The sequence below is a fragment of the Ochotona princeps genome, chromosome 8 (genome assembly GCF_030435755.1).
Source record: "Ochotona princeps isolate mOchPri1 chromosome 8, mOchPri1.hap1, whole genome shotgun sequence".
NCBI classification, from domain to species: Eukaryota; Metazoa; Chordata; class Mammalia; order Lagomorpha; family Ochotonidae; genus Ochotona; species Ochotona princeps.
This window is the reverse complement of record NC_080839.1, coordinates 63395935-63668025: the sequence shown is the minus strand read 5'-3', so window position 1 is coordinate 63668025 and position 272091 is coordinate 63395935. Positions and strand designations below refer to the sequence as shown.

Here is a 272091-nt window from a genome sequence, read left to right as displayed (position 1 = left end):
GCATCCCATACGGGTGCTGGTTCAAGTCCACACTGCGCCACTTCCACTGCAGCTTCCTGCTAATGCACGTGGAAAAGCAGCAGAGGGAGGTCCAAGTGCATGGGTCCCCACACTCACGTGAGAGACCTAGAAGAAGCTCCTGGCTTCAGACTGGCCCAGCTTTGGCTGTTGTGGCCATTTGGAGATTGAATCAGCGGATAAAGACCTCTCTCCATCTCTCCTTCTTTCTATAACTCTGCCTTTCAAATAAAAGTAAACAAAATAAATCTTAAAAAACAAACAAACAAACAAACAAAAGAATTCTTGGAGACTACTGAAAGCTATGCGCTTTCCTTTAAGAAAACACAGCAGCACACATACTGGCAAACCAGGGTAGGGGGCGGGCCTGGCGGGGGTTATTGTGGGTCGACCCAACTAGGCTGCAGCTCCCACTGGTTTGTGTGAGGGCCGAGTACGTGCTGGGCAGAACCAGACTGGACTGCAATACCCATTGGTTCCAGTGCAACTCGGGACTGAAAACAGAACCAACCCAGCAATTGCAACCACCAGCTGATCGGGGTGATGGACTGTGCCGAGCCCTGTGCTTGCTAGAACATACAAGAAACTAGTCTGGGAATACCTCAAAGTTTCTTTGGAGATCTCCCCAATCGAACTGCTGGACTCAGAACTCTAATCAAGAAAAGACAGAAGACAGAGCAGATCAATCATTCATCTCAGCTATATGTTAGCAGCGAAAAATGGGGCAAACGGAGACTTTATGATGGACCATATCAATCAGTGGACGACCTCATCGAGCGAAACTGGCAGCGATTCATAACTGGAGAACTATTAACACCACTCAAGCACATATCTCAGAGCATGCCCCACACCCGGGACTCGGGGTGGGCGGGAAACCGGGTGGGGCTTCTCCCTCAATATCCTCCTTTACCTCAGATACAAGATGGAAACAATATGGACATAATAGTATTGCCCACTTCCCTATCCCCCTGAACCTTTTTTTTTTCTTTTTCTTTCTTTAACTGTAATTAACTATGAAAAGATTGTCAACAACAACACAATAAAATAGATTATAAAAAAAAAAAAAAAAAGAAAACACAGCAGCAGCCAGAGCAGGGGCAGCAGCGTCCCAGGAACTTTTTTTTTTTTTTTTTAATTAAATGACATAGTATTGAGTAACCAATATGTTAAAAAAAAAATGCAAGTTCTTAACCACATCCTGTGACTTCTTCATTGACATTTCAATTTTAGTTTATATACAGCCGGGTTCTATACACCTTAAAATGGCTATAGATTACTATTCAGCTGCCTTGTGTCTATTTTCATTATAGTATTTAGCATGTTATAGCGTTGAAGCATAATTTTGTTGAACCTGGCTTTTTTTCGGGTAGTCTAGACTGGCTTATAACTCTAACAAGACATTTGTCAACAGTTTAAGTGCAGAACAGTTTTAGGAGGGGTGTGCAGAGAAATCTTCAATGCCCTAGTGAGGAGTAACTAATCTTTGTGTCCCACCTGGTAAGGTATAGGTGAATCCATGCTGACCGTTTCCTGTCTGATTCTAAGCTTTCCTTGTTGTTCTCTATCTATTCTAGATTGTTTGTTTGTTTGTTTGTTTGTTTGTTTGTTTTGAGGGGTTTCTGGAGCGATCCTGATGGTCATTGCCAGGGAGGGTGGGGACCCAAAGTTGCAACCAGGCTAGGACCAGAAAAAGCCCCCCTCCCTAGTCCCGAAGGAAGTTTATTGTTCTTCTGTTTCTGCAGACTGCTCAGGGCTCCTGGCTGTTGTTCTGATGCCCTTGGATCCTGCGAGGAAGGATTTGGACTTCTTCCATCCCATGTGGTAGATCCAAGTGGGAGTGGATGACCTCAGAGTTCTTGGCCTCCGAAGGTACTCCAATTCCCTGTGGTCTCCTTGGCAGTTGGGATGTAGTCCTTGGTGCTCGTACTGATAGTCCTTGGTGAGGATCTGGGAGTCTTCAGGGTTGTCCCAGGAACTTTCTCTAGGTCTTCCATGCAGGTGCAGGATCCCAAGGCTTTGGACAATCGTTCACTGCCTTGCAGGTGGAGGATTAGCAGTTGAGTCATCATACCAGCCCCATCCACTTTCCTCTCAAAAAGAACTAGGTGTGGGCAATTGGCCAGAGGTTCAGAGGCCCGTGGGACCCTGCAGCCACCTATGAGTGCCTGAGTTCAAGTCCCAGCTCGGGCTCCTAACTTGCACTTCCTGCCAAGGAGGGTTGTGGGAAGCAGCCATGAGGGTCACCCACCGAGGAGACCAGGAATGTGTTCTGGCTCCTGGCTTTGCCTCAGCTCAGTGTGAGCACTGGGGGAGTAAGCAGGAAGCTCCCTATCTGCCTCTCACATCAATAAAATCAACTGTTTCCATGTTATATCACATTACCAACATAGTTACTTAGGAAATAAATATCAAAATAATGTGACAACATAATAAGTTTGGAAATTTAAAAAGCATATGCATGTTTATATATGGATCCAAGAAGAAAATCATAATGGAGATTGTTAAATATTCAAAATGGGATAATGGGGCAAAATATACATCAAAACAAGATACTATAGCTTCATTTATTTTTTTTATTTTTTTTTATATATAGCTACATTTAGAGGGAAAAATAAACAGCCCTAAAAGCTGCTTTAAGAAAAATTGTTTGGGCCCGGTGCAATAGCGTAGTGGTTAAGGTCCTCACCTTGAATGCACCGCTATCCCATATGGGCACCGGTTCTAATCCCGGCAGCTCCACTTCCCATCTAGCTCCCTGCTTGTGGCCTGGGAAAGCAGTGGAGGTCGGCCCAATGCTTTGGGACTCTGCTTCTGCGCTGGAGACCTGGAAGAAGTTCCTGGCTCCTGACTTTGGATTGGCTCAGCTCCAGCCGTTGCAGCCACTTGGGGAGTGAACCAGCGAATGGAAGATCTTTCTCTCTGTCTCTCCTCCTTTCTGTATATCTGACTTTGTAATGAAAATAAATAAATCTTTATTTAAAAAAGGAAAGGTTGTTTTCTTTTTATCTGAGAGACAAATTTATAGAGAGAGGGAGAGAGAGAGAGAATCTTCCAGCTGCTGGCTCACTCCCCAAATGGCTACAATGGCCAGAGCTGAGCTAATCCAAAGGCAGGAGCCAGGAACCTCCTCCAGCTCTTTCACATGGGTGCATGGGCCCAAGGTCTTGTGGAATCCTCCGGTGCTTTTTCAGATCATTAGCATGGAGCTGAATCAGAAATGAAGCAGCTGGAACACAGATTGTGCCAGAGCTGCAGGCTGAGGCTTGGCTTGCTAAGCCACCACACCAGTCCTACTTAAAAAGCTTCCATCAGGAGGGACCAGCATGGTGGCACAGCAAATTAAGTCATGGCTTGTGATACCAGCTGGTTCAAGCCTCAGCTATCCCAGGCTCCTGCCCTGGTCCTTTCAGCCATTTGGCGAGAGAACCAGAAGATAGAAGGCCTGTGAATCCCTCTTTCTCTCTGCTGTGTTACCTTTTAAATGAATGAATCTTACTTTTCTTTTCTTTCTAAGATTTATTTATTTTTATTGGAAAGGCAGATTTACAGAGAGGAGGACAGAGAGAAAAGAACTTCTGTCCACTGGTTCACTCCCCAAGTGGCCACATCGAGCCAAGCTGAACCGAAGCCAGGAGCAGGAACTTCTTCCAGGTCTCCCACCCACATGGGTGCAGGGTCCCAAGGCTTTGGGCCGTCCTCGACTGCTTTCCCAGGCCACAAGCAGGGAGCTGGATGAGAAGCAGGGCTGCCAGGATATGAACCAGTGCCCAAATGGGATCCTGGTACACAAAGAGTAAGAATTTAAACATTAGGCTATCAGGCCAGGCCCTGGATAAACCTTTCTTTTTTTTCTTTTTTTTTTTTTTTTAAGATTTATTTTTATTACAAAGTCAGATATACAGAGAGGAGGAGAGACAGAGAGGAAGATCTTCTGTCTGATGATTCACTCCCCAAGTGAGCCGCAACGGGACGCTGCACGCCGATCCGATGCCGGGAACCAGGAACCTCTTCCAGGTCTCCCACGTGGCTGCAGGGTCCCAAAGCCTTGGGCCATCCTCAACTGCTTTCCCAGGCCACAAGCAGGGAGCTGGATGGGAAGTGGAGCTGCCGGGATTAGAACCGGTGCCCATATGGGATCCCGGGGCTTTCAAGGCAAGCACTTTAGCCGCTAGGCCACGCCGCCGGGCCCGGATAAACCTTTCTTAAGATTATGTTAGGCACTCGCTTTGGCAGCGCATATACTAAGAAATTTACATTAGAAAAACGTCTAGGAGTTAAGGAGGTACACTTCCAACTCAACAAACTAGTAAAACAAAGATTTAGAGAAATGGATTAAAAATAGAAGAAATTATACAATCACCATTGAGTTTATTATTTTATAAAGACCAGTGACACAGACAAATCTGACCATTTTGCTTCTAGTTTTCTACTAATGCACTCCCTGGAAGCAGCTGGTGGTTCAGTTATTTAGGCCCCTGCACCCACATGGGAGACCCGAATGGAGTTCCGGTCTCCTGACTTCAGTCTGTCTGTTGCAGGCATCTGGGAATGAAAGATATCTCTCTCTTCCTCACTTGCTTTTGCTCTCCAGCTACCTATTTCCCCTGTCTCTCTGCTTTTCAAAAAAAGAAATAGCAGAGATCTGAAAACTTAGAGGAGATGGCTAATTTTTAGAAAAACAGAAAGGCAAAACAAATGCAAGAAGAAATCGCAAACTCCGGCAGTGCTGTAACCCCTGCAGACATCGAGTCAGTGTTAACCTCCGTTGCCTGCGGAACAATGAGCCTGCAGTGACCTGCAGATGTGCATTCATTGCTGTAAAACTGACCCAACAATGTCAGCTTGGGAATTGCTTCAAGCACGCAAACGGAAATGAAATTATATAGATATGTACAGCTGTGCTATGAATATTAGTCAAAGAAATACATACAGCTCCAGATCTAACCTTTGCTATCTGCAGAGTTCTTAAAAATAATAAATATTCCAAACTCCTACATTTTAAAGAAGAAAGCGGGGAGGTTTGAGTAGGTCCAAAATTCAGATGCCTGTATCAGGAGACATCCTAAATCAAGTTCAAGGAGACAAATGAGAGGACAGAGAGGAATGCAACAGCTGTGTGGCTCCGCAGCCAGGGGTGGGGGGGAGCTCATCCCCACCTGGGCCTCAGTGAGGCCGTGAAGGAAGAAATCCCATTAGAAGCCCCACGGGCACCAGATGGAAAGTTGAGAACTGCAAAGACTCCCATGGCTCCTTTCCAGGATGGTTACAGAGCCGCCCAGTCAGCACGAGGCTGGCCAGGAAGTTAGGGATCGCCCCAGGGCAGGCTCAACCTATTTGTCTCTCAGAGTTTGCTGGTACAAAAAAGAAAAAATATATATAGTTGAATGAAGTTGGGGGAGTGGCCAGCTGAGATTTCAGTCTCTAAGGTGAAAGAGGGGGTGCCGAATGGCTGAGGCCCAGCTGGCTACGAGACTCAACTGAGAATTCCAGAAGATTGTGGACCCTGGGCTGGACACCCTGATACCAAAGGGCACACATGCATGTGAAAAGCAAGTATAAATACAAGTCCATATCCTACTCATTGTTGAAATATTCACTGAGTACCTACTCTGTACAAGGCACGGCCTTATCTGTAAGTGGTGAGTTTAAGATGGAATTACATGTTGCCTTTCCCCCATAAGGTCTGCAGACATTTTAAAAAGATGCTAACGTTAAAATGATAAAGAGCAGAACAGAGTTGGTAAGGAATAGCTGAGGGAGCCTTACATTTCAGGGTGGGGCCCTAACCTCAAACCCACCCTTGAACCCTCTTGGTGACTTTTCTGTTTCTGGGTCATCCCCTGAACCAGGGAAGTGAGGGGGGGGGGGGGAGGCATGAGAGCTCTCTCAAGGCCGGAGTGAGACCAGAATGGGGGATGGCACCCCCTGAGACACAAGCAGGCATTTTCCCTTCTGGAACTTCATTGGGCTGCTCTGCAGCAGCTTTCCGCTCATCCACCTGCTGGCCTGCCCACCTGGCTCTGCTCAACCTGCTTTCTCCCCCATCTGTTTCCTACCAAGATCTAGGCCTGCAGGAGCCACTGGAGTAGCTGCAACCCCTCAGAGCTGTCATAGCATATTACCCAGGCTTAGGAGCTTATCATCCACCCGCAGGTGGATGATAAAACAGGTGTCTTTTAAAACAGGATGCCTGTGAACTCCTGAGAAGGCATCTTGGGTGGTGGCAGCTCAGGCGTGAAGGGGGGGCACACTCAGGCTCCTACTCACTCACTGGCCAACTGTAGCTCTATGCGGCCATTGACATTTCCTCCCACAAAGCCTGGAGTCTAATCAGCCTTTCCTAGTGCATGACGTGGACTTCACAATGTGTCTCTTGTGACACTGCTAGAATGATGCAATGTGACTCCCAGGTGCAGGTCAAAAATGACAGAGCTGCACCTGCTCTGTCGCTTCCTCTGTGTCCCTCTCCCCAGCTTCCTCTCTGGGCATGCACACGTGTGTGTTGGGAACCCTGAACCGCCAAGGAAGAAGACTGAGGCAGAAATACGCTTGCGTATATAACCCTTGCCAGAAGACACTCACGAGCTAAGTCAAGGTTATTCTCAGTAAGCCACTATGTGGTTGAGGTGGTTTGGTAGGTTGCCCAAGCAACTGAACAGAGACCCCTGGAAGGGCTGGGCTCTCTGTGTGAGCAGTGCAGGCACACAGGGACCCTTCTCTCTTTGTCCAGTGCTCTGCAGGCACTCACTTGAAGCTCGAAGTCACTGAAGTCAAGGCTGTCTTGGGCTCTGTGTACTCTGCCCAGCCTGCCCTGTCCTCTGTTCACGTGCCTTACCCCACACTCTCCTCCTGGTGTGCCCAGGATCCCTCCCCCGGGTGACTTGGCATAGAGGACTTGGAACAGAGCTTTGGAACCAGCCAGACCGACTTTCAAACCCCAGCTCCACCATGGACTGCCCCTGTGACCTTGGCGAAGTTAATTATCCCTGCCTTATCTGCACAGTAAGATAATAATAATAGCCATCTCACAGAATAACTGTGAAAACTGCTTGGCTAATGAAATAGTTTTTGTGCAAACTAACATCGTAACCTTATTCTTTTTTCTTTTTTTTTTTAATTTTCAAAGATTTATTTATTTATTTTGCCTTTTTCTTTTTTAAAAAAATTGATTTATGTATTTGAGTGACGATGGGAGAGAAATAAAAAGATCCTCCATCTACTGGCTCATTCCCCGATTGGCTGCAATCGCCAGGGCTGGGCCAGGTTCAAGCCAGAAGACAGGAACTCCATTTAGGTCATGTGGGTGGCAGGAACCCAAGGACTTGGTCATTCTTAGTTGTTTTCCTCAGTGCACCAGTAGGAAGCTGGTTTGGAAGCAGAGGAGCAAGAATTCAAAGCAGGACTCTGAGATGGGACGCTAGCACCACAAGCTGAGGCTTAACTTGCTGTGCCAAAATGGTGCCCCCCGTAGCAGCATCTTCTCTACACCCACATCAGAGAAACCCTTCTTCACCAGAACGCCACTACTTCAAAACCATCCATGGCTCCCTTACTCTGTCACAGTCCAGTGTCCTCACGTGGGCCCCTCCTCCCTTGCTTCACTGCACTAACACACCGCTTCAGACATACGTGCTGCTGGAGTCCCCTACAATGCTTGTCACCTGGTCCATCACCAACCTGGAGTATCATGGGCCTCCTGGCTACCTCGGCATTCAGTTGTAGTTGATTTCACAACTTTACATCGGGGCAGGTATTTAGTATAGCGGTTGGGACACTGTGTGAGACGCCCGCATCCCATTTCAACTCCCAACACACATACGTGTGCACGTGCACACACATATACTTGTGATGCCCCTTCAGCCTCTGATTTCTCCCAGCTGTGCAGCAGCACACGGGGAGCGGGGCACTCTGACACTGCCGCGTGACCTAGGAAGGTGACTTAGCCTCCCTGAGCACGGATATGAGCCCTGGGCCCTTTTCCAGTCCCAGCTTGCTACTCACGCCCAGGTGGTTGGGTTCCTGACACCCACAAGGAGGCCCAGGTTGAGTTCCTGGCTCTCAGCTTTGGTGTGGACTAGCCTTGGCTAGTAGTGCCATTTGGAGCGTGAACCAGAGAGTGGGTGATTGTTTTCTCAAAAAAAAAAATTTTTGAATTTAAATAATGGCATGCATCATGTTTACTTAGAGAATGTTTCTGGGCCTGGCGGCGTGGCCTAGCGGCTAAAGTCCTCACCTTAAACGCGCCGGGATCCCATATGGGCGCCAGTTCTAATCCCGGCAGCTCCGCTTCCCATCCAGCCCTCTGCTTGTGGCCTGGGAAAGCAGTTGAGGACGGCCCAAGGCTTTGGGACCCTGCACCCGCGTGGGAGACCTGGAAGTTCCAGGTTCCCGGCTTCGATCAGCGCAGCACTGGCCGTTGCGGCTCACTTGGGGAGTGAATCATTGGATGGAAGATCTTCCCCTCTGTCTCTCCTCCTCTCTGTATATCTGACTTTGTAATAAAAAATGGATAAATCTTTAAAAAAAAAAACACAACAAAAATGTTTCCACAACACCAACTGCAACACTTACCCACCTCCCCTGCCTAAAGCACCTCATACAAGATGGTTGGTTCAGGGTGGCTTGTTCACACATCTTTCTAGGCCTTTACAAAAGCTGTTGCCGCATCAAAAACATAAAGCAACCATCGAACCCCTGCTTGGCTGTCCAATAAACATGTCCGAATGATTTCCTGTAATTAAATGTGTGCAGACATAATGATCCTAATACACACATGAAAACCACTGTAACGGTAACTGTTGTGACTCATTCAACTGAGTTATTCATTATGCACACACATGCCTTTGCTACTTCCCTTCAGCCTGCCTGATTCCTCTAAGACCTACAGTAGCACCTGGGAGGACAACCAGCCTCAGGATGAGCCCTCTGAGGAAATCTTGCCTCCAACAGTGCTGGGTGACCTGGGTAAAGTGTTTCAACCTCTCTGAGCTCTGGGACCTTCCTTTTCAAAATAAGAATCTCAGAAGCTATCTGAAAGGGGCCGGGGGGCAAGTGCAGTGAAGTGACAGGCAGCTGATGGCCTACAGACTCCTGGAGTGATTCAGACTCCAGGGATGTGGCAGGTACCCATGGAAGGGAAGGGGTGCAGTTAACTTCCTTAGTGGCACATGCCTAATCGAGGGCCAAAACACCTCCTTTGAATTTTTCCTGCACAGGAACCCCACATGGTACCCAGCATCTAGTCCCCTTCTGGCAGAGTCTGGCTGGTGGCAAGTCCCCAGGGACTGAATCCTCTGCTCTGATTTCCCCCTCTTGTGCCGTCCCCCATCCCCGCAGCCCTCACATCCCCCCAGAGGAGACCCACGGCTCTTCAGGCCAGCGCTTCCAGACCCTCCTCACCATCCTTCCACTTCTCCACTCCCACCTCCGACCGCTCCCCAGGGTCACTCGGAAAAGGGCATCTGCGTGGGGGGGGGGGTGTCCTATAATCCAATCCGGGAGCCCCAGAGCCCGCCTCCCAGCCCAACCTCCTAACTGCCTGCGGGGATAAGGTCGTGCCCAGGGTTCCCAGAGGGCCTTCTTCAGCTGCAGGGATGCAGAGGGACTGCCTCTGGATCCCCGCCAGAAGCAACCGGGTCGGCGGTGATTGCTAGGGGACCACCCCATCCGCTCCCTATCTTGAGCTGGGTCCCGGGGCGGGGTCCGACTCACCTGCTGAGGTGGCGCCTGTGCCTGTCTGGGGCTACAGCTTCGTGGCCGCTCTGGGGCTGCAGCGCCGCGGGCGCTGTGGCCGCCCGCCCTCCCCTCGGCGGCTCCACGTGGCCGCTCCACGTCGCCCGCCGCAGGAGCCGCCGCCCTGGCCCGGGCAGGGTCGGAGCCAGCACCAGTCAGTTCGGGCAGGGCACTGCCCTGCCATCCCAGGTCGCCTGGAGGGAGGGGCGTGTGTATCTGCGTGTATCTGGGTAGCTCCATGGATGTGTGTGTGTGTGTGTGTGTGTGCGCGCGCGCGTGTGCTCCCTGTGTGACTGTTGATCAGGGTGTCCGTGTGTGTGTGTCCCTGATGGTCACTGCATGTCTGTAACCTTGTATGTCTCTGTGTTTCTCTGGGTATTTGTGTCTCGTTTGCGTGTGTGTGCATGTCCGGTTATCTCTATACATATATATTCCTGATTCTTACTATGTGTGGATTATATGAGTCTCGAGTCTCTGGATTTCCATGCATATGTGTGTCCCTGTATGTCCCTGTGTTTTGTCTGGGTATCTGTGTGCATGTCTATTTTTATTTGCGTGTGTGTTTGTGTGTGTCCCTGATTTTGTGTGTATGTCTGGGTATCTCCATGTAAGTGTGTGTTCCCCTCTCTGTGTCCTTGTATGTCTCTGTGTCTCTGGGTACATATCTGTGTCTGTGTGGTCAACTCCATGTATGTGTGTCTGTGTGTGTGCCTGTATGTCTCTGTGTTTTTCTGGATATCTGTGTGTATGTTTATTTCTGTGTGTGTGCACATGTGTGTGTATGTCCGTGTATATCCATGTATGTGTGTGTGCCTTTGTAGCCTCTTGGCGTTTTTCTGGGTATCTGTATGTGTGTCTGGGTATTGCCGCTCTGTATATATGTGTGTATATCTCCATGTGTGTGTCTGTCTGGGTATCTTTGTATGTATAGTATGTGTATCGGGGCATCTCCATATATGTGTATATATGTGTGTCTGGGTATCTTCATGTGTGTGTATATATGTGTCTGAGTATCTCTGTGTATGTATGTACGTGTTGGGTATCTCCATGTGTGTATATATGTGTGTGTGTGTCTCCACATGTGTGTATGTGTGAGTGTCTGGGTATCTCCGTGTATGTATATGTGTGTCTAGGTAGCTCTTTCTATGTCTGCATTTTTCTCCATGTACATATGAATGTGTGTACCTCCATATATGTATACATGTGTGTGGATATCTCTATGTATGTGTATGTGTGTCTGTCTGAGTATCTCTGTGTGTATATGTGTGTCTAGGTGTGTGTGTGTGTCTGGGTATCTCCCGACATGTATATATGGGAGATTTCTCCATGTATATGTATATGTATATGTATGCATATGTATATGTATATGTGTATGGGTGTGTGCTCCTGTACATCTTTGTGTCTTTCTCTGGGTATCTGTGTGTATTAGGGGCAACGAGCAGATGGAGGGACTGGCGTGCAGGGATGAGGACACGTTGAACTCTGCTGCAGGGGTCCAGGTGTGGCTGCCAGACAGAATGGAGCTCACTGTTGGTCTGGGCCAGTGCAGTTGTGTGTGTGTGGAATTGTGGCACAGGTGGCACGGGGTGTTTTGTGTGGCAGAGTCCTGTGGGAGAGTGTGGGCTTGTGAGGGCATGGCCTGTGTGTGTGTAACTGCCCCCACCTCCACCCCGTTCCTGCCAAGTCATCAGGGATGCCCAGTAACTGAGCTGTCACTGCTGGTTGCCAGGGAGAGACATGGAGGGGCATGCCTGAGCCCAGCACTACACACTGGCTCTGTGGGAGGGGATGGTGAGGCAGGTTGGCTCAGGAGGCGCCATTGCCTCGAGGGTCTTGGTGCCAGCTCTCCACTGGCATTCTGTGTAGCACCTGTGTGGCTACAGCTTGGTGGCCCAAGCAGGGTGACACTTGCCTTTTATCTCCATGGCCAGGCCCTCCACCCAGGGGATACTCACTGCTCTTTGAATGCCCTCCCCACTCCAGCTCTGCCCTCTGCCTCTCTGCTTATACAGGAACCCAGCCCCGTGGCCACAAGCCCATCTCCACCCTGTCCTCCCTGAGGACAACATCGATGGCCTGGCATCCTGGGGACCCTACCTCACTCCCCACCCAGGGTCCCACAGCTCCCACCACTATCAGTTGTGGGGTGACTTTTTTTTCTTTTTTAAGATTTATTTATTTTATTGGAAAGGCAGATATACAGAGAGGAGGAGAGACAGTGAGGAAGATCTTCCATCCTATGATTCACTCCCCAAGTGGCCACAATGGCCGGTGCTGCGCCGATTCAAAGCCAGGAGCCAGGAACCTCTTTCTGGGTCTCCCATGTGGGTACAGGGTCCCAAGGCTTTGGGCTGTCCTCGACTTCTTTCCCAGACCACAAGCAGAGAGCTGGATGGAAAGTGAAGCTGCCAGGATTAGAACCAGCGCCCATATGGGATCCTGGCGCGTTCAAAGCGAGGACCTTAACCATTATGCTATTGCGCCAGACCCATGTGGTCACTTTTGTCCTCCACAGATTCACATCTACAAGTCCTTTTTTTTTTCTTTTTTAAGCTCCTGCAGCCCAGCCCTCAGGCCACACCAGGCTGATTCTTGTCGCTTCTGTCTACATCCCGCGCAATGGCATTGTGTCAGCTCCTCCACTGTTGATGCAGGGGTGAGGGACTGGCCTGGGGCCAAGACCTTCCACACCTACATCTGCAAGTCCTAACCCCCAGGACTGCACAGCAGAGTTTATTTGGCAAGAACAGGGGTTCTAAAGACACAATTAAGATGAAGTTGGGCTTAGTGCCATGATGTGACATGGTAGGTTGGGCCTCCACCTGTGGCACCAGCATCCCGCATGGGCACTGGTTCAAGTCCTAGCTGCTCCACTTCCAATCTGACTCCCTGTTAATGTGCCTTGGAAAGCAATGAAAAATGGTTCCTGAACCCAAGTGGGAGACCCAGAAGAAGCTTCTGGCTTCAGATTGACTCAGTTCTGGCAACTGTGGCTATCTGGGGAATGAACCAGGGGGTGGAAGATCGCTATTTCTCTGTCCTTCTCTCTCTGTAACTCTGCCTTCTAAATAAAAGTAAGCATTTAAAAATTTTTATTTATTTTTATTGGAAAGGCAAAGTTACAGAGAGAAGGAGAGACAAACAGGGAGATCTTCCATTCGCTGGTTCAATCCCCAAGTGGCTGCAAAGCCAGAGCTGAGCTGATATGAAGCCAAGAGCCAGGAGCCTTCTTTAGGTCTCTCATGTGGGTGCAGGGTCCCAAGACTCTAGACCGTCCTCTACTGCTTTCTCAGGCCACAAGCAGGGAGCCAGATGGGAAGTGGAGCAGCCAGGACATGAGCCGGTGCCTGTATGGGATCCTGACATGTGCAAGATGAAGATTTAGCCACTAGGCTACCATGCCGTGCCCAAAAATCAATACACAATATATACTCTCTCTCTCTTTCTCTCTCTCTCTCTCTCTCTCTCTCTCTCTCTATATATATATATATATATATATATAAAAGAGAGAGAGATGAAGTGAAAATGGAGTCTAGTCTCTTCAACTCAGAGCGTGTCTGTCTGCCCCCTGGTCCTCTTTCTTCTCCATCTCTCCCTCCATGTGAGTGCACCTGTATCCCAGACCTCCTGGTATCTGGGCCTGGGAATTCCCAGGCTCCACAACTGTGACTACAAAATCACACAGGATGGGACATTTTGTGGCACTGGTTGAACACACCACGCTGGTACCAGGCTGTTGGGCCAGACTGGACTCAGCAAGAGTTTGAGGAACATGTCAGCTGGGTTGCAGGTCCTGTTAGGCTGATCCTGACTCCTTTCTTCTTGTCTCCTTGACTGTCTTTCTACAATTCTAAAAGACTCTCAGGCTGTACAGTTTAATCTCCGGACCTTATAAAGGAAATGAGTAACTTATAAGACCAAGGAGCCTAATCATCTCTTCATGGCCATTACCTTATCTTACAGTAAAAACACCTATCAGAATGTATCTGTGACTACAAATTGCTAACTCAGTCCATTAAGGATTTAAGGATAAAACAAAATGTCCCTTTGACTAACATCCCAAAGGCTGCCTCTGTTGTCGGCTTTACCAGCTGCCCAGAGGAAGAGGGGTGAACTAGGCAGCAGGAGGCCCATTCGTGTGACTTTATGCAGTAACTTGCTCTCAAGGAGACCCAGCAAGGCCAGTTTGCCCTCAAGTAGCACCTGGTTGTAATGTGGGACGCCACAAGATGGGGCAAACAGCTGTCCATGATAGAAGCAGCTTTCAAAGAACCCTGTCAGCTCTGCCAAGAGCCAGGTCACCAGAAGTGGAACTGCTCTGGGGGTCAGAGAACTCCTAGGTCAGAACCATGGTAGGCCACAAGCTAGAGAGCCGTTCACTCTGCCCACCTTCCAAAGCAACCATTACTGTAAGGGGGATGGCCTAGGGTCAACAAGTTCACAGGTGAAGCTGTATGTTTTCATCTAGAAACACCATCTGCTCTGTACTAACCTCCTATTTAGGCCATCTCTTTTACTATGTCTCTTCTAGTACCTCCACATAAAGAGATAAATGGTCCTGGGCCACACATATACCTGGCAAGGCCTTAACACCCATCTAATTATCACACCCCTCCTGTCAACTTCTGCTCATTTCGCCATAGAAACTTCTGGATTTCAGCAGCAGCAGAGCTTTCCTGGGTACACTACTGCCTCTGTCCTCTGGGACCTTGTGTATTTAACCTGTGTTAGATAGGTCTCCTCCAGACTTAAAACTCGAGTACCCATACATGTAAAACCTTGAAAGCAGTTTCTACTAGCTGGCACTGTAGCCCTCAAGGTCACCTTCTACTGGAGCCCTGACTTTACCGCAGGCCCCTGCTTCGCCATAAGTGGAGGGTGGGATTGAGGCGCACAGGACTAGAAGGAGGCCAAACTATCTCCATCCCAGAGCTCCTTACTAGAATGTACACACAATATGACCAAAAGCATTTTTCTTGGCCATAACCACACGTACTATTTTGTTTCTTCTGCTTAGTGAGGCCCTGTTTCTCAAGGTCTTACTAGAAAATCTTTTAACCAACTCTTCCTGGGCCACTACAAACCTCCACTCATTAACATCCTAGCCTAACCCTTCTCATGACAGTTCCCCTCTGACCAATACCATAAAACAAAAGGCAGGAATGTTAGGCTGAAAGAGACGATTCCTGAAGGAGCTGACTGCACCAAAGCACAAGGAAATTTATCACGAGCCAGGAACACCTGGTAACCTCGGACCGCCAAGCAGCAGCCTGAGTCCTGGTGCTATCTCTCCTTCCTGCCTCCCTCTGGCCACAAACAACAGAAGAGAGATTCACTAGCCTCCATGCTATCTTCGCCGAGGTCAAGCAGGCACTCTCACGCAGAATTGTTTCCAATGCTGAGTCTGTGCAGAAGATCAACACCCACCATGGTGACACGTCATGGCCACAAGCATGCGCAAAGTGAGGAGCTGCTGCCTCCCCTCAGCCCCCACACCGAAATTGCATAAAAGCCCACTGCTCTGTACCCTGGGCAGCCATTTCCCTCGTATGGGTCACTCTGCCATGTGGAGGTGGTTCCAGGCTGTCTCCCATTAGGGAACAGTCTCTCAGACTCTCTCTTCCTGTGCTTTCTGTCTCCTCTGCTCATCCTCTGCTCCTCTCTCTTTCTCTCCTCTTCTCTCTGCTCTCTTTCCTCTGCTCTTCTCTCTGTGTCTTTCTGTGCTCTGGCTTTCTCCCTGCCTCACAGCTACCTCCCCTGCCTAAATAAAGACCTCTTGTGTGGCTCACTTATTGTGACTGGTGTTTTGAGTTTGTGACAAAAAAAAGCTATCAGGCTCCTTGGCTTTTAACCACGGAGAGGAAGCAGTGGGCGAGGGTGTTGTGGGAAGCGGATGGTGACATAGTGGGTCACTGAAAATGCTCCCAGGCAGAGCAGCACGAACAGCTCTGCCAAGACATCCCGTCCCAACAGGCCACTGCTTCTACAGCCCCCAGGGCTTCAGAGGCAGCGGAGGTGGGCAGGTCCCCAGGCCAGAAACTGCTGAAGCCGTCAGGCCTGTGGGCCCAAGGGTCAAGGTTCCCAGGTGACTGCAGCCTGCCCAGAGCCTGGCAGCTGGGACCTCCTTTCTGGACCTCCAGAGTAGCACTTGGATGGAGCCCAATCTGCCCTTGGCTCTGGTTGCTCCTTAGGCTAATACTGGTGCGATGTGCTGCAGGTAGGTGCAGGTGAAGGCTCTGCTAGGTTTGGCTGCAGGAAGCACCTTCCAAGCCCTGCTCCAGGCACTTGGTTATTAGCACCTAATCGCCCACTCCCTTCACTGCCTCTCTACAGCCTCTGCATCCTGCCTGCTTCCCCCAGGGCAGTTGGGCCTTGGGAGCTCTGGGCTCTAAGTGACCTCCCTGACAGCAACACTGTCCACTTGGCCTCCCTAGATGAGCATGTTGCTCAGGGCCCATGTAAGAATAGGAGCTGCAGAAGAGACAGGAGTCAGGCATCACCACCTACGGAAAGGCAAGTTCTAGTGCTCAGCTGGAGGTCTCCAATCTCATATGGTATCCTCTTCTTTCATCCTTTACCTGCTGTCAGCCCAGAAGAAGCTGGCAGAAGAAGTGAAAAGTTGGGTCTCAGTGCCCATTAACCTGGGGGAGAATGCACTTGAGAGCTACTCATGAAAACCATTATCCAGTCCTGGGGCCAAAGGGCCTGGACTCCATCCCCTGGAGATAACGTCTTGCTGAGTGGACAGCGGTTCACGTCAAGCCATGAAGGATGCACAGGAACTTGACTCTCATCTCCACCATGGTCACCTGGGGGTAGCTGTGAGGACTTGTCCACCAATGATTCCTCTGGCCTCTGGGCGAGCACCACTGCTGTGCTGGCCTGAGGCTCAGCTTCATGGGCACACCACACTCCTGCACCACTACTTCAGCCTTGCCCTGGCTTCTGCATGGCTGGAGCACATGCCAGCTGGTGTGCACTGTATAGGAAGACATGTGTGTGTGAGTGTCAAAGGACAGAGGCAGTCTGGTGGGGCTGGGGTAAGGTGTGTGTGTGTGTGTGTGAGAGAGAGAGAGAGAGAGAGAGAGAGAGAGAGAGAGAGAGAAGAGAGAGGCTGGAAGGTGCAGTGGGCAGAATCAGAGATCTCTCAGGTAAAGTAAGGCAGGGCAGGGAAAGTTTAGATCTGGCTACTTGAAATATTCCTGCTAGGCTTAGACTTAGGTGTGCTGTCCCTGGTTGCCTGTACCTGGCCCTAGGTGGATTGTGGGGGGCAGGTATGTGTGTGTAGGGAGGGAAAGGAAGATGGGCTTGGCAAGTGAGAGTTCAGGGAATAGGCTCAGAGTGTCGGCTCTGGGTGGTGGGCAGAGGTTAACAGTTTTGGCCATTCATGTGGCCCTGTGTTAAGGAGGTGCCAAACATAACTGCAGGTGCTGGGAAAACCCGAATCTCTCTGAAGGCACCATCCTCGAATCTCCTCTCCCCTGGGACATCTATGTAGTCAGAAACCTGGGGACCTCCATGCTCTTCCACATCCCCCCTAACCTCCAACCCATAGTACCAAGTCCCCTGAGTTCTGCCTCCTGCCTTGGAGACCGTCACACCTTGTGACGCTGTCCTCCACTTTAGGTGGTCATCTGCCCTGCCCAGGGTCTGCCAGCAGCTTCCTAGCCAACCACCCTGCTTCCTCTGCCACCCTCCCAAGCCCATTCTGTCCACAGCTGGAAGGGTTCTCCTATACTACCTCCCAGCCCCATTCCTGCAGCAGCCAACCCTTGGAGGCCTTCCTGTGCCCTTGGGACCAACTCAATACCACCGGGCCCTGACCGCTCGGTACCCAGCTGCACCACATGTCCTCCGCCCCTCTTTTGGACCTGTGGGGGCTTCTGCTTATTGTACCTTCCTGCCTGCTGCTGGCCTGGGAAATGCCCACCCGCGCTTCTGCCCTCCCCCCACTCTGGTTTGTGCAAGGTTTCTCCAGCAGCTGCTTCTTTCCTCATCTACCGCCACATCCAGGGAAGGGTTCTGGCCACAGGTACCCTTGGATCCCTGACAGCCTTCTGCATTACGTTGATATCACGGCTCCCAGCTAGACTCCCTAGAGGGAGGTGGGCCTGGGCACTGCTGGCCTGTGCCAGCTCCCACACCACTGTTTTCATTTCCCAGGGAAGACAGAGACAGGGTTCCTAGGGGTTGTCTCTATCAAGCACTAGGGCAAGTGGGTGCTTACTGAGGAAACTGCCTTAGATAACTGTGTGTGTGGCGGGGAGGGGGGTGGTGGTGGTGGCAGTGGGAGGTGGTGTTGCTGCCTACAAGGCAGCTGAATGCAGGGTGTGTGTGACAGCTTGAGGTACGCCATTGGACAGTAAGGGTCCCAATGAGTGGCCATTGCATAGGCCAGAGCAGAAACTCAGCACAATTGTTTGGGACCTGTGACAGACTGAGTGGCTAGAGGATTCTGATCAGGCTGCTTGCCCAGGGCATGGCAGGTGGAGAGTTTGTGGAAGGAGGCGATGGGCAAACCCGGCTCCGCGGTTTGGCAGCAGGGCCACCAGTTCAGGGCTGCAGCGCTGGTAACTGCCAAAGGGAAAGGAGGGTGGCGCGGGGAAGCGGTGGGAGCCATTGCCGGTCACGGGGCTCACTTACGGGCCCAGATCTGGCCACATCTTCGGGGATCCTAGATCTCCCCGCGCCGCTTCCAGTCGCCCCAGCGGCAGGGCAAGGGCGGTGGGCGGGGCTCGCAACCGCCGCCGGCGGAGGCGGGACCTGCCGGGAGGCCCAATGGCGGTAACGGGAGGGGCCTCTGGGCACCTGCCGGCCCAGTAGTCAAAGTCATCTGGCTGGCGCTGCCGCACACCGGGCAGCCGGAACCCCCAACCCAAGATGCTGAGCACCCTCCTGAGCTTAAACAGCGGCACCTGGATAGATACCTTCGCCCTACTCTTGGCTCTTGGCGTTGCCCTCTACTTGGGCTACTACTGGGCATGTGTGCAGCAGGTGGGTGCCAGTCCAGATTTCTGGCCAGCGGGGTTAGCATACTCAGATGCAAGGGGGCATCTTCCAGACCCCGGCTCGAGCCATTTGGGGCAGTTGGCATGAGTGGGTGTCCCACCCCAGGGGTACTTGACTATTTATTCCCTGATACCCATTCGCCTCATTGCCTCCCTGCAACTTCTGCATTCTGCTTGCTCCCCAGGGCAGTGGGGTCTTGGTGGGGAGGGGGCACAAGGGTGCAGCCCCCCCCCATGATGTGGAAAGGCAGAGGGGGAGAGGCAGTTTGGGGGTGTCCCAAAGGTTGTGCACTTCACTCTCCTTTCCTGTGAAAAGCTAAGTTTCCCTTTCACTTCAGGGAATTGACCCTGTAGGGTCATGGCAAACTGCCACCACCACCCGCATCGCATCAATTAGTAGGCATTGGCTTCCCTGCGGGCCCCCATGTTGTCAGGACTGCTGGCTAACCACCCCTCACTCACTGAACCAGGGTTCTAGGTGCCCCAGGCTTACTGTGACCAGAGGACCTGCAGAAGTTGTGATGAACACGATTTTCCTTACCAGAACTTGGATAAAATATCTCATTGAGATATTGAGGAAACTGCAGGTTTTCTTGTGTTCATTTAACTCAGATCTGGGCAGCTCTGTCCAACAATAATCCTGATGGTGTTGGTCCTTGCATAGGGACTCTAGGAGGGCTTAGTGTTGTTTCCTCGCCCGGATTCCAGAGCTTTCTGCATGAGCCTGCATCATATGTCAAGAAAGTCTTGCTTAATGAAGTGGAGACTTCACTGAACTCTGCCTCACCTTCCACATGAGGTTGGGAAAGTGGTCCCTGCAGCTTTGTCCGTCACTGGAGTTTGTGATTGTGAATAGTCACAGTAGCAGTCAGGGCCCCAAGCCCTCCACAGCAAGCAAACACTGGTGAGGCCCTGAGTGTGGACCATCCAGAATGGGAATGAACTCTTTTATCAACTCCTCCAGGACAACTGGGACATGTACTTGTTAGCTCTCAGGTGTCAGTCTAGAAACATGGTTTCTTTACATCGAAGCACCTGGTTAGCAGCCTTGTTCTCTGCTGAGCTGTTTGAGGGAGGCTGTGACAAGGTGACTAAAAGGCAACTAAAATGTGAGAAGGAAGAAAGGTAGCACAGTGAGTAAACTCATTGGTGCTAGAGGCAGACAGACCAAGTTCACACCTGCAGCTCTACACTAACTACCCGAGGCAAGTTCATGACCTCCGGCAAGCTACTCAGCACACAAACCTGTTTGCCTGGGGGGATGGGAAGTGGCGGTCACAGTGTGTATCTCATAGAATATTGGGAACATCAGAAGGTAGTCAAGGACAATGCCTGGCAGGAAGCCCGGGATGGAGGGAGCCCTTCACAAAGGCCAGCAAGTACTCCTGATGATGGCATTATGAACGTTTAATTTGAAGTCTGAGTTATAAAGGGAGAGAAAAAAATCTCCCATCTGCTGGTTCACTTCCCAAATGGCTGCAATGGCTAGAGCTGTACCAGCCTGAAGCCAAAAGCCAGGAACTTCTCCCAAGTCTCTCACATGAGTGCAGAGGCCCAAGCACTTAGGCCATCTTCTGTTGCTTTCCCAGGTGCATGAGCTGGGAGCTGGATCAGAAGTAGAACAATCAGGATTCAAACCAGTGTCCAAATGGGATATGACACTACAGTGGGTGGATTAACTGCTGTGCCACAGTGCCAGCTATGTATTGTGAATTTTACTTTGCCTCTTGCTTGCTGTGTGACTTGCAGCATTCCACTCCACTTCCTCATGTCCTTATTTATATCCTACAAGGTAGCCTAAGCTCAGTTCCCACATGCAGCACATTGACAACAAGAGTTATCATTTGCAGGCTTACAGTTCAGGCTCTTAGTGACAGCCCTCTGTAGTCATTTTCCAGGGCCCATTCGAGTACCAGGCCTGCCAAAGAGAAGTCTTGGAGTTAGCTATAGAAAAGCAAGTTCTAGGGCTCAGCATGAAGTCCCTGACCCCATATGGCACCATCGTCCTTCACTGCCTTCTCTCGGACTAGGCCCCCTCTTTCATCTGCTGTCTGTCCAGAGGAAGCAAGCAAAGTATAAAGTCAGGGCTTGGTGTCCACTGATCTCATCTGTTCCTGTAATCCAGTCCATTACCTTTCCCTCAGTTGGCATTAACAGCAGAAAAAAAAAAATTCCTCCATGTGTTCATGGACAGCAGCAGGTGCCTACAATAAAAAGCCCTTGAGCTGCTAGCACATTAGGGAACAAGAGGGACACACAGACCCAGGGAGCTCAGTCAGGAGCAGCTGGAGTGGTCACAGCCAGTGTTGCGAGGACCGTGTGCCACCCAGCTGCAAGGCCGAGGCTGCGGTTTGAATGGTGCTGCATTCATTCAGCTCCATCTGCAACAGCTCCCACCCCTCGGACACTGCTTATGGTTCACTACCCACTTTCTCCCAAATGGCTGTGTGGTACAGACAGCAGGGGCCCAGGAGGCAGCTTCTAGCTCAGGGTGGGTTCTTGAGGGGTGACACTGCAGGGCTGGGGTTCATGGCTATGGCTGGCCTGCATTACCAGAGGCGAGTTGGCCTTTCCAGGTGGGGCCATACTAGGTCTCTTCCCCAACACACAACCACAAAGCAGAATCCTCCAGGATCCCAGCAGAGTCACTGCACCCTCTGGGACCAGGGGCCTTGCTGGTTTGGTGAGCAGGTTATCTTGTGTGGTTACAGCGGCCTCAGCTGGTGGCTGGGCCCCAGTTCCTGGCCTTCCTGGAGCAACACTGTCCAGTGATCCTGGAAACCTTCTTCCCCACCCTCTGGTGCTTTGAGGGACGGCTGCAATCCATCCTGCGGATCTTCCTGCAGACTTGGCCCCCAGTCCCTTACTGGAGGTAAGAACAGAGCAGGGTGCAGCTAGGGCTTGGGGCCCACACACAGCTGGGAAAGCCTGTTTATGCGAGAGACAAGAGTACCAGAGCTGCCACCTGCTGCTCAACTCAGTCCAGGTCTTCCATGCAAGTGGCAGGGACTGGACTACCTTGGTCTTCATGGCTGTCTCCCAAGGTCTGGCTTACCTGGCATCTGGAACCAGGAACTGGAGCAGGAATCAAATCCACAGATTCTGACACAGGATGGGGTGGGGGGCCCACCTAATCGGTGCTGTCAGCCCCAGACTAGATGCCCACTCCTCTTCCATCTCACCCCTCCCCACCCAGCATGCTGATGGCACCACGGGAGTGGGCATGTGAAGGGGCATGTCCTCACCCACCCTGGGAAATATTCCATCCTCTCTGTCCCCAGTCCACCCTGGCCAGCCTTACTGTGAGGTCATGACAGTCCTAAGTGGGTAGAGTAGGGAGGAACCTTTGTAGTAGCTCATGGAAGCCCTGATGGTGTTTTTGTGTCCCGCCCCACGCCATCCCAAACTCCAGTGAAGTCCTTCCAACTCCAGACGGGGGCCAGCTACTGCTGGACTGGGCTGAAGAGCCTGGCAGAGACCAGCACCCCAAGCCCAGCACACGGCCCATCGTGCTGTTGCTTCCAGGCATCACTGGCAGCAGCCAGGAGAACTACATCCTGCACCTGGTGAGCCAGGCTTTAGCAGATGGCTACAGGTACGGGGTCGGCACAACCCAGAAGCAACGGGTGGTATCTGTTCCCAGGGCATTCATCCTGACTCTAGTGGGGAGAGTGCTCTAGCCTTTGGCAGGGCTGTTGGGCCCTGGGTCTCAGGCCGGGCCTGACCAAGCCACATCCTTGTGTGCTACAGGGCCGTTGTCTTCAATAACAGGGGCTGCCGTGGAGAAGAACTGCTGGTGAGTGCCTACCCCCAACTCCCTTTAGAAATCTCAGCCTGGGTGCCCCTGCCTCCCTGCCCCCTAATCTACTTGCTCTCAGACCCCCAGGTCTTACTGCGCCAGCAACACTGAGGACCTGGAGACGGTTGTGAAGCACATCAAGCACTACCACCCCCAGGCCCCACTGCTGGCTGTGGGCATCTCTTTTGGAGGGTAAAGGCTGCCTGGGTCCTCCCAGAGGCCTAGTCTTCCTTTGTTTCTCTCTTCCTCTGTCCCAGCTTCCTCTTGCATTCCCGCCCTTGGTGGCCTCGGGTCTAATCCTGCAGGGTACTGGTGTTGAACTACCTGGCACGGACTGGACAGGATGCTGGGTTGGTGGCAGGACTGACTCTGTCTGCATGCTGGGATTCCTTTGAGACCACCCGCTCCCTGGAGATGCCACTCAATTTACTGCTCTTCAATCAGCCACTCACTGCTGGGCTCTGTCAATCTGTGGAAAGGTAGGGGTGTGGCAAGGGGCCAGAGCAGCTATGGGGATTAGGATGGCAATCATGGCAGTTTCCCAGCCCTTGGGTCACATGTGATCTCATGATCACACATGAGATGAGACAGAAGCTGGAGAGCCTTGGGTCAGTCATAGTGCTTGAGCCAACGATCATGTACTCTTCTCCAGAAATAGAAGCGTGATGGAGAAGGAAGTGGATGTAGACTTTGTGCTAAAGGTATAAGCTTTCGAACACATACCTTGTCCCCCGCCTGCAAAGCTAGTCTCCCAGTCTTCCTAGTCTCCTGCCAGCCTAGCCTGTTCCCCCTCCGCTACTGCAGGCCCGCACAATCCGCCAGTTTGATGAACGCTACACATCTGTGGCCTTCGGCTACGAAGACTGTGTTGCCTACTACCAAGCAGCAAGTCCAAGAAACAAGGTAGATGCCATCCAGACCCCTGTGCTCTGCCTCAATGCAGCTGACGACCCCTTCTCCCCGGTTCAGGGTAAGACCCTAGAATCAGATCTACCTGGGGACAATGGGTCAAGAGATTCACATCAGGAGTGCGTGGGCTCCTGGGAAAGGCCAGCCAACCTCCTTCTGTGGCCCCCAGCCCTCCCCGTGCAGGCAGCCCGGCTCTCACCCCACCTTGCACTGCTCGTCACAGCCCGGGGCGGCCACATCGGCTTCCTGGAAGGGCTGCTGCCCTGGAGGCATTGCTACATGAGGCGCCTGCTGCACCAGTACGCCAGGGCTGTCTTCCAGCACCCGTCTGAGCTGCTGGACCTCGGGGCCCTCACACATTCTGAGGGCAGAGGGAGTTGACACAGGGTTCCATTTGGGGCTGGTTCAGCCTTCCCTTTTTATTAAACATCAACTTTCCGGCTCAGCGATCCAGGTTCATTTTCCCTTCCTTCAAGCCTAGGGTAGACCATGCAGGAACTTGTTGGCACATCTAGCCTGGCTGGCTGGCGTTGCCCACCTGAGCCACAGAGCACAACCTAGACTTTGCTTTTATTCCTTCTTGCTCCAACAATAAATACCAGGCTAGTCCCTGCCCCAGCAAAAGCCAGGGGAGCTCTATGAGAAGAACATCTGGCCACAAGACCAACAGCAGAGGTGGAGAAACAATTGTGGTGGGAAGGACGGCAGCGACTCCGGGCCTGGGGCATCTTCACATGTTCCTGGAGCAAGGACAAGCTCAACTCTGGAGCCTGTGGCACGCGGAGGGCCAGGAGGCCCGCAGTGTAGCCTAAGCCTTGAACATCACCATCCTGGGAGGAGCCATAGGTAGCCAAGGCACTGCTTCCAGGACTCAGAGTGGCACAGCGTCACAGCCAAGCCTAACTGGGACGGGTAGGCAGTGCTCCAGTCTCACGAGTGGTGCCTCAGCTGTCGACCCAATGGGGCAAGCAGTGGGGGCCCAGACCACCCATTCGGCTTGGGAAGGTGCCAGTGTCCAGACCCCTGATCCCTCGGGGGCAGGGAGGCTAAAGAAAACCCGGAAAGGCACTCTGGAGCAGCAGGATGGTCACAATGATGAGTCCGACACACAGCAGGAGCAGCAGCCATACAGGAACACTCCCTGTGGGCAGCAAGGGGAGAAGTCAGGGGCAAAGGGGCCTGGGGGGCCTGAAGAAGCCTCCCCACCCTACCTAAGCAGAGCATACAGAGCTACAGCCACAGCGTCTGTGGCCCCTGCCCCAGTGACTCACGCCGTGAGGGTAGCAGGTGCAACTGGCAACGACTGTCCACAGCCACAGAGAACAGCGCAGTTTCATGAGACCCTAGGAGCTCTGGACCACGACCCTTCTCAGGCAGAAAGGCCACATCTGTCACCACAATGCCATGAGCCTCCCTCACGTAGTAGAGGCGCTGTGGGTGGGAAGACAAGTTGGTAAGGGAAGGCCCCTTTAAAGGCTTCCTGCTGGAAAACAAGTTCCCTACCCACCCTGTTCCCCACCCCTGGAGTTCCCTCCACAGACTGGGCCTGCCTCTCCTTGCATACTCAGGGCACAGGGAGGCCTCAGTCCTCCCATAGGCCTAGGCCCTCTTCTACCCATTACCTGGAGGGAGAAAGCTATGTAGATGGCCACAGAGCCAGTGACCGTGCCCAGCCCCAGGAAGGTGCCCGATTCACTGCAACACAGAAGAAAGTGCTCACTATCCTGGAGTCTGGGGAAGGCCATGCCACCCTCATCACCCACACCAGCCCTCACCCAGGCAGGACTTGTCTCCCCAGCTCCCCCGCACACCCCCAACCTGGCCCGGTCCTGCTGTCTCACACCTGACACTGAGGCAGGAGACGACTTCCTGGCCACAGGACCTGGTGCGAAGGGGCAGGAAGGTGGAGCCATCCCAGGCCGTGAGGTAGCAGGGCGGAGGCTGGCGCAGGCGCTTGTGGGGAATCTGCACGGTGAAGAGCCGCAGCCCAGCAGGCTGGTCTGGGACCCGCCCAAACCTGGGGGCCGAGTGAGGGGCTATTCAGCTCCTTAGGCCCTGCCCAACCATCCCCCTTGGCAGGCCAGGCCAGTTCCTCCCCACCTGCATCCTCCCTTCCCCTGCCAGTGCAGGTGGGCTGTGCCCCCTCGCAGCCTTCCCCTGGGAGTGCACATACCTGCAGGCCTGATAGCGGTAAGGTGTGGTAGCCAAGGTGGGTCCATTCTCTTGCCAGTGCAGCTGGGCCACCAGCTTATTTTTCTGCCACACACAGCCCTTGAAGTCCCAGCCCACAGTCACTAGCTGGTCAGGAACAAAGGGGCCAGCACAGGTGGTTAGAGTATCCACTTCAGTAGCTTCAGCCTTACCGCCACCTTTCTCCCTTCTACCCTACAGGCCCCACATACACTCTTTCTCACCTTGCCATCCGGCCCCAGAGTCAGGTCTTCGATCTCTCCCTCATGGGCTTTGAACTCCTCTGCTTTCTCCAGGCTGGGGACCTGCGGCCACCAGCAGGGTTAGCTCAGGTTCCCAGCCTAAGTACCCCGCCCCCCTCTGCATGTTTCCTCACAGCTGCTCGGCACACTTCCCTTCTAAGTTCCCAGGACCCCACAAGTAGCCCTTGATGGTGCTTTTCATTTGGCTACGAGTGACTTGCATCCTCCCTTACCACTACCCCCCACACCTTCCAGATCCGAACATAGCCATCCGTTCCTCCAGTGGCAAGCAGCGTATTATCATGGTTGAAGCACACGACTTTTTGCAGTGGATCAGGGCTGAAGTCTGTCTGGACCGCCTGCAAATTCTCTACCCTGAGTTCCACCCCCTCACGCTGGGTTTCACTTTTTGTTTTCTTCTCTGTCGGGGCAGCTCCCTTCCTTTGTCGAGCGCCCTGCTCCTTGGAACCTGCAAAACAGTTTACCAGGTTCCAACCTCCTACTGCAAGTCGCATTGGCCCTTGTTTCCAGGTCAGGGGTACCCACAGCTCTGGCAGGCAATCCAAGCCCCACTTATCCCCAGCCCCTTGAGGACAGGGATCTGACTAATTTTTAGGACTTTTTTCCACAGGGAAGGGGGATGCCTCACCTGCCTTCTCCGCCTTGTTGCTGCTCTTCTGCTGATGGACCAGGAAGCGCAGGAGCTGGCAGCGGGCATCCTGCCCTGCTGCCAGGATGTTACCTGCCAGGGCCAAGTTCATGGTGGCTCTTGTCTCTGTGTCATGGGAGTGCAGCAGAGAGGCACTCAACTGCCCATTAATCCGTTCCAGCTGCAGAAAGTGCTGAGGGAGGGGGAAGCAACCCCACGGGGGCCGGGGGGGGGGAAAACAAGGTTCAGGGGTGTGCACGAGGGCACCCAGGTTGGTGAACAGCGTACAGCTCACAGCGTAAGGACTTATCCTCTTGCCTACCGCACTTCCTGGTTGGAAGCGCTGGGTCTCCAGTCCCCTTTCCCCCCTTCATTGAATGCTCGCAAAGACCCTCAGGACGAACCAACGCACTCTCACAGGAGTGCAGGAACCTAGCCCAAAAGGCCCAAAGCCGCGCTTGCACTGCTGCTAAAGAACGACACGTGGGCTATCTGGACTGCTGGACAAGGCCAGGGTCAGCCCGTCGAGTAGCTCCCATCTGGATCCAGTCAAAACTCCTCCTGCGTCGCGCAGTGGTGGGGGCAGTTTTCACTCTGCCAGAGCAGTCTTCCTAACCGCCCTCCAAGACCGTTTAGCGGATGGATGTAGCGTCTGGGCGCTCATTACGCGGCGGCTCCCGCCCCCGTGACCCCCGGACGTCCCGTAGTTTCCCTAGCCCCAGGGGTCCTGCCCTCTCACCACGCCATTCTTAATGCCTGTCTTGGCAGCACCTCCTCCGCCCGCAGCGATGAGCAGCCCCGTGCTGGCGTCCACCTGAAGTGCGTAAAGCGGGAACGGGGCCCGGTACAGCTCTGGGGCCCGGCGCCGGCCCATCCCGCCGGCCGCGCGGCACTCAGGGCATGCCGCGCCGGGCCTTGGACCACTCTTCTGGCTGCTGTTGAAGTCACCACCGCCCGGACAGTCTAGACTTCGCTCTCACGGTCTCGGGGTTGCCAACTCCCACCCCGCCCTTAAGGACCGGTATCTCCGTTCGGCTCCGGCAAACTCGGTTCCGCAGACGCGCACTGCGCACGCGCACCTGTCCTGTAGCGCTCTCCGCGCAAGCGCAGCCCGGCGCTACGTGTCAGCACTAACGCGGCGCGCGGCTCTGCTTCGCCGCCGCTGTACGGCCAGCGCCTCCGCCATTTTTGTGCCTGGCAAGAGCGGGTGGAGGAGATGGGGCTTAGGGAGGTCATCGCGAGTCCGCAGTTCCCCGAAGTGAGGGCCACCCTCACTTCAAGAGCGGCAGGCCAACTCCCGCAAGCCCACACTTTCCATTTACCTGAGGGAGGAGGTGACGTGTCGAAGTGCGCATGCCAGAGACCACTGAATCCTTCAGCACAGTCCTGGATTCACTCCCCAAGCCCACTGCTTGCTGGAATGAGGAAGCCACTGTTCGCCTTGACTGGGCGGAGGTGACAGTCACTGCCACTCCCAGAAGAGCAGGCCCTGGGCAGTTCCTTTGTCATGGCTCTTCTGTGGGGTGTTTTCCACCGCTGACCCCTACTGCTCCCGTAGGGGCCAGCAGCTGTCTGGGCTTATGTGAGGACCTCCCTGCTTCCCTGGAAATGAGTCTGTGGCATGCCAGAGGAAGTCCCAAGTGCTGGGGAGGACAATTCAGTGGCTTCATGGAAGGGCCACCACAGTGTTGAATGCATTGTGTAAGTGGACTTTGTGGGTTCCTCGTCTTCCTCTGATATGTGGTACCTGCTGTCCTTGGCCCATTTTTTTGTTTGTTTGTTTTTTAATCTTGGGATCCCAGAAGGCTTTGTTGAAACTGGCACCCCTCTCCCCCAACAATAACAGCCGTCCACACACACACACACACACACATGCACACACACACTCATGCTCCCCTCACACCCACTCCTATGAAGAAACAAGTGTTCCACGGGGGCAGGTTTTTATTGAATGCACTGAAGGCTGAGTGGGGTCACTTCAGCCAGGAGACAGCAGACTCCACAGGGGGCTTCCAGGATTCAGGACAGGACCACACACCTGACTTCCGGCCAGCCAGCCCTTCAGGGTATCTCTGGGACGGTGGGAGATCTGGGGCCTGGCGGGGAGGGTGGGATTTGGAGGAGCTGCTCCCAGGAGCTTCCGTGGCTCCAGAACTAGACTGGTGACTTGGGGAACCTGGACTCTGAAGAAACAGGCCTCCTTGGAGTAGGAGGGTGCCTGGGCTTTGGGGAGGCAGCGGCCTGTTTTGGCACCTGCAGGGGAGGCCCTGAACATTGAGTGGAGTTTGGTGAGTGAAGGCTTGCAGACTTGTGGCTCCTGGCTTGGGAGGACGGTGTGCCCGGGGCCGGGTCTGCCCGGGCTGGAAATGCCCGTGCTTGTTGCTGATGGGCCTGACCGGCCTCGCCCTGGCCCCTTGTTTGCCCCGACCTTCTTTCTGGCAACAGATGTAAGGCCCTGGCCTGGCCCCGAGGCAGGCGGAGGCCGAAGCCAATGCCTATGCGGAGTGTCCCGGATTCCTGGCCTGGCCCACAGGGCAGGAGTTGGGGGAAGGCCAGCAGCCGGGGGCCAGACTTGTATCTGGGGACGGGGCATGAGGGGCTGCGGGGCCGGAGGCACACCAGGCATATGGGGTACTCCACAACTGGGGCCCGGCCAGTTCTGCCTAGCCACAGGCGCTGCAGAAGCAGTAGCCGCAGGTCGTGTGCGATGCGGCGGTGCCCCAGGTGGACCACCAGGGCCTGGGCAAGTGCCCCTGGGTCCCTGAACTCTGCAGGATCCCTCTCGCTTGCCACGCATCCCCCTGCCTCCCCAGGAGACCCGCTGTCCCTGTGCTGATGACTCCAGTTCCATGTCTTCCTGTTACAGTTGGCAGCAGGAGAAGGAAGGCTGGGACTTGGGGAAGGGAGTGTGGAGCTCAGCAGGTCTTCAGGCCTTGAGGGAGTCTGGCCCCGTGAGCGTGAGCGGGGAGAGGAGTTCTGGGGCTGAGAGAATGCAGAGGAGGGAGTAAGGGGAGGAGAGGGGTAGAGCAAGAAGCTGGAGGGAGAGGAGGAGCGTTGGAGGGAGAGCAAGAGGGAATTCTGGTGAAAGAAAGTGGGGGAGCTGGGGAGGGAGGGGGAGGAGGGATGTGGAGCTAGATCTGAATTGGAGTCAGAAGAACAGAGTTGGGGGGCAGGAGGATGGGCTCGTGCAGGAGGGGAGAAAGTGGCAGGTGGTTTGGGGTGGGCCTGTGACTGGATGGGGGAGACAGGCTGGGGGCTGCAGGGAGGGGAGTCCACAAGCTGTGAGAGGTCCTGGGGGTGGTGCCTGGGAGGCACGATGGCGTTCTGTGGCAGCACCTGCTCCTTCCTTGGAGGCAGCATCGCCTTGACTACACCAGGGACCAGGGACGTAAGGGTGAGGCTCTCCCAAGGGCAGCTGTGACAGATAACTCCAGGCACCCCCTGTGCACCTAGTGTGGCCCCAGCTTGGGATCACTGGTGGGCCAGACAGGCGGCAGCCCTCTGGGGGCTCAGGCGGCAGCTCTGGGCTGAGAACGGCCTCTCCCTTTTCTGTAGTCAGCCATTGATGAGGTATGTGTGGGGATGGAGAAGCAAATCTATCTCTTGGGAGCCAAGGGGCAGTCGGAGGAGGATACAGCCATTGGGATCTGAAGAGAAAGACACAGACAGTGACTTGGGATGCTGGTGGAGTTGATCCAGTCTCGTGTAGCTCTGCTTCGTGTGCCCAGTGCTAGGCAGAACTCACTGAGACCATAAATCCATGCCCGCTTTCCCATTAGAGCAGCTGGCAAAATGCTCCAGGGAAGGTGAGGGGTGGGGAGGGGAGAAGCAGGGATGGAAGGCTGAAGGCATGGAGTTGGGGGCTCAGCTGGGCAGCCAGGGTGTTCTGGGACTGTGAACGCTTACCTCTGAGGACTCCCTGCACTGTGTGTCGTATACCACTTCAGTGCTGAGGGCACCTGGGTGAAACAACAGCGCGGTCAGCCTACTTGGGCAATGCCACTCCTTGCCCCAGCATCGTTGGTCACCCTAGACTCACCTCCACTTGGGTTTGTCTCAGCTTGTCCTCGATCCTCCTTAAGCCAGGCGGAGCTCTTCTGTGGTACACAGGCTTTTGTGTCCTCCCTAACGCTGATGTCCCCTGGCTTGGTCTGACACTGGCTCAGCAGCAGCAGCAGCAGCAGCAACAGGGCCAGCTGGAAAAAGCCTCTGGGAGACTTGGTCTAAGGGGCGGCGTTGCCGCCCCCCAGTGGAAGCTGGGGTCCAGGTCCCTAGAAGCAGTTCTCAGCACCTGGAGCCTGTATCATAAAGGTCAGGTGCTGACATCATAGATCCTCCGCCACTCCCAAGGTTCTAGGACTTAATTCCGGAGCCCATCCAAAGGCTGGCTCTCGATAGTCTGTGAGGCAGGCAAGCTTATCCCAGCTCCATGTCCCCTGCAGGCTCGAGCCCCACTTGTGCCCTCTGCCCATGCACTTGACAGCTCCCACCACTTGCACCATCTTCATCCTCCAGCGCCTGTTGGTCTGGTCTTCTGAGCACTGCTCATGTTCTGTGTATTTTCTCCTTTGAGGTGAAGTTGTTATGTGTATTCACAACTATTTTCTCAGCATCTTAAGATAGAATTCACAAATCATGCAATCCACCTATGTAATATTTTTGTTTTAAATTTTCTTTATTTTAAGCACAGGAACAAAGCGCCCATCTGCTTGCTCACTCCCCAAATGCCTATAACAGTTGAATGGAGCCTGGTCAAAGCCTGGAGAAGTCAGAAACTCAATTCAGCTCTCCTATGTGGGTGGCAGGAACCAGGAACTTGATCCATCACCCCTGCTTCCCAGGGCCTGTACTAGCCAATGGCCTGGGAAAACAGTGGAGGATGGCTCAAGTCCTTAGGCCCCTGCGCCTGCATGGGAGACCCAGAAGAAGCTCCTGGCTTCTGGCTTTGGATCGACTCAGCTCTGGCCTTTGTGGTTATTTGGAGAGTGAACCAGTGGGTGAAGGATGCTTCTATTCTTCCTTTGTAAATATGCCTTTCATATAAAAAGAAATAAATCTCTTTTAAAAATCCACAAGCATTTTATCTGACAGTCCTGTAGATCCAAAGCCCAATGTGGGCCCAAGATGTTAGCTGGGGCCGGCATTCTGATACAGTAGTACAGGATGTTGGTGTTGCAAACAGTAGCTTAACCTCTGTGCTACAATGTTGGTTCCCTTTCCACTGATTTTTTCTTTTTTTACATCTGTCCTTATGTCAGTTCCTCAATGTCTCAATGGATTCTGAAATAACAGGCCTGATATGAGGGTCTCTGTGTTGAGCTGGGCTCCATCTTATGTGCGGTGCCTCTCAGCCCATGAGACTGTAACCTGGCTGAGAAAACTACATCCTACTTGGCAAGAACGCTTGAATCCCTGGCTAGGCTGTTCAGGCATGACTGGGAAGAAAATGAGTTTCGCCTGGTACAGCAACCAAGACTTCAAAAGTTACTCATTGTTTGATCCTTAAGGTGGCTCCACATTAGCTCCGTCCCCCAAACCCTTCCAGGTTTGTGGTTTTTGCTTTTATAAACCCCACTACTCTGTAGTTCAGGGTCAAGATGTCTTTGGGGAATGAGCCACCTCTCCACTGCTGGCAATAAAGGACTTCCAAATCTTGGTGGGTTGTGCTCGTCTGTAATGACTCACTTAGGTACAACACATTGTTGTTTTATATTAACTCTTCTGAAGCCTTACATTTCCAGGTGAATTTTAAGATCAGCAAGTTAATTTCTACAGGAAAATTAGTTAGGATTTTGACAGGGCTTATGCTTAATCTGTACCTGTATTGGGAGAGTATTCTTATCAGACCAATATTAAGTTTTCTAATTTGTGAATATGAGATTGTTTTCCATTTATTTAAATATTTAATTTTTTAAACAATGTTTTATTGTTTTAAGTGTATAAATCTTGGACTTCCTTTGTTGAATTTCCTTATATATATTTTCTTTTTCATGCTGTTATGAGTTGAATTATTTTCTTAATTTCATTTTTCGATTGTTTTATTGCCAGTGTTCTTAATTTTTATATATTGATATTGTACTTTGCAACTTTGCTGAACTCATTTATTCTTTTTTTTAAAGATTTATTTTTTATTACAAAGGCACATATACAGAGAGGAGGAGAGACAGAGAGGAAGATCTTCCATCCGATGATTTACTCCCCAAGTGACTGCAACGGCCGGTGCTGTGCCGATCCAAAACTAGGAACCAGGAACCTCTTCCAAGTCTCCCACGTGGGTGCAGGGTTCCAAGGCTTTGGGCCGTCCTCGACTGCTTTCCCAGGCCACAAGCAGGGAGCTGGATGAGAAGTGGGCTGCCGGGATTAGAACCGGCACCCATTTGGGATCCTGGTGTGTGCAAGGCAAGGACTTCAGCCGCTAGGCCACAGTGCTGGGCCCTATTCTTTTTTTTTTTTTTTTTGAAGATTTATTTTATTTTTATTGGAAAGGTAAATATACAGGGGGAGGAGAGGCAGAGAGGAAGATCTTCCGTCCAATGGTTCACTCTCCAAGTGACCGCAATGGCCAGAGCTGAGCCAGTCCAAAGCCAGGAGCCAGGAACTTCCTCCAGGTCTCCCATGCGGGTGCAAGGTCCCAAGGCTTTGGACCATCCTCGACTGCTTTCCCAGGCCACAGGCAGGGAGCTGGATGAGAAGTGGAGGTGCTGAGATTAGAACCAGCACCCATATGGGATCCCAGCGCACTCAAGGCGAGGACTTTAGCTGCTAGGCCACTGTGCTGGGCCCAAACTTGTTTATTCTTTTGTTCTTTAGTTGATAAGGGTTTTCTGTATATAAGGTTATGTCATCTGTGAACAGAGATAATTTTGCTCCTTCCCTTCCAGCTGAATGCCAGCTTATTTCTCTTGGTTATCTGCCTTGGGAGAATGCTCGGTGCAATACTGAGAGGCATGCTTGCCTAGCTCCTGATTTGTGGAGCCAGGAACTCCCTCCAGGTCTCTCACTCGGATGCAGGGTCCCAAGGCTTTGGGCCATCTGTGACTGCTTTCCCAGGCCACAAGCAGGGAGCTGGATGGGAAGTGGAGCAGTCTGGACACAAACTGACGTCAGTATGGGAACCCAGTGGTTGCAATGTGAGGATTTAGCCACTAAGCCATCACACCGACCCAAAATAAATAAATCTTTTAAACTATAGTCTCATAAGCTGGGACAATTGATAACCCTAGAACTTGAGTTGCTTGAAAAACATTCACATTTTCTGAGCCATTTAGAGATCCCAAGGTATGAGAAGTTGGAGTCAGAGACCCAACCATGGGACTAGAGGTTTGAAACTCAGTTATTGGCCTGATTGCAGGGAGGAGAGACATGCTGGAGATTGAGTCAAGGAGCAACTGATTTAAAATTGAAATCTCCACAAAATCCCCACACAGTGGGGATGAGTGTGCTGGCGAAGACAGTTAGATGCTGGGAGAAGGGTTGGCCAGAGATGCATAGCAGCTGTGCGCCCCCTCTTTCCTTCCCTATGACTGTTCCTGAGCAGCTTCTGCTATGATGAGCTGGCAGATAGCAAAGTGTTTTCTTGGGTCCTATGATTTGTTCTAGCAAGTCATCAAACCTGAAGAGGGTAACAAGGGAACCACTGGTGTACAGCCAGTTTTTAAGAAATGCAGGTGGGCCCGGCACTGTGGCCTAGCAGCTAAAGTCTTTGCCTTGAATATACCGAGGTCCCAAATGGGCACTGGTTTTAATCCCGGCAGCCCCACTTCCCATCCAGCTCCCTGCCTGTGGCCTAGGAATGCAATCGAGGACGGTCCAAAGCCTTGGGACCCTGCACCCACATGGGAGACCTGGAAGAAGTTCCTGGCTCCTGGCTTCGGATTGGCAGCACTGGCTGTTGCGGACAGTTGGGGAGTGAATCATCAGACAGAAGATCTTCCTCTCTGTCTCTGCTTTTCTCTGTATATCTGCCTTTCCAATAAAAATAAATAAATCTTTAAAAAAAGAAGAAGAAGAAGTGCAGGTGAAGGCTGTCTCATGGGACTGAGACCCAAGATGTTTGTGGGATGTAAGGCTCACTTCCGTAAATGGTGTTAGAGCTGAACTGATGGGCACCTATTTAGTGCCTGGAATATTGGAGGAGAACTTTCAGAAATATCCTATGTTTTGTCTCATGAGGGAAAATGCCCGGCAGTTTTAAAGTCCAGTTTACATGGATCACTTCAAACCTGAATTGTATTAACTACCATATGTTAAGTGAAACGTTGTTGATCAGTGAACAGCAGTTCTCTAAGCCTTTGGCAAACGGGATGCAAATGTGTTATCAGAGTGAAAGTGTTTGGGTTTGCTGTTGTAGATGTTGTAGATGCCCACCACACACAACTTCCCACTGCCCAGTCCCCCAGCTGTGGGCCTCCAAATGCTGTGCTGGGATTTGCCCAGTCCCCCAGCTGTGGGCCTCGGAACGCTGTGCTGGGATTCTGCCAAGAGCTGCCTAGTGTATGATCTACCTAGAAATCTGCACATGCTTGTGAGTGGATGGGGAAACTAATTGTTATCCAAGAGAATTTGACCTTTGCCATTTTCCTTTTTCTGTTCTGTTTGGGTTGCACATTATAATATGAAAGGGATGGGTAGGGCTGCTTACAGAACGACTCTGAGTGTTCTTAAAGGAATCCTGACTCTAAGAGGGTGCCAGACAACTGCAGTTTGATTAATATTCAAAAACAGAGAAGAGATAGATTCTAGAATCCCAAATCAGTAAATTCCTAGCTGTCTGCCAACATTTTGGGGAGGATAATTGAATAGTGTGTATAAGCGCTTGAAAGGAAATGAGTGATCACAATGGTTGGAGTGGATTCAAGTCAAATGACTTGTGGAAAACACACAGCCATCTGAGCAGCATGGCCACCGTGTCATCAGGGAAGGCAGCTATGTTGGTCTGCTTTAAGTTGGTGTAACAAAATGCCTGAGGTTGGGTAACTTACAGAGAACAGATCTGCTTCTCACTGGCCTGGAAGCTGGGAGAGCTGTGCTCAAGGGGTTCTCATCTGATGAGGATCTTCTCGCTGTACCAGCAAATGGCAGGAGAGAGAGAAAGGTAGGAGACAGAGAGAACTGAATTTGTTTTGTAACAAACCCACTCGACATTTGTCCACTGAGCCCTCATGACCTCATGAGCACCTCTTACAGGCCCCATCTCTCAATACTGTTGCATTAGGAATTGAGTTTTCAGCACGTGAACTTGTGGACCTGAACTTTCACTTTCCAATGTGGTCTTGACTGTGCCAATGTAAACAACACAGCCTAAGGTTGGCACCAGAATGCCGATTGATACATTCACTCTTGTGAAAGTGGCTTGTCCAGACAGGAGCTGATTAACATATTTTTCTCTGTAGTCTAGCTATTTGGAAAGTTAACATATGATCAGTATTCACATGTTTTATGTCCCATGTGAAGTCAGGGTTACTGTGACTGACTCAGCTGCTTTCAACAACATTAATATTCTCAAATTCTGTGGACAGCCCCGTCTGGGAATCAAAGGTCCTCGATGTGTGGTCAGCACAGGGAAATTGTATGAAATCATAGACTGACCACCTAATCTATTACACAACTTTAACATCAAGCTGAAAGAGCATCTCAATAGAACCACTCAAAACCCATTGAATAAAACACTCAGAACAATGTCAATGTGTAATGGGTACACAGTTTCACTTTTGCAGGATGAAAAACTGGATGGATGGCAGGGGTGGTTGCATAATGCTGCTTATATTGTTGAACTGTACACTTTAAAATGGCAACAGTGGCAGACTTCATGTTATGTGTAATTTATTAGAATGTTATAAATGGTATTTCAAACAGCAGAATTTAGAATAACTATGGGGCCCAGCGCTGTGGCCTAGTGACTAAAGTCCTCGCCTTGAATGTGCCGGGATCCCATATGGGCACCAGTTTTAGTCCCGGCAGCCCCGCTTCCCACCCAGCTCCCTGTTTGTGGCCTGGGAAAGCAGTCGAGGACAGCCCAAAGCCTTGGGATCCTGCACCCACATGGGAGACCTGGAGGAAGTTCCTGGTTCCTGGCTTTGGACTGGCTCAGCTCTGGCCATTGCGGTCACTTGGGGAGTGAACCATCGGACGGAAGATCTTCCTTTCTGTCTTTCCTCCTCTCTATATATCTGACTTTGTAATAAAAATAAATAAATCTTTTTTTTTAAAGAATAACTGTAAAACCAAGGATTGATAAACTTGGTATACTTCAAATAGGCTGAGAGCAGTGGAGATTTTACAATAAAGAGAGGACCTCCACTTGGATATGATGAAACTCCCTGAGCACTTAGCACTTGAGGAGCTAAGGGAAGTGTGACTGCATGTTCTAGCTGCAGGGAGAAAGCACCCCATCTCATCCCTTATCACCATACAGTGTGGAGAGCGGGACTTTGCCCCAAGATGGCGCTTGTTATTGTCTTCTCATGGCACAAAGGCAGTAAACAAGTTTTAGGAAGTTGCAGAAGATTGGTTCAAGGTCTCATGCAGTCTGCATGGTGTGCGCGTGATCAGAGTTGTGATTGGTGTGTGTGTGCGTGATCAAGGCTGTGATTGGTGTGTTTGATGCGTGGCCAAGCAGCCCTGTTGCAATTGGCTGTTGATAGGGTTTTAACCTAAGTTTGAGAGAGAACAAAGGAGAGAAGAAGAACAAAGAGGAGTAGTGGTAGAGTAGTAGTTGTAGTAGTAGAAGAGGAAGCCTGTAAATATGCTGTAGTTACTGTCCTTCTGTATTATACTTGGATTTCTTGTTTTGTTATGTTATGTAATTAGTTTGTCCTTCAATAAATCCTCATAAGAGCAAGCACCTGTGTCGGAGCTTCACTCGCTGGACGAGGGACCCCATTAATACAGATGAATCCTGAGCTTGCCAAGTCCTTCTTCATGGTACTCCAGCTTAAACAGGGTCCAAAGGTTCACGGTTCCAAGGGCAGATGACAGCTACTGGGAGGTTGGGCCCAAGTCCTGGCATGAACTTGATCCTATTTGGCATTCCTTTGCCTCCAGTCCTCTGTGAACAGCCAGTCCTGCCCATAGGGGCCTCTGCCTAAGCCTGCCATGGTGGAGGTTGATGGTTTGGTGCTGAAGCAGCATGAGGAAGAGAACATGCCAACATCAGTACCAGAGGGCACAGTGGAAGGCAGGAGGCCCAACTTCCATGAGTTGGACCCATGGGTATGTCATATCTGCGTAAACTGTATGCGTGAGAGGCAGCAGAAAGCAATGCATGGTAGGGAAGCTGTACCTGCATCCATGTGCTGCCTGTGTTTCCTGTGAAGTCCGCCTGGGACTAATGTGTTATAGGACCTGCCCTGCCATATCCATGGCCTCACATGGGCTGAAGATGAAGACCAAGGCTGAGACAAAGTTCTCACTGAGAACTTCTGCCAAGAGCATGCCACACAGTTAGTCACACACATTCCTCCACATGGCACCAGACATAGCCAGGCACAGCCTGAACCTGAACTGTTTGTGCGAGAAAGATTCCCAGCACACAGAGACCTTCAGTATGCTCACTGAGTCCCAGTCTGCCCTTCCAGGGCACTAGGGCAAGATCATGGAACCCCAGAAATGACCCCTGCTGTCCTTGCCATGGGACATACCACCCTGTGTACCTGTCATGACCTACCTCAGGCTAGGTGGACACTGCTTTTCTCTGTGTGAGATTTTCTTTCTGCTCTGGCGCACCTGCCACAGACACAACCCTGATGTGTCAAGCCCAGAAGTCCCAGGTTCCCCTAGGCATGAATGTGAATTCCTTCCAGGGACCGAGCCTTCAAGGGGAAGAAGCTTCCTGAAGGTACCCCCAGGCCACCTTACTCTGAAGATGTGCACATATAGCCATTTAGGGGGTGATCCAGTAGATGGAAGATTTCTCAATATTCCTTCAGCCCCACTAACTCTTCTTCCAAATAAATCTTTATGGGGTTAGCACCATGGCATAGTAGATTTAGCCTTCACTCACAGTGCCGGCATCCTATGTGAGCACAGGTACAAACCCCAGTGGCTCTACTTCTATCCAGTTCCCTGCCAATGTACCTGGGAGAGCAGCAGAAGATAGCCCAAGTGCTTGGGACCCTGTACCCACATAGGACTAATGCCTGGGTCTAACGTGTCCTGGAAGAAGCTCCAGGTTCCTGGTTTCAATCTGGCACCACCCTGCCTGTTATAGCCATTTGAGGAATAAACCAGTAGATGGAAGATCTCTCTCTCTCTCTCTCTCTCTTCTCTCTCTCACTTTTGCTCTCTCTCAACCTGTGACTCTGCATTTCAAATAAACTAAATAAATCTATTTTAAATTTTATCAATGAAGGTTATACGTTGATCTGGGTAGCTCTGACTCATTCTCCATTTTCTGGGACAACATTTTTTTCAGGATGTATGAAGGAGTCTGTGTTAGCCAAGCTTGGTGATGCCAGCGCCCACTATATTCTAGGAGCTACTGCCACTTTTGGAGTCACACCTTCCAATACTAGCTAATTTTTAAGTCCCTCAGTAAACATTCTGGGAAAGTCTATGTGGGAAAAAAAAGGGGCATGGAAATATGTAAATCAACCTTAAAAAAATAAAGGATAAAAAAAAATGAATCTTGCCCTGTTAAACGTAAAAACATGCTACAAACCCATCATGATCAAAGCAGCATGATATTAGTTCAAGCAGTCAAGGGGAGCAAAAGACCAGACTGCAGAGTACAAAAACTGACCTATGTATCAATAAGGAAACTTAACTACAACTAGTAGATAAGGATAGGGTAATTATCTTCATATAAAGTAAAATTGGCTCATGGATGAGGGGGAGAAAAAGCGAACACTCTGAACCCAACACCACACCCGAAGGATCTTCAGATTCATCAGGAATCAAGGAAGGTCAAACAAAGCCACATAAGCTGGTGCTTGGCAGAGATTTGTCTACAGAGCCAGGGAGCTGACCAACACCGGGTGCTGCAGGGGCCTTTGGCTAAGGGGGACAATGCATTGAATATACAAGCTCCACAGCCATTCTGGATGGGTATCCCAGCAGACACAATGCTATTTATGGTGGCATTGTCTGGTGTAAGGAGGAGCTGCAGGCCACACAGATGCCCACCCTTGGGCCTCTGAGTGGCCAGCATGTGTGGGCATGCACTGTGGAGTACTCTGCCACAATTGGAAAAAGCAAGGAATGGAAATAATAAACATAAACATACTAACACCTGTTCACTGGGGCACAGGCTTCAATGACACATTATTACTCTCAGTGTTGCTGCTCACCCAATCATGTCTAGACTTACACAACAATAGACATTTCCTGTTTCATGTGGCTTCTGAGGTCAGGCACTATATGGGTGCCAGCAGCTCAGCTCTGCGACCGGCTTAGGGTTTCCTGTGAGTTCCGCTCAGGCCATTAACCAGGGCTGCAGTCATCTGAAGGCGCAGATGGGGCAGGAGGACACATTTCTGGGCTGGCCCACTCACATGGCCAGTAAGTTCATGTTGGCTGCCACACACATTGATCCATCACCATATGGGCCTCTGTGGGGCTCACATAGCAGCAGGCTTCCTCCAGGCAGTGACCCCTAGAGAGAGAGCGCATCCTGATTTCCCATGTGGCTCAGCAACACTTCGTAATCTTCTGTCTGTAAGTTCACCAACTGTAGCCACATTCCAGGGGAGCCCGCTTTTGAAGGCAGAAGTTGTCAAAGGATGTGTGTATGCATTTTAAAACCACCACACCTACTGACCAAAGGATACACACTGAACATTTTGGAATGGTTGCCTCTGACCACGGAGAATAAGGGGAGTGGGATGAAAGGGAACAGATGGACAGGAGGGAGGAAAGGGCAAAGGCAGGCTGCCCAGAGGCCTAGGTTGACAAAATACGCCAACGTGCCTTGAATTGAGGTACAGGTTTCGTTCTGTTAGCCTGTAACTGAAGAATGCTGACTGTGCATCAGTCTCCTGTTTATACACTTACATAAGCACATACACTTTCATGCCTGCATCTTTGATCGGTGGAGAATGTACATTTTTCATTTGTTATTTATTTTCATTTTATTTGAAAGGCAACGACAGAGTACAATACCCATATGATCTGAAGCTAGACCAGCCCAAAGTTAGAAGCCAGGAACTCTGTCAAGGTCTCCCACGCATGAGTCAAGTGCTTGAGCCATCCTCTGCTGCCTCCCAAGTTGTGCCTTAGCAGGAAGCTGGGTTGAGAACAGAGGCAGGACTCGAACCAGGCACTCTGCTATGGGATGCAGGGGTCCCACATGGTGTGTTAACACCGCTGCAACAAACGTCCATCCCAGTTCTTTGGGTTTTGCTTTGTTTTGTTTTTACCAGGCAGGGATCTTATTATTATTATACATGTTGGTCTATGGGTAGGCTTTGTTCACTTAGCTGTGCTTCTCAGGGAGATTTTCATGTTTCTGTACAGAGGTCTGTGTCATTCTTTTCATTACTACTCTTCATCCCATAGTGTGGATATCCATGGTATGAATATAATAACATGCATTTAATTCCTGCTCTGCTATTACAGTCAGGTTGGTTGGTTGCTTGTTTGCTCAGGGTTTTGGGGCTTTATTACAAAGGAGCTGGTGATCCAGGAGCTGGAGCTACAGAGACTGTGGTGGAAATCTAACATAAGAACCTAGACCTGGAACTCGCTGGAGGGAGTGGCACAAGTGGCTGCAAACAAAGAGCTGTGTACCAACTGCAATAAGTAAAATTGAACTGTAGACTGTGGGTGACACAGCTTAGAAACCTACCCCAAGGAGAAGAATCTGATAACCAGAAGTGCAATGACCAAGAACAAAAGAAGAGACAAAGGCAAAATAAATGTTACTGAAGACTCCCCTGAAAAGGAGCAAAAGCTTTTGCCGATCTCAGAATTCACTGAGGAAGACATCAAGAAAATGGGGGATACAGAATTCAAAACACTCGTTTAAAGCTTCTTATTAACAATGAGAAGCATGTAAAGCAGGCATTCAAGGAATTTAAGGAATATGTCACACAGGAAATGAATCAAATAAAAGCTGATAGAAATAAGGGAAACTTTCCCTAATCTAGAGAAAGAATTGGGAAACAACATCCAGGAGGGGCACAGAACTTCCAACTGGGTTGATCAAAGCGATCTTCACCACAACACATGATAATCAGGCTCTCTTCAATTGAACATAAGGAAAAGATCCTTAGATATGCATGTGAAAAAAGTTAATTGACATATAAAGGAATGCCAATTAAACTCACAGGAGACGTCTTACAGGAAACTCTACAGATCAGAAGAGAATGGAGTGACATATTCCAGATCCTAAAAGAAAAAATTGTCAGCCCAGGATAACGTACCCCAAAAAAGCTTTCTTTTGTCTTTGAAAATAAAATAAAATTCTTCCACAGTAAAGAAAAGCTAAAAGAATTTGCCTCTTCCAAAGCTGCCCTACAAATGACACTAAAGATGTTCTCTTGACAGAGGAACAGCACCCACAAAACCAAAGGTAAATGTGAAGAACAGCCCAATAAAATAACAACAGCACACTAAATCAATAAACAATCCATTGCCAAAATTACAGAACCAAATTACCACCCATACATATTAACCCTAAATGTAAATGGCTTAAACTCATCAATCAAACATCATAGATTAGTAAACTGGATAAAACAACAAAACCCATCTATTTGTTGCCTATAAGAAACACATTTTTTCACCAACAAAGATCAGCGGAAACTGTATCTCATGGATTTTGAATTGTTTATTGTTAGTCTCATCTCTTCAAAGACTTTCTTCTGATTAAATTCTTCAGTGACTCATAGATCATATAGTAGCATCATTTTCTTCAAGAAGGTTCTTGATTTTCTTTTTAATTTCTTCAGCGACACATTAGTTATTCAGTAGCATATCATTTAACTTCATGGTGTTGTTAATTTCTTTCTTCTTCCTGTTGGTGATTTTGTTTTGTGGCTTTTCATTTAAGGGGATGTATAGAAACTGTGTAATGGAGACTATTATATCCAGATGTGAGGATACAATGCAGTATGCATTTCTACTTCCAGATCAAAGATAGACTCCCAAGGAAACTGTTTACTATATCTTGACAATAAGATGCTGGACTCTCTGCCATTACCCAAGTCTGCAATGATGGATATATAACTGTTTATGAAGAATTATACTATGGTAATAAAACAGGGAAACTCAGTGAGGGGGGAAGGGAATTGGGAGGGAATAAGGGAAATCCCAGGATTTATGGAACTGTATCATAAAATAATAATAATTTAAAAAACAACAACAAAAAAGGAGCTGGCTGCTAGAGAGACACTTCTCCGATGTTCCTTCTGTCCGGTTGTGTCCTCCCAAAACGCTGGCCAGGAGAAGTCTGTAGGCCACGAAGGAAGAGGAGTCTGGGAGAGCAGCACCTTCTCCCCTTCTCTGGAGGTCTTGGAAACAGAACCTGTGGCTCTATGTAAAGCTGTGACTGCAGTGGCCCTGCAGTCACGTCTACATCACAGGGGGCTCATCTTCTCCCACCTGCACTGCGGCTCCCTAGTCCTGGCTGGCTCCTGGAGGGCTTCCACTTCCCTGGCTGCCTTCTGTTTCTGAGCCAGCAGCATCTGCTGGCGCTTCCTCAACACAGAGATGCTGACAGGTGCACTACATGCCTGCTTCCTGGGATGGTCAGATTTTCATAACAGCCCTGCCAACTGAGGTTAATTGACCCTTCCCAACCAGGGACTTTAGGGGCTGGCCCAGGTCATAGTTCTTCATCTCTCTGTTCCCCTTTCACTCTGGTTGGCTGTGGGAGAGGGGGTCTCTCCCGCTGTGTGAACACCTGTGTTGGTATTCTCTCTCTCATTCTTTGGTCTGTCCTAGAGCTCAAGACTGGGATCACAAGGGTCATGTCGGATTCTGCTGTAAGCAAAGTTTATAATTGGAGGATAGGAAGAAGGCTATTGTGGCCAAATGGTTATTTCTTTTGCCTACCTCCTGGCTAGCTGTTGCAATTCAGCAATGTCACACTCCTTGCCTTTAAAGACCTCGTGGCCAGTTGAGGACAGACACGTGTCTGGCCCACAGAAGGCAGACTCCTAGGGTGCAGGGCAGCCTTCCTGTTTGACTGCCTGCCTGACTTCTCATCACACTCCATTATTTACTAGGGGTTTGGCACTAGGCAAGTTGTCTCATCTCCTGATACATGTTCCTATTTCTAACATGAGTCTTTCAGAAGGTTGCCTTGAGAAATACAGACAAGGCAATACATAGGAAGTGTTAATACAGTGCCTGGCACACAACAATCCAGGAACTTGGGGCTAGTCAGAAACAAGCAAGCGTGGTGCCACCAATCCAACAGTGACATGGGGCGGAGGAAGGGGTGTGCTTTGGGCTCTGTGAGGCTTGCCAAAGGCCTCACAAAATCAGGGCAAAACCTCCCAGCTGAACCCTGGCTAGGGGATAGGGGCAGGTGCACCCGGGACAAGGCAAGGTGATGTACTATGCCAGCACTGGGTTGGAAATGGGAGGTGTGTTTGGAAAGCAGAAAGCAGCGGCCTGTGTCATGTAAGGTCATACGCATTGGCAAAGGGAGGAAAGGGCGTTTTGGGAGTGTATGCATTGACTATTGGCACAGAGGAGAGATCCAACGTCCTTCCACAGACCTGAACCCCAAAACTGAAGTCCCGGATCCTCTAGGGGCCACTATTGGAAGCACAGCCCGGAAGAACACCTCCTCCCACCCACCCCATCGCCTTCCTCAGTATGGGCCTCGTCCCAGGGCTGGCCACTCCCAGCATGCAGCGCCCCCACCACTCCTCTGGGTTGGGAGGTGGGCGGAGGCTTTTTTTGCGGGGGCTGTGCCGGGGGTGGGCAGTCTTCCCAGAGCAAGGACCAAGCAGGACTGAGTTGGCGCCGGTTTCCTCAGATGTAGACATAGCTAGCAGGATGGCCGGCTGCTGCCCCAGCTAGTGGGAGCCCCCAAGGGCTCCCTACAAGAGCACTGTATTCCTGTTGTGTGGGTTGCAGCCTGTGTGGCCTCAGAGAGGAAGTGACATGTCCCAGAGGGAGGCCCAAGGGGCACCAGCCACACCAGAGGTGGGCCATGGCCGGACCAAGGCCAGAGCGCGGGTACTGCCAGGCACTGGCAAGAAGAGGAGCAGCGTCAGCAAGACAAGGCAAGACCCGTGGGAAGGCGCAAGGTGGAGCGACCAGAGCTGGGGCCGGGCTGTCCCAAGCCCCCGTGGGGCCAGGGCAGGGAGCCGGGCTCCAGGCCGGGTAAGCAAATCGGTGCTCCGAGAGGGAGCTGGGGGAGAGGCTGAGGCTGGGGGGTGGGCAGAGGGACAGTGCAGGCTGCCTGGAGGGACGAATAGAGCCACACTCAGTCGCACAGTAGTGGGGGAGATTGGGCCAAGCCACAGCTGCCCTCAAGCCCATGGCTCCCTGGTTCAGCTCACTGCTCTTGGAGGACCCCCAAAGCCAGGAAGAAGGATGTGATCATCCGCCCACCCAGTCCCCAGCAGCAGTTGGGGGTGGGGTGGGACTTGAGCCTCACCCTGGGCCTCTCCTCTGCACCTTGCTGCAGCCTCTTTATCTTGTAATCCAGTTGGGTCAAAAGTCAGCCCCATGATTGTGAACACGGGCTCCCCACGAAGAGATCTTGCTCTCTTAGAGGTCTGGTAGGGGGTGTGTGTGGTGGTGGTAGTGGGAGGTGGTCTGTGTCTGAGCCACTCACGGGGTAGGGATTGGGGTCCCCTGTGCAGAGCGAAGCCAGTCCTGAGAACGCAGCGCGGGAGCGGAGCCGGGTCAGGACCCTGCGCCAGGCCTTCCTGGCCCTGCAGGCCGCACTGCCCGCCGTGCCTCCTGACACCAAGCTCTCCAAGCTGGACGTACTCGTGCTGGCCACCAGCTACATCGCCCACCTCACACGCACGCTCGGGCATGAGTTGCCGGGCCCCGCCTGGCCACCCTTCCTGCGTGGACTTCGCTACTTGCACCCTCTCAAGGCAGGTCATGGGGACAGCGGTGCAGGTGGGGTGCTGGTTGGGGTGGGAGAAACACAGAACAATAGACTTGGTCCCCAGCCCTGGGCAGAGCTGACTGGGGGCCAGCTTCTTGCCACTGTCTCTCGGAGAGGGTTTAAGGATGGCTCACTAGGTGGGGCTGACCCTATAGAGTGGTGCCTTGAAATTGCTTCCCAAGAATCGGTTCCCCCAGGAGGAAGAAAGCATTCTAGAGAGTTTTAGTGGCAAGGCAAAAAAAATAAAAAATAAAAAAAAGCAGATTGCAGGGCTGGGGCCTGGGAAAGGAAATGGGAGGAAGTGGCAACCAGTGCAGCCCCAGGTCCATGTGCGTTCTGGGAACTGGTGGCTCGAAAAAGTCAAACTTCTAGAAGCCACCAAGCTGTTTGGAAGTAGTGGTGAGGGGATGGGGCAGGGCAGAGGTTTCTCACACCCACCATTTGTCAGAAAGAGGCCCAGGTTTATAGAGCCTCAGCTGTGTTAGAAGCAGAATGGGAGCTCATATGGGCCTCCTCCCCCTTACAGAGCTACCCCTGGTGATGGAGAAGTGTCACCGACAATAATCACCACCACACCCCCCACCAGAGTAACAACCTCCCTCCTCCAGGAGCTGGGCTGAGTGCTATAGTGTACTTTGACCTCAGCGAGCGAGCCAGACGATGACAGCTTTATGGGGAAGGATGTGGGACTTGATGGCAGTCACTATGCAGACTGCTTGAATGGCATGGGAAGGAGCTGGTACACTTTTGTTGTCTTTTTCCTATGAGTGTGACAGAGTAATGGAGTCAAATTTACCTTCTCAAAGGATGCTTCTGTCCTAAATGCCACAGTTCTCAAATGCCTTCAAACCTGCTCTGGCTTTTATATGCATATTTTCCCCTTCTTTCATGCAAGCAGGGTTAAAACTTTGAGATCCATATGAGGTGAGAGGGAAACCCCAATAGCAGCACATGCATGCCACATTGTAGGGTGACAGCCGTGTCCTTAGCTGTAATGCCCTTGCATGTAGTCGGTGATGGATAAGAACATGGAAGCAAGTGAGGGCCTGCGTGGATCTGGCAAGTCAGTGAGCTGGGACGTAGCGCCTGTGGCCCCTGGGTGGAGGGGCTGCTGGGGACCAGGAAAGACCTCAGGACAGGGTTGCCCTGGGGGCTCTTGGGACTGCCCACACTCCTGCCAGTGAATCTGCAGTCTTTGAGGTCTCCGGGGTAGAGGGAAATTGGCACAGCTCCACTGCTTTGCCAGGAGCCCAGCCCCTGGCTGTTGCTAGCTCTGCCCAGGGCACTTGCCCTCCTGCCCATGTTTCTCCTGGTTTAGGGGCATTCCTGTCCAGCACCTGGTTGTATAGGGCCAGGACACAAAGGGAGGCCACAGATGCTGGGCTGGGAAGGGAGGGCTGCCCGGCCATGTGCCTTGCTTCTACCTGTGTCTTGCAGAAGTGGCCCATGCGATCACGTCTCTACGCTGGAGGCGTGGCATATTCTAGCCTTGACTCCATCTCTACCACCACTTCCGGCCACAGAACAAAGGACACAGAGGTGGCATCCCAAGACTCTGAAGAGGCAGACACCAGCCTTTCCACCAAGCCACTGTCACCAGCTCTTGGTGACAAATGAGCAGGCTCACTTGCCTTGTTCTCCCCGAATGCAACTCTCATGGAGGGTCTCAGACTTTGTCCCAGGTGTCTTTGGTCTTCACCGGGACCTGGGCTGTGGGCGGTGACTCGGGCTGAGTCCTGGCCAGCAGAGGGACAGGAGAGGAGCAGCAGGTGCTGCCCCAGCGGAAGGTTCCCCAAGAGGGGAAGATGCCCACTCTTGGCAGCTGGGAGGGGCTCCCTAATGGCTGCTCTGGGGCAGCTTGAGGACAGCGAGGGTCAGGGGCCTGACTGGGTCCACAGCTGAGTACGGGGGGGGAGGGGGGGGGCGGCACTCCTCACCTCCTGGCCTGAGGCATCTACAAACCACTTGCCTAGAGAAAGAAGACAAATGTTGCTGCTCAGGTACAAAGTGAGGATCCAGTGAGGTGCTGATGGGAAAGCCAGCAGGTCTGAGAGACCCTTGGCAGCTCTGGGCTGGGCTCCCACAGCTGGGGAGAATATGCCTTTTGGCACCACCTTCAAGGTGCTTGCCCAGCACACAAGAGGCTGCGGGAGTCGGGGGTCCTATGTCCGGCTGTGTCGCTCGCAGTTGCCCCTCACTGCCTCATTTCGCTACTCTCTGGATCCTGCACCCTTCCACTCCTCTCGACTTGAACTCACCCACAGGTCAGGCCATAAAGCTTGTGTTAGTACCTCCCAGTCTCCAGGTAATCCCAGCTGCCAGCCCAGAGGCAGCTCTGCCTTGGCTGCAGCAGGCAACTGAAGGCCTGGCCTGCGTGAGCTCTCGAGAGCTGTGGTCACCTCCTGGAAGGACCCTCAAAGAGAAATGCTTGACTTTTTCCAAGGGGTCCCCATGGTGTTGAGGACCCAAGCACCAGGGAAGATAAGCCCAGGCTCAGAAGGCTGCTTGGGCCCTTGCTGGCTATGGCCTCACTGGCTGTGGGGTCACTTCGACCACCCAGGAACGGAGAGGATCCCATGGGCCAGTTCCTCCTGTGGTCAAGACCTCCCTGCTGCCCTGCCAGGCTCACTTTAGCTCCAGTCATGGGTGCCAGAATGGGATAGAGCTTTAATGGTGCTCATTTCTGGCCCTGAAGTAATCATACAAGAAGAAACCAGTCTACACACACAGTGGGGTTAAGCTTTCCAGATGCCGTGTGGCTTTAAACCTGGGGCGCAAGTCCAGGAGTGGAAGCAACCACTGCTCTGTGCCATCTCAGTGCCTCAGCACTGACGGACCAGGCAGGTTGGGGTCCTCTATGGGTTATCCTTAGACTCAGACTTCGTCTGCGGGTAGCAGGAGAAAAGGGGGCTGAAGGAGTGACTCAGCAACAGGCTGCGGTGGGGGGAAGGTAAAAGAGAAGACGCAGATGTCCCAGCCCCACGCTGCACGGGGCTGTGGGAGAGCAGCTGGACTGCGGCTGGGAGCCATGCGGAGCGGGCCTCCCTCAGCCAAGGCCGAACTCGTAAATCTGCCCAGGAGCTGGAGCCGGTGGGATGAGGGCCGCTGGCCAGCTCCAACAGAGCTGCTGGGGCGGCTACGTGGGGCCAGGCGGGGGCAGGAGACCAGGTGCGGGAGGGCGCAGGCAAGCACTCTTCACAAGACCATAAAAGTCCAGCGTGAGGGTTCTATTTTTAAAGTCCGGGAGTGCAGCATCCTCCGGCTGGGCTCTGGGGTGGCAGGACAAGGCAGCAGAGCAGGTTTCTCCCGAGGTGGGGAGCAAAGCGTTGGCTCTGGCCTGGTGTGCTGGGAGTCCTTCAGAAGCCCGGGGCTGCTGGAGGCAACTGAATGCCCTCACCGGGACTCAAGCCTTAGCTTGAGGGAGAGGCAGGGGTGGCCACGTGACCTTGGTGAGGGATTAAAGGAAGCAGATCCCAACATGCCACAGCCTAAGGCTGCTCTGGGCTCTTTGCAGGCAGAATATTTTTTCTTAGTACGCAAGGCCAGTCCTGAGGCTGTCTGCTGCAGCTAGACAGCGCCCAGCAGTGTCAGGCCAGGGTGAACCAGAGGGGCCGGCAGGGGGCAGGGGCCCCTGGGACCAGTGGGAACAACCAGAAAAAAGAGAGACTAGGCTTTTCCCTTTCATAAGCACATCCTGACCTTGGAATTGGAATCTTGGATCTGCGAACCATCCCAAACTAGGAGTAGCCAGCCTCCTTTAAGTATGCAACAGAAGGAGAAAACATTTGCTCACCAGGGACCCTTATTCCGCCTGGGGCTGAGAGGCATGGGGTGGGCCAGAGCCTTCAGAAGCAGCAGAGGGCCTGGTGCAATGGCTCAGTGGCTAAATACTCATTCTGCAAGTGCTGGGATCCCATATGGACACTGGTTCGTGTCCTGGCTGCTCCACTTCGCTTCCAGCTCCCTGCCTGTGGCTGGAGAAAGCAATAAAGAATGGCCCAAAGCCTTGGGACCATGCACCCACATGGGTGGGAGGCCCAGAAGAAGCTCCTGACTCCTGTCTTAGGATTGGCTCAGCTCTAGCCTGTGTGGGCATTTGGGGAGGTAGCCAGCAGATGGAAGACCTCTCTCTGTGTGTCTCTTTCTCTCTGTAAATCTGATCTGCCTTTCCAATAAAAATAAATAAATATTTGCATACAAGGAGAAGAAGCAGAGCAAGCAGAAGTTCAAGTTCAGCTCTACTTTTATTCGCTAGGCACAGGGGCGTGGGGGCAAGAAGCTCCACAAGGGAATAGGTGCAGGGAATCACATGGCAGGAAGGTAACCTGGCTTAGCAAGTATAGCAGAGCTGTCCCACACTAGCCCAGGCTGCTTGGTTATCTTCCCACTCACCCCATGTCCCATCTCCACGTGCCAGGACACAGGGTGGGGCCATGGTGCAGGTTCTGAGAAAGACTGCCCTGTGGCCTCCTCCAGCATTGGAAGAACCTGTGCTTGCTTCCTTCGTCTTCTTTAAAATGTATTTATTTACTTGCACGCCAGAGTACCAGAGGGAGAGAGGGAGACAAACACACAGAGAAAAATCTTCCATCTGCTAGTTCACTCCCCAGATGACCACAATAGCCAGCTGGGCCAGGTCCAAGCCAGGTATCCCACAGGGATGGGCCATCTGCTGCTTTCCTAGACTTTTAGCAGGGAGCTAGATGGGAACTGGAGCAGCCAGGACTCCAGCTGGCACTCCCACATGGAATGCCAGCTCCAAGGTGGCAGCTTTACCCGCTGCCCCACAACACTGACTGTCCACTCTCCGCCCTTTGCAAATGTATTCTAATTCTAGATCTGCATAGACAAACCATGGCCTGTGGGCCAAGGCCAGCCCCGACTACCTAATTTTGTAAGCAAAGTTTTCTTGCAGTGCAACCACACCCCTCATGGAGTATCACCTGTGGGTGCCTCCCAGGGTTGAATGATTTCCAGGAGGGAAGCTGGGAAGGGCTGAACGCATCCTAGGGGCCCTTGCAGACAAAGTTGCTGACCTCAGCTCCAGGTCAGCAGCCTTCAGAGTGGGCCTTGAACCCAGGGGGTCCCCAAGACACTTCCAGTGGCAAAGGGACCAGCATGAGTTCCACGAAGAGATGCACTCTTGTCCGCTCCTGACTGCACGGGGGGTCTTGGAAGCCACACGATGTGGCTTGTGACAGCAGGTGATTAGAGGCAATGGGCCAATGGTATCCCCCACCTCACTGACGCTTTTCCATATGGAAAACAGTTCTTTCTCATACAAATGTCACATGTGTCCATTATTGGTTCATACTGTTCATACAGTGGGTTGATTATTGGTACTGTTAAATAAACCTTTTAATAACTCTCTACTGATTTCTAACATGCAACTCTCAATAGCTGTCAACTGCATAAGCCACTGGTTTCCCAAGTCCTGCTTTAAGAATGTAAAGGGGGTCTAGGAGCAAATCCTGCTAGAAGCTGAGCTCTAGCCTTTTCCTCCCTCCCCGCTCCTCACAATGGCCTTTGCCGAGGCAGCCCCTCGCCCTGGTCCTGGGCCCTGTCCTTACAGACAGAGAAATCGGGTGTAGGGGACACCCAACAGTGACAGCTATGGCTAGGTTCTGATCCTGCCTGGGCCTATCCTGAGGACCTGGGCTGGTCCCCTGATGGGCCGGGCTGGCCTCAGCCAGGGCCTCTGGGTCTCCGCTGGCCCTCAGCGACCCATTCCTCATCTTCTCAGGAAACAGGGCAGTGTCCACCTGGAGGTCCTGGGGAGCACAGAGCAGAGGAGGCAGAGACAGTGAACAAGATGGCTGGGAACGATTCTCTGACACCTGTTAGAGAGCCCAGCAAAGTGGGAGTGGGGGTGGGGGTGAAGGATCATGGGGGTCGGGGAGCAGCACAGTGATCAAGCTGAAGAGGGGAGCAGAGCAGCTTGGGGTCCTTCTATCTCCTAAACCATCAGGGTTCTGTGGGTAGAGGCAGGGACAAGTCCCAGACCTCAGTGACAAGAGGGAGAAGGGAATGCTTGGGAAGGGATTGGCCAGCAGGTGGCAGTGCGGGCAAGAGAAGGCAGGCGCTCTGGGGGTGGGCAGCTCCTACCTGGCTGTGGCTTTGGCAGTGGAGCCGTTTCTGACAGGACATGGGCAGGAGGGCCAGCACTGGGTATATGGTCCTAGATTTCGGGGCCCGGCATGACATTCCCCCTGAAGGAAAAGGCACTTCTGAGTGTCCCTTGAAACCATCCAGAGCGGTGGCCTTCTGCTCGCCCCGCCCCTGGCCCTGGGGTCGCTGCCGCCCGCACCCTCCCCTCCCCAGCCAGGATCTCAATGGGCAACCCCTTAGCCACCCCCTCACCCCGAGTGGCAGGGTCCTCCCACCCAGGCTGCAGAGTCCCCAGCGCCCTCCCTCGGGTCCTCCTCGCCCCTCTGCCACGCCTGGCGGGCGTCCATGCAAGAGAGCCGATGGGGTGAGGCAGCTTTGCCCGTGGTGCGCTGGCTCTGTGAGCCCTCCCAGCCTCCTGGGGACCGGGAGACCCCCATCCCCGCGCCGCTGGACAGGCAGCCCAGGGCTGGGAGTCGACCTCAGATGCTGCTCTGAGCTGTCTGACCGGGAGACACTGGTGGGCACAGGCCCTGCCACCCACTGATCCAGCTCCGGTCATTGCGGCCATTTGGGGAATGAACCATCGAATATAAGATCTCTTTCGTTCTCTCCATCTCTCTCCCTCCCTCTCTGTATCTCTGTCTTTCAAGTAAACAAATAAATATATATTTTTTAAAAGAATCTGATCCAGGGGCCTGGCGGCGTGGCCTAGCAGCTAAAGTCCTCGCCTTGAATGCGCTGAGATCCCATATGGGCGCCGGTTCTGGTCCTGGCAGCTCTGCTTCCCATCCAGCTCCCTGCTTGTGGCCTGGGAAAGCAGTCGAGGACGGCCCAAGGCTTTGGGACCCTGCACCCGCGTGGGAGACCCGGAAGAGGTTCCTGGTTCCCGGCTTTGGATCGGCGCGCACCGGCCGTTGCGGCTCACCTGGGGAGTGAAACATCGTCGGAAGATCTTCCTCTCTGTCTCTCCTCCTCTCTGTATATCTGACTTTGTAATAAAATAAATAAACCTTAAAAAAAAAAATACAAAGTCAACAGGAAAATGAAATTTTTTAAAAAATTAAAAAAAAAAAGAATCTGATCCAGTAATCAAAATAGAAACAGTTCTTCCAGTTGAGGAGGGTAGAGGAAAGAAGCAGGCTGAATCATGTCCACCCCATATACGATGCCAGTATTGCAGGCTGAAGCTTAACCTGCTGCACCACAACACCAGTCCCCAATAAACCTGTCTTAAGCTGAAAATATCACAAATCAAAAGTCCATCTAGTTGGGGCATACTTAAATAACAGACTGATGAGATTACTACTGCTTGCGAAGGACTATGTTATTATGATGATAAGGGGAAAATCAGTTGGGGGTGAGAATTGGGGGAGGGGGGATCCCAAACTCTACAGAATTATACTATAAAATTCAGAATTTAAAATAAAAGTAAAAATAAAAAAGTCCATCCATGGGTCTTGGTAGTGGCTCAGTGCGTTAAGCAGCTACTTACAATGCAACTGTACCATGTCCTAGTGCTGGTTCAAGACCCGGCTGCTCCACTTCCTATCTAGCTCCTTGCTAACACACCTGGGAAACCAAAGGAAGATGGCCCAAGTGGTTGGGACCCTACCACCCACACGGAAGACCTGGATGGAGCTCCAGGCTTCAGTCTTTCCCACTAGCCCTGGCTGTTGTGGCCATTAAAAATAAATAAATAAAAATAAAATGGGCCCGGTTCAGTGGCCTAGCAGCTAAAGTCCTCACCTTGAATATACCAGGATCCCATATGGGCACTGGTTCTAATCCCAGCAGCCTCACTTCCCATCCAGCTCTCTGCTTGTGGCCTGAGAAAGAGTCGAGGACAGCCCAAGGCTTTGGGATCCTGCACCTGTGTTGGAGACCTGGAAGAGTTCCTGTCTCCTGGCTTCGGATCGGCACAGCTCTGGTCATTGCGGTCACTTGGGGAGTGAATCATCGGACGGAAGATCTTCCCCTCTGTCTCTCCTCCTCTCTCTATATATATCTGACTTTGCAATAAAAATAAATAAATCTTTTTTAAAATGTATTTATTTATTTATTTACTTACTTATTATTGGAAAGGCAGATTTAGAGAGAGAAGGAGAGACAAAGATCTTCCACCCACTGGTTCACTCTTCAAATGGCTGCAACAGCTGATCTGAGGCCAGGAGCCAGGAGCCAGAAGCTTCTTCTGTGTCTCCCACACAGGAACAGGGTCCCAAGGCTTTGGGCCGTCCTCAACTGCTTTCCCAGGCCACAAGCAGGGAGCTGGGTGGGAAGTGGAGCAGCTGGGACACGAACTGGTGCCCAAATGGGATCCTGGAGCATGCAAGGTGAGGATTTAGCCCTTGAGCCATCACGCCAGGCAGCCATTTTGGAGTGTAGCAAGTGATGAATGATCTTCCTCTTTCTCTTTCCCCTTCTCTTTCTTTCTTCTCTCCGTGACTCTGCTTTTCAAATAAACATACCAATCTTTTAAAAAAATGCACCAAATGCCCCTATCCATTGAGGGTCTTACTCAGCAGTGCAGTGCCATGTAGAGTTGACTGTGGGGTGTTCCTCCTGTGTTTGCTTGGCAGACCAGCAGCTGTGGTCCCTGCTGCTGCCCAGCATCCTGAGAAAGACTCATGTTTCAAATTACTAGCTTGGGCAAAATGAAAACTCAAATTTCCAAATAGAGGGGCAGAGTAGTGGTGTAGTAGTCTAATCCTCCGCCTACATGCCAGGTAGTAGCAGTATTACAGGTGCCAGTTTGTGTCCCAGCTGCTCCACTTCCAATCCAGCTCTCTGCTTGTGGCTTGGGAAAGCAGCAGAAGATGGCCCAAGTTCTTGGGCCACTGTACCCACATGAAAGATCCAGAAGAAACTCCTGGTTCCTGGTTGGAGACTGACCCAGCGCCGACTATTGTGGCCATTTAGGGGGTGCTGTTTCCTTCCGTTGCTACCCGTTTCCCTGGCACTTCCATTTTCCCTTTGCAGTCCTTAGGACAAATTCCCTCAGTGACAGCAGCTGGCGTGGGCTTTATCTGTTAACTGGCGGAGGAGCCGCATGTCCAACCAGGAATGCACTGAATTAACTTCCCTTGAGCGCTGCAGTAGCATTTGCAGTAGATCTGCACAGCAGCTGTCCCAGGTGTCTTGGCGTGGTTGCAGAAACTAACAGAGGTCAAGTGGGGGCTGTGACAGCTGCAGTCATCCATTCCCTCCAGTCTGGGCCCACACATCCTGTACACAACAAGCCCATCGCTGACACCACAGTGGTAGACGTAGGAGTTTATTCCTGCTGAACTCCCAGACTTACTGAAGGACTTCAGATGGTGAATCTTAGCTGGTTCAAGTTAGGATTGGACAGCACACGGTTGCCTTACGTGCAGGTCTGCTGTCCCTCCTCTGTGCTCACAGCATTTTTAGATGGGTCAGCCATAGGAGATTCTTCTAGAGTTGCTGTGATAGCAAAGGGGCCTGCCAGAGCTCAAGGGTAGGCTGTTAGCTGCTTTTTTTTTTTTTTTTTTTTTTGATTGAAAAGGCACTTTTATAGAGAAGGAGAAACATAGGTTTACTCTTCAAAATGGCCACAATGGCCAGAGCTGAGCCAATCTGAAACTAGGAACCAGGAGCTTCTTCTGGGATCTTCCATATGGACTCATAGGCTTAAGGACTTGAGCCATTCTCCACTGCTTTCCTAGGCCACAAGCAGAGAGCTGGATGGGAAGTGGAGCAGCTGGGACACGAACTGGTGCCCGTAGGAGATGCTGACACTTACAGGCAGCAGGTTAACCAGCCCCCCATGACTGCTTGGGTCAGGACTCAAAGCTCCTGACAGACCCCTCAGACTAGAGCCTGGCATGAAGATGTCAACAACAGAGGCGACTGTTGAGCTTTGCCATCCACTGCCCTGCTGGCCAGCCTGAACGTGAGAGCCCTCCTCAGCTGAGTGAGCTCATCCTTAAGAAGTTGACTTGGGGGCCCAGCACAGTGGCCTAGCAGCTAAAGTCCTCGCCTTGAACGCCCCGGGATCCCATATGGCGCCAGTTCTAATCCCAGCAGCTCCACTTCCCATCCAACTCCCTTCTTGTGGCCTGGGAAAGCAATCGAGGATGGCCCAAAGCTTTGGGACCCTGCACCCGCATGGGAGACACCGAAGAGGTTCCAGGTTCCTGGCTGCGGATTGGCGCAGTACCGGCCGTTGCGGTCATTTGGGGAGTGAATCATCAGACGGAAGATCTTCCTCTCTGTCTCTCCTCCTCTCTGTATATCTGACTTTGTAATAAAAATAAATAAATCTCAAAAAAAAAAGAAGAAGAAGTTGACTTGGGACCCAGAATGATGGCCCAATGCCTAACTCCTTATCTTGCAAGAGTAGGCATTCCATATGGGCACCAGTTTGTGTCCCAGCTGTTCCACTTCCCATCCAGCTCCCTGCTTGTGACGTGGGAAAGCAGTGGAGGACAACCCAAAGCCTCAGGACCCTGTGCCCATGTGGGAGACTCAGAGAAAGCTCCTGGCTCCTGGTTTCAGTTCTACTCAGCTCCAGCCATTGTGGCTATTTGGGGAGTAAACCAATGGATGGAAGATCTTTCTCTATGCCTCTCCTTCTGTCTGTGAATCTGGTTTGCCTTTCCAATTAAAATAAAATAAATCTTAAAAAAAGAGTTGACTCATAAGCATGACAGTTAAAGCGGAGAAACTCAAAAGCAGGGCAGAGAGGTGGGCCCAACGAAGACTCCACCAGAGGTGTTGGGATGGGAGCTGAAGTTCATCACCAGGAGGACAATTAGGGCCATCCCCGGCTTATGAGCACTCTCTGGCTGGACCATGTTTTCTTGCCTGGGAGTATATGGGAAACATGTGGGAAACATGATGTCTCCCTAGAGTCTTGCACGTCCTAAGTTGCTGTGATAACTGATGTGACAACATCCCTCCGCGAGGCACCTTACTGTTGCTATGGTCACTGTCGTGTATGCATGTGTTGAATGACCTCACTGCAAAGGCTGATTCTTTAACCAGCTGGTCGACACAAGTGCAGAACATGCCATTGGAAACTCATCAGGAAGTTGTGCAATCTGCAAGCAAAACCATGTGAATCAACGCCTAGCTGGCCTGTGATCCTTCAGTGCCCTTTCTTGCCAGCAGGCTGGTTCCAGGCATTAAGAACAGTCATAAACCCATACTCCTCCTCAAAACAAACAAACAAACAAACAAACAAAGAACATTCCTCTGTGCTGGCGTTGGGAGCTGCTTGAGACACTTGCACTCCATTTCTAGCTTCCTACTAATACACTCCTTAGCTGGCTGGCAGCTGGTGATGGCACAAATAGTGGGTCCCTGCCACCCACTTGGAAGACTTCAAATTAATTCCCAGCTCCAGCTTTTGTGGCCATTTGGGGAATGAATCAGCAGAAGGGAGATCTCTTTCTCTCTCTTAAAAAAAAAAATCCCCCATGTCATGTAATTTTCCCTGTCCTCGTTAAGCACACACCTCCACAGTTACCGCCACTTACATCTGTTTCTAAATACAGCACAAGATCTGTCTCTATACTTACAGGCAGAATAGTTGCTTCAGATTGTGGATTGCGCCAATCTTGTTTTGTCCAGAGGCACTAGATAAGGTGGAACTAGAGAGAAATATTCTGTGTCTCCTTTTGGGTGGTGTATTTCATCACCCAGTTATTTCTGTGAACCAATTTTCTGATTTATTTTAAAAAAGAAGAAGAAGAAGAAAAGAAAGACAAGTAGGGTCCATATAGCTTGGTGGAGGCCTCAGAAATACCACTCAGGCTGAAGCCTGTGCTGGGGCCAAGAGGGTCCTGGAAGCCAGAGGCGCTCCCTGTTGTGGGCCTGGTCTTAGGCTTTCATCAGGCACTCGTGTCATCTGCAGCATCGGTACACCTGTTACTTCCATCTTTGGAGCAAGTGTCTCCTTAGTGCTGAGGGTGGGACCTGCTCAGGACCTGCTGCTGCACTCAGTCCCATTCCCTGCTTTTCTGTAAGGATCTAGAAGGCTTCCAAAGCTGTTGACATTCAAAAAGAGGCTTCCATCTCCACGCATGCTGGGGTTTGATTGAGGGTTCTGACTGCTGGACACCGTGTTCAACTCACCCCTGAGATGGGCTCAGCAGTCAGCTAGCTAGGCCCGCTGAGCTAGAAGTCACAAGCTCCCATATGTAATTCTATCCTCCTGCTTGTCAGTTAAAACATCCCCTTTCCTGAGATGTGTTTGCTTCTTCCATAACCCAAGAGAAGATGCCATGAGAATATGGATCTTGAGGGACCAGCATGGTGGTATATCAGGCAAATCCTCTGCCTGTGATGCTGGCATTCCATATGGACACTTCAAGTCCCGGCTGCTCCACTTCCTGGAGCTCCACATGGAATTTTCAGGATGCCATGTAACTCCTAAGCATCCTCACACCTAGAGGCACAGTGCCTCAACAAAGGGGAGGGGCTGTCCCAGTCTCCTCCACCACAGGCCACAGCTGGAGGGGCTGCCAGCCACCCCTTCTACCTCCCTTCCCCCACCCCACTCTCACATGGATTTCTCTGTGTGCAGCAATCCCTACTCGCGCAGGTATGTGTGTTTGCTTTCTCGCCTTTTAAATACATTTTGATCAATTTACCTCCTCTACACATGTCAGCACTTAGCATGTTGTCTTTGTGCATGACCTGAGAATGGAATAAAACATTAGTACCTCCATGGCCACAACATATGGACCCCATTAAAGAACAGTCAAGACCCGGTGTGATGGTTCAACTAGTTAATCCTCTATCATCAAGTGCTGGTATCCCATATGGGCACTGGTTCATGTCCCGGCTGCTCCGCTTCTGATCCAGCTCCCTGCATATGGGTTGGATAAAGCAGTGGAGTCCAACCTCCTTGGAACCCTGCATCTATGTGAGAGACTCTGAAGAAACTCCTGGCTTTGGATCAGCTCAGCTCTGACCATTGTGGCCATTAGTGGAACAAACCAGAAGATGGAAGATTTTTCTCTCTCTGTCCCTCCTTCTCTCTATAAATGTACCTTTCCAGTAAAAATAAATCTTAAAAGACCAATCAGACATGCAAGGATGGAAAGACACAGGTCCGAGTGCCCTTGTGCTCCTCTACCCTTCCCTGTGCACTCACAGGTGCAGGGCACATCCAGCTGTGCTGGAAGCCATCCCTGTGAATTCACAGGGGACTTGGGGGGGGTACTATGAGGGCCATTTTTATGGCCTGGGGCAGGGACACAAGGAGCATGGTGGAAACAAGTGTTCCTGTTCTGTACAGGACAGATTGGAGCTTGAGGTTTTCCGTGGAAGCCTGTCTGGCAGATTCCCGAGGTTTTTTGCTGGCTATTGGGAGGGTTGTCCCGTGCTGCCAGGTTGATGAGGGAATGGGGCTTCTCTGACAGGTGCAGTTGTACCACACACATGTGGTCAGAGCAGTTGCCTTGCCTGTCCTCTTCCAACAATGGAGGGTCAAGTATGGACAGCTTTTTCACTGTCACCTGAAAAGACAAACTAGTTGTCTCCAAAGCCTGGTGCTTCACCCTGAGCCAACACACTCTGACAACCTATCTGGGACAGGAATTGCCCACCCACCAGCATGTTAAACCTACAGGGGCTGGCACTATGGCCTATATGGGGTAAGCTTGTGTTGCAGCACCAACATCCCAGAGGAGGAGCACCCATTCAAACCCTGGCTGCTCTGCTACCGATCCAGCTCCCTGGTCATGTACTTGGGAAAGCAGCAGAAGATGCCTAAGTGCTTGGATACCTGCACCCACGTGGGAAAACTGGAAGAAGCTTCTGGTTCTTCACTTTAGACAAGTCTAGTTCTGGCTGTCGTGGCTTTTTGGGATATGAACCAGCGCTTGGGAGATCTCTTGCTCTCTGTTTCTCCGTCTCTTTCTGTAAGTCTGTCTTTCAAATAAAAGTAAATAGATCTCTTTTTTAAATTAATTTTTTATTGCAAAGTCAGATCACAGAGAGGAGAGACACAGAAGAAGATCCTTTGCCTGAAGAGTCACTCCCCAAGTGACCGCAATAGTCAGTGCTGTGCCAATCCGAAGCCAGGAGCCAGGAACTTCCTCCAGGGTCACAAGGCCTTGGGCCATCCTCACTGCTTTCCCAGGCCACAAGCAGGGAGCTGGATGGGAAGTGGGGCTGCCGGGATTAGAACTGGCGCCTATATAGGATCCTGGTGCATTCAAGGCAAGGACTTTTAGCTGTTAGACCATCGCGCCAGGCCCAAGTAAATAGATCTTAAAGAAGAAAAGAAAAACTATGATCTGAGTTGGGCATTTGGCACAGTGATGAAGGAATCATTTTGGGTACCTTCATTCCCCAGCGCTGACTACTCCACTTCCAATCCAGCCTCCTGCTAATGTGCATGCTCAGAGGCACCAGAATGACTCAAGAACTTGCATCAGGCCCTGAACGTGGGTCCCAGGTTCCTGCTTTTGACCCAGCCTGTCCCTTATTGTTGCGGGCACTTGTGGAGTGAAGCAGCAGATGGGAGCTCTCTCTGTCTCTTTCAGTATAAATCAAAATAAACACTGATTTTTAACAAGGAGGAGTCCAGTGGCATGTAGTAGCATGTGAGCTCTGGCATGGAGTCATGGCAGGGCAAGCATTGAGGAAGCTTCTTCTACTCTTTGAACATTGATTGAGAGGACTGCTGTGGAAATTATAACCCAAGGAGGGGTGATGCTCCTGGGAAAATCTCCTTCAAAAGGATTGTAAGCAGCAGTTGAGGCTGTTGGATCAGGCCATACAGGAAAGGGTGAAGAAGTTTTCAAGGTACAAGTTGGAGATAACATCTCCAGAATACAGAGGCACCAAAGTAGTTCTGGGTGACAAGGGTGATGATGATTTTAATTTGGAAATGGTGATATTCTTGGAAAGTTTGTAGACTGAGATCTCTACGTCGCATGAAGCTGTCCATTCCCCTGAAGTTCCTCAATGTTTCATCACATAAATGATGTTCTGTCATCTGTATCCCACATTGACACATCTGGCTTCAAGTCCACTTCCAATTTCAGCTTCCTCCTTCAAGCACATCTTGGGAAGCAGCAGGTGATGGGTCAGGAACAGGGGATTTTTCTGTCTTTTTTTGCTTTATGTAATAATAATTCATTTTATTTTTGATGATGTTTACATAGTTGAGAGGCATGTATGCCCATATGAACCATCAGTTAAGGTGGGGAGGGTCAAGAAATGGGAGAAAGTGGATGAGACAACTGTCTCCAATCTCCTTTCATCTTATTGTATCTGGGGAAAGTAGGGATGGAAGGGGAGAGGGCCGCTCTCAACAGCCCAACCACATCAGTGCCAGGAAGGGGGGACGGCCACCCAATGTCATCCCAGGAACTCCGATGTGGAGCATGTTTTGAGGGTACTGCTTAAGTGGTTTTGATAGTTCTGAAATATTGTTTTTGTTGCTCCAAGGTTGAGGAAATCCTTTCAAGGTCTATTTGCCAACATATTTCACCTTACAGCATCAATTTGCTCAGATATCCACTGTCAAAGTTTGAGCAGGATAACGCTCCAATTTGTTCTGCCCTTCATGGTATTACATGTCTTCTGCAGGCCTCAGTGAACTTGTTGTCATGTCCTCCATGAACCTCTGGGCATGCCATTCCCTGCACAGGCGTCAGCAACCATGGAGAACAAGTTCTGACACAGGTACTCCATAATCCTGTGATTTTCACCATTGCTAGAGTTCTCAGTCAAGTGATCCAGTTGGAAAGGTTCCCAAAGGTGATCCCAACCTGACCCTTGTGTGTGCAAGCCAATACAGTCCATCACCCACATCAGCCTACACACAGTGATAGCTATAGTTACCTGGTCAGTTCTGTCCCCAGTCCCATCTCACATGCAAACCAATGGATGCTGCAGCCCAGCCCGACCCTGCCCTCCACACACTCGGCCATCATGCACAATAGCAGCAACTGTGGCCTAGCCGTGTAACCCCCAGGAATCCCTACTAGGCCCATCCCCAGCCCTGGTTCCTGTGCTTGCTCGTATGTGTATCAGACTGGTTCAGTCTGTCCCAAATTCCAATCAGCTCCTGTACACCTCAATGGGCTCTGAACCCTAGCTCAGCAAAACCGACCCCATTATCCAACTCACATTCATACTGGCAGGTGCTACCATCTGTCTAGCCAGGCCCACCCCCAGCCCTGCTTTTCATTCTCACCACCAGGAGCTGCAGGGGTGCCCACAATTTCCCTACTAGGCCCACTCCCAGTCCTAGATCTTGCACTTTCCAGGTGGTTCTACAGTCTAGCCTGACAAGGCTTGCCCCCAGTCCCAGCACACTCTACCTTGACACTCGCTGACTGGTACTGTGGTCAAGCTCTGCCAGGCAGACTCCCAGCCATGGCTTTCATGTGCACTGATACCAACTAGCCCAGCTCAGGTCTCCCACATGGGCAGGTATATGGTTTGGCCTCAAAAGATCCTCTAGTTTCCCTCCTCTAAACCACCTGATCTCAGCCCCTGCTTTACCTGCAAGTGTAGTAGCCTGGTTGGTGAAGTCTCCCAGAAGTCACGTTCTCCCTCAGAAGTCTTCCCGCCCACACATCTCCAGACCCACTTCCCTGAGCAATCCACAGACCCCCATGCCTGTGAGTGCTCAGATTCCCAAGCTTGGTCCTCTGGCGGTATGCCGTGCTAGCCTAGAGCCCTGCCTGCCTGCATATCCAGGACCCGTGCATGTTCATGTGTGGGTCCCCAGACCCTGTCTGTCTGTGTGTCCCCTACATATCTTAAAAAAAAAAGAATAGGCAACTATGCTGCCACACTGGTATAGTTAACACAAATTTGGCTATTAGCTGGTTTTCTCCCAGCAGTGTAACACTTGCCTAGGTACAATGCAACCTAGGCAATTGCCTATATCTGGGGCTGTCTTTTTTTTTCCTTAAGATGTATTTATTTTTATTGGAAAGGCAGATTTACAGAGAGAAGGAAAGACAAAGAGAAAGATCTTCCATCTGCTGACTCACTGCTCAAATGGCCCCATCAGCAAGAGCTGAGCTGATCCGAAGCCAGGAGCCAGGTCTCTCACGTGGGAAGTGGAGCAGCTGGGATACGAACTCGCACCCATATGGGATGCCTGCGCTTGGAGGTGAAGGGTTAGCCAGTTGAGTCAATGTGATGGCCTCACAAATGCCTTCTCATGTTATTTTTATTACACCTTGGAGAGCAAATCTTCACATATAGGCACATGCTGTGGTCCAGGGGCTAGGACCTCAATGCACAGATTGATGGAGGAGCCAGACATGATATGGCTCATAGCAGAACCCTCCTTCCGTGCAGATAAGTGAAAAAGAGGGCAGTCACCCTAAAAAGCTGCTTGGACGTTTCTTAGAGTTTTACACACGCATAGACTATGGGACCCAGGACTCCTTGTTTACTCAAATGCGATAAAAATATGTGCTGGCAGAGAAAGAAAAATAAAAACAGAAAAGTGCACAGCACTTTTGCCCCTGATGGCCAAAACCTGGAAACAATCTAACAGTGGAACATAAGGCAGCAACTATAGGAAAAAGCTACTGCAATAAAATGCACGCCATGCACAGGCATTGTGCTCAGTCAGTGAAGCCAGACTCCAAAGACGTAGCATCCTGGGCGAGGGCACAGCCCAGGAGTCTATCATGCCTTGGATTCCTGACCTTCCGTTTACATTTACGTAAAATGGCCCCATCCACCAAGAGCTCCCCCCAGGGCCCGGCCTGTTCCTCCTGCTGAGTCAGTACCACATCCCACCCACTGTCTGCAGAGTTGCACTGACATCTCTTGGCTCCTGTCATCATTTCTCTCGAATCCCATGGATTTATGTTTTTTTTTTTCCTTTTATTACAGTGGGGACTGGGGAGGGAGCGGATAAACACACACTCATTCTTTCCTGTTTATTTACACAAGCTTGTCTTTAATCAAGCTTGAAACATAAACAGAGTCTAGCAAAGGGATGCTGTGTTTTCCCAGCAATCTAGAGAAAAAAGTTTATCTCAGAGAACAGAGGTGTTTGCCAAACGTGACCCTGGTCTGTATCTCTGTGCAAACCATGGGATTTTCCGCTCCCAGCGGAGTCCCATTGTGGAGGGTTTTGTCATGTGGCTTCCAGCTTGCAAAGCAGGCGTGTCCGTGTCTTGTGGGTTGTGGGCCAGAGTTCACCGGGTCCAGTAAACAAGTGGTTGCACACATTGGGTGTGGAAGCAGTGGCAGTCACTGGCAGTGGCAAACTGCAGCCTTGGCAAAAGGTGTTGTGGGTGTGTGCGTGTCTGTGAGCAGCATGCCAGTAGACACACCCATCGCCAGTGCCCAGAGATGCCTTTTTTATTACGGCATAATCACCTCCTATACATAAGCATGAAAGCAGCAAAGTGGAAATGATTCCTTCCCCCCTCCACCCATCATTGATCTGGCACCTGTTCTTCAGTGACAAGTGATTGTTGAGACAGCAGCGGTGCCCAGTGCCATCACCCACACAGGGTACACACGGGTCTCAGAGCAGCTGGGCAGGTGCTTCATGCCTCCATAGATGCATCAGCAATGCCAAAATAGATACAGGATGGGGATCAAAACGTTGGTTCAGGGGTTAATGCCACAGCATATCAGGTTGAGCTGCTACCGGCGTCTGTATGAACAGCTACTCCACTTCTGATGCAGCTCCCTGCCAATGCACCTGGGAAAGCAACAGAAGCTGGCCCAAGTGCTCAGGCCACTGCCAGCCATGTGAGACACCCAGTTAAAGTTACAGGCTCCCTGTTTCAGCCTGACACGAGCCAGGCTGTTGCAGCGCTTTGGAAAGTAAACCAGGAGAAAGAAGATCTCTTTCATTCTCCCTCTCTCCAACTGTGCGTTTCAAATAAACACGTAAGTCTTCATTAAAAAGGAAAAATAAAACTTTGGATCACATAAATCTAAATTACAGACTGTAAATTTCCTATACATACCTATTTTTTAAATCTCTGCCATCATTGATTTCTGATAATTTTGACATGACAGTTTGATTTTCTTCTCTCTCCTCCTGCCTAAAACACACACACACACACACACACACACACTCGTGATCACCTTCATGCTTGAATGAAAGCTCTGGACTGAGTAATGAGGACTTTCTTTAAATAAAAAAATCTTACAAAGCAACGAAGCAATTCATATTGATGGCTACTTGGAGGCATCATGTCCTTGCAAACAGAACTTTGAACTCAGAAATTCAAGTAAGGGTTGGCAGCGGACTCAGGAAAGAAGGGGATGTCTTTCAGTGGGATTGCCAAAATTAGCAGTAAGAAGCCAAGACACCCAGTTAAAATAGAATTTCCAATAAACCACGAGTGCCCTACTCCCTGGGCACCAAGCATGAACTGCCATTAAGCCCAGCATGATCATCCTCTCCCCCACACCACTTGGCAGTGGGTTTGTGGCATAGTTCCAACCAGCTGGAGCTGAGCAGATATTTTCAGGAGGCTTTTGTGCAACATTTCCCATTCCTGATTAAAAGCGCAGAAAGAGAAAGAAATGTGGGGAAATCCAAGTGCTCCCTGCCTTCAATGATCTCCCATCAGCACGAGGAAAGCAGTCATGGGAAAGACCCAGCCAGAGCCCTGATGCGGTTGGACTCGGCAGATCCTCTCCAAATCTTTATGAGAAGTGGTGAATGACCTCACTGTCTAAGCCACTTGCAGATGCATCTTCCGTTCTGGCTGTTGGATGCATCCTCAGTGATTCAGCTGTCAAGAATCTGACCATTCACTTAACAGGGTTTCGACAGCTGTAGTTAGGAGACCCAGAAATCAGTCGGAGAAGGTTAGATGCTCCCCAGCTAGACAAAGCTGTCTTATTCTGAGATTCACCAACCTAGCGGTGTTGCCTGAGTGCTTCTCAGCTTCCCACACTCCTGGGAATTACAGTTGCAATCTTCCACAAGCTTGGTGGGATGGGCGGGGAGGTGGCATTTCTCACCTCCTAGGATGGAATAGTTATTCTCGTCAACACTCTCCGTGTTCTTCATGCCACTGACAGGCAGCATCACAGCTCAACTGGCTGCAGCGACAAAAGTGTGAGCCAAGCAGGAGGGATGTGGGCTAGATGAGGCTGCTGCACAATTTTTGTGTGAAAAGGGAAACCTTTAGCCCAGAAGCTGGGGCTGGGGACCCTGAGACATCATTAACATCTTGGGCACCTGCATTATCGCTGTTCATCACAGCGTACCTAACACCTCCTGGTTCCCAGCTGTCTTTCTAAACAGCCTGACATGAATGACATTCATCAAGTGTATAATCACACAGTTTTGATGTGTGGCAGGCATTCTTCTTGTAAACATTTTTGTACACATGATAGATGCACAAGGCACAGTTAGGCTTTAGGCCTGTGGGACTTCCTTTCCATCCTGTTTCTTTTCTCCAGTCTCTAGAAGCAACTGTGGCTATCCATTTTTTGCATTTCCATCCAGAGTTCTGTATACACAGGCAAGCATATAAATGTGGAGTGCTCGGCTTTTAATACCAATGACACAACATATTAACCATTGACCGTGTAGTGGAGTTCTCTCCCCCTCCCTCACATAACTACTGCCCCTCCCCTCAACTGGAAAGGCAGATTTATGGAGAGAGGAAGAGACAGAAAGATCTTCCATCCACTGGTTCACACCCCAAGTGGCCACAATGGCTGGAGCTGAGCCCATCTGTATCCAGGAGCCAGGAGTTTCTTCCAGGTCTCCCATGTGAGTGAAGGATCCCAAGGCCTTTGGGCCTTCCTCCACTGCCTTTCCAAGCCACCAGTTGAGAGCTGGATGGGAAGTGGAACAACCAGAACATGAACTGGCATCCATAGGGGATGCTGGTGCTTGGAAGTAAACAATTAGCCAATTGAATCATCGCTCTGGGCACCTCGCATCACTGTTCTTAAAACTGCCTTGTTTGTGGGGGTGGGTATTATAACACAATGTGTTCAGCCACCTTATCAGAGTGCCTGCTTCAAGTACTGGCTTACTCCACACTTCAAATCCAGCTTCCTGTTAGCATGCTAGGAAGCAGCAGACACTGGCCGATGCCCTGGGGCTCCTACCATGAACGTGATAGATTTGGATGCAGTTCCTGGATCCCAGCTTCATCCTAACCTGATCATAGGTGCTGTGGATATTTGGGGAGTGAATCCAAGGATTGCAGATAACTCTTTGTCTCTCTGCCTTTCAAGTAAACAAATAACCTTTTCAAACAATGACTACCTTGTCCTGTGCAGGAACTAACTGCTATTCTGAGGCATGGATATGCCATGATGTAGTAGCCTGGAGTGCTGTCCTCCCTGAGGAGCCTGGTGTGCTGTCCTCCCTGAGGAGCCTGGAGTGCTATCCTCCCTGAGGAGCCTGGTGTGCTGTCCTCCCTGAGGAGCCTGGTGTGCCTCCCTGAGGAGCCTGACGTGTCATCCTCCCTGAGGAGCCTGGTGTGCGGTCCTCCCTGAGGAGCCTGGTGTGCTGTCCTCCCTGAGGAGCCTGACGTGTCATCCTCCCTGAGGAGCCTGGTGTGCTGTCCTCCCTGAGGAGCCTGGAGTGCTGTCCTCCCTGAGGAGCCTGACGTATCATCCTCCCTGAGGAGCCTGGTGTGCTGTCCTCCCTGAGGAGCCTGGTGTGCGGTCCTCCCTGAGGAGCCTGGAGTGCTGTCCTCCCTGAGGAGCCTGGAGTGCTGTCCTCCCTGAGGAGCCTGGTGTGCTGTCCTCCCTGAGGAGCCTGGTGTGCTGTCCTCCCTGAGGAGCCTGACGTATCATCCTCCCTGAGGAGCCTGGTGTGCTGTCCTCCCTGAGGAGCCTGACGTGTCATCCTCCCTGAGGAGCCTGGTGTGCTGTCCTCCCTGAGGAGCCTGGCGTTGTGTGTAGTCCTCCCTGAGGAGCCTGGTGTATAGTCCTCCCCTGAGTCTGCACTGGGCCGGGTGACTCACTTCTACCTGATATATGAAAAGGTGAGTGCAGGTCACCTCCAAGATTTAGTTATAAAATGATCTCTCTCTTTCTCCCTGATGTTCTTATCCACGCTGTCCTCCCTCCCCACTGAAGCCAGCTGATGGCATCTCGGCACATACAAGCTGATCCCGCCCTGGGTAAGCCCCAGCTGAGGCCACAGCCCCTGCCTCCTGAGAGATGCCTTAGCAGAGCAACTGCCTGGATTCTGTTCCAAAGATACAGGGAGAGACTCAGGTGTTCTCCCTAGCTGCTCCTCCCATGCAATGTTCCAGTCTCCTCTCTGGCAAGCTCCTCCCTGTTGTTGGAAGAAAAAGTATTTGGTTGAATGTAACTGGATCTGGGAAAGCTGACTTGAAAGAAATTGCAGTCCCATAGAAAATGCCAGAATCTGTATGACTCCTGAATCTGTAGTCAGTAGAGGATGATGCAGTCAGAAACAGTCATTTAAATGCAAAATAGACAACTCTGTTAAAAACAGTTCAGTGAATTAACAATAAAATCAGGAGCCAGTATCTTGGCATAGTTGGTTAGACCACTACCTACAATGCCAGCATCCCATGTGGGCACCAGTTTAAGTCCTGGCTGCTCCAAGTCCTGGCTGTTCCGCTTATGATCCAGCGCCTTGCTACGGCATCTGAGAAAGCAGCTGCAGATGGCTTGAGTGCTTCGGTCCTTGCACCAACATGGGAGAAGTGGAAAAAGCTCCTTGTTCTTGGCCATTGAAAACTTGGAGACTGAATCAGCTCACAGAGCTCTCTTTCTCCCTCTCTCTCCATGTAGCTCTTTCAAATAAATAAATATTTTTAAGTAGACTTTTAAAAATAGGAATTATGAGTTCCATCCTAGATGTATGCTTTTCAAATATTGAATCCCACTTTTTGGGTTGTCTTTTCACTTTATTAAAAATGTTCTTTGATATTCAAATGTTTTAAGCTGTGTTATTTATTTGAAAGGCAGAATTGGGGGGCTGAGGGAGAGAGACAGAGAGAAAGAGGAAAAGCCAGAGAGAGGTCTTCCATCCTCTGGTTCTTTCCCCAGAGGGTCAGTAGGGTTGGGCCAGCCAGGAGTTTCTTCTGGGTCTCCCACATGGGTAGCCACATGAGTGCAGGAGCCCAAACACTTGGGCCATCCTCCGCTGCTTTCCCAGGCACATTAGCAGCGAGCTGGATCAAAGTGAAGCAGCTGGGGCTGGAACCAGTACACATATGGGATGCCAGCCTTGCAGGCAGTGGCTTAACCTTCTATGCCACAGTGCAAACCCCACAAAGGAGCAAGTCTACAAGTCTGCACCACTGCTAATTGGAGCCAGAGGATTGCGTAGCTGTGGAAAGTTGCTGGGCTCTGGCCACCAGTCGGCATGTTCTGCAGAGTGAATAGTAAGCATTTCTCAACCTGCTGGGGCGAAGAAGGAGGGGTGGATGGTTAGGGTTCCTATTGCAGCTGGGCAGGTGAAGTGGTTTGTCAGTAAAGCAAAACAGAACAAAACAAAAAACCACACAAGCAACATCCATACTTTAGACTTGGGGGACCCCTGGTGGCCAGTGCAGTGAGGGCCCTCAGAGCCTCTCTGCAAGGATTGACAGAAAACTTTCCATCTGCCACTCACCTGGGAAAAGCGGTTCCTGTGCTACCATCATCCAGGGCAATCACATTAACCCATACATGTAATGCAGCCCTAACCAAATCCTAGCAGGATTTTGAAACGGGAATCTGTGAAAAGTTCTCTAACAGGAAAAAAATTTAAGAAAGACTACTGAGTGGGAAGCTTCCCTGTAACACATGCCAATATAAATAAAAAATATATATATAAAGCTATGTAAGTAGATAGTGCAACATGAAGCTAAAGGGTTAGAGACAGACAAGTTGATCAGTGATTTTCTACTGAACAAAGTGCAGAAAAAATTTAGGAACATGTGTGCAGCTGGTGTCATGGCTTTGCGTGTTAAGCCACCACCTATAGCATCACAGCTCATGTGAATGCTGGTTTGAGTTACGGCTGTTCTACTTCCAGTTCAGTGCTAATGAACCTGGGAAAGCAGAGGATAGTCCAAATACTTACGTCCCTGGCTGTTGTGGCCAGTTTGGGGAGTGAAACAGTGGATGACGGATCTCTGTCTCTCTTTCTCACTGTAAATTTGCCTTTCCAATAAAAATAAATAAATCTTTAAAAAGTGGTGTGCATAAAACAGTAGCTGTGTTAACCTGAATAGCATCAATGGCTCCAAATTTGGAGTCATTTTTGCCCAGCTGGCAAGCAAGACAATGCATCCTGTTTGGTTTCTCTTGTGTCAGTCATTCAAATCCTTTTCCCATTTTTACCTAGGTGACTCATCTTTTCCACAACAATGGTTAGAAGTTCTTCAAATCATACCTCAGTGGTGTTCTGTGTTGCAAAGACTTCACTACTTTTCACTTGCTGTCTGTTTTGCTTTCTTAAAAAAAAATTATTTATCTTTATTGAAAAGGCAGGGAAGGAGACAGAAGGATTTTCCATCCGCTGGTCCACTCATCAAATGGCTGCAGTGGCCGGAGCTGAGCTGACCTGAAGCCAAGCCAGGAGCTTCTTCTGGGTCTCGCACAAGGGTGCAACTTCCCAAGGGGCTTGGCCTTACCTCTACTGCTTCACCTAGGCCTTATGCAGGGAGCTGGATCAGCAGTATAAGGAATACTTGGCCCAGTAGCCTAGTGGCTAAAGTCCTAGCCTTGCACACACCAGTTCTAATCCTGGCAGCCCCGCTTCATATCCAGCTCCCTACTTGTGGCCTGGGAAAGCAGCTAAAGACGGTGCAAAGTCTTGGGACCCTGCACCTGTGTGGGAGACCCGGAAGAAGCTCTTGGCTCCTGGCTTCAGATCAGTTCAGCTCTGGCCGTTGAGGCTACTTGGAGAGTGAACCAGTAGATGAAAGATTTTTCTGTCTCTCCTTCACTCTGTAAATCTGACTTTCCAATTAAAAAAAAATAAATCTTACAAAAAAAAAAGTGAAGGCCCAGCATGATAGTTTGGTGGCTAAGGTGGCCTTGAGAGTACCAGGATCCCATATAGGTACCAGTTGTAACCCTGGCAGCCTACATCATGTCCAGTTTCCTGTTTGTGGCCTGGGAAAGCAGTCTAGGATGGCCCAAACCCTTGGGACCCTGCACCTGCGTGGGATGACCCAGAAGGGGCTCCTGGCTCCTGGTTTCAGATCGGTACAGCTCTAGCCGTTGCGGTCACTTGGGGAGTGAATCATCGGACAGAGGATCTTCCTCTCCTCCTCTCTGTATATCTGACTTCTAATAAAAATAAATAAATCTTAAAAAAGGATTTTTATTTTAACTGGAAAGGCAGATCGTATTTATGGAGAGAAGAGACAGAGAAAGATTCTCCAACCTCCATATGAATTTTTAATAATAACATCTACCTAGCACCAAATCAAAGACAGTATAAGAAAAGAAAAGTATATATCAATCTTCCTTATGAACATAGAAACAAAATCACAAAATATTAGCAGATGGAATTTAGTCATGTATAAAAAGATGATGTACAATAAAATAATAAGTATGTGCAACATAATCAAAAGATAACAATTGATATATATTTATTATATTACTAAGTGATTAGATATTAATATTAATGATATAATATATAATATTAATAATGTTAATTAAAATGAGAGGTCAGTTTAGCAATAGACATTCAAATAATATAATTCTTCACTATAATAGATTAAAATAAAAAACAATCATCTCAACGGATATGGAAGAAGGCTTTGTAATCCTTTTAACCTTAATCAAAGTTTCTAAAAATAGGGGGAAACAGTGGAAGAAAAAACTGTCCGGTGAAGTGTTGAAAGTTCTTTGAGACCAGCTACACGATAAGCAAGCTGACTATCACAATTACTACTTAAGGCTGGCCTTCATGTTTAGGTCTGCACAGTCACAGGGAGCGTGAGGCCCAGAGGAACAGAGTGACCACACAGAGGACACATGTAACAAATTAGGCCATACTGAAACTGAAATTTCTTCAGCAAAACACAAAACAAAACAAAACAAAACTTAAAAGAGTGAAACAGAGCCTGGGAAAGCAGTCAAGGACGGCCCAAAGCCTTGGTACTCTGCATCCACATGGCAGACCTGGAAGAAGCTCCTAGCTCCTGGCTCAGCTCTGGCCGTTATGGCCATTTGGAGAGTGAGCCAGCAGATGGAATGTCTCTCTCTGTGTCTTTCCCTCTTTCTTTCTTTCTCTGTAAATAAATATAAGTAAATCTTTCCCTTAAAGACTTATTTATTGATTGATTATTAGAAAGGCAGACCAGATTTATAGAGAGAAGGAGAGACAGAAAGATCTTTTATCTGCTGGTTCACTCTCCAGATGGCCACAACGGCCAGAACTGCGTGCATCCAAAACCAGGAGCTTCTTCAAAGTCTCCTACATGGGTGCAGGAGCCCAAGGATTTGAGCCATCCTCCTCTGCTCTGCCATGCTATAGGTAGGGAGCTGAATCAAGTGGCGCAGGGCCCAGCACGATAGACTTTACTTGCCTTGCATTTGCCAGGATCCCATATGCATTCCAGTTATAATCCTGGCTGCTCCATTTTCCATCCAGCTCCCTGCTCGTGGCCTGGGAAAAGTAGTAAAGGATGGTCCAAAGCCTTGGGACCTGCATTTGCACAGACCAGGAAGAAGCTTCTGGCTCCTGGTTTTGGATCAGCTCAGCTCTGGCCATTGCAACCACTTGAGGAGTGAACCAGTGGATGGAGGATCTTTTTCTCTGTCTCTTTCTCTCTGCAAATCTGCCTTTCTAATAATAATAATAGTAATAACCTTTTTTTAAAAATGTCAGGACTTGATCCCAGTGCTGCAGGGGGATCAGCTTGATAAGCCACTCCTCTGGCTTCTGTGGGTTGACTCTTACCACAGCATCCAGCATTTTTAGTTAGCATGCTCTCTCTCTGACTCCTTTTCCAACTGTGATTAGATGAATCATGAAACTTGTGTTGCTGTTCCATTTTACTTTCCTACTCGAACAATGGTGTCTGTGGAAGAGATACCCTCTACTTCTACTATTTTTTAAAGATTTATTTTATTATTGCAAAGTCAGATTTACAGAGAGGAGGACAGAGAGGAAGATCTTCTATCAATGATTCACTCCCCAAGTGACCACAATGGCTGGAGCTGAGCTGATCCAAAACCAGGAGCCAGGAACTTTCTCCAGGTCTCCCACGTGGGTGCAGGGTCACAAGGCTTTGGGCTGTCCTCAACTGCTTTCCCAGGCCGCAAGCAGAGAGCTGGATGGGAAGTGGGGCTGCGGGGATTAGAACTGGCACACACACATGGGATCTCAGCACATTCAAGGTGAGGATTTTAGCCACTAGGCCACCACACCGGGCCCTAGTTCTATTATTTTTAAGTGTTTAACTCACACCTAAATTTTTCCCTTCATTATCCAGTGTTGATCTACATCTCATTTTCTAAAAAAGAGGTCAGAACATCTCAGCTCACTTTATTTCCCATATCCTTGCTCTCCTAGCATGCTCCAATGTTAATATTATTTTGGCTCTCACTTTCAGTTCATGTTGATTCTTTTAAATCTCTACTTGGCTGAATGTAATAATAAGCATTACTGGTTAAATTGTTTGTGATTCCCTCCAGTAATTCACTTGTCTTATTGAATTCATGTCTCTCAGGTTTCCTCTCTCTAAGTTATTTCGTTTGTGCCTCTTTCAGAGAAAATCTGTAGTTGAAAGCCTCTCTTTTATATAGCTGAAATGTCCTTATTTCAAGCTCAATTGTAGATGGAATTTTGATTGAGTAGAAGATACTTGGTCAGTCATTTTTCCTCTAATACTGATTCCATTTGGTTATTGCTGCAGAACTAGGACCTCTACCAATGGCTTAATGATGTTATGGAAGCCTCAGTCCCTCCCCCTGGTGCTGAACCAAGAGCATGAGGACAAGGTTTGAGAGTGACGTTGTAGGGTACGAGAGATCTCGCCAGACAGGTCTAGGATGTATTACGGAGTCTTTATCAACCAAGCTTGGTGATGGCAAGGCCCACCAGAAATTAGCAAATGACAAGCCCACATGGCAATCCTGTCTGAATGGAAACCCTGAGAGGCATAAACTGTCATTACCGTGAAGTCTGTTGGTTAAACTGAAGACATGTCTCGGCTTTCCCAACAATGTAAGTTGTCCTAAGAAACATACAGCCAACAACTTGGGCAGACTTACAAAGCTACAAATATTCACCTTTTCCTGGTTTCTTTGTCCTATGCTATTATTGCTAGGCCTCACCTCTCCCGGAACTCTTGAAAGTACACAAACTAGAAATACAAAGCATATTAGCATTTGCGTCTTTTTTTAATGCAACTAATTTTTTAAGATTTATTTTTATTGAAAATTCAGATATACAGAGAGGAAGATCTTCCATCCAATGATTCACTCCCCAAGTGGCTGCAATGGCCAGAGCTGAGATGATCCGAAGTCAGGAGCCCAGAGCCGCTTCTAGGTCCCCTATACGGGTACAGGGTTCCAAGGTTTTTCCATGGACAGTATTGCCATGTGGGCTTGTCATTTGCTAATTTCTGGTGGGCCATGCCATCACCAAACTTGGTTGATAAAGACTTCTTAATACATCCTAGACTGTGTTCCCAGGCCACAAGCAGGGAGATGGATGGGAAGTAGGGCTGCTGGGATTAGAACCGGCACCTATATGGGATTGCGGGATGTGTTCAAGGTGATGACTTCAGCTGCTAGACTATCGCGCCAGACCCAGCATTTGCATCTTCATTGACTTGCCCAAGCAGTGAACAGAGGATGAGGAATACAGACATACAGGGGCCAGGTTCAAGGGCTACCTGTCCTTGGAATCTGTCCACAGGAAGCCAGAGAGCAAGCAGGTGCTGGGGAGGCCACCTGTTGGAGCACAGGAACAATGGAAACACGTGACCGAGAGAGAGAGAGAGAGAGCCCTTCCCTATCATGGACTTTTATGGAGAGCTTGTGAGAGGAGTATGTATGCGACAACACATACCACCCCTCTCGGGTGCAGGTAATAAACATCAAAGGTGGGCAGAAAGGATTACGTGGGTTGGGGAGACATGGCTTCCAAACTCGTGACCCTGAACTAACTGCCAAAGACAACAGTGAGGGCTGGAGAAAGTGATCTGTGGACAGATAAAGGAGTAGCTGACTTCCGGATCTCAACAACTCCCACCTTGCTGAGTGAGGGGACTTGAGGGTCTTAGAGAGGCTACAAGGCAGGGAGAGCTGATCTAGTAAAAGCACAAAGGAGTTGCCAGGTTCTAGTGTAAGGCTCGCACCAAAGCTTGCCCATTCTCTCTTTGCTTTGTGTTCTGGCTGGCTGCAAGAGAAGCTGAGATAAGGAACAAGGCAATGTGAGCCTTAGCACAGAGTGAGCAGGAAGCCAGCAGCCCAGCCCTGAAACATCAACAAGACACTGTGCTGTGCGTGAGCTGCTGTGCAAGGTCCCCTGGTTGGTAGGTGGCCAGTGGGCTTCCATCAACCTGGGGGCTACACACAGGGGTGGTCACTTCCTGCCCTGAACCTGGAAATCCCCTAAAGGGAACCCCAGGAGACAACAGTGGCCACTAAGCTGGTACCTATTAGAGAAGCAAATGACCTCATGAGTCTGGTGATTAGAATCTTGCAGGGCAACAGTCCAACTCTCTCAATTCAGTGAGCTAAACTGAGCGAGGGAGGCTAGAGACTGGGGCCAGATGGTATCTAGCATCTGCATCCAAGGCATTGTTTGGGACTCAATGGCTTCTCCCCTAGTTCTCCTCACTCCTTAGGAGGCAGTGAAGTGGTGAATGCTTTGACTTCTTTATGTTGTTAACAGGCAAGACACAATGTTTCAGGATGTTACAGGAGATTTTCTGTATCAGAACAGAGTTTGACCCAGTTGTCTGTACACAGCTTTATCTTGCAGGTACATCAACATTCCACAGCAACAACGTCAACAACCAACACACATTTCTACCCGTGCAAGGCAAACCAGAAAGTGCCCTCCCACACATCAGAAATGTCTAGCCCCAACCAGGAATTGATCCATTTCTTCAGACAGAGCACAGGGCCCTGTGCAGTAACCTAACAACTAAAGTCCTTGCCTTACATGATCCCTGGGATCTCATATGGGCGCTGATTTGAATCCCAGCAGCCCTGCTTCCCATCCAGCTCCCTGCTTGTGGCCTGGGAAAGCAGTTGAGGATGGCCCAAAGCCTTGGTTCTCTGCACTCGCTTGGAAGACCTAGAAGAAGCTCCAGGCTCTTGGCTTCAGATTGGTGCAACTCCGGCCGATGAGGCTGCTTGGAGAATGAATCAACAGATGGAAGACCTTCCTCTCTGTGTCTCATTCACTCTGTATATCTGACTTTCCAAGAAAAAAAAAAAAGAGAGAGAGCGTGAGCGCATGAATCTTGGTGTATCTTAGAGAGATAAGATTTCTTCAGAATCATCAGGTATATTTACCCACATTTGTTTCAATGAAGACATGAGCTTTCCTTTTCAAGGCCTCATTCTGCCAAAGTACACTTTCAAGTCTTGTCTATGGGACAAGGATAACAAGTGGTCATATTGTTGCGGGAAATGGTTGACCTTGGAAGGTGACATTGGTTCTTGTCTCATGTGGAAGAATTTCCACACAAACAGAGCTGTTAAGTACAGCAAGATTTGACATCAGACACCTCCTGCTGTAGGATCAGGAAGGGGCTCCAAGAGAGGGAAACCCAAGAAGCATGACAGAGAAGTCTTCTAAACATCACTTGGGGTACAAAAAAACAGCCATCAGTCAGTCAGAGGGTGCGGACAACCCATCAGAGGGCTGGACATGTGTTCCTGTCTAGCCTGCTCATGATAAACCAACAGCAACAGAAACATCAGAAGGGTGAGAGAGGATACTTAATCTGATAAAAAAAAAAAACCCTGGAAATGGAGGAATGAGATTGGCACCTTGGTCTTGCCAAAGGTAGTAGCATCTAGAGAGAAGCATTTTGACTCCTTTTTTTCTCATTCCCACAGGGAGCTCTGAAAGAAGCTCCTGACCTCTGCCTTCTGATGGGCTCTGCTCTGCAAGAAGTTCCTGGCTCCCCGCTTCAGACAGGCTCTGGCTGTGGCAGCAAAAACTTCAGGCATGAAACAGAAGGTAGTAGTAAATCAGGCAGTGAGGTTTCATTGAGAGAATACACCTGACAGGCCAGAACCCGGTCTACTTTCAGGTATGAGCCCACCATTTCTGTCCTTCTTGTTTTCTGGAGACATTGCTGGGCAGAGACCTTTCTGGGGGTGAAATTGTGAAATTCCTTCAGGGAGTTTTTTTTGTATTTACTTATTTGAACATCAGTTATAAAGAGGGACAGGGAGAGAATGGCTTTGATTTGTCCAATCTTGAAGATACGCATTTTGATCACGTAATAAAGATGGTGTCTGCCAGAAGTCACTTTCCCCTACAATTAACTCATTCTTTGTGCAGAGCAAGTTACTTGGAACTATGTAAGTACATCATTCCATATCTAACTCCAGACATACTTGCTTTTTTCTGCATGAACTCATGACCTCCTTCTTCATTCAATGGGTTATAATCCCTGACTATCATTTTCATGCTCAGATGATCACAGATTTGGCTCGATAGCTCTCTACATTCCTTTGATACGAGCTTATCAGCCGTGGAGAAATCCCTGCTTTCTTGCACAAAGTGTTCCAGGACATGCTGTGCTTTGTTCCTAGTCCTAGAACCATCTTCTCCAAGAAGCACTAGGCTTTCTTAGTGTGTAATGTAGCCTGGAGTGCTACAGGGCAGGGCTACTTCCATGTCCGTTAATTTCTGCATCCATACAGATGTTAAAAATCATAAACATCTGCAAGAAGCTCCTATTCTAATTCCCCAGCACAGTGTGTTCTCGCTTGCTCCCTTTCCATACACGTAACACCCTCCCACATCGTCTGTAATGTATGTGTTGGTTTCATCTTGCTGTCCACCATGGTCTTTTCCCCACACATCCCTTGCACCCTTCACAGGCACCAGGCTGCACTGTCTTCATCACCCATACACAGTTCTCGGCCCCTCCAGGTGGACCACCTCCTTGCCCTACATGGGTTCCCACCACATTGCAGCTCTCCATTCTGTGTAGCTGTCCTCAGGCTCTGACAGCCCAGGTTGGGCTACCCACATGTGCTGAGGCCCTCTTCATGCTGCTTGGGGTCTCACTCCCCATGTAGAACACACATACAAAATCACACACTTGCCCAGCTCAGCCTGTCCATGCCATGCAGCCCTCCTACAACTCCTGCTGCCCCTCATCTCAAACTGCCCCATACCAGTAGCACAGGCACATGGCCAGACCCAAGCAGAGGGAGCCCGGGTGTGCTAGGCAGTCTCAAGAACTTTCCATCTCACAGCAATTCAGAAACACAAGAGTTGGCAAGTGACCCAAGACAGGCAGCCTTATTGTCCATGCTCCCCTTACTTTAATGAACCCTGCACACATTACAATGTCACTAACATTGCAGTCTTGACTGTGACCCACCTCCAAAATCCCATGACCTTATCAGGAGTGGTACCCCTATTCCAGGAGGAGCCCACCATCTTCACAGAACTCTATGTATCTCAAGAATATTCTTGCCCTCCTCACTGTAAGATAAAGACACAGACAATCCCCCTCAGGTTCTAGGGGCCAATGTTTTTCACTCATTTTGCAAAGCCAGCCTGCAGGCTCTCCTTTAGCTCAATCAGTTAGAATGCAACCCTGACACATCCTGGAACTTTCCCTTGTGGTGTTGTCAGAAACCTAGCCACACACTGTATGCTAATATGAGGACTCCCTACTGGCTCCGCTTCAGATAACACTCCCACCAAGCCTTCCTCCCTAGGGAGATGGGGTGCCCTTCTCACTTAGCTCCCATGCTCTCCACCCAATTGGACACCTGGTGCAGGATGCCCCTCCTCACCCTGCCCAGCTGGGCCACCCAATCTTCATTCAGTGAAACTCTTGTATCCACACAACACTCAGCATGGAGGTCCCCTTGGCTCTATTAACAGCTTGAGAATTGTTATCCAGGAAGACAGAGAAGAACCCAGAAAGCATTAACTGCATGCTAGAGCTGTTTGGATTTTGGATTTAGTGACACAGATGTAATATATATGTGCATTGGCTCATGATTTATACCTGTTGCAACCACTTGGGGAGTGAGCCAACACATGCAAGATCTGTCTCTCCTTCTCTTCATAAATCTAATTTGCCTTTCCAATAAAAATAAATCATTAAAAAGAATTTTTATTAGAAAGGCAGATTTACAGAGAGGACAGACAGAAACAAAGATCTTCCATCCACTGATTCACTCCCCAAGTGGCTACAATGACCAAAGCTGAGCCAATCTGAAGCCAGGAGCCACGAGCCAGGATTCTCTTCTGAGTTTTCCTTGTGGGTACAGGGTTCCAAGACTTTGGGCTGTCCTGTACTGCTTTCTCAGGCCACAAACAGGGAGCTGGATAGGGAATGGAGCAGCTAGGACAAAACCCGGTGCCCACATGGGATCCCAGTGGTTGCAAGGCAAGGATTTTAGCCACTAGGCCGCCATGCCAGGGCCAAAATAAATATTTTTAAAAATATAATAAAATGGAAACTAAAGCTTTTTAAAAGAAAGTCTGTGGGTCTGGCACAGTCCACAGGGTGGCAAGCCACAGTTCTTGTTGAACTTCCAGATTTGAACCACAATAGGAATCTGCTCCTTGAGAATTGGAGCAGAGCTGACCTGAGCCAAGACAGGGTCAGAGAGCAGACGGTAAAGGCAAGGGCACAGTGTTCAAAACAAAATGATTTTAAAAGCAGAGTTACAGAGGGAGAGATCTTCCATCCACTGGTTCTCTCCTCAATGGTCACAATGGCTAGGCCAATCCCAATGATCTAGGACTCCATCCAGCTTAATAGGGGGCCAAGCCATCTGCTGCAGCTATCCCAGGTACATCAGCAGGAAACTGGATTGAATGTGAAGGGTCAGAACTTGAACTGGTGCTCATACGGGATGCTGATACTTCAGGATGAACCACAATCTGCCTGAAGGACCTGTTTTTATGAACAAAACAGGGACACACATTTGACACAGGGGTGGCATCATGTGGATGCCTGCATTCCACATCAGAGTACCTGGCTTTAAGTGCTAACCCCACTTTTTAAAAGCATTTATTTTTATTGGAAAGGTAGATTTTTTACAAAAAGACCTTCCATCCTCAAATGGCCACAATGGCCGGAGCTGAGTCAATTTGAAGCCAGGAGCTAGGAGCTTCCTCTGTGTTTCCCATGCAGGTACAGGGTCCCAAGACTTTGGGCCATCCTCTTCTGCTTTCCCAGGGCACAAGCCAGGAGCTGGGAAGTACAGCAGCCAGGAAATAAACCGGTATCCATACAGGATCCCAGATCTTGCCAGGGGAGGATTAACCATTGAGCCATTGTGCCAGGCCCTACCCCACTTCTGCATCTAGCTTCCTGCTATTGTGCACCTTGGAAGGAAGGGGGTGATGGCTGAAGTACTTGTGTCTGTGCCACACAGAGGAGACCCTGGTTAAGCTCTGGAATCCTGTTTCTTAGTCTGGTCAGCCCCAGCTGTTGGAGGAATTGTAGGGGAGAACCAGCAGAGAGAAGCTATCTTCTGTATTCTAAATAAGTGAATATTTTAAAGCTTGCAACTCAAAAATATTTAAAAGACAAAAAGAAAAAATAGCAGCTAACCCTCAAAGTGAACCCCTCAGGGCAGCGGGGACTCCTCTGGTGAAGCACAAGGGGGAAGCCTCAGAGGAAGGACAGGGTCTCCCCAAAATGAGCACAAAGCTGCCCTCCCCACGGAGCGCCAACTCCCAGTGCCCTGCTTGCCTCAGGGCACCTGGGCACAGGAGGGAGCTCCTGACTCTCTCCAGAGGCTGGGCTGGGCAGACAACAGCAGTCACAGACAGCACAAGAGCCCAGTTTAGGTCCAAGAGTACTGTTTATTCCCCAGGAACGATGTCACATGGAAGAAACGCCCAGAGAAAACAGGCGCAGGGATGATAGAATGACACCGAATGACCTGGAACAGGAGATGAGAGGACAGCATACCTTACAGTGGCCTCGGTCACAGCCCTGGTTCCCCAAATCAACATCCACCCCATCCCCAAGTCCTCAGCTTAGAGACGAAGGACAATCTGCTTACTCCACACAAAGGAGTCGGGCCCAGCTACCAGTTCTGAGCAGCCTGGACACCACGGTCTCTCACGAGTGGCGGTCAGTTGGTGAGAAAGAGAGGGGCTCTGGTGTGTCACAGACAACCTGATGCAACCATGAGGCCCTCTCTGGCTTCCAGTTTCATGAGGAAACGGTCAGTCTTGTCCACTTGGGCCCCAAGCCAGCTCTAACAGAAGTGCGGCTTCTACTTTCTTCCAAGGCTCCTTTCCTTAGAGGATTTGCTTCTATCTCTATTTGTGGCACAATCCTGCTCCCTACAAGTCTGATCCCCCGAGAGTAGACTGATGAGGGACAGGAGAGATTCTGTCCACCCTCCCTGACCAAGACGTGATAGCTTCCACTGTAGGTGAGAGCCTGCCTGGAGTGCTAGGTCCTTTGGACTGAGCTTGATCCTCCAAGCCCGTCCAGTGGCGCATCTGTGAACTGCAGAGTGGCCTTGGGCTGCGGTCTAGCAGTGAGGGTAGAGACTGACCCTGAGTTCATGTCATAATGAGGTCTCATGGAGGATGAAAGTGGGGCTGGTCCCCTGGTGGACTGGGCTGGCCTCAGCCAGGGCCTCTGGGTCTCCACTGGCCCTCAGCGACCCATTCCTCATCTTCTCAGGAAACAGGGCAGTGTCCACCTGGAGGTCCTGGGGAGCACAGAGCAGAGGAGGCAGAGCCAGTGAACAAGATGGCTGGGAACGATTCTCTGACACCTGTTAGAGAGCCCAGCAAAGTGGGAGTGGGGGTGGGGGTGAAGGATCATGGGGGTCGGGGAGCAGCACAGGGATCAAGCTGAAGAGGGGAGCAGAGCAGCTTGGGGTCCTTCTATCTCCTAAACCATCAGGGTTCTGTGGGCAGAGGCAGGGACAAGTCCCAGACCTCAGTGACAAGAGGGAGAAGGGAAGGCTTGGGAAGGGATTGGCCAGCAGGTGGCAGTGCGGGCAAGAGAAGGCAGGCGCTCTGGGGGTGGGCAGCTCCTACCTGGCTGTGGCTTTGGCAGTGGAGCCGTTTCTGACAGGACATGGGCAGGAGGGCCAGCAGTTTGGGCAGCACTGGGTATATGGTCCGAGGGTTTGGGGTCCGGCCCCGCATTCCCCCTACAGGAAAAAGCACTTCTGAGTCTCCTCAGGAACCATCCAGAGCAGCAGTCTCCTCCCGGACACAAAGTCCCGGCCATCCCAGGCCCCCAGCCTGGATCTCAGCTGGATAGCCCATTACCACTCCCTCGGCCCCCTTCTCATTCCTCTGTACCGCAGTCCCCATCCTTACCTGTGAGCAGACTGACAATTAGGCCCACCACAATGACGGTGGTGGAGTTGTGAGCGCTGTACCATAAATAAGAAAGGGAATAGAATCGCTGCAGCCCCGAGGGCCTGGGGAGAAGGGAGAGGTGAGGACAGTTAGCACGTGACAGGGTGACAGGACATTCCTAGGACACCTGGCACCACCTGTGGGCATGCCCTCACGACCTGACACCCAACATTTCCTTGAGTTCCCTGGATCCAACCCCTCAAAGCAGAGCTACTATCCCAAGGTCAGAAACAAGTCCCATCTCACTTGGAAACCGTGGTTGTGGGCATCAGGGTGGTCATGGCGGCAATGGTCAGGTTGCTGGGTAGGGAAAAGCTGGACCCGTTAGGAGGAACAGATGCCACTCCAGAGCCCATGCCGGTCACCATGCTCCCAATGCCAATCCAGAAGGCCATGACGAGTCCAGCCAGCAGGCCCACAATGGCGCCCTGCCGACAGACAGGGTACAGTCTCCTGTTACAAGGCTGGTCCCACCAACACTTCCCATCAGACCCCCCAGCAGTCCTGGTGGGAGCCTGCCAGTCCATTCTCCAGGGTCACCCCTCTGCACACGACTGCAGAGCTAGCTGTGTCACTCACAAGAGGGTTGGCACAAGGAAAGAACATCCCAAGGCAGAACAGTCCGAGCAGCGGCCCTCCAACCATGCCAAAGATGCTGATGGCAGCCTGGGAGACGGGGGTGAAAAACAAAACACCAGCTCAGTGGCCCCTAGCCTGACAGCACAGTCACTCCCACCCAGCTGCCTCGGAGCCTTGCCCATCAGCTCCATCTCTTCCTCCTGGAAATGGCTCCTTGGGTCTGCTACCGGCTAGAGGTGGTCCACCACAAGGGTGTTTCTGCCTATCTCTTATTCCCCCCAGTAGAGTTGCTTTCCTCAATTTCCTCCTTTCCTTAAAAACTGCCTTCTGGGGCAGGCATGGGGTAGTGGGTTGGGTCTTGCCCACATTCCACACTGAAGTGTGGGTTAGAATCCGGGCTGCTCTGTTTTCTGTTCTGGGTCCCTGCTAATGTGTCCTGGGAGGCAACAGATGGTTGCTCAAGTTCCTGCCATGCATGGGGGAGACTTAGATTGAATTCTGGCCTCCTGGCTTCAGTCTAGCCCAGCCCTGGCTGTTACAACTATTTGGAAAATGAACCAGTGGATAGAAAATTCTCTCTTCTCTCCCCCTCCCATCCCTGCTGTTATTTTCTTTCAAATATTTTGAAAAGCAAACTTTTCTAGATTGCTACTTCCCCTCCTCAGCTATTACCTGCAACAAAGGTCCCATCTGGGAGGAAACATAGGCCATTCCCAGGCAAACCAGCCCATAGCCAAAGGCTGTGGGGAAAGAGAGGGAGAAAAGAGTTGTGAGTAAACACAAGAATGAGGGACAAGACGAAGGCAACCCCCCAACCAGACCACCAGGACTCTGTGGCAGCGGTCCCCCCCACCTGTCCTCACTCCTCCACGACTGAGACCTCCCCAGGGATGCCCCGAGAGGGAAACAGCCATGGCAGCATAAGGCTGTGTGCTTCATCAAGCAAACGCTGAGCCCAGGATGAAGCAGGTGCATTACGGCAGACTGGTGACCGTGCCGGAGCGTAGCTCAGAAAGACCAAGACCAAGACCGCAGAGACGCAGAAGCATAATCCCACCGAGGCTTCTGGAAAGAATGATGGCCCGGGTTTCGGAGCACTCAGGGAACCATGGTCGGATCAGATCCTCCATTGTGACAGTTGCCAACGAATTGAAAGCAGAGGAAATGGTGCTGGAAGGGAGTGGGGGATGAAGACTACAGTGAGCCAAGGAGCGGAGGGGGCATAACTCTATGGGGTGCCATGAAGAGAACATTGCCCTGAGGTGGGAGAGGTGACCCCCACGGTCACAAAGCCAGCCTCACAAGGGACCCAGGTTACTGCAGAAGTGGCTCAAGAAGCAAGGACACTAGTCCTTTCCTGATACATGGAGAAATCTGGTTCCCAGTACTAGAAGAGAATGCCTAACCAAAATGGGAGACTCTCTTGGCAGCCCAGGAGATTCCCCCACCCAGCTCACACATCACCTCATACCCAGCACGGTCAGCTGTGCCAACACTAAGGAGTACCTGAGGGAGCCGCTGAAGAGACAGGCCACGAAGAGGCCCGGCAGGCCCGGCAGGTTCTTCAGAAGGTCCATCACAAAGTAGAGCACAAACTACAAACAAAGCAGAGTATACAGCCTTCCTTACTGGCAGGCCACAGATGGGCCTCCTCTGCACCTGCTCCAGCCAGCCTGGGTAACCCAGAGGCATCTGCTGACTCCAGTGAGACAGAAAAGGAACCCAGGCAGAGAAAGAGTGGCTCGCACCCAGCTCCATCTCAGCCGGCTGAACCTGCCATCAGGAGATTCAGATGAGACCTGCTGGGTGAGAGAAGCCCAGAGTGCATGCTACAGGAGGGGTCCAGGTCCAAGGCTCAGGGGGACGAGCACTGTGACAGCTGTTGTGGTGGCTGGGAGCTTACAAGCTGGACTGCCAGAGGCTCCCAGTGAGAAAAGACTCTGCGGGCATCACCCACTCAGTGCTCTTGGCCCCACCCAGGCACAGCAGGGGGCCAGGGAAACCTGCTCACCTGGTCAGGGGCTGCTTGAGACTGCTGGGGGCTCATGGGATACTTCTGGTAATAGGCAAACATTACCAGGCCAATGAGGCAGGACATGGCGAGGGTCACCTGCTGACAAGGGAACACCGCGTAGCAAGAGCTGCGTGAGAGGCCAGAATCGGGGAGAGAGAAGCTGTTAGCAGGGTGCCCTGGTCATGTGACCCTGAGCCTCCAGCAAGGAGAGTTACATCCTGACTCCAATGGGTGAGTACGTGCCCTGGCTGCCTGTGGGAACACCCTCACCCTGGCTTGGCTCCATCTTCCCGCCTCTGCACTCACAGCACAGCCGCTTTCTCTGTGCGGGAACTGAGGTAGCGCTGCACCTGGGCCTGGTTCACCCCGTACAAGGACAGCATCATGAAGACACCCCCGAAGGCCAAGGTCCAGAAGGTGTGCCGCACAAAGGGATCTGGATCCAGCCTGAGAGATGCCAGTCAGTCACTGTGCATGGCCCCAGACTTAGCCCTCTGCCCTCCTGGCATCGGAGGTCAGAGAGGAGAGCAGACACACCACCACCACCAGGGCAAAGACAAGGACTGAGGGCAGGAGGCCAGGCACATCAAGACACGCACAGCAAGTGGGAGGGCGGGTTCTGTTGCCCCAAGCCCCAAGATGGTGATAGCCCAGCCCTTTGTGAACACCAGCTGGGCAGCTGGGATCATCGTGCAGTGTTGCGCCTCATGCTCCCCAGCTTGCTCTCTGCTCATTGCAGCCCAGGGCCCAAGCTCCAGGCCGGGCTTGGCTTCCAGGCACTGCAGACTCCAGCCAGGGAGAGGGGCAGACTTACTCGATCCCAGAGATGAGGCCATGCTGGGAAGCTACCTCCCACACATGCCCCAAGCCGCCCACTCTGGCTGACCCCACGATGATAACCACCAGCTGCCCTAGGAACATGACCAGTGTCTGAAACACATCTGTCCAGATGACAGCCTTCAGCCCACCCTGCAGGGGAGAGAGAGAGAGAGAGCACACCTGTCACACGGCTCTTTCCGAGCGGCCACTGGGGACACACAATAGCAGCCAGGACACTCTACAGTCACCACGGGGACAAAATGCCTTCACAGGCCACCCTCTCTCATCCAGCCCACTCTGAATCTTATCTCCCCTCACTTGAGAGCTTCTCCCCAGTCCCTCTCCCTTCCCCACCATCCCCCAGGGCTCACCAGGGCCGTGTAGATAGTACAGATAATGCCGAGGGTGAGCACTGACAGCCACAGATCAAAGCCGGTCACTGCAAGCAGAGAAAAGTCTCTCTCCAATCCTTGCAAGAGGCTGCCGAGGGGAGCAGCCCTACTGATGGCAGCAGGAAAGAAATCATTCACAATGGGGGCGGGGGGTGTGTGCAGCACACTCCACTGAAAGGTGTTGATTCACGCCTGGGAATGAGGTGAACCAAGTCTGTTCCTCTGCTTCTACCCCTAGGATCCCAACCCCTGGTCAAGGTTTTTCCTTGACATTGTCTTTTTTTTTTTTTTTAAAGATTTATTTTATTTTTATTACAAAGTCAGATATACTGAGAGGAGGAAAGATAGAGAGGAAGTGGAGCTGCCAGGATTAGAACCAGCAGCCATATGGGATCAAGGCGAGGACCTTAGCCACCAGGCCACACTGCCGAGCCCTTGACATTGTCTTTTATGCACCCTTTTCAATGGCGCTTTCCTGCTCACCACAGCTGAGAGCCAGGGTGCGACTCCTCACCTGCATTGAGGGCCAAGGACGGTGCATAGAGTACAACTCCCATGTAGATCACCTGCCGGGCATGGGAAGGAAGGGGGTGAGAGTGGGAAAAGAAGAGGGAAGATGGAGCTTAATTCCAGCTTCCCAAGGCTTTCTCCCTCCCTCCCAAACCCTGGCTCAATGCACTGGAAGACACAGGCAACATGATGTCTCAGGGGCTGTAGTGTTGCAGACCCCTTGCAGACCTCCAGTTCTGCCAGTACGAGAATGGGGCAAGTTCCAGCTCCCTCCCGCAGCCTGGCTGTGTCCCACACCAGTTCCACTTCTGCCCTTGCTCCCCTTACCATCTGGAAGATGAAGGTCACTGTCCCACAAATCCGCACGGTTTTATTGAACCGGAGCTCCAGGTACTGGGCAGGACGACACAGAGAAAGGGACACAGAGTGCTCCACCTGACTCCACCCCACACCATTCTTGTTCCCCCCAACTCCGACCTAACCAAGGGTATTCTCCGTCCTTATCCCAGGAAGGGGAAGCCCATGGGCCCCAGCTCCTGTCCACATGCCCACTACTCACCTCATAGGCACTAGTGAGATGCAGGCGGTAGAAGACAGGGATGAAGACATGTGCAGGGATGAGCAGCCCCAGGAAGTAGCTGCAGCCCAGGAACCAATACTGGGTCCCATTTTGGTAGATCTCAGACGGTGCACCCAGGATGGCCACAGCTGACTGGAAGGTGGCCAGTAGGGACAGTGCCACAGGGAGGCAGCCCATCTTACGGTCTGCCAGTAGCAGTTGACCAACAGTACGCCGGCCCCAGCCACGATAAGCATGGTAGAGGCCAATGGCAAGGGAGAGAACCAGCACCAGGCTGAAGATCACATAGTCCACAATGGAGAAAGTGGCTGTGACCACATCCGTGGCCGGGGTTGAGGTGTAGGGGGCTGAAGTGCTCATCCTCACAGTGTTCTGTGCCCCACAGCCTCCTGCTGCACCCAGGCTCTGGACTGTCCTTTGGCTGGGCAGTGGCGGCCAACGGCTACAAACTGGCTCCCAGCCAGTCTCACAGTCCTCCTCCTGCACCAAGTGACATGGCCCAGACAAGCTGAAAAATAATCAGCTCTCAATCAGTCCCATCCTGCCTTCACGGCCACCCACCCTTGTACATGCCGGCCTGGCGCTGACCACCCTGGAAGGTCCTGGCTGGATTCTTCAGGGAAGTAGGTGAGCAGAGGAAGCAGCAGAGACAGCCAGGAGACAGCTGATTTGGAAAAGAACGTTGGGTGTGCAGGTCTGGGAGATTTAAGAACCTTCTTAGGTCTCCACCCAAAGAAAACCCAACTCCAGCCCCAGTTTCTTCTCAGAAAATACCCTGCCCCGACTTGCAGGCACAGACCCAGTCACTACAATGCACTAAGCCACCAGACCCAGCCTGGCGCCACAGCCCAGCAGGGAAGGACTAGAGACACAACAGCCAGGCTTCCCTGCTGTATTAGCCTTGCCTCCCATGATCCCTGGCGTTACCATCCTGAAGGCATCCCTTTACTAGTACAGATATAGGACAGCCCATCTCCATGGCAGCCCCAAACTCTGTTCTAGGCAACCCCCAGGTCAACCGGTTCTTGCTTGGCATTCTCCCTAGCAACCACTAGAGCAGCCCCTTCCACTCAGCTGTCAACCCCTCTGCCTGCTACACCATGTTCAGGGGCAGATCCAGCAAGCACAGTGGGACTCAGAAGTATCGGTGACACAGGCAAGATGAGACGGCACTGCGCTGGAGCAGGGGGGCAAGCTTATGACTCTAGGAGCACTGTGTGGGAAAGCAGACTAGCCAAAGGAAAGCACAGCTGGGAAGAGTGGTCCTACCCTGCTGAGGGCAGACACCCACCTGGAGAAGCAGTCCCTCTTCCGAGCACAGCTGCCGTAGAGCTGGGCAGAAGCTGAGGGTCTGGCTAGACAAGTGGCCTAGGCAGGAGCCAGAACTGGGTGTGGAGCAAGACGCGGCTGTGATTTGGTCCAGCCCCTTCAGGGAACCAATCACTGTGGGCTAAACGACCCTATCACCCAGGGCCCCAAATCAGTCCCAAAGACTCCAGAATGGGAGCAGGGAGCTCATATTCACCAGCATTCCTATGTGGATTAGGCTCTCTGACTAAGTAATTTTTGGCACCCTGCATGCTGGAGGGAGCTGGAAAGGAGGCCCTGGAAGAAGAAGACAGGGAAGTTGCTTTTCTAACTCCCATAGGAGAAATGTGAGTGTTTTAAGAATACACATCTTCTTGGGGCTCGGCGGCGTAGCCTAGTGCCTAAGGTCCTCGCCTTGATCCCATATGGCCGCTGGTTCTAATCCCGGCAGCTCTACTTCCTCTCTGTCTCTCCTCCTCTCAGTGTATCTGACTTTGTAATAAAAATAAAATAAATCTTAAAAAAAAAAAGAATACACATCTTCTTTTAAAGACATATATTTTACTTGATAGTCAGAATCACAGAGACAAAGAGAGGGAGTAAGATCTTCTATCCACCGATTTACTCCCCAAATGGTAGTAATGGCTGGAGCAGAAGTGGTACAGACAGGACACAAACAGGTGCCCACATGGGGTGCCAGCACCACAGGTGAAAGATTAGCCTGATATTCCTCCCCAACACAGAAACCTTTGATGTCATTATTATAATCCCCTCGTTTCACAGATAAGCACATTGTAACCCCAAGTTCAGGTGACCTTTGTCGGTAACCAGATAAGAAGCCAGTGATTCCCCATGCATCCTGCTCTCAGAGGTCATCCTGTCTTCAGAAGCAATCCCTGTGAGGCACTTACTTGTGTGGGGGAGAGAATCCAGAGAATGCTGTGTATTTAGACAACCTAACATGATGACATCTAATGTTTGATAATTTTTAAAAGATTTTTTTGTTTTGCTTTTCCAAAGGCAGAAAGAATTTTTCATCCTCTGGTTTACTCCTCAAATGGCTACAACAGCTTGGTCTGGAACAGGCCAAAGCCAGGAGCCAGAAACTCTATTCTGGTCTCCTACACGGGTCAGTACTGGGCCATTCTTTTGTGCCTTCCCAGGTACGTAAGCAAAGCAGCTGGGACTCAGACCCAGCACTGCAGTATTGGGGAAGCCTGCATGGCAAGCGATGGCTCCACTGCCCCAGTTACCACTTTCCTGAACACCTGCTATGCAACCCAGTAGTGCACTGAGTGCTCTAAGAACAGTAATAAGTAACAGAGTAACAGCAGCCAATGCTTCCAAGTACCAGGCCTTAGAGGGTCAAGACTCAAGCATGCTCTAGTTCTCACAAGGAAACAAGACCTAATCTCTACATTAACAGCAATAAGTAATGAGAAGTCCAATGATGTGCCTTAAGTTGGCAGGCAGCTCACTAAGAAATGCAGGTGAAAGAAGCCGCGCTGTCTGCAGTGTGACAGATGATTCACTGGGGCCTTGCCCTCGGCACTCCCGACACCAGAGCAGCACCAGATTGCTAACTGTAATCAGTCACTCATGGAACACAGTTTAGATTTCAACTCATCTAGAGACAGATTAATATGAACTGTCTTCTTCTCTTGCCCACTGGGTAAAAGATCAAGCTGTCTTCCGGCTCGCCCACACTGTTTGGGCAGATCTTTGGAGGCTGGCAAGGTATGGGCTCACAGGAACGACACTTGAACTCTGAACTCCTCGGACCAACGGAACTTGGCTCACTGCTTTCTGGGGTCACAAACGCTGGTCCCTGGAACAAGGGTCCAGTAGGCCACTCTGGGTTAACTAACTGAAGATGCCCTGGGCCTTTGCACATTGCAACATCTGAGTTTTCTCAATCCTCCTTGGCAAGTTTTTCTTGCTATCACAGAGATGACTGGAACTACAGGAGAGTAAGAGACAACGTGTCCACAAAGACAAACTGAGGGAGGAAAGCAAGGGCAGGGTCGTTACACAGGTGTAAAAGCATTCACAGGTGGCACAAATTATCAATGACAAAACTAGCCTGCTACAGATTTACTGAACTTCAAGTCCATGCCTGTGGATGCCTTCTTGCAAGGCCAGACCAAATGATTTTCTAAGCCTCATTCTGCCCGGGGGCCGGAAGTTCCTACCCCTGCACCAAACAGACAGTGATATGGACAGGCAGGAGTCAGGTTAAGCCACTGCCTGGAATGCATCCCATAGGGAATGTGGAATCTGAACTGTGCCACTTCCCATCCAGGTTCCCGTTATTGTGCCTGCGAAAGCAGCAGAAGTTGGCTCATACATGTGGGGCTCTACACCACATAGGAGATCCAGGTGAAGCTCCAGGCTCCTGGCTTCAGTCTGGCTGTTGCAACTATCTGGAGAGTAAAGCAATGGGAGGTCATTCTCTCTCTCTCTCTCTCTCTCTCTCTCTCTCTCTCTCTTTTTAAATGTATTTGAAAGGCAGAGTTACAGAGAGAGGGTGAGAAACAGCAAGCTTTCATCTGCTGGTTCATTCCCAAATGGCTGTTAACATCCAGCCTTAAGTCAGGGACCTGGAGCTTCATTAGAATCTTCCACACAGACAGCAGAGGCCCAACTGTGTTTGGGCCATCTTTCACTGCTTTTTCCAGGCACATTAGTAGGGAGCTGCTTCGGAAGTGGAGCAGTAGGGACTCCAGCTGGAGCCCATGTGGGATATCCAGGCTTAAGTTGCTATACCACAATGCCGGCCTCAGATCCCAGTAACACTGCCTTTCAAAAATTAAAATAAATCTTTTTTTAAGAGTTCTATTGTGTGGGGGTTCACAGAGAACCCTTCTGGATGGCAAAAGAGAGCCAGGAAAGACAAGAAAAACCTGACTTCTTAACAAAGCCTTCCTCAAACACCATTCTAAGAACAGACCAGCGGCTCTCCAACAGGCTGCCAGGATCCCAACCCTCCGTCGTTGTACAAGCCAGAGCCAAAAGAAAGAACTGGGTTACTTCTTCAAGACTGTAACGGGGGGTGGAGGGAGCCTTTCTGGACGCCTCACCCCCTCTGGTTATGCTCTGCGCAGGACCAACTGCCCCCTAAAGAGTCCCTCCAAACCTGACTTTGGATCTGGGGACTCTCGCTCCAGTGCGAATAGCTACCTCTTAGAAAACTTGCCAGGAGATTCCACAGAGACATCGAAACGCAGCTCCAATGAGCTCTGATGAGTTTCAGCCCACACTAATCAAGCAGACTCCGCTGGTCCCAGCACCCGCGGCTCCACTGGCACCCAGCACGTGGGACTCCCCACCACCCAGCCTTCCCTTACCTCTGTGGCTCCGTCAGGAGGAGAAAGGTCCCCCACTGCTACGTGAGCTCAGCATCGTTCCCTTTTTCTGGAAAAGCAAGGCAGCCAACTGAGAGAAACCTCCCTCCGGTGCCTCACCACCTCGCCAGGCTCCGGGGACGCAGCGCGGTCTCAGCATGGAGGTGAAAGGGACGTGGTGCTCGGGGCGTTCCCAGGCTCGCGTCCTCCCGCCAGGGGTTGCCCTTCGCTCTCCACTTGGGCCGTTCTATCACCCTTACCCGCCCGTTCTTACTAGGCTTCTCCTCTTTCCTCCACACGTGTCGAGCGCACCACCTCCCTGTTCACATCTCAATCCTTTCCCGGGAGGTGAACTCGGCCGGTCCCACCCTGCCTCTCCGCCCTCAGCCTGACGTCGCGAGGCCAGGTCTCTCTCAGGTCTAGTCCACACCCTCCCTGCCCACCTGCCGGGTCTCCACACGTGTGGCCTGAGAGCCGAGCCGGCGAAGCCCAGGCTGGGTGACATCGAGGACCCGCCTCCAGCCCGCCCCGGCCGCCATGTTTACTGAGGGCATATGAAGGAGGCCTGGGTTGCTGGCCAAGACGCAACTCGGGTTTCCAGGCGCGGCGCCTGCAGTCTACACAGGGGCCTTGGCTAAAGGGGAAAAGAGGAATGGGGAGTCCTGTCAGTGCCCTCCAAAATGAAGATCGGGGCACACGGACGCGAGCCGCTGCCCTACGCAAGAGACAGCAACCCGCCGTCCGTCCCGGCCGAGTAGGCCACGCCCCGGGGGACGCGAGCGTGAGGCGCTGTGGGCGGGGTCGCGCTCCGGTCTCGCGAGCTCCTGAGAAGGTCGTAGGAAGCGAAACATGGCGCTTCACGAGCTGGGCCGTCGTCCGGCCCCGGTGCGCTGGGCTGCTGCCCTGTTCCTCGCCCTGGGCGTGGAACGGGCTCTGGCGCTCCCCGAGGTACAGGCGCGATTTTGAGGTCTGGCTGAAGAAGGGTTGCTGGCCTGCCGGTGTATGGCGCTCGGCCGCCCGTTCCCGTCCCTTCCCCCAGGCTGGCCCCTAGCTCTGGTTTCGTCCCTTCAGGTGCAGCCCCGCGGGTGCTACCCAGGGACGCCTGCCTCAGGTGCCCCCGCCCCGACTATGTCCAGAAGCCTTTGAAGTGAAATCTCGCTGTTTCATCTTTGGATCACTTAAAATTGTTCTTAGACAAGTTCTGTACGTTCTGTGATGTTTGACAGGTGTCTGTGTACCTGCCCTTCCTTAGCACCCGATCAAATGGGACTGTCACAATAAGACGCCCGGAGGGGGCGTGACGAATAAATCAGAATAGTGATCCTTGAAGGTGTGATAGGAGTTGGGGGGCGTCCGGGAAAGAAGTGGCATCTCCTCTAGCCTGATTCAGGGGGATCCTATACTGGCAGTTGGTTCCTAGTCCCTGTTTTGTTCATGCTTCCTTCGTTTCTGAAATCCTAACATTTTTTTTTCTCTTCTGCAGATATGCAGCCAATGTCCAGGAAGTGTGCACAACTTCTCCGCCGTGGCAGCCTATTGTGAGCAGATCCCAGGGCTAATGCTGCATGCCCGCTGCTGCCTGAACCAGGAGGGCACCATCTTGGGGTGAGGGAGGAGACGACATCCCTGGATAACTGGAACAGTTCCCAGATTGGAGGCTATGGGGGCTTTCCCGATTGGCTTTTGGGAGACATTACTGCCCAATGGGAGGCACCCAAAGTATGGTTTGCAGACTTCATAGAATTTGTTCTAGCCTTTTGGCTAAGTAAGCTACCATGCGGTTCTTGATGGATGAAGCTGTGTAAAAGTCATATTTTTCATGTGTCTTTTTCATGATTTTGTTTTAAAAAGAGTTTTATGCTTTTGTTTACTCTCAAGTCTTTACGTCTCCATGAGTTCCCCCCTCCCTTATCCTCCAAGACACTGCTGTAGTGGCTTTGCTGCCTTTTCTGATGTATGCTTGTTTGTGTTTGGGATGAGTTCCCCTGTCTCCGTATGCAGGTCAGTCTCTCAGATTCACTCCTCCCTGGCCTCGCTGTTTTCTCGGTCTCTGCAGTCTTTGCAGAGTCTTCCCATTCTTGGTGCTTCCCCTGTAACCAGAGCTCTTAGTGTGTCTGTTGACTTCTCGAGGTGCCAAGTACATGTGTACAGCTCCCTGTTGAATACTTCCTCCTGAGGGTACCCTCCCATCGAACTGCAAATGCGACACCTGGCTTCTATCCTTGTCTTTCCCTAACCTGCCTAACATGTTTTCATATATGCAAACTTTCTGAAAAGCAGAAATTCCCCATGATCACTTTCTTGCTTTGATTTAGAACTTTAACCTTCACCTTCAAGTTCAAACTGTGAACCACCACAGACTAGTCCTCACCCACTTTTCCAACATCATTCTAGTCACTCATCCATTCAAAACCCCCATAAGGAACTAGCTCCCATAAGACTGACTGACCCTCCAAAGGCATTCCACGACTCCACATATCCAAAATTACTATCCTCCACCAAATTAAGACACAATATTGAATGATCCCTACTTTTAAATTCCAGGGTAGTATCTTTTTGTTTTAGTTTTTGTTTTTAAACATCTGATCCTCAATATCCATTCACTCAAATTTATATAGGGTCCTGTGTTGTGGTTTTTTTTTTTCATCTTGTAAATTTTGATTGTCTGTTTCCCCTACAGTATCGCATGCCATTTAAGGGCTAAGACGCTAAGTTCTATGTTTTTTATATTCTCCCAATTTTGGTAGCTGAAAGACACTTACTAAATACTTGTAGGATAAAGCAATGGACAGCAAAAGGTTTTGCAGAAACAAACTTTTTATTGTGACATGTCCTTGATGTTCAGGAGTTTGTCACCAGTCAATGGTAGAAAATGGACTCGGAAACACTTTTTTTTTTTTTTTAAGGCATACCATGGATCTCAAATCAATGTAATTTGAGTCACCCTTATGCACAAGAAATATGCCATACCTGTTCACTACAGTAACTATGAAGATTTATACTTGAAAAGTAGCCAATGTGAGTGAGTTACTAGGTTAATGTAATGTGTAGCTAGTGGTGACTACTGGATAATGCAGGATTGAAATGTCTACCACAGTATCTAGTTGGTAAGTGAACACAGCTGTGTTCTAGTAATATTAGCTGAAAAGGATAGATTATATAGTCACACATCAACCTTGCCATGGAAGAAGAGAAAAAAACATACATAGTTAACACTAACCACTTTATTTCCTCAGACTGGATCTGCAGAATTGCTCTCTGAAAGACCCTGGTCCAAACATTACTCAGGCACACACTGCTGTCATCATGTAAGTAGTTAGGTACCCTTTCACCCAGAAAGAGGACGTGGCTACAACCTGATGGAGAGGTCTTCGGGGGGATGGACTCCCAAAAGGATGGATGAATATTAATGTCTACAGTGGGGAATGTCAGGAGAAGCATCCATTACCGGTCCAGTAAGATGCATGCCTGTCAGGAGGGACGCTTGGCTGAACTGTGCTAACAACGTATGCTTTGCAGAGAGCTGCAAGCAAACCCTCTGCAGGCCGACCTGACCAACACATTCCGGGGCTTCACACAGCTCCAGACTCTGTGAGTAAGGGCACAGGCTGGTGGCAGTGACAGGAGCGCAGCACCTGCAGGCTGCACGTTGTGACCACTGTGTTGTCTTCAGGGTACTTCCACAAGATGTCAACTGTCCTGGGGGAATCAGTGCCTGGAATACTGTCAGCTCTTACACAGACAACCAGACCTGCCAAGGACAGAAGAACCTGTGTAATAGCACCCAAGCACCAGGTACACATCTCTCCCATTTTTTCCTTCCTGCCTCCATCCTACACTTTCCATCAGAAAGACAAAAATGCTGTACTGTCCTTTGTTTAGAGTTTCAAGGCTCTTAAAGACCCTTGGGAAAGAAAGATCTTAAGATGCAGCCCTGCCATTGTTTGGTGTGATGATCCTCCATCTTTCTCCTCCTTGCACCTGAGATGGTTGAGGGACCCTAAGCTGAAATAGGTGTATCAGCAACATACCTAACGGGATCCAGTGACGGTCTCCATTTCTGCTTCCCAGATACGTGTCCTGAGAATGGATTTTGTGTACCTGATGGACCAGGTTTCTCACAATGTGTTTGTGCTGATGGCTTCCACGGATACAAGTGTATGCGCCAGGTGAGAAATCAGGCCTTCTCCCTGCAAGGAGAGCCAAAAAGTTCCGGGGAGGAACACGACAGAATTGCCCGAAGCTGGGAAAAAGTCGGTGTTAGGGCGCGTCGTGTATGCTGGTCTCCATCTGTCCCTCACAGGGCGAGTTCCCGCTGCTTATGTTCTTCGGGATCCTGGGATCCACCACCCTGGCCCTCTCTGTTTTGCTTTGGGGGACCCAGCGCCGAAAAGCCAAGATTTCCTGATGCGCAAAGGTCTTTCCTGCTGACTTTAGCCCAGGCATCTATGGCCAGCGTATGCTCCTGGAGACTGAAGCTGCTGCTGGAAGATGGGAAATGCACCTGTGGACGCTCTGGTCCAGAAGGGACCAGTACCCCCTTTCCATTTGGGCGGCTAACTGTAGTAATAATAAACATTCCGTTTCTCTTTTTAGGGAAAGGCGTCCTACCTTTGTGTCGCTTTTTGCTTGGGGTGGGAGGCTCCCCTTGAGGGGGCGTCCATTTGGCAGGCCGCCCGGCCGCGCGGACCCCGCCGGCCCCGCCCCTTACGTGCCGGCCCGCCCTTCACGCCGCCGGCTGCCCGCGCCGCCGCAGTTGCCTCGCCGCCGCAGAGCGCGCCCGGGCTGCTGTGCTTGCGGCGCCCGCCTTCTGCCTCCGCCGCCCGGCGCAGCCAGCCACGTGGACCGACTCGGCCGCACCGCTTCACGTGGATTCCGGGGAGCTCGCCGCGCTTCCCGCGTCTCCGTGCTCGCCGCCAGGCTCTAGCTCCCTGCCCATGGCGGCCCTGGTGTTGGAAGATGGGTCGGTCCTGCGGGGCCAGCCCTTTGGGGCCGCTGTGTCGACTGCCGGGGAAGTGGGTAAGCAAGCCCGGGCAGACTTCCACCGACATCATATCCCGTTCTGATGCCCCTTTCTGCCCTGCCAGCCCTGCCCGGACCCCGCCATCTTCCGGCGCGCGCATTCCTCTACACCCCTCCTCCCGGGCCCGTCTCGTCACCCGCACGGGGTACACCCAGAGCACAGGGCGGTGTGGAGAGGAGGATGCCCAGCGCGAGTGCAGCCCCACCTGTGTCTTGCAGTGTTTCAGACTGGCATGGTCGGCTATCCCGAGGCCCTCACCGACCCCTCCTATAAAGCTCAGATCTTGGTGCTGACATACCCCCTGATCGGCAACTATGGCATCCCTCAGGACGAGGTGGATGAGTTCGGCCTCAGCAAGGTCAGCCACACCCAGGGCTTTTCTTGCATTCCTCTGACCCCTTAGCTAAGTACCAGCGTCCACGCCCCGTGCCGCGTCCTGAAGGGATCGGGAATACTCGCTGGAGTGGGGCAAGTCGTGGGCTGGCTGGATTCCCTGGCAGGCTTGGTGGGCTCCTCAGGGCTAGGGGCTGTCTGCTTTGTGAGGGTCATCGAGGCACCAGACGCAGTGGAGGGGATTGGGGACAGGGAAAGTGGTGAGAGGGAGGAGGTGACAGAGGTTTCGGTTTGCTTAGAGTGCAGTAGCCTACAAAAAGGTTTGGGAACTGCATCAGGTGGGGCTATGAGGCCTGACCTGTGGTAGGTAGTCTTTTAGCAGTATAGTCCTGTGTTAGGAGCATAACATTAGGTTCACTTTAACAAGTAGTGGAGACCAAAGAGCCAAGGTCATGCCCTGTCAAGGACAGCAAGTGTGGCTTTCCTGAAAATCCAGGCATGCTGAATGTTATGTTCCACACCACCATAGCAGCAGCTATCCCTCTCCCACCTGGGTTACTACCTCCAAGTAAGACAACTCACTTTCTTTTTACATTGAGTATTCTCTTCCTTCCTCATTATTTGGAAACTAAGTTACCCTGTGAGAAATCTTCATCAGAATTAACAAGACACCACAGCCCCTTTTTCCCAGCACGCATATGGGATGCAGGTGTTGGGCAGCCGCTTCACCTCCTAGAGGCACCCTCGTCATAAATCTTTAAATACCCTGCTTGCTAGTGTCTAATGCAGTGTCTTGCAACTTTGAAGCTGATGCTTGGTTGTCAGCTTCATCAGCTCTAAACACAGACTAGATTGAGCTTATAAAGCAGACTGCTAAGACCAAGATCAGTGTGTCCTCCTCAAACCAGCAACCAGCACCTGCTATTCCAAGGTGCACACGCTGTCAGTGCATCTGCACGCAGGTGCATTGCTGGGTTGGGTGGACTTCTGCCCAACTGTCCTTCGGCTCAGCGTCCACTTGCCCCATAACCCTTCACTGTGGACCCAGGTGTAGAGATGCTGCTCCCTCCCACCGAAGCCTCTCGTTTCTCTGGTTATTAAATCCTGCCTATTGAATCCACTGGCTCACCAAATATCCACAGCAATAGGTATGGGATAGTCAGGAATTTGATCCGGATCTGCCACATGGGTGACAGGAACTCAACTACTTAAGGCTTCCTGCACCTGTTTTAGCAGGCAGTTGGAGCTTGGTGCCGAACCCAGGCACTCTGGAGACTGGCAGTCTACCTGAAAAGCCAAATATCTGTCCCCTTTTTTCTTGATTTCTAAAGAGTGATTTATTAGAAAGTCAGGGTGACAGAGAAACTTGGGGAGAGATCTTTAGCTTGCTGGCTGCAAAAACTAGGCCTGGTCAGGGCCAAGATTCAGTAACTCCATCCGGGTCTCCCACATGGGGTGCAAACACATGAACAGGAAACTGGATAGGAAGTGAAGTGGCTGGGACTTCAGCCCGAAGCTCTGATATGTAATACCAGTGTCACAGTGTCTTAACCTGCCATGCCACTACACCAAACCACTTCTGCCTATCTATCTATATCTATATTTAAGTTCTCTTTGTTTATTTCAAAGTAAGAGTCAGAGACAGAGAAGAGGCTGAGAGAGAGCTCATTCACACCCCAAGTGACTGCCACAGCTAGGGTTGAGTCAGACTGAAGCGAAGAATCCGGTCTCTCACCTTCCACTGCCTTTCCTAGGCCCTCAGGCACATGGACCAGTGCCCCTGTGGAATGTGAGCATTCCAGGCCTTACAGTAACACTGCTCTCCAAACCTACCTATCTTATCACTTTTTTTGGTTATGTTCTGTAATTAATATTTATTTGCAAGTTTCCTTGCTACTCTTCTAGTTCCCTACATTGAAACCTCATGAGCACAGGGACTTTTTTTCTCCCAGCTTCTTCCCCAGCATGTTTTGTTGGCTGCACCTACTGGGCACTTTGTGGATTGGGACCATGTCTTAAGCACCTTTTGGGGTTCACAGTTTTGTGACAAACACAAATATTAAAGAGCAAGAAAGGGGGAAATGAAGTCAGATGGGCTTTTAAGAGGCACCAAGTTCACAGAAGGGGAGATTTGTGGCCTCTATTTGAGACAAAGGAAAAGGAAGGGACCACAAAAATGTCATTATCAACATCCCCCTGGGGATAGCCCTGTTGGTACAGCAACTACCTGTAAAAGCATAAGTGCATCAACTAAAGGAACGGCTATTACTCAGCGTAGCAAGGTGTGGGGTCCATGGCTATACAACAGGAAGAAGGCCGGAAGCAGGTTCAGAGCCTTGGGAGCCTCACTGTCTCCTCCTCGCCTCTCCAGTGGTTTGAGTCCTCCGGGATCCACGTAGCAGGACTGGTGGTGGGAGAGTGCTGCCCCACGCCCAGCCACTGGAGTGCTGCCTGCACCCTGCATGAGTGGCTTCAGCAACACGGCATTCCAGGCTTGCAAGGTACGGTGACACCAGCACAGGCCGAATATGGCCCGCCTGGGTGGGAAGGATCCAGGTGTCCCTCTGTAATCTGTTGGGGAAGGTCATGATGGCAGGTTTGGAAGGCCTGTGTTGGGGGCTGGAACTGAACTATCACTCGGGTAGAAGAATTTCCTCGCTGGTTCACTCCCCAAATGGTACCAGTGGCCGCAGCTGAGCCAATCTGAAGCCAGGAGTTTCCAGGTCTCCCATGTGTGTTTATGGTCCCAAGGACTTGACGTGTCCACAGCTTTCCCAGACGACAAACGGAGCTGGATGGGAAGTAGAGCTTCCCATACGAGATGCTGGCACTACAAAGCAGATAGCCAATTCAGCCAGGTTTTTTTGTTTTTCTTTAATGCTGATTCTAAATAAGGCCCACCTGTGACGTATTTGACATAAACAGGTGGTTTTTTTCCCGTAGAGAATCCCATAGTTGGTGCTGTGCTGTGCTGTTCTGTTTACATCCATACAGGGTCTTTCAGTGTGGGTGTTTTTTTCATTTTGCCCCTTGATACCATCTTCTGTAAATAGATAGATCTGGTGTCGTGGGTAAGTTCCCATGGGGTGTGACTGGCAAACATGCCTCAGTCATGCAATGCCATCAGGACAGCCCAGGTTTATGTGGCTCAGAGTCCCGAGCAAAAGTGCACCTGGTGGGGGTGCGACATAGGCTGAGCTGTTTTAACAGGAGTGGACACTCGGGAGCTGACCAAGAAGTTACGAGAACAAGGGTCTCTGCTGGGGAAGCTGGTGCAGGATGGGACGGAGCCTGCAACCCTGCCGTTTTTGGACCCCAATGCCCGCCCCCTGGTCCCAGAGGTGTCCATCAAGGTACAGAGGTGGAGTGGGAGAGTGTAACCCAGGTGTTACCTCCCACCCACGGCTGGGGTGAACACGGGTGTATCAGGAGGCCTCGAAGCCCAGGGTGGAGGGAGGGTATTTTATGCCTGGGGCTCACAGCTGCCATCTGTCACCTTCCTTTCCCCAGACCCCGCAGGTATTCAATGCTGGAGGAAGCCCTCGGATTCTAGCTTTGGACTGTGGTCTCAAGTATAATCAGATCCGCTGCCTCTGCCGGCGTGGGGCTGAGGTCACCGTGGTGCCCTGGGACACGGCAGTGGACAGACAGGGTGAGTTGCTGGGGCTTGTGAGGACCTCAGGCCAGGAGCCGGGGCAGGGTGGAGGGTGAGGGTATTGAGAATGCTCTCTGACCCTGCTGTGCTGTGAGGAAGGAGAAGACTAGGGCTGCTCCTTGCTTGGTTGGGGCTGCAGGTGTAGCTGTTCTGCATTAAAATCCTGCTTTGGTTGCTTTGGCACACTTCAGAGTACGATGGTCTCTTCCTAAGTAATGGCCCAGGCGACCCTGCCTCCTACCCCAGCGTGGTGTCTACACTGGGCCGTGTGTTATCTGAACCAAACCCACGACCTGTCTTCGGGATCTGCCTGGGACACCAGCTCCTGGCCCTTGCCGTTGGGGCCAAGACTTACAAGATGAGGTAGGACTTAATGAGCAGGGTTAAGGAGGGGAGAAAGGGGCTCATGCTTGTGACATAAGGGGTGAGGGTCTGGAATTAGGAGAGATGGTGCTGCTTAGCATGGGAGCAGGAACAGGGCTGGCGAGAGTAATAAGAGCAAGGCTTGGTGCCTCAATGAAGGGAGACACAGGACTCAGCATTATTTCCACCTCCAGGTATGGAAACCGAGGGCATAACCAGCCCTGCTTGTTGGTGGACTCTGGGCGCTGCTTCCTGACCTCCCAGAACCATGGCTTTGCCGTGGAGACAGACTCGCTGCCAGCAGGCTGGGCACCCCTCTTCACCAACGCCAACGATCGGTCCAACGAAGGCATTGTGCACGAGAGCCTTCCCTTCTTCAGGTGAGCCTGCAGGGCTAGCGTCGCAGGCCCTGGTGGGACCTCAAAGGCAGCACAGCACGGCAATGGACCCACATCCTCTGTCCCCCTGTCCACCTTGGAGCATGGGTTTTACCATACATTCTCTTGACCAGCGTCCAGTTTCACCCAGAGCACAAGGCTGGCCCTTCTGACATGGAACTACTCTTCGATGTCTTCCTGGAAACTGTGAAAGAGTCCGTAGCTGGGAAGCCTGGGGGCCAGACAGGTAAGGCCCTGCATGCTGCATGTAGAATCGAAGTGGGTCATGAGCCTAAGGGCAGAGTTGGCTCCAGGGTAGATGAGGATAACTGGATGTCCCCCGGCCTCCTCCAGGAAGCTCTTGTTTGGGATGCTTGAGGGGTGGGGGTTAAGGCAGCCACCGTGCAGACTCACCTGCTCAGTGAGGAGGGCAGTGTCCTTACACCCACGGCTCTTGCCTCCACAGTCCGTGAGCGGCTGGCTGAGTGTCTCTGTCCCCCTGGGACGCCCATCCCAGGCTCTGGCCTTCCGCCTCCACGTAAGGTGCTAATCCTGGGCTCAGGGGGCCTCTCCATTGGCCAGGCAGGAGAGTTTGACTACTCGGGCTCCCAGGTAAGGTACAGCCATCCCTGCCTCTGGGTGTGTGACCCTTGGGATTGCATGGATCCCAAGGAGAGGGGCTGAGACCCGAACCATTGTTCAGGGAGGCAGCAGGTGGAGCAGGGGTCCTGGGGCTTGTGTGGAGATGTGAAGTGGTGAGGAATGAATGTTACTGGGGACGTAGAGAGGAGAGGAGGAGGAGAAGGGCTGGCCTGGGCACTCAGGGGCCGGTCTCATCCTCTTAGGCGATTAAGGCCCTGAAAGAGGAGAACATCCAGACCTTGCTGATCAACCCCAACATCGCCACGGTGCAGACCTCACAGGGGCTGGCCGACAAGGTCTACTTCCTTCCCATTACACCTCACTATGTCACGCAGGTACAGTGGGGTAGGGCTCCCCACCAAGGGGACACTAAGCTAGCCACGGGAACTCAGTGGCCATGACCGCCTCTCCCGCCCCAGGTGATCCGGAATGAGCGGCCAGATGGCGTGTTATTGACCTTTGGTGGCCAGACAGCTCTGAACTGCGGTGTGGAGCTGACCAAGGCTGGGGTGCTGGCTCGGTATGGAGTCCGGGTCCTGGGCACACCTGTGGAGACCATTGAGCTAACTGAGGACCGCCGGGCCTTTGCAGCCAGAATGGCGGAGATTGGGGAGCATGTGGCCCCCAGTGAGGCGGCAAGCTCCCTGGAACAGGTGCACGAGGTGGCTGGGGAGAGTAGGGTGATGTCTCCTTTGTGGTCTGGGTCCAGGTGGCAGGAGGTAATGTATGTGGGGCTTCTCTCTCCTACTCCCTGCAGGCCCAGGCAGCTGCTGAGCGGCTGGGGTACCCTGTACTGGTTCGGGCAGCCTTTGCCCTGGGCGGCCTGGGCTCTGGCTTTGCTTCCAATAAGGAGGAGCTCTCTGCTCTTGTGGCCCCGGCTTTTGCCCACACTAGCCAAGTGCTAGTGGACAAATCCCTGAAGGGATGGAAGGAGATCGAGTATGAAGTAGTGAGAGACGCCTATGGCAACTGTGTCACGGTGAGTGCCAGGTGTGTGTGCTGCCAGGTGTGTGCTCTGAAAGGTAGAGCCCAGGGCTCATACCCAGGTCACGGAAAGCCCCAGGGATAACCAGACAGCGCCCGGGAATGCAGCCCCCGCCTCACCTCATCAGTGACTTCTCTCCGGGACATCCCCCCCCATACACAGGTATGTAACATGGAGAACTTAGACCCACTGGGCATCCACACTGGTGAGTCCATCGTGGTGGCCCCGAGTCAGACCCTGAATGACAGGGAGTACCAGCTGCTGCGGCAGACGGCAATCAAGGTGACCCAAGCCCTGGGCATCGTTGGGGAATGCAACGTGCAGTATGCCTTGAACCCAGAGTCTGAGCAGGTGAGTCTCCTGGCCCCATGGACCCTGGAGCAGATTCTGGGATCATCTGGGTAGGGTGGGGTGGGGTCTTAGAGAGGGCTTATTTTACTTATCCTCATCTCCCGAGATCTCTCCTAGGCAGGGCCAGGTACCTGGTGATCCTTTTTCTCTGTTCTCTATAGTATTATATCATCGAAGTGAATGCCAGACTGTCTCGCAGCTCTGCCCTGGCCAGTAAGGCCACAGGCTACCCGTTGGCCTACGTCGCAGCCAAGCTGGCCTTAGGCATTGCCCTGCCTGAGCTCAGGTAATAGGGGAAGGGAAGAAACCACTGGTGCTAAGAGAGTGGGTGGAGAGCTGAAGACAAGATTGACAGGATGGGGGAGTGTTGGAAGGGTGCGGGCCTACCTCTCTGGGGCTCACCCTCTCCTCCTGTGGGCTCCCAGGAACTCCGTGACAGGGGGCACGGCAGCCTTTGAGCCCAGCCTGGATTACTGTGTGGTCAAGATTCCCCGCTGGGACCTAAGCAAGTTCCTGCGTGTGAGCACCAAGATTGGGAGCTGCATGAAGAGTGTGGGTGAGAGCTGGGCCCAGACCACCTGCCCCCCCCGCCCCCCCACCCCAGGGACTACATTCTAGGCTGTCACAGGGCCCTGGTATGGCCCTCAGCTCCAAGATCAAGCACCCAGAAAGGAGCTGACAGGAATATTTCAGGTGAAGATGGTGGCCGTCGTCATTGTTAGATGCAGGGCCCCGGGGTCATCTGCAGCTCAATGTGGGGTGCTAGGTCCTCTGACTGTTCTGTCTTGTGTCACACATTGGTACACTCAGGTGCCCTGGGAGGCAGATGACCAGACCATGGGCCAAGGAGGATGGGTGGCACAGCCAAGCACTGAGTATTAGCGTTGGTTCCCAGCATGGGCCCTGGCCAGTCACGGTGCCTGCCACCCTGGACCATTCTGAGCAACTCTTCCCACACTTTGTGGCATTTTGCCCATGACCTCATCACTGAGCTGGTAATGCCAGTGGTATTATGTGTACCCTGTTAGCTTCAGTACTGATGTCGCGGGGAAACCAGGACTCTTTTCCTGGGACCCTTTCTAAATACCAACAGGCACCATTGGCAGTCGTTCATAGCACAGGTCCTCTGACACTTTCCAGTCATCAAGTGAAGTGTTTTTGTGAAGTGTTGCTGGGATCAGGGCAGGACCTCAGGGACCTGAATGAATGAACAGCCACGTAGCAAGCCGCAATGGAGCTGCTCTGTGCTGTCACTTCAGGTGCCTTAGTCCACCCTTAAACACATTTTAATCCAAACCAGCACGTGCACACAGCAGACAGAGCGCACCCAGCCTCATGGGTGAGAACACTTCGTGGTGCCCCAGTTTCCATTGCCAGCCATGGTGGCCTTTAAATAAGCAAGTCTCAGCTCAGAAATGACTTCAGGGTTTTTACAAATCCTACACGGCTGCCAAGTTGGTCCTTCTGGAGACGGATTTGTGTCATGACAACGATAACAAACATGGGAAGGAAGCCATCATGAAGTTAGGGCCAAAGGAAGTGAACCAAACATGGTTCAGCTAGGTATTGAAGAGACATCTGAACGTGGTACATCTGTTCAGGTGTGCTCAGAACGTGAGCCCTAACTTTTTGCAAGTTTCATTATACAGGTAAGATACATAAGTCATTGAGAAATGAGGAAAGATAGTTTAGCCAAAGAAAAACTACAATCTTGCCACAAAAAGATACAAGTAATTTAGATATTTAATTCTAGAAATTTCCTAGACATACATATGTAAATGTATAAGGTTTTTTTCTCTCAAGATTTATTTATGTATTCATGTTTGTTTGAAAGTCAGACTTAGAGAAGGAAGAACACAGAGAAAAAGATCTTGCAAATGTCTGCAGTAGCTGGAGCTGAGCTGATCCAAAAGCCTGGAGCCACAAGCTCCTTCTGGGTCTCCCATGTGGGTGCTGGGGTCCAAAGACTTAGCCATCCCCTGTTGTCTTCCCAGCCTTTAAGTAGGGAACTTGATGGATAGTAGCTGCAACATGAATGGGCACCCATATGGAATGCTGTTGCTTGCAAGACTGGATTAATTTATTTGGAAGGCAGAATTACAGTGAGAGGATGAAAGACAGGGAAAGAGATCTTCCGTCTACTGGCTCACTGCCCAAATGGCTGCAGTAGCTGGGGCTAGGCCATGCTAGAGTTGAGCTGCTTCTGGGTCTCCCAGAAGTGGAGTCACGTGGGCCATTTTCCCAGGACATGAACCAACACCCTTATGGGATGCCCACATTGCAGGAGGCAGCCTTACCCACTCTCCCACAGTGTCAGCCCCAAAGCCACATACTTCTGTAAAGCAAGGTATCTTTTTATCAAGGGACATAAAGTTTCTTTTCACTTGTATTTCTGGAAGTTTGTTCCAAAAAGATGATCCAAAATTGAGAAAACATCAAAGCGTGTCTTTTGCTGGGCATCGCTTCAAAGCTGGCCACGCTCCAGCTAGTCAGCAGTTAAGTTACGGTTCCTCAGACAGGAGTTAGATGGGTGCTTTATGAGTCTCACAGCAACATGAGAAAATGTGCTGAAGAAGGCAAGATGGAACATGAGCGCACACTGTGTTCAAGTGAAAAACACCCATGGGGAAAGCTGAAGTTGTTGTAAATGCAGTTGGCTCTGGATGGATCAGAACTAAGCTCATCTTCCTAGTCTCCAAACTTTCAAAATTAAAGCAGAGGTGGGTGACTTTTTTTTCTCTTAAGATTTATTTCTTTATATTGAAAAGACAGATAAACAGGCAGATCTTCTGTGCGTTGATTCACTCCCCAAGTGGCCACAACAGCTGGAGCTGAGCTGATCCGAAGCCAGGAGCTTCTTCTGGATCTCCCACGCGGGTGCTGGGTCCCAAGGCTTTGGGCCATCCTTGACTGCTTTCCCAGACCACAAGCAGGGAGCCAGACCAAGGGCTTTTGCGGGCCTCACATCTCACATAACTATGAACCCACCCCTGTTCTAAAGGATGAGATAGGTTCCAGGTGATGTCATCTGGACATGCGTAAACCAAGCCCAAGAAACGGACAGCCACATGTGAGGGCTTCAGGCAAGAGCTGCTCAGAGAGGAAGAGACAGATCTTCATTCTCTGGTTCATTCCCCAGATGACCTCAATGACCAGGGCTGAACCAGATGTCAGACACTTCTGGGTTTCCCATGTGGGTGCAGGAGCCCAAGGCCTTGCGCCATCTTACACTGCTTTCCCAGGGCATTAGTAGGGAGCTGGATGAGACGTGAAATAGATCACAAACCGGTACCCATGTGGGATGCTGACTTACCCCAATGCCAGGCCCGCCGTTTTATGCTTATTAATGCCATATTCCCTAAAAGACACAGAACCAGAACGGATCCGTTGGGACTTGTAAGTTTAAGTAGCTTGTAAGTTTAAGAACTCAATAGAGGAACACTGAGAATCTGAGACATACTGGGCATCCTGGGCAGCACGTGCCACCTTCCTTGCCCCCTGCCCTCAGTCCGTCCTCCCTGCCCCTCCAGGTGAAGTCATGGGCATTGGACGTTCGTTTGAGGAGGCCTTCCAGAAAGCCCTGCGCATGGTGGATGAGAACTGCGTGGGCTTTGATCACACCGTAAAGCCGGTCAGCGATATGGTAAGTGGTTCCCATGTTCTGGAAGTATCTGGAAAATGAACCCTGCTTCCCTGCCCCCAGGCCATGAACTGACTGCCAGTAATGATTGGCGAGTCACCATTGGACACTCACTGAGAATTCTGGGGCTGTCTCCCAGCATGAGGGTGTACTGTTGTTTCACTCTAGAGGTTCTGGATGTTGCTGAGCACCAAAGTCGGGGCTGGTTTCATCCGGGCGTCTGCTCAGCCAGCCAGGGAGAGGCAGGGCCAAGCTCACCCAGGTGTCTCTGATTGCTCAGCCTGTGCTAGAGTGCACAGCTTCTCTTTCCTAATGTACAGGATGTCACTCAAGCTTTTCAAAGTTTAGAGGAGCTGATGTGCAACAGGCTGGGAACCTTATTGTTAGGAGACTGACAAGGAGAAAAGAACTCCTATCCCCTGGGCCACTCCCCAGATGCCTGCAGTGGCTGCAGTGGAACTGAGCCAACACCAGAAGCTGGCAACTTGGTTCAGGGCTGCCACACATGGGCGGCAGGAACTTGAGCGCTGGAGCTGTGTGCGCTGCCTCCCAGGGTCTGCTCCAGCAGGAAGTGAGGGTAAGGAGGCCCTGCTGAGAGTTGAAACCAGGCCCTCCAAGAAGGATGCAGGTGCCTTAACCACTAGGCTAGATGTCCCCCCCCCCACCCCCTTGGCACACATTCTTTTCTCCATCTGCCCGGTTGTTTCTGTGTCTTCCCATCTGTCTTCTCCCTGCAGGAGCTGGAGACGCCGACTGACAAGCGGATCTTTGTGGTGGCAGCCGCCCTATGGGCTGGCTACTCAGTAGAGCGCCTCTACCAGCTCACCCGCATCGACCGCTGGTTCCTGCACCGGATGAAGCGCATCATAACGCACGCCCAGCTGCTGGAGCAGCACCGCGGGCAACCTCTGCCTCCAGACCTGCTGCATCAGGCCAAGTGCCTCGGCTTCTCCGACAAGCAGATTGCCCTGGCAGTTCTGAGGTCAGAGCTAGCGCTGAGGGCCTCTGGCTTAGACATGGAGGGCGGAGCGTAGGATATTCCCCCTCCAGCTGTCTAGGGCCTGACCCTGCTTGCTGCTTCTTCAGCACAGAGCTGGCTGTGCGCAAGCTGCGCCAGGAGCTGGGAATCTGCCCAGCAGTGAAGCAGATCGATACAGTTGCAGCTGAGTGGCCAGCACAGACCAACTACCTGTACCTGACCTACTGGGGCAGTAGCCATGACCTCACCTTCCAGACGCCTCATGTTCTGGTCCTCGGCTCCGGCGTCTACCGCATCGGCTCCAGTGTTGAGTTTGACTGGTGTGCCGTAGGCTGTATCCAGCAGCTGCGGAAGGTGGGTGTTGACCCTTCAGACGCATTTCTGTGCTGCTCTGCCTGGCCCTGGCAGAACGCTCAGCCTTGCCACACCTACCTCTACCCTCCGAGGCCACTGCTCATGCCCCATGCCTTCAACTCCTCCTCCATTACCTGCGCTGCCTTCTTTCCCTGTCAGGCGATTTGGAGGAAGCTGAGTGGGCATGCTTAAGGGCGCTGACTTGGTTTTTCCCTGCTGCTCCCCCCAGTGCTGTCATTACCCTTGCTGTTGCAGATGGGGTACAAGACCATCATGGTGAACTACAACCCAGAGACCGTCAGCACCGACTATGACATGTGCGACCGACTCTACTTCGATGAGATCTCCTTCGAGGTGAGAGGGACAAGGGGTGCCCAGGAGCCTGGGTGGCCAGGGCCAAGAGTCATTGGAATATAAAGGCAGTGGCCTGTATGCAAGAAGCCTCCGATCCCCTGACCACTGTTGTTGCCTCCGTGTGTGTGTGTGTGTGTGTGTGTGTGTGTGTGTGTGTCCGCCCACACTCCAGGTGGTGATGGACATCTATGAACTGGAAAACCCCGAAGGTGTGATCCTGTCCATGGGTGGGCAGCTGCCCAACAACATGGCCATGGCTTTGCACCGGCAGCAGTGCCGGGTGCTGGGCACCTCCCCTGAAGCCATCGATTCTGCTGAGAACCGGTTCAAGTTCTCCCGGCTCCTGGATACCATCGGTATCAGCCAGCCCCAGTGGCGGGAACTCAGTGACCTCGAGGTGGGCTAGGGGCTTTGTGGGTGGCCGTCTGGGTGATGCCTAGGAGCCAGCACGACCAGCTGACTGAGTGTCCCACCCCCTTCAGTCTGCTCACCAGTTCTGTCAGTCTGTGGGGTACCCCTGCGTAGTCCGCCCCTCCTATGTCCTGAGTGGTGCTGCCATGAATGTGGCCTACACCGATGGGGACCTGGAGCGCTTCCTGAGCAGTGCGGCAGCTGTCTCCAAGGAGCACCCCGTGGTCATCTCCAAGTTCATTCAGGAGGCTAAGGTGAGTGACCAAAGTAAGCGCCCAGCCCCAGGCTTAAAGGCACCGTAGGTTGTGTTGGGGCTATAATGGGAACATGGCCTTGTCCTACGTGACACTGTTGTTCCATCCCTACCCGCTACTAGGAGATCGACGTGGATGCTGTGGCCTGTGACGGGTTGGTGGTTGCCATTGCCATTTCTGAGCACGTGGAGAATGCAGGTGTGCACTCCGGCGATGCCACACTGGTGACACCCCCACAGGACATCACACCCAAAACTCTTGAGCGGATCCAGGCCATTGTACATGCTGTGGGGCAGGAGCTGCAGGTCACAGGCCCCTTCAACCTGCAGCTCATTGCCAAGGTAATCAGACCACAGAGAGGGGCAGGAAGGCCACAGCACCACTTGGCCCTGCACTGTCTCCTAATGACCCCTGCTATCCCCTGAACTGGGAAGGAAGAGCAGCAGGGAGGGTCAGCAACTTCAGTGAGAGTGGCAGACAGTCACAGGTTGATGAGAGTGTGGCAGCAGCAGTGAGGCCAAGGCCTGTCCCACTCTCCTCCCACAGGACGACCAACTGAAGGTCATTGAGTGCAACGTGCGCGTCTCCCGCTCCTTCCCCTTCGTCTCTAAGACACTGGGTGTGGATCTGGTGGCCTTGGCCACGCGGGTCATCATGGGAGAAAAGGTGGAGCCTGTGGGGCTCATGGCTGGCTCCGGAGTCGTGGGGGTAAAGGTAAGAAGGGCCAGGCCCCTTGGGGGCAGCAGATGGATCATAGGAGAGGACAAGTCGGGATCTGGACGTCTTTGTCCCAAGGTGCTTTTCTTTCCAGTTGTGGGAGCCCAGAGAGTCATAGAATAGCCGGTGATACCCGTATGAACTGTCCTGAGGTGGGTCCTGGACTGTCGTCCCTCACACTTGGCTCTCTTTTCTCCTGTCTCTTCCTCCCCCCCCTCAGGTACCTCAGTTCTCCTTCTCTCGTTTGGCGGGTGCAGACGTAGTATTGGGTGTAGAAATGACCAGTACCGGGGAGGTCGCCTGCTTCGGTGAGAGCCGTTGTGAAGCCTACCTCAAGGCCATGCTAAGCACTGGCTTCAAGATCCCCAAGAAGAACATCTTGCTCACCATCGGGAGCTACAAGGTACCCAAACCCCAGGAAAGCTGCCTGGAGGCAGGGGCCCCGTGGTACTGATCTGGAAATGGGAGACGGGAGACACCCGTCCACCTCGTTGTCCTCATGCTTGGTTTCAGAACAAAAGCGAGCTGCTGCCAACTGTGCGGCTGCTGGAAAGTCTGGGCTACAGCCTCTATGCCAGCCTGGGCACTGCTGACTTCTACACAGAGCACGGTGTCAAGGTACAGCCCTGGGCCCCATGTTTCTGTACCTGTCCTGATTGTGTGTGTGTGTGTGTGTGTGGCATACGCTATGTATTTAGTGTACATTCCAAATGAGCAAGTAGGAAAGAAAAGGAAAACAAGGTGGGCATGTAGTCCCTTGGGGTCCCTGTATCCCCATATCCCCGTGTCTTGAGTTCAAATCCCAGCTCCATTTCCGCCTCCAACTTTGCACTCCTGTGCACCCGGGGAGGCAGCAGTGATGACAGTCAAGTCCTTGAACCCCTCCCACCTGTGTTAGAGACCCAGCTGGGCGTTCCAGGCTCTTAGCTTTGACCTGACCCAGCCTAGTTGGTCATGGAGCATTCAGGAAGTGAACCAGTGGGTGAAAGGTCTCTCTCTGTTTCTCTGCCTTTCAAATCGACTGGAGCCCTCGTGACGGCTTCACCAGTTAGCATCCTGTTATTTTTCTTCTGGCATTTTCTGTCTGGACTTGGTGTGAGCTCATGGTATTCACTGACCTGGCAGTGACCTGTCTCATTTCAGAGTCTTGGTTCTTTTCTGCTGAGAGGCAATATTCTGCCAACAAGTGGAGGCGGCCCCTGGTCCCTTCCTCCCAGGTCCTGAGTGTGCACTCATCCTGGGTTCCCAGGCCTGCTTCCCTCCCTTCACACTGGTCCTCCTGATCCCCGGCAGGTAACAGCTGTGGACTGGCACTTCGAGGAGGCTGTGGACGGGGAGTGCCCCCCACAGCGAAGCATCCTGGAGCAGCTGGCTGAGAACCACTTTGAGCTGGTAATCAACCTGTCCATGCGCGGGGCTGGTGGCCGGCGCCTCTCTTCCTTCGTCACCAAGGGTTACCGCACCCGGCGCCTGGCTGCCGACTTCTCCGTGCCCCTCATCATCGACATCAAATGCACCAAGCTCTTCGTAGAGGTACCTGGTAGCCAGGGGCCGGTGGGTGGGGAGATGTCAGGGTGAGACGGCCTTGCTTAGCTGTCAAGTCTGGTGGGTATAGAGAGGTGGGGAAGCCAAGCACTACCCAAGGCTTGCTGCCAGGATCACTCTTTCCCTTCATATATGCCCTCCCCTTGTAGGCTCTGGGCCAGATCGGGCCTGCCCCTCCTCTGAAGGTGCATGTGGACTGTATGACCTCCCAGAAACTTGTGCGCCTACCCGGTAAGGGCAGCTTTTGGGAGGACTGGGAAAGACCTAACTTCTGGACCACTAGTGGCCATCAGCACAGCCACCCGCACTGGGAGCCCAGCACTTGCTGGCTCCCAGCTCTTGTGCCCCTGGGTTCACAGGGCCCTCCACTGGAAAAACTTGCCCCTCTTTGCTAGCCTTGGTCACCAGTAACCCCTCTCCCCGATTTCTGATATGCCTCTAACCTTGCCACTGCCACATTTGTTTCTCCCAGGGCTGATCGACGTCCATGTGCACCTGCGTGAGCCAGGGGGGACGCACAAGGAGGACTTTGCCTCTGGCACAGCAGCTGCCCTGGCCGGGGGCATCACCATGGTGTGCGCCATGCCAAATACCCGTCCCCCCATCACTGATGCCCCTGCCTTGGCGCTGGCCCAGAAGGTGTACCATCAGGGAACCCCACTGCCCCTACAGCCTTTCCCGAGCCTCTCCCTCTGCCCCTTGCCCTAGGCCTGGCTGCCAGTGACCTCCATGTGTCTTTCTGTTATGCATGCCCTCTGCAGCTGGCCGAGGCTGGCGCCCGCTGTGACTACACACTTTTCCTTGGAGCCTCGTCTGAAAACGCAGGGACTCTGGGTGCCGTGGCCGGGTCGGCCGCAGGGCTGAAGCTCTACCTTAACGAGACTTTCTCTGAGCTGCGGCTGGACAGTGTGGCACAGTGGATGGAGGTGGGCAGTGCCTCCCGGGGACACCAGCAGGCAGCGGCCCTGGGGCTCCGTGAGGAGTACGGAGAGGCGGGGGCTCCCTCACCACTTCTCTCTCCACCGTTCCATTGTCCTCCCCTAGCACTTTGAGACATGGCCTGCCCACCTCCCCATTGTGGCCCATGCTGAGCGGCAGAGTGTCGCTGCTGTCCTCATGGTGGCTCAGCTGACCCAGCGCCCTGTACACATCTGTCACGTGGCGCGCAAGGAGGAGGTGAGTGTGCACCAGAGCTCCTGTTACCTGCGTCCCTTTCCCAGTGACATCACAGGCCTTGAGCTGGCCTGGCCCTTGGTTCTCCTGGCAGGGGTCCTGGCTGTGGGCACTGGGTGTGATAGCTGGGAAAGGGGGACAGCTCCACTGGATCCTGGTGCTCTCTCCCTCCCACCCAGATCCTGCTCATCAAAGCTGCAAAGGCACGAGGGCTGCCAGTGACCTGTGAGGTGGCACCTCACCACTTATTCTTGAGCCACGATGACCTGGAACGCCTGGGGCCTGGGAAGGGCGAGGTCCGGCCTGAGCTTGGCTCCCGCCAAGATGTGGAGGCGCTCTGGGAGAACATGGCCGTCATTGACTGCTTTGCCTCTGACCACGGTGAGGGGGCCCAGTGTGCACCTGCTCTGCCCTAGCTCAAGCCATGAGAGCATAACACTGGGTCCTGGGGGGCATGGTGCTGACCCCCGAGTCTCTGAGCCAGTACCTGCTCCATGATGGGAGCTTGATGCCGGAATGGCTGGGCAGAGGAACACGTGTGAGTGGGAGACTACATAGGCAAGAGGTGTACACCCCTGAGCAGGGTCAGCAGTCCACCCACTTCCCTGGAATGTGAGCACAGGGCCTGCTGGTAAGACCAGGAGGTGGCCAGAAGCTCAGCCCTGAGGCAGGTGTGACTTCCTGGTGTGCAGGTGGCTGGCCCCATGGGTAACGGCTCTCTTCCCCTTCAGCCCCCCACACCCTGGAGGAGAAGAAAGGGCCCAGCCCTCCACCTGGCTTCCCAGGGCTAGAGACCATGCTGCCGCTGCTGCTGACAGCCGTAAGCGAGGGCCGGCTCAGCCTGGATGACCTGCTGCAGCGGCTGCACCACAACCCTCGGAGGATCTTTCACCTGCCTCCCCAGGAGGACACCTACGTGGAGGTATGAGGCGAGGGCCCAGAACTGGCAGGGCAGGGGGTGCACAGGGCTCCCTGCCTCTGGTATCTGTGCCCCACCATAACCCATGACCCTCTGGGCAGGTGGATCTGGAGCATGAATGGACAGTGCCCAGCCACATGCCCTTCTCCAAAGCCCGCTGGACTCCCTTTGAAGGGCAGAAGGTGAAAGGCACCGTGCGCCGGGTGGTCCTGCGAGGGGAAGTGGCCTACATTGATGGGCAGGTACGCACATGACACTCAACACCCCCAGTCCTTGCCACTGTCATGTCTCCCCCTTCTCAGCACCCCTGTGGGGCCCTGCTCCCCACTCACCCACCCCTGCTTCCTGCCTACAGGTGCTGGTGCCTCCTGGCTATGGGCAGGATGTCCGCAAGTGGCCACAAGGGGTTGTCCCCCAGCTCCAGCCTTCAGCCCCAGCTTCCAATGAGATAACCACGGTACTGACTATGGGACCTGCTACCACAGGCCTAGGGTGGCGGAGGGGGACCCGGGGACACAGACTGACAGCTTGAATGTTTTCATTAGTGGTCCTGTCTGAGGAGTACTCGTCCTCTGCCTCTGTCTGCCATGGCAGGTGGAAGCAGTGGCGATAGGGGGTGGCAACCTCAGAGGCGCAGGTTCCTTTCCGCTTCCCTGCACATCCCAGCAGTGAGCCTGAGGCACTGTCACTGGCTGAGCAGCTTTGCCGCCTGATAACAATATTGCAGATAATTGGAACTGCAGGACATGATGGGGGGAAGGCACAGGAAGCTGTGGGGCCTTTCTGAAGGAATGGGAGGGATCAGCCAAGCTAATCTTCCCTCCCTTCCCCCCAACTCACCCCAGACACCGGAGCGGCCCCGGCGGGGCGTCCCAGGCCTTCCTGACAGCCGTTTCCACCTGCCTCCCCGGATCCACAGAGCCTCTGATCCGGGTCTGCCAGGTAAGGGAGCGGTCTCCATGACTTGGATAGTGGGGCTGGTCTTCTCCCAGCTAGTGTGGTGCCCAGGGTGGGCCAGCGTCTGGGCTTACCAAGGCAAATGCCACCTCTTTGCCCGTGACCCTAGTCTTACTGCCATCCCTTCACCCTGGACCCATCCCCTGCTCTCCCACTCCCTCCCCTCGCCGAGACCAGCTGGAGACCAGCTGCTCCCAGCTTACGGGCAGAGCTGCTACAGCTTCTCACTGGCCCTTTCTTGTTGTGAGCAGTCTCGTTCCTCCGCCCGGGACCCCGGATCCCGCGGGGCAGCCGAACGTGGGGTAAACCCCGGTGGTTGGTGTGAGCCTGGCTGTTTTTGTGCCTCCAGTCCTGTTGCCGCCTGGGAAGGCCCTGGGAGGGCACCGTGTTCCCACACAGCACAGGGCGGGGGGTGTTCCCAGTCTGTCCTTGGAGCCTCTGCCCTCCCTCCTGGCCTGCCCTAACCTGCTATAGCTCCTGAGGCGTGAAGTGAATTAACATGTTCACTGCCGTCCTGTGCTGGGATGTTAGGGGCTCTTTCTGAACTGCTGCCACAAACCCACCCCGTCCCTGTTGACCCCTTCACAGCTGAGGAACCCAAGGAGAAGTCCTCTCGGAAAGCGACTGAGCCCGGTGAGAGATGCCCCCTGCCCGGTACGCACTCAGCTTGGGAACAGCTGCTGTGTGCCCTGGAGTTGGGAAGCCCTCTGTCCGGCCTCATCTTCTGCCCCGTTCCTCACTACAGAGCTGATGGGAACCCCCGATGGCAGCTGCTACCCTCCACCACCAGTGCCTAGACAGGCATCACCCCAGAACCTGGGGACCCCTGGCCTGCTGCATCCACAGACCTCACCCCTGCTGCACTCGCTGGTGGGCCAGCATATCCTGTCCGTCAAGCAGTTCACCAAGGATCAGGTGCTGGCCAAGGGACTGTGGTGGTGCCTGGAGTTTTGAGGGACTGGTGGAGTCTGGACCAGGGTTCTGGGGGCTGCGCTCTGCCTCCTCCGCACTGACTTGGGGGTGTGAATCTTTCCTAGATGTCTCACCTGTTCAATGTTGCGCACACCCTGAGGATGATGGTGCAGAAGGAGCGGAGCCTGGACATCCTCAAGGTCAGAGTCAGGGCCGTGACTTTGCCATTCCCTGCCACGTGGGCAGAGTGGGCCTTCTGCCCTGGCCATCAGGTCCCCCTGGGAATCAGTTCTACACTGTCAGCAGCTTGGCCCTCTCTGCTCTAGAAGGTTCTGTTGCACATGGGAGATCCTGAGTAGCTGCACCATGTAACTGCAGGAGAGGAAACAGTGTCCCCTCTCCCAGCTTTTTGTACAATTGAGATGGCTTTGGAGAGGCAGGGTCACATCAGATCCCAGGGAGGCCTGAGTGGGGCAGGGTGGTGTGTGCTGGGGAGGCAGTGCCGGCCGTGGCCTCCCAAGGCACACACACACCCACATGACTCATGCTTGGCATCTCCCCAGGGGAAGGTCATGGCTTCCATGTTCTATGAGGTGAGCACGCGGACCAGCAGCTCCTTTGCAGCAGCCATGGCCCGGCTAGGGGGCTCAGTGCTCAGCTTCTCTGAGGCCACGTCCTCCGTACAGAAGGGGGAGTCGCTGGCAGACTCAGTGCAGACCATGAGCTGCTACGCTGACGTTGTGGTGCTTCGGCACCCCCAGCCTGGCGCCGTGGAGGTGAGGCCAACCTGGGTTCCAGGATAGGGTTCAGGGGGTGGTCCTTCCCACATGGGCCCATCATAGCTGGGCAGAGAGGCTTCAGGGCCACAGACGGGAGCATCTTCCATCTCCTGTGCCCACAGCTGGCGGCCAAGCACTGCCGGAGGCCAGTAATCAACGCAGGGGATGGGGTTGGTGAGCACCCCACACAGGCCCTACTGGACATCTTCACCATTCGGGAGGAGCTGGGCACCGTCAACGGCATGACGGTGAGAGCAGGGCAGGTTCCTGCAGTTGTGGGTCTGCTGCTGGGGGAGGGCAGTGAAGGTGGGAGACAGGGCCCTTTCCCTGCCCACCCCACCACCCGCCAGGCCTAGTGCCCTGAGGTGGGTGAAGACTGCTCAGTCCTGGGCTCCTCTGCAGATCACCATGGTGGGGGACCTGAAGCACGGACGCACGGTGCACTCGCTCGCTTGCCTGCTCACCCAGTACCGCGTCAGCCTGCGCTACGTGGCGCCTCCTAGCCTACGCATGCCACCCAACGTGTGGGACTTCGTGGCCTCCCGTGGCACCAAGCAGGTAAGACCCTAACAGTGCAGGCCAGAGGCCAGGAGGACAGGGTTGGGGGGCAATGAGAGCACATCCCCACACTCCTCATGGCTCTGCCTACCTCCAGGAGGAGTTTGAGAGCATCGAGGAGGCACTGCCTGACACTGATGTGCTCTACATGACCCGGATCCAGAAGGAGCGGTTCGGTTCCACCCAAGAGTATGAATCTGTGAGTACCAGGGCAGCCAGACCCAGAGGGTCAGGAGGCAGGACACTGCTGGGTGGACCCTTCGGCTGCCAGGGTACTAACAGGGTTCCCACTGTGCCCTGTAGTGCTTTGGTCAGTTCATCATCACTCCCCACATCATGACCCGAGCCAAGAAGAAGATGGTGGTGATGCACCCCATGCCCCGAGTCAACGAGATCAGGTGACTGGTGGCATCCAGCCCAGAGCACTGGGCCTGGCTAGAGGAGGGGCCTGAGCCCAGCCTGGCAGCTTCTGAACCTGACAGTAATTCCCTCCCATCCTTCTCTTGCAGCGTGGAGGTGGACTCAGATCCCCGGGCTGCCTACTTCCGCCAGGCTGAGAACGGCATGTACATCCGCATGGCTCTGTTGGCCACCGTGCTGGGCCGTTTCTAGGGCCTGGCAAGGAATCCCAGTGCCCCCCACGGGGGCAGCGCACTTAAGAGATGATCTGGGGCGTTGGGATAGCTCATACGCAGAACATGCTGCGGGCTCCAGACCGCCCCTCCCTCCAATGGGGTACACCTCGGATGCTGGGGACCCCACCTGCCCCACCTTCTTGGCCTGTACCTGTGCTATGCACTTCCTTTTTCTACTGATTTAGTAATAAACAGCTGAGCTGCCTTTGGGTCCTGCTTCTTGCCATGTGCAGTACAACAGCGTTCACTCTGGCAGGAACCAAGGCCAGATTCCCAAGTTGAAAACAGGCACAGTGTCCCGGGGCCAGAACTGAGCAGCCAGGCCCGTCACATCTCCCAGGACTCAGCAGGAATGCCGTAGTGCTATGTGACACATAGGTCACAGCCCTCCTGGGGACTGGCTGGCATCCAGCCCTCCTCCCTCCCTCAATTAAGCTGCACTCAGAGTCCTGACTGGTGGTGTTGCCCCCTTCAAGAGCCATGTGGGTCACAGTGAAAGGAAGGCTGAGCACCCAGGTCCAGCATGCAGGTTCTTTAGCCCCAGGCCCCCACCCTAACCTCTTCCTCTGCTATCCATTGTATCCTCACAACCTCACCCTGTGGGCACAGTGCGGTGAAGTGCCAACTGGGACACCTGTGTCCCTTAACATAGTTCCAAGGATTACGTCCTGCCTCTGCATCCAGTCCAGCTTGCTGCTAAAGTGCCTGGAAAGGCAGCACATGATGACCCATGTCTGGGTTCTTGCCACCCATGTGACAGACCCAGATGGAGTTCTGGCTTCCACCTGGCCCAGCTCTAGCTATTGTGGACACATCAGGGTGTGAATCTGCAGATAGAAGATTTCTCTGTTCGTTTGCCTTTTAGATAAAGCAGCTCTTTACTCCATGGTCTTCAGCAGCTCTGGAACAACTTCGTGACTTCCTCCAACCAACTTGAACTTGGTGCCTACTGGGTGCAAAGCACTAGGTGCGAAAGGAGTCTTAAGAACAACAAGAATATTCTTTATAGGTCAAAAGCTTCTGGTGACATCTGTGGCTTCAGTTGCTCCCTGGTGGTCCACGGTGGTCCACAGTGGTTCGCACTGCTCCAGCCCTGCTGAGCTGGAAGCACTTCTCCCAAGGAGCTGTAGCCATGGTAGGAGAAGGACTGCTCCTTGTGAAAGTCTGGACTAATGAACTCTGCACATGTGTTCTCACCTCAGGTCAGCCTGATGGCTGTCCGATGAATGAGCTCCTCTCAGAAGTCCAGGCGGTTCCTTAGACACGCCCATGCCCCTGCTTGGCGTCAAACTCATGTTTCCTAAAAATGCACAAGGAATGGTTATTTCTGGCTCTAAGGGCACCCAAAACCAATGGGAAAGTGTTGCCAAGAGAGAGGTCTTCTATCTACTGGCTCACTCCCCAGTGGGTGCAATGGCTAGGGCTGGGCCAGACCAAAGCCAGGAGCCTGGAGCTTCCTCCCTGTCCTCTGTATGGGTTTAGGGGCCCAAGGCCTTGGGCCATCCTCAGCTGCCTTCCCAAGTTTATTAGCAGGGAGCTGGGTTGGAAGTGGAACGGCTGGGACACGAACCATGAACCAGCAGCATCCATTAAGGATGCAGGCATCACAGGTGGCAGCAGCATCACTCAAACCACAACGCAGGACCCTCCCGCTCTTACTCAGGTTGGGTGTCAGACCCCAGGGTCTGGACAGAGTCTAAAGAAATATTCGCTTATCATTACAAGCACTGCATGGAGAGGGTGGGGCTCCTCCAGGAAAGTGATCCTCTTGTGGGCTGTTAGCCCTGAGCCTGGCTCGTCTCATCTCCCAGACTGGAGGGCTTCCTTGGGCTGGAAACTAGATTGGCATTTACGGAGCACTTCTCTCCAGAGCTGTGGATTCCCTGCCTGCACTCCGGGAACGTGTCGGGGATTATTTTCCCAAGTGCGTACTTGGGTGTCTGTCACACACAGATGCCCGCAGGACTCAGCCTCGTCCCGCAGTGCCGCACGCGGTGGCGGCTGCCAGCAGCCAAGCGTTCTCGCCTGTAAAGTGGTGGGAGGTGTTCCTGCCCTGATCCTTTCTCTGGCGCGCCTCATCACAACATAGCGCCAAGTTGAATCAACTTTCCCCTACAACCAGAAATTAGATTATTACGTGGGGGAATGAAATGAAGCGGGGCAGCCATTTGGTTCAGCGATTAAGTCACTGCTCAGGACGCCCACATCCCATAGCAGAGCGTTTGGGGTCCAATCTTGGCTCTGCTACCAATTCCAGCTTCCTGCTGATGGATGGCCTGGGAGGCAGCAGGTGATGGCTCAAGTGACTTGGGCTCCTGTCATGCACATGGGAAACCCAGATTAAATTCAGCTTGGCTCTGCCCTGGCTGTTGTTTGTGGGAACATCAGTGCAAGATGTCCCTGTGTACATGAAGGAGACATGGAAGAAGCTCCCAGTTGCTGGCTTCAGCCTGGCTACGACCAGTCATGGAATTTCTGGAATGAACAGTGGATGCAAGGCAAGGCACTCACTCCCTGCTATCTAAGAAGCAACCCCCACCTTTTTTTGAAGAAGAATTATTTTTAATTTATTTTTATTGTAAAGTCAGACATACAGAGAGGGGGAGAAACAGAGAAGGTCTTCCATCCGTTGATTCACTCTCCAAGTGACTGCAACGTCCAGAGCTGTGATTATCTGAAGCCAGGAGCTTCTTCCAGGTCTCCCACGTAGGTGCAGGGTCCCAAGACCTTGGGCTGTCCTCAATTGCTCTCCCAGACCACAAGCAGGGAGCTGGATGGGAAATGAAGCTGCTAGGGTTAGAACTGATACCCGCATGGGATCCAGGCACATTCAATGTGAGGACTTTAGTCGCTAGACTATCACGCTGGACCCTGAAAATCCCTTTTAGTAAGACAAAATACCAGTATCTGAGCCTGTTCCACAAGCACTGAGACAACTTCCTGTGTTCTGTGTGATGGTTGTTAAGTATAAAAAGTGAGTTTTCTGGGCCCGGCATGGTGGCCTAGTGGCTAAAGTCCTCGCCTTGAAAGCCCTGGGATCCCATATGGGCGCCGGTTCTTATCCCGGCAGCTCCACTTCCCATCCAGCTCCCTGCTTGTGGCCTGGGAAAGCAGTTGAGGACGGCCCAATGCATTGGGACCCTGCACCCATGTGGGAGACCTGGAAGAGGTTCCAAGTTCCCGGCTTCGGATCAGCGCGCATCGGCCTGTCGCGGCTCACTTGGGGAGTGAATCATCGGACGGAAGATCTTCCTCTCTGTCTCTCCTCCTCTGTGTATATCTGGCTGTAATAAAATGAATAAATCTTAAAAAAAAAAAAAAAGTGAGTTTTCTGAGGCCAGCATGATGGCTCAATGACTGACTAATCCTCCCCTTACAAGCACCCGAATTCCATATGTGCACCAGTTCCTGTCCCAGCTGCTCCACTTCCCATCCAGCTCCCTGCTTGAGTTTTCTGATCTCCTTTTCTCCTAACAGTGGCAAGAGATTTGATCTTTTTTTTAAAAGGATTTATTTATTTTTATTGGAAAGACAAATTTACAGAGAGGACAGAGAGAAAGATCTTCTATTCACTGGTTTACTCCCCAAGTCTGCAATGACCGGGACTGAGCCAATCTGAAGCTAGGGTCCAGGAGTTTCTTCTGTATCTCCCACATAGGTACAGGGTCCCAAGGACTTGGGCCGTCCTCCACTGTTTTCCCAGGCCACAAGCAGGGAGCTGGATGGGAAGTGGAGCAACCAGGACATGCACTGGTACCCACCCATATGGGATCCCAGCTCTTGAAAGCGGAGCATTAGGGTCCAGCATGGTGACCTAACAGCCAAAGTCCTCACCTTGAACGCGCCAGGATCCCATATGGGTGCTGGCTTTAATCCCGGCAGCTCCATTTCCCATCCAACTCCCTGCTTGTGGCCTGGGAAAGCAGTTGAGGACGGCCCAAAGCCTTGGAACCTGCACCCACATGGAGACTTGGAAGAAGTTCCTGGCTCCTGGCTTCGGATTGGCATAGCTCCAGCCTTTGCAGTCACTTGGGGAGCGAATCAACGGATGGAAGATCTTCCTCTCTGTCTCTCCTCCTCTCTGTATATCTGATTTTGCAACAAAAATAAGCAAATCTTTTTTAAAAAGAAAGAAAGTGGAGGATTAGCCAGTTGAGTCATTGCATTGGCCTCCATCCCTTGATCTATTTCTTTAAGGGAAAAAAAAAAGCAGCAGCTCGAGTATGTGCCAAGCACTGTTCCCAGCACTTGGCAAATAGTAGCATTCTTTCTCACATTATTTTTAGATGAACCTTTTTTTTTTTTTAAGATTTAGTTTTATTTGAAAGGGAGAGTCACACAGAGAGGAGAGACAGAGAGCTGCTCCATCTGCTGGTTCACTTCCAAAATGGCCTCAATGGCTGGAGCTGAGCTGATCCAGAGCTGGGAGCTTCTTTCAGATCTCCCATGTGGGTACAGGAACCTGAGTCATCCTCTGTTGCTTTTCCTGGCCACAGGTAGGAAGCTGGATTGAAAGTGCAGGTGCCAGGACACAAACCAGCACCCATGTGGGATACCGACGCTGCAGGCAGAGGCTTAGCCTACTATGTCATGGTGCTGGCCTGAATCTTTATTTCAATTCTACTTCCCCTTCCCCCCCACCCCACACTTTATGTGGAAGAGGTCACATGGCACTGCTTAGCGTCACTGCAGAACTATTTACCCCCAACCCTTCACCGTCTTCCCCTTTCCCTCAAAATACACAGTCCCCTTAGAATCTGGGCATCTGAGCTCTGCTCCTGCCTGTGATCATTAACTGGCTACAACCAGCTCTCTGAACCACTCACTGCTAACAAGTGTACCCATGAACAAGAAATCAAAGCTTGTTTGTTTCTGTTCATTCCATGAGAGAATGGAAGAGAGAGCAGGGTGATGCACATTAGGGAGGGTGGGGTTGGAGGTTCCCAGTGTTAAAGTGACAGGTGCCTGTAATTCTGTGACAATGTCCTAGACAGTGGGAGGACATAAGCTTGAGTGGTGTGGGTGAGCCAGGGCTCGGGGATGAGCATCGGTTGGGAGGCCTGGGAGATGGGGAGGAGTGTTCCAGCACCTGGGAAGCCAGCTGGGGCTGCAGCAGTAGGTGCGGCTGCGGCTGAGGAGGATCTGCATTGACAGAGAGGAATGGATGTGACCCGATACCAAGGATGAGTCAGGGTATGAGGAGAATGGAGGCTGAGGAAGGTAGACCAGAGGCTGGGGGATGATGGATTTGGTTTGCTGTGATTCTTAGCAGGTGCTGTGAGCCACCATTACGAAGGTGTCATGGGAGTAGGGTATTGCAAGGTAGCTCCTGTTGTAGCAGTTTTCCAAGGTGGCATCCTCCCCCAGAAGCCTCGCCGACCACACTACCAAATGCATCAGCCTCTCAGAGGCTGGCTTCTGGGCCCATTGAAGGGCACAAGGAGGGTATTTCTGGGCTTTGTACTGACCCGACAGTTAAGGGCAGGCAACCAGGCCCACGTCCATCTGCCCAAGGTCCTTCTGTCCAATCCAAACCAGCAAACTGCTCAATGCCAGCTGGTGAGCTTGACCCGGGCGGTCACAGAGGCAAGAAGTACGCCCTCACAGGGTAGGCTCCCCCAACCCCTGTACCTCCCGGAAGTCCTGGGAGGGCAGGCCACGCCCAGCAGGTTGGGGGATGGGGTAGAGTGTGCAGACTTGGTGGTCAGGGACACAGAGTTTGCTAATGCTGTGCTGGAGCTGCCTGTTCAAGTATCCTTTCTTGTCTTTCCTGTTCTCTGGGTTTGGGTCCCTTGTGTTTCTTCCCTAGGTTTTTTACAATCTTTGTAAGACTGACAGTCCACAACTTTTGGGTCAAAAGGAACTGGAGGATGCAGTGGGATGCCTCAGGATGATGCAGCCAGAGTGGAGGTTGCCTGCGAGGGGAGCACTAGTGGGCACACAGGCAGGGACAGAGAGAGGCTGGAAGAGGAAGTGGGGTTTAGTAGGCACGGGCCCTGGCAAGCAGAGACCCTCCTCCCTGCCCACTGTGCCCATGCATCTCCCCTCGCTATCCTGACAACAGGACCCCATATGTTGAGGGGTCTTGATCATAGCTGGGGCATGGGAACTGCTCAGCTGCAAGGAGGTACTACTGACAGACCTGGGGCATTCGGGCCAGGGAGATGGGGGACCCTGTGAGCTTCCAGAGTGGAGGTGAAGAGTCCTTCAGTTAGAGAGACCCTAAGTACAGTTTTCCATAGCAGGGGTAGGGGAGGATCTGCTGGGAAAGGGAAGTTGGGTCTTTACCTGGGGGCAGACCTGCTGCAGCTGGTACCACAGCCCAGGCCTCAGGAGGGTGCTGCTCGGCCCTCAGAGAACAGAACACCCTTGGTGCCTCCCTCTGTGGGACCAATCCCAGCAGGGGCAGGAGTTAGAAGCTGCCTGAGCAGCGTTGACTCCCAGAGGAGGGAGTTGGGCTGGCCAACTGCTCCTCTGCCCCACCAGGCTCATCACCTTCGCCTCTGGCACTGGGTGCTGTCCCACCACAGGCTGTGAGGAGGGCAGGACCCCGTGTCCCATTTCCCACAGCAGGGCCTGCAATCCACACCCTCCTATCTCTCCCGGCTTTTCTTACTGGTCCTGGGGCTCGGGTGTCCCTTTGAACACTCCCTCAGCCGCACTGCATTTGCAGCCCTAACACTCTCTTTTCTCCTCTGGCCCTGGCCACAGTCTCCCCAATTCATCAGCTGCGGAAAGAGGGGAAAAGCCCAGATGAAGGGTGAGTGGACCCTTCCCTCCCTTCCCCTTTCCTCCCTCCTGCTGGCTTTGTCCCCTCCCCTTCACTGGCTGGCCCCACCCCCTTCCCTGCCCCCAACCAGCTCTGCCTCTGTCTGGACCAGCTTGGAGGCGCCGGGTGGCAGCACAGGGACACAAGCTGCTGAGTAGATAAGGAACATCCAGGCTCCCATGGGACAGTACTCCTGCTCCTCGTGCCTGCCCTGTCCCGGTCACTCAGAGCGATGCCTGAGGTAGGCAGAGAAGACCAGCAGTAAGGGACAGGGGCCTGGCGCCTCCTGTGGACAGGATCCAGGGACTGCCACCCCATGTGACAGGGATCCTGTTTTCCACCTGGAAGATGCCCTTGCATCACTGCCTCACAACCCCCTGCCTCAAGTGTGGGTTCACTAAGTGCTGGTCCCTGTCCTGTAGAGTGCTGGCTCCCTGTTTCCCTGAAATCTCTCCCCAGCATCCCCAAAGCCACCTCTAGATACCAGGTACAGTCGCTCCCCTCATATCATGAAACACCTGCTCTACCTTAAGAAAGCTGAAATGCACAGAGGTGAGCTAAGACCACAGTATTATTAGTGCAAGGCAAAGCAAGAACAAAGTGGCTTGACCAGAACCCCCAGGACTGAGTACATGGTGCAGCAGGTGCTGGAGAGAAGCCGAGTTCAGCTTTATTGTGACACGCGCATGGACAAGAGCTTCCAAGCGTCAAAGCGCCATAGTGTAGCTGGCTAATCATCTGCCTGCAGTGCCAGCATCCCATGTAGATGCTAGTTTGAGTCCCTCGTGTTCCACTTCAACCCAGCCCTCTGCTAATGCATTTGGGAAAGCAGCAGAGGATGGACCACGAGCTTGGACCCCTGCACCCCCCGATGAAGCTCCTGACTTCAGACTGGCCCAGGGCCACCCATTGTGGCCATTTGGGGAGTGAATGAGTATATGGAAGATATCCTCTCCTTCTCTGTAACTGTCTGAAATACATACGTACATATATACATAAATGCATGAATTAATCTTACATTTAAAAAAAAGGCCCTGCTGTGGGTAAGTGCTAGGCTCTGCCCCGATTCGTCACTCCCTGGATGACTTAAGTCCCTTTTCCTCTCTGGGCCTCAGCTTCCTGCTGCAAGGCTGGTGGTCAACAGATTGAACACACGCTGAGGCCTCTCTCTTGTGAGCATATAGGACAGAGCCATGGCTAACGCTGCCCATGGGGCGTCCATCACCACCCTCCTCACCCTGCTCTCCCTTCCTCCACTCCTCACTCTACCCCACCCCCACCCTGCCTCTTGGGGCCTGTAATCAATGAGACGGAAAATGAGAAAGTGTCAGGAACTAGCAAAGCGTGGCAAGCAGCTGGGGCGTCTTGGCCTGCCACGGGCCTGACTGTACAGACCCCCAGCCTTCGCTGCAGCCAGCCCAACTGGGCTCAGCAGGCTGGCCTGGACAAGCCGGACAGCTAAGAGGGCCGAGTGACAAGCAGTCCAAAAGCCTGGACAGTCTCTGCATACTGACCTGGCAACGTTTGGTCAGAGGGTATGGTTGAGGCATAAAAACAGAGGACAACACCTCACTGATGAAATGATCTTATCATGTTACTGTGCCCAAGTGGTGGGCTGTGCACAGAGATATGGGGGACAGACATCACCCTGCGGTTAGCAGGTGACAGGGGGAGCATTTGCTTGCTGCTTCATACACATTTCCCTTGTTGGACTCTTAAAACAAGCAAACAATGTTCTAATAAAGATATTTCTATCACAGGAGAGGGAAGGTGCACAGAAATGAACATGGACTCATGAATGAATGATGGCAACCGGGCTGGAAGATGGGGGAAGAGGAGGAGGAAGGATGGAGAGGGGGCACGGAGGGGGAGGGTCGGTTAACTGGTGCTGTTCCAGAGCACTGAGTCTGAATGCCAAGCACAAAGGGCTGATGGCTTTTAAAAGAGAAAACACTCAATTCCTGAATGAGAATGTGGTTCTGAAGAGACAGGGAGGTTGAAGTGTCACACAGGCATGTATGCCTGCGGACCCCCACCCGCTGGCACCACACTGCTGGAAGACCAAGTCCACATGGGCACTGGGATGTGACCACTCTCCCCCAAAGGGACCCAGCTCCAACCCCACCCCACCCCAGCCAGGCCAAGGGCACCCTGACCTAGTGGAGCCTGTAGCAAGAGCAACTTTCAAAGACACCTGGCTCCTGATCTCCCAACTCTCTCCTGCAACCAAGTCCAGGGCACAGAGGGACTCCTGGACTCCAGGACTGGGTTTCGCTCCTGCTGGGCAGCTGAGAAGGGGAGGGGATCCTGTGGGTTTTAGCCTGCACCCTGATGTGGACAGCTGAGGGCAAGGAGTCATTCCGGCGCAAGTCATCTATTGGCTGCCAAACGACACACTCGCTTTTCCCCTTGCATGGCAGACTGGGGCACCCAGAAAGGCTGTAGTACACAGTGAGACACAAGTTTATTGGTGGAGCCTCAGCAGAGCCGCCCCTCTCTGGGACGGCTAAGGGCACAGCACCGACAGAGGGATGGACGTACAGAGCTCCCCAAAGGGCCACGTGGACAGAGCACACTCATTGAGACCAGAGCATAGCCACATAGGCACAGAAATACACAGGCCACAGCACCAAAAAACACACACAGACACAGAGACAAAAACCACAGGCTTGAACATGGGAACAAAGTGCAGGTTTGGGGACCCCTGCATAGACAGAGCGAGGGCCATGTGGGGAGGGGGCCCCTGCTGGCCTCCCCTAGGCATAGGCACACAGACAGCACACACACACAGGCAGATGCCCCAGCCATCCGGCCAGCCTGCCACGCAGACAGACACACTACACATCTAGCTCATGGCTCCCCAGGCCAGCGCAGGGTGGGGGCGGGGACCACAGGCCTTCCACACTCCTCCACCCTCCTGCACTGCTCCTGGCTGCACAGCCTGGCCCCACAGTGCTCACACACACACACACACACACACACACTTTGGTCTTGCCCGCTGGGGCCTAGGGCTGGGGGGGCTTGGCAGGTGGAAGGAGGGCGGAGAGGAAGGGGTATGGGCCCAGCTCAACCTCCTTCTCCGTAATCAGGGAGATGAGTGCTGAGAGTCCAGGGGTTGGGGGTGGGGCCGAGTCTGGGCCTGGCAGTGGGGGGTGGGGACAAGGGCGGGGCCATGGCTCAGGCTTGTGGGGGCTCCCGGCACCGCAGGCAGTGGGCCATCTCTGGCCGGTACTGCTCCACCTGCAGGGTGCAGCTGGAGAAGCCAAACCGGGAGTGCAGCCTGGACGAAGCTTCAGCCAGGACAGCTTCGGGGTCAGCCGCTGAGTCTGTGGGGGAGTGATAAGAGGCAGCATGGGTCCCCTGGGGGAGTTGGGGAGTCAGAAACAGGCAGCAGTCAAGATAAGGACTGACAAGGGAAGGGGCCCGTGCTTGGGGCTGCCCAGGCATGAATGGGGACCTTGCTTTCCTTTCTGTATTGTAGGAGGAACAGCACAAATTGTCAAGCCCAGTGAGGAGAGACTCACCCCCTACACCCTACCCCCAGCCAGGCTTGCTAACACAGGGAACTGTGCTGGTCTTTCTTCCTGCCTGCCGTGTTCCTATTCAGCTAGAGGTGTCAGCAGCCATCCTTTGGCCTGCTCAGGACAATCCAGATGTTACATATTCTGTCCCATTGTTCCCCCTCCAGAGTTACCAGCAAATATCTTCCAGATTATATTTTTGGCATCCAAACTGTATGCCTCTGATTGCTTCTTGCATCTGGAAGAAACTCAAAAACCCTTTGTCAGCTCATGAGTCACCACGTGTATTTTAACAGTGGCATCGTAATGTGGGTATCATTTTAGATTCGGTTTTCTTCTTTTCCTCCCAGCGTTATGCCACAAACAGTTTTCCTAGTTGCAATACAGCCTTCATAATCACCATTTTCCCACAGTCAGGCAGTTCCCGCCAAACCGAGGGGCCATAATTCACCTCATGGCACCCCATCACCAGACCTGTGGAGATGGATGGTTCTCAAAGGGTTGCTGGCTCCTGTACTACCTGTACTACCTCAGAGAGGGGGAACTCCCTGCACCCAAGAACATGGTACCCAGGCCTCCTGGCCTATAACCTGTGTGTGTGTGTGTGTGTGTGTGTGTGTCTGACACAAACAGAAAGATAGAGAAGGACCAAAGTAGTCCTACTAAGCCAAGCTACTGTCCCATGTTGGGGTGGAGTGGGGTCCCTGTGAACTCACCGATGGCCAGGTGTGCTGAGGCAACATGGTGAGTGAGCGTCAGGGCCCACAGGTGCAGTTCATGGGTGGCCCGGACTCCTGGCACGGACAGCAGCGTATCCCGCACAGGTTCAAACCCTATGCTACGGGGAGTACCTGCAAGCAGCGGCCCCAGGTCTTATCACCAGAGTCCCACTTCCCCAGGCAGCCCTGCCCCCAGGGACAGCCTTGCCCCAGACTCCCCACCCTTGGCTATGCCCACTCACTGTAACCCTTCCCATCCCCCTCCACCTATAGCTTTCCTCCAGCAACAGGACCATGAGCTCACTTTCTAGGGAGACCAGAGTGAGGTCAAGAGGCCCCGGGGTGGGAAACCATGGCCTTGGACTCACCTTCCATGAGGATGCGGAGAACATCTCGGAGGGTGGGTGCCGTCGAGCCGAGAGCACAGATGGAGAAGAGAAAGGTGCTGATGGGGTCAGCTACCTTGTACTGAGGCTGCAGGAGAGAGCAGCAGAGAGCAGGAGCCTTAAACTCAGCAAGCAGGGATCTGCAGTGGAAAACCTGGGGGTGTCCCGGACACAGAGACAAAGGCAAGAGCGAGGGAGAGGGAGGGGAGGTGGCAGTTGCAGGCAGACAGGCTGGGACAGGCCTCAGACAGACAGTACCTTGAAGTAGATGAGGATGGAGGCAGCCAGTACCCCCAGACTCTGCAGGAGATCTCCCAGCACGTGCACGAAGGCTGCTCTCACGCTGGTGTTCCCCAGGGGAAGTGGCTGCCCCGGCTCTTCCTCCAGGGGCGCATACTCTGGCCCACGGGACCCATGGCTGTGTGGGGGGCCAGCCTGGTGCAACACAAAGGCCATTCTGCAGGAGAGCAGAAGCAGAACAGCTGGGTGTGGGCAGCCGCTCCTGGCCTCTTCTGCCCTCCCTGGTAGCCCTTCCTCCACCTATTTCCCCTAGGCACAGGGAGAAAGAAGCAGGTCCAAGAGAGGCAAACAATGCAGCCGGAAGAAAGAAGATGGTTTTGGTGCCAGTGCCATGGGGTAAGATCAGGAGCTGTATGGCTCAGGTCAGCAAGTGGCCTGGTGTTCTAGCAGAGGCCACATCATTGACAGAAAGCCAGGGGTGACACAGTCTCCCTCATGGGGTGGAGTGAGAGCTCAGTGGGGAGCAGCCCTGGTCTAAGTGGCTGGTACTCAAGGGACTCCCTGCAAATATTGGAAAGCACGATCTAGACGCCCAGCCTGGGTGCTGGCACAGCAGGGGGTCTGCATCTGTCTGGGAGGAAGGGCAGCTTGCCACCCTGTAGGGAAGAGCCCTGGCCTGGAGCCCCAAGTGGCAGGCAGTGGCTTCATCCGGCACGTACAGTAGATTGGCACAAACTGCGATGCTGGCTGTCAGCAGCATGGCGCCCCCCTCGATGTGGTAGTCGCTGTGCAGCAGGCGGACGAAAGCCAGGTACAGGAGGATGCCAGTGACTATCCAGAGGGACACCACGGAGGCCAGGGCGCCCAGAGTCTCTGCAGGTGGGGGTGGAGGAGCTGTGAGAGAGCTGCTCAGGATCCGGGGAGCAGACCCTTGGCATGACAGAGACAGGAGGAGTCAGCAGCTCGTGCAGGTGCCTTACCCGAGCGGTGCCAGCCAAAGGTCATGGTGCGGGTGGCTGGACGGGTGGAGAGCCAGAGGGAGAAGAGGCTGCCCATCATGCTGCCCACGTCCGCCAGCAGGTGGGCCGCATCGGTCATGATGGCCAGGCTGTGTGCCAAATAGCCACCTGCAAGAGGGCCACAGTGTATAGCATGGCACAGGCAGGGACGAGAACCAGTAGACAGATAAACAAAGGCGAACGGGCCACTCTCAGGCGATGGGCAGGTTCCACCTTTTTCACTCAGCCATATTGTTTAGTTTGCCTATAGTGACATGCTTAATTTTACTAACCAGAAAATGGTGTTTTCAAAAGACCATTTGGGGCCAGCCTAGCTGCATAGCAAGTGAATCCTCCATTATGGCACTGGGATCCCATATAAGGCACTGGTTCAAGTCCCAACTACTCCATTTCTCATTCAGTTTCCTGCCTGTGGCCTGGGAAAGCAGTGGCGGACAGCCCAAAGCCTTGGGACCCTACATCCATGTGGAGACCCAGAAGAAGCTCCTGGCTCCTGGCTTCGGATTGGCTCAGCTCCAGCCATTGCAGCCACTTGGGGAGTGACGCAGCAGACAGAAGATCTTTCTCTGTTTTTCCCTTTCTTTCTTTGTAGTTCTTTCAAGTTAAATAAACAAATCTTCAAGAAATTAATAAATAAAGACCAGTTAATGGGGGCTGGCACTATCACATAGCAAATAAAGCTGACACTTGCAGCATCTGTATCCCACAGGGGCACCAGTTCCAGCTCTGCTAGCTCCACTTTGATCTAGCTCTCTGCTAATGAGCCTGGGAAAGAAGCAGATGATGGCCTAAATGCTTGGACCCCTGCACCCACATGGGAGACCCGGAAGGGCCTGGCTCCTGGCTTCAGCCATCTGGAGGAATGAACCAACATATGGAAGACCTTTTGGTCTTTTCCCCTTTCCCCTCTGCCTTTGAAATTAATTTAAATAGATAGATAGAAGCTCAGCTAACAGAGAGATATCAGCTCTGGCCCAGGCCTTCATGTTCTATCCCTCACTGCGTGAGGCCTAGGCCTCCAACATCTCCACCCAGGAATGCCTGAGGGGCTGATGCAAGCACCATGAGGGCAGGGCTGACTTACCAACCACCTCACCAGCCATGAAGACGAAGCACACAGCACAGGCAGCATACAGCTGCCTCCGCGCCTGCAGCCTCTCTGAGGTAAGGCCCGGTGGCGGCCCCAGGTCCCTATGGCAGTGATGGAAGGCCATCTCCTCAGACTTGGACTCCTCAGGGAGGCCCTCAGAGGGCTCTGTGAAGAGACTGGGGCAGGCAGCTTGGCTCAGCTTGGAGGCACCTGGTCCCCAGGCTGGCCTGCTCACTCCCTGAGACTCAGTCTCCCCCGGGACCGGCCTCAGCACCACATAATGACTCTCACATCCTTCCCAAGGCCTAGTTCCACGTAGGAGCTGACAGAGATCCTACACGGGACATTGGGGGCAGTTTCCCCCCTCCTTCCGCACACAGGGCCAGAGCACCTCACAGCTGGAAAGTATGTCAGAGCCGGGCCAGCCAGACATTCAATGGAGGAGGAGTGTGAGGCTCCGAGAGAGGGAGGACCGAGGGAGCCCACGGGCTAGCTGTAACCCCACCTGGAGAATCCCACGACAAGTACCACTGCAGCCACACACTGAGCAGCACATCCTCTTCGAGTCTGGGAGCTCTGGGAGAGCAAGACAAATGTGTGCCCCTATCCTCTGACGTAGGGCCGAGGGTGGCCCTGGCCATCAGGGCAGTGCTGGGGCTCTCAGGGCTTGGTGCTGCATTCCATCAAGGATGGCAGGGATCAGAGTGGACAAGGGACCAGGAGCAGGAGGTTGAGGAACCTGAAGGGCTTTGGTAAAAAGCAGGTGGATGTGCCAGATACAGTGCCAAGGGCAGGTGCTGAGGAAAGCACGTGAAGCTTGACACATGACCTTGGCTTTGGTGAGCGTCTGCTCAAGGCTCTCTTCCTTTCTAGACATGTGGCCCTTTGGTCGTGAGTAAAATAGTAGAACCAAGGACAGCTAAGATTCCTGCATAGAGAACTGGTCAGATTCCAGCACTGGAGTCATCATGGGGAACGGGATGGAGGGCAGCCTCCTAGCTGGGGATGACAGTGGGAGGAACACTGGCCTTGGAGTCCAGTTCCACCTGTGTCTGACCATAAATACCAGCAGCTACCACCTCAACTGCCTGCTACTCTAAGCCACTCCTGGTGAATGAGACTGGAGCCTCACCGGGGGGAGCCCTGCTGCCTGAATTTGTTTTAAGTCCATTCTGGCCCAGTTCTCACCCTCACAACTGTCTAACTTGAGCCCCAGCAAAGACAGGCTCTTTGGCAGAAGAAAGGGCCCACATAGTTTGAAATACTCCTGGGGGTGTGACAAGAATGCCCAAGGGTTGAAAGCGATGGCTCGGGCTATCCATGGGAGTGCCGTGGCACAGTGAGGATGGGTGCATGGGGCCCTTTTGCTAAAGAAAGCTGCCAGCCAGGTGAGTAGGGAAAACACAAGTGCTGGTAGGTGGGCTCATTTCTTGAATTTCAACACCCCTCCCACCACTTGCCCCCCATTCCAGGACTTAGAATTGGGCATGTATCATTCCAGATGTGCTTCCAGAGGAGCTGGGCCATGAGCCTGCCCTGCTCGTCCAATGAGGCATGGCAGGCAGTGCAGACACAATGCAGCCTGGTCCATGGGGGAAGACAGAGGTGCGACCAACAATGGCCTACCAGGGGGAGGCTGACGCAGGGGCGGCTCTGAACAAAGGACTCCGGGGCACAGGACCAGCAGTGACCAACTCTAACAGGGACAGGAGAACTTGACAGAGAAGATGTATGCACAGAGACGAGGCCATGCTCCAGACCCGGGGAAACAGCAACCAGCAGGTCTGCAGCGTGGGTTTCCGTGTGAGGCTTAGGAGGAAAGGCTGAGGAGCAGAGGAAATGATGTGGCTCCAAGGGACACAAAGGCAGACACTGGGATGAATTCAACACCCAGCTCCCCAGCCCTTGGGTGACCTTGCTATGGTGGCAGAGCTGAGAGGAGATACAGAGTCCCAGGCCAGAGGCTCCCTGCAGACAGCTTCAGTGGAGGGGCAGGGTGTCAGGGAGAGCCTCTTTCAGAAAATGCTGCAGGATGGAGTGACTAATGGTCATATGAGAACGGACACGGACTGGGGGGAATCCGGGATGTGGGGCTCCTGAGCAAGCAGGCTGGGTGACTCTGGGTAGGAAATGGGCAAGATGCCGGCTCTGGCCCTACAGGAGCAGCCCAGCCAGGCACTCAGGTAGCCACCCATCAACAGGCTGCCCCTTTCCTCTGCATAAATGGGGCGCACTGGAGAAGGCTTGGAGGTGGTGGTGGTATGTGGGTGTGTGGTGGTGTGGGGTGGCATTCTGTTTAGAGAGGAGGAAAGGCAGCCTCCTCTGTCTCTGGCCTTTGAGGCCCTCCCAGAAAATAAACAATACCCGGTGAGGGGAGAGGGGTGATGTGGGAAGGGAAGAAGCTGATGGATGGATAAAGGGAAGAGACCTGGGGCCCGGGTACGCCAGTACCGGCAGCTGCCCACCTCTGCAGTCCCCTGCGGGAAGCACAATTCCCTCCCTCGTCCAGCTCTCCCCACTTTCCCCTCACCCTAGGCCCTTAGGTTTAAGGCCCCCACCCACCTACAGGACGAAATCCACGCACAAGCACCGTGTCAGACACAAAGGGACAGGGGCGGCGAGACAAACGGGAAGATTGGGAGAGACGGGAAAGAGAACAAGCTGGAGACCCTGCCAAATCCAGCAGACACACAGAAGGTCGGCCCACAGACAAAATGGCCAGTGGAAGTGGCCCTCGGTCGGTTTGTGGCAGGCGGCACCCCGCACGGCAGCTCCGAGGGGCAGGGCGGCTGGCCCGGTGCGCGGGCGGTTCTGCGGCCGCCCCCGGCCCGCTGTCCCTGCCGCTCGCGCCTCATTTCACACCTCGCCGCCCCCGGCCCCGTCTGTGCGAAGCCGGGAATACCCCCCGCCGCCCAGATCGCACCTGCTCCTTCCCCGCCGCCCCCAAGCCTCTGTGCTGCCACCGCCTCCCGGGCGCCCGCAGGACTCGCGACCGAGCCGGGCCCCCCCCCGGGCCCAGGTGCCCACAGCTGGCTGCAGCTGGAAGGGGCGCCGGGAGCCCCGGCGCGTGCTGAGAAGGGTCCCGGGGCCTCGGCGGCAAGATGCGCCCGCGCCAGGGCCAGGCAATGCGGACATCGGGGCAGCCGGCACGGCTCCGGTCCGACGGAGTGATAGTCGTTCCCTGTGAGTCCGAGGGCTGGAAGGGAACAGACCGGGGGTCGGGACCCAGTGCTCCCATTGGCCGGAGGAGACAGAGCCCCTCGGAGGGGATCCAGGGGAGCTGCGGAGCGCCCAGGCGGCCAGCGGGGTCCCGCACCAGAGGGAGACAACGAAACAGTGGGATGCGAGGGTGGCGCCCTGGGCTGCCCTACCTCTTCAGGCGTAGGCCGCCGCCCGCGCCGCCACGCTCCCGCGAGCTCACCAGGCGAGTGGTCTCCGAGCCCCCCGCCGCCGGAGAGGGCTCCATGTCCCTCCTGCTGCCGCGACCGTCCGGGCCCCGCCGAGGGCGTCTCTGGCGGGGCTGGCCCCGCGCCCTGTCTCAGCGGCCCGCCGCCCCGGTACTCCCCGCAGGGCCGCGGGGCCACCGAGTGGAGGGAACTGCGGCGAGTGGGGCGCGCGGATTCCGAACCGCAGGTCCCGCGGCCGCCCGAGCCCCGCCCCGCGTGGGGCGAGCTCCCCAAGCCCCGCCCCCAGCCCCCCCACGCCCAAGCCCCGCCCCCGGGGCCCAAGCCCCATTTCCCAGTGCGGGGAGGGGGAGCGCCCCGCCAGCGGGGTTCTAGCCCCGCTCCGAGCCCCGCCCATCCCAGACCCTTCCCCAGCCTGCCACCCTAACCCTCCCTGGTGCAAAGGGGGACTTCTCCAGACCGGGCCCTCCCTCCCTCTCTCCAGCCGTGGTCCGAGGAACACCCACTTCTGCACGCCCGCGCGGGGGCGTCGCCCCGCTACCCAAGCCCCTCGAGGGCTCAGCCTCCAAGTGGAGGCAGAAGCAGGTGCGGGCCCTCGACCTCGGGACAAAACCAGAGAGATTGTGACCACGAGCGGTGACCCGTCCTGGAGCACTCCAGCGACTCGTGCAGAAAGGCCTCTGTCGAGACTGGGGTAGGAATTCACCAGCGGAGTAGGCTGCCAAGCGCTGTGCCGCCAATGATCGTTTATTTTTATACAAGGACTTGAGCGACAGTAGGCTTCCTACTTTCCTTTGATCCATCATTACTTCTACTTTCTGGATGAGTAAACTGAGTCCCAGGGAAGAGGAGAACGAGGCGTGGTGGCCTGTGAAGTAAGGGTGGGCAGTATAAGCCCGTCCCCTCCTCGTCCTGTCCTGAGGCAGGCACGCACCTGCAGTACCTTTCCCTCGGGGCCTGGAGCCACCTTGTTCTGCCTCCCGTACTGCCCAGGCACGGAGGGACTTACAGCAGAGTCAGAGGCCGAGCCTGGAGTGGAAGCTGCCTACTTCCAGCACCTGCCGCTACTGTGGAATGAAGCGGGTGAGGACTGGATTGTACATCTAAATTGTGACAGTCTGTGAAGAGGAGGGCCCGTGGGAGGAGGGGAGAAAGAGAGCGGCCTGGGGAAGCGTGGAGGGTGGGAGTGGTTAGAGAGCCAAGGGAAGGAAATCCGTCAACCGCATCCTTCAGAACACGCTGGGTGTCCTGGACTCAGGGTTCTGGGAATAGGCACATACCCTAGACACTGTTGTTCCAAACAATGGGACTCGCATGCGCACTTCCAGAAGAAAAAAAAGTGGGGAAGGGGGAAGGAAGCAAGTGCCAGAAAGAGTGGTTGGAAAGTGATGGGGAACCCGGGAGAGCTTCGCGGAGGAGGTGAGGCTTAAACGGATTAGGCAAGCAGGCTGGCTGCTTCGGGCGGGGGAGAGCTCAGCTGAGCCAGGGCCAAGGTTCGCGGGCGGCAGGTGCGAGGGACCTCGTGGTGCCAGGCAGGGTCTGCGCGCCACGCCTTGCCCGCGCCGCCCATTCAAGCCCACTTGCAGCCCCCACTCTCCGCCAAACTCACAGCCTCCCCTAGGGGCATGGGGCCTCAGCGCTCTCCTCTTGAGCACATTGAGAGCAAACTCTGGCAGCGAGAAGGAAAGCCACCTGTCAAGGTCACCTTGTGGCCCCGAGTCTGAGCCAGGTTAGAACTCAGGCTTCTGCAGGGCTGGCTATGTCAGGGCGCCCAGCACAGCCCGCCCAGCGCCGTCTGACTTCTATAAGCTCGGACCTGGGACTTTCCCTGCCTCTGAGAGCCGTGGTGTTACATTACCATGGCCAGGGTGAGGTAGAGAATAAGAGGCCCTAGGTGGGGAAGATGAGCTGCTTGGCACGTCCTGGCAATAACCACAATAGGGGCATACAGCAATGACTCCCTCCAGGATCTCCCTCTTTGGCAGCCCGCTGCGCTGCTAGAACTCAAGCTGGAAGGGAAGACACAGACAAGAACAGGAAGGGACGACCGGACAGGAGGAATCTTGGCTCGCTGGTGGAGGCAATACCAACAGTTGTTTTTGCTTGGAAATGTATGGAAGAAAAGCTTGGCAGCAAGACAAGGTGCTTGCACCTGTTCCTCAAAGGCCAGCAGGTGGCCCTATGACCCTGCTGGCAGAGGGTCCTCTCCAATGCCAGACTCAGGGTGGTAAAGTCAGCTTAATGCCATGGTCTTGTGGAACCTGTATCTATTCATTCAACACCCACTCCCCATCCATGCACCTGCTAGCCTGAGGGCTGGTGGTGAACAAAACAGACACAGCCCCTATCCTCCTGATGCTAATGCGGTGGCAAGAGGTGTCTGTGGCTCCTTGCTACCTGTTCACTCCCATGTTCTCACTGCGTGTCCAGCCCTGTCTTGCACAGCAGTCTTCCTTACATGGAATCTTTAGCAGGGAACACTGATGACCCCCGTGCCAGCTTCTAGAGGGCTCTGACAGAACAGAAGGGGGCTGCAGCGGGAGCCAAGCTGCAAGTCTGTCCTGAGTGAGTTCCTGTAGAGAGGAGGAGAGCCAAGCTTTAAATGGATTGGAGAAATGGAGAGCAAAATTTGGGATCCAGGAGCAGGCCTCTGGCACAAGAGGTAAGATGCTGTTTGGGATGCTGTTTGGGATGCTGGCATCCTGTACTTCAGAGTCTAAATTGGGGTCCTGGCTCTGCTTCCATCCCAGCTTCCTGCTCATGTGCATCCTGAGAGGCAGCAGGTGCTCAAGCACCCAGGTCCCTGCTAACGGTAGGAGACACCCAGATCCTGTCTCCCCACATTTGGCCTGGCCCAAGCCTGGAGAGTAAACCAGCAGATGTAACATTTATTTTCTCTCTCCCTCTCTGTTTTTCAAATACATGAAATAATAAGGTTTATTAGGAATGTTGGGATCAAAGCACGTGGGCAAGAATGACACTTGAGCGCTGCAAACCAAGTGGAAAGTGCGGCACAAGGCACCTGGAGCTCTATCTTCTCCCCTGCTGCGTGCGTGGCCCTCTGTGGTCCCTTCAAGGCCCACTGTGCTTATCTGACCCAGCAGGCACACCACAGCGCAAAGAGACCTTTTTGTCCGTCTTGTCTTCTCACCAGAGGGCAAGCTCCTGGCAAGCAGGGACTGGTTCTCAGACTGTGCCGCTGGCATTCCACCAGTGGTCTCGGTGAAGCCACCCCAGGGAAGAGGAGATGACTGCCAGAGCAGAGGCAGAAGGGCGGTGAGGGAGGACTGCCTTTATTTATGTAAGATTTATTTATTAATTGTAAAAGCAGAGTTACAGGGAGAGAGAAGGAGGCACACACACACACACATACACTGAGAGAGAGAGAGAGAGAGAGAGAGAGAGAGAGAGAGAGAGAGAGAAAGAGAGAAAGAGAGAAAGAGAGAGAGAGAGAGAAAGGATCTTTTATCTGCTGGCTGGTTCACTCCTCAGATGGCCACAACAGCCAGTGCTAAGCCAAGCCAAAGCCAGGAGGCAAGAGCATCATGCAGGTCTCCCACACGGGTCCAAGCACTTTGATCATCTTCTACTGCTTTTCCCAATGCATTAGCAAGGAGCTGGATCAGAAGTAGTGTATCTGAGATTCAAACTGCCACCCATATGGGATGCTGAGATCACAGGTGACAGCTTCACCGCTATGCCATAACTCGGGCCCCCAGGGGCTGCCTTTAAGTGTTACTGCCTTACCCAGAGTAGGCCAGTAGTTCCCCTGGGACACACTTTACACACGACTGTTTGTTAGCACTTAGATTGCTACCTGAGAATTACCTGTTTCTTCATTCAACCTCCAGGATGCCACGGTAAGGCTTTCCTCCTCCTCCTGACTGCTTGTTGTCAGTCTCTTTGCCAGTTCCTGCTTATCCCTTATCTCCTCCAGAGAAACCAGCAACTAGCTCTTCTGTCTGCTGGTTCACTCCCAGGATGCCTGCAACTGGTGAGCCAGGGCTGAGTCAGTACCTGCAAATTCAATCCATGTAGGTGGCAGGGACCAAAGTCCTTGGGCCATCACCTGTTGCCTCTTGGGTTGTGCATCAACAGGAAACTGAACTGGAAGCCCAGTAGCCAAGACTGGAGTCGTGCACTGCAATATGGACACAGACATCCCAAGCAAACAACTGAATAGCTGTCCTAAATGCCCACTCCCTCTGCATCTTTTAATGCTACAATTGCCCCTCACTTGGTCCCCTTTCGTCTTTATCCACTCACTTGCATGGAGCTATTATCCAGTTTCCAGTCTGTAAACACTACTAAAAGCAGAAAGCAACTTTGTTAAAGTTAAGATGTTGGGTGCCTAGGGGATAACTGTGTATTCTGTTTTTGCATGAGTAAAAGATAAATAGCATTTGTAGGACAATGATTCCCAGACCTCTTGTTTAGATTCCAAATACATATATCCAAACATCAACTTGACGTCTCCTCTTTAATCTGCAGTTGACAGGCATCTCAAGCATCATAACCCCAAAACAGAGCTCCTATGACTCAATCCCAAGCTTTCTCTTCCTGCAATTTTCCTGTGTCAATTTGCTGCAGTAAAAACCTCCTCTGTTTTAGTAAACTCCACACTAATCTGCCAGCAAATCCTGCCGTGTGGCTTGCCCATATCACTAGCCTTCAAGGCGGTCTCCGGGTTCCCACCCTTGTTTCCCTACAATGAATTCTCAACCTAGAAGGGAGGCAAGAGAGGTCACCCTTTGTTCCTTCCCATCTAACACACAGAATGTGAAAACTGACTAACAAGTAGAGAACCACATAGAATATGGAATAAGCAAAAGCACCCAGATGAAAGAAGGAAGGTTATGATAGGGAACAGGAAATGATAAAGAAGGAAAAGACAAATTGGGGCCAGATTGTGGAGGTCTCTGGCGCTCTCTCACCCTCGCCCTCTGTTTCTGTTTCTCAGTCTTTGTCCCTCTGCCTTTCAAGTAACAATGACACATTTTTAAGAGTGGGTTTGCATCCTGTAGGCTACGCACCCAGCAGGGGTGAGGATGGAGACCCTGCTCCAGGAGTGCTGATGTGACTGGCAGAGGGAGAGCAGTGAGCAGACTGGTCCCATGGGCACTAGGACAAGGAAATCCCTTAACCGGGGTGTTTCAAGGCAGTGGGAGCTCACAAGGAGCTATTTTGAAAAAAAAAAAAAGTGATATTTTTAACCTCAAGAATAAATGAATCCACAGTTCTGTGATGCTTGGGTTTTGAGCTTCGTTACCTTGGGAATTATCACAACAAGAACAGGAAGAGAGAGACCAAAGGAAACAACCAGTTTGGGGGAAAGCAATGAGTTTAGATTTGGGTGTGCCCTGTGAAGCAGTGGGAATGTGGGTGCAAGGGCCCAAGCGCTTGTGCCATCTTCCATTGCTTTCCCAGGCACATTACCAGGCAGCTGGACTGGAAATGGAGCAGCCAGCACTTCGATGGATGCCCACATGGGATGCCAGCATCACAGGCAGTGGCTTAGCCTGATGTGGTACCACAGAGGCAGCCTTGATTTATGATGTTTTATTGAGATTGCTCTCTTCTGACCCTTGGCGTTAGTTTTTTGATTAAATGTTGTGAGAAAAGGATGTGAGAGAGGTAATTTCAGAGTCCTGGCTGCTTGGGAAGGACAGTGGGGGGATACCTCAGAGGGCAGCATGGAGACACTGCATAGTGGACCCAGAAAATGGTTTCCACGGGACTGGGAGAAGGATGTAGGGAGAGAATGGGAAGCCACACTTGGTATTTGCATATCTTACGTCTTCTTAGAGCTAGAATCCTGGTTTTTTTCATTCCCAAAGGCAAAATGGAAAGTAACTTCTCTCCTTAAGAAAAAAAAAGGGGGGTAGGACAGGATAGGGGAAACTATTATAATAACAACAATTATGATAATAAAATCCTTACTATTTGGCAAACATTGTTCAAGTTAAATACTAAATCCTTTTAACAACCCTAAGAGGAAGACACTGTTATCTCTGACAGATACGACAGCTGTGCTTTTCCACCTGCACGTCAGGGACATGAAACAGCCTCACCCAAGATGTCAGGTCTGGGAAGGACAGACAAAGCCATGCCGGGGAGGGTTTGGGTCCACCTGGGAGGGGATGGGTGAGTGAGGGACGCTACCTGACATCACCTGGGAAAGCACAGGAATATTCCCTACAGCTTGGTTCAAAGTGTAGACCTAGCAGCCATCACTACAGAGTGCCTGTAAAGTTGCCACATGGGCATGAGTTCGAGTCCCGGCTGTTCTGCCTCTGATCCAGCTCCCCGGTGATGCATCTAGGAAAGCTTTGGGCCCCTGCACTCACACAGGAGATCCAAAAGCAATTCCTGGCTCCTGGTTCCTGGCTTCCGATCAGCTGCTGTGGTCATTTGGGGCGTGAACCAGCAGATAGAAGATCTCTCTGTGTCTCTCCCTCTTTCTGTTTGTAATTCTTTCTTTCAAATAAAGAAAGAAATTTTTAAGCTAGACCTACAGTTTGAAATTGGAAGGGAGATGGTTTATAAAGGAGCAATCTGAAGTTTGAGTCAGAAGATTTAGGTCTGGGTTTCAGTGCCCTTGAGTAGGTCAATTTTTCTCCCTGGGTGGAATTTTCCTCCATTATAAAATGAAAGCATCAAACTAGAGTTAAATCTCCGTGGTCCCTCTCAGCTTAGAAGCTGAACAATTCAAGAACCTGGTGGCTGGGTGTGACAAATTATGATCTCTCTCTCCCACTGCATATGCTCCAGAGCGTGGTATTTTGGGTATAAATATGCCAATGTCTGCTGTCTGTATGGGTGTGTATTCCAGCTATATGACTAAAACTTTAGCTGTTTATGGGTAAACAAGGGATGCTTCTCCCTTTTCTTCAGGAGAGACCAAATGGCTCTGGGAGACGGGAGACTGTCAGTAAACTACAAGACACCAACCCTAGTTGTGGTGGGAGAGCAGGTGATTCAAGCGAGACCAGAGGACCTGAGGACCAGAGACCAGGGGACCTGTTTGAGAAGCTTGTTAGAGTCAGAGCCTGCACTGAGATCCAGGGCTTCTGACTCCTGACTTGTGTGTCCCCCCACCCCTAGGACTGTGCTGGGTGTGGAAAGAGACTCCCTCCCCACCCCACCCCACAGAAAATGGGGACCATTGAGCAGTGACTTCCAGGAGGAGGCCAGGTGGAGAGCAAATGGGCCCCCCAGGCCCAGAGGCCTGTTCTGTCTGCATCTTTCCAGCTCTCTGGCTACAGCATTTCATTTTTGTTCCATGCAGAGCCTCACTTAACAGATAACAGCTATTTCAAGAGCCTTGAGCTGTGATTAATTAGAATGTCAGAGGGCAATGATAAGGACTAATGGCACTGTGGAGCCTCTGGTGAGATGTGAAAGATGTTTATTCACTCCCCTCAGCACCAACTGTGTCTTCTTTCTCAGGGTTAGCATCCATGCCAAGGGGATGCAATCACATCACCTGTGAGAACCAGAGAAATAAGCAACTGCCTCTGAAAAACCAGGTGCAGGCTAGCTCAGTCAGTCAACCAACCAACACTGGCTAGGCCCCTTCAATACTCTGGGAACAGTGTTGGGAAACTAAACCAAAACTTAGAAAAGCAACAGGAAGTTCAGAATCACATGGCAATCCTTCTTGCCTTATTTCTTTTTCTTCCTTTTCTTTTTGTTTTTTTAAAGATTTACTTAAAGGAAGAACAATAGAGACAAGTGAAAAAAAGAAAAAGAGAGATCTTTCATCCATTGGTATGGCATTAATAGCCAGGGCTAGTTCAAGCCAATGGAACTCCAGCCTGGTCTTCAACATGAGTGACAAGGGCCAAAATATTTGGACCATCCTCTGCTGTTTTCCCAGATGCTTTCACACAATAGTGGATTGGCAGATCAGCACCTGGGACTCAAACTGGCACCGTGACATGACATACTGGTGTTGCAAGCGGCGGCTTAACCTGCTGAGTCACAGTGCCAAGCCTGCATCTTTGTCTCGTCTTGTCTAGGATCACAGGAGGTGAGCCCCATTATCCTGTTCAGTCACCCAGCTGAGTGTTTCTGTCCTAGGAAATTTTTTTGACTTCTATTTTATTTTTTTTAAGATTTGTTCATTTTTCTTTATTGGAAAGTCAGATATACAGAGAGAAGGAGAAACAAAGAAAAAGATCCTGGGGCCCGGCGGCATGGTCTAGCGGCTAAAGTCCTCGCCTTGAAAGCCCCAGGATCCCATATGGGCGCCGGTTCTAATCCCGGCAGCTCTACTTCCCATCCAGCTCCCTGCTTGTGGCCTGAGAAAGCAGTTGAGGACGGCCCAAAGCTTTGGGACCCTGCACCCGCATGGGAGACCTGGAAGAGGTTCCTGGTCCCGGCATCGGATTGGCGCGTACCAGCCCGTTGCGGCTCACTTAGGTTAATGCACCAAGCCCCTAGGAAATTTTTTATAATGGTACAACCACTAGGTTCCAGCTCATTGAACACCTCCATGAGCCAAGCACCATTCTAGATCTTGTGCCCAAACAAGGTCTCTGCCCTCACTGTTTACTAGGGAAGGCAGACCTTCCACAAAGCACCACACAAGTACACATGGCTTCAGAAATCATGGTGAGGGTACAAGGAGGTGGGGAGAAGGGGGAGAAGCAGTTCCAAGGTCTCTCTGCAGAGCTACAAAACAACCCTTGTATGAGAATTCAGCTATACTCAGCATACGGAACAGGCTGCAGGAGGAATGCTCTGGGTTAAGAGAGGTTAGAGGCTCCAGAAGACAGAAGGACCACTGCGTCTTCAAAGGCAGTGCAGTGGAGCCCAGGGCGGCCGAGACAGTGTCCATGGCAGGGCTGGGAGACCCAGGATCACTGTGGACCTTGGCAGCTGAGACAAGGCCTCTGAAATGAGAACAGAGGCTTCCAGAGGCTTGTTCTGAGGGTTCCACCATTCTCTCTAGGATCAGCATAAGAAGGTGGGAGATTAATGAGTGAAATTTGGCATAAAACCAAATGTCAAAAACATTGTCAGCTTCAGGGCCTTCTCCTTTTAAGTGAGTAACCTCTGAAATCATCCAACCCAGAGCCTGTGGACTGGGCGAGTGGTGGTCAAGGTTTTCATCCTCATCCTCTCCCGCCACTCCCCACCCTGGCACTGACCACAGATATATACATACAAAAATCCATTCAGTGGTCATCGTGTTGATTGCATAAACTCAGTCCATTTGCTTACATGGCTCCCAGGCCTTGGGGCAAAGCACCGATTTACCATTTACAATCAAAAAGGGAGGCTTGTGCTGCTGGGGAACTCACTTGGGAGGTCACAGGAAACCAGGCCAGGTGGTGACAGGCATCACCTCGCCCCACAGGTAGGAATGTAAGTTGTTTTTGGTTTTTCTGGGTTTTTTTGTTTTTTGTTTTTTTGGTACCCTTCTAACAAAAAAAAGTAACATTAAAAAAAATTCATTTTGGACTGGCACAGCAGCCTAGTAGCTTAAGTCCTTGCTTTGCACACTCTGGGATCTCATATGGGTGCCAGTTCTTATCTATCCAGCTCCCTGCTTGTGGCCTGGGAAAGCAGTGGAGAATGGCCCAAGGCCTTGGGTTCCTGCACCCATGTGGGAGACCTGGATGAGGCTCCAGACTCCTGGCTTCAGAATGACGCAGCTATGGCTATTGCAGTCACTTGGGGAGTGAATCATCAGGCGGAGGATCTTCCTCTCTGTCTCTCTTCCTCTCTGTATATCTGACTTTCAATGAAAATAAATAAAACTTAAAAAAAATCATTTTGACACAGTAATTCCACTGTATAGGAAGCTGGCTTGAGAAGGGAATCAGAGTTTTCAAGGATTTGTGTATGCAAATTTTCACCAGAACAGTACTATGCTATCAGATAGAAACACCTGAAATAGCTAGCTAACCTGGATCCTATGATCCTGGTATAGCTTCATGGTCTTCTACGCCCAGTAGTGGTTTTTTTTTTTGAAAGATTCAAGGTAACATATAAAAGGGATGCCCAAACTTACGATGACAGTGTCATAAGATAAACACTTTGACAAGGTGCCGTCAGGCGTCGGGAGGGCAGGCTGGGGAGGAAGGCGACTCAGGCACACTGACATTTGAGGCGTGTCTTCAAGATGTGCAGGAGTTGGAAGGGAAAGGTCAGCCCAAGCCGAGACACCAACGTTCTAAATTAGCCGGGGCAGATAACACACCTGTGGAGATGCCGTGTGGCAGCCGCACCTCCCATCCGCCATCTTAGGTGACCTGGGGAGCCAGGACGGCAGTCAGGGTAGATGATGGTCTCCCCTTGGAGGAGAAGGTAGCTAAAACCTGCGTCCATCCCGGGACTGAAGCACCAACGCTCAGCGACCCTCAGCTGCAAGCGCTGAGGCTTCCCACGAGCAAAATAAGTTCCAGGGCCAACGAAACCACCACATCACGGGAAGTTCCGGTGGCGCCAAAAACGGCCCGCAATGGCGGAGCAGCACGCACGCGCAATGGACTGCTAGTAGACCGTGTGAAGTTTCATACCCGGGAGGGTGGAAGGTGTTGAGGATAACCTGGCGTCTGAGAGCCAGGACGACGGCAACGACGACGGCGACGACGACTACGAAGTAAGGGGCCAGGTCTAGGGGGGCCACTGTGCACCCAGCTCCTTGCCTTGGTTCTCCTCCAGGGCCTCCCCTCCATCCTTGGGGAGAGGGAGGGTCCCTGTCTCCGTTTCCCCAGCAGCGCCTCCCCCTACAACACCCACCCCCAGGCCAACCCCATTCGGCTTTCCTCCCTGGGGAGGACAGTTAGCTGTGTGTCCCCAGCCCTGTCCCCTCTATCCTGGGGCTGGCTCTGTCCTGGGCTTTTAGACGGGACCCCGGGCTGTTGAGCAAAGCTGACAGCAGCTCCTGACAGAGAGCCCGCCCCTCCCCGGCTTCGGCCTCCTCTTGAGCTCTCCCCTCCCTCAGATGTGGCAGCGTGCCGGAGGATGCTGGGAAGTGGAAGGGAACCCTGAATGCGGCCCACAGCCTGGCCCCTGGCGTTTTCCCTCCAGTCCTACCGCTGGCAGCTGCTCTTGTCCTGTTGTGGTGTGCTTGCTTATCTTGTGGGAGTTTTGCCATGCGCTTCCTCTCCTCTGGCCCAGAACATGTCTCATGTGGACCAGGCGGCCCGCCGGCTGTCCAAGAGAGGCTCCACCCTCTACGCAGTGCTGGAGCTGAAGAAGGGCGCCTCCCCCGAAGAGGTCAAGAGGGCTTACAGGTACGCACCCAGCCTTCGTGGAACCCTTTTTGGATGCCTTGCCTTCTGACCCTCTTGTCAATCCCAGCAAGCCTTGGGACCAGATGGGCGCCATCACCCCCTTCCGTGTGATATGGAGAGGGATGTTGAACTTGGCTTCTTGGACCACATGCCTCAAGCAGGCCTTCTGAGTGTCTAGAGATGTATCCCTGTCATTCACCCTCACCCTCCCTCCCCTCTACCATCCCCTCCCCACCCCACCCATTCTCGGGGTTTTGCCTGTGTAGAAGACTGGCCTTGCAGTATCATCCAGACAAGAACCCAGGAGACCCTCAAGCTGCAGAAATATTCAAAGAGATCAATACAGCCCATGCCATCCTGAGTGACCCAAAGAAGCGGAGAATCTATGACCAGCATGGCTCATTTGGAGTATATCTCTATGATCACTACGGAGAGGAAGGTGTCAGATACTACTACACAGTCAACAGTTGTTGGTTCAAGGTACGTCGGAGTTCTGGGTGCCGGGGCGGGGTGGGAGGGGAACTTGCGTGGTAAAATACAACAGCAGGGCCAAGGCCTTTGTCACTCGCCTCTTAGACGCTGATCATCCTCTGTGCCCTGCTCACCTGTTGCTGTTGTTGCTGCTGCTGCTGCTTCTGCTGTGGGGCTCTGAAGCCTCCACCCGAGGACATCAGCCGCAGGAAACAGCCAGAGAACGTCCAGACTCAGCCTCCGCGGGCAGGTGAGGGCCCTAGGCAGGGCCCCAGCCGAGCTGGGTGGGACAGCAAGGCGGCCACAGCAGGTGAACCCTGTAATGTGTCTGCCATTAGGACAGTGTCGGAAGAGAAGGCACATAATGTATTGCTGAGTGTCTTATCCCACACACCTGGAGTTTGAATGTCTTGTGGGCTGCACCTGCCTTTTTTTTTCCCAAAAAAGATTTATTTATTCTTATTGGAAAGGCGGATTTACAGACAGAAGGAGAGACAAAGATCTTCCACCTGCTGCGCCATTCCCCAAATGGCCACAACGGCCAGAGCTGAGCTAATCTGAAGCCAGAAAACTGGAGTTTCTTCCAGGTCTCCCATGTGGGTTCAGGGTCCCAAGGCTTTGGGTCGTCCTCTGCTATTTTCCCAGACCACAAGCAGGGAGCCAGATGGGAAGTGGAACAGCCAGGACACAAACCGGTGTCTGTATGGGATGCTGGTGCGTGCAAGACGAGGATTTAGCCACTGAGCCATCGTGCCAGGCCCTGTTCTCTTTATATCAATAAAAATTATTTGAAAAGAAAAAGTAAAGAGCAGTAATTGAAGAGAGAGTCAATGATGCAGTTAGAGCAGCTATCTACTCAAGAGGAAGATGATGCCAGTTACTCCCACCGCGCACAAGCTTTTAAGTTGGAGTTTAACTGAAGTCCACACTAGTGCCACCTAGTGGTGTTGATGAGTAGCTGTAAGGGAACCATTTTCTCACTGGTAGACTGAAAACTCATTACTACATGTTTCTGTGTGTCATTGTGCATATAATTCTATCATAGGAGCCAGAGGTGGTTTTAAAAGAGATGAAGACTTTGAAGATATTTAACAAGTGATGAAGAAAAATAAGGTATGTAAACTGAAAGGAACATTAAGGAAATGAAAAAGCATGTAAACTAACTTCAGGTGAGTTGCCAGTGAAAAGTTTATACCCTTATAAATCCCAAGTACTGACCTTATGGATATCAAGTTTGCTTTAAGTCTAGATGACAATCATTCCTTATAGTTAACAAGGTGCCATCTTCTTCTGCCACTAGATGCTGTCACAGTGTACCCTCTGCTGCTTAGTCCACTGGACACATTGCAAGGAGGAGCAAGTAACCCTGACCTGACCCTGACCCTGCTTCCTCTCCCTGTAGAATCCCTACTTCCAAAACATTGATGACCCCCATCCCAGCCAGGACCCCATCTCTGCTCTTGACACTGTGACTGGCCATTTGTGGTCGCCCAGCTACTCTTCTTTTTCGCTGCCGTCTCTCAGAGAACAGCCCTCTCATCGGCCTGTTGGAAAGTGTCCGGCAGTGGTGGAAGAGTTTTCCCTGAGGATTCCTCCTTCCGCCTACCTTGGTGTCCAATAGATTGATGAGCCACTTGCTAACCAAGTAGGTGGACCCTGCGCTCAAAGCTGCTACGCAGTTAACCTTCCCTTGCTACAACTGTGTGGAGCAACAACTCCTAGATCAGCCAAGACATATGTCTGGGCTGGAGTCAGCCTCAGCAACACATCCTTGAGTCGACCCAGGAAAGGTGTGAGTGCCTGTGTTCCTTGGGGACATTTGTTCCACCTGTGGACTCTCTATGGACTCCAGCCACCAGCACAGCACCCATTAGCCTCACCCCTTGGGTGGGCTGAAGTTCAGGCATCGGCACCTGCTCACTCAGTCCTGTGGACCTCATCTTATACAGGCTGGTTGCCATGTATTTTGTTCTTAAACCAGAGCATGAGACACGATCAGGAAAAGGTAGGACTTTGCCGACTGTTTCGCTACTCGCATTTCTCCATGCAGCCTGTTTAGTGTCCTCTCCACGCCATCTGTTTCCCGTCCACGCAGGGTCAGGGCCTAGGGACTCCTCTAACTTTTTCTCTCTCATCTGGGAGAAAGGTTTAAGAAATGCTAGAAAATAAAAGAACTTTCATCAATCCCCGTGCATTGTCTTAGACCCAGAAATGACAGATCAAGAAAGAATCCTACAGAGAAAAAGAGAAAACCAGGACTGTTGTCTGTGGTAAGCTTGGCTTGCTGGGCCATCGTCAGGGACAAATGTGGGGCCAGGCAGACACTTCCCAAGCCTTGTGATTGTGCTCTGAGATTTCCCTGGAGACCAACTAGGTCCTCTCAGCCCAGTTCAGCTTCTCCCAATTTCCCAACAAACTAAAATTCCCTGGAGTGGCTCCAGTGTTGTGTGGGTGGATCAGCATCCCACCCTGCCTCAGGAGCATAGCAGCCACGTGCAGCTTCTGTAGCCTCTTTAGGGGGGAAGAAAGGGCTGGGCAAGAGCAAAACGTGGCTGGAAGTGTCAGACAAGAGGCCATCTTCCTAGTGCCCCATTCTGAGCCACTTGGTCTTGGGGAAGAGGAGTGGAGTCACTGGCTAATCCGTGGAAGAGGAGACTGTCATCCACTCTCTCGCTTAAGGTCTGGCCAGATCTTTCCTCCCACCCTAAGCCACGGACTGATTTAGCTCATATTGCTGTCCTGGAAGAAGGACCCGTGCCAGAACTTGGCGCCAGGGGCTCCCAGGAGCCTTCTAGATGCCTGCCTGATATGTTCGCTGGCCCACCTTCCACCTTCCACTGGGACACCTGCCCATTCCTGCGTGAGTCAGGGTCACTCGCTCTCGGTGACAGCTGTGGCTCGCCTTACATGAGCTAAATTGGGATCTGGAATGTCATGCTGATGCCCCTCGGCTCCCCACCCCCACAGTGAAGTTTATCTCCTCTCAGGAGCCAGGGACAAACAGCACTGCCCAGAGAGTGAGCAGGAGAGAGGGTCCTTCGGGAGGCCAAAGAGGATTTTAGAGAAGAGGAGAGAGAGACAGAGCCACAAGTGTCTGGGCAGAATCCAGAGCAGAGAGACAAGAAGCGTCTGGAACCAACTCCCCAAGGGCAAGACAGGCTGTGAGAGGAAGGGACAGGAGCTATAGCAGAGCCATTTCCAGAGCGAACAGGAAGGCAGAGGAGCATCTACAGGCCAGTGGAAGTGAGGAGGGCAGGGTCTAGAGGCAGCAAGAAAAGGCCGGGAGCAGGGCCGAGGCCCGGGCAGGCACGATCGCCGAGGGGATGAACTTCACCGTGGGTTTCAAGCCGCTGCTAGGGGATGCACACAGCATGGACAGCCTGGAGAAGCAGCTCCTCTGCCCCATCTGCCTGGAGATGTTCTCCAAGCCGGTGGTCATCCTGCCCTGCCAACACAACCTCTGCCGCAAGTGTGCCAATGACGTCTTCCAGGTTAGTGCTGGGTGTGGGCCAGGCTTCCAGGGGAGCCCAACAGGTCACGGCTGGAGACTCCAGAAGTCGACAGGCAGAGAAAGCACTTCTGGGGGCCCTGTGCTAGGTAGCTGTGGTAGCAGAAGAGGGCAGGACCCGGGACCCTGCGGATCCCCAGGCAAGCGTGAGTCAGCAGGTGCCCTGCTGGCCAGCGGGGACAGCCTGTCCTGGGGCAGCAGCTGGAACGACCTGGGTGGGAAGGGACAGGTCAGAGCCTGTCCTGGATTCTGCATTCCAGTTTGCAGCTTCAGATTTTGAGAACAGTGTGGAAACTGAGGAGAAAAGGCACTATGAGATTATGAAACATTAAAAACAGTAACCATTGGACCCGGCACAGTTAGCCTAGCAGCCAAAGTCCTCGCCTTGCATGTGCCAGAATCCCATATGGGCGCCAGTTCTAATCCCAGCGGCCCCGCTTCCCTAAATAAATCTTTAAAAAACAAAACAAACAAACAAAAAGTAACCACTGGGAGAAAATTCCATCCTGAAGACAGAACTGTCTGAGAAGGCAAAGTTCAGCAAAGTGGCCTAAGGCAGCCAGGAGATTGGGAACTGTCCCTAATGTCACTTGATGCCATGATCCCTCCAGACTGCTCAGCATGGAGTTCCCTGCTGGCCCGTGGGGAGAAGGCAAGGAGAGGTTGTGTCTCCCAGCAAACAAATTTTGTTTCCTCGTGGTAACAGGGCAAAGCAAAGTGAGGCAAATTCATGCACCCTGGTTTTGTTGTTGTTGTTTTTAAAGATGTATTTATTTTTATTGGAACATCAAATTTACAGAGAGGAGGAGAGACAGAAAGATCTTCCATCTACTGGTTCACTCCCCAGTGGCTGCAGCCAGAGCTGACCTGATCTGAAACCAGGAGCCAGGAGCTTCTTCCAGGTCTCCCACGCAGGTGCAAGGTTCCAAGGTTTTAGGCCGTCCTTGACTGCTTTGCCAGGCCACAAGCAGGGAGCTGGAAGGGAAGTGGAGCAACCACGCCACCAACCAGGGTCATGTGGGATCCCAGCGCATGCAAGGCAAGAACTTTCAGCCCCTAGGCTACCACACTGGGCTCTGTTGTTGTTTACTTTTTATTTATTTTTAAAGATTTATTTATTTTTATTGCGAAGTCAGATATGCAGAGAGGAGGAGAGACAGAGAGGAAGATCTTCCATCCGATGATTCACTCCCCAAGTGACTGCAACGGCCGGTGCTGCGCTGATCCAAAGCCAGGAGCCAGGAGCCAGGTCTCCCATGCAGGTGCAGGGTCCCAAGGCTTTGGGCTTTCCTCGACTGCTTTCCCAGGCCATAAGCAGGGAGCTGGATGGGAAATGGAGCTGCTGGGATTAGAACCGGAACCCATATGGGATCCCGGTGTGTTCAAGATGAGGACTTTAGCCGCTAGGCCACCACACTGGACCCATTGCAATTTAGTTTGAATAGTGTTTACATAGTTGAGATGGATGCATGCCCATGTGGGCCTCAGATTAGGGTGGGGAGAGTCAGGTATGGAGAAGGTAGGTGGGACACATGTGTCAGTCTTTTTTTTTGCTTGTGTGTCCTCTGGGGAGGAGGAGGCTTAAGGGGCCGCTCATTGCTGTCAAACCACACCAGCACCCAAGGTTGGGGGATGGTCCTTTGATGACGTCCTAGAGACCAATGTGGGAAAGAATGTTCTGAGGGTGTTTCTTGAGAGGTTTCGATAACTGAGATGTTATCAGGTTCGTAGCTCCAGGGTTGAGAAAATCTGCCCAAGGTCGTCTATTGGTCGACAGAGTCCACCTCGGTGCACTCGCAGACCCGGCAACATGCTGCAGGCTTGGCCAAAGCAGACGCCACTTTAGCCACTGGTTTCAAAAGTGTAAGCAATGTATACTTACAAAGGGCTTTCTCGCCTTGTGCTGCTGCTGAAGGCTCCAGTGGTCTACGTATTAGAACAGCTCTCTGCGAGTGAGTGGAATGCCACCTGGAAAAACCTGGTGAATGACGTAAGAACCTGGGGTGGCCCCAGGCTAGATGGCTGAGCGTACGTGTCGGTGACATGGGTATCATGAACAAGTGTTCATCTGCAGCACACATTTGGAGAGAAGGAGATGGACATGAGGGATTGTTAACATAACCAAGGAAATACTTACTTCCTAGGTTCCTTAGGGAAGATTGTCTGGGGGGGAAAGAATGGTTTGGCTCCGTCAGACCAGCCCGTGCTGTGCCCTAGCACACACCTTGTGTACCTGCCGGATGCCACCTTCCTTGAGTGCCCCACTGCTCCAAGCCTCTCCTGCCATCTCCCCATTGAGGCCCACTCCCTCCTCCTATTGAAAGTGTCCGTGACAGCCTTCATGTGTAGCAGAGTCAGTAGTATTTCCACAACTAGGGACCTGAGTGGGTCTTGTGGGAGAGGCCACGCCTTCCCACTCCCCCCCCATGCCCCGCCCACACCTGCCCGGTGTTTTCCCTTGATCTAAGTAGCTCCCTGCATGTCCATCAGGCCGAGAGCCCAAGGAGGAAATGGCAGGCAGGCAGATTTTTGCCATCCTTTCTCATGGGTTTATAGTGAAATACCCTGAACCTGAAATATGTGAAATCCAAAAGTCTAGGAAGCTCAGTTATGCCTTGTGGTGTCATCAGACAGAGGGACCCAGGCCTGGACACCACCCAGGGAAGCCAGCAGAGGTCTGAGCTACCGCCTAGGCAGAAGCCAGTCCTCTGTCAAGGCACTTGTTTGGCTTCCATCCAGCAAGCTCTAAAATCCTGCCTGGGGACCAAGGCAGCGGAAGATGGTTCAGGTCCAGCCCGGTGCAGAGCATTTGGGAGCTGACATGATTCCCTGAGCTTTGGGGTGATTCTGTGGACCCTCCCAAGAGAGGAGCACCAAGGGCTGCTTTCTTCACTGCTCTATTTGGGAGGGCCTGGTGGGAGGCTGACCCAGTTCTTCAGCCACACGGAGGTATATACGTCTCAGTACATCTCAGTAGCCCTCCATCTGAAAGATGAGCATATTTGGTTTTTTCACACGCTGCCTCCACACTTTGACAACTCTAGGCGTAATCAGATTGTTTTCTAAGTGTAGGGACAAGAATAGGACTTTTGATTCGTCTCTCTTCAAATTACCTAAGATGAACAGACTCATAGAACTTTGCCTAGGCATTCACCTGCAGGCGCCAACCCCGTGGGGCCTGCCCTCAATCCCTCCCAATCCCCGCCCCCTACACCTGGCAGACAAAAAGGCCCCACCTCAGGTGCAGCTCTCTCTCTTTCGCTTCTCTTCTCTCCCCTTCTTTCCTGATTTTCACCACCTCTACCCTGTTCCTGCCCCGTTGGAATAAACCTCCTAAGATAAAAAAAAAAAAAAAAAAGAACTTTGCCTAGGAAGGCCGGAGTTACTAACGGTGACAACAGTGTATCACATTTTCCAAAACTAATCTCAGACACTGTGAGAAGGGTCTGCGAAAGGTTCATAGGAAATGCACGTTATGGAAAACCTGTGCTCGAGTGTCAACATTCTTCATCCAAAATAAACAATTCCATTTTTCTTTTTTCTTCTTCTTCTTTTTTTAAGATTTTTGTTGTTGTTGTTGCAAAGTCAGATATACAGAGAGGAGGAGAGACAGAGAGGAAGATCTTCCGTCCGATGATTCACTCCCCAAATGACCGCAGCTGCTGGTGCTATGCCGATCCGAAGTCGGGAACCAGGAACCTCCTCCGGGTCTCCCACACAGGTGCAGGGTCCCAAGGCTCTGGGCCGTCCTCGACTGCTTTCCCAGGCCACAAGCAGGGAACTGGATGGGAAGTGGAGCTGCCAGGATTAGAACCAGAGCCCATATGGGACCCCGGTGTGTTCAAGGCGAGGACTTTAGCTGCTAGGCCACCATGCCAGACCCAATTCCTTTTTTCTATGAACTTTCAGAAGCAGCCTCATGCTTGAGTTTTCCAGACAGTATAGGAATCTGCACCACGAAACATGCAGCTGTCACCCAGTGCAGACCCTCAAATTCCCTTCCCAGGTAGAAGGCACCATTAGCAACATTCTTTGTCATCCTTAACAGAAGGGTTGCATGAAGCCATGTGTGTTGGCACCTTCACACACATTCAAACCAGCCTCCCTGGTCTACACCTGTCTTAGTCTACCTGCTCTGCCCTGAGGCTGTTCCAGCTCTGCCCACTCTCCATGTTGGCCCTTTGACATAGCTGTATTGTGAGTGCTCCATGGCAGTGGTCACACTAGACCGTGTTAACCTGTCATCTAAACCTGTTGGTTGCGCACAAGTGTTCCCTTGTCCTAAAAACTGCTGCGAGAGACAATAAGCAAGATGCTTTAGGAACCATGATTTTATAGGACCAGGCTGACCAGATAATCAGAAAGGCAGCTTTGAAAAGTGTAAACACGTCATTGAAAGGAGTGAGGGCCTGTGCAATGGCTCAGTTGGCTAATCCTCCCCCTTCAAGCATGAAAATCCCCTATGGGTGCTGGCTCGTGTCCTTGCTGTTCCGCTTCCCATCCCTGCTTGCGGCCTGGGAAAGCAGCGGAGGATGGCCCAAAGCCTTGGGAACCTGAATCCATGTGAGAGGCCAGAAGGAAGCTCCTAGCTTCAGATCAGCTTAGCTCCAGCCGACGTAGTCATTTGGGGAGTGACCTAGCAGATGGAAGATCTTTCTGTCTCTCCTTTTTGTAAAACTGCCTTTCCAATTAAAAAAAAAAATCTTGAACCAGGCGTGATAGCCTAGTGGCTAAAGTCTTGCCTTGAAGCACCGGGATCCCATATGAGCACCGGTTCTAATCCCAGCAGTCCCACTTCCCAACCAGCTTCCTGCTTACGGCCTAGAAAAGCAGTCAGGGACAGCCAAAGCTTTAGGACCCTGCGCCTGCGTTAAGACATTTGGCTCCTGGCTTCGGATTGGCTCAGCTCTAACCATTCTGGCTGCTTGGGGAATGAACCTTCGGACAGAAGATCTTCCTCTCTGTCTCTCCTGCTCTCTGTATGTATCCGCCTTTCCAATAAAAAGAAATAATTATTTTTAAAAACTTTAAAGAAATGTTTAAAAGATATTGAACAGCATAGAGGATTTAAGAACAAATTGTTCATAATTCTAGCTTCCCCCCCAAAATTATTTTCATTTTTGCATGCAGCTTTCAAATCCTTGTTCCCATGGGTGCTTTTGTATAATTGCTACCACAAGTTACCTACATCTTTTTAGAGCCAAAACATCTCTCTCTCTCTCTCTCTCTCTCTGAGCTGAGATCAAATAAACCATCAAGACATCACGTTCCCCCTCCTCAATGTCTCCATGCCTCTTTCCCCACACTTGCACCCACTCAGCCACCAAGAATTCTGACAAGAAGAAAACTGTTGGTGTGGGAATCTGACATAAACATCTTCCCATGTGTTTCTGTATTTGTAAATTCCCTTCACTCCTAAACTCCTTTAAAGCGAGGCTGGGATTATTTTTAGAGCTCCCGTTGAGTGGGGACACTTGCCTGTGGGCTGCAGCCTGTTGTGCAGCAGATGGCCAGAGGCTGTGCAAGAAGCTGCTTCAGGAGCAGCTTTTCTGCAAGGTGTCCGAGGAGGGAGGGTTATCAAGCCAGGGCCCATCTCTTTACGCTCCACCCGACTTGCAGTTCTTGATTGGGTGTGACAGGCGTGCCCCCACAAGTGAATATCCCCCCAGCCTGCCTCGTGCTTTGAGCTGTCTGGCTCCTATAGCCTAGTTCTCTGACACCCTGTGACTTGCAAAACCTTCTATCAGGGTTTTAAGAGCCTTCTGTGGGGGAAAAATTTGGGCCGCGTGGCAACAAATGACTTAATACTCCTTGATTCTTCTGTTCCTACCACTGTCTTCATTGCTTTGGTACAAGCGTAAATCAGGTGTGCCACCCCTTCAAGCCTGTTTACATGTCTGTAGATTCAAAGAGTGTCTTAAACTGGTTTTTAACTTCTCTTGTTTTTAACTGAGTTTCACCAACTCAAGGAATAGTAGGCTTGATTTCCATGTGGTAAGGGCTTTGATTTTGTTGCCAGTGTCCCAGCCTGGCCCACTCTTCCCGTATCACCCTCCTCTCAGAGCAGGGCTTAGTTTATCATCCACACCACCCCTTTCTTTAAACTATTTAAAAGTAGATTGAGTGAGTGAGTGAGTTATTTGAAAGGCAGTTATGGAACAAGAAGAAAGAAATGTTCCATCTACTAACTTACTCTTCGAGTCAGTGAAACAGCCAGAGCTGAGTCAGGCCGAAGTCAGGAGCCTACAGCTCCATCCTGGCCTCCCATGTGGGTGACAGGGGCCCAAGCTCTTGGGCCAACCTCTGTGGCCCTCCCAGACACACTAGCAAGGAACTGAATCGAAAATGGAACTGTCAAGACTTGAACCAGCACCCATGAGGGATGCAGGCATTACAGGCAACAGCTTAGCACACCACTCCATGGTGCCAACCTTATTGTCCTCTGCATCAGGTTCTCCCCTCAGTTCTGGCAGCCACAGCTAACCCCACTCACAGTCCCTCGTACACCCACAGTTTGGTTTTGACCAATAGAAACCCAAGCTTCCTCAACTTGTCTGACCTTCGGATCCCACCTTCCCGTAACTCCTCCCGTACATTCCAAGCGCCTGGTTCATGGTGCCTACCTAATCCTCCATGCTTGTTGGCCTGGACAACAGCCTGGGGGAGACTCGGCCTGCCCAGATCTGTGTCCCCAGTCAGCATCTCATCGGATAGCCAAGGAAGAAACATCCTGAGAGAAGTGTGGCTTTGTTAGGGTAATTGCATTTTCAGAGCATCTTGCTAGATAGAGTGTTTCTATCAGCTTCCAAACAAAATCTCGAAAGAAACAGGGAATGCTGCCACATAGCATGAAAGGGGCACAGTGCATGGCACAGGTGCCGCCCAGAGCCCTGCACGTAGGCTAGAATGCAACTCTGTATTTGACCCATTCCGTTTTGTTCTTCACAAGAAAGAGCAGTTGTGCCTGTTCCATGCCCTGTGTGAACAGTTATTTTTTAGATCAACATTAGGGTTGTTAACATTCCTTTATGTCTGTGTAGTGCTTTATAGCTTATAGGCAATGCAGACATGATTGCATTTGAGTTAGAAAAAATGAGTGTCACCTCCATCTTACAGGGGAGTGACATGAAGGGACAAAATGAGCGCCCTCGATCTAGGTGCTCTGTTTCCCTCAGCTGTGGAATTTCCTCTATACATCCCTCCATTGGCACATGAAATTCCATTTGATGGGACAGTCTCCCTTGTGTAAACGTGAGATGTAAGGAAAAACAAGACATTTATGTGTACCATAGCGTCCACCGGTTATTTCTTATTTGGAAAATGGAAAGATAAGCAGATGCTGGAGCTAAGGTTTTGCTAACTGGGTTTAGCCGCAGAGAGCTGCCCTGTGTAGAAACAGCTATGAGCAGACACGTGAGATTGCCATCTGTAGCCTAGAGCACACAATTCGTATTTGGGATGAGAAATTTTAGGCACTTACATTCAGGAAAGAGAGAGATGTATTTTTGTGTGTGTGTGTGTGTGCCATGGACCCACTTGTCACCTATGAAACCTACGCATTCTTTTTTTTTTTTTTTCACAAACAATTGGCTTTAAAAGCCTGAACCTGAAACCCAATACATACTTGTGCACAATGTTTTTTATTTTTATTTTTTAACTTTAGATTTTTTTCTATCTGGGACCAATGCCATGGCATAGTAGACTAAACCTCCACCTGTGGGGGCTGGCATCCCCATATGGGCACTGATTCAAATCATGACTGCCCCACTTCCAATCCAGCTCCTTGTTAACATACCTGGGAAAGTAGCAGAAGATGGCCTAAGACCTTGGGCCCTTGCATCCATGTGGGAAACCCAGAAGAAGCTCCTACCTTCCCATTTCTTTCTTTCTTTCTTTTTTAAAGATTCATTTATTCTTATTGGAAAGCCAGATATACAGAGAGGAGGAGAGACAGAAAGGAAGATCTTCTGTCCGATGATTCACTCCCTAAGTAACCGCAATGGCTGGAACTGAGTCAATCCGAAGCCAGGAGCCAGGAGCTCTTCCGGATCTCCCACGCGGGTGCAGGGTCCCAAAGGCTTTGGGTCATACTCAGCTGCTTTCCCAGGCCACAAGCAGGGAGCTGGATGGGAAACAGGGCTGCCAGGATTAGAACCAGCAACCACATGGGATCCTGGTGCATGCAAGGCGAGGACTTTTAACCACTACGCTATTGTGCTGGGCCCAGCTTCCCATTTCTGACCAGCCCAGCTCTGGCAATTGTGGCCATTTGGGGAGTAAACCAGTGGATGGAAAATCTGTACGTGTGTGTGTGTGTGTGTGTGTGTGTGTGTCCTCTCTGCATCTGTCTTTCCAATAATGCCCACAACAGCGTGGGATGGGCCAGGCTGAACCCATTGACCTGAGCTCAATCCAAGTCTGGCACATGGGTGGTTGGAAGTTAGCTGCTTCAGCCATCACTGCTGCCTCCTCGGGAATGCATCGGTAGAAACCTGGAATCAGGAGTGGAGCCAAGACAAACCCGGTGCTCGGACATGAGGTTACGATTTCAAGTCGTGTCTTATGTGCTACGTTAAACACTGATCCCTAAAGTTTTAGGGACAGAGAGGCAGAGTTCCCATCTTCTGGTTGACCCCCCAAATACTCGCAACAGCCAAGCTAGGTCAGAGCCTAAAGTCTGGAAATCTATCCAAGTCTCCTACATGGCCTTCAGGGACGCAACTACTAAAGCCAGCACCTGCTGCCTTCCCAGCCTGCACTAGCTCAGATCAAAGGATGGAGCTGGGACTCAAACTCAGGCATTCTGATGTGGGACGTGGACGCCTTCACATCAAGGCCTAACCCCAATAATCTGGTTTCTCTTCAAATCATATAAATCTTTTGCCTTTTACCAAAGATTTCCATGGAGAAGGCCCAATCCCAGAACGATGCTTTTATGCGCATAAAATGTAGCATATACGACTGAAACACAAATGGCATCAGAATTTGGCATGCATTCTCAGTAGGGTTTGTGATGTTGCTCTCATGAAGGAGCAAATGGACCCAGTGTAGTGGCCTAAGGGCTGAAGTCCTGGCCTTGCACGTGCTGGGATCCCAGTTATGGGCGCCAGTTCATATCCTGGAGTCCCCACTTCCCATCCAGCTCCCTGCTTGTGGCCTGAGAAAGCAGTTGAGGATGGCCCAAACCCCTGGGACCCTGCACCTGCTGGGAGATCCAGAAGAAGCTCCTGGCTTCTGGCTTGAGATTGGCTCAGCTCTGGCCATTGCGGTCACTTAGGGAATGAATTATCGGACGGAAGATCTTCCTCTCTGTGTCTCCTTCTCTCTGTGTATCTGACTTTCCATAAAATAAATAAATAAATAAATAAATAACTCTTTTTTAAAAAGGGAGCAAAAAAATCTTTGTCTATGTAGAAGGTGTAAGTGTGCATCTCATACATAAAGAGCTAGACGGTATCTAGTATTAACATTGAGCGTGGAATGTCTCTGCTCACCCGTGGAGGGGGGCAGGCAGCACTCCTGAAGAAGAGCTTGGGGAACAGTAGAATACAACTGCCAAAATGTTTAGAGCATGCCTGATACAGTAAAACGGGCTTATGGTTCACCGTAAGCAGTGAACTGGAGCAGCAGCGGGCCTAATGAGTTCTGTCCAGCAGAAACAGTGGCAGGTGCGACTTATTTGGGGGAGGGGGTTCCTGCACACAGCTGTAATGTGGCAGGAAAACAGCTGTCATTGCTGTTAGTGACAGGGCTGCAGGTGCTACCAAAGCGACCTCTGTGTTGCTGAGGCAAGCGCGCGATCTCTTCCAGGGAGGAGTGAAGGTGGAGGAGTGTAAGCTCCCCCTCAGTCGTGCCCCACACCCCGCACCCCGGCCACAGCAGTACTGTGTCCATGGATATTTTTGGATTCTATGGCCCCTGGTTAGGAATTCCTGCCTCCGAGGCACCCGACCTTACTAAGCACTGTCGCCTTGTGACATCAGCATCCTCGTTCCTCCACCCAACGCCGGTATCCAGGTGATTGGCTGGTCTTTCCAGGGTAGCACCTGCCTCTGTCAAGGGGAGGGAGGCCCTGTGACTTGTACTGACCCTGGTCCTGGCTTCCCAGCTAATCTTGGCCCGTTCTCTCATCCCTCCCTCTCTCCACACCTCCTGTTAGGTTAGAGACCAACGGAAGTGAATTCAGATCCTTACCCCTGGAATCAAAGCCACCTGTGATAAAGCCCACCTTTCTTGCTCCCCTCATTTCCCTGTTTTGCCACCTACACTTCTAGTATATGTACTGCTAAAGCGAGCACATCCCTACACTTCTATAGGCCCTCAGTCTCCTGACGCTTTATGGCTTACTGTCTTCTACCACTGGTCTGCCCTGACTTCAAATCCAACTGCAATGCTACCTTTTTATACCTGTCCTCCCTGCAATTAACCTAGTTCACAGCTCTCGAGGTAATGTTTGTCTGATGGCTGGTACTTTATCGTGGCACTCTAGCGCCCCCTGTCTTTCATGTCAGGACTGAGCATTTCATTAGTAAACTGAATTTTTTCCCCTCAAAGCCCAAAAGTCCTTGTAACTAACTCAGAAATTATTTGGGGACTGATGGTGTGGCATAACATTTTTAAGACTCTGATTACAGTGCTGGCATCCCAGACTGGCATCTGTTAGAGTCCCAGCTAATCTGTTTCAATTCAGTTCCCCTGCTAATACACCTGAGAAAACAGCGAGTGCTTGGGCTCCTATACCTAGGTGGGAAACCCAGAATAAGCTCCTGGTTCCTGGTTTTGGCTTGGCAAATCCCTGAACATTGTGGCCATTTGGGGAGAGAACCAGTGTATGGAAGATCTCTCCCTTGCTCTCTGTAACTCTTTCAGATAAAAGATCCCTTTTTTTTTTTTTTTTTTTTTTTTAGTTAATGGGAATAGGGCCCAGTGTGATAGCCTAGCGGCTATATCCTTGCCTTGTATCTGCCAGGATCTCATATGGCGCCAATTCATGTCCCGGCTGCTCCACTTCCCATCCAGCTCCCTGCTTGTGGCCTGAGAAAGCAGTTGAGGATGACCCAAAGCCTTGGGACCCTGCACCCACATGGGAGATCCGGAGGAACCTTCTGGCTCCTGGCTTCAAGGCCATTGCAGTTACTTAGAGAGTGAACCAGTGGATGGAAGATTTTCCTCTCTGTCTCTCCTTCTCTCTGTAGACTTGACTTTTCAGTAAAAATAAATCTTAAAAAAATTTGAAAACACTATTAAAGATAGAAGCATCATAGCTTTTGTATCTCATTTAGTATCCCTTCTACTATTATATATCTATGTATCTGCCGATACAAAAAGAGCAAGTTGTATTGTCTATTCTAATTGCAGACTAGCACAAACGTATTATGTAAGCTTAACTTCACAGATAATACTGATCGTGGAATGAATAAATCCCCCATAATTCCACTCCCTGAGACACAAATGTTGTCAACAAGGAGTGTATAGTCTGCCATTGAAAAAAAAGTATAGCGTACACATGTGTTATCAAAGTTGGTATTAAGTATATTCTCAAATTACTTTTTCCACTTAACAAGTTACTAACATTTCTTATTTTAAAATGTATTTATTTTTTGGAAAGCAGAGTACACAGAGATGGAGAAACAGAGATCTTCCATTTGTTACTTCATTCCCCAAATGGCCACAACAGCCAGAAGCTGGCTGATCTAAAGGCAGGAGCTTCTTCTGGGTCTCCCATGTGGGCGCAGGGTCCTTTGCTACTTCCCCAAGTGTGTTAGCAGGGAGCTGGATCAGAGGTGGAGCAGCCAGGATTCAAAGCAGTGCCCATCCGGAATGCCAGTGTGCAGGCCACGGCTTTACCACGGTACACCACGGTACCAGCCCCAAGGTATTGATATTTCTCCATGATAGTGCATGTTTACCAATCTCAATCTTTTCATTATTGCTTTAATTAATTCATTTTCTTTTTCTAAAGACAGTGAGTAAGTGAGAGAGGGAGAAGTTGAGACAGAGAGAGAAAGAACAGGCTCCCTGCTGTTGGTTAACTCCCCAACTCTGAAGTGCCCAGGAGCCAGGAACTGCATCCTGGGTTCTTCTGTGCTGGCAGGGAGCAGCTGTCACTCACAGGATCTGTGTGAACAGGAAACTAACTGAGGGTGGAGCCAGGACTCCGCCCGAGGCACTGGGATGGGGTGCAGTTATCCTGAGCAGCAGTTTAATGCCCGTCCCCACCCCAGTGCTAATAAATGAACAGTGTCCGTGGGGTGGATTACCACTATTCACTTAATCAGTCTGTAACAGGATGTTTCTGCTTCGTTTCAAGTAGTAAGAACATCTTTTTTTTTTTTTTTCATGAATTTTGGTGCATAAATCTTTGGGTTTTGTCATTTGGGTAAGATTCCCAAGTGAAATTATCAGATCATCTTTCTCGTCCCGTCTTTCATACCACCTTGCTTCAGCTCGTTTCATACTTCTTAATTGTCACAAGTTCTGTGTGGTGGAAGAGGAGAAAGTATAAGCAGTTTGAAGAGAAGCCACAGATTAGCCAGCATGGGGTACGACGAATCTGCCCTTCTGCGCATACTCCAGGCTGTGTCAGAGATGGGAATTTCAGGAACTGCCTATGCCAAACAGGAAGGGGGTGCTCCAGGGACGGTTAGCAGGTGCACCCCAGGGGAGGTGAGGTACTGGGTGGCAGGAGACAGGTGTGAGCTGAGAACGTGGCTGTAGGAGCCACCAACTCCCTCCCTGCCCACAGGGCAGCTGCTCAGGGTGTCTGGAATGCTTGCCACGAATCTTTCTCTAAAAATTCAGTGGCCTGAGGAAAAGGAGGCTCAGAGGGAGAGAGAGGAGGAGAGAGGAGGAGAGAGGAGGGAGGGAGGGAGGGGGAGAGAGACTCACCCAAGGCAGCACTGAGCACACCCACAGCCTTCTTACAGGCCACTCCCTGCTCTTGCTGCATTACACACCGCACACAGAGCTGGCGCCAAGAAAGAGCAACGTTGTTCACCTACGTCTGCAGCTGATGCTGTTACTCAATATGTGCCCAGCACATGCAGGTTTGGGACAGCAGACTGATGAATTCCACAGAAGAGGGAGTCCAGGCAGTGTTGTCATAAACACTCCAGGCTTCATTTTCTCCCCACCTTCCAGATTTTTGCCATAGCTGTGTGCCTGTACCTGTACTATGATTTAATGTTGGCATTTTTAAAAATATTTTTTTATTTTTATTTAAAAGGCAGAGTTACAGAGAGAAAGCGAGATCTTCCCAACATTGGTTCACTCCTCAAATGGCTTTTTTAAAGATTTATTTGTTTTTATCAGAAAGACAATTTACCCCAGAGAAGGCAAGACAGAAAGATCTTCCATCCACTGGTTCATTCTCCAAATGGCCACAATGGCCTGAGCTGAGCCAATCTGAAGCGAAGAGCCAGGAACTTCTTCTGGGCCTCCTACACGGGCGCAGGGTCCCAAGGCTTTGGGCCACCCTTTCCTGCTTTCCCAGGCCACAAGCAGGGAGCTGGATGGAAAGTGGAGCAGCCAAGACACAAACTGGTGTCCATATGGGATCCTGATGCATACAAGGTGAGGATTTAGCCACTGAGCCATCACGCCAAACCAAGATGAAAGATCTTTCTCTCTCTGTAAAAATCTGCTTTTCTAGGCCCAGCAGCCCCACTTCCCATCCAGTTCCCTGCTTGTGGCTAGGGAAGGCAGTTGAAGATGTCCCAAAGCCTTGGGACCCTGCACCCGCATGGGAGACCTGGAAGAAGCTCGGCTCCTGGCTTCAAATCAGCACAGCTCTGGCCATTGTGGCCACTTAGGAAGTGAATCAGCAGGTGGAGGATCTTTCTCTTTGTCTCTCCTTTTCTCTGTATATTTGATTTTCCCATAAAAATAAAATGAATCTTTAAAAAAAACCTGCTTTTCCAATAAAAATAAATATTGGGGGAAAAAAGAGTCCAAGAACCATAGAGCAGAGAGCTGTCCCGCCACCATTCAATTCCTTTGGTATTGAATTCTGAGGACAGATGCATGAACACAGCCAGGGACACACTCAAAGGAATTTGTTCCAGCTTTATGGTGGCCCAAAGAGCTAACTTCTCAGGAGTCCCTGGTCATCCTGAGGAAAATGTAGTATTGACAGCACATGCCAGCGGCTCACGCATGGTACGCTTCCCTTCACAGTGGGGCCGTGCTGCCTGCCAGCTACCGAAGGGTCTGACCGGATGTGACGTGGTTGTCCACCATGCGTGACATAGAGCTGCCATGCCCACATAAAGGCTCTTTCCAAGCCAGCACTGGTTTGGCTCTGAGTCGGAATCCTGCTGTAGGAACAGCAGACACAAAGACAATGACTGTTTCCCTTGGCTCCAGAGGGCGATCTTCCGGCTGGTTGGGCTCAGAGTGTGATGTCAGTGGAGAATACCTGGAGAAACAGGGGCTTGGGGGAAGTTAGGGGGGAGGTTAGCATTTGCTTTACTGTCCCACTGAGTGTAGGCCAGGCAGGCAGGCCAAAGCTGCCTCCTCACTGAGAGCTCAGCTTTCATCTTGTCGCAGTCCTTCACCTGTGCCTGCCACCTCCAAGGAGCTGTTTCAACTGGAGCCTCTCCTGTCACTCAAGCCAGGTGGAAGGAGAAAGGAAGGGGGAGGCAGAAGGCCTGCCCCCCCCCACTAGAGGAACTTTCTGGAAAGGGCACAAGGTAGTGCTAGGTACATCCCAGGACACAGCCCTCTGGGTCATATCCAGCTGTGTAAGGCTGGGACGTTTAGTCTTGCCAAGACCCAGGGGTTCTGTGACTGAAGAGGGAGAAGGGGTGAGTTTTGGGGAGCCGTCAGCCATCTCTGCCCTCCTTTGCCTCTGCTTCTTGCCAGCTGCCTCTTGTCAGAGCTTCCAACGCCTCATCTTTTCCAGGGTGGCAGTGACCTTACCCCAAATGCACAGGTCTGCAGGATAGTCAGCTGAGCCCCCACAGAAAGCACATGTGGTTAGAGCTGTCTGGGTCATGTGATCACTTCCACAGCACTGAGGCTGTCTCCTGGGGCCTGGAGCAGGTGGGAGGAGCTGATGACACCCCTGGACATCACACTGAGCCTCCCCCACCACAACCCACATTGTGCTGCACACGGTGGTCTGCCGGGCCTGAGGATGGGGCCGCAAGCTTGCTCCTACCTTGAGTCTAGAGACTAGACATTCCTTGGCACAGTCAGTACTTAATCAGCCAATCCTGTCCTTAATTTCTCAGAGAATGAATCCTGCCCTAGCTGAGCTGGGCTGATCTAAAACCAGGAGCCAGGCACCTCCTCTAGGTCTCCCATGTGGGTGCAGGGTTCCAAGGCTTTGGGCTATCTTCTACTGCTTGCCCAGGCCACAAGCTGAGAGCTGGATGGGAAGTGGGGCCGCAGGGATTAGAACCAGCGCCCATATGGGATCCTGGCTCTGAAGGATTTTAACCACTAGGTTACTGTGCCAGGTGCCAACCTTTTTTTTTTTTAAAGCAAACATCAGATGCCACCCAGCAAGCCAGGATGGACTCCCAGTGATTTCCCAGATATCCCCAACCAGCTGTGGTTTCTGTTTGTGCTGCTGCCCAGGACTACAGAGAATCTTGCCCCCAGATGCAGCCCTTGAGGTTCCCAGACTTGGGGAGGGAGCTGAACTCAGAGTCCTTTTCCTGCCCCAGCCTACCTGTAGGGACCAGCCTCTCCCCAGTGCTCCCTGCTGGAGCCCTCTGTAGAGGCCCCACTGAGGCTAGCCCTTGGTTGAAGCTAGGATGTGGACAGAGACACCCAGGAGCTGGGCTGAGCAAGCTGGCGACGAGGTAGGGAACCAGAGCACCACGGCCGCCCACCTGGGGTGGGTGCCTGGCCCTTCAAGAGCTCACACTTCCTCCCCCACCACCCTGTCCCTAACCATTCTCCCCCTGCTCCTCTCAGCTCCCTCATGGCCCTGCTATGTCCTGAATCACATTGTCACACTTCCCTACAGGCCTCCAACCCTCTGTGGCAGTCCCGGGGCTCCACCACTGTGTCCTCGGGAGGCCGCTTCCGCTGCCCGTCCTGCAGACATGAGGTGGTCCTGGACCGACACGGGGTCTATGGCCTGCAGAGAAACCTGCTGGTGGAGAACATCATTGACATCTACAAGCAGGAGTCCTCACGGTGAGTCTCAGCCCCCTCTACCCCAACTTTGCTCCTCAGCAAAGCTGCTCACCTGCCCAGTCAAGCACCCATGGTCAAGGCCCTTCCCGCTCCATCGACGCTCACCCTCCCTGCCTCTCCATCCCTGCTTTCTAGGCCACTGCACTCCAAAGCTGAACAGCATCTCATGTGTGAGGAGCATGAAGAAGAGAAGATCAATATCTACTGCTTGAGCTGTGAGCTGCCCACCTGCTCGCTTTGCAAGGTCTTTGGGGCCCACAAGGACTGCGAGGTGGCCCCACTGCCTGCCATTTACAAACGTCAGAAGGTACCAGGGAAGGAAGGAGGGAGTGGCAAGGGGGTGGTACCCAGACAGGATCAACCTCTTAATAATACTTGATGTCGTTTACTTTCATTTCATTTGAAAGGTTAGAAAACAAGGATCTTCCATCTTCTGGGTCATTCTCCAAATGTCTGTGATGCCTGTGGTCGGGCCGGGCTGAAGCCTGGAACTCAATCCAGGTGTCTTACATAGGTGGCAGGGATCCACATACTTGCCTCATCAACTGCTGCCTCTCGCGTGTGCGTCAGCCAAAGCTGGAGTTGGCAGCAGATGGGACTGGGCATCCCAAGCAGCATCTTTGTTCTTCCCAAAGTTTTCTCCTTCACCTGGGTTTAAAGTGAAAATCGGAGATGGTGCTATGGCACAGTGGGTTTAACTGCTGCCTACAGCGTTGGCATCCCATCCTATAAGGGTACCAGTTTGAGTCCTAGGTACCCCACTTTCCATCTAGCTCCTTGTTAATATGCCTGGGAAAGCAGCGGAGGATGGCTCAAGTGCTTGGGTCCCTACACCTACATGGAGACCTAGAAAAAGCTCCTGGCTCCTGAGAAGGCAGTAGAAGATGACCCCAGTGCTCCCGTATCCACTTGGGAGACCTGGACAAATTCCTGGTGCCTGAGGGGAAGGCTTTGTCTTCTATGCTATGTTGCCAGTCCCCAAAAAGAAATTTTCATTTTATAATGTTAAAGTTATACTGGCTGGAACAGAGGAAACAAAATGAATCTCTGAGTATGGGTGGGGTGGGAGAAGACTGAGTTGAACATTTCCCAGAGGACCAAACCAGGCAATAAACAGTGATGCAGTGAGAAATGATTATAGATCCAGGGCCTGGCACACTGGCTCAATTAGCTAATCTTCTACCTAGAAGTGCTGGAATCCCATATGGGCACTGGTTTGGATCTGACTGCTGCAGCCATTTAGGGAGTAAATCGGTGGGTGGAAGTTCTTTCTTTCTCTCTTTCCAATGAAAATAAATAAATACATAAAAACAAAAGCAATTATACTTCTAAGCCTATAAAACCTGGGGAACATATATCTAACACTGCCAAGACTCCTGGAGTGCCAGGAACCATCTGGCCTTTCCTTTCTCAATGTCTCTTTTGAAGATTTCTTTGAATTTGACAAAGTGAGAGAGAGAGAGTGAGAGAGAGAGAGAGAGCGCAATCACCCACCTACTGGTTTACTCCCCCAAATGGCTCCAACAGTTAAGGTTGGTTCAGGTCAAAGCCAGGATCCAGGAGCTTCATTGAGGCTCCCACACGGCTGGCAGGGGCCCAAGCACTTGGTCCATCATCTGCTGCCTTGCCGGCACATTAGCAGGGCATTAGATCAGACACAGAGCAGTAGAATTTGAACCCAGAGCCTGAGACGTGGAATTACAAGTGTTAGCGTAACCTATTATACCACTACTCCGCCCCAACCACTTGACTTTTGACAGAGCAAATGCAAATTCTTCCTGGAGGAAAATGTCCTTCATTTAGGCCCTTGGATTTACCTTATCAACCAAATATTAGCTCATAAGAGAAGACACACAAAGCAAGGTATTCCATGAATGAAATTAGTATAAACAAAAACTACAGATTTTCAATTTCCAAGGAATTATTGGGCATTATTATTTAAGGATAAGTTTTTTAAAAAAACTATATATTTTTATTCATCTGAAAGAGAGAAAGAAAGCTTTCATTCTCTGATTTACTCCTGAAATGCCCACAGTGGCCCAGATGGGGCTGGGCCAAAGTGGAAGTCTCCCACGTGTGTGGCGTGGCGGAGACTCAGTTACTTAAACCATCACCTGCTGGTTCTAGCATGCAAATTAGCAGGTTGCTGGATCAGAAGAGTAGCTGATAGAAATTAAACCAGGCACTCACTTAGGGGATACAGGCATTTTTAGCTTAACCACTACATTACAATGCCTTCCCTGGAATTACTGAAGAATAAAAACTTACTATGAATAAAATGCCTTCATAAACATGGAGTAAAAAAACAAGCAATAATAGAGTGCCAAACATTACCTTGTGCAAGACTTACTTATTTATTTGAAAGTCAGGGATACAGAGACAGAGAGAGATTTCCTCCATCTGCTAGTTTACTCTGTAGATGGCTACAATCGCCAGGACTGGGCCAGGCCAAAACTAGGAGCCAGGAGCCTCTTCTGGGCCTTCCACATGGATGGCAGGTGCCCAAGCACATTGGGTCATTTTGTACTGCTTTTCCCCAGCACACTAACAGGGAGCTGGATTGGAAGTGGAGCAGCTTGGACTTGTGCCAGCAGCCATAAGGGGTGCTGGTGTTACAGGCAGCAGCTTTACCTGCTATGCCACAGTGCTGGCTCCTGACCATGCATTTTGGACAAAGAGCAAAATAAAGTTTTTAAAAATAGAAACACACACACAAAAGAAAGAAATAGAAGTACAATTGTTGGAATAGAACAGTCAATTAAATGATAGTTTTTGTTTTTATCCTGGAGACAATTAGTAAGTAGAACACAAGGAGTGAGGAAAGCAGGATGCAACCCTGGGAGATGAAAGGCTGAGAAAGAGAAAAGGTTAATCAGACTCCCTGACTCTGAGGACAGGGCCTGGAGAAGAGTCAATACTATCTGAATGACAACCCTGAGAATTTTCCAGAACTGATGGAAGATATGAACCTACAGATGAAGCATCTAGCCCAATGGCCAGCCTCAGGAGAATGGCCGTTTGGAGAATGCCCATTCCTTCAAATGATGTCCTTCCAGAACCCACAGAACACACATCCACACTCCTCAGATGGCTCCAATCCTTCTAGCTCTTTGTGGATGCCCTGATGGAGGGCTGAGGGGGAGGGAGCATATTTCTCCAGTGCAGTCCTGGCTGGGGTGGGATGGGAGCAGCTCCTGGCTGGACCCTCCAGTCCTAAGCTCTGTGTGTGCGGCAGAGTGAGCTCAGTGATGGCATCGCATTGCTGGTGGCAGGCAACGACCGAGTGCAAGCTGTGATCACACAGATGGAGGAGGTGTGCCAGACCATCGAGGTGAGCCTGGGCTAGCAGGTGACCAAGCAGGGAGGCGGGGAGGTGTATACTGGCTGGCCTGGCCACCCTGGACTCCTCAGAGTGCTTGCTGCTCCTGTCTGAACTCTGGCCTCCTGCAAATGGTGAGATGTGCTTCGCCGGGCTGCTAGGTCTGAATCCCAGCTCTACTGCTTGCTAATTCTGTACTTTTGGCCCAGTATCTAATTTCTCTGGGCTTTGGTGTTTGGTGATGATGACACAGTGGCCAGCTCACTGGGTCTTCCTGAGAACTCAATGGAACAACACAGGGAGAGCCCAGGGCCAAGGACACAGATGGCTGCGGGTCTAAAATATCTTTTGTCAAAAAGGCCAGGGGCTGGATTCCGGCAGGCCATGAACTTGCTTGTAACTCCCTGCACCTTGCTTTCTCACCTCCCTGACAGTCCCACTAAATATGGGGCAGAGGTGGGCGTTCTAGCTCTCCCAGCATAGCTGTCCTCATCTTGGCCTTGGGTCTCTTAGGACAACAGCAGAAGGCAGAAGCAGTTGTTAAATCAGAGGTTTGAGAGTTTGTGCGCTGTGCTGGAGGAGCGCAAGGGCGAGCTGCTGCAGGCGCTGGCGCGCGAGCAAGAGGAAAAGCTGCAGCAGGTCCGCGGCCTCATCCGGCAGTACGGTGACCACTTGGAGGCCTCGAGCAAGCTGGTGGAGTTAGCCATCCAGTCCATGGAGGAGCCGCAGATGGCGCTCTACCTTCAGGTGGGCGCAACCTTGGCCCCGGGTTCCAGTCTTGTCTGTTGCCCTACGACCTTGGGCAAACCACCTCCCCCCACCCCCAGCTCCTTTTCTCCCAAAAGAAAGGTGTGATTTGCAGGCCTGTTTAGGGGCCCAGAAGTGGGCTTTGCCTGAGGCTGTGGTCCCGAGCTGACTCGCACCCTTTTCTCTCCCCTGCAGCAAGCCAAGGAGCTGATCAATAAGTGAGTAGGCAGAGCGGGTACTGGCAGCCAAGGGGCTGCACGGGCTCCAAGGACGCAAGTTCGGGCGCGAGGGTGTGGGGGCATTGCCAGCCAGCTGAGTCGCCACGGCTCCCCTCAGGGTCGGGGCGATGTCCAAGGTGGAGCTGGCGAGTCGGCCAGAGCCGGGCTACGAGAGTATGGACCAGTTCTCAGTGAGCGTGGAGCATGTGGCTGAAATGCTGAGGACCATCGACTTCCAGCCAGGTGAGGGAATTAGTACTGGCCAGGGTGGGCACCCTGGCAGCTGCGCTAGAGACCGCTGGTCAGACCCTCGGCGTGGGCGCTGGGGGCCAGCAAGACCCGGCCGCCACCTCACAGGGCCTTCCGTGGGCCCAGGTGCTGCCGGGGAGGAAGACGATGAAGAAGTGGTGTTGGATGGGGATGAAGGCGGCGTAGGGCCAGATGAGCGGCCGGACGCGCCGGAAGGTGAGCGCCTTGCTTCTGGCACCGGGGTCTTAGGAGCCCCCACGCCCTTTGAGTGCCACCCTTTCCGAGCCACAAGTGTGCGAGTCCAAGTGCACTTTCCTACTCACCGCTGGCCGCTCCCCGGTGGCTTCGGGGCTCCGTGTGGGTGGGCAAGGCGAGGAGAAACGCACACACGTGGCTGGGAACAGGAGTGGGTGACTGGGGCACCAGCTCACGCAGCTGTCTCTCCCGAACACAGGGCCGCACTGAGCCGGCTCGCAGTGGAGAGTCTGTGACCCCCCACCGATGTGGAGGGAGATCTGCGCAGCGGTGACCGCGCCCCCAGCTCGGTGCCACGGTGAAGTATGGCTCAATAAAGGACTGTGGCGTCCCAGGCTCGCATCTCCTTTCGCTGCCCACTCCCACTCGTTGCCTTCTTCCCTTCCCCAAAGACCACTTGGGGGAGGGGGCGGCAGTGAGATGAACCTGTGTTGGGCTTCGTGAGCCCGGTGCTATGGAAGGGAGAAGGGGATCCAGAGGGTGCTGAGACCGCTATCTTCTGGGATTTTGGGGACCCCAAGGGGAGTGGCCAGAAGCTTTTCTGGAGGAGCCCCCTGCAACACGTGGGTCCCTCCCGCCAGCCTAGGAGACCCGACTCTCCCACAGGTTCAGACCCTGTTGTGGCTGCCGCACTCCCACGACAAAAACCAAAGCCCGTCCTCATTATTTATTTGAGAGAGAGAGAGAGAGAGAGAGAGAGAGAAAAGAAGAAAGAAAGGAGAGAAAGAAAAAAGCCACGCAGAGTGCCCAGGGTGAATGGGCCCCTCTGTCCCACGCAATTCAGTTCGGGGCGCGCTCCTTCCAACCAGTGGCGGGGGAAGAGGCCAGGGTGTTGCCAGCCCCCGACCCGATGGATCACTTGCCCACCGAGTCAAATATGATGCGGTTCTGCTCCGCGCGCTGCCTCTGGCTCTGCGTCCGCGCCAGTTCCAGCAGGGTCCGCAGCAGGTGGAAAGTGAGGTCGATGGATAGCGGAGGGTCGTCACGTCGCAGCCGCTCGCTCTCCGTTTCGGGTCCCCGGCGGCGCGGGAAGCGCTCGGCCAGCAGCAAGAGAAGTGCGCGGGCCCCGCCGCCCCGACTCCGCGCCCCGGGACTCCAAGGTAGGTTTGGGTCCTGGACCCGGGCCGCCGCCGCTGCCGCCGAATTCCACTGGCTGCTCCCGGGGCGCAGTAGGGACAGTAGCAGTAACGCTCCCAGCAGCGCCACGCGCCCCGCCTGTTTCATGGTGCCCTGGATACACAGGGGGCAGTGCGGGGTGAGGTGCGCCTGGGACAGCCGCAGGTGGCAAATTCCCTTCCGGCACACCCAGCGCCCCGCGGGTCACCTCGGGCTGCTGCCCAGTGCACACAGCCTGCCTCCCTTCAGTGCTCCAGCCCTGGCCACTGCCCGATCCACCTCTTCCTCCTGCTCCCCATCTCCCTGCCTCCCTCCTGGCGGGTCGCGGCCGGTGGGGTGAGCATGGAGTCCTGATGCCCAGGGAGTCTGAGCAGACGGGAGGAGCCACTCACAGGGTGTCAGAGAGCGCCTGGCCGGTGGGAGCCGGAGCTGCAACCTCTGTCCCTCGGGGCAAGCCGAGTGCGCTTGGGGAAGCGCGGGGTCTGTCCCGGGACCGCCGCCAGCCTTATATAGCGCCAGGACAGCTCCGACTGACGTCAGCCGGGAGCATGCACCGGTGGTGGAGAGCAATGACAGACTCAACCTCGAGACGAGACGGCCGGGTTGCGAGCCCCCGGAGGGGCACACTCCGGATACTACAGCGTGTCCCTGGGCCAGCGCTGGACTCCCAAGAGCGAGAAGCCAACTGGACGGAAGTGTTGCTCTGGAAGTCCCGCAGTGTCCCTCTCTTCCTCTTAGAGCAGCCAGCAGGGATCGGGCCCATTCCCAAAGCAGAGTGCCTGTGGCGGCTGTCCATGGTGCTGACGCCGTCCCGGGCCTCCAGAAAGGAGCCAGAGGCATTAGAGAAGGCTACACTGTGCGGATCCAGTCTCCTGCCGGAGCTATTAGTTGTACAAACCCAGAGTCACAGCGTGCTGCTGGCACTCAGCCAACACCAGAGGCTGAAAAGGGTCTGCCACATCAAGGTTACCAACAGAGACCTCATTCCAGCCCTGAGTCAAGTCATCGCTCTGAATGAGGCACCATGTGCTTGCAGGCACAGGCACACATGCGAACAGACACACAGGAGGGTTTCCAGCCTCAGGGTGCTTCCCAACCACATAAGGCTGGCCCATTTGCTTCTGAGTTTGCCCAAAGTGATGGCTTAGCCCAGGTCAGTGTTTGAGTTGGGAATTGGTAATGGTATTACCACACCTTTAACCTAGTTGAGACCATTGGGAAGGCAGTGAGGATAAGGTCCAGGTTCCTACTCTGTCACTACCTCATGGCATGCACAGGCAACTTCACTTCCAAGCTGCCCCTGTTGGGTTTCGTGCTCCCAGACCTCTTGCAGGTTTGAGAAAATGTGACTACCCAGTACTCATTACCTCTGCAGGTTCCAGATTACATATTCAATGCCATACTTACTGCAGTATAGAGAGAGTTTAAGAGACCCCAAAGAGCTGGAGTGACAGTCTGGGAAGAGAGGATGAGTGACATTTGCTGGACACTGGTCATATGACTCAATACAGATTTATGGGACTGGTGTGGTGGCACAGCAGGTAAAGCTGGCAATCATGACATTGGCATCACATATGGGTGTCAGTTCAAGCCCTGGATATTCCATTTCTGAGTTGGCTCCCTATTAATGGCCTGGAAAAGCAGCAGAGCTGGCCAAATGCTTGGACCCCAGCCACCCTTGTGGGAGACCCTGAAGCTCCAGGCTCCTGCTTTCAGTCTGGCTGCCCAGCTCCCAGACAATGCAGCCACTCGGGGAGCAAACCAGTAGATGGAAGATCTCTGACTCTGAAAATCTTTCAAATAAACAAGTAAATAAATCCTTTAAAAAGCCAAGACGTATTTTGGGAGTAGGTACTGCAGGTGGGTATAGATCGCAGTTGGGTGCTGCCCAATGCTGATATGGTTAGTGATGACACATACCACAATGCCCCACAAGATGAGCATGATGAGCACAGCACTGAAAAGATCAGGCCAACCAGGGGCATCATTCTGATGTGGTAAATTGAAGTGCAATGCATTCCTCACCTGTTCGTGGTGATGCTGATGTAAACAAATCTACCAAGTTACAGTCCTATCAAAGTACAGCATACACAGTTATGCAGAGTACATAACTCTGGGTAAGAAACAACATTTGTAAGCATGTACTCCCACTTAGCAACCTGGCCCACATGCTGAGTGACACTGGTGGTAGTCTGTAGGCTTCACGTTTATTACCTTTCTTGATTGAACAAGAGGCCACCTCAAGTGGCTGGCCCTACCATCTTGGTTTGGGTACGTCCACTCTGGGAGGGTCACACTGACAAAATCACCTAATGCTACATTGCTTGGGAAGTAGCACTGTTGTAAGCTGATGCATTGTGAAGGCTCTACCAATTTCAGAAGCAGTCAGTTTACATTGCAGAGTGAATCATGCCAGCTCAAAGTGCCAATCCCAACTGCTTGGACCCTGTCCCAGCCCCTTGGAGGAGGTTGTCCGACCATTCCAGAGTCAAGCTATGTTGCTGCAAGGTGCATACCATGGAGCAACGTGGGCCTAGAGCTGGTGTGCCTTCCAGGACAGGTACGAGTTCCAGATGACAGCAACACACTGGACAACGGCCAACCTAAGAGGAAGAGTGAGGCAAGCTGGGAAGGCACAGATTGGCAAGGACAGTGAGAGGCTGGGGGAAGGGAGGCCAGACTTCCAGATTTAGGTTCCCTTCCTCAGCCCTTAGAGGAGGGCACAGCTCCAATCCTGCTGCTGTCTTCCTGGGTGACAAAGGTTAAACACCCTCAGCAGCTGTAGGGACAGACAGAGATCTGCCATTCACACCCTTGGTCAGGCCCTCTGCATATACACTTATGTATGCACCCTGCACAAGCTTTCTTTTTCCAAAAATGTCCTGCCTGCTGGGTAAAGTAGCATCCTCTTTTATCTTAAATTAACTTGGTTCTACTTTCAAAGCAGTTATAAATGATCTTAGTGTTTGGGATTTGACTCCTAAGATGCTACCCCTTTTAGCAATGTGAATTATATAAATTTTGACTGCCTCCTTTGAGGAGTTTTGTATTTTCCCCTATTACCCAAACCTGTTACCTCCAAGTATTTGCACTATTCATTGTGAGTTCCACTCTATGCAATTTTTTAAATTGTGGTTGAGCAATTACCTTTATTATTAGGACAAAATTGTACTTTGTAGTGAACTGGCCTGATCAGGTTCCTACCTGGGCCTTCTGATCTACCTATCTGTGTAACCTAAACTATAGCGCCCCAAGGCAGAGAAATCAGGGTTGTGGATGCAGGATCCTCCCTGGGAAGATGAGAGGTCAGTGGGCAGGCACCTCAGAATAGATCCTGTGAAGGCTAAGATGTTCTAGAGAAAAATGCTTGGGAGTCTGAGAAGCCTTGCTAGGAAAAGGGGTGCCAGCTGGGGCCCAAAATAGCTCAGGGCTAAAATGAGCTCTTTGGCTGCTGGGTGACAAGGGTCTTCCTTGAAGGCTGGGGTAAGGGAGGGCGTCATACCTGTAGTGCAGGGGCACCAAGTAGAAGTTGGCCAACTGCACAGCAGGCCAGAGCTGCAAGACATGGAAGGTGGGGGTTGGGTGGCTGCCTCCCTTGGTTGACTGCTAGGCTCAAGCATCACCTGGCCCCGCCCCAACATCTGGACAAGAGTGACAGCTGAAAACCTGCCAGGCACATCCCTGAGCATGCTGCCTAAGGGAATGAGCATCCCACTGGAGGGGGTCCTGGGTTGGAAGAACCCACCCCCAGCCCCAGGGCATTTCAGAACCTAAGGAAACAGGGCAGGCTATGAGTGTGTCAGTGCTTACGTAGTAGTTGGTGATGAGGGCATCCGGATAGTCCTAAAGAGACAAAAATAACAAGTTAACATTTCCTCCTCTAAGCAGCTCCCACATCCCAATGGGAATGCTACACACCACTGTCTGCTCAAGTTCACCCCTGTACCACTCCCCCCTCTCCTCCCCTCATCTATCGCCCAGGGCTCTGCCTGCACCCGCTCCGTTTGCCTCTTCCCCCTGGGCTGCTAGCTTGGCAGCCAGAGACCTTGCTCGCACCTGCCTGGCTTACCTTTTGTAGCTTAGCCCAGTTGTCCCGGGGAGACAGTCCATTGAGGGCACCTACCAATGGGAGGAAGCAGCCTAGAAAACATGGGGCAAAGCCCCCCTAGGGCAAGAAATGAAGGCTTCTGTGAGTACCTGCCCCCACCTGCCCTTTCCAGCTCCATTCTCTTTCTGCTTACCTGATCCACCAGCATCTTCTTCAGTGCATCCACTTTGGTGTTCCCTGGGATGAGCCGGTCCAGAACCTTATACCAGCCTCCTACCACAGGGCCCTGAAAGTCAACCCCATGCAGGGAAGGGGACACATGGCTTTTATAACCCAAGTCCCAGGTGTTGCAGGGGTGGCAGGGCTGGCTTACGTGTGAGAAGCCACGGGGAACTAAAGGGTGGTGCAGAACCAAGTACTGTCCTTGCTGGGCGCAGAACTTACCACAAAGCCACAGCCCAGAGACACCATGGTCAGAGTCCGGCTGGCCTGGTGTTCCCGCAGACCCCGCCTCTCCACCAGCTGCTGTGAGATAATGTCACCCAGGCCCATCAGGGACCCTGTGCAGGGTACACGGGGGTTGTCAGAACATGGATTCTGTTTCCAGGAGGGAAGTGAGTCTGCTAAGCAAATGAGGCACCCTGGACCTCACAGCTGCTTCCTTCTGTCTCAAGCCTGTCCTCTCCCCAAGGACAGTCACACCTCATGTATGTTGTATCAGAAATTTGGATGAGGGGCTGGCATTGCAGCGTAGCAAATTAAGCTGCCACTTGCAATGCCAGCATCCCATGGTGGTTTGAGTTCTGACTGCTCCATTCTGATCCAGTTCCCTGCTCATGTACCTGGGAAAGCAGCAGAAGTTGGCTCAAGTGCTAGGACATCAGCTCCCACATGCAAGACCTGGAAGAAACTCCTGGCTTCAGCCTGGCTTAACCCTGGCTGTTGTGACCATTTAGGGAGTAAACCAGCAGTTGAAAGACCTCTTTCTCTAACTCTGCTTTTAAATCAATAATTAAACTGTAAAGTGAAATAAACTAGGATGAGCAGGGCAGGGTCTAAGAACTCTGAGCGGCAAAGAGGAGTCAGAGGGCCTGGCATGATGGCTCAATGGCTAAATCCTACCCCTGCAAGCACTGGGATTCTGTAAGATTGCTGGTTCATGTCCTGACTGCTCCACTTCCCGTCTAGCTCCCTGTTTATGGTCTGGGAAAGAAACAGAGGATGGCCCAATGCCTTATACCCACATGGCAGACACAGAAGCTCCTAGCTCCTGGCTTCAGATTGGCTCAGCTCCAGCTGTTGGTGCCATTTGGAGAGTGAACCAGCAGGTGAAAGATTTCTCTCTCTAAATCTGATTTACCTTTTCAATAGAGGTTATTATTATTATTTTTAAGATAAAGGAGGTGAGGGAGTCAGAAACTAGACAGAGGAAGGAAAAGCTAAGATCCTGGGCCCGAGAGCCGCAGGATTATCTCACCTAAGCCCCTTGCCTTCAGAAGTGTGGAAATGAAGGTTCAGGATTTCATCTCTCCAGCCAGACATCACACAACACAGTCACGTGTAGCATGGCAAGGAACCATGTTGCTTTTTCCTCAACTCAGTAAAGCCAAGTGCTCTTTACCTGGGTCTTGAGGTTTCCATTTATGGAGCAGAGCAAGAATGTTCAAGTGATGCCAGGCAGGTAGGTGACTAATGTAGCTAGTTTTGCCCTCTCTCGTGCAACCAGCTTATCCCCAACTTCCGCATCACACCCAGACTGAACTGGTGTAGGCATTACAGCCACGTCTTCCAGCTCCCTGCACCAGCTTTCCCTCCTGTCACCCCACAGGTACCCCGCTCCAAGCAGCCCTAATCAGACGTCCCCACATGGAAGCCCAAACAGATACCCTGGTTATTGACAGGGCCCCCTCAGTGACAGCAGTGTGATGCCTTCTCCCATGCACAACCCAGCCCCCACCCAGGCCCTGGGGAGTGACCCTGCGATCTCCAGCTTGCTTGTCTATCTTGTTGAGTAATGAGAACCCCTCCAGTTCCGCAGCCACCACCGTCCCTGTGCCCTCAATTAGCACTGGGCAAACACAGCTTCCACCCTAGTCCTTGGCCCAAGCTGGCTCTGACGTCCATGCTGGCTGCACACTCACTGCTCTGCCCTTCCCCCATGGCTCTGCCCCACGGCAGCCTCATCATCGGCATCTGGGAACGGCCAGGAGCTGGGTTGGGACTGTGGTTCCAGACCCCCTGGCTTACCCATCAAGGCAGCCCTGCCTGGGCACCCTGGGGCATTCCCCCAAGTGGTGGGGGCTCTTCCAGGACACTGCTGGATCTCATCTCCCCAAGGGAAATGATAGAAGCCTAGACACCTCTGTTGATCTGGTTCCTCTCACACTCAGTGGAATACACTTGGTGAAGCGCACCCTGTCAGGAATTCAGGAAATCACAGGCAGGCTATGTGGAAGGGCTGGGAGAACTCCAAGCCCAGCCCCAGAGACTGTGGTCAGGCTGGAGGATGGAGCAGCAGGAACTGGGACTTGTTTCCCACACAACCCCCACAAGCTTCCACCCCACAAAGATCACCAGGTGCATGCCAAGGGAGGGGGGAGCAGCCGTAGGCATGGGGAAGAGTGAGAGGGCCAGGATGAAAGGGCAGAAAAGGCAGTCACTTCCTAAACGGAGGAACAAATGTATGGTCTGTCTCCTCAAACCACACGGTCAGTCTGCAAAAGAGCTTCATTCATCCACTCCTCACAAAAGGCCTGGGTGGTGGCTGGGCCTACCTCCATCTCATGACAAGGAAAGTCTGAGGGCTAAGATGGACACAGGCCATCTCTCAATGGGCTTCAGAGGCCAACGGTGCCCAGCAGCTCTGCAGGGAATTCCCACCAGGCTGGGACCTGTAGGTCTCCTCATCAGAGATGCTTCTTGGGCTAGGATGCTCTTTACTCCCCAGAATCCCACCATCCCTGGTCCCTGTCCCCTATGGAGATGCAGGCAGCAAAACTCCTACAAAGCAGAGAGGTATGGCTTGCCTAGTCACACAAGCTAGAGGCCCAGCTTCTGCTATCTGGCAGTCACGGTTCTGGCTTTGAGGACACTGGATTCTAGGTCTCTGGATTGTGCCCATCGAGGCAGAGGGACACCCAGGGGACAGCAGTAGGGCAACCTCCATCAGTCCTATTCATCTCAGGTGCAACAGAGTCCACTTCTGCCCACAGATAACCTCCATGTTGGTCTAAGGCCTGTATTCGTAGCCCACTGGATCCTCTAAGCAGGAAAGAATCACTGAGATTCTTACCCACCTTCCCCAACTCAGAGCCCAAACCGACCACCCTTGGCACGATGGGTTGGTTCCGCATTCCCTCTCTGAGGACTTGGAAGTTGCAGCTGGAGGCCTGCAGACATCCAGCCCAGGGCCCTGATGGGGTAGGGCAAGGGGATGCTGGGCAGTGATGCCCCAGTGCCAAGCTGGGCGTGGAGCCCAGGAGTAGATGCTGGCGCAGGTGTGACATCATATCCCTGGGCAGGTGCCAGTTCTCATGCCGTCACTGCCCACCAGATTGAGGGGGCAAGGAGCTGCCTCCCTCCCCCATGCACAGGTCTATTTGGAATCACCTTCTGTCTAGAAGCGGAAAAGCCCCAACTTCCACGCCAGGCCTGGGGGAGGGTGAACTCCCGACTTTCTATATTTTGCTCCTCTTCTGGCTTTTGTGTACATCCCTATTGTGACAGACTAAATGTGTTTCACAGCCGATGAGGTGGAGGGACAGGAAGCGGCTTCTTGGGATGAGGAGTAGCACATGGGGCCTGGCTGGGCAGGTCAGGCAGCTTCTGGCAAGGGGCAGTTGCTACAGACCTAGGAGTCCACACCACTGATTTGCCTGGTGGGGGAGGGACTTGCTTTGCTTTAGAGTCCAGGGCATGCTGCAGTTCAGCACCTGAGAGAGCAGGTGTCCACCTAGCTTCAATGTTTCCCTCAATTCTGCTCTGAACTCAACCTACTGTGAGAAGATGATACACAACAGAAGGTTCTGTTGGGCATCTTAGTACAGCTGGGACCGCACTCAGCACCCTCTGGCCCTAAGCAGTTCAAGTGTAGGACAGTGCCATGGGCACTGTACTAGGTACCTTTTCATTTAAAAGTTACACACACACACACATACACAGATCTTTCACCTATTGGTTCACTCCTCATTTGGCTAAAACAGCCAATGCTGGGGCAGGCCGAAGCCAGAAGCCTCGCCAGGTCTCCCACAAGGGTGGCAGCGGCCCAAGGACCTGGGTCTTCTTGCACTGCTGTGCCCAAGCCATTTCAGGGAGCTGGATTACAAATGGAGCAGCCAGGGCTGAAACTGGCATCCACATGATATAGGCATTGGAAGGCTTTACCAGATATGCCACAGCACTGGCCCCAGCACCCTTGGTTCTAATGGCAGCCCTACCACCAACCACAGGAGACCTTAGTGCAGGTCCCTTCTCTGGCATCAGAGAAGAGGCAGGATAATTTCCAAGATTGTCAAGCTCTTCCCACTCTGGCTTAACTCAGACTCCAGGGACATCAGTATCTGCAGGCACTTGGGTGCTTCCATCATGGGACCAGGTGACCTAAGATGTCTGGAACCAGAAGGACCCTCATGAAAGGAAGGGAACCTACAGAGCTCATGGCATACCTCTCCCCAGGCTGCCCGGCTCCTGACTGTGGCTTGGCCAAAGCTGAGGGTTACACACTTCCATGGAGCCATTTCAGATCTTCGTCATTTACCTAAGTCCAGTCAGCACTGCAGTTCAACCTAGTAGTAGTAGATCCTTCAGGTCCATCCCTGCCTGGGGCTTCACAGATGATGCCTTCTGGGACCAGGCAGCCCACACGTGAAGGCAAGGTCACATCCCATAGGATGAACCCTTGACCAATGCAGGATGGGAGTTGGAAAAAGATCTTTTCTCTAGAAATGATTGGTTCATCCAGACAGCTCTAAGCAGCAGTTCAAAGAGCTTCTCAACCAGTGTGAGGGACTGAGCAACAGCTGCCCTTAGCAAGGGCCAATCTGATCACACGTTTTTATTCCATTCTCCCTCTTTCCCACCACCGGGTTATTTCCTGCTCCCTAACTAAGCACCTGCACCCAGGCTAAGACAGTCATCTCTGTTCATATCCATGGCAAGTGGAACAAACCCAACCCCAACACCACTTTGGGAAAACAACCTGTTGTGTCAACAGTCACAGGGAGGGTCCACCTCTGGAACCCTTAAATTGATCAAGCATGTCTTCATTTCTAAAGCTTTTTGGAAAGGTTACATATGTTGGCCCCATGGGGTTGTTCACATTACCAATGTCAAGTCCTAGGGAACTGAAGCCTTCAAAGGTTTACTGACTTGTCCTGATGATGCAGCCACCGTGTGCTTATGGCTCTAGGATTTAAAAACTTGATTTTCCAAAGCCGAGTCTGAGATTTTGCTTCTGTTTTCCTGGTGTGGTGGCCATGGGACCTACATCTACTACTACATTTGGCTCTGTGAGCTAAATCCACTGACTGCTCCCCATTCCTCAACTCAGTTTTCTCTGAATATAGAAAGCCAGGGGCTCTATCACCAATGGCCCAGCAGCCCTTTCTCCTGCAGCCACATTTCTGTCCTCAGGCACCTCAAAGGGAGGGAAACAAAAAGACCATCCTTCCCTCCCTAGTCTGAGGGCCAGGAGGGGGAAACTTCCACCTGGCAGTTGCTGGCCCTGAGGGAATTGGAGGCTGGGCAGAGGGCCCAGCGTGTCAGTTCCCATCACAGCCACACAGTCCAGTGTGAGTCACCAAACACACGCACAGCCAGGTGAGTCATGCGGGGTTGACGGATGCTTTGGGGACAGGACAAGAAGTGGCTGGGCACAGGAGGCTGGAGAGGGGTCCAGCAGGGGCAGGAGTCCGTCCGCTGGCCAGTCACCCCGTGACGTTCCCAGCGCTGACGCAGGGCTCTTCTGGCACCAGGATCCCCCTTTCCAAGCTGGCTCAGCATCCTCATTCCAGACGGCTGCTCCTTTCCTCTCCACTCAAGCCAGACCCCATCTTTACCCAACCCTCCTCCCCTTTGCATAGCCCCGATGGTCCAGTTTGAGAGGCCTACAAAGTTGCTTAGCTCTACACCGTCCCCTCACATGAGCCACCCTGCAGAGTGAAGAACACTTCACTTGATTATGGTGGTGAGGCTGTTAATCACCCAATTTAAGTTTTTTTTTTTTTTTTTTTAAGTCTTGTTTAGTGCAGTGTTTGGGGATGCATACATACAGAGTAAACAATAGGCAAAGCAAACGATGACATAAACAAGTCAGTAGAGCTGTAATCTCGTGAATTATAGACACTCTGAGTCTCAAAGCTGGGTTGATCCAAAAATGTCACAAAGACTATAAATTAGTGTTTTCTTGAGTGTTTGTCACAATAACAAATACTAGGAAAAATAAACTGGCGCTGCTTCATATCTTGATTTCAGATGTAGGTGTTTGATCTCACATGGAATCAAGCACTCCTTCTTGGGGAATGTATCAAAGTGCTTTGCACATCACAAGCTGCACAGGGAGTCTTAGCTGGGGGATATTCTCCAAGCTGCAGGCTCCTGGGGCAGGGCCTTGACCCTCACTTCCAGTGGGGCTAACTTGCAGGCCTCCTGAAGAACAGCCTCGAGGCACCTCCTCTTCCCCAACACTGGTAGCCCCAAGCAACTACAGTCAACCTCCCCAGGGGGTCTGAAGAGAAGCAGCAGGTGAGGGAAGTGTGGTCACCCCATTATGGGTGCAGGAAGGACACTCACCGGCCGTCAAGACCTGGACTTTCCACGGGTGCTGGGCCAGGGCACGCTGGTATGCCCGCCAGAGTGCCATGCTTCCTGCCAAGCCGAGAAAAGAGGGGGTCACCCCCACAGCTCCCAGGGATCTAGACATCCTTGGCCCCACTTCCCACGTTCCCTTTGGGCCCGAGAGAGATGCTTTGTCACAGAAGTCGTCCTAGACCATCGCATGCAGAATGGAAGGCTGAGGGCAGCTGCGGACTCCCCAAGATGACCACCTGCTACCCACCCCAGGTCCCGACCGAGCCACTCCTGAGGGCGGGCTTGTCCTGGCGCCCCATAATTCAGCTAGCATCCGCACGCATGTCGAGCCCAATTCCACGCTGGGCACAGTACCATCACTGCCGGGGCCTGGAATGATCATGTGCACCGTGGGCGCTCGCGGCGCACGCCACTGCAAAGCAGTGACCGCACATCGCCCGTCACTCACCTGACTGCGCGCTCGGTGCTCTGCAGCCCGCCCACGTGACCCACGACGTCCGCCGCAAGCCCCGCCCCTTCCGCTTGGCTAACGGCCGTCCCTAGGGCTACTGTCCGCCACCGGGGAGGTAGAGTCCCTGCTAGTTAGAGGAAGCAGCTGCGCTCTGCCACACACCCTACAGGCAGCCCCTTCTGGTGGGCTGCCGTCGCCAGCCGTTACTTCAACTCCTTCCACCCCTCGACAGCCCGCAAGCCAATTGGCTTGTCCTGCTCGCCCTTCCTCCAGGCGGCCAGGCCACTGCCGCCCCTCGGAGCGCGCGGCCTCAGACACTCCTAGAGGAGGAAGGTCCTGGCCGAACTCAAAGCCCTCAGCTGTAAAAAGAAGGGGTGGCACTTTCAGGCTGGACCCTTCACTTCCAAGGGCTTTGTAAAGAACTCTGTGGGAGTGGGACTAGCGGTACAGGTTCTAACGCAGTTGTCTTTAATATACACACCTCTAGAAAGAACCAATTGAAAGGGACCCACACTGTCTGGCAACCGGCTGCAACAGGATAACCTTCCTCCTGCAAGCACTGGCATCCCATATGGGCGGCGGCTCTGGCCCGCTGGACTCTGTGAGCACCCTGCAGTGTCCTCCAGGTGCGCGGGCCTCCTGCAAGGCCTTTCCCCCCCATGCTCCACTTGCTGGCCTCCGTGTGATAATGGTGAAGAGAATCCTGTCAGCAGTGCTGGCGGAAGAGGAAGGAAGGGCACTCACTGTCACACTTCACCAAAGGGCCCCTGTATGCAAAACAGCCGTTCTAAGTGGACTTAGAAACCTAACAGACCGCACTTGAAGCAGGTCGGAAAGCCGTGTTACACTGAAGTCACACAGCCAGGTTCAAACCCCTTCTCCAAGTCCTAGTTGACCTTCTTCAGAGTGCCTAACCTCCAGGGATCTTTAAGCAAAACAGCAATGCCTGGCTCATGGGAATAAGCAACAAAGTTCCTAAAACGGTGCTTAATACACTTGTATCTGCGTTCCTTCCTCCTGCCTTGGCAAACATGAACACAGGGATGTTTACTGACAGAATCTGGGAGGCTCCCTGGTGCAGGCAGAATTTGAAGAGGGATCATAAATGATGGGTGGAACTTAGGTGGGAAAGGAAACAGCAGGAACGAGGGGACACAGGCTTCTGGCAGAAATGCATAATCTGAGGCATCTTGGGGAGCCTGTTGGAGGTGGAGCCTGTGGCCGGGGACCAGGGCACCCGGCAGCAGCAGTGGGGAGTCCGCTGTTTCCCACCACAGCAAGCAGAAGAGGTGCTGCAGTGGGCCACAAGCAGAGCTTGTCTGCTATGGAAGGCACTTTTCCCTTGGCTCAGCTGCCACACCTGGGCGTGGCCTGGGCTGGGTTACAGAGCTAGGCGGCCCTTGGCTCCACCACACTGCTACCCTGTGGTCCCTGTACTGCTCACAAACCTGGGCTTCCTCTTCTGTTCAGAAAAGAGCTGACATTTCTTGCTTCCCTCATTCTCTGCAGATTTCTGACCTGTGATGAACTCCCCAGAAAGGTACAGCTCTTCCCAGATACCTGTCAGTCATCCCTCCAGAGGGTCAAGTAAAAGCTAACCTCTGCTATCCCCAGTGGGAGCTGGTTGTCTGTTTCCCCATTTCCTAAGGACTTCTATCTCCCTCCAAATCCTAGCCTGTATTCCTGGGTGTCATAAGACCCAGCGCAATGGCTCAACTAGCTAATCCTCACCTTACAAAGTGCCAGGATTCCATATGGGTGCCAATCTGTGTCTCAGCTGCTCCACTTCCCAATCCAGCTCCCTGCTTGTGGCCTGGGAAAACAGTGGAGGATAACCCAAAGACTTGGGACCCTGCACTCGTGTGGGAAACCTGGAGGAAGCTACTGTCTTCGGATCAGCTCAGCTCCAGCCACACAGGCATTTGGGGAGTGAATCAACACATGAAAGATCTTTTTCTCTGCCTTTGCCTCTCTATGTAAATCTTCCTTTCCAATAAAAATAAATAAATCTTAAAAAAAAAAGTGGATACTTTCAGACATTACCTGAAGAATTGCTTATCCCTTCTGGAGAGACTGCAGTTTTCCTGTTCCTGGTTAATGGGTCTGCCATTACCCAGGAGGCAGTACTGTGGTCAGCTGAGTTGGCCTCGTCACCCAGTCAGTTAACAATGTGGTAGTATCGGGAAGGAGGGGGCATTTAACCTAGCAGCTGAGACACCTGCATTCCACATCAGGGGGCTAGGTGGGTGCTCCATTCCTGGCTCCAGCTTCCCGCTAAGGCAGACCCTGGGAGGCAATGGGGATGGCTTAGATAGTGGGGTTCCTGCCACCCACACAGAGTACATTCCCACCCTCTGGCTTTGGCCTTGGTTGCTGAGGGCATCTGGGGAGTGGACTTGCAGACAAGATCTCCCTCTCTCGGCCTCTCAAATAAAAAAAAAATGACGTGTGAAAGAATGGTTGAAGTAACTGAAGATATTTAATCTAGAGAAGGAAAGTCTTGGGAAACACATGATAGCTATTGTTAAATACTTAAAAAGGCAATTACAGGGGAGAATGGCTAGATTTTCTAACACCCATGAGTAAAATTAAGAGATTTACTTTCTGACTTGATATAAAGAAAGATTTCAAAAAGGTGACTGGGAGTGCTCAAGTAGGGCCAGATGATTAGTGATTGGGAGGAGATCCCCAAACAGGAGGTGTGAGGGCTGAGCTGCCACTTTCCTGGTCAACTGTCGCTGGTGGTCCTCAGTTCAAGGTGCTAGAGGCAGCTTCAGGCCCGTGCGTGACCACCACCCCATCAGGCCTGTGTGTTGGCTACACTACAGAGGACGCGGGGGAAGGCAGTGACGATGGATCCTGGAGCACAGCCCGACAGCAGCCTTCATGAGGACACCCTTTCCAGTTCTCCAAACACCACTCACAAGTGGTCTCAAAAACACCCAGTACCTTTACTTAGCTTTCACCCCCTTCACAATGTGCTCAATATGAGCAAGTTGACTCCCAAGCCGGAGTCAGGCCTGAGTGTTGCCTGTGAGCCATAGCTGTAGGCTGAGGCGCCTTTGTGGAAGGAGAGCCCCCACCCCTATCCCCACAGGGAACTGTGCCCGCAGAAGTCTGTGGAAGGAGAGGGATCTACAGAGTCCTGGGGAGGCAGGCCTCAAGGTCAGGCCTAGCAGCATCACCGTCCAGAAGGGCCCCAGGTCCTATGGCTCTGTGCACAGGGGCCACTTGATCCTGATAGTCACTCCTGCTGGACCAAGACTAGGGACTTGGCAGAAGGCGGTGGCTGGCTGAAGGGAAGCCAGGCCCTTTCGGGGGAGAGGTGGCTTGGAACATAGCACTGAAGTGGGCTCGGCTTTCCAGCTGCATACGGTGGCCCAGAGGGGAGGTGAGTCCACGGACAAAATGGATCCGAACCAGCCCTGACTGCCCCCCGGATACCAGCCATCCATAGGAGTCCAGGTTGGGGCTGAAACGTACCTGTGAGGAGAACAGAAAACAGAGAAATGCCTCATGATTGACCAAGCCCACTGTGGGAGCAAAGAAATGGGCCACAATCGAAAGGCTAGGACTGTGTGCAAGTGAGCGGCAGAGAAAAGGGAAGCCGCTGCATGAGGAAAAGGTTAACAGGCTGCTTCCCTCCAGTTTCACTCACCACAGCCCTGAGTCGGGGGAAAAGCAGAAGTTGAGCCAAAGAGCTTACCTTATGAATGGCCTCGAGCTGCAGCCTGTCCAGGCAGAGCTGAGAGTGGCCCTCTCCCACCTGCATGCGCAGCATCGGCTCTCTGTGCAGCAGGTTGTGGAAGGAACCCTGGCGGGGGGCGGGCGGACAGGAGGAGGAAGCAAGTGGCTCTTTAGTTCTACATCTCTGTGCCGGGACCCCTGAGGATTCCCTGTCATATGGAGAGCTCACCTCTTCTAATGCCACACTTGTGCTCCTGGCCTTAACTTACCAAATCTGTATCTTGAAAGAGTAAGTAGTGATGGGTGACAGTTTCAGCATATGTTCGTGCCTTGGGAGGATCGGGGACCCCAGATGAGGTGGAGGAGTGCTCTGGATCATCAGGACTGTCCTGATATGGCATCAGGTCCGCTTTGTAAATAGGCTGGAAAGAAGACCGGGATGTTAGGATCTGGAATGCTGGAGTCAGAACAAGAGCAAGAGAAGGTATGGTGGTAAAAGGACTTCAAGCAGAAGGTGGTGGTGGTGTTTGACATCAAGGCTGAGAGACCTCGTACTAATTTAGATGCTACAGGAGGAGTTAGGAGGCCATATGGTGGAGGATTCAATAGCTGGTGCTGCTGCTGGGTGTTCATATACGTACAAATCTTCGCTCCACAGGTCGCTTGACGTTTATCGGATTCAGTGCCATGTCAGGCAAGATGGCTGCAATGAGCTCCCCAGATATATCTCCTGCAGCTATTGTCCCAAGCCAGTCAGATCCTGAAAGACTCTAATAGGGAGAAACAGCATCACTCATTCTTTCATTTATTCATATAGATAATTCTGTGAACTGGAAATGACTGTATAATATGACGGGAGACACACAAAAATAAATTTATCAAACAGAACGCATATCCTTCATGGTACAGTTACCACATGCCTATTTTCTCTTATTTCTGCCCGTAACTACTGCCTTTTGCTGATCACTAGTGAGAGAATGAGCCTTTTCCCATGAAATGCAGAAGAGAGAGGCTCACCCAGACAGTGCCTTTCCGAGGAGCAGTGAAGTAGGCCTTGAAACCAAGGTAACCAGCATCAATATAATGGATCCCACAAAGTCCGTAACTGGAAGAGAAATAAAAAAAATCTCTCTTCCCTAGTTCCTTCTAGAATCCAAAGTATCCCAATGAACTGTCCCTTTGCACCAAATAACCCAGCACATGATGCACCCCAACCCCAAGGCCTGGACCCAGAGCTCCAATCTCCATCTTGCCGTACGAGGCATAGCAGTTGTCCTGAGCCACAGTGACACCATTGTAGGGGAGCAGCCAGGCCAGCTCTGTACTCAAGAAGCGCTTGATAGAATTGATTGGCTCATACGGTCGTCGAAGGTCCCAGAATTTGATTTTTCGGTCACTCCCTGCAGAGACTAGGAAATGGCTGAGAAGACAGGAGATCAAATGAAAACACAGAAGAGCTAGCCTGCTTTGGTCTTCCCCTTCCCCGCCACAGCTCTCCTACCACTTACCTGTTGGCTTTGCACCACTGAAGAGTACGCACGGCCTGGTCATGGGCCAGGAAACACTGGAAAGGGTAGAGCTTTAAGGAGCCATCTGAGAGCCGTATCCGCTGCAGAGGCGAGTTGGTGGGAAGGTTCCAGAAAACCACCATGCCTGAAGGGACACAGTGTGTAGGTATTAAAGGCAGGCTCTCTCTTCCTTGTTCTAATTTCTTTCTCGGGGCCCTAAGACCATTTCCTGTCCTCAGATCTGATATACCATGAAATAATTTGGGAATTACAATTAGCTACTCAATACTCCACAGTTTAAAAAGGCTCTTAACCAGATATCTTAGTCCCAATTTTTATTAACAAAGCTAATCATTTAATCTGTAATCTGTGGTTGAATGCAACAGATTAAATGTACATAGTAGCTAGCCTCTACACCAAAGTAAATCAATATAAGGGATCTAAAAAAAAATTTTTTTTTATTTGAAAGGCAATACTAGGGGAGAGAAATAAAGGGAGAGAGATCTTTCAACCGCTAGTTCACTCCATAAATGGCCACTATGGGCCAGAGTTGAGCTGATCTGGTGCAAAGCCAGGAACGACTTCCAGGTCTCCCATATCAGCGTAGGGGCCCCCAAACCTGAGCCATCCGCCACTGCTTTCTAGGGCCAGAAGCACAGAGCTGGATCAGAAATGGAGCAGTACACACGTGGCTGACGTTCTTGCCTTGCATCCACCAGATCTTTTTCTTTCCTTTTTATTTTTTTTTTTGAAACATTTTATTTATTTTTATTGGAAAAGCAAACACAGGAAAAATAACAGACAGAGAGGAATATCTTCCATCAGCTGAGTCACTCCCCAAGTGGCTACAATGACCAGAGCTGAGCTGATATGAAGCCAGGAGCCAGGAGCTTCTTCCCGGTCTCCCACGTGGATGCAGGGTTCCCCAAGGCTCTGGGCCGTCCTCAACTGCTTTCCCAGGCCATAAGCAGGGAGCTGGATGGGAAGCAGGGCTGCTGGGACATGAACTGGAGCCCATATGGGATCCCAGTGAAGACTTTAGCCATTATGCTACTGTACCAGACCCAATCAAATAAATAATTTGTTTTTTAAAAAGTTAATAGATATGAATTATGAAAAAGCTATGCATGGGTTTAAAAAATTTTGGACCCAAATAAACATTTTTAATCCCACTTTTTAAAATTTCTTTTTCTTTTTCTGATTTATTTTTTGAAAGACAAAGTTAAAGGGAGAGGTAGAGACAGAGAGGAGGCAAGAGAGATCTTCCATCCCCTGGCTCATTCCCCAGATGGCCACAAGGGGCTGAGGCTGGGCCAGACAGAAGTCAGGGACCTGGAGCTTCCTTCAGGTCTGTCACATAGGTGTAGGGGCCAAGCACCTGTGCCGTCCTCTGCTGCCTTCTCATGAGCATCAACAGGGAGCTGGATTAGAAGTAGAGCAGCTGGGTCTAGAACCAGTGACCATGGGATGCCAACACTGCAGGTGGCACCCTAACCTGTTACTCCAAAGCACTGGTCCCAGCTATGAACTTTCTGAAGACCTCTCTTCTGCATGTATTTCAAAGTTTTCTGCACAGGCCCAGTGTGGTAGCCTAGCGACTAAAGTCCTCACCTTGCACGTGCCAGAATCCCATATAGTTGCTGGTTCTAATCCCGGCAGCCCTGCTTCCCATCCAGCTCCCTGCTTGTGGCCTGGGAAAGCAGGAGAGGACAGCTGAAAGCCTTGGGACCCTGCACCCTCGTGGGAGACCCAGAAGAAGCTCCTGGCTCCTGGTTTCAGATTGGCTCAGCTCTGGCCACTGTGGCCACTTGGGGAGTGAATCCATGGATGGAAGATCTTCCTCTCTGCATATCTGACTTTCCAATAAAAAAATAAATCTTTAAAAAAAAAACCACAAAGTTTTCTGCACTAAAGTAAACATCTAAACATATTTATTTATTTACTTACTTGAAAGGTAGAATGACAGAGAACTTTCTTCTGTTGGTTCACTACACAAAGTCTCTCACAACAGTGAGAGATGGACAATAACAGCCTGAAACTCCATCCAGATCTCCCCCATGGATGGTAGAGGCCCAAGCACTTGAGCCACGATCTGCTGCCTCCCAGACAGCATTATCAGGAAGCTGGATCAGAAGCAGAGGTGCAGGACTCTGCACTCTGCTATGCGGTGCGAGTGTGGCAGGTGGTAGCCTAACCTCCTGTGCCACAATAACCATCCCTTAACTTCTTTGTAAGTCCATTTCCCATGAACATTTTTAAAGTATTCTCGTACAACTGTGTTAAAAACAAAGGACAAATAACAATAAAAATCTAAATAGCTGGGGAAACTATTTGTAGCTTAATCTCTTTTATACATAAACTCAAGGAATATGACATCCTCGGGTTTCTCTAGGAAAAAAAAAACATACTGACAACTAAGCAATATAAATAATTCAGCATGGGAGGAAACTGAGACAAGTGGAGACATTACTCAGTCATTAAATAACTGTAGGAATGACGACAGCTGAACACTATCGAGTAGCCTGCTCCCTGACAGTGTAAGAACAGCATCACCCAAAGACAGCACACGGAGAGAGGGATGATACAGGAGGGTGTGTAAGCATATGCATTCCCTCATTTTGCAGTACACAGTCTACTGGTGCTGCCTAAAGACAACACTGCCATTCAAAGACATCACCACCTCATCACTCCACGCCACTGCACAATGCTCATGTATGCATCTCCCTCCACCTTCTAATCTTAAACATAATACTAATGGGAAGCGACACTTACTGTTTAGCGAATTTCTCAGTTTGACTTTAGTCTTTTACTCATCTTTAATTAAAGTACAAATACATTTAGCATTTTTAATTTAAAATTATTATTCTTAATGTTTTTTAATTTAAAATAGCTTATATAGTGAAAACCCATTTTTTCCACAATTCTTGCCTTTAATCTTTTTAGTTTAACTACATAGATACATGCATGGAATTACGCTTATTTACTTATATGATTTTTGTGTAGAAAAATTATGACATTTTTCTTGGCATATTTTTACCTTGCTTACTACTGTATATAATGTACAATGAAGCAAAAAAGAAGCCAAAAAACAAGCATAGCAGCAAAGAGCAAATGGTCCCCTTATGTTTTGTTTGTTTTTACCATTATAATATCCAGCGGCCAGGTGATGGTGGGGCCTGGTTGGCATCCAGGCTAGGCTAAGGCACTGCCCACACTCAGAGGGGTCTGTGGCTTGCATAGATCCCACCTGAAGGGTTGCCACACACTGCACCTGTGGAAACATAAGAGAAGCTTAGGAAACCCACTGCTTGCAACAGGCTCAAAGCCATCTCAAGGTACCAAGATGAGAGACTCACTATGGATCAGTGAGGTGGGGCTCCATGGAGCTGGAGCCTCAGCTAGGGTAGCAGGTTCCTCACTCACCTTATAGATGGTGGGCTTCATTGCATCTGTGAGGAAGAAGAGCAGAAGCTGATGTGGTGGGCCTGAGGACGGAACTCCTAACCAGACCTTGCTCTCGGGCCAGGCTCTGCCCTCTACAGGGACCTTCCCTGACCTTCTCTTTCTGCCATCAAGCCTGCGAACCCATGTCTATCTGTCCCCATCTTCCTTCCTCCTGTTGCTCCTATCAGAGCGGCTTGACGCCGCCTCTGCTCTCTTCTCATCCTTTCCTTTTCCAGAACTTTGCTCTGTATCCCTCTTTTCTCCTGCATTATCCACTTGCACCTTCCCTTCCCATCATCCCTGTATTCCCAAAGAAACATGTTCTGTCCCCTGTCCAAACAAGCAGATAGCACTGCTCCTACCCCTTATTCAGACCTGCCACCTCATGCACCTGTTGCTCTTCACCGTTCTTCAACACCTGTTGAATTACTTGGAGGACTTGGATGTACCTCCTGCAACTCACTTCTATCCCCTCCTCTATTCACCCCCTGCACCGGACCGCTATGTGCACCAGCAGGGCTCAAACGTAGGTGTCACTTTCTTAAATACTCAAGATTGTTGAAAACAGATAAATTCAACACAGAGAAACTGTTTTCCCTGACCCCTTCCTCTTTGTCAGCTCAGATTTTCTCCTCTACACAACAGGATGTGTGCTTGAGTGTGTGTGTTGGGGTGGGCATGTGCAGGAGAGTCCTGGTAGGGAGGCAGGGCAGGGGGACCAGCCCTATGTGTCAGCATCAACCTTTAGTAGCTTTTTACACAGCCAATTCATGGTGGCACAAAGGGGGAAAATCTTGAGACATGAGAGAATGGGGAAGGGGACATAAAAGCCACACACTGGGACACCCGAATCCCATATCTGAGCACCTGGGTTTGAGTCTTGGTTCTGTTGGACCTCAACTTCCTGCCAATATACACTGCAGGCAATTAATGGCTCTAGTAGCTGGCCTCCTGTTATTCATATGGCAGACCTGGACTGTTTCTGGTCCCTGGAGATGCCCCAGACTCTGGCAAGTGAACCGGAAGCTGGGAGCTCTGTTTCTCTGTCCCTTGAGTGTGCAATGTGTGAAGGAGTGCAATAAAAAACTGCAAAAGAGACAGCCCAGGAGTAAAGGCATAAAAGCCCGACAGGACAGAGGCAGGAAACTGAGCAAGGCCTTGTGTTAGGAACTGCAACAGAGGACTTCGGGAAGATGGACAGGCAGGCCTCGCTCTGGCCTCTGCTGCTCACCTGGAGGCTGCAGGGCCATCAAGGCTTCAGGGTGGGGTAGACTGAAGAGCAGCACCTTCCCATCTGAGCAGGCAAGAGCCAGGAGACCCAGCCGGGGCAGGAGGGGAGCCTGGAGGGAAAACAGACCCAGCTGAGGAAGGCTGCCTGCAGGCACCTCCCAGAAAACCATTGAGGCTCGCAGCCCTGAAACCAGGACACTCCACTGGCCACACGCCAACCTCCCTTCCTTTGGCTCCTGACAGCTCCCAGGGACTCTTTGTCCTGGCTCCAAGTCCTGAGACCATCCCGCATTCAATAGGTGAGTACCTTCCGAGGGGTGCCTGGAAGTTCCCATGCTCCACTGGGGCAGAACTTGAGGTCCCAGATGCAGCCATGGTCACATGCAATGCCATATACAAAGTGGGCCCTGTTGCCAGGACTGGGGGAAGGGAAAAATATATTTGTGGACAGTGGGTAGGGAGGAGCCTGGTGCTGCGAGAGCCGTGCTCCCTGGCTCACAGCTCAGCCCAGGCCCTCCTCTCCATCCTGCCCAACCTCTGTTCTTTCCCCCTCACCCGCCCACCCATGGCAGTGTCCCAGCCCCACCTCACCAGCTTTCTTGCTGCAAGGTTCCAAGACCCCACAGCTGTAGCAGCCCAGGGCCCGAATGAAGCTGACTTAGTGAGTGTGTCTCATTCATGTCAGGGCTGGAGAAGAGGGCCACATACTGCGAGGCTCCTGCCCCCTCTGGCACAGGGCACCAGTCCAGAGCCCAGAGTGGGCCGCCTGTGAAGAAGGACACGTCCCAGCGCTCGGGGTGTGCTGTGATGGAGCTAAATCTAGAGCAAAGTCAGAGATGAGATGAGGAGATGAGTTAATAAAGTAACAAGGACAGGACAGGTGCTTCACCTGAAGTCAAGCGTCCGTCCAGGACAGCCTGCAGGGGAGAACACCCTTGGCCACCCCTGTCTTCCTCCATCCACCCCCAGTCTGCCAGTCCATCTTTGCTCACTCTGGTCTCCTGCAGTGTTCTTGCTAGGGCTCACCCAGCCAGTTCTACCAGAGTAGGTGCAACCTCGTAAACTGGTTTCACCCCTACAGCTCCCCAGTCTCCCTCCATCTGGTTCACAGCACCAAGCACTACAAATTAGAGGGCGGATAGCTCCTAGCCAGGACTCCGATCCTTGGCACCAGGAAAGAGAGGTTGGGGTGCATCTTCACCTGTTTATCCTATAGAGTGTGCCATCTTCAGGGAGTCCTTCCCGCTGCACAGAAAACAGTGGCGACTTCTCCTCCTGGGGCAGGTAGGGAGCTGCTTCGCTGGGGGGAAGGCAAAGGGAACAGCATGAATCTGGAAACTTCCCCCATCCTAGGAATCTCACCACACATCCATAGTCTCCTATTTCCCTTGCATCTCTGGTGTCACCCCCTTCTGGCCATTAGGGACACTGTTCCAACTTACAGCTCTGAAAGTAAGTGCCACTTCCAGGCCAAAGGGATCCATTCGGCAAACTCCCAGTAGGAATGTTTCTGCTCCCGGCTAGAGAGACATGAGAGGAGTGGACATGAGACATCAGTGGAGCAGGAGCAGGAGCAGGATTCCAGACAGCTCTGCCCGCACAAGCTTCTGTGAGGATCTGCACACTGTTACCAGGCTGGCAGCCACTGGGCACCGGGATTTGTGGCTGCCACGATGGTGAAACCAACTTTTCGTTTTACTTAATTTGCACTACACAGCTCCAGAGCTCTTGCCTGTGGAGCAACATCTTTTGGTAATGAACCAGTCATCCCCTGTGCCCATCTGTGGGTCCATCTCTCCCCAGGCCCTTTAAGGCTGTGCATGGACTTCCCCACCGCCCTCTGCCTCTGGTCCCCGGGGCTCACAGGTCCTTGGTGAGGTGGAGGCACTTCCACACAGGAGCCATGATGTGGTTGGGTAAGCCATTGGGCGCCATTCCCCGGCAGTGAGGCTTCTGCTTCTGAGGGTCAAATTGAAGAGAACAGAAGAAAGAAATTTCTAGACTGGAAACAATCCCCAGAGAGAGCTCTCTTTTCCAGCTTTTATGTAGCATTATATACCCTCCAAATACTGACCTATCAGCAGCTTAAAAAGATCATAATCTGGGGTCAGCATTGTGGCATAATAGGTTAAGCCACCCCTTACAATGCCAGCATCCCATATGGATGCCAATTCACGTCTTGGCTGCTCTACTTTTGATCCAACTCCCTGCTAATGCACCTGGGAAAGCAGCAAAAGAATGGCCCAAGTCCCTATCCAAGTGGTTCTTGGCTTCAGCATGGCCCAGTACTAGCCACTGTGGCCATTTGGGGAGTGAGCCAGCAGATGTAAGGTTTTTCTCTATCCCTCTTGGCTAACTATTTGAAATAAATATATCTTAGGAAAAGGAAAGAAGAAAGGAAGGAAGAAAAAAAAGTTTGGTTTTGACCACAGTGCTTTCTCCACCCTGTGGGGAGTCCCTCCCTGCCAGGCTCACCCTCTTCTGATGTCTGCTGTTGCTCCCACTCCCCAGATGGTCTGTTTTCTTCCCAGCCTGCACATACACTCCTGGTAGTCTCCTAGCCTACCATCTGTATCTTTGCTGGTCTTGTTTACATCTCAGTAAATGTAAACTTGACTCAACTTTTCTACAACTACTAGACTCATACAGTGTTGTGACAAGCCAGGGGCAATCAGTAAAAGAATCTGAAAAAGTATAGCCTTTGTATACTGGATATTTTGCCCATCATGAATTTATTCCATTAACTCTGCCTTTTTCTGGGGGGAAAAAAGTTGCATTGAGGCCCCTGCATTGTCTCAGTTGTTAGAAGACAACTTCAGTTCTTCTGGAAGTGGTCAGGCCCTGCATCAAGCAGTGAAGAAAGGGGGCAGACTTCAGAGCTTGTGAGAGTTAGCAGGACTTGGAGTAGGACGGGGTGAGGAAGGAGTTGAATGATTGAAGTTTCTAGTTTAAATGGAAATTAGCTAAACAAAGCAAAACAAAACAAAACAAGTAAAAACAAAAACCTGGTAGCCTGATGCTCTGAACTTGGGATGTGGGACAGTGATGGGGCTGGGAGGGTTGCTGGGAGGCAGGCAGGGGAGAGCTGGGGTCACTTCCTGACACGCTGGGTTTGCAGTGCCTCTGGGCCATGGGGACACCAGGCCCTCACATACCTTAAGTCAGCGTTTAAAGGAACACTGAACACTCAAGCGTCAAGATGGATGATAATTCAAGTAAACCTTTCTTAAGAAGATTTATTTGTTTGGAGGGGAATGGGAGGAAGAAAAAGACATCTTCCATCTTCTGATTCACTCCCCAAATAGGTAGCAGCCTGGAACTCCATCTACATCTCCCATGGGAGTGGCAGGGGCTCAAGCACTTGGACCATCCATAATCCACTGCTTTCCCAGGCACATTAGGGAGGAGCTGGTTCAGACACAGAGCAGCCACGACTCAAACTGGTACTCTAATATGGAAAGCCAGCATGATAGGCAGCAACTGAGACAATGCAGGGGCCTCATTTATTTGGGCCCGGTGCGTTAGCCTAGTGGCTAAAGTCCTCGCCTTGAATGAGGCAGGATTCCATATGGGCACTGATTCTAATCCTGGCTGCTCCACTTCCCATCCAGCTCCCTGCTTGTGGCCTGGAAATGCAGTCGAGGACGACCCAAAGCCTTGGGACCCTTCACTTATGTGGTAGACCTGGAAGAAGCTCTGGGCTCCTGGTTTGGCTCCAACTGATGCGGCCGCATGGGGAGTGTATCATCAGACAGAAGATCTTCCTCTCTGTCTCTCCCATGCATATCTGTCTTTCCAATAACAATAAGTAAATCTTTAAAAAAAGAAAAAGATTCCATTTATTTGAAAGTCAGATATAGAGGGAGAGGGAGAAGCAAAGAGAGGGGAGGGTGGCAGTGAGAGAGGGAGAGAAACAGAGAGAAGTATCTTCCATACTCTGGTTCATTTCCCATATGGCCATAACAGCCTGGTCTGGGACAAATGGAAGTCAGGGGCCACAGGCCTGAACCAGGTCTCCCACGCGGTGGCAATAAAAACACTTGGTCATCTTCCACTGCTTTTCCCAAGTCATTAGCAGGAAGGTGAACCTGAAGTGGAGCAACAGGCTAGCACGATGGCCTAGTGGCTGAAGTCCTCACCCTGCATGTGTCGGTTCATATCCCAAATGCTCCACTTCCCTTCCAGCTCCCCACTTGTGGTTTGGGAAGAGCAGTAAGGGATGGCCCAAAGCCTTGGGACCCTGCACCCACACGGGAGACCTGGAGGAAGTCCCCGGCTTTGGATTAGCTCAGCTCTGGCCATTGCGGCCACTTGGGGAGTGAACCAGTGAATGGAAGATCTTTCTCTCTGTCTCTCCTCTGTAAATCTGACTTTCCAATAAAAATAAATGAATCTTCAAAACAAATAAAAAGAAATGGAACAGCAGGAATACAGATCAGCGGTGCTAATATGGAATGCTGGCATTGCAGGCAGCAGCTCTGTCTGCTACAGCACAATGCTGGTCCCCCTGTTATTTTTCTACTTCAAAAAAAGTTCTGGAAATGGATAGTAGTTATGGCCGCATGACACTGTAGATGAATCAAATGCCATGTTATCAATTTAAATGGTTAATTTCACGTTATGCATATCCTATCATGATGTAAAAACAAAAGCAATCCTTGTTGGCTCTTCCTGCTCTTGGTCCTTTCGTTTGCTTGCTGCAATGCTATTTATGAGCATTCTACTTCTGAGAAAGCTGTCCTCTGCAGGGAACTTCTGGTCCCTCAAGACCTGAGCTATCAGGCCTCTGCCGCACCCAGCCACTGAGCCACCCTTCAAAGCCTCTGGCATTGGGTCCATATCCAGCAGAGTACCCTGTGCCTCACACCTCTCTGTCTCTCTCAGCAGAGAAACAGAGCCAACACATGAGTGAACACAACCCTCCTGGAGTGTCCCTAATACCCCAGCTGTCCTAACGCTAGCCCTCCTTTCTCATCTCATTGGTTTTGGCCATCCACGCCAGAGCCATCTGTCCAGACATTATGCTGACTGCACCCTGCCCCCTGCCCGTGCAACAACACTGTTATTTCCCCATTCACTTTCCTGTCCATTTAGCTTACAGCAGAGGTGGATCCTCTTGGGGTGCTGCGTGGCGCTGCAGGCTCGGGTTCCGATGAGCTCTCACTTGGGGCCTCACTCTCTTCCCCATCTTCAGCCTCAACCTGGAAGATGAAGTCTTCATCCTGCCGGGTGTTCTCTGCCTCTTCTCCGCCTTGATCTGCAGCCTGCGGCGGGCTCTTCTTCGGGGTGCTGGGGCTGCTCACCTTGGGGCTCTCAGGACGGGTCACTGGGGCTGGCAAGGTGGTCGAGAGCTCTTCAGCCAGTTCCTGGAGGTACAGAAGTGCCCTGTGGGACAGGGCAGAGTCAGAACCACACTTGGCGAATCCTCACTGAAAACCCACGTGTTCAGACTAGTCTGACTCATATCTCATTGCATCCTCCCAGGAACTGTGTTAGCCAGCTATTAGCTTCCCTCTCTCCTTTGCCTCCTCTTTGCCAGGTAAAAGAAAACAGAAATCTCAGGGAAGCTCAGTGGAAATCCCAGAAAAGTTTAGATCACAAGGGCCTGGTATGATAGCCTAGTGGTACAGTCCTTGCCTTGCATCTGTCGGGATCCAATATGGGCTCCAGTTCATGTCCTGGATGCTCCACTTCCCTTCCAGCTCCTGTGGCCTGGGAAAGCAGCTGGGGATGGTCCAAAGCCTTGGGTCCTTCCACCTACGTGGAAGACCCAGAAGAAGCTCCTGGCTCCTGGCTTCGGAACAGCTCAGCTCTGGCCATTGCAGCCACTTGGGGAGTGGACCAGCGGATGGAAGATCTTTCTCTGTCTCTCCCTCTCTCTGTGTATCTGACTTTCCAGTAAAAAGAAATGAAAAAAGAAAAAAAAAAAAAGCACCCCCCCCACCTTTTTTTTTTTTAAAGTTCAGACCACAAGTGAGGAATCTCAACCTAGGCCTTCTGATTTCCAAACCCAACTCGCCTTTCCCTCCAGCACAGACCAGAACACATAGGGCCAGGGAAGAGAGTGGAAGCGCACATACAGTATCAACAGGCCCCAGGCATGGGGAAAGCCACATGCAAATCATGTGATGGAGCACAGGCTCAGTCAGCCAGCAGCACACATCATGGAGGCGGCTGTGGTTAAGAGCTGAAGGGGCCCCTGCATCCAAAACCCGTCTCCCAACCCGCTTACCTGCTACCTGAGCAGTGTTTAACACCCATCTCCCCAGCCCACCTCCACCAAGCTGCACCCCAGAATCCTTACACTTGGGCAGCCCTCCGGCGGGGTCGTTCCCCAGGAGGGGTCTCAAAGTCCTCGGGAGGTCTCTTCGGGGGCGGAGACTCTGGCTGCTCCAGGCCTTTGGACAACTTCAGCAGCAGTAGCTCTGCCTTGGACTTGCGCCCTCGCTTCTTAGGCATAGGGGCAGGGAGAGGGCCACCTTGATCTAAGAGACCAGGAGCCAGTGGGGCTGGTGGAGGGTTTGACAGCTGGGGCCTTTTGGGGCCTTTCCGGGTCCTACCACCTTTCTTCCTGCCAGGCTTTGCAGCCCTGGGCTTTGAGACCTTGGACAACTCTGAAGAAAGATCTGTAGAGAAGAATATGGCTCTGTGAGACAGGAGTAGTGCTCCGACCTCTTTGTAGTAATCATGCTGTCCTGTGAGCTCAATCTGCTCCTTTTGGTTTCGGTTAGGCCCCAGGGGACACAAAGAGACAGGCAGACAAGGCGCGTACCTGGCTGCGTAGACAGGCCGGAGAGGCCCTCCTGCCCGGCGGGGTGCCTCATCTCCTCAGGGGAGTCCTCACAGCCAGACAGAGGCGTGGGCAGCGCGTTCTCCAGAGAGGCCTCCGCACTGGTCGCTTCCGCAGAGGCCTTGACATCCAGCTGGCTCAGGGTCTCTTGTCCAGGACAGTCGCCCACAGTCATGGTCCCCACGGGGTCGGCCTCCCGCAAGGCAACACAGCCGACCCCGCAGGTATCCATCGGCACCCCCCAAAACGGCTGTCCCTGCATATGGAGACACACAAATGAGAAGGAGGCAGGAGCCTTTCACAGTCACTCAGATCTTGTTCTAGTCTGTCTTTTTTCCCCACACTCTCACAACAGAAACAAACCCAAATTCAATGATCATTCACTCAGTCCTTCAATGGTAATTGTCAAGCACTGTGTATATCAGACACTTTTAGAAACTGCTTAATGTGACATGACGGCTGCCCTCAGGGAACTCACTTTCTGTATCACCAAAAAAAAAAAAAGACAGTAAACAAATAATAACAGTGCCATTTATTAAGTGTTCATTATGTGCCAAACACTACATTGCTGTATATCCATTAAATTCAATCTTCAAGCATTTTTTGAATGGCCATTGTCATCAATGCACACAAATTTCTCTCCACCTCTTTTTGAAACCCAATGAAACAAGTCACACACACTCTCGCCCTTCAAAGAGAGAGAGAAAGAAGAAGCTATTATGTACCTAGGAAAGAGTGCCAGATACCTAAAACAAACAAACTGTAAAGCATGGCTGGCAGAAGCTAGAAAATTTAGACCCAACTGCAGGGGGCTGTCTATAGAGCTAACATTCATCTGTAAATCCTACACCAAGAACAGACTTATTAAGGAACATGGAATTCCATCTTTTACCAGGGTTGGGGAGGTTGAGGTGGCTACAAGACAACTGAGGAATCCCATTAAGAGAACTTTTCCACACTAAAGGGTGGACTTGCCTGTCAGCAATTTTTTTTTCTCTACATCCAAAAAGTCAGCTGTGCAACTTAACTTGGACCAAAGTAAACGAATAAAAATCAAACACTGGCCATGGAGTCAAAGCCTGAGCAGCCCAGGGCCCTGCGAGAACTGCATTCTCAGTCAGATTAACTTGCGTGTTGGTGACAAAGGCAGATATGGTTCAAACCCCAGGAAGGAATCCCCACAGTTCTGTCTAAGCCTGAAGGATAAAGGACTCGGTAGCCGCAGTGGAAAGGTATGCTATTCTAAATTCCACTGACAACTATGCAAAGTAAAACTCCCAGCTGCCCTCCGGAAGAAGCTACCATAAGCAGACTTACAAGCTCTAACAATGCTAAACCAAGTGCTGTGGACACAGTGGCACCTTCTATGCTAAAGGAACAACAGAGCAGAGTCCAGGTAAGTAAAACTCTGTTCACATTGTTCCTCAATAACTAGTGACCCAAGACAGAGCTACTCCATTCAAAAATAGTAATAATAAAGAGGCTGGAACACAAAGTAACACAAAGTAACAAATGTAAAAGATATCCTTTCAAAGGACATTTCTAACCAAAACCAAACAAAATAAATTTAAAAAGGAGACTATAGAATCCAAAATAAAGAGGTCTGGAGGGAATAAAACAATGGCAATTCAAAAAGTGAGCGGGCAGTCACAAAGAAACCAGAGTGAAAGAAAACCCCAGGATAAACACACAGAAATGACACTGCGGGAAAGTAGCAGTGACACGAAGGACGGGATTGAGAAAACCAGACTGCACAGGGAGAAAAGTGCTTAATGAGAAGCTGACAGATGGGAAAGAGAAAGTAGGACACTAACATGAATAATTGATGCTTCTCAAGAAGCTAAAAAAAGGAAGGAAAAAACTTCAAAAATTGAAAAGAAGAAACTCTTCTATGATTAAAAAAAAAATAGAGATTTCTTGAAAATAAAAAGGGGGTTGTGCAACAGGTGCCCCACTTGTGTCCCACATTCCATTATCAGAGCACAGCTGGAGTCCTGGCTGCTCCACTTCCAAAGCAGCTCCCTGTCAACGCACCTGGGAAGGTCTCAGCCACCCACATGGGAGACCTAAACAGAGCTCCTGGCTCCTGGGTGCAGCCTGGCCCACCCCTGGCTGCTGTGGCCATTTGGGCAGGAAGCCTCTGTCACTCTTAAAAAAAAAAAAAAAAATCCAAAAGAAACATCACAGCTGAAGAAACATGTCTGTTACAAAGAAAAAATTACAGAAAAAAAAATCCACTGGCCTCAGAGTCCTCAGAAATACCTGCTGGCATAAAATGCAGAAAAGAAGAGGACTGAGAGAATTCTCCACTGAACTGAGAGATCATTCATACAACAAGAGACAGGATGTCACTGTGAGCAAGCAACCTACTAGGAATTACAGCATGAAAGTACCCTTCCTTCAAACAAAAAAGGTACCAAATATCTCTTCACACCCCAAGCAAAATCACTTGAAAACCTAACCCAGAGAGATAAATCGATACAAAGAATATTCTAATGGAGAAGTAGTGGTAACGAAAAGACTGGCAATAAGCATTTAATAAAGCAAACTTTGAGTTCAGACTTCCATGGCAACCAGAGCCATAAAATAGATGCTAACTTGGAATTTTTAAAGTTCCCCAAACATAAAAAGACTATGAACCGGGCCCGGCGGCGTGGCCTAGCGGCTAAAGTCCTCGCCTTGAACACCCCGGGATCCCATATGGGCGCCGGTTCTAATCCCGGAAGCTCCACTTCCCATCCAGCTCCCTGCTTGTGGCCTGGGAAAGCAGTCGAGGACGGCCCAATGCTTTGGGACCCTGCACCCGCGTGGGAGACCCGGAAGAGGTTCCTGGTTCCCGGCATCGGATCGGCGCGCACCGGCCGTTGCGGCTCACTTGGGGAGTGAAACATCGGATGGAAGATCTTCCTCTCTGTCTCTCCTCCTCTCTGTATATCCGGCTTTCCAATAATAATAAAATCTTAAAAAAAAAAAAAAAAAGACTATGAACCAAAAAAAGTCTTTTAATTTAGCTTCTACAACTGATGAACTGAAAAATATACAATAACATTCAGATATTTAATGAAACTAAAAAATCATTCTTTATTCTACCCAAAATATTCAGCATAAAGAATCAGAGAATTTTTTTAAAAGACCACAACAAAGGATCTAAAATAAAGGAAACAACTAAAAAGAGAAAAGAAGATATTCAAACTATACCATAAGAACATATATGCTAAATTCAGACATTTAAATAAACAAAGTGGACTTAAAAGTCAATTATTCATTAATGCAAAATAATTAATAAAAAAACCAATAATCGAAATAAATGATTAGAATACTTGGAAAAAAAAGTCAATTATTCAGGGCCCGGCGGCGTAGCCTAGCAGCTAAAGTCCTCGCCTTGAAAGCCCTGGGATCCCATATGGGCGCCAGTTCTAATCCCGGCAGCTCCACTTCCCATCCAGCTCCCTGCTTATGGCCTAGGGAGGCAGTTGAGGACGGCCCAATGCATTGGGACCCTGCACCCATGTGGGAGACCCGGAAGAGGTTCCAGGTTCCCGGCTTCGGATTGGCGCGCACCAGCCTGTTGCGGCTCATTTGGGGAGTGAATCATTGGACGGAAGATCTTCCTCTCTGTCTCTCCTCCTCTCTGTATATCTGACTTTGTAATAAAAATAAATAAATCTTTAAAAAAAAAGTCAATTATTCAGTTTTTAAAACCAAAAATGAAGAAATAAGTTGAAGGCAAAGTCATGAAAATACACAAATTAAGCATAAAGAAAACAGGAGTTTTGATGGTTGAATTCACCAAAGTTGAATTCAGAGGAAAAATATCAAATGGAAGAAAAACAGCAATTTACAATGAACTAAATTTCAAATCATATAAAAGCTATACGCGCCAATAACCTTTAGACATCACCTAACATAGCCTCAAAACATGTAAAGCAAATTCTTTAGGAAACAGAACTAGCTCCCTTTAGTCACTGTCAGATCAAGTGAAGGTCCAGATAATTACTGACCTTTCTGTTGCTCAGGGTAGAGCTCCCCAGAACAGAATCCTCTCAAGTCAGTTCAAGTGGAAAGGGACTCCCCGCAGGCCACCTAACAGCTCACATGAGCAGTCCCAAAAAAGCAGCCACTGCAACACCTACTCCACACCGATGGAATCAGAAACTCTGCTTGGGCCCAGTGCTTTGCCTTTGACCAAGGCTTCCAGGGGACTCCAACAACTCCCATACGGGAGCACTAGGAGGATGGGGGTGGGGAAGCTGTTCCGGAACAACTGCTTGTCACAGGAGGAAGCGGCTCCTACAGCTGCTGGCTGCAGAATCCGATGGCCTCTCCTATACCACAGCGGGCAGCCACCTGCTGAATTAAAGAGCCCCTGCCACAGCTGATGGTGCCACAGACAAGCTGTCACTGCACAAACTGCAAAGGGACTTGACCGCAGGAGAGGCGACTTCTCTGGCTGCCAATCTAGAATTGCACACCGCCGCCATCTGCACAAACAGAATGCACGCCACCTACCTTGCCTGCCTTTCTCCTCGCTAAAACTGGGTCCAAATCTAATTTGCAAACCTTAAATCATATTCAGAGACTTAGGTGCAAGGATAAAAACCTCCAGGAAATGCAATTTCCAGCTTTTTAAGTTCTCATGCAAGGTTTGCTCATACTCTCACATCCCACTTACCTAACGGTAGGAAGCAGGACAAGTGTCTCAACTTCTCTCCAATGCCACTTTCAGACCAACAGTCTTTCCCCCGTTGTAAAAACCCTGTTCCTCCTAAGAGTTAGACAAACTATCCCCGCTATTCCCTTCCCTGACACTCTTGCACCTTGTGATCACCCCAAACCTCTCAACTTGCAAACCACGGAGACATTCCATCTGGTCACCAGCTTCCATCACAATGCTCAACGACTCCCCCCGATCTTCCAGCCAGCCACCTGAATCCACTCTCCCTGGGTCTCCCAAATGTCCACCCAGGTTAGCCCAATCCTGTTTAGCGGAGGTTCCCTCATTTCAATCTGATTTTTGCTGACACTCTGAACTTCCCCTCTTCTGAGCTTTTGTTCCATAGGACTGACTGGCCAGTGCCAAACCCTGCATCTAACTTCTAGGCACACATGGGACTACCCAGCACCAGCAAGCTTCCTTTGTCTGGGCTGCTCACAAGTGCTTCTCCTCAGAGGATCCCCGATCCTCTGGTTCTCTGCGATGACTCTGCTTCCAGTTTCTGAACAAAACCCAAAACCCCCTGGATGGGAAATGCTTTAATTTCTTATCAAGTGAGCTGACCCTTCTTGCACCTGAACCCCTTACCCACTCTCTATGACCACTCCAGCCCCCTTCCCCTGCCTCCTGACAACCAAGGTCGTAACTGTCCTCTCCGGCTGGCTCCTTCCAAACAGCTCCTCAATACGCTCATGTTCTTATCGTCACACACCCATGAAGTTATTGTGGGGTCCCCCCACCAACCACCATGTTTTTCCTTTTCAGCCACCTTATGAATGAATTCTTCCCTCGATATTTCTCTGCTACATCCTAACTAGGATATTCCCCTCCAACTCATCATCAAAGTTGAAGCCAACAGTCATCGCTGTGTCGTTAATCCCTGGGCTCCTTTTCAGCTTCCCAACAGCATGGACACTGATGACCATGCTTTCCCTTGAAAAGCACTCCAAATGGAGTAACCCTAAAGTTGTGCCAATTTTCCTGTCTTTTACAGTTGTCCTGCTCACACCTATTTGACAGCTCTTTGTAAACTCAGTTTTTTTGACTTTGTAAAATATTCAACTAAGCTTATTTTAAGAATTATTTTCATAACATTATAGTTGATACAAAATAGAAATGTACAGAACAAAGAATTACAAAACTTCTATACTCGTACATACCCACCAAGTTTCAACCCAGTTTTTTTTTTTTAATTTCATTTTGATGATGTTTACATAGTTGAGAAGGATGTATGTCCATGTGGACCACTGATTAGGGTGGGAAATGTAGAATACGGGAAAGTGGATGAAACAATTGTTTCCAATTTTTTCTTCCTATATCTGGGAAAAGATTGGAGAGAAAGATGGAAAAGGCTGCACCCAGAACCCTAACCGCATCAGTACCTGCGGATGTGGGACAGTCACTCAATGTCATCCCAAGGTCCCCAATGTGGAGCATGTTCCAAGGGTACTGATCAAATTCAACCCAGTTCTAATAAAGTTTATGTCATACTAAAATGTTTTTGTTGTGATTAAATATATACATGAAGCATTTGAACACACAAAAAACTGACAGTTTTAAAGATATGGCAACAGAACTGACCAGCAATTGCAACCACCAGTATGTGCATTAGCTGATTGGGGCGACAGACTGTGCCGGACCGTGTACTGGCAAGCACACACAAGAATCAGGTCTGGGATCACCTCAGACAAAGTTTCTTTGGGTATCCTTCCAACTGAACTGTTGATCTTAGAACCCCAACCATGTAGGAAATTGCAGGTTCCATGGTCTGATTGTGGAGTGCATGTGTCAGAGCTGGGCTTCCTCAGAGGCTCAGACAGAGTAGTTGACGGCATATCCAGATGCACATGGAGGATATGGCAGTCCATCAGAGCCTGCAGAGGACACCTGGTACCACAAGAGAGGATGGAAGACAGAACAAATCAATCAGCTACCCCAGCCACATGCTGGCAGTGAAAATCTGGGCAAATGGAGACTTTAAAGTGAACTATGTCAGTCGGTAGATTCTGAAAAGATTTCATTGTGCTTAGAACGGTGAGATTGGCAGCAATTCAGAATTGCTGAACTCCAAAAACCACTTGAGCAGTGCCCTCGAAGTATGCCCCACATTGGGGACCCTGGGATGGGCGGGGAACTGGGTGGGGTTTCTCCCTTTACCTCCACTCATACTCAATATACAGGAAAAAACAAAGGGAGAGAATGTGGAAACAATGGTTTTACCCATTTTCCTATAGCCCTTGACCCTTTGTGCCCTAATCAACTATGTACAGATTATTTAAAAAAAAAAAAAAAAAAAAAAATATATATATATATATATATATATAGGTATATGTATAAATGGGAACTGGAGGCCTAGTGTGGGAGCCTAGCAGTTAAAGTCCTCACCTCAAGTATGCCAGGATCCCATATGGATCTAATCCCAGCAGCGCCACTCCCATTCAGCTCCCTGCTTGTGGCCTGGGAAAGCAGTCAAGAAAAGCCCAAAGCTTTGGGACCTTGCACCCGTATGGGAGACACAGAGGAGCCTCTGGGCTCCTGGCTTCAAATTGTCACACAGCTCTGGCCACTGCAGCCTCATGGGGAGTGAATCAACGGATGGAAGATCTTCATCTCTGTATATCTAACTTTCCAATAAAAATCTTAACATAAATAATACGGGAACCAGCCCAGAATAATGGCTCACTGGCTAAATCCTCGCCTTGCATGCACAAGCATCCCAGTTTGTCTCCCTGCTGCTCCACTTCACATCCAGGTCCCTGACTGTGGCCTGGGAAAACAATAGAGGATGGCCCAAAGCCTAGGGACCCTACACCTGCTTGGAAAACCCAGAAGAAACTCTTGGCTCCTGGATTTGGACCAGCTCAGCTCCAGTTGTTGTGGCTACTTGGGCAGTGAACCAGCAGAGGGTACATCTCTTGGTCACTCCTTCTCTTTGTAAACCTACTTTTCCAATGAAAATAAATAAATCCTAAAAAGCATACATATGGTGAGCCTGGCACAGTGGCCTAGCAGCTAAAATCCTTGCCTTGAATGTGCCAGGATTCCATATGGGTTCCAGTTCTTATCCAAGCAGCTCCGCTTCCTATCTAGCTCCCTGCTTGTGGCCTGGGAAAGCAGTCAAGAACTGCCCAAAGCCTTGGGACCTTGCACCCGTGTTCTGGCCGTTGCGGCCACTTGGCGAGTGAATATCAGATGGAAGATCTTCCTCTCTGTCTCTCTTCCTCTCCGTATATCTGTCTTTGCAACAAAAATTTTAAAATCTTTTTTTTTTAAAGACTATTATTTCCACATTCTTTTTTCTGTGATCTGGAGTAAAGAGGGAGATAAAGGGAGAAACCTCACCCAACCTCCCACCCATCCCTGGTCCCCAATGTGGGGCATGCTCTGAGGATCTTGCTCAAGTGGTTTTGATGGTTCAGCAGTTATGAACTGCTGCCAATCTCGCCATTCCAAGCACGATGAAGTCACTGCAGAATCCACTGACTGACATAGTGCACCTTAAGAGTCTCCATTTGCCCAGTTTTTCACTGCCAACATATGGCTAGGGTAGCTGATTGATTTGTTCTGTCCTCTATTGTGGTGCCGGGTATCCTCTGCAGGTTCTAACAGACTGCCATATCCTCCATGTGCACCAGGGTATGCTCTCCACTGCTCCATCTAAGCCTCTGAGGAGGCTCAGCTCTGACACAAACACTCCATGGCAGACCATGGAACCTGCACTTCTCTTCATGGTCAGGGTTCTGAGTCCGGCAGTTCAACTGGGGACTTTGTCTGATGTGATCTCAGACCAGATTCTTTTTTTTTTTTTTTTTTTAACTTGGCTTACAGCTTTTTTTTTTTTTTTAAGATTTATTTTATTTTTATTGGAAAGTCAGATATATATATTGAGAGGAGGAGAGACAGAGAGAAAGATCTTCTGTCCACTGATTCACTCCCGAAGTGACCACAGCAGCCGGTACTGAGTGGATCTGAAGCCAGGAGCCAGGAGCTCTTCCGGGTCCCCCACATGGGTGCAGGGGAACATCCTTGACTGCTTTTCCAGGCCACAAGCAGGGAGCTGGATGGGAAGTGGGGCCGCAGGTATTAGTACCAGCACCCATATGGGATCCTGGTGCGCTTAAGGCGAGGACTTTAGCTGCTAGGCCATGGCGCTGGGTTCCTAGACCAGATTCTTGTGTGTACTTGCCAATACAGGGCCCGGCACAGTCCATCGTCTCAATCACTGATGGTTGCAATTGGGTCAGTTCTGTTTTCAGCCCTGTCTTCCACTGGAACCAACGGGTGCTGTAGTCTAGCCTGATTCTGCCCAGCACACACTTGGCCCTCACACAAACCAGTGGGAACCGCAGCCTAGTCGGAGTGCCCCAAAATAACCCTCACTGGGCTCGCCCCTGCTCTGGTTCCCATGCTTGCCAGTATGTACAGCAGACTGTATATATATGTGTGTGTGTATATGTATGTATATATGTGTATACATATATACATATACATATATATGGTAACAAATACAACTCGGCAAGCACAGAATATAGCTGATGGGAGCAGAGTGAACTGGTCCATAGGAGAAAGACACAAGCTTCAGGACCAAGGGCATCTGTCTGTGTGCCTTATAGAGGAAATAAGAAGTGTGTGTTAACAGGTCATTAACTAGATAGATATCATTTAGGAGAATTCTGTGTGCCCTGAAGACTTTCTGTATCAACATACCCTAATCTCATTCTTCTTAACTGCTGTAGAATGTTCCATAAAAGTAGTTTATTTAGGTATTCCCCTATAATGTTACAATACTATTGCAAAAATGCTGCAATGAGCATCCTACTATAGATTTCTTTATTAGTGAGAAATCATCTTCCTAGAATAATCATCTGATAGTGGAATTATTGTGCCAGTTGCAGGATGTACATATTTTGAAAGATTCTACTTTGCTGAATTAATTAATTGATTTTATCTGAGAGGCAGGTAAAGAGCTCCCACGCACTGGTTCACTCTCCAGTGCACTCAGTGGGAGCGCTAAGCAGATCACAACAGGGAGATCAACCTAAGTCTCTCACTGGGTGACAGAGGCCCAGTCACTTGGCCCACCACCTGCTATCAACCTGCGCTGCTTTAGCATGAAGCTAGAATCATAAGTGGGGCCAGGATTTGAACCCAAGCACTTTGACATGGGATGCAGGTGTCCCAAATGACATCCCAACCATTAGGCTCAAAATCTATTAGGTACTGCCCAATAATGCACCAAAAGGAAAACCTGCTTATACGCCCACCAACCATGTTATCAGTACTCATTTTACCACCTTTGATAATGCTTATTTTCGTCAATCTGATATATACGATGTTTCCTTATATTCAACTGCATTGTCCTCAAAATTATAGAAACTTTTTATATTTGGACACCTACACTTTTTTGAATTACCTGCACACATAATTCCCCTGTATTTCCATAGGGATTCTTTCTTCCCCTTATTGAGCTTTAGGAGTTGCTACTTTTAGTGCAAATTTTTTTTATATCTACTTCTCTTTTAACGGTGCTTATAACACTAAACTGAAGCTTTTAATTTTTGAGTAAAATGTCTCAATCTTCATAGCATCAGCTTATCTTCATTTTTTAAAGACTTCTTTATTTTTATTGGAAAGTCAGATTTACAGAGAAGGAGACACAGAGAGAAAGATCTTCCATTTGCTGGTTCACTCCCCAAGTGGCCGCAACAGCCAGAGCTGAGCTGATCCGAAGCCAGGAGCCAGAAGCTTCTTCTAGGTCTCCCATGTGGGTGTAGGATCCCAAGACTTTAGGTCATCCTCTAGGGCTTTCCCAGGCCACAAAGCAGGGAGCTGGAAGGGAAGTAGAGCAGCCAGGACATGAACTGATGCCCATATGGGATCCCAGCAAGTGCAAGGACAGGACTTTAGCCACTGAGCTATCACGCTGGGCCCTGGCTTATATTACAAAAACGAATTTGCATGGGCCTTTAGCCTGGCTGTTCAGACGACTGCATCCTACATCCAGGATCCTGGGAAGCAGCAGTGATGGTCAAAAGGCTGGGTTTCCTGCCACCCGTGGGGGCGACCTGGATTGAGTCCCTGGCTCACGTGCAAGGGGAGCCAGTGGATCAAAGCTCTCTGCCTCTTTAGTTTCTAGAAACTCTCTTTCAAGACATTTTCTGTTCCACTAATAAAGTCTCTTATTTTCTCATAAATATTATATTTTCTATTTTTGGAAATTAGGAGAAGCACCTTAGTTCCCAGGGAGTTTTCATGAGTAGGAGATAGGGAGTAGTCACTGCTGTGCCATTATTCCTTGGCAGTTTCACAAGACAAGAACCTGACCCATCTGGTCCACAACTGTATGCAGAACCTGTTAGCTGCCAGGTCAGCGATCATGCCTGAACATTTACTGACTAAATCCTGACTGCACCTCTCCAAGGACACACACCTCCTGGGAGGCTGGGGGGGGGGGGTGGTGCTGGTTAACAGCCTAATCTGTTTGGTTTCCTGCTGCTCCAGCCTACCAGCCTGACCTTCTCAGCCAAGGAAAAGCAATCTGCCAATTAACTGGTGGCATGCAAAATGACTTTTTAAAGTTTATTCACTTATTTGAGAAGCGGAAAGACAGAACATGAACTGGTTCATCTGATGGTTCATTCCCCCCAACATGTCTGCAATTAATGGTCAGGACCCAACAGTAGCTGGGAACTCAACCCACGGCTCCCCTGTGGCGCAGGGACAAACCTATTTGCACTATCTTCGCTGTTTTCGAGGGTCTGCAGCAGCAGGATATGGGAGGCAAGCTGCGAGTGTGAACGGGAGGCAAGGATTAATTAGGCTATGGGACACAGTTGTCTTAAACCATCAGGCTAAACAGCCCCAGCGCAAGTTGAGTTTAATGGTGCAAAAATGAGCATTTTCATTTGATTAATTGTTTTCATTATTTATTTTTATTTGAAATAGAGAGGAAGTGAGTAAACGTGAACAGGTGAGGGAGAGGAAGAGAGACAAAGAAAATTAAACTATCTTCTGAACAGCTGGGACCCTGAATTGAACTTGGGTTTCCTACGCAGATGGCAGAGATCCAAGTAACTGAACTAACATCTGCTGCCGCCCTGGTGCGCACTAGCACGAAGATTAAGTCAAACCTAGACACTTGGGTATCCCAAGCAACATCTGAACCACGACCGCCAAACATCCACGCCAAATGGTAGCTTTCTCTTAACCAAGATGCCGTATCAGAGACAAATGCCTTTCAACTTGGAAAATCTACCAAGCACGGCAAAAAAATGACAACGGAACAGGACCGACTGAAACGTGTGGTAACAATAGACCGCTGGGGCCAAGAAGCGTGCCCTCCTCTCCTCCAACAAAGCGAACTACCTCTGGGGGTGCTCCGGTCGCCCCTTCAGCTTCCCCAGCAGCCAGCCAACCTGCCGCGGGCATCAAAGGACGAGACCGGAAACACAACTGGCCCTTGGCTGCGCCAATGGGGTTGCAGCGCGCGGGGCACAACCCCCGGGGTTAGCGGCCGCTCGGGGAGGAAGACGTTGGGACACGGCAGAAAGAGGAGACTGGCCCGTCCCCAGTGGTGCAGGCCACGGTCCGCCCTTCCCTAGCCTTGGTCAGGGGGTCAGCTTTGCAGAGGCGAACCGCGGGCTTTTCCTCAGACTCGGGATCCCTGTGGGTGGGTCAGGTGCAAGGGATAGTAGCGCAGCCCCCATAACGGACGCTGCGAAGTTGGGGGGGAAAGGGCGAGTCCTGCGGCTTGCAGAGAAAAGCTGGGGGGGGATGCACACGGCGGCCTGGGTGAGGGAGGTGGGGGCGTGATGGTTTCCTACGGGAGCCGCCAGGGTGCAGAGTGCGCAGGGCGGGGAGAGCGGGGCCAGAAGCCGGTTCCCAAGATCTTTACTGCTACGGCGAAAGAAGGGGACGAGGAATACGTGGGGGGAACCCCGCACACCCCGCTGCGGTAACACTCACCCTTGCCAAAGTCCTTCCGGAAGTCCAAGTTCGAAGATGGCGCCGCCTGCCCGGTCGCGCTTTTATGACGAAACCCCGCAGCTGCTCTTCATTGCCTTCCTCTCCCGCCCCCCTGGCCCCGTGCACAAGGTAAACACGCGACGCCGGTCGGGAGTCGTGGGCGCGTCGGCCGCCGCGCGGGGCCTTCTGGGAGTTGAAGTGCCCGCCGGGGAGGTGGACACCTGCGCCGCAGAAACTACGGTGTGCGGTCCTGCAGCCTTCCCGGCCGGACTTCGTGGCTTGCGGCGGTCAGCACCAGGATGCCCGGCAGTCTGTGGGCGCAGCCCTGGCGCCGTCCGAGCTGACTGGGAGGCAGACTCGTCGGCTGCCAGCCGCCAGAGGACGACTCTGGCTTCTGCTACAGATGAAGTCGGGTGCACGTGGGGACGGGAAGAACCGTGCAAAGGGCTTGGGAAGAAGAAATGAGAGGAGACAAAGTAGGAAAAACCCTGGGCCATCCGTGAGAGGCTGCCTGCACTGGGCAGGGAGAATGTCACCACTTTCCGCCCCTTCCTGTCCAGGTGCCCGGGATGAGTGCCCGACGGGTAAACAGAGACAGCAAGGGGAGGAGTAGCCCTGTCCTTTCCTTTCCGAATAAACTCACGCGTCAGACTCCCTGGGTTGCACAAGATGTTGAAGCAGTGTAAGAGGAAATAGCTGGGATCCAGTAGAGAAGATGAACTTCGGTTGTACTATTCCCACGGGAATTCCAACTTCTCCCCTCTTGTTAAATTATGTAATGGATCACTATGAATAAATCTCTCTCCCCCATTAGGTGATCTTTGGCTTAAATTCCTGCAGAGGTCTTTAATTATTAGGATTTATTTATTTTTATTGGAAAGATTTATAGAGAGAAGGAGAGACAGAAAGACCTTCCATTTGCTGGTTCACTCCCCAAGTGGCCACAGCCGCCAGAGCTGAGCCAGTTCGAAGCCAGGAGTCAGGAGCCTCTTCTGGGTCTCTCATGTCAGTGCAGGGTCCCAAGACTGTCTCCTACCTCTTTCGCAGGCCACAGGCAGGAAGCTGGATGGGAAGTGGAGAAGCCAGGACATGAACTAGTGCCCATACTGGATGCTTGTGCAAGCAAGACAATTGTTTAGCACTGAGCCATCATACTGGGCCCTCCACAAGTGCTTTCTAAAGCATGAACTGATCATATTGATTCTTTGCTTAATCTAATTCCGATATAAAGTCGAGAGGCCAGTGCCATGGCTCAATAGGCTAATCCTTCACTTTGTAGCTCCAACAGAATGAATGGATGCCAGTTTACATCCTGGCTGCTCCACTTCTGATGAAGATCTCTGTTAATGGCTGGGGAAGTCAGCAGAAAATGGTCCAAAGCCATGGGACCCTGCACCCATGTGGGAGCTGGGAAGAAGCTCCTGGCTCCCTGCTTTGAATCAGCTCAGCTCTGGCCATTGAAACTGTTTGGGGAATGAACCAGTAGATGGAAGATATTCTCTGTGTCTCTCCTTTGCTCTATAAATCTGCCTTCCAAATAAAATTTTTTTGTCTTTTAAGATTTATTTATTTTTTTATTGGAGAGGCAATTTACAGAGCAAAGAAGACACAAAGATCTTTCATCTACTGGTTCAAATCCACAGATGGCCACACAGCTGGGCTGAGCTGATCCAAAGCCAGGAACCAGAAACTTCTGGGTCTCCCACACAGGTGCAAGGTACCAAGACCTTGGTTCATCTTCTACTGCTTTCCCAGGCCACAGGCAGGAAGCTGGAAGGGAAGTGGAGCAGCCAAGATATAAACCAGTGCTCACATGGGGTTCAGTGCATTCAAGCTGAAAACTTTAGCCACTTGGCAACCATGCCAGGGCCCCAGATAGAACTGCTTAAAAAAATTTTTTTTAATGTAGAAGTTCATTGTTCAGAATGATTTTTACATTTTTATTATTTCTAAAGATTTTTTATTATTTGAAAAATAAATTTACAGAGAGGAGGGAGAGAGGATCTTCCACCCACTGGTTCACTCTCCAAATGGCCACAGTGTCTGGAATTGAGCTGATCTGAGGGTAGGAGCCAGGAGTCTCTTCCAGGTTTCCCACGTGGGTGCAGGGGCCCAAGGTCATGAACCATCCTCCATTGCCTTGCAGGTCATAAGCAGAAAGTAGGATCGGAAGTGAAGCAGCCGGGGCTTTTTTTTTTTTTTAAGATTTATTTTTTTATTTTTATTGCAAAGTCAGATATACAGAAAGGAGGAGAGACAGAGAGGAAGATCTTCTGTCCGATGATTCACTCCCCAAGGGAGCGCAACGGCTGGTGCTATGCCGATCCAAAGCCAGGATCCAGGAACTTCTTCCAGGTCTCCCACACAGGTGCAGAGTCCCAAGGCTTTGGGCCGTCCCTGACTGCTTTCCCAGGCCACAAGCAGGGAGCAGGATGGGAAGCAGGCTGCTGGGATTAGAACCGACGCCCATATGGGATCCCGGGGCGTTCAAGGTGAGGACTTCAGCCGCTAAGCCATGCCACTGGGCCCAGCAGCCGGGGCTTTAACCAGTGTCCGTATGGCATGCTGGTATTGCAAGGCTGAGGAATAGGCAGTGGAGCCACAGCACCAACCCTTGGAATGACCTTTAACAAAAGAGGTGTGGGTATTTAGCCAAGCACCAAGGATCCCTTGGGATTCCTACATCTCCTATCAGAGTGTGTCTTCTGTTGTTTGTTTTTTAAAGATTTATTTTTATTTTATTACAAAGTCAGATATACAGAGAGGAGAGACAGAGAGGAAGCTCCTCCGTCCAACAATTCACTCCCCAAGTGACTGCAACGGCCAGTGCAGTGCCGATCCGAAGCTGGGAACCAGGAAGCTCCTCTGGGTCTCTCACGTGCGTGCAGGGTCCAAAAGCCTTGGGCCGTCTTCGACTGCTTTCCCAGGCCCCAAGCAGGGAGCTGGATGGGAAGTGGAGCTGCCAGGATTAGAACCAGCGCCCATATGGGAATCCCGGGGCATTCAAGGTGAAGACTTTAGCCACTAGGCCCATGCCGCCAGACCCTTCTGTTGTTTGTTTAAAGGCTTATTTTCTTGAAAGAATGATAGAGCAAGGACAGAGAAATAGATTTTCCGTCTCCCATCTGCGGGTTAATCCACAAATGGCTGCAGAAGCCAGGCTGGGCTGAAGCCAGGAGCCTGGAACTCCATCAGAGACACCCATGAGGGTGGCAGAGGCCATTTTCTGTGTTCCTCTGCCATAAGCAGGTGGCTGGATTGGATGTAGAGCACCTGGGACTTGAACTGACACTCCAGTATGGGATGCTGATGTTACAGGTGGTGGCTTAACCCACTGAGCAGGTCCAGTGCACCTGAGTCATGGGTCTGTTCTCAATTCCAGCTTCCTATGCCACATGCTGGAAGGCCACAGGGGACGGCTCCAGTTCAGTCCCTGCCACCCACATGGAAGACCTGTCAACAACTAATTCATTGTACACCACTGGAAGTAACTAATGACAGTTCCTGGAAACTTGCAAGTAGAAGCAAAGTGTTAAGGATCCATTTTGTCTTTGCAATAAGAACTGTTTCAGAACTGATGAGGGCCCAGCGAGGTAGCCTAGTAGCTAAAATCCTCACATTGCCTGCACCAGGATCTCATATGGGCGCCAGTTCATATCCCAGCTGTTCCACTTCCCTTCCAGCTCCCTGCTTGTGGCCGGGGAAAGCAGCGGAGGATGGTCCAAAGCCTTGGGACCCTGCATCTGCGTGGGAAACCCGGAAGAGGCTCCTGGTTTTTTGTTTGTTTGTTTTATTTTTTATTGGAAAGTTAGATATACAAAAGGAGGAGAGGCAGAGAGGAATATCTTCCATCTACTGATTCACTCCCCAAGTGGCTGCAACAGCTGGAGCTGAGCCAATCCAAAGCCAGGAGCCCAGAGCCTCTTCTGGGTCTCCCATGTGGGTGCAGGGTCTCAGGGCTGTCCTCTATTGCTTCCCAGGCCACAAGCAGGGAGCTGGATGGGAAGCAGGGCCACTGGGATTAGAACCGGTGCCCATATGGGTTCCCAGTGCGTTCAAGGCAAGGGCTTAAGCTGCTAGGCTACCGCGCAGAGCCCAGCTCCTGGCTTTGGACCAGCTCAGCTTCAGCTATTGTGGCCACGTAAGGAGTGAATCAGTGCATGGAAAATCTTTCTGTCTCTCCTTTCTGTAATTCTGCCTTTCCAATAAAAGCAAGTAAATTTTTAAAACTTATTTTATGACATAGTTTAATAGGCATTGGGGTTTCCTCCTCCCCTCCCCTATTGTTCTCCTCTCCAGTCTTTCCCTAGGTGTCTTCCCATTGCCCTCAGAAGTCCATCATAACTGCCATTGAGGTGTCTTGCAACCATGTATGGGCCTATCTGTTATTTCACTGTGAGACCATCCTTGTATTGCCAAGTACAGGGATATACTTCTCTCTGTTTCTGCCTAGGGACATATTTATTCCCACTGCACTTCCATTCTTCCTTCCCTTAGGTACAGTCCCCTATGGTTGAGAGGGATAAAAGAAGGAAAAAAATTAAGTAAAATGAAATAGTGAGCCTCCATCTCCATGGTGTTGTCGAACTCGTAGCAGGGGTATCGATGTGATGGTAGGGTGGTGCAAAGAGTGTCCACCGTCTTCCTGTAGAAATTAATGCTAGTGTATGACCCTGTGGTTCGAATGGGAGTACAGTACAGACTAGATCACTGTTACCCCTGGGTAGTAGCACTAACAGTGATAAGAGGGATATCAACAATCTCAGGTGATCATATGCAATTCATTTCATTAATTATTGATTCATAGGTTATATCACAATATCTTATTGCGTGTAGTACAATTTGGAGGTGTGATAATATACAGTTTACAGGTGCTATTTTTAGATTTGACATCGTATTACCTTATATTAAGGCAAACATATGATAGCTGACCTTTTGGGATTGGCTCATTTCCCTTAGCATAATAGTTTCCAGTTGGGCCCATTTGGCCATGAATAAATGTGTTGTTGTTTTTTTTTTTTTATAGCCAGATAGTGTTCCATAGAGTAGATGAACCATAGTTTCCTTATCCAGTCTTCTGTTGATGGACATTTTGGTTGCTTCCAAGTTTTTGTGATTATTGATTGTGCTGCTATGAACATAGGGGTGCATATTGTTTTTCTTGTTTAACAGGTCTTTTGGATATATTCCTAGAAGTGCTGTTGCTGGGTCATATGGTATGCACATTTTCAGTTGTCTTGAGTATTCTCCAAACTGACTTCCATAGAGGCTGCACCAGCCTGCAGTCCCACCAGCAGTGGAGTAGGGTTCCCTTTTCCCCACATCCTTGCCAGCAAAATGTTGTTGTTGGTTTTCTGTATGTGAGCCATTCTTACTGGAGTTAGGTGTACCTCAGTGATGTTTTTATTTGGATTTTCCTTATTACCAGCGAGTTTGAGCATTTTTTCATATGCCTGTCAGCTCTTTGGATTTGTTCCTTTTTTTTTTTAAGAATTTTTTTTTTTTGTTACAAAGTCAGATATACAGAGAGGAGGAGAGACAGAGAGAAAGATCTTCCGTCTGATGATTCACTCCCCAAGTGACCGCAACGGCTGGTGCTGTGCCGATCCGAAGCCAGGAGCCAGGAACTTCTTTCCAGGTCTTCCACAGGGGTACAGAGTCCCAAGGCTTTGGGCCGTCCTTGACTGCTTTCCCAGACCACAAGCAGGGAGTTGGATGGCAAATGGAGCTGCCGGAATTAGAACCAGCGCCCATATGGGATCCCGGGCATGTTCAAGGTGAGGACTTTAGCCGCTAGGCCACGGCGCCGGGCCTGGATTTGTTCCTTTGTAAAGTATCTGCCCATTTCCTGTGCCAATTTCTTGACTGGTTTGTTTGTTTTGTTTTAGTTGTTCTGGAGTTCTTTATATATTCTGGAGATTAACCCCTTGTCTCCTGTGTAGTGCGCAAAGATTTTCTACCATTCTGTGGGTTGCTTTATTACTTTGTTGATTGTTTCTTTTGCTGTGCAGAAGCTTCTTAGTTTGATGTAGTCCCATTTGTTTATTTTGGTCTTGATTGCCTTTGCTTTTGATGATTTTTCTAGGAAGTCAGAGCCTACACCTATATCTTGCAGAGTGTTTCCAACTTTTTCTTCCAAAAGTTTGATGGTTTCTGGATGTAGATTTAGATCTTTTATCCATTTAGATTTGATCTTTGTGTATGGTGAAAGGTGTGGGTCTTGCTTCTTATTTCTGCAAACTATCAACCAGTTGTCCCAACAGCATTTATTGAAGAGACCTTCCCTTTTGCCTGGATTGTCGGTGTCTTTCCAATACAAATAAAATCTTCAAAAAAAATGTCTGGGAGAAGCTTTAAAATGCTAAGACCCATTCATTACCATAAACAAAATAACCAGTCAGCCATTGGCTGTCTCTTGTTAGGCAATATGAAGCATATGGAACCGCTTATTAAGCATCCTTGCCCTAAACTGACTGCAAGCACAGGGCTTGGAGGAATGAGTTCACTGACAGCACAGGAAGGCAGTGCCATCCAGAAGGCTGAACGTGCTGACGGTGTCATGAGAGAAGAGGGAGGAGCAGCCTGCTTCTGTAGACTTAACCACCAGATGGAATACGTGAATTTGTTTGCATCCTGATTCAAACAAACCAAGTGTACAAAGCCATTTTTTTAGATAAGAAAATGTGATATTATGGTCAACATCCATTTTTTTTTAAGAGACACAGTAAAGTTGGTAGGTGTCTGGGATTTGCTGACATGTAACATCAGCAAGGAGAAGAGGGGCTAGTGGTATGGCTTAGCAGGGAAACCTGCCAGCTGCAACACTGCCTTCCCATGGGCGTGCCATTTCTTGTCTTGGCTCCCCCACTTGAGATCCAGCTGCCTGCTAAGGGCCTAGGGAAAACAGCTGGAGATGGCCCACATGTTTGGGCGCTGCCTCCCTTGGAGGAAGTCATGAAGCTTCTGGCTGTGGCTTGGTTTAGCCTGAGCTCTTACTGTTACAGCCATGCGTGGAGTGAACCAGTGCATGGAAGATCTCTCCGTCTTGCTGTAACTCTTTCAAATAATCTTTTTAAAAAAGGAAAATCCTGTGTGGTGCGTCGTCGTAATCGGCATGTCTGTGATGAGGACTGCAGTTTCGTGCTGCTTCAGAACCTTCAGCCTGACGGTTTTTAGCATGACACTCTTGGGGGCGGCTGGCACAATGGCTAAGTCCTCATCTCATAAGCGCCAGGATCCCATATGGGCTCTGACTTGTGTCCTGGCTGCTCCACTGGGAAAGCAGTAGAGGATGGCCCACAGCCTTGGGATCCTACACCACATGAGAGATCTGAAAGCAGCTCGTAGCTTCGGCTCAGCTCCGGCCATCGTGGCCTCTCCTTTCCTCATAAATCTGCTTTGCCTTTCAAAAAAAAAATCTTCAAACAATTCTTGGAAGTGCTTGGCATGGCAGTTAAAACAGCTGCACCTCACACTGGAGTGCTTGGGTTCACCTCTGGGGTCAGCTTCCAGTTCTGGCTTCCTGCTGACAGTGACCCCAGGAGGCTGCAGGAGGCCCAGTCACTCGGGGCCCAGCTTCAGCCAGGGGCGCCTCCACTGTTAGAGGTATCTGGGACATGAACCAGGAACTCTATTTCGCAAAGCTTTTTTTTTTTTTTAAGATTTATTTTTTTAATTGGAAATTCAGATATGCAGAAAGGAGGAGAGACAGAGAGGAATATCTTCCATCTACTGATTCACTCCCCAAGTGACCACAGTGGCCAAACTGAGCCGATCCGAAGCCAGGAGTCGGGAGCCTCTTCTGGGTCTCCCATGTGGGTGCAGAGTCCCAAGGTTTTTGCCCGTACTCAACCACTTTCCCAGGCCATAAGCAGGGCTTTTGGGATTAGAACCAGTGCCCATATGGGATCCTAGTGTGTTCAAGGCGAGGACTTTAGCCACTAGGCTACCATGCTAGGTCCTATTTCTCAAAGTTTTAAAAAAGGACTTTTTATTTAATGGGCAGATTTTTACAGAGAGGTCTTCCAGTTGCTGGTTCACTGTCTAAATGGCCACAATGGCCAGAGCTGAATAGATCCAAATGTGGGAGCAAGGAGCTGCTGCTTCCAGTCACCCACATGCATGCAGGCTTCTGAGGCCCTGGACCAGCCTCTCCTGCTTCCTCAGGCCTTCAGCACAGAGCTGGCTCAGAAGCGAAGAACCTGGGACATGAACTGGCACCCCTATGGAATGCCGTGCTAAAGCGCTGGGCCCCTTTTAATTTCCATTTTTATCAGATATATTTTATTGGTATTTGAAAGGTGGGTTTACAGAGAGAATCTTCTACCCATGGTTCACTCCCAAGACAGCTGCAATGACCACAGCTGGGTCTGAAGCCAAGACTGGAGCTTTATCCAGGTCTTTCATGTGGGTGCAAGAGCCCCAGGACTTGGATCATAGGTTGCTGCTTTCCCAGACCATCAGCATAAAGCTGGAACGGAAATGGAACAGCTGTGACATAAGCCAGCGCCCAGTATAGGATGCTGGCATCATAGGAGGCTTAACCTACTGGGTATAGCACTGGCACCTCAACTTTGATTTTTTAGCTAACCTGTGGTGAGCTCACAGTCTACCTTTGCAGCTTTGTCTAAACATTAAACCTGGATGGGAAGAAGGACAGCCGGGATTAGAACCGGCGCCAATATGGGATCCTGGCGCATTCAAGGCAAGGACTTTAGCTGCTACGCTATCGAGCTAGGCCCACTCTTTTTTTTTTTTTTTTTAATTGGACAGTCAGATATACAGAGAGGAAGATCTTCCGTCCATTGATTCACTCCCTAAGCAGCTGCAGTGGCCAATGCTTAGCTGATACAAAGCCAGGAGCCCAGAGCTTCTTCCAGGTCTCCCATGCAGGTGCAGGGTCCCAAGGCTTTGGGCCATCCTTGGCTGTTTTCCCAGGCCACAAGCAAGGAGCTGGATGGGAAGTGGGGCCAACAGGATTAGAACTGGTGCCCATAAGGAATCCCGGCATGTTCAAGGCGAGGACTTTAGCTGCTAGGCTGCCGCACTGGGCCCTGGCCACTCACTTTCAAGGCACCCTCTTTGTGCTGGAGCCATCTCTCCTGCTGATCTGCCCTCCATCCTTTCCCTGATGTGAAATTAATTATCTTCAAGGCCTTCAGCAGCAAAGTTTTCAGCAGTCATCTAGACCCAGTGTTGTCAACCTTGGTTACTTCCAAGGAATACAGCTAATCTCAACCTGAAGACCCCATTTCTCTGTCTTGCTACGTTAAGTGCTCCTGAAAGGCATGCAGGACGATGTCCCAGAGTACCAAATCTGTATAAAAAAGTGCCTACGATTGGGCCCAGCGTGGTAGCCTAGCAGCTAAAGTCCTTGCTTTCCATGTGCTAGTTCTAATCCTGGCAGCCCCATTTCCCATCAGCTGTTTGTGGCCTGGGAAAGCAGGAGAGGACGGCCCAAAGCCTCGGGACCCTGCACCTGCATGGGAGACCTGGAAGCAGCTCTGGGCTCCTGACTTAGGATTGGCTCAGCTCTGGCTGTTGCAGCTGCTTGGGGAGTGCATCAGTGGACAGAAGCTCTTCCTCTCTGTCTCTCCCACTCTCTGTATATCTGACTTTCCAATAAAAATGAAATAAAACTTATAAAACAAAGCACCTGTGATAACACCCTGGGTGACCTGCCTGTGCTAATGTGGGCACTAATCTTAATCTCAGTGTTAAGTGCTCCCCTGGGTGACTTTGCCTCTCTTTGCCTGTTTTCTCGTCTACAAGGTCTCCTTTATGTCAGAGTTGATCTGGGTTAGGAAGGGCTCAGAACACTTTGTGACATGCAACAAGCACTCGGAAACACTGATTAGTAAGCTTAGGACTCTTGTCCTTACTTTCCTCCCAAATGTCTGGCACGTGAGATGCTCAGTAAAGTGACTGCTGCTTTGGATAGCTTCGGGTCACCACACTGACCCTCCCCCAGCCTCCAGCGCCTGCCTGGAGAGTCTCCATAGAGGTCTGAGGTTAAGTGGGTGGGAACAGGAGAGGCTAGGAATGCATGGGTGTCATAGTACGGCAGATGAAGCCACTGCTTGGGATGCATACATTCGATACTAGAGTGCCTGGTGGCGTCCTGCCTACCCTGTTTCCCATTCACCTCTGTAATGCACGTATAAGATGGCAAATGATGGCCCAAGTGTTCGGGTCCCTGCCCCCCACCATGTGGGAGACCTGGATGGAGCTCACGGTTCTTGGCTTTGGTCAACCCCAGTCCCACCGTTATGGGCATCTGGCAAGTTGGCCAGCAGATGGAAGATCTCCTTCTCTCTGCCACTCTGCCTGTGAAATCAATCAATCTTTTAAAAACAGAGAGAGATTAGGCAATGTGCATGCCTTCCTTATGTGGCGAGGACGGTAAGATAGAGGGGTCAGAGAGCTGCTGAGGCTGAGGGCGTATGTCATTTATTGAGGCCATTTCTCCATCACTGGTCACTGCTCTTGACTCGCAGGACGACAGGAACTGAACTGCAGGGGATCATGCCCAGCTCCGTGATCACCAGATCCACGAGCTCAGGGGGAGTGACGTCATAGACGAGATTCAACAACCGCAGGGTTGGTTGGCTCTGCCAGTCAGCCAGGGCCACGTGATCTCCCCGCTCACACTGCAGGTCATCAGGGTCATCTGGAACGGGAGGTGCACCCATCATGTCCTTCTAGAATTAGTGGTGTAACCCTCGCTCTCCCTCTAATGTTCTCAGTGTCCTGGAAGCTTTTTTCTGTCCCCCTCACCCCAACCCTTACCTAGCTCGTTAGAGACAAAGGCATCAGTCTGTACACGTTCACAGAACTTGTAGGTTTCACAACAGACCAGCACTGGCACGTTATGGGCTCGAGCCACCAGGGCCAGTTGGGCTGTCCCCACCCGTGACATCACAGACCCGTTGGCCAGGAGTGCGTTAGCTCCCAATAGCACCTTAGAAACCTGTTGGATTTGGAGAGTGAGGAAGCAGAAGACAAACAAGCCATCAGTGCACAATGAAGCCCTGGAGAGCAGAAAGAAGGCTCTCCTTGGAAAACCGCTGGCCGTGGGCTCAGCAACCTCCCACAGAACTGGAGTGACTTTTGTCCCCCTCCCTGCTGGCAGCTACTAGCTTAATATAATCTTGTGAGAGTGACACGGTGCTACACAGCAAGCTGCAGGTACTTCTGCCAAACATACACCTGGCTATATAATGCTAACACTTCTAAGTAACCGTAACCCTCGGGAGGGAGGTAGGACTGTCTGTAATCCCAGACTCTTTTTCTCTCTAATTTCAGAGTCCTTCCCTCTGCCCTCACCTCTGGGAGGACGTAAGAAGCTGCAGAAATGAGCAGGTACGAGGCGGGGACTCCGGCACGGACCAGAAAGCGCAGCATGTGCCTCCCCTCCAGCCGGGGCCGGCTGTCCACCACCACCACCCGAAACTGCCGGCCCTCACTCCAGGCCTCCTGAAGGATCCGCGATACCAGGGATGAGCTGGAGTGAGAAGGAGCCCCTGTGAAGATCCCTCCCGGATGCCAGCTCACTGCCGAGGGCAGGGTGGGACCCCACCTCCCCAGCTGTCTTGCCAAGTCTGCACCATACCATCCGTACACCAGGATCACATCTCTATTGCTGATCTTCTGGGAGGCAAAGCGCACGATCGCCTGTGCGGCCAGCACAATCTTCTCTTGCACATACCGATCAATCGCTGCCCGGATTTCTGCCTTGGCCTAAATGGAGGGAGCATGACACTCAGGGACCAAGAGGTGGACACCTTTTCTCTCTGGACTGTTCCGCTGGGCGCTCAAGCAGGCACTCATGGTGAGCTCAAAGGGTACGAAGGAACAGGAGTCAAAGCACCCAAGCACGCCCTCAACCTCAAGCCCAGAGCAGCCAGCGCGTCTCCTTGGCATGTTTGCTCACTGCACCCTTCCCACTCATCACCTCCTCTTCCCGCTTGGTGCTGCTCACACCCGTGATCTCCTTGTTGAGGAACTTGATGGCATTGTACATGCTGGCCGACAGGGGGCGGCACTGAGTCAGGAAGCTACAAAAAAAGATAAAATGTAAAGCTAGGCTTACTTTGGTGGCAAAGTGTGGAACCCATGCCTTTCATGTCCCACTTCCTTTCTGAATATCTTTCACATGCACCATGTGCATTTGAAAGGCTATAATGCCAAAAGAAGCTCATGGCCAGTTTCACTTTCTGCAGACTTTTCTGAAGCAGCCTTGGGAACCTTATAAGTCATTGTAGCTTAACAGAGTTTCACACTGTAAAACACTGCTTCAAAGAACAGGAAAAGGAAAATAGAGAAAGCCAGGTGAGAGAGGTGGGTGTGTCCTGGCATGGCCTGTCCTCACCTGATGTAAGGCTTAAGCTTCGCCACCAGGTCCCTGCAGAGCTCCTCACTGGGGGGTGTCGTGTAATCCTCGATTACCTGAATGGCACACAGGTTCATGAGCGGACAGCCCCCTGACCAAGCTGGGGTGCAGCCTCACAGAGGAGGAGAGTCCTGAGGCGGCCCCAGAGACCACCCCGGGCGAGGGAGGGCGTGTGTGGGTGCAGGGGAGATGGGAGAGAAGGACAAGGCCTACCTGCTGCAGGGCCCGGAGCAGGGCGATGCAGCGAGCGTTGGAGCCGCCGATGAGGCCCTGGGAGTAGCGCAGGCCGAGCCGCACCATGGCTGGGTGGATCACAGAGGATGGGATGCTGATGGGATGGCGGTGTCACAGGCTTTGCAAGGGGGCTTGAGCACGCACTGCCCACCTGCCCCGATGAGAGGACCGTCCTTCACCAGCACACAGGCCCCCATGCCTAGACTTCCAACCGCCAGACCAAGACCCCCCAGACTTTACGGAGGTGATGGTTTTGTGGTCTCCTACCTCATGTACTGGGTCAGGGAGTTACGTCTGCTGTACTGGGGCAGGTGGGAGAAGAGACTGACTTTGGAGCCATAATCCTTTCGAATTGGAACCTTGACGGAAGAGGGGAACAGATCAGTACTCTAACCCTACAGGAAGGAGGTTGGCAACAACGTGACCAATGAGACTCTGTTCACCCCAATATCCAACCTTCTCCAGGGTCCTCCCAACTTGGCCCCAAACTCATTCGGGCCACCCAAAATGATCAACTTAAAAAATTCATCTGCTATAGAGGTAGGGGATTTTGAATTGTCCCTGTGGTTGCTCCAGCAGGGCCAGCAGCCCACATAACCTTGCTGGTCTTAGGCTGCCGGTCCACCCCTGGCACCCCTGCGGCGGCCCAGCTCCCCGGGAGGTCCTTGCTGGGGTCCGCCCCCCCAGCTCCTTGCTGGGGTCTACCCCCCCAGCTTCCTGCTGCAGCCCAGCTCCCCAGGAGCTTCTTGCTGGGGTCCACTCCCCCCAACTCCCTGTTGCGGCCCAGCTCCCCGGGAGCTCCTTGCTGGGGTCCACCCCCCAGCTCCCTGCTGCGGCCCAGCTCCCCCAGGGAGCTCCTTGCTGGGGTCCACCCCCCCACCAGCTCCCTGCTGCGCACCTGCTGTCGCTCTGGTTTTCTTACAAGCCTTCTAAGAGGGACAGAGTCATCCACCTGGATGTGCTCGGTGAGTCGCTTCACTCCTACAACATAACAGCCAGGGAGGTTTGGAAATGGGAAATCTGTGCTTCCAGCATTAGGGGCATTGAGAAAAAAGCAAGTGGGGGAGTCCAGGGAGAACAGGAAGAAACAGGAGAAGAATGGGGTAGGGGGCAACATTGTGACCTCTGCCTTCAGAGGTGAGGCAGCATGGGGGAAGAAAGCTATTTGACTGCCAGTAGTCCTGGGAGTCAGGAGCCTGTGGGTTTTGCACCCAGGTTACCTGCAGCAGCTTCTACAGCCACGCTGGGTGAGGCCTGGGCAGGCTGCCCTCCTGACTCCCCCTTCCTTGCCTGCTTCAGAGCCCGCTCGGCCTCCTGCTTGGCCCGGCGCTCGGCGCGCAGCTCAGCCTTGCTCCGGCAAGCTGGGCCTTTCTCACCAGGAGCGCCAGGTCCTGGTGGTTCTTTGGCTGGACCTACTAAAGGTACAAGAAAGAGATGGTGGCCAACGCCAGTGCTATCTGTCCCCTGGCCAAAGCTTCTCTCCCTGTTTATGTCCCCCCGCCCCGCTCCAGCTGGTTTTGGCTTCTCCCCTACCCCCCACCACACCTCCCGCCAGCAGGCTCCACACCCCCAGCCCTTTGGCATAAAGAGCCCTGCACCTGGACACGCTGCGGGTGCTGTGGACCCTGCGGGGGCCGCTTCTGTTGCAGTCCCCTTTTCTTCTTTCCGTTTCTTTTTCTGCTGTTTCTTTTCCTTCCGAAGCTGCAGCTTCTCTTCTTGGGTCATCTCCTTCCCCCCGGCCTGGGACACACAAATACGAAGAAGCACTAAGGACGCTTACACAATTCCCACAAGGCGAAGTTCCCAAGCCTCCCTAACTCCAAGGGAGTCGCGAGCCGCAGACGCCGGCCGTCAGGGGGCGGCAGAACTGACAGAGCTCCCGCAGCTGTCCAGAAAGACCGAACTGGGGTGGAGTTGGGGCTCTGAGAGCCGGGCACAGCTCTCCCCAGCGAGCCCAGGACAGGCGGTGGGGCAGGACAAGGCTCACCTACCCCGGGCCGAGCAGAGAGCTCCGTTTTCATGCCGGATCCCGAGTCTGTATCAGAAAACAGGGCGCAGAGTGAGCCAGAGAGGCTCCGGGAGGGCCTGGCGGCGCCTGCGCCAGGAGCGGGCGGCTGCCGGCTGGGCATGACCACGGCTCGGCCGCCCGGCGCCGGCAAGCCAGGGACCCGCGTGGGGACGCACTGCGCGACAGGATCAAAGCCAAGACGTGGGGTGGCGAGGGAGGGACGAAGGCGGGGTCACCCATCTTCTCGCCGGAACCCGCCGGTGCGCAGTGCGGGAGTGCGCCCGACACGAGTACACAGGAGTCCCGCGTGGCGGAGGGACGAGAGCAAGAAGGCCCCAAGGCGCTCTAGGCCCAGCGCCACCTCCGGAGCTAGTCGGCCCGCGTACCCGGCGGAGCTCAGGACTCCTCACTCACCCTCGCGAACAGCCACAGCCACAGCAGCCATCGTACTCCTACCTAAGCTCCGCCAGCCGGGTCACTGGGCCGTCCCAGGAACTTGCTCCGCGGTCACCAAGGCTACAGCGCCACCTGGGCTGGAGGCCGAGACGCCGACGAAGACAGGGTGCAGCCCCGCGGGGACTACAATTCCCGACGTGCATTGGGGACCGCCCCGGAATACGGGTTGCGGAGAGGGACCATCTTCCCTGTGGTCTAGCCGTCCTTAAAGTCTCCTCCTGCTTTTTAAGACTACAGTTCCCGGCGTGCCCGGGGCGCGGCTCCCAGACAGTCGACGTCCAACCGTCTTCCCACCTTGGACCTCAGGCGCCCAAAATGGCGAGTGAAGCTGCGGGCGCTCGCTGAGTATCGGAGACGAGCGTGCAGAGCCGCTGCGACCCTCAAAGCCCGGAACCCGGCCGGGCCCTGCCGCTGGGAACATGCACTTTTCCATTCCTGAAACCGAGTCCCGCAGCGGGGACAGCGGCGGCTCCGCCTACGTGGTGAGGAGCGGCCGGAGCCCGGCCGGGCAGGGGCGGGGATAACGGGCCGAGCCCTCTCCGGGCGGCTTGCAAGGACCCTGGCCGCCACCGTCAGGGCTTGCTCCTGAGCCGCTGACCTCCGACGGCCTCGCTGGAAGCTGGTGTCAGTACTCAGATTGATACAGAGGTTGTCTTAGCACCTGCAGGCCTTTTGTTCGGCCGGTGGCCTTTCCCCAGGCTGGGCCGCGGCACCCCTGGCCTCTTGGGAGGGGAGACTGCTGCGTAAGGAGGCTTAGTTGGCTCCCTTCTGGTGCATCTGCCTCGGGACCTGGTCCTGGAGATACACAGGCGCCAGAGCTCTCTGCACTTTGCTCAGGCCGAGCAGTGCCAGGCCACTTCCGGCCAAGGAGTGCGCCTAGATGCTGACCCTAAAACTAGCCTTGCCTGCTTTTGTGTCCTCAGGCCTATAACATCCACGTGAATGGAGTCCTGCACTGTCGGGTGCGCTACAGCCAGCTCCTGGGGCTGCATGAGCAGGTGGGACTTGCACGCCTGCCTTGGAACAGAGATCAACCCGTTCCTACCTTTGGGGACCAATATCTCCCTCTCCCCTTCATTGCAGCTTCCCTTGCGCTGTAGCCTTTAATCACTGCCACAGGGGAAGGTGGAGTGCTTTATCTAACCCTCTGACACTTCCGGGGAAACTCCCTGTCGGCCCCAGCACCTCCTCCCCCACTGCTCACTTCCTCCTTTCCTGTTCTCTGTCCTGTTGAGCACCCTTTTTCAGCTTTGACCCTTGCACGGAGTCTGCTCATCTGACTGCCACCGTGCGCCCCTCCTGTCTGTGCTGCAGCTTCTAATTCTGTACCCCCAGCTTCCACAAGTCACCCACCCATGTCCCTGTGTGCCCCCTGGCTCCTTTCCAATGATCATTAACATATCTGTGATGTTAGGGTTTCTGTGCCTTCCTCAGCCAATTGCGAGCTCCATGTGTTTAACTCGGTAAAGAGTCTGGGATCCACAGATGATAATTAATTGTGCAGCCCACAGCCAGGGACCTAACCTCCTGAGGGCCCACCCAGGTTCTGCCACCATGAATGGGGTTCGCAGATCTGCAAAGGGCCTTGCTCAGGGCGCGATACGCAGCCCTGACTTAGCTAGTGCTTCACTAACCGTGTGTGTGCTTAACATCTCCCATCATCAAGCCCCTTTGCTTCTGGGGAGCGTTAGAGAAACAAGGGGTGCTGGGCCCAGTGGAACCTCCCACATTTGCATGGAGGGCTGCCTTCTGCCCTCTGCATAAGACAGCTACCCCATCCCCGAGCCCCTGAGAAGCTCCCTCTGCCAAGGGTACTTCCCAGATACCAGGGTATAGAGGGGAGCAGTCACCGAGGGGAGGGAATTGAGTCTCCATCACCTCTTCTCATTGCCTATGTTTATGTGAAGGGTTTATCTCTTTCTCTAAATAGCTTCGGAAGGAGTATGGGGCCAATGTGCTTCCTGCATTCCCCCCAAAGAAGCTGTTCTCTCTGACACCTGCTGAGGTAGAACAGAGGAGAGAGCAGTTAGAGAAGTACATGCAAGCTGGTGAGTGGTCGGAGGGAACTTTTTAGCCCGAAGACTTAATGGGGAAAGACTTGAAAAACGGCTGGTCCTGGAGAAGGTCCTCCGTTCGTTTCCAGATCTGGGAAACCTCTTAACTAGATCTGTTACTTAATGAGCAAAGTGACTAGACTGCAAGCATGCGAAACTGTCTGTCCTGGCAAAGCAATTTGGATACTAACATCTCAGAGATTAATTGCATAAAGCTAGATGGAAAGCAACTTAGGTTGGTGGGGAGAACTTAATTTGTGTCCGATCTGCTTTAGATTAACATCCTTGTTATTTCCCTGGTTCTGTAGACTGGACCCAACTAGATGGCAGCCAAGGGTGGGGCAGGTGAAGAATTAATGCAAACAGTGAGTGAGGTGAGGCCAGCTGGGGATGTGGCAGGCTACTATCAGCCCAGGAAACGGGCCGGAGGGGGGACACCTACTAAAAAAAGAGGAAGACTGGGGGAGCAGGAGTGCCTCTTGAGGTACAAGAACATTGTTCTCTCGTCCTCACAGTTCGACAAGACCCGTTGCTTGGAAGCAGTGAGACCTTCAATAGTTTCTTACGTCGTGCTCAGCAGGTAAGGCTTGGGCCGAGATCCTGATTCAAGGGAAGATCCTCATAGGACAATGACAAGGCTCTAAGAGGAGACTTTCTGGCAACTTTTTGTTGCTGTTGTTGTTTGGAATGACACTTCTTGACTGAGAGTTAAGGGAAACCCAGTCTGGATTTAGGTGGCTGAGAACCAAGACTGGAGAGGGGTGTAGACATGGAGCCTTGGGGGAAGCGTCCCCCAGACTCTATGCATGTGCTAACAAGGCGGCACTGCCCGGCTCCACAGGAGACCCAGCAGGTGCCCACAGAGGAGGTCTCCTTGGAGGTGCTGCTCAGCAATGGGCAGAAAGTGGTGGTCAATGTGCTAACTTCTGACCAGACTGAGGACGTCCTGGAGGTGAGCTGCTTGTTTTGTTCGGCCCTTCTCCCCACCCCAGTCCTCCACTTTGAGGGTGACTGAAACCCTTGTCCCTGTCCCCAGGCTGTGGCTGCAAAGCTAGATCTTCCAGATGACTTGATTGGCTACTTTAGTCTCTTCCTAGTTCGAGAAAAAGAGGATGGAGCCTTGTCTTGTGAGTGTCCCTGTCCTGGACGGCTGCCCTGTGCTCCCAGCAGCCCTGAGCCTGCTGCTGTTGCCCTGTCCCCCATGGCCTCAGGGTGCTGCTTCCAGGAGGCTTGGGACATTTGCCTTTTCTCCCTTGTAATTCACAGTTGTGCGCAAGCTGCAAGAGTTTGAGCTGCCTTACGTATCTGTTACCAGTCTTCGGAGTCAAGAGTATAAGATTGTGCTAAGGAAGAGGTCAGGGCTGGACCTGGAGGAGGGGGAGTGTGCCAGATTGGGTTAAGGGGGCATACACTGAGACAGAATAATCTGGAAAAGGGAGTAGTGCTGGCCGTTTCCGCTGGGCCTCGTGAGCCTCCTCCCACCACGGATCCATTAGCGCTCCACATTGCCTGTGTTTTGCCCATTTCCAGTCCTGCCTCTTGCCTTACCCCAGCTTAGCGCATTACCCCTCTCCACCCCTTGGCCTCACAGTTACTGGGACTCTGCCTATGATGACGATGTCATGGAGAACCGGGTTGGCCTGAACCTGCTTTATGCTCAGGTGAGCTTGGTGTTGCCTCAGAACCCTTACCCTGAGAATGATTCCGCTGTCCCAGGAGAACTCACATCTGTCCAGCTGTTGAGGACATTCTAGAGTACTGTTAGGGCTGTGACACAACTTCTGCTCTCCCCTACTTTGTGAGCAGATAAGGTCAAGAACCCATTGCAAACAACTGGGGGACTAAGGTCAGGCTGTCCAGAGAGAACTCCGGACACTTTCCGAGCGAGCTAACTGGGAACCTGGCCCCACCCTGTTCTGCTGTAGACCGTGTCGGACATCGAGCGCGGGTGGATCCTGGTCACCAAGGAGCAGCACCGGCAGCTGAAGTCTCTGCAAGAGAAAGTCTCCAAGAAGGAGGTGCGCTCTGCCTCGGGCTCCCTCTAAGGGGGTCGCCATCTCCTGACTGTCCTGCTCCCTCCTAAGCTGCTCACCCGGTGGCCATTTTCCAGTTCCTGCGGCTGGCCCAGACGTTGCGACATTATGGGTACCTGCGCTTTGATGCCTGTGTGGCTGACTTCCCAGAGAAGGACTGTCCCGTGGTGGTGAGCGCAGGCAACAGCGAGCTCAGCCTCCAACTCCGCCTGCCTGGCCAACAGCTCCGAGAAGGCTCCTTCCGGGTCACCCGCATGCGCTGCTGGCGGGTCACCTCCTCTGTGAGTTGGGGTGACTGGCAAGAGTGGCCTTCTGGAGGGCGGGGCCAGCCAAGCCTTGAGCTACAGTGGGTCAAGACAAATCCAGCCAGGTAACTCTCCTTCCTCCTCCAGGTGCCATTGCCCAGCGGAGGCACAAGCAGCCCTGGGCGGGGCCGGGGCGAGGTGCGCCTGGAACTGGCTTTTGAATACCTCATGAGCAAGGATCGGCTGCAGTGGGTCACCATCACCAGCCCCCAGGTGTGAGCTGACCCTCAGACCTCTTCTGGAACCCCTTAGGTGCCCCCATCCAGGGCCTCTAGGCCTCCATGTGTGAGAGCCCAGGCCTTGGGGGTCAGCCTGAGCTCTCCTGTTGCCCTCAGGCCATCATGATGAGTATCTGCCTACAGTCCATGGTAGACGAGCTGATGGTGAAGAAGTCAGGCGGCAGTATTCGAAAGGTAGGCCAGACAAACCTGGGATAGGCGTGGCAGCCCAGAGAGGGTAGGGAGGCAATGGGGCTTCTGAAGGGAGAGGCCCTGTCCTCATCCGCATCTGTCTGTATCCCTAGATGCTCCGCCGGCGGGTGGGGGGCACCCTGAGACGCTCAGACAGTCAACAAGCCGTGAAATCCCCTCCACTGCTGGTAAGTAGCAGCCCTGGTTGGCATGCCTGCTTCCAGCCTCACTGTCCAGGCCCCAGTCTGACGCATCTGCCTCCTATTCCCACAGGAGTCGCCCGACGCCAGCCGGGAGTCCGTGGTCAAACTCTCAGTGAGTAGCGAGAACACTGGTGAGGCTGGCACTTGCAGGGGATGCGTGGGTGCCAGCCCTCTGACTCCCACCCTGCCTCTGTTACAGAGTAAGCTGAGTGCGGTGAGCTTGCGCGGGATTGGCAGTCCCAGCACAGATGCCGGTCCCGGTGATGTCCACGGCAATTTCGCCTTCGAGGGCATTGGAGATGAGGATCTGTAGTCTCCAATGCTTCGATGTCTGCCCTCTACCCCAGAGAACTTTGCAGAAACTTGCCCTGTGCCTGTGTCCCCCAAGCTGGGGGGGGGGGGTCTTTTCCTTCTCCCCTTCTCACGGCCAGGGGCCTAACACACCTCTCTCCTTGTCCCCTGGGCTGGCTGCAAAGGATCGCCCCCCTCCCCTTTTCAAAGCTGGCCCACAATGCCAAATTAGCATTTAGTGTTTTGCAGAGTCTGAGGGACCAGGCCTGCCTGCCTTGGGGAGGGACACAGCTACCCTGGGTTGCTCAGGCTTCCCAGGGCCATGGGCACAAGTCTGTAGGGTCTGGCCCAGCTCCCTGTCATTAAACTCAGCCGGATTGCTGCCTACCTCTGGTTCCCCTCTCTCTGCCCCTGCTTTCCCTTCCACTGCAAGGTCTACTGCATTAAGGGTGCTGCCAAACCGCCTGCCATTGCCAATCCAGCATAGACAAGGCTCTGTTAGTGTTTCCTTTATTATAAAGCACTGAAATAAGTTAAATAAACAGTTGGGAGGCTGAGTAGGTCCCGGCAGTGACCCCAGGGCCCCCTCACTAAGCTCATCAAGTGCAGTCAAGGGAAGGCCCCTTTGGTCCATCTGGGCCCCTGCCTGCGGGGTCTGAGCTGGTCCATACAGCGCCTAGGTTAGTCTGTTGAGCCCCTGGCCAGCGGGGGGTGGGGGGAAGGAGGTGACTTTTGGTCCATTGGTAGAAAAGGTATGGAGAACCAGGGCTCATTGGTAGGGCTCTGGAGGAATAGGCCCTCATTCAGGGCGAGTCTGTATGCAGAGCCCGGCTGCCAGTGGCACCCAAGGCTGACGGACCCCGAGAGCTCAAAACAGAGGGGGGGCTGTGAGGTGGGGCCCAGCTCTCTGAGGCAGAGAGGCCAGGCCCTGCCGGCCCCCCATGGCCATGCACCTTCTGGTGGCGTTTGTAATTGTCCCAGTGGCCTGTGGTGTAGGCGCAAGTAGCACAGCGAAAGGGTTTCTCACCCGTGTGCCGTAGCATGTGGCGTTTGAGGTTCATGCTCTGGTTGCAGCTGTAGTTGCACAGGCTACACCGAAAAGGTTTGTCGCCAGAGTGGATGCGCCCGTGACGCTTGAGGTTGGCCAGGTTGCCACAGGCATAGGGGCAGAGGGGACACTTGTAGGGCTTCTCCCCTGTGTGGACACGCTGATGCCGCTTCAGATTGTCCAGGTGAGCTGAGGCATAAGGACAGCGGGCACAGCGGAAAGGCTTCTCGCCGCTGTGTGTCTTCATGTGCCGCGCCAAGTGGTTAGGGTAGTGAGTGGCAAAGGGGCAGAGGCTACAGGCAAAGCCTTTGTCACTAGGCCCCTGGGGCCCTGCGCCAGCACCCCCTCCAGTTTCTCCTCGCATGCAGCGCCCACACAGGGTAGCTCCCAGCCGGCCGCCCTCCCCCTCCTCCAGCTCTTGTCCACAGCCCCGGCAGGTCCATGGGAACAGCAGCTCTGGCAGCGGCTCTGCTCCAGTCCCACACAGGCCCTCCCCTTCACCACGCAGTGGCCCACAGTCTGGCAGGAAGCTGGCACCACCTGGTGGCACATGAAGGCTCAGATCTGGAAGAAGCAGAGCATCTGTGGGGAGAAGGAGACCTGGGCTAAGAATCCAAACATCCCCTGTGCCCACCCACCCAGACCCTCTGCTCCCTCGCTCTTCACCTTCAGGTCGCCGTGGCACCGCCCCCTCCTGCTCTGTGGGACTGGGAGGCCGGGTCGGTCGTACAGCACAGCATCGGAAGCCACAGGTCGGGCAGGGAGGGGTGGGGGGCCCCGTGTGGGTGCGCTGATGCCGCCTCAGGTTGCCCAGGCTGCTGCAGGCAAAGGGGCAGTGGGGACAGCGGTAGGGCTTCTCGCCAGTGTGGGTGCGGGTATGTCGTGTCAAGTTGACGAGCTGGGCTGAGGCGTAGGGGCAGCGGCCACAGCGGAACGGCTTCTCCCCGCTGTGTGTCTGCATGTGCCGCTTCAGGTGGCTCGAGTAGTGGGACACGAAGGCGCAGAGGCGGCATGAGTACAGCAGCCGTGGGGGCAGCGGGGGCCCCCCACCCGGCCCTCCTGCCCCACAACACGGCCCCTCACCTGTGGGCCCCCCACACAGCTGGCAGGCTGGGCCTGGCCTCTCACCCCTGGCCTCCCCTGGCCCCCTGGCTGGCTCCTCCACTTCACTCTCAGCACTCAGTGCCCGGCCGCCCCCAGACTCGTCGTCGCTCAGCCCGTAGGGAAGCCCAGGCCTGGGCCCCAGAGAGTCTCCTGTGGAGGCGGACACGAGAAGCAGGATGAACAGGACATAGGAGCAGGCTCCCAACTTGCCTGGACCACACCACTCTCCGGGCTCTGAAGCCTGTAGTTCCACGAACCTAATGCTACTGAGTGGAGAAGAATCCATGGCTCACAATGGCCCAAGGACTGCGGGCGTCCTGAACTCTTTCTAAGCTTGCTAGAACTGTGTGCAGTTTGGGGCTGTTTCTAGAATAACCTGTCTCATGGGGCAGGCAGAAGACAGGGTGAGGTGATGAAAGGCACACCCATGGTAGGGAGTTCTTGCAGAGTCCCCCCAGGACTGCCCAAAGCCGCGCAGGTGGGCAGGTGGCGAGGGTGAAGGGTGCGGGGTCTGGTGCGGGGTCTGGCCCGGGAGGGCGCGCCCGTCACCTGGAGCAGGCCCAGACCCCACCTGGCGGTGTCACGCAGGATCCAGCTCCAAGCCAAACTCAGGTGGCCCACCCTCCTCCCAGGGGCCACCAAATCCTAGCCAGGCCCCCGACCCACCTTCAGAGTCTCTCTCGAAGCCCATGAGTCGGTCGCTATTAGCGTCACCTTCCTCCTCTTCCTCTTCCTCTTCAAACTCCAGATCCTGGCCCAGCAGCAAATCACTCTCCAAGACCAAGGTCCCGGGGCCTTCGTCCAGGGTCTCCTCGGGGTCCACTGAGGAGGGCAGGGGGCTTGTGGATCCGCCCTCAGGGGCGACACCCCCCGCCGCCGCGACCCTCATCACCTCAGCGGGAAGCTGGAGTCCGGTCCGCCCGCCCCATCCCTCACAAGCCCCCCTCCACCCTGACCCGCACGCACTCCACTGACCCCAGCCCGCCCCTCCCTCCCCACGCCAGGTCCCTGACCCCTGACCTTTGACCCCCTCGCACTTCACGGGCTGCGGGTGGCTCTGCTTCCTTCGGGGCATCGTGACCGGCTCCAGCCCGACGCGCCTCCGGCCGCGGTGGCCCGGCCCCGCCCCTCCCGGCTCGCCACCCCTCCCCCCCGCCCTTCCTCTCAGGAGCCGCGGGCCGCCCCCATGCAGCGGTGCGGGCCGCCGGCAGCCCCCGGCCCTGGCCCCGGCCCCCAGCTCAGGCCGCTCCCGCCGCCGCCGCCTCTTCCATTCATGGAGCCCCCTACCCCCCCATGGAGACCAGCTGGTACCTCCGTGCTCGCTTCCGCTTCCGCCGCCGCAGAGCCGCACGGGACGCGTAGTCCACGAGACGTACGGCGGCCGTCGCGGTGTGACCAGGAAGTGATTGTGACGAGCGGGTGGATGAGCCAATCGGAGTGCGGAGTCAGACCCGCGAGCCCGCCCATCCAGAAGGAACCAGGGAGTCGCAGAGGCCGCCCCACATACCCACTGCACACCCACCCACCTCCCCGGGCCACGCACACACTCGGCTCCCGGGAGGGCGTCAGTGAAAGAAGGACACCAGGGGCACGATTCGGTTTTGGCCTTTAGTCTGAAAAAGTGTTGACTGAAAGTGTACAACAGAGAGCGGGCGCAAGCGGCCGGGACCACGGGGCCGCCGATAAAAAAGAATGTCCTTAAATAAAGTGTTCACAGAGTAAAAACCAGAGCCGCCAGTCCTTCCCTCCAACACTACCGTGCCCAGGCATGGAACCGCGCAGAGCCGGGGGAGGGCGGCCGTGCCGCGGGGAGCCCTCTTTGGAACGGGCTCAGCTCAAGCCACCGGCCCCCTGCACCCCTCACACCACTGCTAAGGCTAAAGGAAAAAGACAAAACTCAGTCTCGGGTCCGGAGGGCTCAGAAAACAGTCCGGGTGGGCAGGGGGTGGGTGGCCGCTAGTCCCGCTTGGCCTTCTTCTTCTTGTCGCTGTTGCCATTTTCTTCACCCCCCTCGGCGGAAAGCACCTCCTCCAGTTTCCGCTTGCCGCTGTCGGGTGGCAGCTCTGCCGTGTTCCGGGGCTTAAAGCAAATGATGATGCAGGTCATGTTGTCACACCCTGTCCCATCCCCGGAAGTGTCTGGTGCCAGGCACTGATCCAGCAGCTAAAAAAAGACGGCACAGCTTAGCTTTGGGGTCTTAACACCTTTAGGGAACCTACAGTCCCATAAGAGGGTTAGCCCTGCTCCAAGTGGTGGAAAGAGACCAAGGGACCCGGCATGAGAACAGGCACAGCCCATTCCGGCCCAAGAGGCGAAAGGCAGCCAGGACATGGGAGAGGGGGCACTTGCTGGTGGGGGTTCAGTATGTCTGATACTGAAAAGGGGGAACCGTGGTTATATAGACCAGACTTCCCCTCTTCTTCCTGGAACTCACCTCTTCCACGATGGATGACAGTAACCGAAGCTCCCCATTTTCATCACGTTGGCTTATCTTTGACTGAATAAAGTCTACAACTTCCTGGCTGCTCATCACATTCCTGGAGCCAAAAATGATAGAATCCTCTTTACACTCATTAGCACAACAGAGCAGTACCAAGCCACTTGCCCAGGCTCCATCCCCACAACAGCTCCAAGCTTACTCCTATCTAGATCGTACTGCTGCACAAAAGGGATTCATTCTAGGGCATTCACCAGTGCTCACCAGATGCCATCACAGGCAATGACCATGAACTCGTGGTCATCAGTCAGAGTCAGCACCTTGATGTCAGGAAGGGCTGAGATCATCTGTTCCTCAGGTGGCAGGTTTTTGTTTCTCTTGTAAAAGTGGTCTCCTGAAGTAAAGGAATGGTTGGTTAACCAGTGGGTTAGTGCTTCCCACAGACTTGTTTTTCTTGCTATTGCCATTCATTCCCTTTCTCCATGACGTCCCATCACCCAGTGAAAGTGTGTTCTAGTTTCACCTCTGTATCAGGTTGCTCTCCCCTGTTGTCTCCACTACCCTAAAGGTCCTGAGAATACTGACAGTGCTCTGGGTTACTTCCTAGAAATGTTGAAGAGGCAGCAGATATGGAAGTACTCTGAAAAGTACAACAGCTATATAGCCTAATACTAAGTAGTCAGGGAGAGAGGACAAGACCCCAGCCATCTTTACTGTAGTTTCCTGGCCCTTACCAATGGCTCGAGAAAGGTTGAGGCCCCCGTTGACGCGCCCATCCATAGTAACTTTGCCACCAGCATTCTTGATGCGTGCTAGCTCCACTTCGTCCTCTGGTTTGTGGTCATAGGACATGTCTAAAGCTTTGCCAGCCTCGGACACTACACAGCGAGAGTCTCCTGCATTGGCCACGATCAGCTGCTTTCCTCGTATCAGAGCCACCACTGCTGTTGTGCCACTGTCAGAGCCAGGCTTAAGAGAAAAGGAACATCATGGGAGTCCCTGGACACAAGTTTGTCACTGATACACCCCTGACAGTTACCTGTGCTCTTCTCTCCCTGGGACATCCAAGAGATCTTTAACAAACACGAAGAAGGCAGACTTCATCTTTCAGAGACAGCAACAAGCTCCCAACCTTTTCTGAAAAAATCCTACCCAAAACATTTACCCCACAGTTTTCCGTGTAGAGTAAATCTCTCCTGTCTACAACTTTCTTACTAAGACAGTAAGGGGCTCGCGATGCCTGTCTCAGAATCGGAGGGTTTGCAGCTGCCTCTTGACTTCTTCAAATTCACCTCTCCTCCTCCCCACATACATACCTCCTCTTTGCCTTCCATCCCAGGCACCATCATCTCCTCCTCTTCTTCCTCCTCCTCCTCCTCTTCTTCCTCCTCGGCCTCCTCAGTGTCATCCTCATCTTCCTCACTCCTTGCCTCCTCACTGCTGTAGCCATCTTCTTCCTCACTGCACTCCTGCCAGGAGGGTGCCGAGCTACTGAGACTAGGATCGCTACCCGCTGTACCCCACCCCAACTTGGACTCAGAACACCACCCCAAAAGATACAACTACATGATCATGAGCTCTGGGGAAGGGAGAGGGCTAGGATAAGTGTAAGACTCATCCTGAGCTTGGCTTAGTAATCACCGGCATGAAGCCCCAAGGAAGGCCAGGCCTGCCAACCAGAAGTACCTTCCAGGCAGCATGATCAGAAAAATATATTGCCCAGGGAAGGAAACACCCCAATAGCCAAGGTAGCATCAATTACTTTTGTATTCTCTCTAGGAGACAGAAGTTGATTACGTTATTGACAAAGTCAAAGGGCTAAGGCTAAGTGGTACTTGGGATGGATTCAAGAAGGCCTAAGTTTAGAATACAGTGGAGTCTTGGGGGATAAAATCAAGACAGAAGGAAAAGAGAGCTGACCAAACAGGCCCTCTCAGTAACTTCAGCATTTGCTTGCCCTTGCAGGCCCTTACCTCACTGTCTTCCTCTTCCTCCTCCGCCTCATCTGACTCATCCTCACTGTCCTCAAAGAACTTGGACTTAGCAACTCGAGGCAGCTTGTCGGAAGCTGAAGAACAGGAAGGCCCAGCCTCGCCAGTAGGAGTGCCAGGTTCACCAACCTGGCCTGCCTCAGTCCCACGTTCCGAGCTGGAGGAAAGCCCTGTATGGGCTTTTGATGTAGGGCCATTTTCCTGTGAAGGAGTTTCCCTAGGTGGGTCCTCGGGTCCTGCCTCCCCATTGAGGCCCTGGGACCCTGGTTCCTCGCCTGTCCCAGCTCCAGATTTGCTGTGGGGAGGGCCCTTGTGACAGTTCTGCCCGTAGCGTGTCAGCAGCTCTTCAATAGTCATGGTTGCCTCTTCATGCAGCAGTGCGGCTTCCTCATTGTCCACTGCAGGAAAGAGGCTAAATCAGAGCCCCCAGCCAGGGTCTTACAGGGGTCAGTCCCCCCTAACTACCATCATGCCCTTGCAGCCTAAACTCTACCTTCCCCACAGGCCCTGCCCCACCCACCACTCCTGGGTGCTTCTCACTCATCTAGGCTCAGACGACCTACTCCTCCACAGACCTCCTCTGTTCCTTCTTAATCAAGAGAACACTAGGTAGTCCATCTCCCCTTTCACCCTTCATTTGGCATTGTTAAGCTGGAAATCCCAATATAGCCGGGAAAGAGCAAGCTCCAACTGCTAGTCTAGGCCTCAGGTCCAGGCTTAATGGCTGGCTGTTGAGCCTAATCAGTACAACAGAACCAGGAAGACCCCATCACAATGACAAAGGATAATGTCTATCAAAATGCTTACAACTACAACCAAGGATGCTTGCTAGGCACTCAGCAAAGGTTAACTGTCTCCTTCCTTCCTAACCACAGGTAGTACACATTACAGGGCTCAGCAATGAAGGGACTCCCCAGGTATCAGATCAATGATATATACTAAAGGACAGTTTTTTAAAATGCTGCTTTCTTCTCAAACAAGGGGATACCACACTCACCATCATCCTCATCAGCTACTTTCTCTTTTTCATCCTCATCCTCAGTGGGTCGCCCTGCAATCTGTGCCAGCTCTTTGATGACTTCCTCAGTGGTCAGTTTGGCATCAATAGCCAAGAAAGCATCTTCTAAAGCCTGAATATAAACAAAACAGTATAAGGCAAGTACATGGGTACCGAAAGAACGGCCTACCTAGAAATCCTGGGCACAAAGATGGGATACAGTGTGAGCTGTCACAACAGGAGACACTAATAGGTAAAACAGTAGATAAGGCAGTTCTAAAAACGTGGTAATAAGCTCATTTCAGGCAAAGACTTAAGAAATAGAGTAATTAAGCTGTAGCCAACTACAGAAAGGAAGGGAAAGCCACAGCTGGAAGCAAAGGAAAGCCCGCACAAGCACAAAACAGACCTTCTGTAGTTTGCCTTCCTTGTAGGCCTTCTGATCTTTGATGATGTCAGGAAGATATTTGGCACAGTACAACGCAACTTCCTCCCCTAGAAGAAAGGATGGGTCACCCAGAGCAGTGTTTTCCACATAGAGAAAGTAATATATTAATTTTCCAAGAATTAAGAGGGTAAGTAGCTTCTTAGCACAATGCTTGGAAAGCTCTGACCCGGAAGGTAGATTATACACCATCACCTTTCTCGGGGGGTATTTTAACATGCCCCCTGTTCGTTTTTACCTATGCTGTACCCTCAGTTCTTTGGTTTAAAAAAAAAAAAAAAAGGTAAATGCTAAATGTAAACTGAAGCTTTGTAGATTAAAATAAGGCCTGGTAAAATTATTAACCAATACAATAAAAATGACAGAGTAAGGAAAAAACAGTACCAATCAGGAAATGATAGCTAAGGGTCAGAACCCAGGGAGCAAAACAACAAAGTGGTTCTTGCCCTTTAAAGTCTGCAATCAAGGTCTAGAATGTTACCAGTGTGATTCACTAAAGTTACCTCCATGTCCATCGTAGACAGAAAACATGGCTGTCTCACTGTCCAGCTCAGGAATACAGTTGTGGGCATCCTAGGAAAAAGAACATAATAGTCACATGTCACAGAGTTTCCTCCCTGCACACCACACCTCAAGTCGTAAGAACCACTGTTAATTTTCAAGCCTTCATCTCATTAACCCCTCCTAGCTAGCCCATAGGGCCTAGAAATAACAGAGGGAAGGAGGAGCGATAGAATTAGAGAGGTAGTGCAGGCAAGCAAGGGTGGCAGGAAGCTAAAGGAGAGAAGGGGAGGGTGAGGGAAAGGGGGAAGGAAGGGACGATCTGAGCTGAGCCACCACCTGCATGATCTAGACCTTCTGTCCAGAGATCTCAGCACAGAAGGCAGAGTATCTGGCTGTGGAACTCAAGAGCTGACCCTTCTGGATTTGTGAGAAGTGTGGGCAGTATCAGAAAAAAGGAACTTTAAACACTTTCAGACCCATTCTTTGAATTATCAGTAAGTCTCAAAAAAGACAATATTGGGAGGACAGCAAAAAGAATACTGAGGGTCTCACCAACTTGAAGTCCCAAAGCACCAGGACTTCATAAAATTTATATATATACATACGTACGTACATACATACATATATATATATAATACCTAAACCAATTCTTCCACTCTTCTCTGAAAGCTTACCTCAGTAAAGAAGTTAACCTTCAAGCTACGTCGACATATCTGACAAAAGAATATTTTCCCAACAAACAACTCTACTGAGCTGTAACATTTCAGTCTTGCCACCTTCTAGGCTGAGAAAGAACAGATACCATTAAACTCTAAAGGCACAGCCAACCTGAAGAGAAAGTTACAGTAGCTCTGCCATGCCAACATTTGGGCTGGAAGGTTGAACCAGATCAAGGTCTAATACAATTCTGCCTTTCCACCCCAATACTAAGGTTACAGGCTAAGCCCAAATTCCACCGCAACTGTCAAACCTTGGAAAAAGTTAACTGCAGTGTATCTTTTCGGTATTAGAAAACAACCCAGTCTGCCTTCACACACCACTGGGATGGATGAAGCCACCAAAATAAAGACGTAAGCTTTACTTAAAAAACTTACACTTGAGGGCCCGGCGCAGTAGCCTAGTGGCTAAAGTCCTTGCCTTGCACACTGGTATCCCATACGGGCACCAGTTCGTATCTTGGCTGCTCCACTTCCCTTCCAGCTCCCTGCTTGTGGTGTGGAAAGTCAATAGAGGACAGCCCAAAGCTTTCAGACCCTGCACCAACATGGGACACCCGAAAGAAAACTCCTGGCTTCGGATCAGCTCAGCTCTGGCCACTGTGGCCACTTTGGGAGTGAACCAGCGATGGAAGGTCTTTGTCTCTCCTTTACTCTGTAAATCTGACTTTCCAATAAAAGTAAATAAATCGATCTTTTTAAAAAAATTACACTTGAAAGAGGATTATATACAATGGGAAGTGCTATGTAAAAAACAAAACAGAACAAAAACAATCGAGAATGGGGCCGGACTTACAGAAAAGCAGCAGCAGAATGGCACCAGCCAATGAGACAGCCTAGACACAGCATGTCAAATCCACAGGAACCTGGACTTTAGCAGTCACTGCCATGTTGTGAGTGTTCAGTTTCAATGAAACTAACTATGTCAGTTTAATCTTGCTGATTTTCAGTGTAACCAACAGCTAGGGCTGGACCAGGCTGAAGCTGAGAACTAGGAACTCAATGCAGTCTTCCAAGTGGGTGAGAAAAAATTATTTCAGCCATCAGCTGCTGCCTCTGAAAGTGCCTACCTGCAGGAAGATAGAACCAAGGGTCCAGCAGGACTGAACCTAGACCCTCCAATAAGGAATGTGGGCAGCCAAGGGGTTCCTTCACTGCTGCAACAAATACTCACCCTCCCCCCACTCCAAGTACACAACAATGCACACAGCAAATGCAAGGGCAGCACAAGAATGGGTTTTTCTTTTCACTATGTAGTACAAAGACACACAGAAAAGAATGACAGCTAACTCTTACGGGAAAGCGTTGCAGCACAGATGATGGGAGCCACCATGAACCATGGTAATGCTTAGTTTTTCCCAAAATAAATTAAATGTTTTTTTTTAAAAACAAAAACAAAAAACTCAAATGTATTATTAAAATGTTGAAACACAGTCCCAACTAACTGCACTCTAGGTAGACAAGCGAGGTGCAGGCTGCCTGCCGCCGGAGGCAGGAGAGGACCGCCTGGACCACCCTGGCCCACTTCTCCAGCTCACAGCTACTCTCCCAAACTCACACCACCCTCCATTCGGAACAGCTTCTGACTTTCGCTCTGTTACTCACAAGGCAAAGATTCAATGCCAGTAAACAGATTTAAAACAAAACAAAAAAATTTAACCTCATTAGTCACCAAAGAAACAAGCTTTAAAATGGACAGACAGCCTGTTACGCCAAACCAGAATGATGAGAAAGATTACTAGTATCTAGTGGTAACAAAAGGTTACAAACACAATTTTATATTCTGAATATAAATTATTAGTACAACCTCCCTAGTGAGCAATTTGATAATATCTATAAAAATTTCCAATGTGCATGGTCTTTGATTTATTAATTTGACTTTTTAAAAGTTTATTTTACACAGGAATATTCACTACATTATGAAAGTATAACCGTCTGATTTCTAGGAATACAAACAATGGAATACAAATAGCTGTTAAAAATTATGATTGTGTTACTTTGGAAATCAGTTCACATTAAGCAATAAAATTATAGATCTATCAGAGTCTAGAAGATAATCCATCAAATTTAACAGTAGAGGGAGAAATTTGGGTAATTTTTTTTTTATTTTTCAATATTCATTCTTAAAATTTTTGCACAGTAAATCACATTTGTTCAATTTTGAACAGTAATGAAAAAATAAATCTATGAATATAGCTGTCCTTGACACCAGCTGGTGTCCCTGAAAGGCTGGCCCTAGGGTTTCTTGCACAACCTGCGGATGCTAAGTTCCTTATATAAAATAGTAGTATAGCATTTCCCTATAACCTCAGCACATATTCTCACATATTTTAAATCACCTTTAAGTTACTTATAATATCTACAATAGAAATGCTATAGTTGTTACGCTACCATGGTTTAAGGGAATAATGAGAGGAAATCTACATGTTCAGTAAAAGATCAGCTTCATCCAATTTTTTTCAATGTATGACTGGTTAAATCCACAGATCATAAGCCATGGCTCTGGAGGAGTTGATGGTACTGCATGACCTTGTGGTGTGCCTCAACTTGATCTTCTATAACGTAGAATAACAGTGTCTACCTTATCCATATCTTCATAAGATGGCTTTAAGAATGTTGTAAAATATGTAAAAGTCCTCTGTAAACTACAATTTGCTATATTAATATTTTCCTGCTCTGAAACTGCACATCTGGCTCACATTTTTCTTCTCCATCCTTTTTCTCAGAGAATGACGACAGTAGACTCATCTATGCCTAAAGTTCTCAGTTTCTAAAACTACTCCCCACCACCTTCTCTCCTTTTGGGTAATGCTTTCACACTGTAGGGTCTCTTGGAACTGCTCCATCTTCTTGGGGCATTTCCATTTCCCTTTTTACATCTTCATTCTTTCTTTCTCTGTTCCTTTCTGAGCCACAGCCAAATATATCAACACTCTTTCCTAGTACTCTACAAAAACGTACTCAGATCCGTGTAATCCACAAACTGTTTTATGTCCTGCATCAGAACCACCAAGGATGGCTAGTCATAAAATGGAATTAGACTGTTGAAACTGTGGTCACTATTACATCCAACATTTATATAAACAATACAGATAAATTCTCCTAAGTACACAACCAATGACAAATCTTTCCCATTCTGTTCACATTCCCAATGCTAGTATCCCTTAACTCTCAGCCAATGCACTCACCTCGTACATCAAAGTCTAATCTCACAAACTACCTTACTTTCCATTCTTTTTTTTTTAAGATTTATTTATTTTTATTATAAAGTCAGATATACAGAGAGGAGGAGAGGCAGAGAGGAAGATCTTCCATCCGATGATTCACGCCCCAAGTGACTGCAATGGCCGGTGCTGTGCCAATCCGAAGCTGGGAACCAGGAAACTCTTCCGGGTCTCCCACATGGGTGCAGGGTCCCAAGACTTTGGGCCGTCCTCGACTGCTTTCCCAAGCCACAAGCAGGGAGTTGGATGGAAAGTGGGGCTGCCGGGATTAGAACCGGTGCCCATATGGGATCCCGGGGCGTTCAAGGTGAGGACTTTAGCTGCTAGGCCACGCCACCGGGTCCCCTTACTCTCCATTCTACCGTCAAGTTTTCTCCACATTACCTTTGTCTAGCCTCTCCCATAACATTTGCTTCCAAAACAATGCTCTACTCTTTCCTCTTAACATTTCCTCTTAATTAGAGCCTTGAAACCAAGTCTTTTTCCTTCAAGATTTTACTTCACAGAGAGGGTAATAATCTTAACACATCCCAAATAATCACTACGTGGGTTTCACTTCAAACATTGCATAAATTGGAATCAAGATGGCGGAATAGGGTAAGGACACGTTTATGCAGGCAGAAAAACATTTAATCAGGATGAAGCAGAGAGGACATATTTCAGGAAATAGGAAGGGACAGAACAGCAGACGGGTACCTGGAGACTGACCAACACAGGAAAGCAGCGGACACAACGGTGTGGTGTTACAGAGACTGATACTCCAGCACAGCGATCTAAACTCCAACACCATCCGGAACGCCACCAGCAACCAGGTGGGAAGGGACTTTCACTGGGAGCTCAGGTGGTGAACCCAGACAAAGAACTGTCCGTCCTGCTGGTCCATTTGATTTGACCAGGAGCAGAGACAGAGCAGCAGATCTCAGACAGGCAGTGCGAGAACAGAGTGGATTTCACAGCCAAGTCAGCTCCTTAGAGCTGAATTGGGCGCCATTTTGCGAAAGGAGAAAAGGGCAAGGGAAGGGACGGAGCATGCGCTGAGCTGGGAGTGAGCTCATTTCTGTCTCAGTGAACAGCAACAACGTGGCATTCTATGGGTTCCACCCAGGGCAGGTCTGGATAGCCCTCGGATCTGACGGCCAGCAGATCAAGAACTCTAGTGGTGGTACATCAGGCGCCATTTTGGGCACTGTGGCAATAGCTTTGGGACTGCAGGGGACAGTAGTGAATTGCGCATGTGCTGATCTCACAAGAACTTGCTGAGATCCGTGATAGCACAGGTTGCACAGGAAATTAATACTGACTCTGGCAGCGTACCGGTCAAAGTAGGTCCGTGTGGCACCCAAACCTAAAGTCCAACAGGTTCCAACAAGATCAGCACCACCAACAACCTAATTATATAGGACACCTGGTGTCTCTCTAATCCCGGGATCTGCTCCAACTGGAAGTGAAAGAAAGGTTGCAGTGACAACAGTGCAGCCTCAGCATGGTATCACAGGAGGTGGAGAGTGGTGAGCCAAGGGCTAGTGCTGTGGAGACCACGGTGGAAATCTGACATAAGAACCCAGACCTGGAACTCGCTGGAGGCTGTGGCACAAGTGGCTGCAAACAAAGAGTTGTGTACCAACTGCAATAAGTAAAATCGCATTGTAGACCTGTGGGTGACAAAGCTTAGAAACCTGCCCCAAGGAATTCAAGACTCTGCTAACCAGAAGTACAATGAACAAGAGCAAAAGAAGAGACAAAGGCACAATGAATATTACCGAAAACTCCCCTGCAAAGGAGCAAAACCCTTTGCCAATCTCAGAGTTAACTGAGGAAGACATCGAGAAAATGGGGCACACAGAATCCATAAGACTCATTTTAAAGATTCTGATCAACAATGAGAAGCTCATGCAAGAGTTCAAAGAATTTAAGGAAGCAATAAAGCAAATCAAGGCTGATATATCAGAAATTAAGACACAGTAGAGCAAATTAAGAGTACAATGGAGAGTCTCCAAAATAGAATGAAGCAAGCAGAAGAAAGAATCTCAGAATTGGAAGGTATTTCCTGTCATCAGGGGGAAGCAAACAAAAAGCTAGAAGTAGAGCTGGATCAGACCAAAACAAGTATTCAAGAATTGAAAGACACTATTAAGAGGCCAAATCTAAGAGTTATGGGAGTCCCAAAAGGTGCAGAAAGAGAAGCTGAGTTTGCAAATGTATTTAATGAAATAATAAAGGAAAATTTCCCTAATCTGGAGAAAGAATTGGGAAACAAGTTCCAGGAGGGGCACAGAACTCCCAATAGGCTTGATCAAAAGTGATCTTCACCAAGACATATGATCATAAAGCTCTCTTCAATTGAACATAAGGAAAAGATCCTTAAATGTGCATGTGAAAAAAATCAATTGACATATAAAGGAATGCCAATTAAGCTCACAGGAGATCTCTCACAGGAAACTCACAGGCAATAAGAGAATGGAGTGACATATTCCAGATTCTAAAAGAAAAAAATTGTCAGCCTAGGATAACATATCCAGCAAAGCTTTCTTTTGTCTTTGAAAATTAAATAAAATTCTTCCACAGTAAAGAAAAGCTAAAAGAATTTGCCTCTTCCAAACCTGCCCTACAAATGATACTTCAAGAAGTTCTCTTGACAGAAAAGAGGAATAGCACCTACCAAAACCAAAGGCAAATAGGAAGAACATCCCAGTAAAATGACAACAGAAGACTAAACGAATGAACAACCCATTCCTAAAATGACAGGACCAAAGTACCACCCATACATGTTAAACTCTGAATGTAAATGGCTTAAACTCAATCAAACGTCATAGATTAGTAGAATGGATTAAAGAACAAAACCCATCTGCTTATTGTCTGGAGGAGACACACTTCAATAAAAATCAGCGGAAACTATATCGCATGGGTTTTGTTGTTTTCTGTTGTTTTCATCTCTTCAAAACACTTCCTTCTGATTAAATCATTCAATGACTCGCAGATCATGAAGTGGCATCATTTTCTTCAAGAAGGTTCTTGATTTTCATTTCTTCAGCTACACATTACTCATTTACTAGCATGTTATTGAACTTCTTCATGTTGTTAATTTCTTTTTTCTTACAGATGTTGATTTTGTTTTGTGGCTCTTCATTTAAGGGGATGTATAGTAGCCGTGTAATGGAGACTGTCATATCTAGTAACATGTCATTTAACTTCAGGAATTGTAAATTTCTATTTTTCTTTTTATTGTTGATTTTGTATCATGACTTTTCATTTAAGGGGATGTATAGTAGCTGTGTAACGGAAACTGTCATATCTAGTAACATGTCATTTAACTTCATGGCATTGTAAATTTCTTCTTTCTATTGTTGATTTTGAATCATGACTTTTCATTTAAGGAGATGTACAGTAGCTGCGAAATTGAGACTAACATTCAGATGTGAGGATATAGTGTGGTATGCGTTTCTACTTCCAGACAAAGATGGACTTACAATGAAATTGCTTACTATATCTTAACAATAGGATTCTGGACTTGATGGAGTCCATGCAGTAAGTGTGAATAACACAAAGGTGTGAAGAGAACAGCTCCCTGACTGGCAGGGCCCGGTGAGCTACCAGCTGCTTAGCAGGGCTAAGTGGATTGATCTCTGACCACCTTGATGCAGTTTTCACTCCCCTTCGCATGGGCACTCAACCACCCCACTAAGAATTTTATAATCTATTGAGGCATTGTCTGCCCCTGTGAGATGGCTTTTACAACCAATGTGAGCTTAAGAGTTAATGTTACTGAGGATGTCCTGGTGAGTGGGCCTTTAACTACACACAGGAGTATAATTAAGTCTGTGCTGTTTACCCACTGCCTTAAAATCTGGCCCAGATATTTAGCATGCTTTCTGGGGAATGGCTTGATAAGAGGAACCCTAAAAGTTATCCTGTTACTGTGACCCTAAAGGTCATTCTGCTATGACAAAGAATATAGTTACTGTGACCCTAAAAGTCATTCTGCTATGACGAAGAATATAGCTACTGTAACCCTGAAGCCTATCCTGCTAAGGCAAAAAATATAGTTACTGTGGTCTTAAAGGTTAGCCTGTCCTTGCAATTCTTTAGAATATAGAAAATGTAGTTGTTTTAGTTGTTTTCATAAATTTTTAGCTAGAGGAAATACAGGGTGATTTCACTAATATCATAAAGATCTATTTTTGATTATTGTTTGATCACTAATGAAGTTGTAGAGCCTGCAGTTGTAGAGGAATATAATGTTTATAACTTTTTGTCTTAGATCTTCATGTTTTTTCTCTCTTGATGTATTTCTCCCATTTAGTGATAGATAAGTTGAATAAGAATTGTATTAGGAGTGTATTACTGTATAAGATGTGTTGTCTACTGAGAAACTCTTGGTTGCAACGTTGGAATGGATAATGCCTTGTCTAATACTGAAACAATTTGTAGAATTGTCTTTGGAAACACTCACTCATCCATTGTAGAGTTGAAACTTAAATAGAGTAACTTAGCTCATTGCTAACTGCAATTCTTTCCGCCGTTATTACCCTTGCTTTAACAAACTGTGTGAGCTTACAGACCTAATGGCCAACTAATGTCAATAACCCCGATCCCCATAGACCAAGGCCCCAGACCTTTTAACTCATACAAGATACGGGTCTGGTTGACACAGGAGGCGCCTAGGTTATAGTCCAGACCTGAGGAGAGCAGATGAAGACTGACAAGCCAAGATAAGCAAGGAATATGGAATCCTTCCTCAATCATTTCTCAAGAAGTTGTAAATTGTGCCCCCCTGAAGCTATGTCAATATGCCCCTAAGAAAAAACTTTGTACTGCTTCTGTATAAATAAAGCGGACAGCTTTCTCGCTTAGTCCACTACGATCAAGGAATCTGGTGGTCCGTCTCCTTTCTTTCTCTCTGAATTCACGCCTCATCCACGCACCCTTCCCGAGCTCCGAACCTCGGCCGGAGCTGGACTCCGGCATGGACTCTCTGCCAGTGTCTATGCCCGCAATGATGGAAATGTGACTGAGTATGAAGAACTATATGTTAGTAATGATATAGAGGAACTGGGGGGGAGGGAACTGGGGAGAGCATAAGGGAATATGAAACTGTATTATAAAATAATAACAACAATAATAAAATGTATTTAAAAAATGCATAAATTAAACAGCATAAGCCAGAGAAGCTTTCTTGGATTCTGTGAAGAACGGTAGTTATGGACTTTCAAATATCTATTGTATTTCTTTCTATTTGAAAGGCAGTTTTGGGCCCGGCGGCGTGGCCTAACGGCTAAAGTCCTCGCCTTGAAAGCCCCGGGATCCCATGTGGGCGCTGGTTCTAATCCCGGAAGCTCCACTTCCCATCCAGCTCCCTGCTTGTGGCCTGGGAAAGCAGTTGAGGACGGCCCAATGCATTGGGACACTGCACCCACGTGGGAGACCTGGAAGAGGTTCCAGGTTCCCGGCTTCGGATTGGCGCGCATCGGCCCGTTGTGGCTCACTCGGGGAGTGAATCATCGGATGGAAGATCTTCCTCTCTGTCTCTCCTTCTCTGTGTATATCTGGCTGTAATAAAATGAATAAATCTTAAAAAAAAAAAAAAAAGAAAAGAAAGGCAGTTTTACAGAGACAGAAGGAAGGGCAGAGACCTTCCATCCACTGGCTCACTCCCCAGTGACCACAACGGCTAGGAGTTGTGCCAGGCTAAAGCCAGAAGCTTCTTCTGGGTCTCTCATGTGGATGCAGGATCCCAAGGGTCAAGGACATCTTTTGCAGCTTTACAAGGCACATTAATAAGAAACTGAATTCAAAGTGGAGCAGCAAGAATTTAACCAGTGCCCATCTGAGATGCCACCACTGCAGAAAGAGGCTTAAGCGGTCCCCAGTTAACTCTTTTTATACTATAGCCCTTCACTATTTCATAGTCCCTATAACTTAGCTTCTCCAAAACATCCAAGCTTCCCCTGAGGGTCTCATCTCTGTCAATAGAATCCTAATTCCCCAGGGAACAGCTAATATCAGTCACTAACTTAATGGCTGCCTTCCGGCCCGGCGGCGTGACCTAGCGGCTGAAGTCCTCACCTTGAACGCGCCCAGGATCCCATATGGGCGCCACTTCTAATCCTGGCAGCTCCACTTCCCATCCAGCTCCCTGCTTGTGGCCTGGGAAGGCAGTCGAGGACGGCCCAAAGCACTGGGACCCTGCACCTGCGTGGGAGACCCGGAAGAGGTTCCTGGTTCCCGGCATCGGATCAGCGCACACCGGCCAGTTGCGGCTCACTTGGGGAGTGAATCATCGGACGGAAGATCTTCCTCTCTGTCTCTCCTCCTCTCTGTATCTCTGACTTTGTAATAAAATAAATCTTAAAAAAAAAAAAAATGGCTGCCTTCTATCATGTTAGCTTTCATCAAGTTGGTCCTGGATTATTTAACACACTCAGCCATAATTCCTGCCCATGTTGACTTAATCTGGTAACTGTACCCTCTATTCTTCACATTACCTCCACCTAGCAAGGCAATAAATATGTCTGTGTCCTGCCCTCTTTCTGAAATGCATTAAACAGTTCTCAACATTTTCCTCCTCTTCTCTGTTACACTCCTTCTGTAAGGTCCAGTTAAAGTCTTACCACGTCCGACAGCTCATCCTTAATACCACCAAGACTTCAAACCCAATAATCTGGCACTCTGTAGATGCTACCTCGTTACTGTTATCAAACACCGAGGGGGACAGTGAGTTCTAGCTCCAAAACTGGATTTGAAACAAACACGAATGTAGAGATGTGTACTCAAAACGGGGGAAATCATCCTCGGGTCTCCGCCTGTTACCTAGTGGGCATGACCTAGAGCTTATCTGCCCTGGTTGAAGGTGTAACTTCCAACCCTGTATATAGTATGTGACCTCTGATATGACTGAAAGGTCAACAGGATTAGGTGTGCCTTTCATCCAAACACAGTGTCATTACTGGGTGAAGAGACTACCTTAAAAACGCCCTCTTATCTTCATTTTTCTTAGACCTTTATAAATTTGGAACTTGGGCTGAATAAGTGGATATTCCTCACCAGCTTGTCTCCGGTGTTTTTTATGGCCAAAGAGCATTGTCCCCTCACCCTCGGTGACCCCGGGGCCTGCTGGCAGGCCTAAATCCCGAGAACCATTTCCAGTTTTGCACTCCACTTCCAATCCAGCTCCCTGCTAATGACCTAGCAAAGCAGCAGAGGATGATTGCCCAAGTGCTTGGGCCTGTGTCCTCACAAAGGAAACCTGGAAGAAATTCCTGGCCCCCGGGGTTCAGACAAGCCCAGCATCAGTCATTGCAGCTACTTAGAAAATGACCCAGTGGATAGGAGATTCCTCTCTTCTTTCAGGTCTCCCACACAGGTGCAGGATCCCAAGGCATTGGAAGATCCTCTACTGCTTTCCCAGGCCACAGGAAGGAGCTGGATGGGAAGTGGAACAACCAGGATAAGAACTGGTGTCCATCTGGGATGCTGGTAATTGCAAGTTAAGAATTAGCTAATAGAGCCATCGTGCTGGGCCCTAACTACCTTTCTTGCTTCCATTCATTAATGCTAGCTCAGAAGCATTTGAACCATTCTCCCTGAATCCACTACCTGATCAAGTGCCCAAACAGGTGAAATATAGGACAGCACAAAATGACTATTCATATGGCGTTTGCATTGTGTTAGGTATTACAAGCAATGACGAGATTTAACATACGCATGAGGATGTAAATAGGTTATACACAAATACTCTGTCATTTTATGTAAGCATCTACAGATTGTAATCCCCACAGGACAGATCTTGGACTCAACTTCCATGAACACAAAGAGCCAACTGTAATGATTCTTCATGAACTCTTCAGGCCCGGCATGATAGCGTAGTGGCTAAACTCCTTGCCTTTAACGCGCCTGGGATCCCATACAGGTGCTGATTCTAATCCCAGCGGCCCAGCTTCCCATCCAGCTCCCTGCCTGTGGCCTGGGAAAGCAGCTGAAGATGGCCCAAAGCTTTGGGACCCTGTACCCGTGTGGGAGACCTGGAAGAGCTCCTGGCTCCTGGCTGAGGATTGGCTCAGCTCCAGCCATTGTGGCCGCTTGGGGAGTGAATCATCGGACGGAAGATCTTCCTCTCTGTCTCCCTTCCTTTCTGTATATCTTCCTTTACAATAAAATAAATAAATAAAATTTAAAAAATGAACTCTCCCAAAACAGAAGAACAACCAACACCTCCCAACTCATCTAATGAGGGCAACAGTACCAAAACCAAACACATCACAAGAAAACGACAGACCAGTAAGTCATAGAAATACGAACAGTAAGGTCACAGACACAGAACCTTCTCAACAAAATAGTGGCAAACCAAATCTAGTACCACATCAAATGGATTGTACACAACGAGCAAATGGAATCAACAGTCTAGGAATAAAAAGAACTTCCCATGCTGATAGAATGTGTCTACAAAAAACCCATTTAACATCAAACTCAATGGTCAGATACACGTGAAGTCTTCCCTGTAAGAGCAAGGACAACATGAGGTCATCTGCTTTCATCACTGCTGCCCAGTGCCATACTAGAGACTCCAGCCGAAGGATTGGAGAGAGTGGCTAGCATGAGTAGTATGTCTATATGCAGATAACATATTTAAGATTTGTTCATTTTTATTTGAAAGACAGATTTACAAGAAACAGAAAAAGAGATCATGCACCCTCTGGTTCACTCCCTACAAGATCATAACAATCAAACTAATTGACCTGAAGTCAGGAGCCAAGTGTTTCTTCTGAGCCTCTCAAAACGGGGATGCAAGAGTCCAAAGACTTCAGCCATCTTAGCCACATTTCCAGTCAGTAAATACACAGGCAGCTGGATGAGAAGGGGTACAGCCAGGACACGAACCAGCACCAGTAAGGGATGCCAGCCTTGTAGGTGGAAGATTAGCTTACTAAGTAACCACGCCAGCCCCCCCACCCAGTAACATAATCTTACATATAGAAAATCCCAACACACCAACTAAAATCCATATTGGAACTAATTATCAAATTCAGCATGGTTACAAGACACATGACAAAAAATAAAATAAATAAGCACAAAACTCAGTTGTATATCTACTAACAAGAAAAATTCAAGAATAAACCCCTTCATAAAAGCATTAAAAAATAAAAAAGACCTAAGTAAAATGAAAAGCAGTTCCATGTTCAAACATAAGGCTTGAAATTAAGACAGCACCATTCCTTCCATTATCATATAATTCCTATCAAAATCCCATTTGTCTTGGGCCATGTCATGAGGTAACAGGTTAGGCTGCTGCCTGCGACACAGACATTCCCTAGCAGAGTGTCAGTTCAAGTGCCGCTAAAGTGCCTGGAAAAAATGAGTCCCTGCCACTCACACAGGGATGTATAGTAACTGTGTAATGAAGACTATCACACCAAATGTGAGGAAATAATGCAACATGCATCTCTACTTCCAGATCAAAGATGGAATCCCAATGAAACTGTCAAATATATTTTGACAATAGAATGCTGGATCCTGCCATTGTCCATGCCTGCAACGATGGACTTATGACTATTTATGAAAAACCATACTGTAGTAATAATACAGGGAAATTCAGTGAGGGGGAGGAGGGGATTTAATGAGGGGTAAAGGAAATCCCATGCAGCTTCCCAACCAGCTCCCTGCTTGTGGCCTGGCAAAGCATTGGAGGATGGCCCAAGCCTTGGAACCCTCAACTATGTGAAAAACACGTAAGAAGCTCCCGGCTCCTGGCTTCAGATTGGCTGAGCTAAAGCTGTTGTGGCCACTTGGGGAGTGAACAAGCAGCCGTTAGATTTTCCTTTCTGTCTCTCCTCTCTGTATATCTGACTTTCTAATAAAAATAAATCTTAAGATAAAAAAATCAGGGGCCCGGCGGCGTGGCCTAGCGGCTAAAGTCCTCGCCTTGAACGCGCCCAGGATCCTATATGGGTGCTGGTTCTAATCCCGGCAGCTCCACTTCCCATCCAGCTCCCTGCTTATGGCCTGGGAAAGCAGTCAAGGACGGCCCAAGGCTTTGGGACCCTGCACCCGCGTGGGAGACCTGGAGGAAGATCCTGGTTCCCGGCTTCGGACTGGCATAGAACCGGCCATTGCAGTCACTTGGGGAGTGAATCATCGGATGGAAGATCTTCCTCTCTGTTTCTCCTCCTCTCTGTATATCTGACTTTGTAATAAAAAAATAAATAAATAAATAAAAAGAAAAAAAATCAGGCTCCTATCCAGATAAAAAAAATGGGGGGGGGGGGCAGATGCCATGGTGTGCCAAGTTAAGTCTTTGCCTGCAATACTGACATCCTGTATAGGTACCAGTTCAAGTCCTGGGTGCTCTACTTCCAATCGAGCTCTCTGCTAATAGCCTGAGAGAACAGCACAGGATCATGGCACAAATCCTTGGGTCCCTGCACCCACATGGGAAATCTGGAGAAGCTCTAGGCTCCTGGCTTCGAACCAACACTCATACGCCACTGCAGCCATTTGGGGGAGTGAGCCAGCAAACAAGAGTTTCTTTCTATAAATCTGCCTTTCAAAAAAAAAATCTTTACAAAATAAAAATGAAAAAACACAACTTGTGTATTTCAAAGAGATCATCAAAAAGGTAGCCCACAGGCCTAAAGCAGCTGAAGTATTCGCCCTTTAAAGCACTGAAATCCCTGTTATGGGCGCCAGTTCTAATCCCAGCGGCCCCGCTTCCCACACACCTCCTTGCTTGTGACCTGGGAAAGCAGTCAAGGACGGCCCAAAGCCTTGAGACTCTACACCCATGTGTGAGATCTGGAAGAGGCTCTGGGCCCCGGGCTTCAGATTGGCTCAGCTCCGGTTGTAGCAGCCACTTGGGGAGTGAATCATTGGATGGAGCATCTTCTCTGTCTCTTCTCCTCTCTGTATATCTGACTTTCCAGTAAAAGTAAATAAATCTTAAAAAAAAAAAAAGGTAGCCCACAAACTGGGAGAAAACATTCGGGGGAAAAAAAAGTATTTGTACCAGAGTATATAAAGAATTCTCAGGGTCTGGCGGCTGCTCGGGAAGGCTCAGCTGCATGGAGGTTAGTGCGAGGAAGCATCTTCCCCAACCCGGGTCTGACGGCCACTCGGACAGCCCATGCGCCAAAGGCACTGACAGGCGCGAGATATGGCATTGGGAGAGAGTCTAATGGAAGAGCTTAGGAAACTCCTCTGTCAGAACATAGTCCCTGCAGGTGAGTGCAAGAACTAAGACAGACAGTAGTCCAGACCAGGCCAGGTAACAGTACCACTGACATACATTTGGCTCAGGTCTGGGGAGAGCCAGGCTAGGCCAGTTCATATCACTCGCTGGCAAATCCGAGAACAAGAATGGTGTGTCAGTTATGCTGGGTTGGGCCACAATCACAGCCAGTTTAACATTAAGGCCAGGGCCCGGCGGTGTGGCCTAGCAGCTAAAGCCCTCGCCTTGAAAGCTCCAGGATCCCATATGGGCGCCGGTTCTAATCCCGGAAGCTCCACTTCCCATCCAGCTCCCTGTTTGTGGCCTGAGAAAGCAGTTGAGGACGGCCCAATGCATTGGGACGCTGCACCCGTGTGGGAGACCCGGAAGAGGTTCCAGGTTCCTGGCTTCGGATCGGCGTGTACCGGCCCGTTGCGGCTCACTTGGGGAGTGAATCATCAGACATCAGATCTTCCTCTCTGTCTCTCCTCCTCTGTGTATATCTGGCTGTAATAAAATAAATAAATCTTAAAAAAAAAAACAAAAAACAAAAAAACATTAAGGCCAGGACTGGGGGCTGCCTGGGCTGGGTTGCTCTGTAGCTCCCACCAGTGTGAGCTGGACCTGTGGGTAGGGGAGGCTCCAGGCTGAGCCAGGAATCAGCACCTTCTAGCAAATACTGGATGAGATGGGCCATGCCAGACTGGGCCACAGCGGTCAACCAGTGCACGTGAGACCCAGAGGGTAGGGAGCGAACACGGTAGTGGCGCTGCTTGGGGCTTCCCTGCTGGATCACTACTCCCACTGGTGAGTGTGAAAGCTGGGATGAGGTGAGGGGCAGACAACACTGGAAAGGGCTACAACACCTACTGGCCTGCATGTGAACTGGATCAGGGGAAAGTCAGGCTGGGCTGTTCCCACTGGTGCAAGCATAAACCAGAGTGGGTGTGGGTTGGTTGAGCATTGCCACAGCATCAGCTGGCAGATGCTGGGATGGGGGCTAATTCTGTTAAGCTAAACTGCAGAACCACCTGGAGAGTACGGGATCCAGGAATGGGAGTGGGCTCATCAAACAGTGGCCACCTCCCTCTTGGGTTGCCACTCCCACTGGTGAGCACAAGAACCAGGAACTAGGGGCAGACTTGGCGAGAAACAGAATGGCACCCGCTGGCACCAGTGTGAACTGTACAGTGGGGCTGGTTGGGTTAAATTAGGCTTCAAGGCCCATTGACATGTATGAGAGCTGAATGGGATGTGGGACAGACTTAACCAGTCTGCTGTACATATTGGCAAGCATGGGAACCTGGACAGACCTGGTGGGGGTTATTTCAGGTCGCTCCAACTAGGCTGCAGCTCCCACTGGTTTACTGGTTTACGTGGCAGAACGTGTGGTGGGCAGGACCAGCCTGGGCTGCAACACCCATTGGTTTGTGTGGAAGACAGGGCTGGAGAAAGAACTGACCTAGCAACTGCAACTACCAGTGTGTGTAACAGACTGTGCTGGACCCTGTACTAGGAACCACACACAAGAATCAGGTCTGGGATCATCTCAGATGAGGTTTCTTTGGGGATCCCCTAACTGAACTACTGGACTCAGAACTCCAACCATGTAGAGAATTACAGGTTCCATGGTCTGATTGTGGAGTGCATGTGTCAGAGCTGGGCCACCTCAGTGAGTTAGACGGAGCAGTGGACAGTATAGCCAGTTGGTACATTTGAGCCTGCAGAAGACCTGCCGCGGTACTTTACAACTGATACGGTGACAGAGGATAGAACAAATGGATAAACTACCCCAGCCAAGTGTTGGAAGTGAAAATTTGGGCAAACGGAGACTCTAATGTGGACTGTGTCAGCCAGTGGATTCTGCAGAGATTTTATAAAGCTCAAAGTGGCAAGATGGCAGCAATTTAGAACTGCTGAACTATCACAACCACTTGAGCAGTGCCCTTGTAGCAGGCCCCACATTGGGGAACCTGGGATGGGTGGGAGGCTGAAAGGGGCTTCTTCCTTTACTTCCCCTAGATATAGGAAAGAAAAAAGAGAATGTGGAAACAATGGCCTTACCCACTTTCCTTTAGCCCTTGACGCTTCGTACCCTAATCAGTTATGTAAAAATCATAAAAAAAATTCTCACAACTCAATAAAATGACAAAGGAATAAACCAATTAAAAGTGTACAAACGGGACTAGTGCAATGGCTCAGGGGCTACCTCTTCACCCTGCAAGCATCAGGATCCCATACGGGCACCAGTTCATGTCCCAGCTGCTCCACTTCCCATTCAGCTCCCTATAGTCCTAGTGGCCTGGAAAAGCCACAGTGGAGGTCAGTCCAAAGCCTTGGGACCCTACATCTGAATGGCAGACCGAGAAGCAGCTCCTGGCTCCTGGTTTTAGAACGGCTCAGCTCTGGCCATAGTGGCCACTGAAGGAGTGAACCAAGAAACAGAAGATCTTTGGACTAATTCACTATAAATCAAGGTTTCCACCCCCTTTCCCTGAGTTCAGTAAATCTCCCAGAGTGGCTTAAAGAATTCAGGGAAACACTTAACTTTTACCAGTTTATTTCAAAGCCTATTATGAAGGAGACAGATGAAAAGATGCACAGGGCCCAGCGCAGTAGCCTAGTGGCTAAAGTTCTCACCTTGCATTCACCAGGATCCCATTTGGCCGCCAGTTCTAATCCTGGCGGCTCTGCTTCCTATCCAGCTCCCTGCTTGTGGCCTGGGAAAGCAGTCGAGGACAGCCCAAAGCCTTGGGACCCTGTGCCCCCGTGGGAGACCCAAAAGAAGCTCCAGGTTCCTGGCTTTGGGTCAGCGTAGCTCTAGCTATTGCGGCCACTAGGAGAGTGAATCAATGGATGGAAGCTCTTCCTCTCTCTCTCTCCTCTCTGTATATATCTGACTTTCCAATAAAAATAAATAAATTCTGGAAAAAAAAAGATGCAGAGTAAGGGATGAGGAGCTTCTGTGCTTCTCTGGGTGCCATCCTCCAGGAACTTCTCCATCGGCTACCAGCAAGCTCCCTGAAATATCCTTTCTGATTTTATGGAAGCCTTATTACATAGGCATAATGGATTAAATCTCTGACCACTCCTGATCAATAACCTTCAGCCTTTCCCGCTCCCATGGAGGTTTGAGAGTGCACTGAAAGTCCCAATCTTCCAATCGAGCCTTGATCCCCAAGCTGTACGGGCGCTGACAGCTACCAAACAACCCATCATCTTAAAAGGACACACTAGGGGTCAGTGCACAGGATTAAAGCCAGCACCAGTTTGGGCCAGTTTGGGCCAGTTTGGCTGGAGTTGATACTGATCTGGCTCTTTGCTAATGCACCTGGGAAAGCAGCAGCTTGCCTGAGCACCTGGGTTCCTGCACCACAAAGCAGCCTGGGATGGCATTCAAGGCTGCTGGTTTCAGCTAGGCCCAGCCCTGGCCAACACAGCCATCTGGGGAGAGAACTAGCACATGACGGCTCTCTTCTCTGTCTCTTCCTCCCTCCCTCTCACCCTTCCTTCCAAAAATAAATAAATCTTATTGTACACCAGAAACCCATATGGGCACCTAACCAAAAAGGTACATCCTGCTTTGGAGATTCTAAAAATTTTAAGAGTTTCATGCCAGTAGACAAAAACATCAAATCTGTATTTCACAATTTCTCACCCAGCAGTTTCACTCTTAAGTAGAGTCAAATGAGAACATATTTCCACACAAAAACTTGTACATGAATGTTCACAGCATTATTCACCAAATGCTGGAACATTATTCACCAAAATGTGGAACCCCAAATATGGATCAACTGAACAGCAGATAAACAAAATGTGACATTATCCATACAACAGAATATTGGTATAAGAATGATTTGTTAGGGGCCTGGCGGCGTGGCCTAGCAGCTAAAGTCCTCGCCTTGAATGCCAAGGATCCCATATGGGCGCCAGTTCTAATCCCGGCAGCTCCACTTCCCATCCAGCTCCCTGCTTGTGGCCTGGGAAAGCAGTTGAGGACGGCCCAAAGCATTGGGACGCTGCACCGCGTGGGAGACCCGGAAGAGGTTCCAGGTTCCCGGCTTCGGATTGGCACGCACCAGCCCGTTGCGGCTCACTTGGGGAGTGAATCATCAGACAGAAGATCTTCCTCTCTGTCTCTCCTCCTCTGTGTATATCTGGCTTTGTAATAAAAAATAAATAAATCTTTGAAAAAAAAAAAAAAGAATGACTTGTTACATAACACTGATGACTCTTAACACTACGCAGTGAGATACACAATGAAAACAGAGTTCAATTTTTATGAAATGTTCAGAACAGGTAACTAATCTGTGGAGACATAATGTAAATTAGTGGTTGCCAAAGGTTGGAAGAGAGGAGATACGGAGTGACTGGCATAGGGTATAGGGTTTCTTGTTTACGGTGATGAAAATGTTAAAAAAAATTGAATGTGGTGATAGCTTCCAACTGTGTATGAATATCGCCCCCCCAAATCACTGAATTGAATCCTTTAAATGGGTGAATGAAATCTCAATTTTTAAAAAATGGACCTATATACACATTTTCGAATATAGTATATGATTAAAAACTGATGTATCCCATTGAAATAGATGGAAATAGAAATCAACCCTACTGGAATCAGAACGCAGTCTACAACGTATCATTAAACATGTGATGCTTTAAGTTCATTTCTAAAGATTTGTGCTCCCAAATAGCATTAAGTGCAGCTCACAATGGCAAAACCACTATTCAAACCTAAATATCTATATTCCAATTCAAGCTCTTACTCTCAAAGTATAATTTCAAAATGATTACACAAAAGAGAATCAGAGTGGAGAAGTGACAAATGCTAGAAGGACCAAGCAATAGAGATGTATTTGCAACATTCTTCAAGTCTCGGCAGCATTGTGAAGGTAGGTGGTTCAGGTGCCATTTGGGTTGCCGACACAGCATTCCTGCTGTTGAGCCTGGGAGGCAGCAGGGAATAGCTTAAGTGCCTATACCCCTGCCATCATGGCGTACACCAGATGTCTTTTCTAGCTCATGGCTTCACCCCAAGCATTTGGGGAGTAAACCAGCAGATGCAAGATCTCTGCACCTCTCTGTGTATGTAACTATTCCTTTCAAATAAAAATAACTTATAAATGAATGGCTAAAAATATAATTTCTTCACACTAATGGGGATTTATTCAATATAACCTCATGTTAGTTTTTTTTTTAATATTTGCTTATTTTCATTTAAAAGGTAAATTTTGCAAACCGAGGAAAAACAGAGAGAGGGATCTTCCATCTGCTGGTTCATCCCCCAAATGACCATAATGGCCAGAGCTGAACTAATCTGAAGCCGGGAGCCAGGAGTCAAGAGCTTCCTCCCAGCCTCCCATTAGGGTGCAGGGACACAAGGACTTGGGCTATCCTCTGCTGCATTCCTAGGTCATAAGCAGAAGTGGAGCAGTTGAGACAGGAACCAACGCCCATACAGGATGCTGGCATTAGCAGGTGGTAAAATTTGCCTGCTATGCCACCATGCTAGCCCCCTCATATTAGTTTTGAAAGACAGATATTACATGCTCATCAAATGAACAGATTTCCATTACATAAAAGCTGCTTGGGGCCAGCATTGTGGCGCAAAGGGTTAAGTCTTCTATAGTGCCTATATCCCATATCAGCACCTGTTCGAGTCACAGCTGCTCCACTTCAAACCCAGCTCCCTGATAATGTGCCCAAGAAAGCAGTGGAAGATGGCTCAAAACCTTGTGCCCCTGTCACCCACAAGAGATCTGGATGAAGTTCTTGCTCTTGGTTTTATCATGTCCCAGCCCTTGTCATTAGAGAAGTGAATCAGCAAATGGAATATCTTTCTCTGTGTATCGCCCTCTGTAATCCTGCCATTCAAATAAATACATAAATAAATGAAAGAAAAAGAGAAAAAGAAAAAAGTAGCCCAGTAGCTAAAAGTAGCTAAAGTCCCTGCCTTATATGCACAGGGATCCCATATGCGCACTAGTTTGAGTCCCAACTGCTCTACTTCCCATCCAGCTCCCTGCTTGCGGCCTGAGAAAGCAGTCGAGGACGGCCCAAAGCCTTGGGACCCTGCACCCATGTGGAAGAACCAGAACAAGCTCCCAGCTCCTGACTTCAGATTAGTTCAACTCAGCCTGTTGTGGCCACTTGGGGAGTAAATCAGCAGGTGGAGGATCTTTCTCTCTGTCTCTTCTCCTCTCTGTAAATGATTTTCCAACGAAATTAAATAAATCTTATTTTTTTAAAGATTTATTTTTATTACAAAGTCAGATATACACAGAGGAAGATCTTCCATTTAATGATTCACTCCCCAAGTGACCGCAATGGTTGATGCTGTGCTGATCCGAAGCCGGGAACCAGGAACCTCTTCCGGGTCTCCCACACGGGTGCAGGGTCCCAAGGCTTTGGGCCATCCACAACTGCTTTCCCAGGCCCCAAGCAGGGAGCTGGATGGGAAGTGGAGCTGCCGGGATTAGAACTGGCGCCCATATGGGATCCTGGGGCGTTGAAGGCAAAGACTTCAGCTGCTAGGCTACGCCGCTGGGCCCATAAATCTTATTTTTTTAAAAAATTTTTATTTAATTTGTGGGGAATGCTGGGCCGTGACAACCCACCCTGGCCCGCAGGCACTGGGGCTGCAGATTGCCCAGGGAAGGGGGTCTGAGAAAATGTTAGAGTGGAAACAACTGAGGGCATGTTTGATAGAGGAGGACGACTCCAAGGGTCTTCCATGGACCCAGCTACTGCACTCTCAGATAGGTGAGGGAGCTGAGACCAGGTGGTTTAGAGGGATGAAAATGGAGGGCATGCCTAGGTCAGACCAAGACACTTGTCCATGTGGGAGACCTGGGCTAGGCTAAATAGCATCACGCACAGCCCACTGGCACACACAAAAGCTGGGTCCAGGAGCCATGCATGGTCGGGCTAGGTCTCAGTACCCGCCCACAAATATCGGAGCAGGGGTGGGTCATGTCAGTCTGGGCCACAGTATCCATCAGAACATGAGAACTGGATATAGGAAAAGATTGTAAAAAGATTTGTTGGCTTGCCTCTGTGGAGCTGCACCACCTGCTGGTATGTGCCAAGAGCTGGGGGTGGTAATGGGCCAAGTCAGGCTGGATCACAGAATTTGCCAACACTTGCAGGTGTTGTGGCTGGGAGGAGGCCAACTGAACAGGTTGCAGCACGTGTTCGCACATGCAAAGGCCAGGACTGAGGGCAAACCATGCCAAGCAGGGCCATGGCATCAAATGGCACAGGTGAGACCCAGGGCTGGGAAAGAGACTGGTAGGGGAACTTGGGAAAATCCCCTGCTAAGCCACATCTCCTGCTGCTGAGTGTGAGCTGGGGCTGTGCAAGATAGCAGCACTCATTGTCAGCATGCCTGAGGGCTGGGGTTGGGGTCAGGCCAGACTGTTAGCTCAGGCACCTGCTGCTGTTTGCAACAGCCAAAAAGGGTGTGGGACAGGCAAGGTGAGGCTGTAGCACCTGCTGGTTCACATGAGAGCCAAGTCTGAGTGTGGGCCAGTAGGGCAAGGCCAATCCACAGCACACAATGGCATGTCCAAATCAGGACAAGGTGCAGGCCAGAATGGGTTGGCCACAGAACCATTGCAAGTGCCGGGACTGGGTGTGAGTCATGAGAGGTTAGTCCACACTACCCCCGGTAGGGGCAAGATCAGAGCCTGGGTGGGGGCTTAGTAGGGGAACTGTATGTACTCCCCTGCTAGGCTACAACTCTCACTGGTAACCATTGAGACCCAGGGCTAAGGGCAGGCAAGGCTACTCATGGCAGCAGACCCAGCTGGCATACATGTGGGACAGGTTTGGGGGAGGGTCAGGCTGAGCTAAGCTGCAGAACCCATAGGAGTAAATGACAGTCAAATGGGATGTGGGACCAACTGGGCTAGGCCGCAACACATGCTTGCACAAACAAAAGCTATGGCTGAGGGTGGGCCTGGTGGGAGTTGTTGGGGGTTGCTCCAACTATGCTACACCACCTGTTGGTGTGCATTAAGACTGGGCCTGTGGCAGGCTGGGCTGGGCTTGGTCACAGTACCCATAGGTTCACATGAGATAGTTGCTTGAGACAGAATTGACCAGGCAGCTGCATCTACTGGTAAGTGTGTTCGCTGGTAGTGATGGAATGAACCTGATCCCGAACTGGCTGGCACACTCAAGAGTCAAGTCTGAGGCCACCAGAGGCAAGATTTCTTATGGGACTCCTCAACTAGACCACTGGACTCAAACCAGTTGACGATATGGCAACTGGAAGCTGCCCCCTCCCCCACTACCCAAACCTTCCCCACAAGACAGAAGAGAAAAAAAAAAAAAAAGGAAGCATTTGCCCCACCCACCATCCCCTATATCTCAACCCTCCTCAACCTGATCAGTAGTCCTCATGGGCACACATCCTTGCCAACATAAAAAAATTTAAAAAAACCTGGGCACAGGCAAAATCACAATTTATGTGGTCCAACCTTGGCGTGCATATGTCAGAACTGGACCTCCTGAGCTGCTGATGCCTCACTGCTGTGCAGTGGACAGCATGCCCAGATGTACACAGGACACATGACAGCCAATAGAGGATGGTGAGTGCCTCATCAGAGGATGGAAAGCACAATAGGTTAGACCACTCTCCAGGCCAAGTTTTGCAACATATTCTTGGGCCTCTGGATGCACTAAGGTAGAATTGATCAGCCAACCGATCTTTGAAAGATTTTCTCAACCACTGTACAATGAAGCTGACAATGTCTCAAAACCATCAAAACCACTCAAGTGTTTCTGGCACAATGGCTCAACTGGCTTATCATTTTTTTTTTTAAGATTTAGTTATTTTTATTACAAAGTCAGATATACGGAGGAGGAGGAGAGACAGAGAGGAAGATCTTCCATCCAATGATTCACTCCCCAAGTGAGCGCAACGGTCGGTGCTGCGCCGATCCGAAGCCAGGAACCAAGAACCTCTTCCAGGTCTCCCACAGGGGTGCAGGGTCCCAAAGCTTTGGGCCGTCCTCAACTGCTTTCCCAGGCCACAAGCAGGGAGCTGGGTGGGAAGTGGAGCAGCCAGGATTAGAACTGGCGCCCATATGGGATCCCGGGCATTCAAGGCGAGGACTTTAGCTGCTAGGCCACGCCACCAGGCCCTCAACTGGCTTATCTTCCACCTTCAAGCACTAGGATCCCCAATTAAGCAACAGTTCATGTTGCCATGTTCCCATCCAGCTCCCTATTTGTGACCTGAAAAAGAAGTAGAGGATGGCCCAAAGCCTTGGACCCTTCACCCGTGTGGGAAACCCCAAAGAAGCCCTGGGTTCAACTTTATCCTGGCCCCACTGTAGCCTTGCAACCATTTGGGCAGTGAACCAGCAAATGGGAGATCTTTCTTTGTCACTTCCTCTCACTGTAATCCTGCCTTTTGATCAAACAAAAAAATAACTATGAAAAAGATTAACAAAGCTAAATTTCTTTAAAAAAGCAATGAAAAAAAGATTAAACTATATTAAAGGGCCTGTATTAGGCCCGTGACACCAATATTCCATACGGGTCCTGGTCCAAATCCCAGGTATTTCACTTCTAATCCAGTTCCTGTGCCCTGGTGTGCCTGGGAAGGTAACAAAGAATGGTTCAAGTGGCTGGGTCCCTGTACCCACATGGGAGATATGGAAGAAGCTACCGGCTGTGACCTGGCCCAGTACCAGCCATGTGACCTTTTGGGGAAATGCACCAGCAAGTGGAAGGCCTCCCCCCTGTCTGTAACTCTGCCTTTCAAACAAATATTTAAAATAATAATAATAATAATACATTAGGGCCCAGCATGGTGGCTTGATTGCCTAATCCTCCATCTCCAAGCACCAGGATTCCCAATGGGCACCAGTTCGTGTCCCAGCTGCTCCATTTTCCATCTAGCTTACTGTTTGTGGCCTGGAAAGTAGCAGAGAATAGCATAAAGCCTTGGGACCCTGCACCCATGTGGGAGACCTAGAAGAAGCTCCTGGCTTCAGACTGGTTCAGCTCTGGCCATTGTGGCTACTTGGGGAGTGAAAGAGCAGAAGGAAAATCTTTCTCTCTGTTTCTCCTCTCCATAAATCTGCCTTTACAATAAAAACAACTATTTTTAAAAAGATTATATTAACTAAATAAATCTCTTTTCACATCAGACTTCTGATTAGACAATCTTTTCTTGTTTATTTCTCTGGAACTTCACCACAATCTACTTCTTCCATTAAACATATATTATCTAATTTTAAGGTAGAGTGACAGAGGTGGTTCAGTCCCCAAATAGCTGCAATGGTGAAGGACTTAGGGCTGGGCCAGGCTGAAGCCAGGATCAGGAGCTCTATCCAGTTCTCCCACGTGGATGGCAAAGGCCCATGTACTTGGGCCATCTTCTGCTGCCTTCCCAGCAAGGAGCTGGATTGGAAGTAGAACAGCTTGGACTCAAACTTCTGCTCACACGGGATGCTGGTGTTACAGGAGGCTGTTTAGGTTGATGCTACAACCCTTACTTCTTTTTTAAGATTTATTTTATTATTTTTATTGGAAAGTCAGAGAGACAGAGAAAAATCTTCTACCTGTCAATTCACTCCCCAAACAGCCGCAATGGCCTAGACTGTGCCAATTTGAAGCCAGGAGCCAAAGAGCCTCTTCAGGGTCTTCCACACAGGCACAGAGTCCCAAGGCTTTGGAGCCACACCCAACTGCTTTCCCTGGCCACAAGGCAGGGAGGTGGATGGAAAGTGGGGCTGCCCGGATCAGAACCAGCGCCTCCTAGGGGATCCAGCTGTATGCAAAGCAAGGACTTTAGCTGCTAGGTTAACATGCTGGACCCAATCCCTACTTCTTAATTTGAAGGTACATTCTCTCAACTACCTTGAGGGTCTCTCTAAATCATGAAGGGAAGGAAGTATCAACTGTAGTATTAGGGAATCCTCCTCAAAATACTTATCTCCAAAGCAAGAGTGACAGGAAAGAAACAGAAATTATAAAATGCCAGCTGTTAACGGATGCCATTCTCACCTTCAAGAGAAGAGATTAAACTGCCTGCTCTAAGGTGGCATCTACGTAGCTGTCACCATTTATTTTAAAAGGCTTATTTATTTTTATTGCAAAGTCAGATATATATAGGGAGGAGGAGAGACAGACAGAAACATCCTCCGTCCGATGATTCACTCTCCAAGTGACCACACCGGCTGGTGCTGCGCCAATCTGAAGCCAGCAGCCAGGAGCTCCTCTGGGTCCCATGCGGGTGCAGAGTCCCTAAGTCCCGGGCCATCCTCAACCACTCTCCCAGGCCACAAGCAGGGAGCTGGATGGGAAGCAGGGCCACAGAGACTAGCACTGGCGCCCATATGGGATCCTGGCGCATTCAAGGTAAGGACCTTGGCTGCCAGGCCACAGCGCCGGGCCCAGCTGCCACCATTTTAGGAACCTTCATAAGGTATACTAAAAAGATAACATTACCTCAACTGAATCACCAGAACTAAGCAAATAAAACAAAGACTTTATTAAACGGTGGAATTATAAGCCCTAAAGGTTAAAGAGGAATCAGAGGATACTTGTTGGACAGATGCCATTCCCTTAAGAGGCCAGAAGTTGGGCCCGGTGTAGTGGCCTAGTGGCTAAAGTCCTCGCCTTGAATGCGCCAGGATCCCATATGGGCACCAGTTCTAGTCCCTGCGGCCCCGCTTCCCATCCAGCTCCCTGTTTGTGGCCTGGGAGACCAGGAGGAAGTTTCTGGCTCCTGGATTCAGATCGGCACAGCACCAGCCGTTGCGGCTCACTTGGGGAGTGAATCATTAGACGAAAGATCCTCCTCTCTGTCTCTTCTCCTCTCTGTGTATCTCTGACTTCTGAATAAAAATAACTAAATTAATAAAAAAAAAAAAAAGAGGCCAGAAGTCAAAGTTACTTTCTTGATACAGCAAAGAAGCTATGTTGCACTTTAAGATGCGAGAAAATAAAGCCAGAGGAAAAGGAATGGATGAAAAAGAACAGGATTCCAACAGCAGTTCAAGAGGATTTGACTAGGCGAGGTTAATTACCAACAAAGCTAAAACTGGAAAAAGCACATGATGGAGACTTTAATGTCCTAATGGCTATATCTCAAAAAATTAGGACCTAATAAATAGTCCAGCAAGATCTCTGTGCTCCAAACAGCCACTGATGACAGGTCCTTTTCTATCTACCAGAGAAGCCAAAAATACAGGGAATGGCCTTGCAGTGAAGAAACATGCCACTCAGAACCGCTGGGCAAATAGCTGGGAAACAGACTATGGAAGCACTCAATTCAGGAAGAGCACTAGAAGGGAGAGTCCCAAAGAAAACACAGCAGAGAAAGGGCTACCAAAGAAGTGGGAAACCTGAAGATAAAACCTGACTGTGAGATGCCACAGGCATCCCAACCCCACTTGAACACAAAGTGTCAGCCTCTGGACCACTCAACATCAAGCTTTCCTTCTGAGGTTCCATTCAGATGTTTCTAACAGTCAGGTCACTGTATCTGCCAAGCATCCAGCTTTTACTACCCATGGATCAGAGACAAGCAGAAATGCCAAACTTCGGTTTGACACAGATGATGCCAGCGTGTAGTGCCATATGGCTTCTCTCCAGGAAGACAAGTGCTCTCATCTTTCTGGGCCTCCACTTCCTAGCTGAACGAGGCGGAAACCGAGTGAGAAGGGATGACGTACAGGATTCGCCTCACTCCTGAGATGTTAGATCTAATGACAGAACCGTTACTATCGTCTCCTGTGGGTAAAACATCTGAGGTGAACAGCACTCCCTTTCCGTTCATACTGTCTTTCCAAAACTAACCACAGGGATTTAAAAAATTTTTTTCCAAAGCAGCCAGTACTTGGCTGTTACCTGAAGCCCACCTAGCAAGTGGAAAAAGCCTCAATTTCAGCCATAGTTAGGTTATTTCTTTGGCCTCTAACTATAGCTCACAATACTCCTCACAACACACACCATATCTACCTCTCCTCCTTTCCTTTCTCAACACTTTTCCCTGTTTTTCATAGTTTCCATTTTGCCCAATGCTACTCCTTTTTAATGCAGACATTTCTCCTCTTTTTGTTAAAGGTATAATCTTCTAAAACGATGCAGTTCTAACTTGCGGCAGGAAAGAATTGGTGACTGAGAATCAAGGAAACGAAATCTCAACAAGCACAGGTTAATGACAATTAACCCAAGAAGTTTTAAAGAGATCTCAAGGGCAGGAGGGGGAAAGCCAAGTATATTAGGAAAAAAAAGTCTAGTGCCTGCCACAATGTTTGTTGGCAAAGGTCATAAAAAGCCCTGAGGAAGCGTACCAAGGAGTGACAACTCTAAGAGGTCAAGTGCAGCCTGTGAAATTAACATATAGTGCCCAAGGCCAGGAAACCAGGTGTCAAGAACCTGAAATGGATCTATTCGCCTGGGCAAAAGCCTACATCGTGGATTTAAAAAAAAAAAATTTTAAAATAATAAACTGCTCCCATCTATCCGCCTCTTCCTTGAAACACAGACAAACGGTCCCTATTTTCGTCCCTCCTCCCACGCTAACCCTCACCACCGTTTACGAGCCTGGAGAGGATGGCGCGAAGGGAAGGAGCAGAGAGAGCGGTCGCTGGGCAGAAAGTCCCTCTCTCCCACCTCACATGGCAGAGCCCTCGCCCGCCCCACTGGTCCACCGTGGCCACCGACCCACGGCCCTTCAAGCATCGGCCGCCACCTCCAGGACCCCCAGCCCTACCTTCGCTGCCGCCACCGGCTCTCGTCTGGGACCCTTCCCCGGGGGAGAACCTCCATCCCTCCCCCCAACCCCACCCCGCTCCCTTTCTCCCGGAGCGTTCCCGCCGTGTAGTCGGCCGGCCGACGGCGTCCCGGCCGCCTCACCTCCATAGAGACGCGCCAGCCCTGCATGGCGGAGAAGCCATAGGGCAGCGGCAAGCGCGGGGCGCCGACCCCGTCCCCGGAGCACTTGACTGTGTTGGGCTGGGAGAGGTAGGCGCCCATGGCGGCAAGCTGGCCGGCGTCCTCAGAGCGGACAGACGAGCTGGGCGCGACTCGTGCCGGCGCCGGAGCCGGAGCCCCCCGGGGGGTGCGTGGCAGGAGCAGGCCGGTGAGCGCGGCCGACGCCAGGTGCCGGTGAAAGGCGCGAGGCCGGCCAGGAGGCGGTAACGGGACGGCAGCGCTGAGGGAGCGGAAGCGGAAACGGCGCCGCTCCAGGTCCCGCCCGGGCGGCGCGGCGCAGCAAGGCGAAACGCGGCGGGCAGGCATTTCCTTAGCAACTTGCCCCGCCTACGAGAACAACGGCCCGCCCAACCGTCGCTCCCGCGAGACCCGCGCTGCCACGCCCACCAACGGCCGCGGCGGACGTCGCGTGGCGGCCGGCGGCTCCCGCTGCCCCTTTCCTGCCGGCACCGCCACTTTCCTCGCGTCGCTCGCCTCGGTTCTCTGTCCGCCGCCTCTCCACCTTGTGTTCTGGGCCTCGTGTGTGGTCGAACCCGGTCCTTCCGGTCCGCTCGAATTCCATGAAAGTCGCCTTGAATTTGAGTTGACCGTAGTGTTTCTCGCAGGCCTCGGTGTCTTTTCTGACAAAAGACTTAGATGAGTGACATAGTTCGGAGTTAGGAATGTCTGGGTCGGTCTGCTGCGGGAGGCGAGACCCGAAGAGCCTCTGAGGGACGGGTTAGGTGGGGGAGGTGGTTGGAACAGGACACCCCACTCCCAGAGGTGTTGGTGCTGAGGGGCAGGGCGGGAGGAGTGAACCAAGGGTGTAACCAGCCCTCGGCCATGGTGGGTGAGGGATAGCTGCTGCCTCCTTGGAAAATGATCTTAAGTCGCGATATTAGATAGAATAGAGATGGCAGTTAGTGCCCAGATATGCCCTTGGGTTTGGTTGTCATCCTGGCGATGCATTTTAGGATCGTGGTCTAGTCTGTGCAGCGTATGTTGGACACAAGAATCGGGACCCTCACTGGTTAGAGACGAACTCGGGAGAAAGGCTGGGACTAAGGTGATGGCAGAGTGGCAGAGGCGGACTAGATGATTTAGGCATAGATTGGATTTGGGAATGCAGATTTCTCCAAACTAGGATTATTTTAAAACAAGACTTAATGGTCTGGCGCGGTAGCTCAGCGGCTAAAGTCCTGGCCTTGCACGTGTTGGGATCCCATATGGGCACCGATTCTAATACCAGTGGCCTCTCTTTTTCCACCCAGCTCCCTGCTTGTGGCCTGGGAAAGCAGTCAAGGACTGCCAAAAGCCTTGGGACCCTGCACCTGCATGGGAGACCCAGAGGAGTCTCCCGGCTTCTGGCTTCAGAGCAGCTTACCTCCAGCCGTTATGAGCACTAAAGGAGTAAACCAACAGATGGAAAATCCTTCTGTCTGTCCTTCTCTC

General features: G+C 51.4%; 17 protein-coding genes, 1 non-coding gene and 1 pseudogene across 30 annotated transcripts; 9 read left to right on the top strand and 10 right to left on the bottom strand.

Moving 5' to 3' along the window:
* The first annotated feature begins 18339 nt into the window (after nucleotides 1-18339).
* ABHD1 (abhydrolase domain containing 1) lies at nucleotides 18340-23908 on the top strand. Its single transcript, XM_004582872.2, has 9 exons — nucleotides 18340-18744; nucleotides 21470-21630; nucleotides 22171-22353; nucleotides 22509-22554; nucleotides 22637-22749; nucleotides 22863-23036; nucleotides 23210-23258; nucleotides 23362-23527; nucleotides 23636-23908. Exons 1-9 carry the CDS (start codon nucleotides 18631-18633, stop codon nucleotides 23845-23847), a joined length of 1218 nt encoding a protein of 405 aa, XP_004582929.2. The 5' UTR covers nucleotides 18340-18630; the 3' UTR covers nucleotides 23848-23908.
* PREB (prolactin regulatory element binding) lies at nucleotides 23855-27624 on the bottom strand. Of its 2 annotated transcripts, XM_004582669.4 has the most exons (9): nucleotides 27287-27624; nucleotides 26548-26740; nucleotides 26147-26367; nucleotides 25881-25961; nucleotides 25640-25764; nucleotides 25310-25483; nucleotides 25089-25161; nucleotides 24738-24897; nucleotides 23855-24607 (listed from the first exon to the last, which is right to left on the bottom strand). In XM_004582669.4, the coding sequence occupies exons 1-9, from the start codon at nucleotides 27419-27421 to the stop codon at nucleotides 24513-24515; spliced, it is 1257 nt and encodes a 418-aa protein (XP_004582726.2). In that variant the 5' UTR covers nucleotides 27422-27624; the 3' UTR covers nucleotides 23855-24512. The 2 variants fall into 2 exon arrangements, with proteins under 2 accessions (XP_004582726.2, XP_036352678.2); XM_036496785.2 differs by lacking the exon at nucleotides 24738-24897.
* An 849-nt stretch (nucleotides 27625-28473) lies between these two features.
* On the bottom strand, nucleotides 28474-30194 carry PRR30 (proline rich 30). Its single transcript, XM_004582873.2, has one exon. The coding sequence runs from the start codon at nucleotides 29905-29907 to the stop codon at nucleotides 28702-28704; it is 1206 nt and encodes a 401-aa protein (XP_004582930.2). The 5' UTR covers nucleotides 29908-30194; the 3' UTR covers nucleotides 28474-28701.
* A 14243-nt stretch (nucleotides 30195-44437) lies between these two features.
* On the top strand, nucleotides 44438-47465 carry TCF23 (transcription factor 23). Its single transcript, XM_004582670.2, has 3 exons — nucleotides 44438-44820; nucleotides 45306-45548; nucleotides 47000-47465. The coding sequence occupies exons 1-3, from the start codon at nucleotides 44599-44601 to the stop codon at nucleotides 47177-47179; spliced, it is 645 nt and encodes a 214-aa protein (XP_004582727.1). The 5' UTR covers nucleotides 44438-44598; the 3' UTR covers nucleotides 47180-47465.
* Nucleotides 47466-60269: 12804 nt separating this feature from the next.
* LOC118760668 (10 kDa heat shock protein, mitochondrial-like) lies at nucleotides 60270-60568 on the top strand (annotated as a pseudogene).
* Nucleotides 60569-81176: 20608 nt separating this feature from the next.
* SLC5A6 (solute carrier family 5 member 6) lies at nucleotides 81177-92252 on the bottom strand. Of its 3 annotated transcripts, none has more exons than XM_058668153.1 (17): nucleotides 92108-92252; nucleotides 91668-91734; nucleotides 86992-87520; nucleotides 86760-86825; nucleotides 86437-86488; nucleotides 85902-85969; nucleotides 85526-85680; nucleotides 85018-85158; nucleotides 84709-84838; nucleotides 84204-84292; nucleotides 83755-83867; nucleotides 83370-83437; nucleotides 82698-82784; nucleotides 82365-82546; nucleotides 82077-82180; nucleotides 81789-81904; nucleotides 81177-81454 (listed from the first exon to the last, which is right to left on the bottom strand). In XM_058668153.1, exons 3-17 carry the CDS (start codon nucleotides 87370-87372, stop codon nucleotides 81308-81310), a joined length of 1899 nt encoding a protein of 632 aa, XP_058524136.1. In that variant the 5' UTR covers nucleotides 87373-87520; nucleotides 91668-91734; nucleotides 92108-92252; the 3' UTR covers nucleotides 81177-81307. The 3 variants fall into 3 exon arrangements, with proteins under 3 accessions (XP_058524136.1, XP_058524135.1, XP_058524137.1); XM_058668152.1 differs by having other exon boundaries at nucleotides 91668-91796; nucleotides 92108-92145; XM_058668154.1 differs by lacking the exon at nucleotides 92108-92252 and adding an exon at nucleotides 91939-92027.
* An 8-nt stretch (nucleotides 92253-92260) lies between these two features.
* ATRAID (all-trans retinoic acid induced differentiation factor) lies at nucleotides 92261-96223 on the top strand. Of its 2 annotated transcripts, none has more exons than XM_058668158.1 (7): nucleotides 92261-92631; nucleotides 93148-93269; nucleotides 94901-94972; nucleotides 95184-95255; nucleotides 95338-95459; nucleotides 95736-95833; nucleotides 95968-96223. In XM_058668158.1, the coding sequence occupies exons 1-7, from the start codon at nucleotides 92317-92319 to the stop codon at nucleotides 96070-96072; spliced, it is 906 nt and encodes a 301-aa protein (XP_058524141.1). In that variant the 5' UTR covers nucleotides 92261-92316; the 3' UTR covers nucleotides 96073-96223. The 2 variants fall into 2 exon arrangements, with proteins under 2 accessions (XP_058524141.1, XP_004582932.2); XM_004582875.3 differs by having other exon boundaries at nucleotides 92437-92612.
* Nucleotides 96224-96403: 180 nt separating this feature from the next.
* On the top strand, nucleotides 96404-117785 carry CAD (carbamoyl-phosphate synthetase 2, aspartate transcarbamylase, and dihydroorotase). Of its 2 annotated transcripts, XM_058668150.1 has the most exons (45): nucleotides 96404-96683; nucleotides 96906-97045; nucleotides 99392-99521; nucleotides 100231-100373; nucleotides 100531-100672; nucleotides 100867-101038; nucleotides 101233-101418; nucleotides 101550-101662; nucleotides 101882-102027; nucleotides 102261-102392; nucleotides 102477-102710; nucleotides 102815-103036; nucleotides 103205-103393; nucleotides 103555-103679; nucleotides 103819-103949; nucleotides 106924-107036; nucleotides 107771-108015; nucleotides 108120-108366; nucleotides 108622-108720; nucleotides 108893-109117; nucleotides 109203-109385; nucleotides 109508-109726; nucleotides 109932-110099; nucleotides 110323-110505; nucleotides 110616-110720; nucleotides 111396-111635; nucleotides 111797-111878; nucleotides 112120-112286; nucleotides 112409-112573; nucleotides 112692-112823; nucleotides 113000-113201; nucleotides 113552-113742; nucleotides 113841-113981; nucleotides 114095-114196; nucleotides 114585-114681; nucleotides 114948-114998; nucleotides 115285-115329; nucleotides 115442-115611; nucleotides 115734-115808; nucleotides 116172-116384; nucleotides 116510-116635; nucleotides 116790-116945; nucleotides 117043-117144; nucleotides 117249-117343; nucleotides 117455-117785. In XM_058668150.1, exons 1-45 carry the CDS (start codon nucleotides 96602-96604, stop codon nucleotides 117555-117557), a joined length of 6729 nt encoding a protein of 2242 aa, XP_058524133.1. In that variant the 5' UTR covers nucleotides 96404-96601; the 3' UTR covers nucleotides 117558-117785. The 2 variants fall into 2 exon arrangements, with proteins under 2 accessions (XP_058524133.1, XP_004582728.1); XM_004582671.3 differs by lacking the exon at nucleotides 114948-114998 and having other exon boundaries at nucleotides 96406-96683.
* A 9009-nt stretch (nucleotides 117786-126794) lies between these two features.
* Nucleotides 126795-134964, bottom strand: SLC30A3 (solute carrier family 30 member 3). Of its 3 annotated transcripts, none has more exons than XM_004582673.3 (8): nucleotides 134696-134964; nucleotides 131319-131500; nucleotides 130196-130342; nucleotides 129935-130088; nucleotides 129234-129432; nucleotides 128958-129063; nucleotides 128587-128721; nucleotides 126795-127675 (listed from the first exon to the last, which is right to left on the bottom strand). In XM_004582673.3, the coding sequence occupies exons 1-8, from the start codon at nucleotides 134788-134790 to the stop codon at nucleotides 127527-127529; spliced, it is 1167 nt and encodes a 388-aa protein (XP_004582730.1). In that variant the 5' UTR covers nucleotides 134791-134964; the 3' UTR covers nucleotides 126795-127526. The 3 variants fall into 3 exon arrangements, with proteins under 3 accessions (XP_004582730.1, XP_058524139.1, XP_058524138.1); XM_058668156.1 differs by having other exon boundaries at nucleotides 134746-134948; XM_058668155.1 differs by having other exon boundaries at nucleotides 127526-127709; nucleotides 134696-134923.
* Nucleotides 134965-145759: 10795 nt separating this feature from the next.
* On the top strand, nucleotides 145760-147643 carry DNAJC5G (DnaJ heat shock protein family (Hsp40) member C5 gamma). Its single transcript, XM_058668159.1, has 4 exons — nucleotides 145760-145977; nucleotides 146244-146457; nucleotides 146554-146698; nucleotides 147494-147643. The coding sequence occupies exons 1-4, from the start codon at nucleotides 145865-145867 to the stop codon at nucleotides 147538-147540; spliced, it is 519 nt and encodes a 172-aa protein (XP_058524142.1). The 5' UTR covers nucleotides 145760-145864; the 3' UTR covers nucleotides 147541-147643.
* Nucleotides 147644-149424: 1781 nt separating this feature from the next.
* Nucleotides 149425-171179, top strand: TRIM54 (tripartite motif containing 54). Its single transcript, XM_058668149.1, has 10 exons — nucleotides 149425-149713; nucleotides 149745-149939; nucleotides 165933-166105; nucleotides 166241-166412; nucleotides 169341-169436; nucleotides 169938-170171; nucleotides 170367-170389; nucleotides 170508-170632; nucleotides 170765-170854; nucleotides 171093-171179. Exons 2-10 carry the CDS (start codon nucleotides 149772-149774, stop codon nucleotides 171101-171103), a joined length of 1092 nt encoding a protein of 363 aa, XP_058524132.1. The 5' UTR covers nucleotides 149425-149713; nucleotides 149745-149771; the 3' UTR covers nucleotides 171104-171179.
* LOC118760671 (U5 spliceosomal RNA) lies at nucleotides 158805-158917 on the top strand. Its single transcript, XR_004996912.2, has one exon. It is a non-coding gene; the product is annotated as a U5 spliceosomal RNA (small nuclear RNA).
* Nucleotides 171180-171599: 420 nt separating the features above from the next.
* UCN (urocortin) lies at nucleotides 171600-175556 on the bottom strand. The gene is made up of 3 exons (XM_058668148.1): nucleotides 175512-175556; nucleotides 174526-174612; nucleotides 171600-172123 (listed from the first exon to the last, which is right to left on the bottom strand). The coding sequence occupies exons 2-3, from the start codon at nucleotides 174526-174528 to the stop codon at nucleotides 171749-171751; spliced, it is 378 nt and encodes a 125-aa protein (XP_058524131.1). The 5' UTR covers nucleotides 174529-174612; nucleotides 175512-175556; the 3' UTR covers nucleotides 171600-171748.
* Nucleotides 174200-183360, bottom strand: MPV17 (mitochondrial inner membrane protein MPV17). Of its 2 annotated transcripts, none has more exons than XM_004582675.3 (8): nucleotides 183313-183360; nucleotides 182847-182921; nucleotides 176502-176617; nucleotides 176251-176343; nucleotides 176079-176174; nucleotides 175820-175852; nucleotides 175512-175564; nucleotides 174200-174612 (listed from the first exon to the last, which is right to left on the bottom strand). In XM_004582675.3, exons 2-8 carry the CDS (start codon nucleotides 182914-182916, stop codon nucleotides 174543-174545), a joined length of 531 nt encoding a protein of 176 aa, XP_004582732.2. In that variant the 5' UTR covers nucleotides 182917-182921; nucleotides 183313-183360; the 3' UTR covers nucleotides 174200-174542. The 2 variants fall into 2 exon arrangements, with proteins under 2 accessions (XP_004582732.2, XP_058524130.1); XM_058668147.1 differs by having other exon boundaries at nucleotides 183219-183316.
* Nucleotides 183361-185775: 2415 nt separating this feature from the next.
* On the bottom strand, nucleotides 185776-212744 carry GTF3C2 (general transcription factor IIIC subunit 2). Of its 2 annotated transcripts, XM_058668143.1 has the most exons (19): nucleotides 212654-212744; nucleotides 199957-200230; nucleotides 199489-199810; nucleotides 198284-198569; nucleotides 195049-195143; nucleotides 194627-194704; nucleotides 194386-194484; nucleotides 193776-194003; nucleotides 193492-193603; nucleotides 193186-193294; nucleotides 191934-191959; nucleotides 191652-191781; nucleotides 188511-188655; nucleotides 188261-188422; nucleotides 188020-188107; nucleotides 187644-187772; nucleotides 187272-187424; nucleotides 187022-187129; nucleotides 185776-186798 (listed from the first exon to the last, which is right to left on the bottom strand). In XM_058668143.1, the coding sequence occupies exons 2-19, from the start codon at nucleotides 200204-200206 to the stop codon at nucleotides 186580-186582; spliced, it is 2739 nt and encodes a 912-aa protein (XP_058524126.1). In that variant the 5' UTR covers nucleotides 200207-200230; nucleotides 212654-212744; the 3' UTR covers nucleotides 185776-186579. The 2 variants fall into 2 exon arrangements, with proteins under 2 accessions (XP_058524126.1, XP_004582733.2); XM_004582676.4 differs by lacking the exon at nucleotides 212654-212744 and having other exon boundaries at nucleotides 199957-200545.
* Nucleotides 212745-223086: 10342 nt separating this feature from the next.
* Nucleotides 223087-227740, bottom strand: EIF2B4 (eukaryotic translation initiation factor 2B subunit delta). 3 transcript variants are annotated; one of them, XM_004582681.4, is made up of 13 exons: nucleotides 227701-227740; nucleotides 227270-227313; nucleotides 226877-227018; nucleotides 226499-226690; nucleotides 226177-226259; nucleotides 225546-225637; nucleotides 225258-225372; nucleotides 225024-225100; nucleotides 224607-224709; nucleotides 224265-224392; nucleotides 223979-224156; nucleotides 223442-223622; nucleotides 223087-223322 (listed from the first exon to the last, which is right to left on the bottom strand). In XM_004582681.4, the coding sequence occupies exons 1-13, from the start codon at nucleotides 227729-227731 to the stop codon at nucleotides 223123-223125; spliced, it is 1566 nt and encodes a 521-aa protein (XP_004582738.2). In that variant the 5' UTR covers nucleotides 227732-227740; the 3' UTR covers nucleotides 223087-223122. The 3 variants fall into 3 exon arrangements, with proteins under 3 accessions (XP_004582738.2, XP_036352711.2, XP_058524129.1); XM_036496818.2 differs by lacking the exon at nucleotides 227701-227740 and having other exon boundaries at nucleotides 226499-226693; nucleotides 227270-227646; XM_058668146.1 differs by lacking the exons at nucleotides 226177-226259; nucleotides 226499-226690; nucleotides 226877-227018; nucleotides 227270-227313; nucleotides 227701-227740 and having other exon boundaries at nucleotides 225258-225346.
* Nucleotides 227741-227888: 148 nt separating this feature from the next.
* SNX17 (sorting nexin 17) lies at nucleotides 227889-233425 on the top strand. Its single transcript, XM_004582682.3, has 15 exons — nucleotides 227889-228224; nucleotides 228666-228740; nucleotides 229673-229790; nucleotides 230312-230376; nucleotides 230638-230748; nucleotides 230833-230923; nucleotides 231063-231150; nucleotides 231388-231457; nucleotides 231722-231814; nucleotides 231907-232110; nucleotides 232222-232347; nucleotides 232470-232547; nucleotides 232658-232732; nucleotides 232818-232859; nucleotides 232947-233425. Exons 1-15 carry the CDS (start codon nucleotides 228162-228164, stop codon nucleotides 233058-233060), a joined length of 1413 nt encoding a protein of 470 aa, XP_004582739.1. The 5' UTR covers nucleotides 227889-228161; the 3' UTR covers nucleotides 233061-233425.
* Nucleotides 233426-233532: 107 nt separating this feature from the next.
* On the bottom strand, nucleotides 233533-236581 carry ZNF513 (zinc finger protein 513). Of its 2 annotated transcripts, none has more exons than XM_058668144.1 (4): nucleotides 236502-236581; nucleotides 235857-236012; nucleotides 234753-235340; nucleotides 233533-234668 (listed from the first exon to the last, which is right to left on the bottom strand). In XM_058668144.1, the coding sequence occupies exons 2-4, from the start codon at nucleotides 235879-235881 to the stop codon at nucleotides 233842-233844; spliced, it is 1440 nt and encodes a 479-aa protein (XP_058524127.1). In that variant the 5' UTR covers nucleotides 235882-236012; nucleotides 236502-236581; the 3' UTR covers nucleotides 233533-233841. The 2 variants fall into 2 exon arrangements, with proteins under 2 accessions (XP_058524127.1, XP_004582742.2); XM_004582685.3 differs by lacking the exon at nucleotides 236502-236581 and adding an exon at nucleotides 236211-236454.
* A 198-nt stretch (nucleotides 236582-236779) lies between these two features.
* PPM1G (protein phosphatase, Mg2+/Mn2+ dependent 1G) lies at nucleotides 236780-270978 on the bottom strand. Its single transcript, XM_004582686.2, has 10 exons — nucleotides 270583-270978; nucleotides 241564-241633; nucleotides 241025-241110; nucleotides 240616-240748; nucleotides 239601-240016; nucleotides 238944-239096; nucleotides 238362-238596; nucleotides 237892-238021; nucleotides 237625-237727; nucleotides 236780-237353 (listed from the first exon to the last, which is right to left on the bottom strand). The coding sequence occupies exons 1-10, from the start codon at nucleotides 270964-270966 to the stop codon at nucleotides 237147-237149; spliced, it is 1917 nt and encodes a 638-aa protein (XP_004582743.2). The 5' UTR covers nucleotides 270967-270978; the 3' UTR covers nucleotides 236780-237146.
* Nucleotides 270979-272091: the final 1113 nt, after the last annotated feature.

What these genes read in the sequence shown, in the direction of transcription:
- ABHD1 (XM_004582872.2), top strand. Translation starts at nt 18,631, where the DNA reads ATGCTGAGCACCCTCCTGAGCTTAAACAGCGGCACCTGGATAGATACC. An exon ending in GCTTTAGCAGATGGCTACAG is followed by an intron (nt 22,354 to 22,508) that starts GTACGGGGTCGG and finishes TGTGTGCTACAG; the next exon opens with GGCCGTTGTCTTCAATAACA. An exon ending in ATGTAGACTTTGTGCTAAAG is followed by an intron (nt 23,259 to 23,361) that starts GTATAAGCTTTC and finishes CCGCTACTGCAG; the next exon opens with GCCCGCACAATCCGCCAGTT.
- PREB (XM_004582669.4), bottom strand. Translation starts at nt 27,421, where the DNA reads ATGGGCCGGCGCCGGGCCCCAGAGCTGTACCGGGCCCCGTTCCCGCTT. An exon ending in GCTATGTTCGGATCTGGAAG is followed by an intron (nt 25,962 to 26,146) that starts GTGTGGGGGGTA and finishes TGGTGGCCGCAG; the next exon opens with GTCCCCAGCCTGGAGAAAGC. An exon ending in TACCGCTATCAGGCCTGCAG is followed by an intron (nt 25,484 to 25,639) that starts GTATGTGCACTC and finishes CTCGGCCCCCAG; the next exon opens with GTTTGGGCGGGTCCCAGACC.
- PRR30 (XM_004582873.2), bottom strand. Translation starts at nt 29,907, where the DNA reads ATGCTGCCTCCAAGGAAGGAGCAGGTGCTGCCACAGAACGCCATCGTG.
- TCF23 (XM_004582670.2), top strand. Translation starts at nt 44,599, where the DNA reads ATGTCCCAGAGGGAGGCCCAAGGGGCACCAGCCACACCAGAGGTGGGC. An exon ending in GGAGCCGGGCTCCAGGCCGG is followed by an intron (nt 44,821 to 45,305) that starts GTAAGCAAATCG and finishes TCCCCTGTGCAG; the next exon opens with AGCGAAGCCAGTCCTGAGAA. An exon ending in GCTACTTGCACCCTCTCAAG is followed by an intron (nt 45,549 to 46,999) that starts GCAGGTCATGGG and finishes TGTGTCTTGCAG; the next exon opens with AAGTGGCCCATGCGATCACG.
- SLC5A6 (XM_058668153.1), bottom strand. Translation starts at nt 87,372, where the DNA reads ATGAGCACTTCAGCCCCCTACACCTCAACCCCGGCCACGGATGTGGTC. An exon ending in GGCCTCATCTCTGGGATCGA is followed by an intron (nt 85,159 to 85,525) that starts GTAAGTCTGCCC and finishes GGCATCTCTCAG; the next exon opens with GCTGGATCCAGATCCCTTTG. An exon ending in ACTGCCAAAGCCACAGCCAG is followed by an intron (nt 81,455 to 81,788) that starts GTAGGAGCTGCC and finishes TGTGCTCCCCAG; the next exon opens with GACCTCCAGGTGGACACTGC.
- ATRAID (XM_058668158.1), top strand. Translation starts at nt 92,317, where the DNA reads ATGGGGAGTCCTGTCAGTGCCCTCCAAAATGAAGATCGGGGCACACGG. An exon ending in GCACACACTGCTGTCATCAT is followed by an intron (nt 94,973 to 95,183) that starts GTAAGTAGTTAG and finishes TATGCTTTGCAG; the next exon opens with AGAGCTGCAAGCAAACCCTC. An exon ending in TAATAGCACCCAAGCACCAG is followed by an intron (nt 95,460 to 95,735) that starts GTACACATCTCT and finishes TCTGCTTCCCAG; the next exon opens with ATACGTGTCCTGAGAATGGA.
- CAD (XM_058668150.1), top strand. Translation starts at nt 96,602, where the DNA reads ATGGCGGCCCTGGTGTTGGAAGATGGGTCGGTCCTGCGGGGCCAGCCC. An exon ending in ATTGCCCTGCCTGAGCTCAG is followed by an intron (nt 103,680 to 103,818) that starts GTAATAGGGGAA and finishes GTGGGCTCCCAG; the next exon opens with GAACTCCGTGACAGGGGGCA. An exon ending in GGAGCCTGGACATCCTCAAG is followed by an intron (nt 115,809 to 116,171) that starts GTCAGAGTCAGG and finishes GCATCTCCCCAG; the next exon opens with GGGAAGGTCATGGCTTCCAT.
- SLC30A3 (XM_004582673.3), bottom strand. Translation starts at nt 134,790, where the DNA reads ATGGAGCCCTCTCCGGCGGCGGGGGGCTCGGAGACCACTCGCCTGGTG. An exon ending in GGCGGCCTACGCCTGAAGAG is followed by an intron (nt 131,501 to 134,695) that starts GTAGGGCAGCCC and finishes TGCCTGCCCCAG; the next exon opens with TCTCTTCACAGAGCCCTCTG. An exon ending in CATGGCTGGTGAGGTGGTTG is followed by an intron (nt 130,343 to 131,318) that starts GTAAGTCAGCCC and finishes GCCCTCTTGCAG; the next exon opens with GTGGCTATTTGGCACACAGC.
- DNAJC5G (XM_058668159.1), top strand. Translation starts at nt 145,865, where the DNA reads ATGTCTCATGTGGACCAGGCGGCCCGCCGGCTGTCCAAGAGAGGCTCC. An exon ending in TCAACAGTTGTTGGTTCAAG is followed by an intron (nt 146,458 to 146,553) that starts GTACGTCGGAGT and finishes CTCGCCTCTTAG; the next exon opens with ACGCTGATCATCCTCTGTGC. An exon ending in GACTCAGCCTCCGCGGGCAG is followed by an intron (nt 146,699 to 147,493) that starts GTGAGGGCCCTA and finishes ATTCTATCATAG; the next exon opens with GAGCCAGAGGTGGTTTTAAA.
- TRIM54 (XM_058668149.1), top strand. Translation starts at nt 149,772, where the DNA reads ATGAACTTCACCGTGGGTTTCAAGCCGCTGCTAGGGGATGCACACAGC. An exon ending in CCATTTACAAACGTCAGAAG is followed by an intron (nt 166,413 to 169,340) that starts GTACCAGGGAAG and finishes TGTGTGCGGCAG; the next exon opens with AGTGAGCTCAGTGATGGCAT. An exon ending in GCCAAGGAGCTGATCAATAA is followed by an intron (nt 170,390 to 170,507) that starts GTGAGTAGGCAG and finishes GGCTCCCCTCAG; the next exon opens with GGTCGGGGCGATGTCCAAGG.
- MPV17 (XM_058668147.1), bottom strand. Translation starts at nt 183,246, where the DNA reads ATGATCATTCCAGGCCCCGGCAGTGATG. An exon ending in TCCAGGCCCCGGCAGTGATG is followed by an intron (nt 182,922 to 183,218) that starts GTACTGTGCCCA and finishes TCGGCTTGGCAG; the next exon opens with GAAGCATGGCACTCTGGCGG. An exon ending in TTGGTGCCCCTGCACTACAG is followed by an intron (nt 174,613 to 175,511) that starts GTATGACGCCCT and finishes TCTTCCTCTTAG; the next exon opens with GTTGGCCGTTGTCCAGTGTG.
- GTF3C2 (XM_004582676.4), bottom strand. Translation starts at nt 200,236, where the DNA reads ATGCAGGGACAGCCGTTTTGGGGGGTGCCGATGGATACCTGCGGGGTC. An exon ending in CTCCACCTCACCAAGGACCT is followed by an intron (nt 194,705 to 195,048) that starts GTGAGCCCCGGG and finishes ATGTCTCTCTAG; the next exon opens with CCGGGAGCAGAAACATTCCT. An exon ending in AGCTCGAGGCCATTCATAAG is followed by an intron (nt 186,799 to 187,021) that starts GTAAGCTCTTTG and finishes TTCTCCTCACAG; the next exon opens with GTACGTTTCAGCCCCAACCT.
- EIF2B4 (XM_036496818.2), bottom strand. Translation starts at nt 227,407, where the DNA reads ATGCCCAGCCGGCAGCCGCCCGCTCCTGGCGCAGGCGCCGCCAGGCCC. An exon ending in AAGCTTAAGCCTTACATCAG is followed by an intron (nt 224,710 to 225,023) that starts GTGAGGACAGGC and finishes CTTTTTTTGTAG; the next exon opens with CTTCCTGACTCAGTGCCGCC. An exon ending in GCACCAAGCGGGAAGAGGAG is followed by an intron (nt 224,393 to 224,606) that starts GTGATGAGTGGG and finishes CCCTCCATTTAG; the next exon opens with GCCAAGGCAGAAATCCGGGC.
- SNX17 (XM_004582682.3), top strand. Translation starts at nt 228,162, where the DNA reads ATGCACTTTTCCATTCCTGAAACCGAGTCCCGCAGCGGGGACAGCGGC. An exon ending in AGACTGAGGACGTCCTGGAG is followed by an intron (nt 230,749 to 230,832) that starts GTGAGCTGCTTG and finishes CCCTGTCCCCAG; the next exon opens with GCTGTGGCTGCAAAGCTAGA. An exon ending in CAGGCGGCAGTATTCGAAAG is followed by an intron (nt 232,548 to 232,657) that starts GTAGGCCAGACA and finishes CTGTATCCCTAG; the next exon opens with ATGCTCCGCCGGCGGGTGGG.
- ZNF513 (XM_004582685.3), bottom strand. Translation starts at nt 236,265, where the DNA reads ATGCCCCGAAGGAAGCAGAGCCACCCGCAGCCCGTGAAGTGCGAGGGG. An exon ending in GAAGTGCGAGGGGGTCAAAG is followed by an intron (nt 236,013 to 236,210) that starts GTCAGGGGTCAG and finishes TGCCCTCCTCAG; the next exon opens with TGGACCCCGAGGAGACCCTG. An exon ending in CTTCGAGAGAGACTCTGAAG is followed by an intron (nt 235,341 to 235,856) that starts GTGGGTCGGGGG and finishes CCGCCTCCACAG; the next exon opens with GAGACTCTCTGGGGCCCAGG.
- PPM1G (XM_004582686.2), bottom strand. Translation starts at nt 270,966, where the DNA reads ATGCCTGCCCGCCGCGTTTCGCCTTGCTGCGCCGCGCCGCCCGGGCGG. An exon ending in AGGAAGGCAAACTACAGAAG is followed by an intron (nt 240,749 to 241,024) that starts GTCTGTTTTGTG and finishes GTTTATATTCAG; the next exon opens with GCTTTAGAAGATGCTTTCTT. An exon ending in AGTAGCTGATGAGGATGATG is followed by an intron (nt 240,017 to 240,615) that starts GTGAGTGTGGTA and finishes TCTTTCCTGCAG; the next exon opens with TGGACAATGAGGAAGCCGCA.